This window comes from Pagrus pagrus, assembly GCF_965226575.1.
Source record: "Pagrus pagrus genome assembly, chromosome: 13".
Classification (NCBI taxonomy): Eukaryota; Metazoa; Chordata; class Actinopteri; order Spariformes; family Sparidae; genus Pagrus; species Pagrus pagrus.
Window position 1 is genome coordinate 2,962,202 of NC_140197.1, and position 288,358 is coordinate 3,250,559.

Here is a 288,358-nt window from a genome sequence, read left to right on the forward strand (position 1 = left end):
TCCAAAGTCAGTACCAGCGGCTCTTCAGAGCGGTTTTATTACGATTACCGTAAACGTTAGATCATTTGCACACTGGAAAAAAAGGGGCGGCTGATTTGACCAAGCAAACGCGACTGAACGCCATCATTCCTCATAGGCTGATAATCTAAATTTGATTATATCATGCGTTTTTTATGTTCCTATAATTTAAAACATGTTTCTGTGCATTGGACAAACACATTTTGGACTGTATAAACAGGATGTTTTTCTCAGTTAGAGTGCTCTCGACCACTGGTGATTCCAGAAATCAGTGGGTGCTAACAAAATAAGAGAAAATCGTGGATACAAACAATTATAAGAAAACATTTGATCGTATATCGCTTCTTGCATGAGGCCCAATGATTCAACCACAGACTGTTTTTATGAGCTCAAAGTGAAGAAGGGAACACACATATATTTAATAGGAAATCAATGATGATTCATCACAGCATTATCTCCTAATCAGCCAAATGATTCCTCTGATATGAGACATTTCAGTAAGGTAAGACACCGATTTAGCCACTTTGCTGTTATTATGTCGTCATGTGTTTGGAGAGACCTGGATGTGGGGGGCTCACATAGATTACAAGATAACAACTGAATGTTACTTTTGGGGGGAACTGTTGCTTTAAAGTAATATGTTGTGAGGTTGACAGGTCATATTGTCTTACTGTCAATGTAGATTATCAAGTTAGGAAATGATAACCTGATGGAATCTGATCACAGACTGATCATAAATACAGGTGTATGTGCACTTTACCTGCCAGTCTGTAGTCTGCCCCTCTGTCCCTGCCTCCAGCAACTTCTTACTTCCCCCAGGCCATTCTCCGCTGAATGTAAGCCTGTTCGTCTTGGGTTCTCAATTCTATTGCCTAGTACACACTACAGCTGTGACGTTTCTTTTAGCTGAGGAAAACCATCTGCGGTTGGAATGATGTCGTTATGTCAGCATAAAAAAGAGGTAGGAAACATACAGTGAAGTTACTCGCTACTCAAGTTGTTTTATACTTTTATACTCTGACTGAACTAGTTATTCTTATGACTACTACTTTTACTTATACCACAGGTTGTACAGGATACAGCTTTTGGCTACTGTACAACACTAAAAAACATCACGAGCAATCACTTGATACAGCAATGAGCAGCACAGCACTTCATTTGCCATCCAAATGTATAAAAAGTAAATACCTTCAATGATAACATCAACATGTCCATCACTGTCCCCAAATGAGGTCTTCTTCTATTACCAAAGTCGAGACAGTCCGGTGTCTAAGCAGCAAGTGACGCTCAGTTGTGTCTCTCTGTTGTTTCTCGTTGAGACTTCAGCACAGTCACCAGATCATACAGTCAAACAGCTGACTGAGTAAACTCATTATACAAACACCAGTTCAACAATCTGTTCATAGGCTCCTCACTGGCAGTGTTCTGTGGTGCACAACCGATGGTGCCTAACCAAGCGCTTTCTTGAGTGTAGGAGTTGCTGGACTCTGGCCCGATGAATAAAATGCCATAAGAAGTAGCTACAACACGTAACTCCCCATCAAACCACAATCTGTCATTATTACATTCCTGTTTGGAAGTGAATTCGTCTAATGAGATACAGTATGTTGATTAGAAAGTTTCAGAGGTTTTAGTTGGCTTGTTGTTCCTCCCCAGTTTCCCTGCTTCAAAGCTTTAGGCTAAGCAATGCTAATTGACTCCTGGCTATAGCTCCATATCTAGAGCAAATAAATGAGAGTGGTATTGAGCGTCTCCAATAATTCTAATGTCAAACCCTTCTTTTAAAAGATTGGTTCTTTACTGTCTGCCCAGATGTCCACACTGCAAGAGGAACTGGTCACTAGATCTGTCACTTAAATTTGAAAAGACACACAATTCGTTGGATTCAATTGGAGATTGTACACCTGGCGCTGCTCCGCCCATCTGTGGTGCCTCCCATGGATTTAACGGAGTGCCTCCACTGCCTCAGTTGGCTGGTCAGCCCGCAGGTGAGTCTGCAGACTGCGACTTTTGCGACTTTGCCATTGATGGTGTAGAACCCAAAATACTTCCATAAGCTGCTCAGATGTTTTGGTGTTGTTACTGTCTGCTCAGGACGGCTCCACTCGCTATGATCCTTTATTTTTGTAGCAAAACAATAAGCTTACTGATGGTGAAGTTTTAGAGGGTCCTCTGCTGGATCCCAAGGCAAACTACAACAGCCTAATGAGCTTCTGGACTGTATATTTTCACCGCACATTTGAACACATATTTGGATTTCGAATTATAAGTGATAGCCCTACTGGTCGCTGGAATCACATTGGCTGTGAAGTGATAGAATTTGGTACTAAAATGACACTTGATTCAGCTCTTTCTCATCAGAAAACAACCTAATAGGCCAACAGTGAAAGCAGCTCATTAGGACCCATATTGGCATCTCAAAGTGAGAAAGTCTACGAAGAGAGGAGGTCAGGGACGGATGGTTGGGACTTTCATCTCAGAGTCAGTTGCTCATGTCCAGTATGAACCAAGGCTGAATCCAAATGTCCACCCTCTTTTTAACTGCTCCTCACCATGATGTACTCCTTGTGGAGTTGTAGCCTGGCTCAGTGTTACTGATCTTTGTTTTCTACAAATCTTATTCTTACTTATTTGTTTTTACTTACTACACATATTGGCCACTGATCTATCAGTGGCAGATAGAGTGGCCCCTTCCAGTGGATGCTTACAGAGCAGGTCCAAAACCCATTTATCAACCAAAAGAAAAAACAACAACAACAATATGATTAACTAGATCTGGATTTTCATTTGGGTCCACATCAAATTTTACTATTTTTTTTGTAATTAAGATCCAGGCATTATTCTCTGAGAAATTAACGAAAATGTTGAAAAACGCCCTGTCTTGCAATGTCAGAGAAAGTGAGAAAAAATTCCTGGATCCTTTATCTGCATCCACACCAAAAGTTAAAGCAGTCTATTCGGAGCTGAGACCCGGCCGGCCAGCTAACTGCCCATGCAGGCACCATGGAGCTACTCCACATATTCAATTCACCAGTGATATTTGCAAAACAACCAATATCTGAAACCCACAATCCCTAATATATTCTCAGAAGTGAAGTTAGTGATGAAATAATGTAGGTGAAGTAGCTTGTACTGTCTGTCTCGTCATTGGATGATGGATCATGAAATTCTTGCTTATGTAGTACACACCTTGGAAATCCTCACATAAACATAATTCACAAACTCAATTTGACATTGACAAGGTTTCTGTCGTCGCCATGGTAACCAGACACTGTCCTCCAGCTGCTGAAGTGACTACCCAATCAGGACAAAATATGATGGTGTCTGTGACATGACAAAAATGTTGAGCAACACAATCGCTACTGTCAAGTGTCAGAAGTGTGGAGCACCCTTTCATACATCAGGCTTCAGTCCCAAGTCTCACACACACACACACACACACACACACACACACACACACACACACACACACAGTGAGGCTGCAGGTGTGGAGGAGATCACAGAGGTGTTAAGAGGCCAAGTTATGAAGAAGCTTGTAGGTGATGAGGAGAATTTCAACCATCACATGACTTGACAGGCCTTGATGGATCAGTATTAACAATATAATGATAAACTGTATAACTGGCGGCTGCAGTTTTTTTTTTTTTATATATAATATATATTCACTCAAATATTAATAGTGCAGAAGTACTTTTACTTCACAGTATTTGGTTTGAAGGACATTTTCTTGCAATGGAGTACTTTTACTGAACTGAAGGACGTGAGGACTTCTCCCACCAATAACCACCACTTCTGACAGACACTGTGAGCAAGATTTGAAACTGCGTAGGCAAACCCTGCTGGATTTTAAGTCCAGCTCCACCCACTCAGCCAAATACCTCTATTTTGTTGTTGATACAATCTATTATTACTTGAGAGAATGACACTGACTCTGCTAATGATCATGCTGCTAAAGTATGCTAGTGTGAGGCCAGCAGAGCCCTGCAGCAACAGAGATAACAGCATTGTGAGAAGAGAAAGAATGTGTGTGTTTGTGTGTGTGTGTGTTTGTGCGTGTGTGTGTGTGTGTGTGTGAGTGTGTGTGGTTAGTTGGGGGGTTATGCCTGTGGTTGGGAGCACTTCATTGACTTCATTCCTTGTTTTTCAGCCTGTTTTGAATCTGACATCTGGTGCGTGTTTAGAAATCTCTCCCTCAACAGCCAACACGTGGTAGAAATCAAAAAGCTTATGTGTGTGTGTGTGTGTGTGTGTGTGTGTGTGCATGCTAGAATTTGATACATGTGTGTGATTTACTTCTGGTACATGCCCTGGCCTGATTGTGTGTGTGCACGCTTGTGTTTGCCCACGACCAAATTCACGAGCGTACCTGGTGGTCTGAAGCCTGAGCAGCCCCTCAAAGAAAGAAGCCATTTCAAAAGCAGCAACATCTTGATCAGAAGTATAACTGTGAATAAAGTCAGACGAGGGCAGGACTTTTACGACTGCGTGGATCGACCTTCAGAATTACATTCAACATTGATGGTCGTTTCCACGCCCCGACATGCAGACTGGACGTGCAGGTTATTCAGCCTCAGTGATTTGCCTTTTGCTTGTGATTTCAGAAGCACTTGCACAAGCAGGGGACGACATGGAGGGAACTACAGCAGCTCCTCAGGTGAGACACACATCACAAGGGATTCACAGTAGTCTGTACTTGAGAGGAATGATGTGTAGAATCAACTGTTTCATGACGTTCACCAAGTAACATATTTGAAATTCTTTGAATACAAAATGTATTGAAAATAACCCACATGATTTAATAATAATATTTATTGAATTAGCTGACAACTTCCTCAATACATCTCCAGGAAACTTCCAATTAGTTTGTGTCTAACTTCCCCTCAGCAGACACCAAACTGAAGTGAGCTGTTGCAGCTTCATCTGTAGGTTTCTGCAGGTCAGTAAACTGAGGTAACGGGAAGTTAGACAGAAACTTGGCCATCGTTGGAAATGAAAATGTCATGATCATCAGCAGAAACTGATGCTATTCATTAACTGCTTGCTGGAAAATATTATTATCAAGTCATGTTGGGGGATGTTAAAGACATGTGGAGGCAACTGTTCTGGTAATATGGGGGTAATTTCAAATACGTTAGCCTGTCTGTCCTGGCAATATACATTGCACACACACACACACACACACACACACATAAAAGGGCTGATAATGTTTTGCTCCCTAATTGGCCATAAATACAGTGTTTGTATTATTATTCACTATTATTCACTATTTATTATTCTGTTAGCTGTCCATGACTCTTGTCCAGAAAGCCGTCCGTCAGTCCCAGTCTCTGTGTGCTGGTGAACAAGAGTATGTCCGTCAGAGGAAACAAGTGGTGCTGAAGACACTCAGCAGCCTGGGAATCAACTGTACTGAAGTAAGAAATGAACCTGTCAGACTCAGGACACACTATGTATCTGTCTCCTGTACATGTATATAATGATGCGATGGCCTCTCTTTACATTATACCAAAGTCTGTGTCCTCCATGACTTCTATGAGCACTGTTGTTAAGGCTTTAGACACTGACAGGAGCAGAGTGGACTTAAGTGCTTCCTCAAGTCATTTAATGCTACTGTAAGTGATTTTTTTAAAATCAAAATTGGAAAGTATTAAATAACTCTGTATTCAAACAGTAATCTCTGTTAAAGACTGTTTGTTCCTGCTCGTGAACACACAGAGAGCAGGATCCTCCTGCTCGTTCATGTGGTGAGGTAGAGAGGAAGGAGGGGATAGCTCACTGTAACACACACAGGCAGGTAGCTAAACACACAACAACACCAACAGCAGCTAAGTTGAATTTAAGACGGTGAATATTATCTGTATTGCTGAACCCAATACCCAGAAGTTGGTGGAGAACACATTGGAGTTTAAAGAAAGTTGTAGATAGTTGATGTGTGTTTATGAAAGAGCCAATATTGCTAAGCAAATCTTTGCTACAGCTAAATCAACAGAATAAATGTTACCAGCCAGGTGCGTTTTGAAAAAAGACTAATTATGACTTAAGGTTCAACTTTCAATTTCATGTTGCGCATGTGAGCTGGTTTGGTTCAGGCACCACTAGTAAAGATCATGTTTTGGCTTTAAATACCGGCTTTGGTCACCGCAAACACAGCTGGATCGTTCAGAGGTCTACTTAAAAATATCGAGTGGCGTCACTCTTACAAATGTTGAAACACAGTTGTGAATTGCAGTCACTGGCTCGGCAGCCTTTTTTCCCAGTTTAGGATAAGACAGTCAAGTCATAAACCTGTAATATGAACATATTATGCGACGTATTGTATGTATCTATTGTGTGAAGTGCCAATATTGTTCCAATGCCACGTACAAATGTGAACGGATCGGTGGTTTGCAGAAACGATAACTGCCAACATTTCAGTCTCGCGACGGGGCTGGTTTGGTTAGTTTTTAAAATTATTCTTTGGGCATGTTGGAGAGATGACAGGTAATGAGCAAGAGAGCGCGAAACAGAGGTCCATGGCTGGATTCTAACCAGAGACTCTGACGTTTATGTTTGGTGTTTTAAACACTAAACCACTTGAGTCCACCAGCCATATCAACTTATGTAATAAGGTCAAGTCCAGCAGAGAGCTTCAAACCTGTGAGGATTCTGACTACTGTTACTACTACTATTATTATTACAACAACTTCAAATAGTATTAATAATTGCTTTTTAAAGATTTTTAATGAATACATTCTCTTATATCTGACGGTCCAGTGCAATTAGCTTAGCCTTAACTATCAAATTTATCATCTCTCCATCATCTTTCCAACCAGGGTTTGGTTCCCCACATCGCTCTGTTGGCATCAGGTGGGGGTCAGAGGGCAGCTGTGGGTCTGGTGGGTTCCCTCTATCAGATGGAAAAAGAAGGTCTGTTGGACACTCTGCTCTACCTGGGATCAGTTTCTGGCTCAACATGGTAACAATGATCACACTTAACTCACATGAACATGAGTTTGTGTATGAATGATTTAATCATTCCCTCAACAGCTACCAGCCAGGTGCGTTTGGAAAAAAGACTAATGATGACTAATAAGGATTGAATTGTGCAATATTAGTGTTGGGTTGGGTAGTTCTCCGGTATCAGGTATACAAGCTTCAACCAGTTTGTTTTTGTGCCAAGTAACTGAACCTGTATTTGTCAGGTGTAAGGTCAGGTGAATAGAACCAGCAGCATGAGCTAGTTAACACGAGACCCAGGGTAGCTGATTAGCTCAGCTACTGTACATACAGTATGTCTTGTTTTGAGGTACCAGAGCTGAGAGTTTCTACTCAGACTGAAGTCCACAAAAGAAAGCGTTATCATTTCTTCATCACTCGTCATCAGTAATGAGTTGGTGCAGGTTATGCTGCAGCTCATTAGCTTTCCACGCTGTTTTTGTAGCCAGCAGAATGAAGCATTGTTTTTATTTGCTGCCCCTGTTTGCCCTATTAAAGTTACTGCATTACACTGTTAATACAAACTCGACACTCCCTGTATCCATTTGAAATTAAAAGCCCTCTTGTGTTTCAGTGGACAGAAAACCTTCATTTTTTTTAACAATTACACAACAATTATTGTGAAACATTTGCAGGAATGGAAGACTCATTTACTTGCAAGATTCACATAAGTAGGCCGCTTAAATGTCACCTCTGTCATCCGGTCTTCAGTTTCACCAAGCTGAAGTCTTATTTTATTCATTTTAATGTTAGACTTTTAAAGAAGTAAAGTTGTGAGAAATAAAAACACATTGTGTCCACAGTTTCCCTGATGGACTATCGTGCTGCTGTGATTCATGGGCTCTCATTATGTTCTTCTTGGGAGCGGCTGAGTCACCTGTGACAGCTGCTGGTGAAATACGGTGTTAACCGCCTTGTCTGGTCCAGTATTAAGCCTCCAATCAAAGCGGTTTGATCATTTTTTTGTTGGCCCAGTATTCACTTCTGAAGATTATTTTACGCATTTCTGTTTTACAGTGAAGAGAGACATAGAGTACTCAGGACTGACGATCTTACTGGTACAGTGAATGCACTGACACAAACTGATCAACGAGGAAGCACTTTGTATGATGTTGACACATCAGCTTACTGGTGATCAGACTCTGTATTTCATTAACACTGATGTTTGAAAGCTGGGAGTGGCCACAGTTGCAGTTATCTTTTTAATCCTGTTATCTCAAGTCACAAGTTAATTATCTCATTATTCTGGGACAATCAAGATGAAAACCAGTGTAATGTGTTTCTGTCATCACGATCCGTCAACAAGATAATCATGTCATTTTTTTTTTTATCTCGAGACAACAAGAAGAGTCTGCAGCCAGGCTCTGTTCTAAACGCTAACATCATGCTTACATACTCACAGTGACAATATTAACATCATGTGGGAACGAGGGGTGCTGAGGGGGCTGCAGCACCACTTGTGAAACAACAGTTAATGTTAGCATGCAGAAAGCTCCCATGAACGTTTAGTTCAACGTTTAGCAGTGCAGGTACTGGTGCTATTGTTGTTGTTATAAGATGTTTGTTCCATATCCATGATTACTACCAAGCTCTCTTCTAATGTTATTTCCCCAACTCAATAGTTATGTACAGTTAAGCTGTCTAAACATGTCTGAATCCTTCTCTCCTTCAGTCCTGCTCTCATTTACAGACATGTCTAAACCTGTCAACTTGCACCTGGCCACCAACGACAGAAATACTGAACACAGTCTTTTTAATTTACCATCTTTATATTGACATAAGGAGAGCCTAATAAACCATGTGATATATTTCTGTTCCAAAGTGGGATTTTTACTAATTTACAGTCTTTGTTTAGCATGTCAACCAGCTCACATTACAAGGAAAGAGAACCAGAGGGGAGTAAGGGACATTTTGGCCAAAAATGATATGATATACTGTAAATCAGCCCGTTCTCACTCCGCACACATCACTTCTTGAAGTGCCCTTTTAGTGCAGTGGTATAACGAGCGAGAACAGTCTGACTCAGTGTGCAGTTGGGGTGGTTGGATGGGTCATACACTGGACTCTACCTCTGATGAACTGGGTTTGCGTGACCAAGAGACAAAATTGATTTGTTTTTAACTTTGGCAACATAAGTATATAAATGCCATAACTTACCTAACAGTGAAGTACTGAGTCACATCACTTATGTTACTTACATTAAGTATCATCTTTTCCCAAACCTAACCAAACCAAGACCAGACAAGGTTATCAACGGTCCAAAAGTCATAATATGTGAAGTGTTTGTTGGCCACGATGCATATTACGTCTTATTGCTAACTTGCCCTTTACAGCATTTCTGCTTTATTGTGAAGAGAGACAGAGTATGACACAGAGTTCTCAGGACTAAAGATCTTACTGGTACACTGGTACAGTGCCCTTCATGCTCAAAACTAATGCAACCGGTATACTGTAGGCAGAGCGTAACAGTTCGAAGCTTAAGGCCAATGACCAAGCTGCTGTGTTTGACACGTTTGAGAGAAAACATGTTTGGATATATTAAATGAAAGCTCTGGTCCACCAACCCAGCAGTTAATTACTTGAAAGAATGCTTAGTTTTTCTCCATGACAGTTTGACCCGTGTGTACCTGTCTCCTCCGGTAGGTCCATGTCCTCCCTGTACAGTGACCCAGAGTGGAGCAGCAACCTGGACAGAGCAGTGTCCAGGCTGTCAGGTCCTGGGGTCGAGATGGAGCAGGCTCTGGCCTGGTTGGATGAGAGGTCAAAGGAGGAGCACTTCTCTCTCACTGATGTTTGGGGGGTTTTGACCTCTGCTGGGATCATGAAACAGGTACCAGGACCAAAGTTGGGTAACATTACTTTTAAAAGTAACTTGTTGCGTTACAAGATAACTGCCATTAAAAAGTAACCTGTTACGTTACTGCGTTATCTACTGAGAAAAGTAACGCGTTAGAGTATTTTAGAGTTAGCCAAAAATTACGGTAAAACCTCTTTGTGAAATAATGGGAATATTTCCTTGAAGTTAATGCTGTCCTCTCTGCCATCTCGCTACACTGAATTAGCTAGCTACGCATGCAGACTGACACAACTGTAGTGAGCAGCTGAGCAGCAGGAGAGAAAAATTTACTTTTGAAAGTGCAAATGCTTCAGGGATTTTATTTGATTTTTGTGGCGACAGAAGGAAATTAAACTAAATAATGGATTGCTTGAATTGCAGAACTAAAGCATTACGTTACAATGAAAAAGTAATCTGAGGCCTCTAACAGATTACTTACTAACAAGTTAACACTTTTAGTCTGAGTATTTCTCATTTGAAACGCAACACACTCTGTAATAAGTATTCTGTATGCGGTCCATCAGAGATATAAACTGTGTTTCATCAGATGGACCTACGACGTCTCTCTGATGAGGCCAGCAGAAATGCCTCCAGCCCTTACCCCATCTACTGCGCTGTAGAGAAGCATTGCTTTTCTAATGGGCCTATAGAAGGTACACACACATTAGGACTAACAGTACATACAGTAGTGAGTTACTGACTGGTATTATGTGTAAAATTGGCCCTCTGTCTGTCAGGAAAATGGTTCGAGGTGAGCCCTCATGAAGCCGGCTTCACTGAGATGGATATCTTTGTTGAGACTTCTCTGCTGGGCAGCAGATTCCACGGTGGAGAGCTGCTGGAACAGAAGCCAGAGATGGACATGGTCCAACTACAAGGTGTGTGTTCATAGGCAGCAAGCTGTCTGATGGCAGCAGTAGCGTGGTAACTACAGCATTAACTAAACACCTGGAAACCAAGGCTGCAGTGGTGCTTTTATTGTGAAGTCATTTAAGTATGTACAGTATGAGGACTGATGAGTTCTGAATAACTTTGAGAGCCACAAAGAATTTTAACAAGTTGGATTGAGTACCTACCTATGCTGTGGTTATTATATATCTATATTATAAATTACAGGCATTAAAATGTGGTGACTTGATCGACATTGACAACATTGTGGAAGTAATTACCAATACATAAGGAAAAACATCTTAAAGCTGCACTCAACAATAGTTTCCACGACCATGTATAAAGTGAAAGGGGTCACTTTCGTAAGAAACCCACAGAAAATTGTCACCTAGTTTCATTCAGCTCTAAGGAGCATTTTAGCCTCTTTTGGCTGATTGTTTTGGTTTTCTAGCCAGCAAACCTATCTCTCACTATCCCATCTCTCACTACTCTAATAAACCCACTGAACACCACCTGTTCAGCAACATAGACAAAGACAAAGTTAATGGTTAATGGGTGAACTTAATGGAGTATTTGCATCTAAAGAGCCAGATATTTTCCCAGGAGTTGTTGGAGACCAACACAGAGCTAAAAGAAGAGTAAAGATTGGATTTTTTGGGATTTGTCAGGGCAACAGAAAAACAACTCCAAATCATATTGCACAGCACAAACATGAAGGAAGATGAAGAAAGTTGGACAAGGGCCAGTTGGGTCACAGAAGAGACCAGAAACTACATTTGATGTTCATAAATATTGTAGCTTGGGGGTTGGAAGTTGCACCTATACTTATAAAGATAATAAAATAATAACATGAGGCTCTGTAGTCTGAACCAGGACAGCAAACTGCAAACTTTCTGTTCACATTTCAACTGAAGCGCATACAGACAGACACATTCCTTTATTCTACCTTCCATGATAAAAGCTATAGACAAGCACTGCATAACTGCTTATCATCTTTTACCAACAGCCACTCAATAAAACAGGTTACAATGTCAACACTTATGTATAAATATATTTTGAGGAAATTATTTTTCACATTATTTTGTTTTCCTAAGCAACCTTTAGTTTATATTATTTGCAGTGAAAGTAAAATAATGACATGCTTCAAACACAAAGACTAAGTTATCCTGACGTATTTGCTAAAATTGCTACTTTTAATAATGTTTTCTATTTATTTTCCATCTGCTGTCATCTGTTGTCTTCCACCACAGGGTAGTGCACAAGTTTTGAAGGAGGCGCTGCAGCTGCTTTACCTCATTGGCTGCTAACAAATTATGCTAATGGTCATGTTTAGTAGGAGGCCTGGTATGTTGAGTCTGCAAGGCTTCGGCAGGACCCTTCTCGTCTGCTAGATGTGAACAGTTAGCCAGGGCGACTATAAGATAAGAACAATATGTCAGTGATGTTCTGCTGCGCCCACGTGGCAAAAGATAACAATAATGCAGCCTTAAAAGAATGAGTATGTTTAAAAGTTTAAAAAAAGATGCACCTGATTTAGAAATACTGGTGAATTAGTACTCATCATTAGGGGAAAATGGCAAAACAACCCACCAATCGCCTTTAGATTTTGATGAAGTACATGTACATGACATCACCTCCTTTAATGAGCTCAGGCCTCCTCAAGCCAGTCAGTGGAGCACAGAAAGATATTGAAGGAATGTGTTGATCATGCATGCACAGTAATCCTCATTGTAATCACTCATCAAACTGTGTGTTTGCTGAAACCGTGCAGGTGTTTTCGGTTCTGCATTGGCTCATGAGGAGGTTATTAGAGAGTTCATCCCTCCCTGGCTGGATGGTAATCCCAATTTCACCTTTCCACACTTACTAAACACATCATTAGAAGCTGCAGGGATAAATCTGTTGTTGTCGTTACAACTTCATGGTTACATACTTGCTCGTTGTGTATGTGTGTTTGTGTGTTTCAGTGCCTGGGCAAATAGACAGTGCAGCAGTAGAGTACCTACGTGTGTACAATGCCCTTCAGAAACTAGTTGTCCTGACCAGAAGCACCAGTAAGGATCCTGTTTCTTTGTCTGACCTGGACAAGCTGCAGAAAATACTAGAAGGTATTGATGATGATGATGATGATGATGATGATGATGATAATGATGCTCAGATGGTTAATTATAAAATTGAGCACCTCAAGCACATTTGTTCATTAAATCCATGTTTTGGTTGCTGTAAGCTAATTCACAAGATTGCAGCACTGATACTCAGGAACGCCATCAATGTTTCAATTTTCTTCCCAATTCAACAATTTTGTGTCTGTGATGAAATAATGACACAGCAGATGTCTGATTCAAAATGCCACAGTGTCCATGAGATTTGTATCTTTTGCAGACAAGGTAAATCATAATGAGTCTGCATGGCGGCAGTCAAGGAGTGAGGAGGAAAGAAAAAGTCTTTCTAAGCAGTGGATTCTGGAGCTGCGGGCAGCGGTGGAGACCTGGAGCCAGAATCTGGAGGAGGGAGCTTTTAAAACACATGGTCAGTGTATGGTAGATAAACAGTCAGACTGGTCAGTGTTGTAGACACACAGACCCATTTTGCTTAAATGACATTTAAACATGTTTGTGTATTTTTCTTTCCATTTGTTTCTCTCAGTCTCTCTGCTTAATCAGAAAGTCCTTCCTCTGATCCTGAAGTGGGAGTGGGGAACTACCGCAAACTTCCTGTACCAATACAAAGGTGAGGAGACAGACCTCATAAGTAATCATCTCAATTAAAGGGGCTCTAGGTAAGAATCTGTAGCAATTTACATGTACTTTTTCTATAGGCTATATGTGAGCTGATTGTACGGTAACATGAAAAATGAGACCTTCCCTCTCTCTCTCAGCTGACCATACAAGCCTGTGGACGATAGCTTTCTTTATGTTTTAAAGGAAGTTGTTTTTTTGTTTTTTTATAATGTGCTTATTTGCCCTCTTCTCGAGAGGAAACAAGGATTTTTACCAGTCTTGTGTCTGTGCAGTAAATATGAATTTAGCTCAAGTTAGATAAACAGGAAACAGAGGGAAACAGCTAGCCAACCAAAACACACCTACCAGCATGGCTGTAAAAAGTTTTTAGGTCCCTTTATGTTACATAAGAAAAAAACAGAACAAACTATTTTTTACACTACTACACTACACAGTATCACAGCCTGATGAATGAAGCTGCTCTGTAGTCTGACAGCAGATACCTCTGTATCTGTTGTCAGATGGCAGCAGGGTGAACAGACGGTGGCTGGGTGGGTGTTGTCTTTTAGTATCTTTGGGCTCTGTGCAGAGATCTCACTTCACTGATGACACTGATGCTCTGTAGATGGTACCAGTGATGTTCTGGTGGATTTTAATCACTGGCTGTTTAACATTAGACACTCACGTTATACTGTTTGCAAGCAAATATATATAACTTTCTATGTAACAACAACTTATTTGTGACAATAGTGATGTTGTGTATGGTGAATAGACGATAGTGTAGGCTATCATTATGTTCTGTGTATTAAGATTGTAGTCCATAGTTATCATAATGCTTTGTCAGTTTGCGTACCTTTTTGTTGTTCTTTGGTGAGTAACGTTAGCTATTTTTAGCTGTAAGCCTCTTTGCTATTAAAGTAAATTAAAGTTAAAACAAGTTTGTATGAAGGTCTAACATTGTGTTGCTGGGCAGACGACAGTGTTCCACCTTGCCTCCAACTGAAGGAGAGATTCCACCTGGTAGACGCTGGGCTGCTGATTAACGTAGCCTACCCTTCATTTCTGGGAGACAAGAGAGACATTGACCTCATCATCGCACCAGAGTACAGTGCTGGAAACATGTTTGAGGTACTGTAAAGCGTGTTGTAGTGTTCTCACCACATACAGTATATGAGAGGGGCACCACCACCATCGATTGATTAATCAATTAATTCAATTATTAGGAGGAAAACTAATCACATCAAATAAATAAGTGTTATATCTGAAAGTTGTAAATTTCGCTTAAAACACAAATAAGACAACTTAATTCAAGATATTTATTAACTGACTAAGGGACACGGATGATGAATAAGGACCACTAAACATATACAGTACATATGTACATATATACAACTTGTGTAGATGAATGACAAGACATGAATTAATTGTAAATGTAGTTATTAAACCATTGCCGACAGAATGAATGGATCAATGATTCAAAAATGCAAACGGGGGAATACTTAATTGAGATCACTAAAAGCAAAAATCATTTAAAATTAGCGCTGCATCAACTCTCAGACAGAATGCATGACGATGGTTATTTCCTACTTTTCTGGATGGGCTGCTGATGAGGAGAACTTCCCGGAAAGTGCAGAGCATGGCGAGCAGACTCAGTGATCCTTGGGATCTGCTGCGATTGGTTGTTATGTAAACTTATGAGTTAACAGTTTGAGTCAGGCATAGAGACTGTCAAACATGTAACTTATCTGTAGTTTTGCTTGCGGTTGGTTTGTATAGCAAACAGCCAGCAGCAGCGGCACTAATACAGTGATTGTGATCTGTAGTTCCCCTGTAAACATGCTGACTTTTTTTGGCTGTATCAGTCCCTCCTGACCAATTTGCTGCTGCTCTTCTTGGGTTACACTTCGCTGCAGGAGTGTCTCTGGGCTACAGAGAGCAGACAGGCTGGGTATCCAAAGGGTGGGCTGAACTTCCACGAGCATCCTGGTGGCAAAACCGCCAAACGTTTCCTACGTCAAAGCTCAGTGTGTGTGAGAGGCAGTCCGGCATGCGTACACCCAGCCTGTCCGCTCTGACTAGCCCAGAGACACAGCTGTGAGCTCACTTCACTCTCCAAAGAGGACAGTGTGTTTTCTGGGTAAAAGTACAGCTGGCAATCCACAATGCACTTGTAATACAAACCAGCTGCCACAAAAACACAGATACAACCAGAGAATATTTGATTAGAGACGGTCAGAGACTGTTTAACGCTGCTGTAATTACTGTACTTTCTACGGCAAAAGGCTAAGATGTAGTGAGTAAAGATGAATGAATGAGTACGCTCTAACCATCTAACTGACATCACTAATACCCACAAGAACAAACAAACGGTGTAATAGTCAACAGTTTTGACTCTTCAAATGTTCATTTATTTTATATTGAAAAACATCAAACATACTTTGGCTTTTATAGAGCATTTTGCACTTTAAAAGGTGCTATTTGTAAGAAAAATTGATTTTGAATATCATTCCCAACTCGTCAATACTGACACATTGGGATTGTGGGTCGGGCTGTCCTCCATCCCAGTGCTTCACTTTCTGACAAGTTGGGAAACCCAAAGTGTCAGAATTGGACGAGTTGGGAATGAGACTCAAAAATCAACTTTTCTTACAAATTGGTCCATTAAAATAAATGCTTTGAACTGTCAATTATATTAAATACACAATACAAAAATAGAGGCGTTTATAGAACAGAAAGGATAGCCTTTCAGGTGAGGCAGGTAATTATCGGTTATTGGTATCGGTAGAAAAAAATCCATATTGTGCATCTCTGGTGTGTTACGTTGCAAGTAATAGTGAAATCCTCCTCCTACTAGTCTCACGTTTATTATTAAACCAAGGCTAAGGTTCATTTTAGTTGCTCTAATGAGAAAAGCCTGCTTAATACCAACTAAACCTGTTTGCTCTCTCCTCACCACACCCTGGTCTTTGCATTAGACTGTGCAGCTACAGGAAACAAACTTTCCATTAACCATTAATTAAGTTAAGTTTAAACCAGACAAAGGATCACTGCAGCTGTAACCACATTTTCTTTTATTTGTTCGGCATTGACTCTCTTCCCCTATTTGAACAGTGGAACCATTTTCTGGGCTGACTTTGTGTTCATGTAATTTAACTGAACAATCAGTTTGACCTCTTGTTCTCATCTGACTGTGGAGAATATCCACTTTTAGTTGATCTATAACCTTTATTAAGAACCTTACAGATTATAAACCCTTTACCAAAGTATAACCCTTTATACCTGCCTATGTCTAACTTTTTGAAGTGAAGGATGACAGTTGAAGTAACTAAAATCACTCAAGTGTGATTTCTATGCCAGAGCTGTGAAACCTGGGAATCTGAAACAACGTTCACCCTCTGCTCCCTTCACAGACTCTGACTCTTGCCAGAGACTACGCGGCTGCAGTGAAGAAGCCTTTCCCAGAGATAAACGAGACAGTCCTGGAGGACAGAGACTGGCCGAAGGACTGCTACGTGTTTGAGGGAAAAGAGAAGGAGCCCACCATCGTCTACATGCCGCTCTTCAACAGAAACAACTGCAAAGGTCTGTTACAGCAGAGGCAGAAGTACTCTGAGGCTGAACAAAATAATGCTTCATCAAACTTCCCTAGTTTGAACAGCCATGATTTTTTTGGCAGTTGGTAATTAGCAAAGTACAACTCTGATTGAAATGCACATACATCACAAACAATATGACACCACAAATGATTCCATCTATCCTTTACTATGAGATGTATCTTAAAAGTATAACGGACAGGTGTAGTGGTAGGGATGCATAATATGGATTTTTTTCAACCAATAACTAATAATTTTCTGCCTTTTACAACCAATAATAATAATAATAATAATAATAATAATAATAATAATAATAATAATAATAATAATGATAATTTCATTAGTAATGTAATTATTAAACATTAAACATTTATCTTTATGTTTTTGTATTTTAAAAAATTCCAAACTAAATGATGGTCGCCTGAAGGTAAAAAAAGGCTAACATGTAGTGAGTAAAGATGAATGAAATAATATTCCAAAGCTCTAGCCATGTAACTAACATCAATATTACTCACAGAGACAAAGAACAGTTCTGACTCTTCAGACATTTATTCTCGTCTCAGAATTTGTTTTGTAAATTGCAATCGTGTTGTCTTCCTCTGAAACTAAAGAATGTCCATACGGGCGACGACATCTTTGAACCGCTAGCTTGCTGTACATGTTGTCATTCTACTCCCATTCTCTTCTCCATCGTCTCTTTGTTAGTGGTGGAGAGCAAACCAACTTTTAAGTGGCATATCGCCAACTACTGCATTGATCAGCAATTATCAACTATAATTTCATTATTGAAATAATAATTAAAATTTTCTGTTGTCGAGACGATAATCATCGGGCATCCCTATTTATTTGTAATGACTAGTGCCACTACAGCAAACACTAAACTATAGCCAGTAATAGTGAACACATATCAAACACAAGCCATCAGTATCCGTCCTGATTGATTTACATAGAGCACATCAAATTTCTCAAAGTTGAGCGTACACTTCCGCATTAATGAGGAGGTCATCTTGAGGATGATCAAAGTCATAAACAACTGTTAACATTATTTGCATTTGGCACAAAGGATTGGTAAACTTGTGGAGTTTTGGTTCGTGGGTCTGTCAAGGTGCACTTCTGATGTTTTAACGTTGTGTACAATAAAAAATAAAATAATATAAGTAAATTAGGTATAGAGGCCAAACCCGTTTTCGTACCAGGCACATGTTCGTCTCTGCTGTAAAGGTGGGCATTTTAACATGAGGTGGTTTGGGGATTGACTCTCTTTTAGAGCCTCAAGTGGCCATGTAAGGAACTGCATTTTTTGTTATTTCAGTGCAGGCTTCATTGAGAGCGCAGAGTTTGCTGCTTGTGGAGGACTGGGGTTGCTGAGGGGTAGGGCGGAAAAAAAAACAGCTCTCGAAGTCATGAGAGATTTATAGATATAGATGGAAATAGTTCCAGACCTTTTTGGGCGTAGTGAAGCCTGTAAGGCACTGCATTACATTTTCTCCACCTGAAGGGGAGCCCACTGGCCACTTGTTGTACTTTTTTGGACTTTGGGTCACTCTGGGAACTTCATTACAGTGTATAGGGATGACAAGAGAGCACTTTTGTAGTGTTTTCGACACCAGAGACCCCTATCCTCCCCGAGGCCACCAATGGTAACAGTTTACTGCAACAGATGTTCGCTCTTTTCTATAGATGCAGAGGAGTTCAAAGCAAAGATGGAGGAGTACTCCACCTTCCAGCTGCCTTTCAACCAGGACAAGATTGAGTTTGTGTTGGAAACTGCAAAAGCCAATGTGAAGAACAACAAGGAAACTCTGCTGAGGGAGATTAACAAGGCTGTTCTCCGCCGACAAAACTAGAGGTAAGGATGGCTGTGAGTTGGGGGAGGTGTTGAAGTGAGGCACAGAGGGAGACATATAAGGATCAGAGATGATCTTGAAGCCATGTCAATGTAGGTCAAAGCTGAATCTTATGTCTTTACAGCGTGTAATCTGTGAGCTCACTGTGTGACTGAGGAAACCGCCTGTGTGAAAGGAGATGAAAAGAGATTCAATAACAAGACTTTATGTAATATGTGAGAGTCAGTGTGTGAGAATAACTGACTTATCAGAAATCTAACATGTCCTCTTCTCTCTTGTAGGATGTCCCTGAGCTGTGACGTCTTTTGTTGTGAACTAGATCATCACCATGAACATATGACATACACTTCACTTTACATGTGTGTCACATGTGACACAGTTGCAGGAGACAGAGATAACACAGCGTAACACAACCAATATGCAACCATGTCATGTAACCGCATATAGTCATTTCTTATTCAGTAACTGTTGTCGCTTTGGACTGACACTATAAAGAACTATCGATTACATGTGTGGCAGTATGTGTCTTCTTTGACTTTTATTGAACTCTATTGGCATTGCAGGCCTGGCTCTACTCGGTGTGATGAGGATTTACATTTCCACCACAACTGGGCTACCTGCTTGAAGGTGTGTCCTAAACCAACGATGCACTTGTCCCAATCATGTTAACACAAGCAGAGTAGCCACCACCACCAAACATACGTCAGGTTGAAAAAGGCCGCCGAGTGCAAAGAAATCCTCCTTACTGCTCTAGGTATGTGCTTTGTGCTAACTGGGTTAGCCGCAGAAGGAGGCTGTAGCTTTTGTTATTGTGCTCGGTGGCTGTGTGCGTTGTGTTGCTGAGTTAGCTAGCTGCTGAAAGACAAGCTCAGAGGTCGTGTGCTGTGAACACAGTGTACTGCGTTGTGTAGTGTAACCTCTTACCAAATACAACCACCTCATGATTCACTCACATGTAAGAAAACACCTAACATTATCATAATGAATGTAAGCAATGAACATGGCCATTGTTAGTACTCAGCACTGTGGTGAGGATTACACCAAATATTTCACAATAAAGAACCTTTTCTTTTTTAATTCTCAGAACTTTTTCTCTTTCTCCACTTTAGTTAGTACCACACTACACAGGCTAAAATGTCCAAATTTACAGACCAACTACTGGACTCATGACCTCAGTGTCTCCAGCTGTGGCCCTGATATACAGACTGACTGAATGGAAACATTCTCAGCATACCAATACACGTAGCCTGTATTGCTAGTGTGTCACAGTTGTCCAAACTGTATCATGCACAGTCTTTACCTTATGCTGGTTTTGCATGAAGTAACTCAAAGTTAACACTAGAGGTCACACAGCATCCACAGGAGGGAGATGTAGTGTCTGTATGTAGATCAAGACAACCAATACTCCAAAGGCCCAGACCCAAAATGTACTGGGACCATTTTAGTGAACACATTCTTTTACATTGTTATAGAGTCCTAGATAATGTTTTGACATAGCTGAAATGCAGCTACTTAGTGGTTAAGATCTCTTATAATAGTAATAGACTTCTGTCCAGGAGACCAGGAAAGTGCTTTTCCTGGAAATCATCTTGCTTTTCATTATATCCTCTTCCTGGGGTGTTACTGGACTACTGGCCACCCATAGACACTTATAATAAGCATCTAAGTACTAAATAAATAGATAGTATTCTACTAGTCTTCTAATACGCAGGGTTATTTAAGCTAACATTGGCAAATGCTCAGGTCTAAACCATACAATATATTTTCAAATTAAGAATACTTTCACAAATGATTACAATATTTTTCTAATATCTTATAACATTTGTGTCAAGCCAAACAACTGAATATCGCTCTAATGTGAAGATAAGATATTGCGTATTTAACTATTTTATATGACTATTTTAGAATGACATTAAGTTGAGCGTTAATTATAAAATTTACCAGTGTAGATGCAGTTTGTATTATTTTGCCAAAGATTAATGGAGAACTGGTTGTGAATGGTGTGGTCTGATGGCATTAGATGTAGAAACGTGTTCTACAGACATGTCTAGATATACTGTACAACAGGGGTATTCAATTCAAATTCAAAGGGGTCCAGTTAGAGAAAATTTCCTCAAGTGAAGGTCTGGAACCTCATAATGTCTGACAGTTTGCCTTGAGTTTCCCCTTTTTTCTTTTTTGTGAACTCATTTCACATCCTAACATTCTCAACCAACTGTATAAAATCAATCTCACCACCTCTTAACAACTGAACACTCTTTCTGTCCCTCTTATGCTTCACTCCATCACTTTCTCTTGTCAGTGAGAGAAATGAGCTTCAGCTTTTCCTGCCAGGGTTTTAAATCTGGGCTGTAATGGCGCTCAATGTGAGCCTGGAACCGTATTTTGTTTTAGTATGATGAGAGGCTCTGCCAGTCAAACAGAACGATTCAATGACAAGGAGAGATAGTAGAGGGCATTCCTGCTGATTTCTCCTTTAGATCCATGAGCTTTACGAGCAAAGTAACCACGTGATATGTGATATCACACGCCCACAATGGTATTTGGCATAATTTTATTGTGATATCGCAAAATTTGATGTATATCGTTACATCCCTACAACATAGTGTCCACTAAATCAGCACCTCTCTGAGTCAAAAACAGTTGAATGTGTTTATAAACAGATGCATTCAAAATGTGTTAAGTCAAAATGCAATCCAACCTTCCTGAGACACCATGCCACCAATTCTGTCATCATCATCATCAACATCTGAGTCTGTCAGTCTGTAACAGGGCCTTCCTCAGTGTTTTGGTTGGCACAGGTTTTTCCTATGCAATTCAGACCATTGTTGAGACACGGTACTACAGGAGATACTTACAGGAGTATTGATGGCGCCTGCTGCTGGAGGACTGAGTATTCACTGGATTTCCAGCTGCACATAGCTGTGGTCCACCCTTGGTCCTTTGGACTTGGTACACCTGGCTGGGTTTGAAGAGGGCATCAAGCGGGTCAATGGCCACATCTGGCAGGGCAACAGTTGCAGTTGACAAGCTAACAAACTCATATTTGTCCAGACTGAGTGGATTCACCCAGAAGATTTTCATGATATCAACAATGGACTGCACGTCAGTGTTAAATAGGAGGTTCAGGGGGCAATGATTATCATCGTGGGCAGCGACAAGAATGCAGGAATTCCAGGAAACTTGAATTTTAATACTTCCAAGATTTATTTCTCCACTTTAAGATATAATTAAAGCATATTGATGCACTAAAAACACACATGGATTGATTAATCTGAAGGAAAACAAACCAAGGATTAGAAATGAATGTCAAAGTCAAATAAATCTCATCTCTCTTAAATGATGGTAAATAAGTTCTCAATTAAACTTCAGGTAAAAATGACTAAGTGAGAACACTTCTTACCAAGACTACCGCCCCATGTGAAGGTGAACAAAGACTGAATAAACGGGTGTGCAAGACTCAAATAGGGGAGGCTCAGGTGAACTTAAGCAATTAAATGAGGTGTGACAAAAGAACCAATTTGAGAGTGATGAGGAAAGGAAAGGAAAGGAAAGGATGCAGGTAAGTAGAGAGTGTGAGAAGACTCAAGAAAATAAAAGCCTTTACAACAGTAAGTCTCATCTCTTCAGATCCTTGGCAGCTTTAAATCCTTGTAATCTGAGAATTTCCTGAACCCACCTTGTCCCTCAGCTGCCTCAGGTAGGGACTGTGGTACTCTGATGTTAGGTAGTACTAGACAGGATGATCTAGTACTTCAGGATGATCAGCAGCCAGCTGTGACATTGACGCACACTTGCACGACAGGTAGCAGGTGTAGTTGAACTTGTGAGCACAACACCAGGGGATCATTTCTTGGATGCGCGCAAGGGCAACATCCAGTTGCCTTCTCTAGAAACACAAATCAGGCTATGGGCGATGATTTTTATCTTTATTTGTTTTAAATAAAATGATTGACTCTCACAGTGTTTGTTTGCGTTATTGTACAGTAAATTCATAAAGTATTCAGACCCCTTCACTTTTTCACATTTTGTTATGATGCAGCCTTATGCTAAAATCGTTTTGTCCCTTGAGAGACCTAAACATGGCCGTCCACTGACGGTCCCTGACAGGGCTTGAGAGGATCTGCAGACGCCAGAAAATCCCCAAATCCAGGTGGGCTGAGTGAAGGGTCTGAATACATATGTCAATGTGATACTTCAGTTTTTCCTTTTTAATAAATGTGCAAACAATTCTAAAATGATGTTTCTGCTTTGTCATTATGGTGTATTGATTCAGGGAAAATGTATCCAAAAAATTTAGCATAAGGCTGCAAGGTCCAGTAGGTGAACCTATCCCCCTCCCCCAGTCTTCCTTGACCTCTGTATGTGAGACTCTCTCAGCAGCAGCAGACGCACCTTTACGAAACGGACTCCTCACACGGCAACATGACATAGTTGACTTGACGTGTAAATGAGCAATAGAAAAACCGGAGGAAATTAATGCAAACAAATTCAAGGATGAAGGTGGTCGATCCGCCGAGATGAGATAAGCCCAGAGGCGGCTGCTACAGAGCCGGTTACTGTGGGCGACTGTCCGCTCGCTTTTTTATTTATTTTTGCGGGCGCTCATGCCGCCACTCCACAAATGCTGCCCTGGGCGGCTGCCCATAATGCCCATACCGTCCCTGGTCAGCAGGCTCAAAGCGACACACACAGTCCATCAGTCACTGAACACTGGTAACATTCAAAACCACTTGTTTTTGAATGTTGTGTGATTTGCTCCTGCTACATGCTCTGGCCTGATGAAGCCTGAGCAGCCCCTCAAAGGAAGGAAAAAGCTGCAACATCTGATCAGAAGTAAAACTGTGAATAAGGCAGAACAGGAGAGAAGGGACCTTTCATTTCCATCAGTCATGCTCTCATTTATATCTCATATATAAATCTACACACCCTTCTGTTTTGTTCTGGAAGAGATAATTATGTAAAACACGTAGGCTACTTGTTGAAGCCTGATTGCACATTTTTTGGGGACAGGACTTACACAATTGTGGGCTGATGCTGACCTACTGATGACACGCCCCGACGCACAGAATAACTACATAGCTACAGTACAAGTTTTTCAGCTTCAGTGATTTCTCATAAACTCATTAACACTGACATCAGCGATGGACAACATGGAGGGAAATGCAGCTGCCGCTAAGGTGAGAGATGAATAGGAAATAATTTAGTTTGTTCATTGATAGCATGATAGGTATAATGACATTCACCAGGAAATTACACATATAAATCAGGCCCTGCTAACCTAATACTATGTCTATGTGGATTGTTTGTCAAATCCGGAGTCAAATTCCTTGTATGTGTAGAAATACTTGGTTGATATATAAAATATGTGGAATAGTGTAACACATTTAAAAGTTTAAGTCACATTCAACTCTGGGATGAAATGGAGGATTCTTCTATCTTCGTTTCTTCAAAACTAACCTCAGTATTTGTATATTCGTTTATTTCACCCTTTTTTAAATCTTATTTTCTGGGTTTGTTTTTTGCGTCTATTATTGTCTTTCATGGCCTAAAACACTCAAAAAGTCTTCCATCTTGATTTTATTATCTTGATGTAACTCTGTTTTAAAACATGCCTCATAATTGTATTATTTGTATTATTATTATTGTTCACCATTATTATTTCCAGTGGACTCTCAATCATGATTTTAAATACATGAGGCAACTGTTGTGGTAATTTGGGGGTAATTTCAAAGACTTCAAATATGTTAGCTCGTCTGTCCTGGCAATATACAATATAATATGTAGACAGACAAGAAAGACAAGACAAGTTTCACACACACACACACACACACACACACACACACATACACATATATAAAAGGGCTCATATTATTATGTTTTACTCCCTTATCGGCCATAAATACAATGTATTATTATTATTCACTATTGTTATATCTAGTGGACTCTAATTCTGTTAGCTGTCCTTGACTCTGTCCAGAAAGCCGTCCGTCAGTCCCAGTCTCTTTGTGCTGGTGAAGAAGAGTATGTCCGTCAGAGGAAACAAGTGGTGCTGAAGACACTCAGCAGCCTGGGAATCAACTGTACTGAAGTAAGAAATGAACCTGTCAGACTTCAGGGCAGACTCAGACTCTCACTGTCTTTGTCTCTTCTATTTCTATGAACATGTCACATCTTGTATTAACATTTTTGAAGGCTTTAGATACTCACAGGAAGACAGTAGACTCCAATATATTTAAAGGATAAGTTCACCCAAATATGAAAATGCAGTCATTATCTGTCTCGACCACAACATCTTGTTGCTGCTGCTTACATTTACCCTGACGCAGATTCAAAAGATGCTCTACTGTACATGTTTAGGAATATTTGTATATTAATAATCATATTTATGTTCAGTAATATGTGTAGCATGAAAGAGTTTGCAAACTTTAATTTCGTTATATAACCCTGTGTTGTATAATGACGACTAAATGACCGAGTGTCTTGTATCTACTCACCCCCATGCAAACGGGAAGTCAGGTGAAGTTTCATAGTCCACAAAACATTTGATAATGACTGAATTTTACTTTTTGGCTGAACTGTTCCTTTAAGACATTTAATTAAATTTTTTTGACAGTACACATTGTCTCTACTGTTGCACCCTAAACCCTGAAGAGCCAAATATTTTCTCAGAAGTTGGTGGAGCCCAAACTACAACTTAAAGGAGAGCAAATATTGGACTTTCATTACTAACATCCTCTTATACTTCAGCTGACTGTCCAATGCAATTAGCTTAGCCTAGCCTATCAAATTTAGCATCTCTCCATCATCTTTCCAACCAGGGTTTGGTTCCCCACATCGCTCCCCACAACCTGTGAGGATTCTGACTACTGTTACTACTACTATTATTATTACAACAACTTCAAATAGTATTAATAATTGCTTTTTAAAGATTTTTAATGAATACATTCTCTTATATCTGACGGTCCAGTGCAATTAGCTTAGCCTTAACTATCAAATTTATCATCTCTCCATCATCTTTCCAACCAGGGTTTGGTTCCCCACATCGCTCTGTTGGCATCAGGTGGGGGTCAGAGGGCAGCTGTGGGTCTGGTGGGTTCCCTCTATCAGATGGAAAACGAAGGTCTGTTGGACACTCTGCTCTACCTGGGAGGAGTTTCTGGCTCAACATGGTAACAATGATCACAGTTGGGGTTGGGCAGTTCGGTTGGTAGTTTGCTGGTCAGGTAAACAATCTTAAACCGGTTTGTTTTTGTGCCAAGTAACTGAACCTGTATTTGTCAGGTGTAACGTCAGGTGAAGAGAACCAGCAGCATGAGCTAGTTAACACGAGACCCAGGGTGGCCGATTAGCTCAGCTACATATGTCTTGTTATTATGTACCAGAGCTGAGAGTTTCTACTCAGACTGAAGTCCACAAGAGAAAACTTCATAATTTCATCACTCGTCATCAGTAATGAGTTGGTGCTGCTCATTAGCTTTCCACGCTGTTTTTGTAGCCTGCAGAATGAAGCGTCATTTTTATCTGCTGCCCCTGTTTGCCCTGTTGAAGTTACTGCACTACATTGTTAATACAAACTCAACACTTCCTGTATCCATTTGAAATTAAAAGCCCTTGTGTTTCAGTTAACAAGGCTTTTATTGTGAAACATTTGCAGGAATGGAAGACTCATTTACTTGCAAGATTCACATAAGTAGGCCGCTTAAATGCCGCCTCTGTCATCTGTTCTCCAGTTTCACTCAGCTGAAGTCTTATTTTATTTACTGATTTAATGTTAAACTTTAAAAGAAGTAAAGTTCAGCTGAACAGATGTGAGAAATAAAAACACAATGGGCTCTCTCTTACGCTCAGCAATTGCAATTGCTCGTTTCAGACCGACACAGTTGTCATTTCCACACCCTGCGGCCACGTTGTTAAAATAGCAAATGTACTTGAGTCCACCTGTGTGCCCTTGGCGGTGTTGGTTTTAAAATGAGGCGTGGTCAGGCACGTTGATGGCTGATTGCTATGTTGAGGCAGCAGAAAGTGACAGCGCCATAGACCAAAAAGCTGGTCTGATACACTGCTGTTGGTACACCAGTCATTATCAAGGTAGACGCAGAGCCCCCCTCTTACCCGACTCCCTGCCTCTGTCCTGCAGGTAACTAGCAGCCTGCTAGCTGCACTGCGGTGTTGGGGATGAATGGGTGTAGCCAGCTTTTGGTTGTAATCAACACCCAGCAGGTCCATACGAAAGCAGTCGGAAGGGATCAGCAGCTCCAGGTCATCCATTTATGGGTAATGGATTTGGTGATTGTAAGGAAGATGCTCGGAAGCGGAGGTTTGTGTGGTTGCCTCCTTAGCCTGTTCAAAAGGCCTGACCGGCATCGTCACTTCTGCTTCTGTTTCTTCTCTGCCTTTGTCGCCTGCTGGGCCAGCTTACAATCCATGGTGACTCGAGTGGTCTTGCTATGTCCTCCTGTATCTTGTGAGCCCTCTAAAAGTCTCTTGTAATGGGTAAATTGGGGGTGCCCATTAGCTCAGTTGGTAGAGCGGGCATCCCATGTGCAGAGGCCTTGTCCTCACTGCAGCGGCCTGGGGTTCAAGTCAGACCTGTGGCCCTTTGCTGCGTGTCACCCTCCCCTCTCTCTCACTCTGTTTCCTGTCATCTCTGAGCTGTCCTATCAATAAAGCCATAAAAGGCCAAAAGAATACTTAAATTGTATTTATTTTTTTAAATGGGTAAATTGCACCTAAATCCAATGTCGATTAGGTCCAGTCCACTATATTCATAGTCTGCTTGACACAGATTTGAAAAGAGAGACCAATGAGCTGCTGCACCTGTGCACGCCACCATTTCCTTCTCCTAAGCTTGAGGCAGGAGGTCATGCCCTAACTAGAGGGGGCAATCCAATGTTTTCCAGCAGGGAACCATGGCCTCAGACTTAGAGGTGCTGACACTATCCTCGCCATGGCTGCACCTTGAGATCCCGTCCATGAATAACAGAAACAGGATCGGGGACAAGGGACATCCCTGGCGGAGTCCAACAACTCACTAGAAACGTATTTGACTTTGTGCTGAGCACACGGACACGGCGCTCTCCCCCACACTACTCCCCAGGGGACACGGTCGTAGTCCTTCTCCAAGTTCACAACACACAATGACTGTGATACCAAGATAATTGGAGCACACCCTCTGGTCCCCCCTTTTTTTTTTAAAAAAGGAACCACATTGCCGGTCTCCCACTCCAGAGGTACTGTCACAGACCTCCATGCAACACTGAAAAGGCGTATAAACCAAGACAGCCCAACAATGTTCAGAGCCTTCAGTATTTCAGAGCAAATCACAACCTCAGGTGCCTTGCCGGTGGGAGCTTCTTGACTACCTCAGCGACCTCTGCCAGGTATATGGACGAGTCTTCCCCTGAGATTTCTGCTCCCTTTGCAGCGGACATGTTAGTTGATTCAGTTGCTCCTGAAAGTGCTCCTTCCACTGCCAGACAATATCGCCAGTCTGGGTCAGAAGTTCTCCTCCCCTGCTCAACATAATCTGGGCTAAACACTGCTTTCCCTTTCTGAGTCACCGGATGGTTTACCAGAATGTCTTTGAGGCCAAACGAAAGTCCTTCTCCATAGCCTCCCAGGAGTCCTCCCACACCCAAGGTTTTGCTTCACCAACCACCAAAGCTGCAGCCCTTTTGGCCTGCTGGTACCTGTCTGCTGCTTCAGGAAACCCCTGGGCCACCCAAGCGGTTGGTCCCCACACCAAGCGAGGTACTCACCCTATGATTCTGTGACTGCTGAATCATAGAGTCTTCTTTCTCGCTCTTAGTCTGATCCCTCCCCTGAGACCAATTTCCGTTGTGAGACCCTACGAGGAGCTATTGCCTTCTACAACATAGTTCCCAGGATCATAGGGAAACACAAACTCCTCCACTTCAGTAAGGTGGCGATTCTTCATGGGGTGTTATTAATCAAAAACCAAAAGACCTAACACTGAACAAAACAAACAATGTCCGAAAGGACATTAATTTACTTACTTATAATAAGGATACTTTCATCACATTCACTTCACATTTTTTGTTTTGGCCCTCCTGTGAAGTTGATCAAATGTCACTTACTGGTTCTCACCCCTCGTGAGCAATTGATAATAGATATTTGTCCAAATGTTTTAGTCTGGACCAAAGCGGTGGACCAACCCAGCGGCTAATTACTTACTGTACAGAAAAGAATGTTTAGTTTTTCACCATGACAGTTTGACCCATGTGTACCTGTCTCCTCTGGTAGGTCCATGTCCTCCCTGTACAGTGACCCAGAGTGGAGCAACCACAAACTGGACGGAGCAGTGGCTAGGCTGTCAGGTCCTGGGGTCGAGGTGGAGCTGGCTCTGGGATGGTTGGATGAGAGGTCAAAGGAGGAGCACTTCTCTCTCACTGATGTTTGGGGGTTTTTGACCTCTGCTGGGATCATGAAACAGGTACCAGGAACTTTTTTGAGTATTTCCCATTTGAAACACAGCAATAAGTAAGTAATAAATAAGCAACAATAAAGTAATAAGTATTCTATATGCGGTCCATCAGAGAAATCACTTGTGTTTCATCAGATGCACCTACGATGTCTCTCTGATGAGGCCAGCAGAAATGCCTCCAACCCTTACCCCATCTACTGCGCTGTAGAGAAGCATCATCTTTCTAATGGGCCTATAGAAGGTACACACACATTAGGACTAGCAGTACATACAGTAGTGAACTACTGACTGGTATTATGTGTAAAATTGGCCCTCTGTCTGTCAGGAAAATGGTTCGAGGTGAGCCCTCATGAGGCCGGCTTCCCTGAGTTGGGTGCCTTTGTTGAGACTTCTCTGCTGGGCAGCAGATTCCAGGGTGGAGAGCTGCTGGAACAGAAGCCAGAGATGGACATGGTCCAACTACAAGGTGTGTGTTCACAGGCTAAGCAAGCTGTTTCATGGCAGCAGTAGAGTGGTAACTACAGCATTAAGCATGGTGCTGTTATTGTGAAGTCACTATGAGTTCTCAATAACGAGCGGACTTTGCATGCTGTCCAGTTGTACAGCTGCGCTATCCAGTTGGGTGGTGTGCACTAACCCAGAGTGGATAGTGCTCGCGATGTTATCTGGGTCACACAGCTTGAGTAGTAGTGCAAGGGCAGCTGGTGTCCCCTCTTTATTCAGCTCATATGTTTGAAAAAGTGGTGAGCCTTGCCCCACTCCCAAGTAAATTATCGTAAAGTAAAAGTATTGTTGATTCCTGCACAGATGCACTGAACATGACATCACCTCCTTTAATGAGGTCAGGACTCCTCAAGCCAATGAGAGGAACACAGAAAAATACTGAAGAAAACACTAAAGCAATGTGTTGATCATGAATGCATATTAATCCTCCTTCTCAAACTGATTTTGTGTGTGTGTGTGTGTGTGTGTGTGTGTGTGTGTGTGTGTGTGTGTGTGTGTGTGTGTGTGTGTGCATGTGCGTGCGCTTGCATGTGGAAACCATACAGGTGTTTTTGGTAGTGCATTGGCTGATGACGATGCTATCGGAGACTTCATGCCTTCCTGGCTGACTGGTAACCTCTGTTTGATATGTTGTATACTCACTAAATACATCTTTAGAAGCTGCAGGGATACATTTCTTGTTGAAGTGGAACAGTAATCACAACCGTGTGTGTGTGTGTGTGTGTGTGTGTGTGTGTGGGCACGCTTGCACATGGAAACCATACAGATGTTTTTAGTAGTGCACTGGCTGATGAGGATACTATCGGAGACTTCATCCCTTCCTGGCTGACTGGTAACCTCTGTTTGATATGTTTTACACTCACTAAATACACCTTTAGATGCAGGGATACATTTCTTGTTGAAGTGAAACAGTCATCACAACTGTGTGTGCGTGTGTGTGTGTGTGTGTGTGTGTGTGTGTGTACATATAGACAATGCAGCAGAGTACCTGCATGTGTACAATGCCCTTCAGAAACTAGTTGCCATGACCAGAAGCACCATTCAGGGTCCTGCTGCCTTCTCTGACCTGGACAAGCTGCAGAAAATACTACTAGAAGGTATTGATGATGATGATGATGATGATGATAATGATGCTCAGATGGTTAATTATAAAATTGAGCACCTCAATCACATTTGTTCATTAAATCCATGTTTTGGTCGCTGTAAGGAAATTCACAAGATTGCAGCACTGATACTCAGGAACGCCATCAGTGTTTCCATTTTCCTCCCAATTCAACTATTTTGTGTCTGTGATGAAATAATGACACAGCAGATGTCTGATTCAAAATGCCACAGTGTCCATGAGATTTGTATCTTTTGCAGACAAGGTAAATCATAATGAGTCTGCATGGCGGCAGTCAAGGAGTGAGGAGGAAAGAAGTGGTCTTTCTAAGCAGTGGAGTCTGGAGCTGCTGACAGCGGTGGAGACCTGGAGCCAGAATCTGGAGGATATAGATGGTCAGTGTATGGCACACTCGCTTTAGGGGCACAACATCATGAGTAGTTGAGAGGGTGGTTTAGTCTACTTTAGATATGAAGGCCGTTCAAGAGTTGAGAACTCCGTCAGAAGCAAAACACTGGATGCAATGGAAGGAACCCTTTCATGGCAAACTCTGGGTGTTGTGGTCCCAGAGACAAAGTGTGGTCTGGTTGAGGTGCTCTGCCAAGTCTCTTCTCGATGGTGAGTGGAAGACAATCAGTGTTCGTAGGCATAGGACAGACGGGACGTCTGGTTGGGTCTCAGCTGGTTGATGGAAAAGTATTACTTTGGATCTACTGGCTTTATTCAGGAAAAACCACAAGGTTGTATAAAACTTTAAGCTAAGTTTTAAAAAAAACTCAGTTGGTGTTGAATCCTATTAGAAAAAGTAGAAACTAGCACACATGACAAAAAAGGAGCAAAAAGGTAAACAAGTAACAAGGAAAAAAGTGACAAAGAATTTTAACTGAACGTGATGAGCATTACGAGGAATGAATAAAACAGTCACTTCATGACTGATTTTAAAGGTTGCTGCAAAGATAGAATTATTTAATGTTCAAATCAGTTTGTAATGCAGGCAGATTTCTGATCTTGGTTGTTATCTGACCAGGCTCCCGTGTAAAGGAAAAAGGGGGGTATTTAAAGTTTCATGTGTTCTGTGTCAGGGTTGTGGCAGACAGAGATTCACGCTGAAGGGTTAAATATCCAATTGATATTTATAGCCATTAAACAAACACCGCCAATTCAAGATCAGGTCTGATTCATTCAACTGGAGAACAGACCTCATCTCCATCCAGTGGAGGTGTCAGTTGTGTCCGACCAGGCCCCTTTTGCAAATCTGTCTGAAATGTTAAAAGCTCTTCTTCTTTAGAAGTGAGAAAACTCTCCCTTCTGGGTTGCATCATACTGATAGTGGCTGCAAAGTGGGGAAAGAAATCATGTTTGTTCGAGTTTACCCCAGATGACCTTCCTGTGAGATGCAGCAGTGCTGAGGCGGGTCCGCTACACTGGTCAATGTTGTAGACACACTGACACATTTTGTTTAAATGTAAACATGTTTGTATATTTTTCTTTCCATGTGTTTTCCTGTAGTTTCTCATCTCATTCAGAAAGTCCTTCCTCTGATTCTGAGGTGGGAGTGGGGAACTACTGCAAACTTCCTGTACCAACACCAAGGTGAGGAGACAGGCATCATAAGTAATCATCACAGTTAACTTGGGCAAAAACACATTTGTTTGAGTTTAAAAAAAGGAAATTGTTTGATATTTTGAGTTAGTTTGAGTTACCTAAAGCTAGTTCTGTGATGGCAGTATGGTCTGTTATTTAATGTAGACTTTGCACTAAATTAAAACAGAACTTATGCAAAATTGGTCCAACCAGACAGACACCATCAGTCACTGGTGAACATACTGGAGCATTTAGCTGCTATGGAGTCAAATATTTCTCTCAGGAGATGATGGAGACTAAAACAGAACTAAAAGGTGACTGAATATTGGACTTTGATTCATCAGGTGGACACAAACACGACTTATAATGAATGCTGATGTTGCCCCAAAGCTGCTTTCTGCATAAATTGTGTTTGCAAACTTTGACTCTGACTCTTCTATAATCCAAGATGACTCCTCATAGTCGCATGTTAAAAAAGTAAAAGGACAAATCAATTAGTGCCCAGTAAAGGGCAAATGCGTTCCAATAATGTAATGCCATATAAGACGTAAGTAAGTAAATAAGTGAGTTTCTTTAAAAATTCTATTCTTCAATTGTGTTGCTGGGCAGACGACACCGTTCCACCTTATCTGCGCCTGGAAGAGACATTCCACCTGATAGATGCCGGGCTGATGATTAATACAGCCTACCCTTCATTTCTGGGAGACAAGAGAGACATCGACCTCATCATCGCACCAGATTTCAGCAGTGGAAGCATGTTTCAGGTACTGTAAAGTGTGTGTCTCTGTTAGCCTGAACCCTTGATTGAAACTAACTGATAATGCACACAGTACAAAACTAATACTACATATGGCCTATGAGCCAACCAAAGTCAGGGCCTGTGCCCACATAGATTTTTCAATTGTTTATAATGAGAAGTGACTGCTGCAGCATGCGGCGGCCCAGTGAACAAGTGCTGTGCCCCGGGCCCTAAAGGTGCAATCAAAAGTTACATTTACTACAAAGAAGGTTTATATAGATGGAAAATTGTTTGGATTTAAAGGGACAATTTGTAATATATGGCCAGAATTTGACTTTAAAACAGTCACAAAACGAACTTAACTTGCCAACAGTGTGGAGAAACAACAGTGTTGATGTTGTATCAAAGACGTCTATGTGCTGTGTTGTAGAGACGTCTGCTGAAGTTAGCACACTAATCAGGTAGCCCCTGCCGGTCCGAGGGGATAGCCTGATAATATAGTCGTGATATATATATAATATAATAATATACAGCGTGATAAATGAACAAAAAACAATGAACAAAATGTTAAGAAATGATATACTCTTACTTCTATTTTTCTTAGTAAACAGAAAAAAATGTAACCGGACACCGTCTGAAGTCTGAATAAGATGAGCTTAATCTCCTCGTTAACTCATCACACTTCATTCAAATAAACTAAATACAATTTACCAACAAATTTTGGTCTGTCTTTCCACATTCTGGTTTCATCCACATAAATCGTCGATTCTTAGAGTAAGATGTGAAAATATTCTTTTTCAGCATGTAGTTTTCAACTGCTGCTGATGTCCGACTCTCTGTGGCGTCCGCGTCCCCACCTGCCGTGGCTTGTCATCCCTCAAGTAGGCTAATAGTCTCGGTCAGTCTGTGAATCACCTCTGCACTGTATCCCCTGTTGCCAAACTGACCTCAATCGGCCTTGAAGCCTGTGTTCAGTCACAGTTCAGTGTCCAGCTGTGTTCATTCTGTCATTCTAATCCCAGACAAACTCTAGGGCCACTGGCTCCATGGCCAACTGAGCCATGAGTCAGTTAGCTAAGGGTAGTTTGCTACAGCCAAGAATAGCTGGCAAAGAGCAGCAGTTGCTGCCCACTCTGGTGATATTCTGCCCACTCTGTTTCTGGAACTACCTTCGAATTCTGGCCATATTCTACAAATTACACCTTTTTTACTGACTTTTGCCTCTATCTGACCTACATAAGCAAATGACACCATCAGCGAGGAGATCATTTCTGTTTAATAATTCTAGTTATTGTTAATGCCTGTCACCGGGTTGGATTCCAACTTATCTGGGTTGGATAAGTTGTAGAAGATTAAAAATATGTTTCACTGCAGAGTGCTGAGGATGAATTGAGGAGTCTCACAGCCTGAGGACAGAAGTTGCTTTGTAGTCTGGTGGTACGTTACTGCACTTAAACAAAATGTAGTTTGTTTCACTGTTGTCGGTTCATTTTAGTTGCTCTAATGAGAAAAGCCTGCTTAATACCAACTAAACCTGTTTGCTCTCTCCTCACCACACCCTGGTCTTTGCATTAGACTGTGCAGCTACAGGAAACAAACGTTCCATTAACCTCCAGCCAGGTTGTGTTATATGGGGACAAGTTTAAACCAGACAAAGGATCACTGCAGCTGTAACCACATCTTCCTTTATTTGTTTGGCATTGACTCTCTTCCCCTTTTTGAACAATGGAACCATTTGCTGGCCTGACTTTGTGTTCATGTAATTTAACTGAACAATCAGTTTGACCTCTTGTTCTCATTTGACTGTGGAGAATATCCACTTTTAGTTGATCTATAACTTTTATTAAAGGAATAGTTCACTCTAGAACAAAATTCAGTCATTATCAACTGATGAGAAGTACGTTGTAGTTTCTTATTCCTCAAAGTGCAGCTGGAGACCTGCGGGGGTACCGTCCTGTAGCAAAAATCCATATAATGGTGCCCGAGACAAAAAGGCCCATAAAACTACACAAAAACTTTGTAATATTCCTCCATACTGCTCGTCCGCTGCAATCCAAGTGTCCTGAAGTGACGACATCCAGAGTTTACTCGAAACAACGTCATTTAGTACATTTTTCTAGCCTAAACAGTCACTGTGCTACATCTGCCTGAAGGCACGCTCCGCGTTCACGCGAGTCTCTCTCACAGCCGCTCGCACTACGGAAGCCACGCCAGACAAGATCAACAGAACTTGCGATAGAGACACACCGGTATTTACATCCTGCTGTGAGTTTCGAAGTTTCAAATCACTAGTGCAGCAGATCCCTCTTGTGTTTGTGTGTCGCTCGATCGCTCACAGCAGGATGTAAATACCGGTGTGTATCTGGCCACTTCAGGACACTTGGATTGCAGTGGACGAGCAGTATGGAGGAATATTACAAAGTTTTTGTGTAGTTTTATGGACCTTTTCGTCTCGGGCACCATTGACGCCCGTTATATGGATTTTTGCTACAGGAGGGTACCCCCGCGGGTCTCCAGCTGCACTTTGAGGAATAAGAAACTACACCGGATTTCTCATCAGCATGAGGGTGAGTCGATAATGACTGAATTTCGTTCTAGAGTGAACTATTCCTTTAAGAACCTTACAGATTATAAACCCTTTACCAAAGTATAACCCTTTATACCTGCCTATGTCTAACATTATGAAGTGAAGGATGACAGTTGAAGTAACTAAAATCACTCAAGTGTGATTTCTATACCAGAGCTGTGAAACCTGGGAGTCTGTAACAACGTTCACCCTCTGCTGCCTTCACAGACTCTGACTCTTGCCAGAGACTACGCGGCTGCAGTGAAGAAGCCTTTCCCAGAGATAAACGAGACAATCCTGGAGGACAGAGACTGGCCGAAGGACTGCTACGTGTTTGAGGGAAAAGAGAAGGAGCCCACCATCGTCTACATGCCGCTCTTCAACAGAAACAACTGTAAAGGTTTGTTACAGCAGAGGCAGAAGTACTCTGAGGCTGAACAAAATAATGCTTCATCAAACTTCCCTAGTTTGAACAGCCATGATTTTTTTTGGCAGTTGGTTATTAGCAAAGTACAACTCTGATTGAAATGCACATACATCACAAACAATATGACACCAGAAATGATTCCAATCAGGAACACGCCCTTCACAAAGAATTTGTGCTGATGCCATCAGGACGGCGATATAAGCAGCCTCTTGGGAAGACCTGTCGGTATTCCAGGTCATTTGTGCCTTCACCCATTCGGCTGCTAAATGCAGAGAACTGAGCCAGAAATGTGTGCAATGAAATAGTGTTCTGTTTTATTTATTATAATATTCATGACGGTGACATCCACTGTAGAAACTGAATTGCCCTTTGGGGATAAATAAAGTATTCTTCTTCTTCTTATTCTTCTTCTAAATGATGTTCGCCTGAAGGTAAAAAAAAGGCTAACATGTAGTGAGTAAAGATGAATGAAATAATTTTAATAATAGTTTTGTAAATTGCAATCGTGTTGTCTTCCTCTGAAAACTAAAGAATGTCCATACGGGCGACGACATCTTTGAACCGCTAGCTTGCTGTACATGTTGTCATTCTACTCCCATTCTCTTCTCCATCGTCTCTTTGTCAGTGGTGGAGAGCAAACCAACTTTTAAGTGGCATATCGCCAACTACTGCATTGATCAGCAAGTATCAACTATAATTTCATTATTGAAATAATAATTAAAATTTTCTGTTGTCGAGCCGATAATCATCGGGCATCCCTATTTATTTGTAATGACTAGTGCCACTACAGCAAACACTAAACTACAGCCAGTAATAGTGAACACATATCAAACACAAGCCATCAGTATCCGTCCTGATTGATTTACATAGAGCACATCAAATTTCTCAAAGTTGAGAGTACACATCTGCATTAATGAGGAGGTCATCTTGAGGATGATCCAAGTCATAAACAACTGTTAACATTATTTGCATTTGTCACAAAGGATTGGTAAACTAAATTAGCGCGTTTTATTAAAATTCACCCCCCGTACAGTTTTTTGTACCAGGCACATGTTCGTCTCTGCTGTAAAGGTGGGCATTTTAACATGAGGTGTTTTGGGGATTGACTCTCTTTTAGAGCCTCAAGTGGCCATGTGAGGAACTGCAGTTTTTGGTTTGTCGGCGCAGGCTTCAGAGTTTGCTGCTTGTGGAGGAAAAAAAAAAAAAGTTAACAGCTCTCAAAGTCATGAGAGATTTATGGTGAAATAGATCCAGACCTTTTTTTTGGCGTAGTGAAGCCTGTAAGGCACTGCATTACATTTTCTCCACCTGAAGTGCAGCCCACTGGCCACTCGTTGTACTTTTTTGGACTTTGTGTCACTCTGGGAACTTCATCACAGTGTATAGGGACGACAAGAGAGCACTTTTGTAGTGTTTTCGACACCAGAGACCCCTATCCTCCCCGAGGCCACCAATGGTAACAGTTTACTGCAACAGGTGTTCGCTGTTTCCTTTAGATGCAGAGGAGTTCAAAGCAAAGATGGAGGAGTACTCCACCTTCCAGCTGCCTTTCAACCAGGACAAGATTGACCTTCTGTTTGAAATTGCAAAAGCCAATGTGAAGAACAACAAGGAAACTCTGCTGAGGGAGATTAACAAGGCTGTTCTCCGCCGACACAACTAGAGGTAAGGATGGCTGTGAGTTGGAGGAGGTGTTGAAGTGAGGCACAGAGGGATACATAAAAGGATCAGAGATGATCTTGAAGCCATGTCAATGTAGGTCAAAGCTGAATCTTACGTCTTTACAGCGTGTAATCTGTGAGCTCACTGTGTGACTGAGGAAACCGCCTGTGTGAAAGGAGATGAAAAGAGATTAAATAACAAGACTTTATGTAATATGTGAATGTCAGAGTGTGTGAGAATAACTGACTTATCAGAAATCTAACATGTCCTCTACTCTCTCTTCTCTCTTGTAGGATGTCCCTGAGCTGTGACGTCTTTTGTTGTGAACTAGATTATCACCATGAACATATGACATACACTTCACTTTACATGTGTGTCACATGTGACACAGTTGCAGGAGACAGAGATAACACAGCGTAACACAACCAATACGCAACCATGTCATGTAACCACATATAGTCATTTCTTATTCAGTAACTGTTGTCGCTTTGGACTGACACTATAAAAAACTATCGATTACATGTGTGGCAGTATGTGTCTTCTTTGACTTTTATTGAACTCTATTGGCATTTTTCCATTACATCTGCTGGCCTGGCTCTACTCAGTGTGATGAGGATTTACATTTCCACCACAACTGGGCTACCTGCTTGAAGGTGTGTCCTAAACAAATGATGCACTTGTCCCCATCATGTTAACACAAGCAGAGTTGCCACCACCACCAAACATAAGTCAGGTTGAAAAAGGCCGCCGAGTGCAAAGAAATCCTCCTTACTGCTTTAGGTATGTGCTTTGTGCTAACTGGGTTAGCTGCAGAAGGAGGCTGTAGCTTTTGTTATTGTGCGCGGTGGCTGTGTGCTTTGTGTTGCTGAGTTAGCTAGCTGCTGAAAGACAAGCTCAGAGGTTGTGTGCTGTGAACACAGTGTACTGCGTTGTGTAGTGTAACCTCTTACCAAATGCAACCACCTCATGTCTCACTCACATGTAAGAAAACACCTAACATTATCATAATGAATGTAAGCAATGAACATGGCCATTGCCAATAGCTTTAGCAATAAATCCAAAGCCTTGTGGAAGACACAATGAGTGCAGAGTGTGCGCCAGCAGGTACATAGGTAGATCACCTTGTCAAGTATGCAATTTACACAACTGTGGTGAGGATTACACCAAATATTTCAACATAAAGAACCTTTTCTTTTTTAATTCTCAGAACTTTTTCTCTTTCTCCACTTTAGTTAGTACCACACTACACAGGTCTGTCAAGGGGCTTTTCTAAGAAATCCATTGAAAGCTACGGATCCGTAGAACTAAGTGTTTTTGTTATATTTCATCATGTGAGGATTTCAAATGCCAGTGCCAGGAAGTTTATCAGCTTAAAAATATGTCAAGTATAGAATATAAACTCCCTCATGTTGCTAAAACGTCCAAATTTACAGACCAACTACTGGACTCATGACCTCAGCGTCTCCAGCTGTGGCCCTGATATACAGACTGACTGAATGGAAACATTCTCAGCATACCAATACACATGTAGCCTATATTCTAAATGCTAGTGTGTCACAGTTGTCCAAATTGTATCATGCACAGTCTTTACCTTATGCTGGTTTTGCATGAAGTAACTCAAAGTTAACACTAGAGGTCACACAGCATCCACAGGAGGGAGATGTAGTGTCTGTACGTAGATCAAGAAAACCAATAGTCCAAGGGCCCAGACCCAAAATGTACTGGGACCATTTTAGTGAACACATTCTTTTAAATTTTTATAGATTCCTAGATAATGTTTTGACATCGCTGAAATGCAGCTCCTTAGTAGTTAACACCTCTAATAATAGTAATAGACTTCTGTCCTTCAAAACCAGGAAAGTGCTTTTCCTGGAAATCATCTTGCTTTTCATTATATCCTCTTCCTGGGGTGTTACTGGACTACTGGCCACCCATAGACACTTATAATAAGCTTCTAAGTACTAAGTAAATAGATAGTATTCTACTAGTCTTCTAATACGCAGGGTTATTTAAGCTAATATTGGCAAATGCTCAGGTCTAAACCATACAATGTATTTTCAAATTAAGAATACTTTCACAAATGATTACAATATTTTTCTAATACCATTTGTGTCAAGCCAAACAACTGAATATTGCTCTAATGTGAAGAAAAGATATTGCGTATTTAACTATTTTATAAATATGACTATTTTAGAATGACATTTAGTTGAGCGTTAATTATAAAATTTACCAGTGTAGATGCAGTTTGTATTATTTTGCCAAATTTTAATGGAGAACTATTAACTGGTTGTGAATGGTGTGGTCTGATGGCATTAGATGTAGAAACATGTTCTACAGACATGTCTAGATATACTGTACAACAGGGGTATTCAATTCAAATTCAAAGGGGTCCAGTTAGAGAAAATTTCCTCAAGTGAAGGTCTGGAACCTCATGATGTCTGACAGTTTTCCCTGAGTTTCCCCTTTTTTCTTTTTTGTGAACTCATTTCACATCCTAACATTCTCAACCAACTGTATAAAATCAATCTCACCACCTCTTAACAGCTGAACACTCTTTCTGTCCCTCTTATGCTTCACTCCATCACTTTCTCTTGTCAGTGAGAGAAGTGAGCTTCAGCTTTTCCTGAAGCATCAATGTGAGCCTGGAACCACATTTTGTTTTAGTATGATGAGAGGCTCTGCCAGTCAAACTGAACAATTCAATGACAAGGAGAGATAGCAGAGGGCATTCATGCTGATTTCTCTTTTAGATCCATGAGCTTTATGAGCAAAGTAACCACGTGATATGTGATATCACACGCCCACAATGGTATTTGACATTTTTTTATTGCGATATCGCGAAATTTGATATGTCCTTACATCCCTACAACATAGCGTCCACTAAATCACCCAAGCGGGTCAATGGCCACATCTGGCGGGGCAACTCTTACAGTTGACAAGCTAGCAAACTCATATTTGTCCAGACTGAGTGGATTCACCCAGACAATTTTCAGGATACCAACAATGGACTGCACATCAGTGTTAAATAGGAGGTTCAGGGGGCAATGATTATCATCGTGGGCAGCGACAAGACTATCAAGCCTACCGCTCCATGTGAAGGTGAACAAAGACTGAATGAACGGATGTGAAAGACACAGATAGGGGTGGCTCAGGTGAATTAAAGCAATTAAATGAGGTGTGACAAAATAACCAATGAGTGATCAGGAAAGGAAAGGAAAGGAAAGGAAAGGAAAGGAAAGGAAAGGAGGCAGGTAAGTAGAGAGTGTGAGAAGACACAAGAAAATAAGAGCCTTTACAACAGTAAGTCTCATCTCTTCAGATCCTTGGCAGCTTTAAATCCTTGTAATCTGAGAAATTCCTGAACGCACCTTGTCCCCCAGCTGCCTCAGGTAGGGACTGTGGTACTCTGATGTTAGGTAGTACTAGACAGGCTGATCTAGTACTTCAGGATGATCAGCAGCCAGCTGTGACATTGACGCACACTTGCACGACAGGTAGCAGGTGTAGTTGAACTTGTGAGCACAACACCAGGGGATCATTTCTTGGATGCGTGCAAGGGAAACATCCAGTTGCCTTCTCTAGAAACACAAATCAGGCTATGGGCGATGATTTTTATCTTTATTTGTTTTAAGTAAAATGATTGACTCTCACAGTGTTTGTTTGAGTTATTGTACAGTAAATTCATAAAGTATTCAGACCCCTTCACTTTTTCACATTTTGTTATGATGCAGCCTTATGCTAAAATGGTTACATCTCTGGAGAGACCTAAACATGGCCGTCCACATGACCGTGGATGCTGTAATCACTGCCAAAGGTGCTTCAACTCATTACTGAGTAAAGGGTCTGAATACTTACAATATGTCAATGTGATGCTTCAGTTTTTCCTTTTTAATAAATGTGCAAACAAATCTAAAATCCTGTTTCTGCTTTGTCATTATGGTGTATTGATGCAGGGAAAATGTATCCAAAAAATGTAGCATAAGGCTGCAACATTACAAAATGCGAAACAAAGTGAAGGTGTCTGAATACCTTCTGAATGCACTGTATAAACTCTCACTGTTGTAGTTTCTGTGGAAGTCTTCTTCTTTCAGATATAAATGGGAGCATGACTGATGGATATGCAAGGTCCCCTCTCTTCTGTTCTGCCTTAATCACAGTTATACTTCTGATCAGATGTTGCAGCTTTTTCCTTCCTTTGAGGGGCTGCTCAGGCTTCATCAGGCCAGAGCATGTACCAGGAGCAAATCACACAACATTCAAAAACAAGTGGTTTTGAATGTTACTAGTGTTCAGTGACTGTGGATTGTGTGTGTCGCTTTGAGCCTGCTAATTACTCTAAGACAAACCCGTGAAGTAAAAGTGAAGTGAGCAGACAGTGGAGGAGCTGTCTGGATTTGTTTAGCTGGAAAATGTATTAAAAGAAGTGCTTTATTGCCGGCAAAAAAAAACATTAGATCAAACGAGACACAAGCCCATAAAAAAAAGTGATCTCATGTTCTTATTGCCAGCAATAAAGCATTATCGCACTCAGCCTTGAGGACTCCTTTTTTGTTTTCCATTGGTGAACTTTGAAACTCTGAAAAACCTTTTTGAACAAAGTGTTGACAGAGTAGGGCTATACAGCGGCAAAGCATTGTGAACCCAAAAGTTAAAAGATCAAGCACCGAATACAAGGATGAAAGAATATACTGAAAGAAATAAACAAGAATCGGAGACGCTCTGCTGTTTCCCAGGTCACCTACACACATCTGCACACATCTGCACTCAGCTGCGGGTGCAAGGCTTTTTATTAAACACGCCCACAATGGATATCAGACAGCTGGCCTGTCAGTCAATCAATCAGTCCTCAATCAACTGCTTAAGTGTTGGCTTAGCTAGCAATAAGAGCAAATTAAATAGTTAAGTAAAAATAAATCAAACGCAGAAGGGAAAAATAAGTGCAGAAGGAAAAAAGTATGTGCAGAAGGAAAAAAATAAGTGCAGAAGGAAAAAAGTAAGTGATGAGGGAAAACTAAATTGAAAGATTGAGTGTTGAGGAAGTGTATCTAAGATTAAGAACCAGATGAAGCGGATGTCTAACGGAGAAAAGAGTACACAGACTATGGATATTTAGTCTGCCATGTGCACTATAATATCGGGAAACAAGAGGTTTTTGTAGAGCAGATGGCACACCCGTAATACATGGGGAAGCCATCTTAGCACTGTTGGAAGCTATTCCTAAGTGCGCAGCCAAAAATAAGCTTCTAAAAAAAAAAACACCAAAAAGTAAAAATTCTCTAATATAAGCTTGTTATTTGTGATCCGCATGGCTCTGACCATTGCGCAAGGGGGGAGGTGATAAGATAACTTCAAGATGTTTGTTTGGCACCATTTTTGGCAAGCCCAGTATACAGAACATTGGCACAATGGGATGTTTGTGAAAGCCTTTGTTGCAAAGCATGAAGGTAGCAATGAAAATGTTGAGGATTAAACAGAAGCTCGGGTGTATATATCATCCACAGTCACAGGGCGCCGCAGAACGGGCTAATGGAACATCGAAAGAAAATCAAGGCAGATGGTGGCAACAAGGTCAACTGGGTGGACGCACTGCCACTGGTGCTCATGTCCATGCGAACACAAGCTAACAGACTAACACACCTGACTCTGCATGAAAAGAACTAACAAATTACCTACGACACTTAACGCAAATATACAAAGTTATATTCCAACAGGTAAAAGGTGCAACCGAGGACAGAGACGACATCCCAGACATGCAGCAGAGAATCAAACCAAGGGACTGGGTCTACGTAGAAGTGTTCAAATGAAAGTGGGACCAGCCCAGACGAGAAGGTCCTTTTAAAGTCATCCTAGCCACCCCAGCCACTCTCAAAGTTGAAGGTACAGTGGGTACTAGTTTCAAATGGAGGTTTCCCTCACGGAAAGCGTGATTCACGCGTTGCGTGAAATTGTAGGTCACATTGTAGCCACTAGGTGGAAGCATCGTACTGAAATGCAGCTCAAAAGATTTTGGGATAATTCCACGTTTGACCATTTGCAGCTGTGGTTGAGAGAGCTAGAGAGTGAATGGAGAGAGGGACCGCTACGCCGGTGAATCAGATCAATGTTGTTGTTTTTTATTGTTTTACAGTGGTTACGTTCAACAGGATCAGTGGTTCTCATGGGGGTCCTGGCCCCCTCCATATTTTTGATCTCTCCTGTAGCCTGGCCGGGTCTGGCTCCAAGTTTGAGCAAATTGTCTCATATCTATTTTCTGCAAGTTCTCGTGAATGTAACAATCCACTTATAGCCCACGATCGCTCGTTTAAACAGTTTCTAAGCTGCTTCGTTCGTGCCAGCAGCCTGGACCCGATGCGGCTGGACTCACGAGCGGAGCATTAATGCACATCTGTCTGTAGCTGCTCCAAACACACAATTTGAAGGGACAGATTAGATGTTGATTTTGTTAACAGTGACTTTGTTGATACTACTTTAATCGTAGAATGGAGCCACAACGGGCTGATTTCAGCCAAGAGCAGCAGGTTGTTTTAGTGGAAAGTAGGCTACGAGTGATACACAGGGTTCCCACACATTGTCATGGACAAAATTTCAAAACTTTTCCATGACTTTTCAAGGACCCATAATAAAATTTCCATGACCATTCACAACCTATATAAGTACACGAACAGAACTGTATAGTATACCTTACTCCAACTGTTAATTATTGTATGAAAACTAAACACTAAACCTTTTTCAATCTCTAGTTGGTTATTTTCATATTCACTTCAAATACTTCAAACTACAGACAGAGTCAATGCATTGTCCTGTATTACAAAAAAAAAAGCTTTACAAGCACTTTCATCAATCTGGCACTGGCTTTCAAGCATGAGGGAAAACAGAAATTATCGTACCATCAGTGTATTCTTAATGCATTTGATTATGAACTATGAACTTAAGCTCAGACTTATATAATAATATTTCTTAAAATTTCTTTCAAACATCAGATAAATGTATTCTTAATGCATTGTCAACTCCAAAAAGGGTTTCAACAAAATGTACCATCATGGTTTGTTTGAACTCATCACCCAGGTCTACTCCTTCATTTTTTTTTTATTTCTCTTCAATGTCCTTGCCTAAATCTGACAGGCTTGCTCTCTTGTCTTTTGCTGAGTGCCGCAGGCTGTTTGACTTAACAATAAATGTCATATTTCGTGTTGCCTCTGCCTTCTCTGCAAATTCATCAGCAGACCGCTCAAGTTGTTGAATGTCTGACTCAAGTCGTTTTCTTTTTTGCTTCAGTTCCTGAAGTTCATCTGCCAAGCTCTTCCTTTTGTCAGCACTGGATTTGCTTTGTTTTTCTTTTTTCTTGTCATCAAGGTATGCAACATACCATTGTCTAGTGCATGAAGTAGACATCTGAAGCTCCTTGGTGATGGCGACTTTCTCAATGCCACCAGCAGCCCTGATGCTATCAACAATGACCCGCTGTGCAACTACTGACTCTTCCTTCATATTCTCCACCATGACTTGCTTGTTCACTGAAAACCCTTGCTCCACACTGGCTTGTCCATGGGACATGACCAAGAGAATTTGGATCACATCCCAAAGACTTCTCCATCCAGACTGAGGTGCAATGGTCTTGTGGAGCAGCACGTCAAGATGGTCAGACTTGGGTTCAAAATCAGCAAAAGCAGGAGATGCTGCTGCAACATAAAGGAATTCTCTGAATTCTTGTAACACTTTGTCACAAATTGATGCACTCACTTGGCTAGCAGCAACCAGGGTATGAAGGACTCCTTTCATCTTCTCCACACACAGTTCCTTCTTGGAAACCATCAGCCTTGGGTCAAGACACTGCATATTTCTTACCAGCAGGTGGTTCACTGGAACCTTAAGTAGGAGTTTAGCCAGGAGAGTTGTAAGAAAGGCCTTGGTCTCCATTCTTATGTCTAGCACCTGCCTGTCTGTGATTTTGCTTGTGCTTCTGAGCTGTCTGATGGACGTTTCTGCCACAAATCCAATGTCAACTTTGGTTGCATCTTTGTGGAGGGAACAATCAGCCGTGTTGATCAGGAGAAGCTTCTGCATGTTGGTGGCTTGTTTCAGGACCTTGTCCTTCATAAACCGCTCCATAAGCCCTTATAACAAAGACAAAACAAGGACAAAGACCCTATGACCCTACCCTACAAAATTTACTCAAATTGTTCACACTGAAAATGAAGGGTGTCAGATCAGTCTCAATATTAATGCATGCACACAGAAGGATTCACAAATGTATTTTTGGGATTTATATACAAATGACTCTTTGCACAGAAATATTTTTCACATAAAATATATATATACATATATTTATCGTTGTACAGTATATAAATGTAAAAATAATCCAAATACATATACAAATGTATTTCAGATGCACACAAATATTTCTTGTTTTAAATACATTTAGTAGAAATCCACAAATATACGTTTTAAAAGTATTTCCAATTTCATCAAAAACATATTTGGATGTTGTTACATTAATACACAAGTTGTTGAACCTGCATTTACAAACTGCTTGTCATGTGTGAACTTCACTGCATATGTGTGTGAGTTTTTGAGATGTTTAGTGATCCCATTAAATGATACCCTCAAATCTAAGCTGAAAGGGAAGGAGCCATCTGATTGGCTACAGATAATTCCCTATTGAAAACAATGCATTTATGAATAAGCCAAGTCAGGGCAGTCTCAAAAAACCCACACACAAACGCAATGACGTTCACACATGACAAGCAGTCTGTAAATGCAGGTTCAACAGTTGGTATATAAATGTAACATCCAAATATGTTTTTGATGAAAGTTGCAAATACTTTTAAATACATATATTTGGGGATTTCTACTACATTTATTTAAAACACTGTGTGCATCAGAAATACATAAGTGAACTTTATTTTTTTATGTGTATTTCATTTTTATTTTTTTACATTAATAAACAACAATAACTATTTTTGTGGATTGAAAAGTATTTTTAAAGGCACATTTCTAAATCCCAAAATACATTTGTGAATCCTGTGTGCATTCATTAATATTGAGACTGATCTGAGTCCATAAAAATGGGATTGCCTTTGAGTAACTTGAACATGTCGTCCGTCATGAAGGGAAGCATGGGTCTATCCGTTTGGTAGGCTGTCAAGAATGGAGTGACCTGCTTCGCAATGCTTTCATACACTGCTACCCGCACAGGGAAGAGTGGATCAGATGCAGCTTTCTTTACTTCTTGATATGACTTGCATTTAGGCTCTGGAAAATCTTTTCGAGCGACCGCTTCAACATATGTCTGCACATGTGGCCTCATGAGAAGTGCTCGGTTGCAGACGTCGATGTTCTCAATCCAACGATGCTGACAAAATTTCAGCATAAAGGTGTCACTGCCTGTGACCTTAGTGTAGTCCTCTCTACGGGAAGGGCTGTCTTTGAAAAGCCAGTACAGGCTAGACAGAGCATGTTCAATGTCCCAGCCACTTGCTTTGCACCCATCCCGGAATGCATTATGCATAACGTGTAATCCACATGATCCAATATTGAGCAGAGATTTGTTCACATCACCGAGAACTTCTTTCTGTAGCATGTCAAATATTTTCCAATTGACATGAGGACCGTCCATCGACAGTTGAACAAGATTTTTCACTCCAATCCCATCAAGAACGGGAATCTTTTTATCAACAACATCACGTGCAGTTGCATGGCCAAAAAACTCAGAGCCAACATACCGCGTCTGCACCTCTCCACCATCCCAAATGCGACCATGCAAGTCCATCTGTTTCCGTTGCAATTCATGGTTCAGTGACTCATCAAATAGCATCACATATCCAGTTTGTCTTGATATCTCTCTGACGAGGAGAGATTTGAAATAAGGTGCAACACCGAACGTGTTGAGATAGGCGGCTTTGGTGCTCCCACATGTAAACTGTCTAGCGATCTCACTGTCTGGGAACATTCTCGAAAATAGGCCCCCGACATTGCTGCAGGAATTGTATGAATAATGCGAATCCGCCACCTTAAGTGCCCAAAGTATCTCTGCAGCTGAAGTCGCGGTAGCAGTCGGTGCTGGTATTACATTTAAAGTGCTTTGCTTAGCTGTAGCAACCGTGCTCATGTCGGAGACAGACCCCGGTCCACTTGCTGGTCTTGCCGTGGTTTTCGTCGAGTTGAAAAACGCCTGGATTGGTAGGCCATCTCTCGCGGTCTTCTCGTGTTGGATGTGTTTCGTTCCCTTAGCATGACTTGTGAGGGCTGCCTCCCCCATATTGCTAACATCAAAGCTCTTTTTGCAAAGCTTACATCTTGCACGTTGGTCATTCTCTCGTTCGGTTTCTAACCAAAGTTTGTATATATACTATATACAATAATATATAATAATTTAAAATTGTGTGTTCATATATTTCACTGATTGTAATAGAATGCGAGTGTGTTTTATTGAAAGCGAGACTGGGTGTGTGTATGACAGTGGCGGCTGCTGGTCTTTCAAGGGGGGGAAGCTCATTTTTACGCTACTGTGAAGCGTGACCGCCTGTGAGTGTGAGTGATCGTGATGGGGGGAGAAGCTCCACAGCTGCCGCTGCTCGTTGGGGAAAGAAGCCGCAGAGTGACAGAACAGAGTTGCCAAACACAACGCTAGTCGTTTTTAACAAAGACACAATCGCTGGGGATCGGTAAAGTCTCCGGATCAGTTCAGAACAACAGAATGAAAAACTTGGAAAATGCTCCGGTGGATGTTTATTCTTCAAGATCGCTGATTCGCTCATTTAGCTGTCAATCAAATCAAATCAAATCAAATCAAATTTTATTTGTATAGCCCAAATTCACAAATCACAGTTTGCCTCAGAGGGCTTTAGAATCTGTACAGAGACGACACCCTCTGTCCTTCGACCCTCGATTCGAGTGAGGAAAAACTTGCCCCAAAAAAAAGCCCTTTTAACAGGGAAAAAAAATGTGGAAGAAACCTCAGGAAGAGCCACAGAGGAGGGATCCCTCTCCCAGGACGGACAGACGTGCAATAAATGTCGCATGTACAGAGCAGATCAACGAGATCACAATGTATACAATTATAATGGATGGTTGACAGGAATGAAAGTACATAGAGAGGTATTACGGCAATAATGATGAAATGCACATGGAAATGTGATTACTAGTGATAACAGTAGTAGTGATTAACGGTAAGGATAGTAGTGGAACGTATGTAACAGAAATATGACTAATATTAGCGACAGTAGTGGTGGGTGTCAGGCAGGGTCATGGCAGTAGGCGCATCCATGATCAGGCAGGGCCTTAGCAGTAGGCGCATCCACGATCAGGCAGGGCCATAGCAGTAGGCGCATCCACGATCAGGCAGGGCCATGGCAGTAGGCGCATCCACGATCAGGCAGGGCCATAGCAGTAGGCGCATCCACGATCCACGACCCGGGCGCCGCCAGGATCCATGGGAGCCTGTAGGACTAGAAAGCACAAGGACTCCGGGGAAGAAGTGAAGTCAGTGACATGCAGAGAATGGGCATGTATACAGGCATAATGTATACAGATGGAGAGGAGAGGAGGAGAGAGAAGCTCAGTGTGTCATTTGTCCGCCGGACTGGGCCTATAGCAGCATAACTAAGAGCTGGTCCAAGACAGGCCTGGGCCAGCCCTAACTATAAGCTCTATCGAAAAGGAAGGTCTTAAGTCTACTCTTAAAGGTAGAGAGGGTGTCCGCCTCCCGGACCAAAACAGGAAGATGGTTCCACAGAAGAGGAGCTTGATAACTGAAGGCTCTGGCTCCCATTCTGCTTTTGGAGACTTTAGGAACTACAAGTAATCCTGCGTTCTGGGAGCGTAATGCTCTAGTTGGGTGATAGGGTAATATGAGCTCCTGGAGATATGATGGTGCCTGACCATTAACAGCTTTGTAAGTGAGGAGAAGGATTTTAAACTCTATTCTTGATTTTACAGGGAGCCAGTGCAGAGAGGCCAATACAGGAGTAATATGATCTCTTTTCTTAGTTCCTGTCAATCAAAAAAGGATTCCGCCTCAGACAGCTCATCCAATCATCATGCAGAAGCCGAGCGTCCGGGCCAGCCCACTGCCCCATAGACCCCCAGAGACGCTGCGTGAGTTCTGAATGGAGGCTGTATGTTCAGCTCCCCTTACATGTGAAATGTATTACATGAAACACGACGAAAGAGCTACTGTAGGAACCGGTTTTTCTGTTCAAAGCAAACAGCTGTGTGAAGTACTGTGGGGGGCAGGACTTTTGTCTGACAATGTACTTGAGTGAAGTATCCACAAACACACCCATTGGTCAGAGATAAATGGAGGATGCTAATGTGTCGCTATGTGTTACATTGTGTCCAGCTGTCGTCACAGCAATTATTACAAGCACACCTATTGGTCAGAGATAAATGGAGGCGCTAATATGTCTATTAAGCTCATTACTTTCAATAGAGCCGAGAAGGTGGAACATAGTAAAATATTTTTCATTCTAGTTTTAGAGGCTGCATTTAAAAAAAATATATAAAAAACATAAAGTTATTACTTTACATCACGTTCATAAGATGTGTAGTGACTGGAATTCAGACTTCCCAAAAATATAAGATATATACATGGTAGCCTACGTGCTTCAAATAAAACATTTTTATTAAAAAAATCGACAGGTATACAGAACAGTGCAGTATGATATACAGTAGGTAATTTAAAGCAGAGTGTGTCCCCAGATCTGCGTAGTGTGCGCATCAGTCTTTCAGCAGGAGATCCTTCGGCCCTGGGCATTTTTCGCCGTCTGCCATGCAGTCACATGCCAGTCGGTCCTCCCTTTAATGCTATGACCTGTTCGATGACTTTGTCCAAGTGATCTATGTATTTATTGCAGGCCTCTTTGGTGAGCTTATAATTCCAAAATGACTCTATTGCGGAGATCAGTTCATCTCTGTTCTTGGGTTTGGCCTCACAGCGAATGTAGCGTTTCATTGAAGCCCAGACTAACTCGATCGGGTTCAGATCCGGCACACACACACCCTCCAAAAAAAATAAAAAACTATTGGCAGAAGTCCGGGCCGTGAGAACCGGCAGTCTACCTCTCGTATGGATGATCATTGTGATAATCCAACGGATTTGATCTGGAAAATCCCTTGTTGTGATAGACTCATGTGTTTTCATAATGTAGCCTATCATAAAGTGGATACAATCACCGCAACTCTGTCTGGAGCTTCGCTACTTTTATTTCCGTATCCTTGGTAACAGTAACCCAGGTACAAGGATCCCCCCCCTCCCCGCTTGACTTGAAATTATGCCCCCCCCTTGTACAGATGTGTTCCGCGGTCCATGGCGATTTTCATACACACACCCAACCTCGCTTTCAATAAAACACACACACGCCTCCTTTGATGTGAACTCGCACAGAGCATGAGGCTGAGCTGATAACCAGCTTCGTAGTACCGTGTTAACTCGGACCGGGGCTTGAGGTTTTGAGCTGGACTCCTTCGCAGTACAGGCCGCCTGGCTGACGTGTCACCGGTCTCATTATCACTGGCTGTTTGTGTTGTCTGTCAAAACATGGATGAATGAAACCTATCAACTTTGTATCGGCCGCGTCTTGTTGCCTATTTCTATCTAGGAAAAGTTATTTCAGGACATCCTAAGTTTTATCGCCCAGCCCAAAAGTGACAGGCTATTGCCCGTTCATTCATGAGAAATCATCCAGCAACACTCTCAATCAAACAAGGTGGGGAATGAGAAATCTGCAGCACTACTGTACAGTAGTTCGCTCATTTTAAAAACACAGACGGGTGTGTTTGGAGCTGCCGAGACTGAGGACCGAAAAAAGAGAGTGAGACTTATACTGTAGCTGCCGTCGTTACATTTGTCTCATTGAAAAAATATACTGTGTTATTATTATATTGCATTCCCCATTTGTGTTCACTGCTCCGTACTGCTGTCTTATGGAGGCGCCCTGCTGCTCACAGATGCCACCTGGCGGTTGTTTGGGCACATTGCAGCTTCTGGTGAAAACACAATTACTCCTCCACAAAAAATCTGCGTGACTCTCCCGTGACTCACGCGTGAATCTCGCGTGAAATCCTCCAAATGAAACTAGTACCCACTGTACAGAGTTATCAGAGCCAATCCCCCCACAAGTTGACCCACTTACACTCTATAATTACACCACAAACCAGTGGGAGAGAAGTGAACATTATGAGGAAGAAAATAAGGAAACTGGTAATAAGGCCACTTAGAGTGGTAGGATGGATACTAGTGTGCACCTTTCTGATCAATTTGAAACCAGCACCAAAAACAAAACAAGAACAATGGACGGAATGTGCACTAGCAATAAGGATATCACCAGCAGAACAGAAGAAAATACCATTTGACATAGTAGTAAAAGTCACATATGTTAAGTCAGCAACGCATGACCAAGCACTGATCACCGACCTAAACAACATTGAAGCAAGAGGCTACCCAATCCATGAACAAAGCCGTACAGAGGGAGTAGCAGTAGAGATAATGATATGCTCAACAGACTACGCACTGATGTAAAACAGGACAAAATTATGACAAAGGCAGAAGCTAGAAAGCTGATAGGATTCCAAAAAAGCACCACACGGGTACACAAAACGCCAAACAAACAACACAGTAAGTAATAGGATGGGAGAACAATATGTTTTATCAGTGGACAAAATTCTCAGCCAGGCAAGTGAGTGAACAATCCTATGTTGCATGCTTTAATCTTATGACATTACTCAAGCAAATGGAGTCAGCAAGGTATGAACATGTAAGAACTCCAATTGGAAAACCCGATCACAAACGATAAATCAAAAGTAAACTGTCATGGAAACGAATCCTTCAGATAATAAGAATGGTGCCAGGTGGACTCCTGCTAATAGCAGCAGTAGTCATGTGTTGCAAATTACCAATAATGAAATTGATGATAAGCAAGACAACCAAAGTGATAACAGGACAGTTTCCAGCCCAGGTGAACAACACAATAGAACTGAACAACTACGAGGACGTAGAAGACCCCTATCAGGACATGATGACACAAGAAATATATGAGAAACAAATTATCTCAAATGACAGACAAACCATATAGAAGGAAGCAAAAAAGAGGAAGGAAAAAGCTGTTGGGAGAAAATGACAAATTGCAGTCAATATTAAACAGACTGCCGCTCGGGCCAATCCAGTTAACAGGATCCAAAACTTACATACAGCACCTCACTGCATTCAATAGAATAGCCCATGCCAAGTAAAATTGCAGAGATATGAGTAGAAGCAATACGATACCTACAGTGGAGTACCAGCACTTATGAATTAAGGCAAAGGGTTGAGCCTGGAACACCACGACCTACTCCTGATGTACAAATACGATTGGGTAGAACGTCATATGTGTACACCCCTTCATACCAAGGGAAAAATAGAGATATATTCTGTGTACCTTGGGTCAGAGATACTATTTAGCACACGCTTAGCACTACAGAAACTTGGGAAGGCAGGAATGGGAAAACTATCAGATCAGTATAAAGAGAAATACAGGAGACATACAAACAGACCTCATATTCGAATAGGCAAGGTAAAGTACAGGTGCCAATAGGATTACTCTGGTGATTCAGATGATTGGCGTGATAAAGTGAAACCACCTTCTCTATCTGAATAGGCAGATAAACAAGTGGCAGAACACCCCATACCCATCAGCAGGGCAGAGATGGGACTTCCAGGTCCAATATCCACAACCAACACCTGATCCACAAAGGGGACTACACGTGGCCCGCAGATCAATCCACGGCAGGTGCTGGCCACCCCACCTGCAGTGCCAGGACTCTTGGGACCAGGACCGGCTGGAATGATGAACAACTGGCGAGCACCACCCTTACCCTCGCCAGTCAGGCCCACCATGAAAGCCATAGAGGAAGCCCGACCACCCACTGACGAGGAGATCAACGAGTATATAAATTCGGAGGTGGCACTCTTCACCATGGAGAAGGAGTGTCGACTCGCATGTATATCCCCAGTGCCCACAGCGGGAAAGACCCCCGACGAGGGAAGAAGACACTCCACTGGAACTCCAGTCATCCACTGATGTGGAAAAACGCCAACTCATCGAATTCATAGATTACATGCGCAAGGAAAATGTTCTGTTGAAGGAAAAATGTGGTCTGCTGCAGAAGACGAGCAAGCTGTGGAATGAACAAGCAGATTGAGTACAGCAGGAGAGGGACTGTCTCTTTGCACACGTAGATCGTCTGAGACTTCAGCAGGACATGCTTCAGAGTTGATAGAGCGCAACTGAACTTTGCAAAGAGCTTTGTCCACCACCAGCTGGGAGGTGCCACTCATAATACACAGTGACACCCCTACCCTCGATGTCATTCTGCCATTCAAAACAGTCCAAACCCCCCATCATCAGTGCACTTCCAGCACCCATAACATAACTGAGGACTGTGCTGTGTGCCTATAAAGGCCTCTCAAGGGCTAACATTGAAATATGCATGCAAACTACGATAATTACGGCTGTGTGTGTGTTAAGTAATAATCATGTGTGAAGAAATGATAGATGGTTAAAAATGTATGTTACGCCACATCAGCTGAGTGAATAAGCACCTAATAGTTGTAACGCAGAAACATAACACCTGCGAGGGTGAGAAGTTCAGGAAGGGAACATGCAGTCGAGGAAGTGCAGATAAAGTTCAAGGCCATATCCTGCAGAGTGCTTCTGCAAAGCCTAATGGGTGTTTCGGTCGACGGCATCTTATCTTTGAGTTCAAAGCATGTCCCGGTAAGAAGAGATAGTAATAATGGAAAACAGCTGTGTCAGCATAATTCAATGAGGAGTAGAACAAAGAAGAGTGACTGTATATGTCATGGAGCTCACCGCCCCATTTTAGTAGCTATGAGAAAAGCGTTCAGTATACGACGCCAGATCACTTTTTTACAGGCTTGTGTCTCGTTTGTTCTCATGTTCTTATTGCCGGCAATAAAGCATTATCGCACTCAGAAAACAAAGAATAAGTCAAGACACGACAGTAGGAAATATACAGTGAAGTTACTCGCTACTCAAGTTGTTTTGTACTTTTATACTCTGACTGAACTAGTTATTCTTATGAGACCACAGGTTGTACAGGGTACAGCTTTTGGCTACTGTACCACACTAAAAACATTAAGAGCAATCACTTGACACAGCAATGAGCAGCACAGCGCTTAATTTGCTGTCCAAATGTATAAAAAGTAAATAAGCAGCAGGTGACGCTCAGTTGTGTCTCTCTCTGTCGTTTCTCATTGAGACTTCAGCAAAGTTAACATATCATACAGTCAAACAGCTGACTGAATGAACTCATTATACAAACATCAGTTCAACAACCTGTTCATAGGCTCCTCACTGGCAGTGTTCTGTGGTGAAAAGAAATCACCAGGTCAAGATTTCAGTTTTTCAGCTGCAGGTGTTCTTTGGCTTTTCTGTTTGTACTGTGATTGCTAGTGTGCTAGCTCAGTGATGTTAGCATGTTAGCATTCAGCTCATAACACAGCTGTACTGAAGTCAATGGCGCCAGAAACACCTACATTAGACGCTTAACGTAGGTTAAGCGTCTTAACTTATGGCATCTAACATGCAGAGATCAGTTCATTCATGTTAAGTTCAGGTTCCACATCTGGGTTTGTACGTGTTTGAAAGCCACTTACAAGACACAAACACTTTGGTTTGCACTTTCTTTGGAGGAGGTGAACGGTTCATTGTGTGTACATACAGTATGTGTGCGGTGATACTTACTGATAACGAATCTGTGACGTTGACACCAGCATACACAGAACCAAAGCCTGTTTCTCCCATCTTGTCGAGTTGCTGATACTTTGTCTCAAATTCAGCTACACAAACACACACAGATATTTTACTTTACTACTCGGAGAAACATAAACTGGTAATGTTAGTTCCTGTAACTTTCACTCTGTTCCAACAAAAACACAGAGAACTGAACTTTAGACTTGGTTTGAAATCACTCCTTGCCCACCATAAATCCAATCCAATCCAATCCACTTTATTTATATGGCACGATTTTAACAAACACAGGGTTTTCCAAAGTGCTGCACAACAAGATAAAAACATAATAAATAGATAACACAATATAAGCACAACAAAGATGAAGTACGCAATAAAAAGATAAAAGTTATACAATAAAATAAAATAAATAAAAAGCACTGCCCGCAGAAGATAAAAATATGCACGTAAACACATAAAATCATAAAATCATAAAATCAACACCCTACATGGTGTCAAAAGCCAAAGAAAAGAGATGGGTTTTAAGAAGCGTTTTAAAATGAGACAGTGAGGAGGCCTGTCTAATATGCAGCGGCAATCTGTTCCAAAGTTTTGGAGCTGCAACGGCAAAAGCTTGCTCCCCTCTGAGCTTAAGCCTAGCTGTAGGCACTGTCAGGAGCAGCTGGTCAGCTGACCTGAGAGAGCGGCTGGGAGCGTAGGAGTGCAGCAGCTCAGAGAGATAAGGTGGGGCAAGGCCATTCAAGGCTTTAAAAGCAAATAAAAGAAATTTAAAATGAATCCTTAAATGGACAGGCAGCCAGTGGAGTGAAGCTAAAATAGGTGAAATGTGCTCATACTTGCTTGTGCCAGTTAAAAGACGTGCAGCAGCATTTTGTACCAGTTGAAGACGAGCAATGGAGGACCCACTAACCCCCATATAAAGTGCATTACAGTAATCCAGCCGAGTGGTCACAAAGGCGTGGATTACTGTCTCAAAGTGCTGTCTCTGAAGGACTGGTTTAATTTTTGCCAGCTGCCTCAACTGAAAAAAGCTCAACTTCACCACAGCTTTTATCTGACTGTCAAGTTTAAGATCTGCATCCACTTTTACCCGCAGATTGTTTACAATTAGCTTGTGGTACTGTGCCAAAGAACCCAGATCAACTAGGGGGGTCACAGAAGTGCCACCAAAGACCATGACTTCTGTCTTTTATTTATTTAATTTAGAAAATTAAAAACATCCAAGCCTTAACCTCATGTAAACACTTTAGCAGTGGCTCAACAGAGTAGGAGTCAGACTTTTTCAGGGGGACATAGATGTGACTGTCATCCGCATAACAATGAAAAGAAATGCCATGTTTCCTGAGAATGGAACCAAGAGGGAGTAGATAAAGAGAAAATAAAAGAGGGCCAAGCACAGAGACCTGTGGGACCCCACATGAGAGAGGAGCAGTGGAGGACACAGAGTCATCAAGGCTGACACAGAAAGTCCGATGTGACAGGTAGGACCTGAACCATTCAAGTGCTGTGCCACTGATGTGTCCGGGAGGCGGACACCCTCTCTACCTTTAAGAGTAGACTTAAGACCTTCCTCTTCGATAGAGCTTATAGTTAGGGCTGGACCAGCTCTTAGTTATGCTGCTATAGGCCTAGTCCGGGGGACAATGACACACTGAGCTTCTCTCTCCTCCCCTCTCCTCTCCTCTCCATCTGTATACATTATGCCTGTATACATGCCCCATCTCTGCATGTCACTGACTTACTTCTTCCCCGGAGTCCTTGTGCTTTCTAGTCCTACAGGCTCCCATGGATCCTGGCCGCGCCCGGGTCGTGGATCGTGGATGCGCCCACTGCTATGGCCCTGCCTGATCGTGGATGCGCCCACTGCTACGGCCCTGCCTGATCGTGGATGCGCCCACTGCTACGGCCCTGCCTGATCGTGGATGCGCCTACTGCTATGGCCCTGCCTGATCGTGGATGCGCCTACTGCCTGACACCCACCACTACTGTCGCTAATATTAGTCACATCTCTGTTACATACGTTCTACTACTATTATTGTAATGCATTACTACATACCATCCTTACCATTAATCACTACTACTGTTATCACTAGTAATCACATTTCCATGTGCATTTCATTATTATTGCTGTAATACATCTTTATGTATGACATCTATTGCACGTCTGTCCGTCCTGGGAGAGGGATCCCTCCTCTGTGGCTCTTCCTGAGGTTTCTTCCGCATTTTTTTTCCCTGTTAAAAGGGCTTTTTTTGGGGCAAGTTTTTCCTCACTCGAATCGAGGGTCAAAGGACAGAGGGTGTCGTCTCTGTACAGATTGTAAAGCCCTCTGAGGCAAACTGTGATTTGTGAATTTGGGCTATACAAATAAAATTTGATTTGATTTGATTTGATTTGATGCCCACCCACTGCTCCAAGCGAGCAATCAGGATGTCATGGTCCACTGTATCAAATGTTGCAGTCAAATCTAAAAGAACAAGGACAACACAGTGACCAGAGTCAGTAGCCAAAAAGATGTCATTAAAAACTCTTAAAAGCGCTGTGCTGTGCAATGTTTTAAAACCAGATTGTAAGATTTCGAATTTTGTTCATTTAACAGTAGGATCCAGCCCAGGTTTTTTTTTAACAAAGGCTGCACAACTGCATGTTTAAAATGTACAGGGACCACTCCAGAGGACAGACAGCTATTAATCACTTTGAGGAAAGATAGCCCAACAGTGGGGAAAACCTCCTTAAAATTTCGGGGAGGGACAGTATCATCCAGAGACCCTGAGGGCTTCAAATGACCAACAGTCTCCTGCACAAAGGACAGGGTCACAGGCTCTAATGTGTCCAAAACAGCAGAGCAGGGGACAGACAGTGGAGGATCAAAAGCAGGAGGTGAAATAAGTGATCTGGTAGAAGTGACTTTATCAAAAAAGTGAAGAAAGTTTTCACACACAGCAGGGGAGGCCTCAAATCCGACAGTCAGTGGTGCATTCAGAGCAGAGTTGATGACTTTAAACAAGACACGAGGCTTGTGACAGTTTAACAGAATAATATCAGAAAAATATTTTCTTTTAGCCACAGTGGATTGGTAATGACGCCAGCAATCCCTCAACATTTGAAAAGACGCTAGCAATTTGTCCTTTTTCCACATTCGCTCAGCTCTACGACACTCCTGTCTGGCAGTGCGGTTTCCATTCAACCAAGGCTCTGGTTTAGTTTTTTGCTGCCTGGTCTTTAATGGAGCCGCAATATCTATGGGAGTTTGACAGGTGTTGAGAAACCATGAGTGAAGAGCCTCTGTATCCTCAGACACAGATTCAGGAAAGACGCAGTTCTGACTGAAAACAGCTGAGAAGTGAGCAGCAGTGGAAGGGTTAATAAGAGACAGCAAACAGCAGCTTCAAAAAGTACAGGCATATGATAGGAGAAAAAAGCGTCACAGACCTCCAGGTTAGCAACAGGCAAACCATAAAACAAGATCAAGTGTGTGACCACGTTCATGTGTAGGCCCAAGTACAGACTGCACAAGATTAAAAGGGTCAATGAGGTTTAAAAAGTCTCGTGCCAAAGACTTTATATATAAAGTGGACTACAGCCTATAGTGAGTTTGCCACTTTGAAGTGTCATCCGAATGCACAGGTTATATCCTATACAGTTGATTCAAGTATCCCACAATCCTTCGTGCAAAGTGGTGCACAACCGATGGTGCCTAACCAAGCACTTTCTTGAGCGTAGGAGTTGCTGGACTCTGGGCCGATGAATAAAATGCCACAAGAAGTAGCTACAATACGTAACTCCCCATCAAACAACAATCTGTCACATTTACATTCCTGTTTGGAAGTGAATTCATCTAATGAGATACAGTGTGTTAATTATTTTTTCTTTATGATATGATATGAATAGTTTATTGGTTTTTCAGAAAAATTAAACATACAAACATATCAATCAGGAAAAAGAAGCAAGTACACATTCAACAAAAAAGAAAGAAAGGAAGACATAGCGCGACCATAGACAAAAATGAACCTAAAAAAATACATTTTATACAATAAAAACACACACACACACACAAAAAGATTGTGATGCACAGAGTACTTGAGTTTACAACCTTGCCTGTATATAGATACAATATTCTATCAGAATGTATCCCTCAGTCATGTTTTCTAGTTAAATGCTATGTTTATGAGCCGGAACGGCATTAGATGCCCAAAGTGTACGAATGATACTTCCCCCATTTCAAGTTGTACTACTCCACTTTATCAAGCAACCTATAGGACAATTGTTCTAGGGCAGCCAGCTCACCAAGAGAGGTGTGCCACAAAGATAGTGCTGGTGCAGAGGAGGCTCTCCATTCTTTGACCAGAAGTTTCCAGCCTAACATGAGGACAGTCTGGGTCCAGTTAGAAAGTGGAGGGGTCAGATCACTTAATGCCGAGGGGTCACCCAAAATAAACAGACTAGGGGTGAACGGGATATTCTGGTCGATAATTTTCTCTACGATTGTATGTAGGGAAGACCAAAATGCCTGAATTTCTGGGCAACCCCAGAACATGTGTACTAGACATTTTTGTCCTGACACCTCCAGCACTCCGAGTTGTCAACCAAAACAACCTTGTACAGCCTGGATGGTGTCCAATAGATTCTATTCAGTATTTTGAATTGGATAAGTCACGTCCCATTTCTAAGAATTCTGCCCCATTCTGCATCTGTCAATGAAACCTTTAGGTCAGTTTCCCATGTCATTTTAAGGGACAATATATGAGAGTCTGAGGCCGTAAGGATAAACAGTATGTTAATTAGAAAGTTTCAGAGGTTTTAGTTGGCTTGTTGTTCCTCCCCAGTTTCCCTGCTTCAATGCTTTATGCTAAGCAATGCTAATTGACTGTCTTCAATAAGTCTAATGTCAAACCATTCTTTTAAAAGACAGGTTCTTTACTGTCTGCCCAGATGTCCACACTGCAAGAGGAACTGGTCACGAGAGCTGTCACTTAAATTTGAAAAGACACACAATTTGTTGGATTCAATTGGAGATTGTACACCTGGCGCTGCTGCACTCATCTGTGGTGCATAACAGAGTGCCTCCACTGCCTCAGTTTGGCGGCCAGCCAGCAGGTGAGTCTACAGATTTGCGACTTTGCCATTGATGGTGTAGAACCCAAAATTCCTCCACACACTGCTCAGATGTTTTGGTGTTGTTATTGAAACAATAATCAATAATTTGACAATAAGCTTACTGATGGTGAAGTTTTAGAGGGTCCTCTGCTGAATCCCAAGGTAAACTACAACAAAGGGCCTAATGAGCTTCTGGACTGTATATTTTCACTGTGCATTTGAACAAATATTTGGATTTCGAATAATAAGTGATAGCCCTACTGGTCGCTGGGATCATATTGGCTGTGAAGTGATAGAATATGGTACTAAAATGACTAAACGTTAGAAAGATGAACACTTGATTCAGCTCTTTCTCATCAGAAAACAACCTAATAGGCCAACAGTGAAAGCAGTTGTTCATGTCCAGTATGAATCAAGGCTGAATCCAAATGTCCACCCTCTTTTTAACTGCTCCTCACCATGATGTACTCCTTGTAGAGTTGTAGCCTGGCTCAGTGTTACTGATCTTGTTTTCTACAAATAAGAAGAACGCAGAGAACCATCTAATTCTTACTTATTTTTACTTACTACACATATTGGCCACTGATCTATCAGTGGCAGATAGAGTGGCCCCTTCCAGTGGATGCTTACAGAGCAGGTCCAAAACCCATTTATCAACCAAAAGACAAAACAGGGAATTTTTTAAAGCTTTTACATGTACCAAATGGATGCAGACAGACTACCAAATGCAATATGATTAACTAGATCTGGATTTTCATTTGGATCCACATCAAATTTTACTCCCACATAGATACCAGCCTACTCCTGATTTTTTTTTGTAATTAAGATCCAGACATTATTCCCTGAGAAATTAACGAAAATGTTGAAAAACGCCCTGTCTTGCAATGTCAGAGAAAGTGAGAAAAAATTCCTGGATCCTTTATCCAGATCCGCACCAAACGTTAATGCAGTCTGCAGGCTGAGACCCATCCTCTACCCAAGTTTCATGGAAATCAGTTCAGTAGTTTTTGTGTATTCCTGCTGACAAACCAATCAACAAACGTGTTTGTGTGTGATTGTTGTGGGTTTTTGCCTGTGGTTGGGAGCACTTCATCGACTTCATTCCTAGTTTTTCAGCCTCTTTTGAATCTGACATCTGGTCAAGTTTAGAAATCTCTCCCTCAGCAGCCAGCACGTGGTGGAAATCAACAAGCTTGTGTGTGTGTGTGTGTGTGTGTGTGTGTGTGTGTGTGTGTGTGTGTGTGTGTGTGTGTGTGCATGCTAGAATTTGATACATGTGTGTGATTTACTTCTGGTACATGCCCTGGCCTGATTGTGTGTGTGCACGCTTGTATTTGCCCACGAGCAAATTCACAAGCGTACCTGGTGGTCTGAAGCCTGAGCAGCCCCTCAAAGAAAGAAGCCATTTTCCAGCAGCAACATCTGATCAGAAGTATAATGGTGAATAAAGTCAGACAAGGGCAGGACTTTTACGACTGTGTGGATCGACCTTCAGCATTAAATTTGAAATTGATGGTCATTTCCACGCCCCGACATGCAGACTGGACGTGCAGGTTATTCAGCCTCAGTGATTTGCCTTTAGCTCATGATTTCAGAAGCACTTGCACAAGCAGGGGACGACATGGAGGGAACTACAGCAGCTCCTCAGGTGAGACACACATCACAAGGGATTCACAGTAGTCTGTACTTGAGAGGAATGATGTGTAGAATCAACTGTTTCATGACGTTCACCAAGTAACATATTTGAAATTCTTTGAATACAAAATGTATTGAAAATAACCCACATGATTTAATAATAATATTTATTAAATTAGCTAACAACTTCCTCAATACATCTCCAGGAAACTTCCAATTAGTTTGTGTCTAACTTCCCCTCAGCAGACACCAAACTGAAGTGAGCTGTTGCAGCTTCATCTGTAGGTTTCTGCAGGTCAGTAAACTGAGGTGACGGGAAGTTAGACAGAAACTTGGCCATCGTTGGAAATGAAAATGTCATGATCATCAGCAGAAACCAGTTGGAAGTTTTCTTGAAATGTATTACAGAAATTGCCAGCTATTCATTAACTGCTTGCTGGAAAATATTATTATCAAGTCATGTTTGGGGGGGATGTAAAATACATGTGGAGGCAGCTGTTCTGGTAATATGGGGGTAATTTCAAAGAAATTTCAAAAATGTAAGCTTGTCTGACCTGGCAATATACATTGCACACACACACACACACACACACACACACACACACACACACACACACACACACACACACTCATAAAAGTGCTTATATTATTGTTTCGCTCCCTAATTGGCCATTAATACAATGTATTATTATTATTCACTATTATTATTTCCCGTGGACTCTAATTCTGTTAGCTGTCCTTGACTCTGTTCAGAAAGCCGTCCGGCGGTCCCAGTCTCTGTGTGCTGGTGAAGGAGACTATGTCCGTCAGAGGAAACAAGTGGTGCTGAAGACACTCAGCAGCCTGGGAATCAACTGTACTGAAGTAAGAAATGAACCTGTCAGACTCAGGACACACTATGTATCTGCCTCCTGTACATGTATATAATGATGCGATGGCCTCTTTTTACATTATACCAAAGTCTGTGTCCTCCATGACTTCTATGAGCACTGTTGTGAAGGCTTTAGACACTGACAGGAACAGTGCAAAAGTGCTTCCTCAAGTCATTTAAAGCTACTGTAAGTGATTTTTTTTTAAATCAAAATTGGAAAGTATTAAATAACTCTGTATTCAAACAGTAATCTCTGTTTAAGACTGTTTGTTCCTGCTCGTGAACACACAGAGAGCAGGATCCTCCTGCTCGTTCATGTGGTGAGGTAGAGAGGAAGGAGGGGATAGCTCACTGTAACACACACAGGCAGGTAGCTAAACCAACGACAACACCGACAGCAGCTAAGTTGAATTTAAGACGGTGTTGATGTCCGGTCAGCCCTCTTTTTTTTGTCATCTCCTTGGAACCCCTGGCCTGTGCAATCCGTGCTTGTTCAGACATACATGGTGTTAACTTATTTGACTATGATTATAAACTGAGCTTGTACGCTGATGATATATTACTGACACTGTGTAGACCAATGTTTTCCTTACCTGCTGTTTTAAACTTGGTTAATACCTTTGGAGGTTTTTCAGGGTACAAAATTAATTGGAAAAAAAGTGAGGTGATACCTCTTAATTCTAACACATTCATGTCTGATCTTGGGGAGGCACCGTTTCTGTGGCAGTTAAAGGGAATGAAATATTTAGGAATTATTATTAAAGCCCCAGTTACAGAAATATTTAGTTTGAATGGCCCATCTGTCGTGCGTACAGTAAAAGATGACCTTGAGAGATGGTCCAGCTTACCACTTTCTTTATGAGGCAGGGCTGAATTTTTGAAAATGAATGTTTTGCCTAGACTTACATATATCATTTCTTATATTCCTCTTAAATTCCCTGATTCTTGGTTTAAAGAAATACGTTACCTTTTCATCAAGTTTTTATGGTGTGACAATAAACCCAGAATCTCATACCAAAAGCTATGCATCCCCAGATCTAAAGGTGGACTAGGTGTTCCAGATTTATTTAATTACTAAATCTCATTTAACGCAAGGTATCCACTTTCATGGGCTTATAAGGATCTCTATCAGGCAGGCAGCTGGGAACAGCTTGAGGAATCATTACTAGCTCAATATAAAGATAGATCCTTAGCTTCCTTATGGTACTACCCCAAACCTCCTACTGCCTTGGATAATTGTTTTATCAATTTCTCATGCTCCATTGCTAGACTTTTACATAAAAGGTTTAATATTAATAATAGACTATGTTTCCCCTCGTGCCCTATTTGGAATAATCCTGCGCTTATGTCTGGAAGAGGCACGCTCAGTAGTAATCAATTGATGACAAGTGGCATTAAAACAATTGGTCAGATTTATGACGGTAAGATTATACCCTATGAATTGATGAAGGAAAGATTTGGCCTATCAGATATGTTCTTTTTGACGTATGCTCAGTTATCTTCCATTTTGAAAAAAAATCACATTGAGGGGACAGAGCCCGTCTCTTGCCAAGAACAGGATGAAGTTTTCGCGAGAGCTACTCGATCAAGACGTTCTGTCTCCTGTATTTACAAATGTTTGTCATCTGATTGTTATAAGTTGTATATCTCCACTCAAGTGGCATGTGAGGGTGACCTTAAATTATCTCTGTCAACTGCACAGTGGACCTTTATTTGGAATTCTGGCATACATTTGTCTAAATGTGTAAGATACAAGATGATTCAGTATAAAATTTTATGTAGAGCCTATATGACTCCCGTCAGACTTGCAAAGATGTCGGAAAATGTTGAGGATTTGTGCTGGCATAATTGTGGCCTTCATGGCTCATTATTTCATCTCTTATGGGAATGTCCAGCGGTCCAAATTCTATGGTCGGAGATGCATGCAATCATGACAGAGATCCTTGACGTCACCTTCACCCTGTCTCCCATGGTATGCATTTTGGGCTGTAAGCCCGACAAAATAACCTGCCCCATTATCAATCGCCTATGGGTGCTGGGCTGCCTCACAGTTAAAAGGTTGATTCTTTGTAATTGGAAAGAGCGAAAGCCGGCCTGCTTTTCAAAGGAAGTATGGCTTGAGGAATACTTAGACCTCCTTAACATGGAAAGAGCAGCCGGTTTTCTGAAAGATTTCGATAGGGGTCTTGGTAGACAATAGGATATTATTAGGAGATATCTGAATTAGATTTTGTCCTTCCAACATCGTATTCTACATCCATCCCTCGTTGAGTTTTTGTGATTCCCCTGACATTGTTTTGGAGTTTCTTTTTTTTTTTTTTGATACTTTCTTTTTATTGTTTTTTCTTTAGCAGTGTATAAACAATATACAAGGGGGCAGGGGTTGGGGGGAACAAATAAAAAAACAAAAAACAAAACAAAAAAAACCCAAAACAAAACAAAAAGAAAAAAAAAAGAGAAAGAAAACTGAAAAAGAACATGTTGGATCACCATGCTTTACAGTTTGATCCTTTTTTAATGTCAATGTGATGGTCTTTGTCCTGTCGTTTTTATGTATTCAGTCCAGCATTGATCTTCTTGAGTCCTTATTTTATAAGTCAATTGTTCCATAGTGTGTATTTCGTCCATAATTTTCATCCAGTCTTCCTGTGATGGTGGGTCTGTCTTGTACCATTTTCTTGTAATTGCCTTTTTACAAGCTACTAACATAATTTTCAATATGTATCTATCGTCTTTCAACACAACATTTCCCGTGATAACGCCAATATATAATAATGTACAAGACTTGGATACACCATAACCCAAAACTCTACCCATAAGTAAGTGAACATCTTCCCAAAATTTTGCGATCTTAGGACAGAGCCAGAACACATGTGAATGGTTCACATTTACATCTCCACAGCTTCTCCAACATGGCTGTGGTAATGAAATATGTTTATTCCTAATTTTAGGTGTTATAAAAAGTCGTATTAAATTTTTCCAGCAATGTAATCTCCAAACACGTGATGATGTCGTTGACTGCTGTGTTTTTCAAATATGTGCCCATTCATCATCAGTTATGTTCATACCCAGCTCTCTCTGCCACTTCAGTTTTACATATGTCGTTGTATTCCCTTTTGCCTCCATTATATGCCCATAAACTGTAGAGATTATTCTGAATTTATTTATGTTGTAGGCTTGAGTTATGGTTCTGATTATTTAATTTTTTTCCAAATGTACACTGTGTTTTATTTCTTTATTGAAAAAGTTCCTTATCTGTAGATAAGTGGTCTTCGTTACTTAAATCATATTTCATATCATCATATTTTTGTTTCATCTCCTGGAAGCTCATGAAATTCCCATTTTTAATTGCTGTACATATCGCTGTTAATCCATTAGGAATCCGCTGTTTAAATCTTTGGTCAAGAGAACCAGGGATAAAACCCTTGTCATAAGCTATCCACCGAAGCAGTCCGAGCTCTTTCTCTAGTTTATATTTTATAAACCATAATTTTAACGTAAACTGAGTGACTGTATCCAACTGTTTAATTACACTCATTGCTTCTTCTCTGTCGCCAATAAGACTTTGTATTTCCCTTCCTTGTACCAATTTTTCTAAATTCTTCCATTTAGCTACATAATCTTTGTCGCACCAACAAATTACATGAAAATATCCCATAAGGTTTGGTAGTGCCAAACCCCCCTTATCCTTTCCAATCTGTAATGTTTCAAATTTGATTCTCGGCCTGTGACCATTCCATATAAACCTTGAAATGGTTTTGTCCCACAGTCTGAATTGTTTTTCGGGTATCTCAATGGGTAATGACTGAAACAGGTAAAGAAGTCGGGTTAGAACACTAATTTTTATGGTCTCTATTCGCGAACCAATGTCTAATGGGAGGATAGCCCACCTGTCCAAATTGCTCTTAATTTCCTTATCCAGTTTGATGTGATTAGCTTCATATAAATCATCAATGTTTTGTGTAAAAGTGACCCCAAGATATTTCATTTTTGTTGCTCTCCAGTTCACATTATGTTTTTGTTGTATGATTTTGGATGGGGAGTAGTTGAATGTTAGAATCTGTGTTTTGGTCAAATTAAGCTTTTATCCAGAACAAAAGCCAAACATCTCTAGTTGGTTGATTAGTATGGGGATGCATGTGTCTGGGTCCTCTAAAAAACAGACCACATCATCAGCAAAAAGTCCAATAATATGTTCCTGTCCCCCAACATCTACTCCTTTAAGATCTCTATTTTGCCTGATTGCTTGTGCTAGGGGCTCTATGAAAATTGCAAACAAGGTTGGAGAGAGAGAGCAGCCCTGTCTAGTAGATCGTCCTAAAGTTATGCCCTCAGTCAGACTGCCGTTTATTCTAATCCTTGCGGTCGGGTTTTGATAGAGTGTTTTAATAAATCTGACAGCTTTGTCATTAAATCCGAATTTTTCAAGTACCTGAAATAAAAAAGTCCAACTTACGCTATCAAAAGCCTTTTCTGCATCAAGGCTTATTAAGACTGCACATTTTTTCTTTTTTAGAATATGGTTAATAATATGTAGAGTTCTCCTTATGTTGTCTTGGGCTTGACGTCCCTTAATAAAGCCTGTCTGGTCTTCATCAATAATGTCACTGATAAAATGTTCATACCTTTTAGAAATAATTGAAGTATACAATTTATAATCAACACTGAGTAGTGATATGGGTCTATAATCTGAACAGGTCTCACTGTTGTTTTTTTTGGGGGATCACTGATATTACCGCTTCTTTCCAGGAAGGGGGCATTTCACCGTATTCAAGTGTATAGTTGAATGATTTTTCGAGTAGCGGTATAAGCTGGACATTAAATATTTTATACCACTCGGATGGTAGACCGTCACAACCGGGAGATTTGTTTGTTTTTAGTTTATTTGTTGCTTTCTCTATCTCTGCTTTTGTGATGGGTGAAGTCAGATGATCATTCTGATTTTTTCCAATTGATGGTAAGTCCAGTTTTCCAAGGAAAGCTTTCATTTGGTCAATGTCAGCAGAGGAAGGCTGGCTGTACAAGTCTCTATAGTAGTTCATAAACTGAGTTCCAATCTCTTTGGGGTCATGAATTATTTGATTCGTACTTGTATCCCTTATCTTGTGAATCGTCCGATCTGCTTGCTGTTTTTTTAATCGTTTTGCCAGTAATTTGGTTGCCCTTGGTCCCACTTCATAATAGGATTGTTTTAGAAATCTAGTCTTCTTTTCAATTTCTGTGGTTAGTATTTTATCTATATTATCCCTAATTTCCTTAATTTTTGGAAGCAATGAGGGGTCTTGTGTAGTTTTGTGTTGCTGTTCAATTATAAACAGCTTCTCCTTTTCCTTTTTATAGACCTCCTCTCTGTTTTTTTTAATTGCTGCCGTCTTTGCAACCAGTTTTCCCCTTATGACTGCTTTAAGAGTGTCCCATAAAATAACAGAGGCAACCTCTCCATTGTCGTTTTCGTTTTGATAGGTTATGATGTCTTTCTTTAGTTCCTCCACAATTGACTTGTTATTTAATATTCCCACGTTTAGCCTCCATAACGTATTTTCCATAACACTTTCAAATTGACTTCGAGATGGACCGCACAGTGATCAGATACATCCGCTTCTTGGATTCCACACTTCTTTACCCTATATAGATCATTCTTATTCATAAAGAAATAATCGATTTTAGCATAGCTGTTGTTAGGGGGTGAATAATGTGTGTAGTCTCTTTTAGAAGGATGTAACTCCCTCCATGTATCAACTATCCCAAACTCTTTAAGTGTTCTCTTGACCATTCTCATAACATGGTTGGTAAGTTTATTCTTGTTTGTCGTGTCTAGATTACTATTAATCACAATATTAAAGTCATTAACACTCCATCCATTTCTAAAATAATATCACATAAGGTTTAAAAGAATTGTTTTGCACTATTAGGTGGAGCATATACATTAACCAATGTCACCATTTCGTTATCCAGTTTTCCTTTCACAATAATAAATCTCCCTTCTTTATCACTAATTTTTTTGATACATTAAAATTTCACTGAGTTGGGGATAAGTATGATCACACCTCTTCTACATCCAAGGCGGAATGAACTATAAAATGAATTGACATAGCCAAATCTCTTAAGTCTCTCACTTTCCAAATCAAACAGGTGCGTTTCTTGTAGAAAAATAATCTGTGATTTATCCTTCTTTAATTTGGTCATTATCTTCTGACGTTTCACAGGATTATTTAAACCATTAACATTCAACGACAGTATTTTAGTATTATACTCTAGCATTTCTAATGAGTTTGTGTGGTAATCCAACTCTGAACATAAAAAACAAAACCAAAAAACAACAGTTAAACACTGAACAATGTGGCTTCCAAAAAGGGGATGTACTTATCCATCCCCTGTGGTCCCTGTTGGTCGGGGGAGGGTTTAGTGCCTCACTGTGGTAGGGGCCCTCCCTAGTTGTGAGAAAAAGCCCACAAATACTAGTATTGTCCAACATTTTGTGCTTACTACAATACACTCCCTCTTATCGGTTTTACTGATCTATAAACTTAGGTCATGAGTCATTATGTCCTAAATGGCCCAGATTTGTGTGTATTAGACTAACACTCTATAATACAAAAGTAAATATCCTTTTAAGTAAGAAATAATAATGTTGTTTGAGTTCACCCGGCGACGTAGCCTATATCTCTTCATCCATTGCAGTTCCCTTGGTCTGTGTCTCGTCTGAACTCCATCAGCCTCTCCCTTGCACGCTGAGCTGCGCTGTCTGAAGTGTTTGTGCGTTTCCATGGTATCGCTGTGTTCAGTCGCTCCTCCGCGGCCGCTGCGGTGTTCACTTTGGTCATCACCTTCACCTTGATTCCGCGTTGGTTCAGGTCCCGTGCTGCCTCCTCCGCTGTGTTGTATATCACCAGACCGGAGTCCCAGTGCACCCGCATCTTCGTGTAAGGTGTCTGGTACCGGATCCCCTTTTCCTTCAGAGCTGCTTTGATGGGCCCGTATGTCTTGCGCCTCTCCATGACGTCTGTGGCATAGTCGTTATCAAAGTAAAGTCTTTTACCGTTAATCTCAATCTTCTGTTGCCACGCTTTCCTTAGGACCAACTCTTTAACGTGGAACTCCAAAAAGTTAACATTATTGATCTCAGGGAAGAGGCAGCAGCTGGCTTTGGGATCAATGCTCTGTGTGCCCTCTGGACGCGGAGCTCGAGTCCCTCCGGCAGGGCCAGGTGGCGTTTAAACAACTCATTAACAAACTCAATGACAGATCTTCCTTCTTTTTCTTCTGGCACCCCATAAATTCTGATATTATTTCTTCTTGAACGGCTCTCGAGATCGACAACTTTGTCCCGCATCTCCGTGTTTTCTTTCACCACCGCCAGTGGCGTTTCTTTCATCTCCAAGCAGGCCGACTCCAAATCAGCTATTCGGGTTTGTGCCTCAGCTATGTTGGCATTTTGGCTCTGGAGCTCCTGCAAAACTTCACCTTTAAAGTCCGCGAGGTCGTCTTTCAAAACTTTCTTGACGTCGTTTTTAAATTCGTCCAAGTCCCGTCTTATTCCTTGTTTAAAGTCTTTTAACTCTGTATGAAGCATTGCTAGAGCTTGAAGCAGAGCGTTCTGGTCAGTGCTAGCTTCACCTGGCATTGTTTCTCCGTTGTCGTCGTTTTCCTCATGCTCAGTTGACTCGGTCACTTCTGGGTTTTGTTGTGTTTCACTCACATTCGTATTCATCATCTGACTCCTTAGCTTTCTCCCTCCGTCCATACTTAAATTGAAACGGTATCAATGCTATTTATGGTGATAGGAGGTACTTTGTCCAAACCAACTTGCAGGAGCTCGCTGTTATGCGTCCATCTTGTTTGTTTTGGAGTTTCATGTACCCCCCCCCCCCCGCCCCAATTTTATTTTTTGTATGACTTTGCCCTGTCTATGTACCTGTCATGTGTTTGGTTTATGTTATGTCTTGTCCCCATAAACTGGGAAAAACTTTGAATAAAAAAAAAAAAAGAATTTAAGACGGTGAATATTATCTGTATTGCTGAACCCAATACCCAGAAGTTGGTGGAGAACACATTGGAATTTAAAGAAAGTTGTAGATAGTTGATGTGTGTTTATGAAGGAGCCAATATTGCTAAGCAAATGTTTGCTACAGCTATATCAACAGAATAAATGTTACCAGCCAGGTGCGTTTCGGAAAAAAGACTAATTATGACTTAAGGTTAAACTTTCAATTTCATGTTGCGCATGTGAGCTGGTTGGGTTCAGGCACCACTAGTAAAAGATCATGTTTTGGCTTTAAATACCGGCTTTGGTCACCACAAACACAGCTGGATCGATCGGAGGTCTACTTAAAAATATCAAATGGCGTCAAACTAACAAATGTTGAAACACAATTGCAAATTGCAGTCACTGGCTCGGCAGCCTTTTTTCCCAGTTTAGGATAAGACAGTCAAGTCATAAACATGTAATATGGACATATTATAAGATGTATTGTATGTATCTATTGTGTGAAGTGCCAATATGGTGCCATGACACATACAAACGTGAACGGATCAGTGGTTTGCTGAAACGATAACTGCCAACATTTCAGTCTTGCCACGGGGCTGGTTTGGTTAATTTTTAAAATTATTCTTTGGGCATGTTGGAGAGATGACAGGTAATGAGCAAGAGAGCGCGAAACAGAGGTCCATGGCTGGATTCAAACCAGAGACTCTGACATTTATGTTTGGTGTTTAAAACTCTTAACCACTTGAGTCGACCAGCCATGTAATAATGTCAAAAACAGCAGAGAGCTTCAAGCCTGTGAGGATTGTGACTACTGTTACTACTACTATTATTATTACTACAACTTCAAATAATATCAATAATAAAAGTTACTATTATTATTGCTTTTTAAAGATTTTTAATGAATACATTCTCTTATATCTGACGGTCCAATGCAATTAGCTTAGCCTTAACTATCTAATTTATCATCTCTCCATCATCTTTCCAACCAGGGTTTGGTTCCCCACATCGCTCTGTTGGCAGCAGGTGGGGGTCAGAGGGCAGCCGTGAGTCTCATGGGTTCCCTCTGTCAGATGAAAAAAGAAGGTCTGTTGGACACTCTGCTCTACCTGGGAGGAGTTTCTGGCTCAACATGGTAACAATGATCACACTTAACACACATGAACATGAGTTTGTGTATGAATGATTTAATCATTCCCTCAACAGCTACCAGCCAGGTGCGTTTGGAAAAAAGACTAATGATGACTAATAAGGATTGAATTGTACAATATCAGTGTTAGGGTTGGGTAGTTCTCCAGTTTTGCTGGTCAGGTAAACCAGCTTCAACCAGTTTGATTTTGTGCCAAGTGAATGAACCTGTATTTGTCAGGTGTAATGTCAGGTGAAGAGAACCAGCAGCATGTGGCTAGTTAACAGGAAACCCAGGGTAGCTGATTAGCTCCGCTCCATATGTCTTGTTCTGATGTTACAGAGCTGAGAGTTTCTACTCAGACTTAAGTCCACAAGAGAAAACTTCATCATTTCTTCATCACTCGTCATCAGTAATGAGTTGGTGCTGCTCATTAGCTTTCCACGCTGTTTTTGTAGCCTGCAGAATGAAGCCTCGTTTTTATCTGCTGCCCCTGTTTGCCCGGTTAAAGTTATTGCATTACACAGTTAATACAAACTCAACACTTCCTGTATCCATTTTAAATTAAAAGCCCTCTTGTGTTTCAGTAGACAGAAAACCTTCATTTTTTTATCTTTAGCTTTTATACAGATACAGTGAGTGCTGTATCTGCTTGGGTGCAGACGCTTTTCTGCTTGCTCTCGCTTCTGCTTGCCTTTTTTCCACTATTATTCTTTTTTTCTTCACTGAGAGATTACAGGCAGTGACTCCTGGATATTTAGAAACCACTGGGAGCATAATTAATTTGAGATAAAGTACATTGCTCGCTCATTTCAACATTTCTTCCGAACTCTTCAACACTTTCTGAACGAGGCCTAAGAGGTACAGTAGCACAAGCCTGTTAGCAGCTAGCTAGCAAGCTAACTAGCAACAGGATGCCACCCTTCACCACTGGCGATTTCCACAAACTCATGCAGAAGATAACTTTATTGGAAACAAAAATCCACAGATTAGAAGTTAATGTGGAGGTTAACGGACTGTGTGGAAATGAAACCACTCTTCCTTTCAGCGGAAAAGAGAACGCTAACACACAGCTACCTAGCACTGATAAGAAACGGGAGAGCTGTGATCTCCGCAGTAAATCTTCACATGGAAGTCCTCCCTGGAACACTCTTGGGGCAAAGCCGAAGAAGAACTCTGCTCCTTGGAACATGGGTGGAAGAATAACAGGAGGAACCGTCCACCCGGAGATCTCTGATGCTACTGGCTGGCCAGCACTACCATCCTCTTCCTCCTCTACTCCAATGCAGAGCAGGACACAGCCGTGGTCAGCTGCTAAAGGAAAGACCAACAGCAAACATCCCATACAACAAACTGTCAAAATGCAAAACAGATTTGCTCCACAAGCCGAGATTCTGCATCTCCATCTGATGACCTGTACCACTCATCGCCACAGAGAACGGTAAGGTCTGAACGTAAATCAGAAGCTAACAGGCCACAGGCAAAGCTAACGACTGGGCCCCAAACTCTGATTGTGGGAGATGCCACTGTTAAAGATGTGAGATTCATGTGCGCTGAAAGCATGAAGGTTCTCTGTTTTCCAAAGGATATGGTTCCCGACATGACAGCGAGAATCCCTGGTATTGTTGCAGCAAATCCAACTGTCAAAAAGATCATTTTGCATACAGGGATGAATGATATTGTGAAGCAGCATTCTGAAATGCTCAAACAAGATTTTACTGATCTGTTGAACACAGTCAGCTCCCTGGATGTTGAGGTTTTAATCAGTGGCCCCCTTCCACCAGTCAGAAGAGGTGCTGAGAGATTCAGCAGATTGATGGCACTAAACACATGGCTTTCCAAAGCATGTAATGTCCATTCTATGCATTTTTTGGACAACTTCAATTTCTTTTGGGACCGCAGACATCTTTTTAAGCAAGATGGACTCTTCCTAAATAGGTCAGGAGTCAAATTGTTTATGTCCAACATATCTTTCTGCCTGCGTCACCAATCTGTTCCCTCCACCAAGGACAAGAGGCAAGACAGGCCGAAACAAACAGGAGATAATCACAAAGGAAACCGAGCACAGCCCCCAGCTGAAGTGAGCTCCACTCATGAGAGACGTCAGGGTGAACAGGAAGAGGATTCTCTCTGTGAGGTTCAACTGTCTACACCACCCCAAACCCCACCCAGTTCACCATCTACTGTGGGCATGTTGTCGCCTTCGTCCCCCCTCATGGAGTTCACTGACCAAATGAACAAGCTGGTCATCGCTGGGACACAGTTTACCCCCCGCCCTACTGCAATTTTCTCTCCTCTCATTCCCCTGAAACACCCTCGGCCTTCGGTAAAGTTAGGACACACACCACCCCCACCCCTTCCATACAGGCGTCATCCTCCCCAAGCTGATAAGAGCTCAGCACACTTAGATCTTTCTGTCTCTGACTGCTGATGTTTTCTGGGTCCAGGCTCTAAAGATGTCACTCCTGACTATTTCCAGCGAAAGTCGGGGGCCAGTGTACTAGAAGCTTCTTCAGTTCATGTTATGATCGGTAATAGAAAAAGAATGTTTAAATTGCCTAGAAACAGGGTAATGTCAAATTTAACATTCATTCCATGTCAGCTACAGTCAGTCCATAGTTGTATAGATACTGCTTCTAGCACACTGAATCTAGCAGTATTAAATGTCAGGTCATTAGCATGTAAATATTTTTTAATTAGTGATTATATTGTACAGAACCACCTTGACTTTATGTTCTTAACTGAAACCTGGTTAGGCCAAGACAACAGTGCAGCAGTTCTTATTGAATCAACGCCTCCTAACTTCAGTTTCATGAGTGAAGCTAGAGTGGATAAGAAAGGAGGTAGAGTCGCCATTTTGTTTAATGAAACTTTCCAATGCAGGAAAATGTTGTATGGTAACTTCAACTCCTTTGAATAGATTGCTGTTCAGTTGAGAGCCTCCTGTCGTGCAGTATTACTAACCATTTACAGGCCCCCGAGATATAATGCACTGTTTTTTGATGATTTTTCCAAATTACTGTCTATTATCTGCATTGAGTTTGACTGTGTGGTTATAGTGGGTGATTTTAACATTCATATTGATAATGTGAAAGATGGATGTGCAAAGGAACTCTTAAATACTCTGGATATCTTTGGACTTTCTCAGCATGTGACAGATCCAACATATAACAAGGGCCACATTTTAGATCTAATTATTTCCAAGGGTCTAAACATCTCTGATGTTGTGGTGAGTGATGTTGCTCTTTCTGATCATTACTGTGTTCAGTTTAAAATGACCATCCCTGCTAATGCAGCAAAGGAGAAGCAGAGGTGATAAGAAAGCGGTCTATTAACAATAGCACCGGTGCATTATTCACTCAGGCTTTTACATCATCACCAACTCTGCCCTCAGACTCTGTCGATGACCTCGTTAATAATTTCATTTCCAATGTTATGACTGTTATGGATGCCATTGCTCCGATTAAGACCAAAGTTATATCTGGAAGGAAAAGGTCACCATGGAGGAACGCCACTCTGGTGAAAGCTCAAAAAAGAGTGTGTAGGCAGGCTGAACGAAGTTGGCGAAAAACCAAACTCCAGGTACATCATGACATTTATAAAGAGAGTCTTCACATCTATAACCAAGAATTGAAAAAGGCAAGGCAGTCTTTTTTCTTTCTTTTTGACATTATTAAAAATAACACCAACAATGCCCGCACCTTATTCACTGTTGTCGACAGACTGACAAATCCCTCAGTATCTGTTCCTCCTGAACTGCTGTCCAACAAGTCATGCAATGACTTTGCAGCCTTTTTTACAGATAAAATTCAGGGGATAAGACAAACAGTAAGTGGCTCCTTCTCAGGAACAGGCCCGTATTAACCCCATTTGGTGCCCCTGGGCACTATACCTCAAATGCCCCCCCCCCAAAAAAAAAAAAAAAAAAAAAAAAAATCAGACATAAGTAAGGGGATTTCTCAAAGGTCATTTACTAACTTGTGCAAATAAAGACTTTTACATCATATTTGAAATTGCAAATTCCCAAAAAAACTTAAGAAATTACTCAGACCTGAACTCATCTGCTTCTGTTAGTCCTGGGGCCTGGGGGTCCCAAAATACATAATGGACTCAGATCATTTTACTCCTGACAACAACCTGAAGACATATTTTGGCCACACATAGTAGACAAACTTATAGACACAGTCTGACCACTGACAATGAAAACAACCTGTTCCTCACTTCTTAAACAAGAACTATGTGAATCAATGTACTACAGTAATCTGAATACTTTCTAAATCTCTTTTTTTTTTTTCAGACAATTTTCCCATTTTCAGCAAACACAACACTTTAAAACAGAGACCCTTGGTAAGTGCCAATGGAACAGGCTGTTAGAAACAATAAATCCTTGTCAAAAATATTAATAAAAAAAAAAAAAAAAGAAACAATAAATCCATCATACATGTAGGCATATGAGCGGTGAGCACTACATTCAAATGTCTCAATTCAAAATGTCTATCAATACAAAATGTCAAAATCAATACACAGCAGTGTACACATCAGCCCAGCAGACAAGCCAAAAAATAAACAAAAAATAAAGCATTTCCATTATGCATTATCATCAGCACAGCTGACCCAGGGCATCAAAATGGCAGCAGCAGAGCCTAAACAGGATCAGACAAACAAAGCCAGTAAATTGACAGCGTCAATTCACTTTTGCCAAAAAATAATAGTAAATCAAACAGGTTTCTTACCTTTAGCAGAACTCCTTCTTCCTTGATTTTGCGCAAGCAAAGGTGTCGACTATATCCCCAAAGTCAATTTCTTTGACCAACTCCGATTCAATGGTCAGCAGGGAGAGTGCAGTCAGCCGCTTCTGTGTCATTGTCGTCCTGAGCTCATTTTTCACTCGTTTCAATCGGGAGAACGACCTCTCGCCTTCAGCATTTGTAACGGGCAGGGTTAGGAATATCTTGAGCGCCACAAATACGCTTGGGAATGTGGTTTGAAGGCCATGTCTCTGAAGAAGTTGTAGCATTATCCTGGGAGAACGTGTTTTTTCTTCCTGGACGAAAGTCTTAAATTGGATGAGCTCTTCTCCAAAGTCTTTGTCCAGATCATCCAGGTATTTGGAGGAAAGTGCAGCAGTGCATTTAAGGACACTATCACAGTCTGTGTCAGTGTTAAACAAAACACTAAACAGTTCATTCAACTCTGTGTATGCGCCGATACGTTTGGCAAGACAAGACAGCAACTTGTCTATGATGACGTAGTAGGTTTCCACCTTGAATCGTCGGTTGCCATGCAGGCCTTGTAGGGCATCGCTTTCTCCTGACTCATCCGGAAAACATTTTCGTTTTTTGACCCTTTTGGTCTCCTCCTCATATAAGCGAGTAACTCCTTCAATATCTCGAGCGGCATTTTCGTACTTCTCAAACTGATCCCTCTGCGATGCCACATAAGAATGCAGTGACTCCAAAAGACGTTCTGCGGTGTCCAAGGTTATGTCATGCTTTTGCAAAGTCTCAGTAGTGGCCTTGAACCTGGTTAGTATGCTATCCCACACATTTGCCATAATCGCAGTCTCCAACTTATCAAGTTGAGCGCAGAGTGATGTGGCCTCACGTCTGACGTCACCCTTCTCCTCCGGATCGGTGGAAAATCTGCCCAAAGCCTCTCTGATAGCCTTGTAGTTTTCCCTCAATGCCTTGGTCGAGTCCGCTCTGCATGTCCACCTGGTATTGGATAGAGGTTTAAGAGTCCTGATCACATCTGTGTTGTGAAATATTTTGTCCCAGCGGTGTGTGGACTTAGCACAAAACACATAAAGAGACTGAAGCAAGTCAAAGAAATTTCTTGCATCTTGGCAACTGTCCTCTATGCTGTTCACCCCCACAAGATTCAGTGAATGTGCAGCACAGGGCACATAATGAATCAGAGGATTAATTTTTTTTAGATGAGCCTGAAGGCCATTGTATTTACCGGACATGTTACTGGCGTTGTCGTAACTTTGGCCTCTGCAATTTGACAGGTCTAACTCAAGATCACTTGTCATTTTCACAACACAATCAGCGAGGCTTGCTCCCGTGTGACTGTATATAGGCTCAAAACCAACAAATCGCTCAACTATTTCGCCTTCATCACTGACACATCTGAAAATAAATGTCAGCTGGTCAGTGTGCGACATGTCGGGGATCGAATCAACGCTAATTGAAAAATATTTGGCATGCTGTAGTTCGGATGCAATCCTCCTCTTTACTTTCTCACCCATTAAACTAATGAGCTCATCACACACGGTAGATGACAGGTAAGATGTAGTGCCTCTTCCCTTTTGACCGTACTTCTCCAAGTGCTCTTTTAGGAAGGGATCAAACTCGGCAATGAGTTCTAACAGTCCGAGATAATTGCCATTACTCGATGAGCCCAGAAGTTCGTCATCACCTCTAAATGCTAAACCTCTCACACTCAAGTATTTGATGACCGCCACAACACGCCGCAAAACCTCTCTCCAATACTTTCCCACATCATCTCTCTGTTGCCTGAGTAAGGTATCCACTGTGCACACATTCCTTGATCTCCTTAGAAAGGCTAGCATACTTTCACGATGGCTTGCACTCTTTTCATGAACCGAAATTCGCTCAGGATGTTTCCAGTCAGAATAGCCAGATGTAAAGGCATTTTGCTGCAAGGACAGCAATTTGCAAGCAAAGCAATAAACCATGCCTGTTGAAGGCGAGTAAATTAGCCAATCTCTAGACACCACCTGTTTGTTTGGGAGGCAGCACTGCAAAAGATCATTTGAAAGAAATCGCTTTTTACCTCCAAGACCGGCGTCCCGTGCAGATGCTGGGTATTTAGGTGCCCGATTATGAAAAGCGGCGGAACCTTTAGCAATAGCCAGTTCTCTCTTTAGCTCTGTTAGTTCTCCCCATAGTGCAGGGTCAGTTGAGATGGTAAAATGATCCACTGGCTTCGGCTGCACATCTGGCCTGGAGGTGACATCTCCAGCGTCCTCTTTCCCCGAGTCTTCCCCGCCGCTGTCTCCTTGGAGGGCACTCTCATAAGTGACTTCAACCATATCTCCAATGTCCTCTTCCTCCCTTTCCTCCACTTTCTCGCTGCTATCTCCTCCATGGAGTGTACCTTCATCCTGGTAGTCATCGCTGACGCCTTGGCTAACATTAGCAGTAGCTGCAGCATCTCCCCCGCTAGTGGTACCGTCTCTACAGTTAGCTTCAGCTTCGTCAGCACTGCACCTTCTGCTAGTGACCGCAATTCCTCCTCCTAATGTTCTCCTCACAAAAAAATGTTCAATTCCTGGAACATTTTGAATGGTAGCTTTACGTCTTTGCTCCTTGTCTTTTTTTATCTTTCTTTTCGCAGAACCGCTCAACTGCTGTCTCTCCATTTTTAAAATTTTCTGTAGGCAAATAAATGAATGAAATGAAACATTTGCGCGCTCACTGCTTTGTGGACCAGCTCAACTCTGACGTTTGGGGAGGGGGAGTGATAGGGTCATGTAATCGTGATTTATCATTATTGTTGTTATTTTTGTGAAATTAATACTCATAAACGAGTAGTGTATGGTCTTTCAACAATTTCCAGTGAATAATATAAACATTTACATGAAAGATTTTTAAAGCTTGTATCATGAGGTGCCCCCCCACTGGTTGGCAATGGTTGGTGCCCCTGGGCACTTGCCCAATCCAGTCTATGGATAATCCGGCCTTGCTCAGGAAACTTGGTTTTGTCACCAGTTCCTCCTCAATCTTCTAGACATCTCATCTCCTCTAGACATCTAGAAAAGTTTCAACTCGTAGACCATGCATCTCTGACTGTAACGGTTAAGAATTTAAAATCCACGACCTGCTGCCTTGATATGCTGCCTACAAATTTGTTGAAAAATGTTTTTAATTGTGTTGCACCAGAAATATTGAGGATAGTAAATACTTCTCTTTTATCAGGACGATTTCCCAAGGCCTTGAAAACTGCAGTAATCAGACCTCATTTAAAAAAGCCTAATCTGGATGCTTCAGTATTAAGTAACTACAGACCCATATCAAACCTTGCATTTTTGTCAAAGATCATTGAGAGAGTTGTTTATCAACAAATTCACTCTTTCTTGACCCAAAACAACGCTTTCCAGTCTGGTGTTCGACCACACCACAGCACTGAAACTGCACTTATTAAGGTGTTAAATGACATATGCCTTAATTCTGATGCATCAAAAACTTCAGTGTTGGTATTACTGGATTTTAGTGCTGCATTCGACACAGTTGATTGTTAGGTTTAACACTAATAAAATACACACAAAAAGACACGGACTCAGAGTTTGTCTTTCTTTGCAAAGGGGAAGTACAGGTGTCAGCACTGTGAGTCTGATCAGCAGTCTTCCAACGAGCTCTCCCCCGTGCATAACTTTTTATTCACAGACAACTGGGCGTGATCGTATATCATTGGTGTAACACAGAACACAGAGAACAACTTGTTGAGTAACTTGTTGCTAGGTGAAAGTGGCAGATATGTAAATGTCCTGTGGTCAAGCTCTCCACAGATTTCAGCATAACAGAATAGCATAAGATTTAGCATAAGATTTAGCTAATCAAAAACTGATAATATATTTATTCACACATTATTCCAACATTTCCCTCCTGTTTATCAGTTTTGAACATGCTGTTTCATCAGAGACTTACTTGTCATGTATCATGCTTTAAGTAAGACCGTCATTATGCTTGTTCAGAGTGATACTTTCTTACTCCCACATGTCACACAGCAGTGCAATCATCTTCATACTCACATCCATTCGTCTCAGCTAGATTAAGTAGCTCATATTGGGCCTCACGTGCTTGTGCTAGTAGCTGCATCTGTACAAAACTTCTAGCAATCATCTTCTCAAACATGGAACGCAGGCAGGGAATAACACATGAAGCAAATAGACAGAACAATACCAGGATCACCAAAACAGGAGCCAGTGCTTTAAGCAGTATGTGCCACCAATTCCCAGAGAAAAATCTTGAGAACCAGTCCATAGAAGGGGTCGCTCCTGGGGTATTGTTCAACACATATCGCTGGAGGCCGGTCAGATTTTGCAAAGCTCGGTGAATGTCTCCTCCATCACTGAGTCCATCAGGGATGTAAGTGCAGCATGTCTCTCCCACGATTGCACACACTCCTCCCTGTGAGGCTGTCAATAGGTCCAGCACGATCCGATGTTGCATCACCATGTCACGTATACTCCTTTGTTCCTTGGCCAGTGAGCTGCCCAGGCTTAGAGTGGTGTTGATGTGTCTCAGCAGGGCATATCTGTTGATTTCAACGTGGTCACGTACGTATCCTAGTCCCACCATTGGGACCAAGCTCTGGCCGAATTTGGCTCCTCCTGACCAGATGCGATATGCCCAGGGGACGTCCTTAAGACTGAGGTTCATACTGCGCCTGCTGCGGTGACGGTGATGGGGGTGACTGGTGATGTTTCCAGGAAGATAGAACACGTGGTCTGATAATGATACGAGTGCGCATGTGCCTCCCCATCCACGAGGTAGAGACAGATAGGCTCTGTGTCCGCAGAGCCAGTACCAATCAGCTAACACTCATGTACCATTTGGTGTAGGGACCACGCGGGAACAAAAGGTGACGTTCTGGTATCCAGGTGTGGGTATTGACTGTCTCCAGCTCATGTCAGACTTACATTGTTTCAGTCTTTCAGTTCCGTTAGCAGCACAGTTGGCTTTGGTGAGACAGCCCATGCATGCAATTGGATTCAGTGGCGGACAAAAAGAGTATGTGTGGTTACACAGATGGACTGGAAGAGTCCCCACTTTCACAGTTCCATTTCCTTGCACACACTTGTTCAGCTGTCGTGGTTGGAGTCTGTTTAGATAAACTAACCCTGGCAAGGGTTCGCTTATCTGTGGCCATGCTAGTAAGTCTGTGCTCCAGTTTTTCAGGTCCTCTGACGGGGGAGTCACTCCAGGTGATGTTCAGCGGCTCAGAGTAGTTGCCGTTGATCCATGATGCTCTATTTCCGGGATGTGTGGCCAGGCTCATGAGGCAGTGAGTTTTTTTAGCTGTGGTGTTGTACGGCCACAGCCCAGGAGCAGCAGTGGATACTGGCATGTGTGTGCAGACATAGCAGTTCGTCCTGTTGTTTAGGTGAGCGGTGGTGTTCATGAAGCTCCACCATTCATTGGTGGCAAATCCATGTGGGTAGTGGGTGTGGCATGCGTGCTCACCTGACAGCTCCCGTCGTCCGACTGGAGGCTTTTCTTTTTCTTTTCGCAGGAGCCACCACACCAAGAATCCTAATAAGAGTAGTGCAAGAAACATCACACTACACCATAACTCTCTGCACCACATGCGGCATCGTCGTCCTCTCCCTCTCCCTCTCTGTCCACGTCGGCGGCGTCGGGTTGGATCCTCTGGATTGTCCATCTCCATGTTCTGCATCGTACACTCTGGTGACTCCTATTAGAGTAGGGATCAGTTGGTTTCTTCACTGGGTTTGAGACACTCGTGTTTCTATACAACAGAGCCCCTTTGTAGCCCAGACTTCCCCACTACTCCGGTGAGTCAGGGAACGGCTGCAGTTTACAATGGCTGAGGTGGATCCACGTAGTTCTCTCTGCAATCTTGACTGCCGTTGGCGTGGTCAATAACACTTGATATGGTCCGTCCCAGCGTGGACTGGACCAGCATTCCTCTTTATGACTTTCACGAACACCCAGTCGCCTGGTTTCACCTTCTGGGCATTCTGTGAGAGGGGAAGAGAATCAGAAGGCAGTAAATTTGCATTTGATACTTGTTGCTCTTTAAACAGTTTCCTCATGTGTTCAGCTAACGTTGTTTCTTCGTCAGCTTTCTGTATGTCTGGAGAGAAGGATGGCAGTTTAAAGGCTCTGCCATTCACTATTTCAAATGGTGTTAATCCTTTCTCTGTAGGTGTTATTCGCATGTACAGCTTAACTAAGTCCAGGCATTCTGGCCAGGGACGCTTAGTTTCTTCCATACACTTTCTCAGTCTTGACTTGACTGTACCGTTCGTTCTTTCCACTAGGCCTGCGCTTTGTGGGTGATAAGCACAGTGATTTTTCAGATGTATTTGTAGGTGTTTAGCCATCTGTTGCACTATTTTGTTCACGAAATGGGGACCATTGTCACTGTATAGTGTTTCTGGGATGCCATGTTGTGGCACTATGCTTTTGCATAGAGCTTTTGCTACTGTTAGCGCATCTGCATGTTTGGATGGGAATATTTCTACCCATCTGGAAAACGCATCCACTATCACTAGACAGTACTTGTAAGGCCCACTCTGATTTAGTTCGATGAAATCCATGTGCAGGGTTTGGAACGGGTATTTTGGTGCGGGAAATTGTCCTCGCTTTGGTCTTAGATTGCCCTGTGGGTTGTGTTTTATGCATATCACACATGATCTGCAGAAATTTTTTGAGAAGGTGTTAAAGCCATAAGTAGTAAAGTAAAGTGATAGACCTAGTACATAGGTCTATCATCCCTCCCGTTGAGACATGGCAAGGCCCATGGCTCAATATTGCTGCAGCTTTAAATAAGCTTCGTGGAAGGACGGGTTTGTTATCAACAGTATATAGACCTGTGTCATCAACTGTGGCTCCTTGTTTCACCCACATTTGTTTCTCAGTGTCTGGCGCCACCAGTTGCATATCTCTTGTGACTTCCTGTGTTATAAGTGAGGAGTCGGGTGAGACAACATAGATGTCTGATTTACCAAAACTGCCTGCTGCTGCTGCTTTTGCAGTTTCGTCTGCCAACCTGTTACCGCAAGTGACACTATCAGTGCCTTTTTGGTGTGCTGCACACTTACATATAGCTATTTTGCGTGGCAACTGAACTGCATCTAAAAGAGACATTAGCAGTTGTGCATGTGTAACTGGTTTACCTGTAGACGTTATCATGCCTCTACGTTTCCACTGTGCAGCGAAGAAAAAGATAGTTGAAAATGCATACTGGCTGTCTGTGTGGATCGTAATGTCTTTTCCAGTGGCCAAAATACATGCTCGTGTCAGAGCTATTAGTTCTGCAGCCTGTGCTGAGTGTTTTGGCTCTATTTGTTTAGCTTCCACTACAGTGTTAGGTAGTTGAGTAACAGCGTAGCCTGACCTGGTTTGACCTTTGTCGTCTTTAGAACATGAGCCATCTACAAACCAAACATCTCCATAGGAGAGGGGCTTATCAGTTAAGTCTTGTCTCGGCAGATGTAAAGCTTCAGTTTTTTCAACACAGTTATGTGGCTCGCCCTCCTCTGCTGTCGGCAGTAGAGTGGCTGGGTTCAAGGTTGTGCATCTTTTGACTGTCAAATGAGGCTGTGATAGCAGCACAGCCGTGTAAGATAACTGTCGTGCAGGAGAAAGGAATGTCATCTTTGCCTGCAACAGTAACACATCAACTGCATGAGGAACTAGTAACATTAGCTCATGGAAAAGTACAACGTCGGCAGACAGTTGTACTGCCATTGCTGCTGCACATATAGCTTGTACACACGGTGGTAGGGCTGCTGCCACAGCATCAAGTCTTTTTGAGTAAAACGCGACGGGTTTCATTTTTCCCCCGTGTTGCTGTAACAGTACAGATGTCATAAACCCCTGTCTACAGTCCACTGTTTGAGTGAACGGCTTCTCATAGTCAGGAAGAGAAAGCACTGTAGCTGACATTAACTCCTTTTTTAATTTTTCGAAGGAGTGTGTGGCTTCCTCAGTCCATTTTACTTTATCTGACATTGACATTGGTTCGGTATAGATGAGGTTCAATAGTGGCTGTGTTTTCTCAGCATATGAAGCTATCCATGCTCGGCAGTAGTTACACAGTCCCAGAAAGGTCATCATTTGTTTTTTGTTTTGTGGTTTTGGGACGTCTGCTATCGCATGTTTTCGTGCTTCCTGTATCTCGCGTCCTTGAGCGCTGAGAGTGTAGCCTAAATATTGAACTCGTTCTTTCACCCACTGCAACTTTTGCTTTTTCACTTTGTTTCCAGTTTTTGAGAGATGTTGCAGCAGGGCGAGAGAGTCTGCAGTGCAGCTGTCTTTGCACGGTGAGGCTACAAGAATGTCATCCACATATACAATTATTTGGCTTCCTTTTGGTGGATTAAAGGTAGACAAACAGTTATTTATTGCTTGCGTGAATACTGTGGGGCTGTCACAATTGTCACAGTCTGCTCTGCTACTTCCCTGCTCTGCTGCTCAGCCACACCCCTCAGCAGTCTAACAGCTCTCACCTGCTCCCCATCTCCAATCAAGCCAGTATATATGTAGGCAGCCTCACTCCACTCACTCTTTGCCAGATTGTCTTCGCTCCCATGCCTGACTCTCCAGCTCTTGTTTCCGGATTGCCTACCTGGTATCGACCCGATCTGCCCCCGGCCATCACCTCACGTCTCAGCCCCGGTAAATCTACCAGCCTTCTGTCCCCGACCACGAATATAGCCTGCCTGTTTCCTGTTCCTCGTCTGCCTGTGGCTGGTGGGCACTCAGCCTGTTCCTGCTCCACCAAGAGACCTACCTGGTCAGCTTCACCTCTCCAGCTCACATCCTCAGGTCTGCTGTGTGCCTGCTTAGAAATTGTTGAATAAAGACTGTTGAAGACTAACTACCTGGTTCGTTTTGTGCTGCGATTGGGTTCACTCCATACCCGTTACAACAATATCCTTGGGGCAACCTAGTATATGTGTATGACCTTCCTGCATATGTGAAGGCGAACCAGAATTGTGAGTCAGGATGCACAGGTATAGAGAAAAATGCATTACTCAGGTCGATGACAGTATAAAATTTGTTTCTTGGGTGCAGAGTGTTTAACAGAGTGTGCGGATCCGGCACTAGAGGAGCGCGAGATTGCACAGCTTCGTTTATTTGTCTGAGATCCTGCACCATTCGCCAATTAGTACCGTCTGCCTTTTTCACTGGGAAGATGGGTGTGTTACAGGGTGAGTCGGGACACTCTCTTATCACGCCAGCATCCAGTAATTGTGTAATTACGGGTTGGATGCCTGTAAGGGCTTCGGCTTTTAAAGGGTATTGTCTGACCCTTGGTCTCCAATCAGATTTTGGTTTAATTTCTACTGGAGCGGCTGTTGTCATTAACCCGACATCTTCAGGCCCTTTCGTCCACAGTGAGGCAGGCAGGTATTTTAGTTGTTTCTCTTCTTCTTCAGTCAAAAACGCAGAAACTAGTCACCTAGAGACATCATGCAGTCCGGGGACTGCAGTGGTGCTCCATCCTAAAGTTTTTCTGTACATCTGTGCAGATGGGCTGTAACTCCACCCATCGTTGTCAATTTCTCTATAGTCTGAGGCTCGTGCGGCTCTGGTAGCCATTTGACCTAAGTCTTTCCACTCCATATCTGGTGATTTGGAGAGAGAGATGTGTGGCGTCCATCCCATGTAGAATAACGACTTTGCTTCGCGAGGGAGGATCACATCAGCTACTGCAACCGTTTTCTTATCAGAGTACAAATATGGCACTTTAAGTTCAACTGTCTTCAAAGCAAACAGTTTCTCTTGATATTTTTCATCTGGTTTTAGTGCCATGTTCACAGTTACATGTAGCTGACCTGCCTCCATGTCGTCATGCTCTTTAGTTAGGGAGCTTTTGGCTGCTCTTAGCAGTTTGTCAGAGATATCAGTAAATGGATTGTTACTGAGATCTAGAGAATAGAACACTCTGTTCGGGAATTTGTCTATGTGATACAATTCACCAGACTCATCGTCTAGCCGCACGGCTTTCATTCCCTCTGAGGTGGGAATGACACCTATTTGCAGTTGCTGCATTAGATCTCTGCCTAATAGGTTTATCGGACAATCCGGCGAGATTACTACAGGTGCTTTAGTCTTTTTTCCAGATTTCTCATCCTGTATATACAGAGGTTTTGACATGCGTTTCATGCTGACCGCCCCATTAGCAGATTTGACCCAAATAATCCCGTTGGAGGCCTGGAGGCCTGGGACTTTATTTCTTAGCACAGTTTTGCAGGCCCCAGAATCACACAGGAAACGCACATCTTTCCCATTTATTACCAATGTAATCTCTGGTTTGTCCGTCATGGCACTAAACACCTCCCATGCGCTGTATACATCCACTAACAACAGAGGAGATGCATCGCCAGGCTTGGGAGCTGTCTGTGACCGTCACTTTTGATTCCAGTTCTCATCTGGAGGAGCTGAGGGGGGAGGATTTTTGTTATCTCCCCATTGTTTTGTTCTCCCTCTGTATCCTCCCCTGCTCGATCTACATTCTTTTGATCAATGTCCTTTTTTCCCACAACGATAGCATGCATCTGAGTCGTTATTTCCAGACCTTCTATCACCTCTATGTGGCCTAGAGCCCCCGCGGCCCCTTCCCCTTACTCTATACCCGCGGTCTTGGCCCCCCGAATGGAAGAAGGCGTCACTGTCTTCTTCAGTGTCATCGTGGAGGAAAACGTCTCCACTTCTCCCCTTTTGAGCCTTTTTACCCTCTATGTGTTTACATGCATGTCTTATCCATTGCATGGCTTCTGGGACGCCAGCTGTGTCCAGCTCTATGTAATGTTTTCGGGTCCAGGCTGCTACTCCTGGTTGGAGGCCATTTACTATAGCCAGTTTCAATTGTTGTTGGTAAGCACTTGTTTTAGCCTCGCCAAAGGTTATTCCACTATTTGCTCTGAACACAGTTTCCATCCGCACTTTAAAATCATCGGGATCTTCACCGGGTTTTTGTTTTACTGCACTTATACGAGTGTAATCTGCTTTTCTGGCGAAAGTGGTTTTTACTCGTGCAAACAGTGCGTCTAATTGGACTTTATAGTCGCCTGCTAGGGTACTGTCTGCGGGGTAAGGAAATACAACTCCTTGGGCTGTGCGTCCTGTATAGTCTCCTTTTACCCTGCCCCATTTTCTCCCCAGAGAGGATTGCATGGCTTCACCTGCTTCATGGCCGTTTAGTCTGTAAGAGTGAATTATTTCTGTCATATTTTTAACCCACTCTTCGGGGTCGTCTTCAGGACATGGAACTCCAGCCACTGCATTAGCTGCTTCGGCTAGTGTCCAGGGCCTGAAAACGTACATTGTTCAGTCTTCGGCACCTGTAGCAGCAGGATTTGGGACTTCTATCATTGGAAAGATTGACTCTGGTTCGTACCTCACTGGGGGTTTTATTTTGTCTGCTGGTCTTAGTGATTTAGCTTCAGGCAGTTCTCTTGGGACCAGTGAGGGATATATTGGTGGGGTTGATTTTGATGTTTTTGGCCTGGTTATAGGGGGGGGGGGGTTACTGCTTCTCCCCCCGCCGCCCCTTGTACATCGTCAGCATCGGGAGGTTGATCAGGCCTCCGTCTACCTTTAATTACTCCTTCATTATCTTCCTTTCGTACAAACATTGCTTTTGCGTCTTCTTGTCTCTTTTGTTTATTTTTTGTACTATTTGCTTGTCTTTTGTACGCCTGTTCTAGCCATTTCTTGGCATTTGTCAACTCTTCCTCCTTCCTATGTTTTTTTCTTCCCTCTTTTACTGCAACACTTGCCTCTAATTTACCTACAAGCTCTTTTAATTCCTCTACTTTGAGTCTTCCTGTTACACCATACTTTTTTCTCCATTTAGGTAAGTATTTTACACTGTGTGGATGTAGTTCCATCATGAACTTTTCATCGCCTTTTATTCCTGAGTTTTCTATCGGTCCGTGAGTACTACAAGTTTCCCATTTTTATGTTACTGTATCTTTTGACTTTAAAGTTTAACTAGAACTCATGGTCTACTTCAACAGTCCACTGATGTATGTTGGCACCGTAGGGTATCAGTCAGTGCTGCTGCTTCAACTCACGAGTTTTACCTGTGCACTTCTAGTATAAACTTTTACCGTGGTCCTTCAGCGCCACTATTCTGCTTAGGGTTATTTCAGCATAACCATGCTCATTTTATGTGGTCCTTCAGCGCCACTATTCTGCTTAGGGTTATTTCAGCATAACCATGCTCATTTCATACTCACGGCCTATCTGCAGTCCGGTCTGGTGTAGTCTGTCCGGATCCCGTCAATCCAGCACTGTACAGTCAGAGGGGACGTCTATATCACCGGCCGGGCGGAGAATTCGCTCCCCCGGGCTTTCCTTCAGGTCACCTGATGTGATCCTGGCCGTCGACGGGCTACAGTGTGTCGTCCTCCTTCTGACAGAACTGGGTATGTTGGGATCCGGGTCACGGCACCAAAGAATGTTAGGTTTAACACTAATAAAATACACACAAACAGACACGGACTCAGAGTTTGTCTTTCTTTGCAAAGGGGAAGTACAGGTGTCAGCACTGTGAGTCTGATCAGCAGTCTTCCAACGAGCTCTCCCCCGTGCATAACTTTTTATTCACAGACAACTGGGCGTGATTGTATATCATTAACACAGAACACAGAGAACAACTTGTTGAGTAACTTGTTGCTAGGTGAAAGTGGCAGATATGTAAATGTCCTGTAGTCAAGCTCTCCACAGATTTCAGCATAACAGAATAGCATAAGATTTAGCATAAGATTTAGCTAATCAAAAACTGATAATATATTTATTCACACATTATTCCAACATTGATCACAACATGTTGCTCGACAGACTGGAGAAGTGGGTCGGAGTTTCTGGTACGGTGCCAAATTGGCTCAAATCTTATTTAGAAGATCGAGACTTTGTGTCGCTAGGTAATTGTGAATCTGAGCGAACAAAGATGACATATGGAGTTCCTCAAGGCTCTATTCTCGGGCCACTTTTGTTTAATATCTATATTCTCCCACTGGCCCAGATCATGGAGTATCATAACATCTCTTACCACTCATATGCTGATGACACACAGCTCTACATCACAGTGTCAACATATGACTACAGTCCATTACAGTCGCTGAGTCAATGTGTCCAACAAGTCACTCAGTGGATGGGCCAGAACTTTCTTCAGCTCAATGCTGAAAAGACAGAAGTCATTGTTTTTGGTCCCAAAAATGCAAGGCTTGAGGTCAGTGGCCAGCTTCACTCAATTACACTAAAAAACACTGACCAAGCCATAAATCTGGGTGTAGTTATGGACTCAGACCTGAATTTTAACAGCCACATAAAGACTATGACGAAATCAGCCTATTATCATCTCAAAAACATTGCACGAATTAAAGGACTTCTGTCTAAACAAGACATGGAAAAACTAGTTCATGCATTTATTCTTAGTAGGTTAGATTATTGTAATGGTGTCTTTACAGGTCTCAGTAAAAAATCAATTAAGCAGCTGCAGCTCATCCAGAATACTGCTGCCAGGGTCCTGACCAACAGCAGGAAAATGGACCATATCACACCTGTCCTTAAATCCCTGCACTGGCTCCCTGTGAGCCAAATGATAGAGTTTAAAATCCTGTTACTGGTCTACAAATCACTAAATGGTCTTGGACCTAAATACATGTCAGAGCTGCTGGTGGGATATGAAGCATCCAGAGCCCTCAGGTCATTAGGGACAGGTCTACTCAGTGTCCCCAGGGTCAGAACCAAGCAGGGTGAAGCTGCATTTAGCTTCCATGGTCCCCACCTGTGGAACAAACTCCCCGAACGCCTGAGGTGTGCACAAACTGTCAGCTCATTTAAGTCAGGGCTGAAAACATTACTGTTTACTGTAGCTTTCGTATAGTGTAAGACCTTTCTGTTTGCCACTGCCTTTCACCGAAGCAATTTTAAGGCTTTGAACTGCACTGTAACTTTTATTTTCTCTATGACTTTTGTTTTCTGTTATTGTGAATACTAATTTTTGCTGGATTTCTGTTGATCATTGTGATAGTTGGGAGACTCGGACCAATTCAGGGCAGAATAACACCGGGTTCTGGGAACGCCGGAGCTAATAGGAAGAAAAGGTGTTTTTTCCTATTAAGCTGTTTCACCGCTGGATTGGGGGCCAACTCATGGCCGAGTGGAACCAAGTGGAGACAAGGGGTCTCTTAAGGTTATCACCGCTGGTTGGCTGCTTTTTCAGAATTTGTAGTGTAAACAAACTGAATTCACGGTGACGACCGGGTCTTAAGGATAAATATAAAGTGCACTGGGACGAGTGACAAGTAGAACAATGGGAGGTAAATCCAGCAAAAAACCGGGAAGCTGGCGTAGGAAATCTATTCTATTTTAGCCTACTTTCCTATTTCTTAACTTGTTTTAGTGTTTTGCTTTAAAGGATAACTACCGTTTTTTACAACCTGGACCTTATTTCTAGCAAAATATATGGTCATTTACTCACCCAGATAACTTTGGTGTCATTTGAAGTTGCTCGGACGAAATTAGATCCAGTGTAGCGCCGATATATCCATATAATGCGAGTGACGGGGCACCGAAGCGCAGCCTTTATGAGCATTATCTGCCACGAAACTAGTTCATTTCACCAATATTTTGTTATGATACGCTAGCGCTATTCCCCTCTGAGTCCGGGCTCGTCTATTGTCAACATCCGGGGTCTGTAGGTTGACCTACTACCTCTGACCTGAAGGATGTCGTTTCTGAGCTGCGCGCGCACCCACGACAGCCCGGCTTGTTTACCTGTAGCTGCTACTGCTAGTTTGACCCCGGATGTTGATAACGGACGAGCCTGGACTCAGAGGGGAATAGCGCTAGCGTATCATGACAAAATATTGGTGAAATGAACTTGTTTCGTGGCAGATAATGCGTTATATAGAGGCTGTGTGTCGCTGCCCGTCACTCGCATTATATGGATATATCGGCGCTACGCTGGATCTAATTTTGTCCGAACGACTCCAAATGACACCAAAGTTATCTGGGTGATGCGCCTGTAAAGCACTTTGAGTTGTCTTGTGTCTGAATTGTGCTATACAAATAAACTTGCCTTGCCTTGCCTATTGTGAAACATTTGCAGGAATGGAAGACTCATTTACTTGTAAGATTCACAGAAGTAGGCCGCTTAAATGTCACCTCTTTAACTCTCTTTAACTCTTTAACTGTTGTAAGAAATAAAAACACAATGTGTTATTTTCTTCTTGGGAGCAGCTGAGTCACCTGTGACAGCTGCTGGTGAAATACGGTTGTAGCCTTTGCAGTGCTACCATGGGTAGTCTCATGGTTTGAACCCGGCTTTACTTGCTCTCAAGCACTTAACATAAATCATATAACCAAAAGGGTCCGATCACGTCTTCAATCGCACCCGTGCAGCTTCTCCCTGCTGCTCTCCTGTCCATCTCCCATCTGAGGTCCAGCACGCAACTGTATTTAAAGGGACATTGTGATTAGTAAATCATTGCCAGCGTTGCCAATCACTCACCTGGCGCCACTCTCCAGAGCCCTCTCCACCTCTCTCTCCTGCAGCCGCACCTCAACCATGCCCACCTCCACATACCTCCACCGCCCGATAAAGGCCAGGTAGGAGAAAAGGGAGAGAGAAGTTAGGTGTGTGGAGTCGAGGCTCCCCATACAGGACTTGTTTGACCTTCTCAAACGCCAGTCGGCACGGCTCCGTCCACTGGACCGGATCTGAGGCACCCTTCCTTGACTTCCCTTCTGATGAAGTGCCGGTAGTAGCCAGCCAGTCTCAAGAACCGCCTCACCTCTTTTTTCGTCCTGGGTCTTGGGCAGGCAGCAATCGCAGCTGTCTTATCTACCTGAGGACGCACCTGCCCGCCACCCAGGTGGTTGGGTTGGCCGTGAGCCCCACCCGCCTCAGTGACTCGAGCACCGCGGCCGCCTGCTGCATATGCGCGGCCTGGCTGCCAATGTGGATGATGACATCATCCAAGTAGGCGGCCGCATACGCAGCATGTGAATGCAAAACTCGGTCCATGGGGTGCTGGAAGGTGGCCGGGGCACTGAACAACCCAAATGGAAGAGTAACAAATTGGTACAAACCATATGGGGTGGAGAAGGCCGTCTTTTCCTTAGACCCTGGAGACAAGGGAATCTGCCAGTAGCCCAGGAGCTCGTCGACCTGGGGCATCGCATAGAATCAAATTGTGAAGCATCACTCACCTTGCGATAGTCAACACAGAAAAGGATAGTCCCATCCTTCTTGACCACAAGAACTATGGGGCTACACCACTGTTGGACTCTTCTATAACCCCCATCTCCAGCATGGCTGCCAATTCCTCCTGAACCACTTTTTTCTTGTGTTCCGGTAACCAAGAGGACCATGAATGCACCACCACGTCTGGGCGTGTCCCGATATGGTGCTGTATGAGGTCTGTGCGTCCTGGCAGGGGGGAGAACACATCAGTGTAAAGCTTCTGCAACCTGGCAACATCTGCTCCCCGGTACGGTGTGAGATGGTCGTCAACGAGGAGCGAGGTGGAATTAGCTGATTTTGGCACCTTAGACCCCAGCTCATCTCTCTCCATCACCGTTGTCACCAGGGAAACAGGCTCCGCCACTCTCCATGCTTTGAGGAGGTTGTGGTGGTAAATTTCCTGCCTGAGTGTCACGACTCACTCTATACAATCTGTCCCTAGTCAATGAGAAGTGTGGATATGCCTGCATGGCATCAGGGCGCACCAAATGACCATCAATTTTTATCACTTGGTCCAAGGCAAGACTGCTCGAGTGGAAAATCTTCCATGGAGTGTAACATGGGAACCTGCGAAGCCTCTTGCGAAGGCTCTGCTGGTTCCCCTTCCCCGTCTGCAGCATCAGACAACCTTGCGTCACCACTGAACACCACACACAAATCCCATGTCCCTAACGGTCGTGAATGCACCCCCACACATTGCCCCACTAACTTATTACACCCAGCCGAATCCGTGCTCAAAATCAGGGGGTTTGCACCAGGCAGGCGCTAACCGCAGCCTTAACGCTATGCTTTTTCCCCCTATGTCTAATTTCCACTGGCACTACGTGGTAGCTGTGAATATCCCCATGCACACACCTAATATTCGCAGAGGATGATGGGGAAAATGAGTACACGTGAATTTGTTGACGGAGCCGGCGAATCACGAAGCCTCGTTTGGAAACATCAAAAACATGAAACCTCAATCGAGTGCCAACAACAAGCTAGATTCAGAGATAGCAGTTGGTAGCTTGTTAGCATATAGGCTGCACAGCACATTAGCATGCTAGAATTATTCTCATACCGAGTTGGTTACTTCCAAAACATGACGCTTGGTCGTGAATGTGTTGAGTAACGTCTGAAAATATAACTATGTTTTCGGGAGTTACTGAATACAATGTGATGTTGTGTTCGGCGTGATAACTACAACCAACTCGGTATGACAGTATGAACAGTAAGTAGCATGCTAACGTTTCCTCATGATCACACTGTTATAGAATTACGTTGATTATCTGCATGAACTAAGGAATCTGCAACTTTTCAAGACAAGACGTTCATAGTGTTTTAGTAAGTTACTCATCGTTTACAGTCACTACATGAAAACGTGCAAGCTGACGTTGTGTTTGGTGTAATAACTACAACCAACTCGGTACAACAGTAGCTAAGTAGCACGCTAACGTTACCAATAACAACAATAGCCTAACGTTACCTCCCGACCACACTGTTCAACAATTACGTTGATTATCTGCATGAACTAAGGAATCTGCAACTTTACAAGACAAGACGTTCATAGTATTTTAGTAAGTTAGTCATCGTTTACGGTCACTACATGAAAACATGCAAGCTATCGAAACGGACAGCATTAGCTTATCTCCCGGCTTTATTACATTTATAAACTGTGGACAAATAGTGCCCCAATGAACACCACATAACAACAAATCAACTCAAAGTTGAAGTCGGTGAGGTAATAAATATGTATATATGTAATATATGACTTATAAATCCAGTAGCATCTTGGTTAGATCACCATCAGTTCTTTCAGCTCGCACCACCGAGTGTAAGCTGGTCTAATATTTATCCCTGTCCGGCACATGTTATCACTTTCTCTTTTTCTTTTCTTCGCCTCCTCAGACAATAACTTCTTGGCTTTTTTAGCTGGCTCGGCCATGGCGTTGGTTTACAAAAAATCCAAGTAGCTGCTGACTAAATCCACCGACGAATAAACGTGTCGTAAAGCAGGTTGCACTAGACTTCTTTACGTCAGGCATGTTCCAACCAGATCTGGGAAGTTACACAGTGCGGTTTCTGCCGGCGCGACCCCCCTCAGGCTGCAGAGGCGTCACCGTTCATCCTATTAACCGTTATTCTATCACTTAACTGAGTTTAGAAACATTATTTTAAGGTCGAAAAACTACCTAGTGTTGCTTTAATTACTTACATGAAAGAATGCTTAGTTTTTCTCCATGACAGTTTGACCCATGTGTACCTATCTCCTCCGATAGGTCCATGTCCTCCCTGTACAGTGACCCAGAGTGGAGCAGAAACCCGGACAAAGCAGTGTCCAGGCTTTCAGGTCCTGGGGTCAAGATGGAGGAGATTCTGGCCTGGTTGGATAAGAGGTCAAAGGAGGAGAACTTCTCTCTCACTGATGTTTGGGGGGTTTTGACCTCTGCTGGGATCATGAAACAGGTACCAGGACCAATGTCGGGTAACATTACTTTTAAAATTAACTCATTGCGTTACAAGATTACTGCCATTAAAAAGTAACCTGTTACGTTTCTGCATTATCTACTGAGAAAAGTAACGCGTTAGAGTACTTTAGAGTCAACCAAAGATTACGGTGAAACCTCTTTGTGAAATAATGGGAATATTTCCTTGAAGTTAATGCTGTCCTCTCTGCCATCTCGCTACACTGAATTAGCTAGCTATGCATGCAGACTGACACAACTGTAGGTTTACCTTCAGCAGCAACCTGCTGAGCAGCAGGAGAGAAAAATAAATGCTTGAGGGATTTTCTTTTATTTTTGTGGTGACAAAAGGAAAGGGAAAGACAGAATTTTTTTCCCAGTGATGGATTACGTTATTGAAAAACTAAATAATGGATTGCTTGAATTGCAGAACTAACGCATTACGTTACAATGAAAAAGTAATCTGAGGCCTCTGACAGATTACTTACTAACAAGTTAACACTTTTAGTCTTATTATTTCCCATTTGAAATGCAACACACTCTGTAATAAGTATTCTATATGCGGTCCATTAGAGAAATCACTTGTGTTTCATCAGATGCACCTAAGATGTCTCTCTGATGAGGCCAGCAGAAATGCCTCCAACCCTTACCCCATCTACTGCGCTGTAGAGAAGCATCATCTTTCTAAAGGGCCTACAGAAGGTACGCACACATTAGGACTAACAGTACATACAGTAGTGAGCTACTGACTTGTATTATGTGTAAAATTGGCTCTCTGTCTGTCAGGAAAATGGTTCGAGGTGAGCCCTCATGAGGCCGGCTTCCCTGAGTTGGGTGCCTTTGTTGAGACTTCTCTGCTGGGCAGCAGATTCCACGGTGGAGAGCTGCTGGAACAGAAGCCAGAGATGGACATGGTCCAACTACAAGGTGTGTGTTCACAGGCTGAGCAAGCTGTCTGATGGCAGCAGTAGAGTGGTAACTACAGCATTAACTAAACACCTGTAAACCAAGGCTGCAGTGGTGCTTTTATTGTGAAGTCATTTAAGTATGTACAGTATGAGGACCTATGAGTTCTCAATAACTCCACAAAGAATTTGAACAAGTTGGATTAAGTACCTACTTATGCTGTGTTTATTATATATATTATAAATTACAGGCATTAAAATGTGGTGACTAGCAATTACCAATAAATAAAGAATCTTAAAGCTGCACTCAACAATCGTTTCCACGACTATGTATAAAGTGAAAGGGGTCACTTTCGTAAGAAACCCACAGAAAATTGTCACCTAGTTTCATTCAGCTCTAAGGAGCATTTTAGTCTCTTTTGGCTGATTGTTTTGGTTTTCTAGCCAGCAAACTCATCTCTCACTATCCTTGTGTTTTGCCAATACAGGCAACTACTCTAATAAACCCACTGAACACTACCTGTTCAGCAACATAGACAAAGACAAAGTTAGTGGTTAATGGGTGAACTTAATGAAGTATTTGCATCTAAAGAGCCAGATATTTTCCCAGGAGTTGGTGGAGACCAACACAGCTAAAAGAAGAGTAAAGAGTTTTTAGGGGATTTGTAAGGGCAAGAGAAAAACAACTCAAAATCATATTGCACAGCACAAACATGAAGGAAGATGAAGAATGTTGGACATCCAACGATGGTCTGTGCACCACAGGGTTGTGTACAAGTTTTGAATGAGGTGCTGCAGCTGCTTTACCTCACTGGCTACTAACAAACTATCCTAATCTGTCTGCAAGGCTGTGGCAGGACCCTTCTCATCTGCTAGAAGTGAACAGTTAGCCAGGGCGACTATAAGATTAGAACAATATGTCAGTGATGTTCTGCTGTGCCCACATGGCAAAAGATAACAATAATGCAGCCTTAAAGCTGGAGTGTGTAAGTTATTTTAGGCATAATTTGGTCAAAAATCAATAACAACCTTTCAGCATATTTTAATTCATAGTGTTATGACAGAACACTGGACTTCTGTGTCTCCTCTTGGCTCTGTATTCAGGCTTTAAAAAATCAAAGCTGTGAAGGCAGTGTTCAGCCAATCACAGTTCATTTTACAGAGCAAGCTGTTTTTGGCGTTCCTATTGGTTGCTCGACCAAAGTCGATGCGCATTCACCTTCCATCGGTGGTGAAGGTGCAACAGCGGATGTCCCAGCAGGAAAAGCCGCTATCCCGGCATTACCAACAAAAGTGTACACGGCTAAGCAAGCCAAAAAAAGGAAGACCGATGTAGACAAACAAGAGTCTAAAAGGGAGAGTGACAATAGACGGAAAAAATCCCGTGTAAACATTGGACAAGCATATCCGAGGTGGAGAGAGCTTCGCGATTGCATCCTGGGCAGGTGAGCCTCCAATTTAAGTTTTACGTAGCTGATAATCTAAATGTGTGGTAGTAATTGGCTGTGTAGTTGAAATGACCGTAAATCTAATAAAGCAGGCGGTTTGTGTAGCCAAAGGCTCACGACGAAGTCAAAGCTAAAGTCAACGTCAAATTTATTGTCAATACCATTATATATACACGACATACAGAGAACGTGTGCCGTGTAAATATGGATGTGACAGTTATTATTTATTTTCAGGTTACGGTGAAAAGAAAGAAGTGTCTGAATAAAGTGGTTGTCTCCGATAGTCTGTGCATGTGGGGCTAATTGTTTACTTTAGCGTTATATGTTGTTTTATTATTCTTAGCATTCACACCTCTTTCCCGTGATATATGTGTTGCTGTTGTCATTAGATCATGCTGTATAAGTATTACATCAGTATGACAAATATTGTGGCTTTAATAGTGCCAGACATGTAGGCTATGTCATGCTGAGACGTTAGCAAGAAATAATTGTTGTCGGTCTCTATCACGAGAGAAAGGTAAAGTACTTTCTTACCTGTAATTCGGCCATGGTTAGTGTATGACAGAAAAGTTCTGACGTGAATATTTCAAGCGCCACAGTTGCACACGTCCACGAGAATTCAGGCAAAAGACGGGGTGGAGCTACGGAGTCGAAACAGGGAGGGGAAGGCGGAGCGCAGTTGTTTCCATCCCAGTCTCATGCGGTTTTCACATATTCTACAAACTCCAGCTTTAAAAGAATGAGTATGTTTAAAAGTTTAAAAAAGATGCACTTGATTTAGAAACACTGGTGAATTAATAGTCTTCATATAGCAAAACAACCTACCAATCGCCTTTGGATTTTGATAAGTATTGTTAAATCAGGGCTGGTGCAAAGATGTACATTACATCACCTCCTTTAATGAGCTCAGGCCTCCTCAAGCCAGTCAGTGGAGCACAGAAAGATATTGAAGGAATGTGTTGATCATGCATGCACAGTAATCCTCATTGTAATCACTCATCAGACTGTGTGTGTGCTGAAACCATGCAGGTGTTTGTGGTTCTGCGTTTGCTGATGGGATTTTTAGCAGACTACTCATCCCTGCCTGGCTTGAAGGTAATCCCAATTTCACCTTTCCACACTTACTAAACACATCCTTAGAAACTGCAGGAATAAATCTGTTGTTGTCGTTACAACTTCATGGTTAAATTATTGCTCTTTGTGTGTGTGTGTGTGTGTGTGTTTGTGTGTGTGTGTTTCAGATCCTGGGCAAACAGACAGTGCAGCAGTAGAGTACCTACGTGTGTACAATGCCCTTCAGAAACTAGTTGTCCTGACCAGAAGCACCAGTAAGGATCCTGTTTCTTTGTCTGACCTGGACAAGCTGCAGAAAATACTAGAAGGTATTGATGATGATGATGATGATGATGATGATGATAATGATGCTCAGATGGTTAATTATAAAATTGAGCACCTCAATCACATTTGTTCATTAAATCCATGTTTTGGTTGCTGCAAGCTAATTCACAAGATTGCAGCACTGATACTCAGGAACGCCGTCAATGTTTAAATTTTCCTCCCAATTCAACTATTTTGTGTCTGTCATGAAATAATGACACAGCAGATGTCTGATTCAAAATGCCACAGTGTTCATGAGATTTGTATCTTTTGCAGAAAAGGTAAATCATAATGAGTCTGCATGGCTGCAGTCAAGGAGTGCGGAGGAAAGAAATGGTCTTTCTAAGCAGTGGATTCTGGAGCTGCTGACAGCGGTGGAGACCTGGAGCCAGAATCTGGGAGATATTAAAACATATGGTCAGTGTATGGTAGATAAACAGTCAGACTGGTCAGTGTTGTAGACACACAGACCCATTTTGCTTAAATGACATTTACACATGTTTGTGTATTTTTCTGTCCATGTGTTTCTCTCAGCCTCTCTGATTCTGAAAGTCCTTCCTCTGATCCTGAAGTGGGAGTGGGGAACTACTGCAAACTTCCTGCACCAATACAAAGGTGAGGAGACAGACCTCATAAGTAATCATCTCAATTAAAGGGGCTCTAGGTAAGAATCTGTAGCAATTAACATGTACTTTTTCTATAAGCTATATGTGAGCTGATTGTACGGTAACATGAAAAATGAGACCTTCCCTCTCTCTCTCAGCTGACTATACAAGCCTGTGGATGATAATTTTTTGTTTTGTCTTAAAGGAAGTTGTTTTTTTGTTTTTTTATAATGTGCTTATTCGCCCTCTTCTCGAGAGGAAGCAAAGATTTTTACCAGTCTTGTGTCTGTGCGGTAAATATGAATTTAGCTCAAGTTAGCTTAAACAGGAAACAAAGGGAAACAGCTAGCCAACCAAAGCACACCTACCAGCAACTCCAAAAGGTTCAAAGCTTCATTCATTTGTCACTTAACACCAGGGCTGTAAAAAGTTTTTAGGTCCCTTTATGTTAAATAAGAAAAAACAGAACAAACTATTTTTTACACTCGAGTGTTGATGATGAATTGAGGAGTATCACAGCCTGATGAGTGAAGCTGCTCTGTAGTCTGGCAGCAGATACTTCTGTATCTGTTGTCAGATGGCAGCAGGGTGAACAGACTGTGGCTGGGTGGGTGTTGTCTTTTAGTATTTTTGGGCTCTGTGCAGACATCTCACTTCACTGATGTCACTGATGCTCTGTAGATGGTACCAGTGATGTTCTGGTGGATTTTAATCACCAAGTCCTTAGTGGGTGTAAAGTAGTGGATAGCATTGCACGTCATTTTGAAAGATGTGATAATGTGCAGGATGAGGAGGAGCGAATTATACTGGCTGTTTAACATTAGACACTTACATTATACTGATGGCAAACACATATATATAACTTTCTATGTAACAACGACTTATTTGTGACAATAGTGATGGTGTATATGGTGAATAGATGATAGTGTAAGCTATCATTATGTTTGGTTATAAAGTTACAGCTTCATCTGCCCAATAATAAAAGGCTTCACCACTCAGTGTCACTGTTGTTATTTTACACTAGTTGTATATTAAGATTGTAATCCATAGTTTTCATAATGTTTTTTTTCAGTTTGCGTACCTTTTTGTTGTTCTTTGGTAAGTTACGTTAGCTATTTTTAGCTGTAAGCCTCTTTGCTATTAAAAGTAAATTAAAGTTAAAACAAGTTTGTATGAAGGTCTAACATTGTGTTGCTGGGCAGACGACAGCGTTCCACCTTGCCTCCAACTGAAGGAGAGATTCCACCTGGTAGACGCCGGGCTGCTGATTAACGTAGCCTACCCTTCATTTCTGGGAGACAAGAGAGACATCGACCTCATCATCGCACCAGAGTACAGTGCTGGAAACATGTTTGAGGTACTGTAAAGTGTGTTGTAGTGTTCTCACCACATACAGTATATGAGATATTATTAAACACTCGTTAGAAGGGGCACCACCACCATCGATTGATTAATCAATTAATTCAATTATTAGGAGGAAAACTAATCACATCAAATAAATAAGTGTTATATCTGAAAGTTGTAAACTTTGCTTACACTGACCTCCATCCCTGTCAAAAATGAAAACACAAATAAGACAACTTAATTTTATTAACTGACTAAGGGACACGGATGATGAATAAGGACCACTAAACATATACATATGTACATATATACAACTTGTATAGATGAATGACAAGACATGAATTAATTGTAAATGTAGTTATTGAACCATTGCCGACAGAATGAATGGATCAATGAATGAATGTTATCCAAAACGATTCAACAATGCAAACGGGGGAATACTTAATTGAGATCATTAAAAGCAAAAATAATTTAAAATTAGCGCTGCATCAACTCTCAGACAGAATGCATGAAGATGGTTATTTCCTACTTTTCTGGATGGGCTGCTGATGAGGAGAACTTCCCAGAAAGTGCAGAGCATGGCAAGCAGACTCAGTGATCCTTGGGATCTGCTGTGATTGGTTGTTATGTAAACTTACGAGCTAACAGTTTGAGTCAGGCATAGAGACTGTCAAACATGTTACTTATCTGTAGTTTTGCTTGCGGTTGGTTTGTATAACAAACAGCCAGCAGCAGCGGTACTAATACAGTGATTGTGATCTGTAGTTCCCCTGCAAACATGCTGACTTTTTTTGGCTGTATCAGTCCCTCCTGACCAATTTGCTGCTGCTCTTCTTTGGTTACACTTCGCTGCAGGAGTGTCTCTGGGCTACAGAGAGCAGACAGGCTGGGTATCCAAAGGGTGGGCTGACCTTCCACGAGCATCCTGGTGGCAAAACCGCCAAACGTTTCCTACGTCAAAGCTCGGTGTGTGTGAGGGGCAGTCCGACATGGGTACACCCAGCCTGTCCGCTCTGACTAGCCCAGAGACACAGCTGTGAGCTCACTTCACAAGCCAAAGAGGACAGTGTGTTTTCTGGGTAAAAGTACAGCTGGCAATCCACAATGCACTTGTAATACAAACCAGCTGCCACAAAAACACAGCTACAACCAGAGCATATTTGATTAGAGACTGTCAGAGACTGTTTAACGCTGCTGTACTTACTGTACTTTCTACGGCAAAAGGCTAAGATGAAGTGAGTAAAGATGAATGAATGAGTACGCTCTAACCATCTAACTGACATCACTAATACCCACAAGAACAAACAAACGGTGTAATAGTCAACAGTTTTGACTCTTCAAATGTTCATTTATTTTATATTGAAAAACATCAAACATACTTTGGCTTTTATAGAGCATTTTGCACTTTAAAAGGTGCTATTTGTAAGAAAAATTGATTTTGAATATCATTCCCAACTCGTCAGTACTGACACATTTGGATTGTGGGTCGGGCTGTCCGTCTTCCCACTGCTTCACTTTCTGACAAGTTGGGAAACTCAAAGTGTCAGAATTGGACGAGTTGGAAATGAGACTCAAAAATCAACTTTTCTTACAAATTGGTCCATTAAAATAAATGCTTTGAACTGTCAATTATATTAAATACACAATACAAAAATAGAGGCGTCTATAGAACAAAAAGGATAGCCTTTCAGGTGAGGCAGGTAATTATCGGTTATTGGTATCGGTAGAAAAAAATGCATATTGTGCATCTCTGGTGTGTTACGTTGCAAGTAATAGTGAAATCCTCCTCCTACTAGTCTCACGTTTATTATTAAAGGTTTTGTTGTTGGTTTTTACTGGATGTAATGCAACCAAGGCTAAGGTTCATTTTAGTTGCTTTAATGAGAAAAGCCTGTTTAATACCACCTAAAGCTGTTTGCTCTCTCCTCACCACACCCTGGTCTTTGCATTAGACTGTGCAGCTACAGGAAACAAATGTTCCATTAACCTCCAGCCAGGTTGTGTTATAAGGAGACAAGTTTAAACCAGACAAAGGATCACTGCAGCTGTAACCACATTTTCTTTTATTTGTTCGGCATTGACTCTCTTCCCCTATTTGAACAGTGGAACCATTTTCTGGGCTGACTTTGTGTTCATGTAATTTAACTGAACAATCAGTTTGACCTCTTGTTCTCACCTGACTGTGGAGAATATCCACTTTTAGTTGATCTATAACCTTTATTAAGAACCTTACAGATTATAAACCCTTTACCAAAGTAAAACCCTTTATACCTGCTTATGTCTAACTTTTTGAAGTGAAGGATGACAGTTGAAGTAACTAAAATCACTTAAAGGATAACTACCGTTTTTTACAACCTGGACCTTATTTCTAGCAAAATATATGATCTCACCCAGATAACTTTGGTGTCATTTGGCGTCGTTCGGACGAAATTAGATCCAGTGTAGCGCCGATATATCCATATAATGCGAGTAACGGGGCATCGACACACAGCCTCTATATAACGCATTATCTGCCACGAAACTAGTTCATTTCACCAATATTTTGTTATGATACGCTAGTGCTATTCCCCTCTGAGCCCGGGCTCGTCTATTGTCAACATCCGGGGTCTGTAGGTTGATCTACTACCTCTGACCTGGAAGATGTCGTCTCTGAGCTGCGCGCGCACCCGCGACAGCCCGGCTTGTTTACCTGTAGCTGCTACTGCTAGTTTGACCCCGGATGTTGATAACGGACGAGCCCGGACTCAGACGGGAATAGCACTAGTGTATCGTAACAAAATATTGGTGAAATGAACTAGTTTCGTGGCAGATAATGCGTTTTATAGAGGCTGTGTGTTGATGCCCCGTTACTCGCATTATATGGATATACCGGCGCTACACTGGATCGAATTTCGTCCGAATGACTTCAAATGACACCAAAGTTATCTGGGTGAGTAAATGATCATATATTTTACTAGAAATAAGGTCCAGGTTGTAAAAAACGGTAGTTATCCTTTAAGTGTGATTTCTATGCTAGAGCTGTGAAACCTGGGAGTCTGTAACAACGTTCACCCTCTGCTCCCTTCACAGACTCTGACTCTTGCCAGAGACTATGCGGCTGCAGTGAAGAAGCCTTTCCCAGAGATAAACGAGACAATCCTGGAGGACAGAGACTGGCCGAAGGACTGCTACGTGTTTGAGGGAAAAGAGAAGGAGCCCACCATCGTCTACATGCCGCTCTTCAACAGAAACAACTGCAAAGGTTTGTTACAGCAGAGGCAGAAGTACTCTGAGGCTGAACAAAATAATGCTTCATCAAACTTCCCTAGTTTGAACAGCCATGATTTTTTTGGCAGTTGGTAATTAGCGAAGTACAACTCTGAATGAAATGCACATACATCACAAACAATATGATACCACAAATGATTCCATCTATCCTTTACTATGAGATGTATCTTAAAAGTATAACGGACAGGTGTAGTGGTAGGGATGCATAATATGAATTTTTTTCAACCAATAACTAATAATTATCTGCCTTTTGCAACCAATAATAATAATAATAATAATAATAATAATAATAATAATAATAATGATAATGATAATTTCATTAGTAATGTAATGATTAAACATTTATCTTTATGTTTTTGTATTTTAAAAAATTCCAAACTAAATGATGTTCGCCTGAAGGTAAAAAAAGGCTAACATGTAGTGAGTAAAGATGAATGAAATAATATTCCAAAGCTCTAGCCATGTAACTAACATCAATATTACTCACAGAGACAAAGAACAGTTCTGACTCTTCAGACATTTATTCTCGTCTCAGAATTTGTTTTGTAAATTGCTATCGTGTTGTCTTCCTCTGAAACTAAAGAATGTCCATACGATGTACATGTTGTCATTCTACTCCCATTCTCTTCTCCATCGTCTCTTTGTTAGTGGTGGAGAGCAAACCAACTTTTAAGTGGCATATCGCCAACTACTGCATTGATCAGCAATTATCAACTATAATTTCATTATTTAAAATAATAATTAAAATTTTCTGTTGTCGAGCCGATAATCATCGGACATCCCTATTTATTTGTAACGACTAGTGCCACTACAGCAAACGCTAAACTATAGCCAGTAATAGTGAACACATATCAAACACAAGCCATCAGTATATGTCCTGATTGATTTACATAGAGCACATCAAATTTCTCAAAGTTGAGCGTACACATCTGCATTAATGAGGAGGTCATCTTGAGGATGATCAAAGTCATAAACAACTGTTAACATTATTTGCATTTGGCACAAAGGATTGGTAAACTTGTGGAGTTTTGGTTCGTGGGTCTGTCAAGGTGCACTTTTGATGTTTTAACGTTGTGTACAATAAAAAATAAAATAATATAATAAGGAAATTAGGTATAGAGGCCAAACCCGTTTTTTGTACCAGGCACATGTTCGTCTCTGCTGTAAAGGTGGGCATTTTAACATGAGGTGGTTTGGGGATTGACTCTCTTTTAGAGCCTCAAGTGGCCATGTGAGGAACTGCATTTTTTGTTATTTCAGCGCAGGCTTCACTGGGAGCGCAGAGTTTGCTGCTTATGGAGGACTGGGGTTGCTGAGGGGTAGGGCGAAAAAAAAAAAAAGGTTAACAGCTCTCGAAGTCATGAGAGATTTATAGATATAGATAGAAATAGTTCCAGACCTTTTTTGGCGTAGTGAAGCCTGTAAGGCACTGCATTACATTTTCTCCACCTGAAGTGCATCCCACTGGCCACTTGTTGTACTTTTTTGGACTTTGGGTCAGTCTGGGAACTTCATCACAGTGTATAGGGATGACAAGAGAGCACTTTGTAGTGTTTTCGACACCAGAGACCCCTATCCTCCCCGAGGCCACCAATGGTAACAGTTTACTGAAACAGGTGTTCGCTGTTTTCTATAGATGCAGAGGAGTTCAAAGCAAAGATGGAGGAGTACTCCACCTTCCAGCTGCCTTTCAACCAGGACAAGATTGAGTTTGTGTTGGAAACTGCAAAAGCCAATGTGAAGAACAACAAGGAAACTCTGCTGAGGGAGATTAACAAGGCTGTTCTCCGCCGACACAACTAGAGGTAAGGATGGCTGTGAGTTGGAGGAGGTGTTGAAGTGAGGCACAGAGGGAGACATAAAAGGATCAGAGATGATCTTGAAGCCATGTCAATGTAGGTCAAAGCTGAATCTTACGTCTTTACAGCGTGTAATCTGTGAGCTCACTGTGTGACTGAGGAAACCGCCTGTGTGAAAGGAGATGAAAAGAGATTAAATAACAAGACTTCATGTAATATGTGAATGTCAGAGTGTGTGAGAATAACTGACTTATCAGAAATCTAACATGTCCTCTACTCTCTCTTCTCTCTTGTAGGATGTCCCTGAGCTGTGACGTCTTTTGTTGTGAACTAAATCATCACCATGAACATATGACATACACTTCACTTTACATGTGTGTCACATGTGACACAGTTGCAGGAGACAGAGATAACACAGCGTAACACAACCAATACGCAACCATGTCATGTAACCACATATAGTCATTTCTTATTCAGTAACTGTTGTCGCTTTGGACTGACACTATAAAGAACTATTGATTACATGTGTGGCAGTGTGTGTCTTCTTTGACTTGTATTGAACTCTATTGGCATTGCAGGCCTGGCTCTACTCGGTGTGATGAGGATTTACATTTCCACCACAACTGGGCTACCTGCTTGAAGGTGTGTCCTAAACCAACGATGCACTTGTCCCAATCATGTTAACACATGTGCTTTGTGCTAACTGGGTTAGCCGCAGAAGGAGGCTGTAGCTTTTGTTATTGTGCTCGGTGGCTGTGTGCGTTGTGTTGCTGAGTTAGCTAGCTGCTGAAAGACAAGCTCAGAGGTCGTGTGCTGTGAACACAGTGTACTGCGTTGTGTAGTGTAACCTCTTACCAAATACAACCACCTCATGATTCACTCACATGTAAGAAAACACCTAACATTATCATAATGAATGTAAGCAATGAACATGGCCATTGTTAGTACTCAGCACTGTGGTGAGGATTACACCAAATATTTCAACATAAAGAACCTTTTCTTTTTTAATTCTCAGAACTTTTTCTCTTTCTCCACTTTAGTTAGTACCACACTACACAGGCTAAAATATCCAAATTTACAGACCAACTCAGTGTCTCCAGCTGTGGCCCTGATATAAAGACTGACTGAATGGAAACATTCTCAGCATACCAATAAACATGTAGCCTGTATTGCTAGTGTGTCACAGTTGTCCAAACTGTATCATGCACAGTCTTTACCTTATGCTGGTTTTGCATGAAGTAACTCAAAGTTAACACTAGAGGTCACACAGCATCCACAGGAGGGAGATGTAGTGTCTGTATGTAGATCAAGACAACCAATAGTCCAAAGGCCCAGACCCAAAATGTAATGTACTGGGACCATTTTAGTGAACACATTCTTTTACATTGTTATAGAGTCCTAGATAATGTTTTGACATCGCTGAAATGCAGCTACTTAGTGGTTAAGATCTCTAATAATAGTAATAGACTTCTGTCCTTCAAAACCAGGAAAGTGCTTTTCCTGGAAATCATCTTGCTTTTCATTATATCCTCTTCCTGGGGTGTTACTGGACTACTGGCCACCCATAGACACTTATAATAAGCGTCTAAGTACTAAGTAAATAGAGAGTATTCTACTAGTCTTCTAATACGCAGGGTTATTTAAGCTAACATTGGCAAATGCTCAGGTCTAAACCATACAATGTATTTTCAAATTAAGAATACTTTCACAAATGATTACAATATGTTTCTAATACCATTTGTGTCAAGCCAAACAACTGAATATTGCTCTAATGTGAAGAAAAGATATTGCGTATTTAACTATTTTATAAATATGACTATTTTAGAATGACATTAAGTTGAGCGTTAATTATAAAATTTACCAGTGTAGATGCAGTTTGTATTATTTTGCCAAAGATTAATGGAGAACTGGTTGTGAATGGTGTGCACTGATGGCATTAGATGTAGAAACATGTTCTACAGACATGTCTAGATATACTGTACAACAGGGGTATTCAATTCAAATTCAAAGGGGTCCAGTTAGAGAAAATTTCCTCAAGTAAAGGTCTGGAACCTCATAATGTCTGACAGTTTACCTTGAGTTTCCCCTTTTTTCTTTTTTGTTAACTCATTTCACATCCTAACATTCTCAACCAACTGTATAAAATCAATCTCACCACCTCTTAACAGCTGAACACTCTTTCTGTCCCTCTTATGCTTCAGTCAATCACTTTCTCTTGTCAGTGAGAGAAGTGAGCTTCAGCTTTTCCTGCCAGGGTTTTAAATCTGGGCTGTAATGGCGCTCAATGTGAGCCTGGAACCGTATTTTGTTTTAGTATGATGAGAGGCTCTGCCAGTCAAACAGAACAATTCAATGACAAGGAGAGATAGTAGAGGGCATTCCTGCTGATTTCTCTTTTAGATCCATGAGCTTTACGAGCAAAATAACCACGTGATATGTGATATCACACGCCCACAATGGTATTTGGCATTTTTTTATTGCGATATCGAAAATTTGATATATATCGTTACATCCCTACAACATAGTGTCCACTAAATCAGCACCTCTCTGAGTCAAAAACGGTTGAATGTGTTTATAAACAGATGCATTCAAAATGTGTTAAGTCAAAATGCAATCCAACCTTCCCGAGACACCATGCCACCAATTCTGTCATCATCATCATCAACATCTGAGTCTGTCAGTCTGTAACAGGGCCTTCCTCAGTGTTTTGGTTGGCACAGGTTTGTCCCATGCAATTCAGACCACTGTTGAGACACGGTACTACAGGAGATACTTACAGGAGTATTGATGGCGCCTGCTGCTGGAGGACTGAGTATTCACTGGATTTCCAGCTGCACACAGCTGTGGTCCACCCTTGGTCCTTTGGACTTGGTACACCTGGCTGGGTTTGAAGAGGGCATCAAGCGGGTCAATGGCCACATCTGGCAGGGCAACAGTTGCAGTTGACAAGCTAACAAACTCATATTTGTCCAGACTGAGTGGATTCACCCAGAAGATTTTCATGATATCAACAATGGACTGCACGTCAGTGTTAAATAGGAGGTTCAGGGGGCAATGATTATCATCATGGGCAGCGACAAGAATGCAGGAATTCCAGGAAACTTGAATTTTAATACTTCCAAGATTTATTTCTCCACTTTAAGATATAATTAAAGCATATTGATGCACTAAAAACACACATGGATTGATTAATCTGAAGGAAAACAAACCAAGGATTAGAAATGAATGTCAAAGTCAAATAAATCTCATCTCTCTTAAATGATGGTAAATAAGTTCTCAATTAAACTTCAGGTAAATATGACTAAGTGAGAAAACTTCTTACCAAGACTACCGCCCCATGTGAAGGTGAACAAAGACTGAATAAACGGGTGTGCAAGACTCAAATAGGGGAGGCTCAGGTGAACTTAAGCAATTAAATGAGGTGTGACAAAAGAACCAATTTGAGAGTGATGAGGAAAGGAAAGGAAAGGAAAGGAAAGGAGGCAGGTAAGTAGAGAGTGTGAGAAGACTCAAGAAAATAAGAGCCTTTACAACAGCAAGTCTCATCTCTTCAGATCCTTGGCAGCTTTAAATCCTTGTAATCTGAGAATTTCCTGAACCCACCTTGTCCCTCAGCTGCCTCAGGTAGGGACTGTGGTACTCTGATGTTAGGTAGTACTAGACAGGATGATCTAGTACTTCAGGATGATCAGCAGCCAGCTGTGACATTGACGCACACTTGCACGACAGGTAGCAGGTGTAGTTGAACTTGTGAGCACAACACCAGGGGATCATTTCTTGGATGCGCGCAAGGGCAACATCCAGTTGCCTTCTCTAGAAACACAAATCAGGCTATGGGCGATGATTTTTATCTTTATTTGTTTTAAATAAAATGATTGACTCTCACAGTGTTTGTTTGAGTTATTGTACAGTAAATTCAGAAAGTATTCAGACAACTTCACTTTTTCACATTTTGTTATGATGCAGCCTTATGCTAAAATCGTTTTGTCCCTTGAGAGACCTAAACATGGCCGTCCACTGACGGTCCCTGACAAGGCTTGAGAGGATCTGCAGACGCCAGAAAATCCCCAAATCCAGGTGGGCTGAGTAAAGGGTCTGAATGCATATGTCAATGTGATACTTCAGTTTTTCCTTTTTAATAAATGTGCTAACAATTCTAAAATGATGTTTCTGCTTTGTCATTATGGTGTATTGATGCAGGGAAAATGTATCCAAAAAATTTAGCATAAGGCTGCAAGGTCCAGTAGGTGAACCTATCCCCCCCCCCCTTCTTCCTTGACCCCTGTATGTGAGACTCTCTCAGCAGCAGCAGACGCACCTTTACGAAACAGACTCCTCACACGGCAACATGACATAGTTGACTTGACGTGAAAATGAGCAATAGAAAAACCGGAAGAAATTAATGCGAACAAATTCAAGGATGAAGGTGGTCGATCCGAAGAGATGAGATAAGCCCAGAGGCGGCTGCTACAGAGCCGGTTACAGTGGGCGACTGTCCGCTCGCTTTTTTATTTATTTTTGCGGGCGCTCATGCCGCCACTCCACAAATGCTGCCCTGGGCGGCTGCCCATAATGCCCATACCGTCCCTGGTCAGCAGGCTCAAAGCGACACACACAGTCCATCAGTCACTGAACACTGGTAACATTCAAAACCACTTGTTTTTGAATGTTGTGTGATTTGCTCCTGGTACATGCTCTGGCCTGATGAAGCCTGAACAGCCCCTCAAAGGAAGGAAAACGCTGCAACATCTGATCAGAAGTAAAACTGTGAATAAGGCAGAACAGGAGAGAAGGGACCTTTCATTTCCATCAGTCACGCTCTCATTTATATCTCATATATAAATCTACACACCCTTCTGTTTTGTTCTGCAAAAGATAATTATGTAAAACACGTAGGCTACTTGTTGAAGCCTGATTGCACATTTTTTGGGGACAGGACTTACACAACTTTGTGGGCTGATGCTGACCTACTGATGACACGCCCCGACGCACAGAATAACTACATAGCTACAGTACAAGTTTTTCAGCGTCAGTGATTTCTCATAAACTCATTAACACTGACATCAGCGATGGACAACATGGAGGGAAATGCAGCTGCCTCTAAGGTGAGAGATGAATAGGAAAGAATTTAGTTTGTACATTGATAGCATGATAGGTATAATGACATTCACCAGGAAATTACACATATAAATCAGGCCCTGCTAACCTAATACTATGTCTATGTGGATTGTTTGTCAAATCCAGAGTCAAATTCCTTGTATGTGTAGAAATACTTGGTTGATATATAAAATATGTGGAATAGTGTAACACATTTAAAAGTTTAAGTCACATTCAACTCTGGGATGAAATGGAGGATTCTTCTATCTTCGTTTCTTCAAAACTAACCTCAGTATTTGTATATTCGTTTATTTCACCCTTTTTTAAATCTTATTTTCTGGGTTTGTTTTTTGCGTCTATTATTGTCTTTCATGGCCTAAAACACTCAAAAAGTCTTCCATCTTGATTTTATTATCTTGATGTAACTCTGTTTTAAAACATGCCTCATAATTGTATTATTTGTATTATTATTATTGTTCACCATTATTATTTCCAGTGGACTCTCAATCATGATTTTAAATACATGAGGCAACTGTTGTGGTAATTTGGGGGTAATTTCAAAGACTTCAAATATGTTAGCTCGTCTGTCCTGGCAATATACAATATAATATGTAGACAGACAAGAAAGACAAGACAAGTTTCACACACACACACACACACACACACACACACACACACACACATATATAAAAGGGCTCATATTATTATGTTTTACTCCCTAATCGGCCAGAAATACAATGTATTATTATTATTCACTATTGTTATATCTAGTGGACTCTAATTCTGTTAGCTGTCCTTGACTCTGTCCAGAAAGCCGTCCGTCAGTCCCAGTCTCTGTGTGCTGGTGAACAAGAGTATGTCCGTCAGAGGAAACAAGTGGTGCTGAAGACACTCAGCAGCCTGGGAATCAACTGTACTGAAGTAAGAAATGAACCTGTCAGACTTCAGGGCAGACTCAGACTCTCACTGTCTTTGTCTCTTCTATTTCTATGAACATGTCACATCTTGTATTAACATTTTTGAAGGCTTTAGATACTCACAGGAAGACAGTAGACTCCAATATATTTAAAGGATAAGTTCACCCAAATATGAAAATGCAGTCATTATCTGTCTCGACCACAACATCTTGTTGCTGCTGCTTACATTTACCCTGACGCAGATTCAAAAGATGCTCTACATGTTTAGGAATATTTGTATATTAATAATCGTATTTATGTTCAGTAATATGTGTAGCATGAAAGAGTTTGCAAACTTTAATTTCGTTATATAACCCTGTGTTGTATAATGACGACTAAATGACCGAGTGTCTTGTATCTACTCACCCCCATGCAAACGGGAAGTCAGGTGAAGTTTCATAGTCCACAAAACATTTGATAATGACTGAATTTTACTTTTTGGCTGAACTGTTCCTTTAAGACATTTAATTTAGTTTTTTTGACAGTACATATTGTCTCTACTGTTGCACCCTAAACCCTGAAGAGCCAAATATTTTCTCAGAAGTTGGTGGAGCCCAAACTACAACTTAAAGGAGAGCAAATATTGGACTTTCATTACTAACATCCTCTTATACTTCAGCTGACTGTCCAATGCAATTAGCTTAGCCTAGCCTATCAAATTTAGCATCTCTCCATCATCTTTCCAACCAGGGTTTGGTTCCCCACATCGCTCTGTTGCCGTCAGGTGGGGGTCAGAGGGCAGCTGTGGGTCTGGTGGGTTCCCTCTATCAGATGGAAAACGAAGGTCTGTTGGACACTCTGCTCTACCTGGGAGGAGTTTCTGGCTCAACATGGTAACAATGATCACAGTTGGGGTTGGGCAGTTCGGTTGGTAGTTTGCTGGTCAGGTAAACAATCTTCAACCGGTTTGTTTTTGTGCCAAGTAACTGAACCTGTATTTGTCAGGTGTAACGTCAGGTGAAGAGAACCAGCAGCATGAGCTAGTTAACACGAGACCCAGGGTAGCCGATTAGCTCAGCTACATATGTCTTGTTATTATGTACCAGAGCTGAGAATTTCTACTCAGACTGAAGTCCACAAGAGAAAACTTCATAATTTCATCACTCGTCATCAGTAATGAGTTGGTACAGCTCATTAGCTTTCCACGCTGTTTTTGTAGCCTGCAGAATGAAGCATCGTTTTTATCTGCTGCCCCTGTTTGCCCTGTTGAAGTTACTGCACTACATTGTTAATACAAACTCAACACTTCCTGTATCCATTTGAAATTAAAAGCCCTTGTGTTTCAGTGGAGAGAAAACCATTTTTTTTTTTTACAAGGCTTTTATTGTGAAACATTTGCAGGAATGGAAGACTCATTTACTTGCAAGATTCACATAAGTGGGCCGCTTAAATGCCGCCTCTGTCATCTGTTCTCCAGTTTCACTCAGCTGAAGTCTTTTTTTATTTACTGATTTAATGTTAAACTTTAAAAGAAGTAAAGTTCAGCTGAACAGATGTGAGAAATAAAAACACAATGGGCTCTCTCTTACGCTCAGCAATTGCAATTGCTCGTTTCAGACCGACACAGTTGTCATTTCCACACCCTGCGGCCACGTTGTTAAAATAGCAAATGTACTTGAGTCCACCTGTGTGCCCTTGGCGGTGTTGGTTTTAAAATGAGGCGTGGTCAGGCACGTTGATGGCTGATTGCTATGTTGAGGCAGCAGAAAGCGACAGCGCCATAGACCAAAAAGCTGGTCTGATGCACTGCTGTTGGTACACCAGTCATTATTAAGGTAGACGCAGAGCCCCCCTCTTACCCGACTCCCTGCCTATGTCCTGCAGGTAACTAGCAGCCTGCTAGCTGCACTGCGGTGTTGGGGATGAATGGGTGTAGCCAGCTTTTGGTTGTAATCAACACCCAGCAGGTCCATACGAAGCAGTCGGAAGGGATCAGCAGCTCCAGGTCATCCATTTATGGGTAATGGATTTGGTGATTGTAAGGAAGATGCTCGGAAGCGGAGGTTTGTGTGGTTGCCTCCTTAGCCTGTTCAAAAGGCCTGACCGGCATCCTCACTTCTGCTTCTGTTTCTTCTCTGCCTTTGTCGCCTGCTGGGCCAGCTTACAATCCATGGTGACTCGAGTGGTCTTGCTATGTCCTCCTGTATCTTGTGAGCCCTCTAAAAGTCTCTTGTAATGGGTAAATTGGGGGTGCCCATTAGCTCAGTTGGTAGAGCGGGCATCCCGTGTGCAGAGGCCTTGTCCTCACTGCAGCGGCCTGGGGTTCAAGTCAGACCTGTGGCCCTTTGCTGCGTGTCACCCTCCCCTCTCTCTCACTCTGTTTCCTGTCATCTCTGAGCTGTCCTATCAATAAAGCCATAAAAGGCCAAAAGAATACTTAAATTGTATTTATTTTTTTAAATGGGTAAATTGCACCTAAATCCAATGTCGATTAGGTCCAGTCCACTATATTCATAGTCTGCTTGACACAGATTTGAAAAGAGAGACCAATGAGCTGCTGCACCTGTGCACGCCACCATTTCCTTCTCCTAAGCTTGAGGCAGGAGGTCATGCCCTAACTAGAGGGGGCAATCCAATGTTTTCCAGCAGGGAACCATGGCCTCAGACTTAGAGGTGCTGACACTATCCTCGCCATGGCTGCACCTTGAGATCCCGTCCATGAATAACAGAAACAGGATCAGGGACAAGGGACATCCCTGGCGGAGTCCAACAACTCACTAGAAACGTATTTGACTTTGTGCTGAGCACACGGACACGGCGCTCTCCCCCACACTACTCCCCAGGGGACACGGTCGTAGTCCTTCTCCAAGTTCACAACACACAATGACTGTGATACCAAAATAATTGGAGCACACCCTCTGGTCCCCCCTTTTTTTTTTAAAAAAGGAACCACATTGCCGGTCTCCCACTCCAGAGGTACTGTCACAGACCTCCATGCAACACTGAAAAGGCGTATAAACCAAGACAGCCCAACAATGTTCAGAGCCTTCAGTATTTCAGAGCAAATCACAACCTCAGGTGCCTTGCCGGTGGGAGCTTCTTGACTACCTCAGCGACCTCTGCCAGGTATATGGACGAGTCTTCCCCTGAGATTTCTGCCCCCTTTGCAGCGGACATGTTAGTTGATTCAGGAGCTCCTGAAAGTGCTCCTTCCACTGCCAGACAATATCGCCAGTCTGGGTCAGAAGTTCTCCTCCCCTGCTGAACATAATCTGGGCTAAACACTGCTTTCCCTTTCTGAGTCACCGGATGGTTTACCAGAATGTCTTTGAGGCCAAATGAAAGTCCTTCTCCATAGCCTCCCAGGAGTCCTCCCACACCCAAGGTTTTGCTTCACCAACCACCAAAGCTGCAGCCCTTTTGGCCTGCTGGTACCTGTCTGCTGCTTCAGGAAACCCCTGGGCCACCCAAGCGGTTGGTCCCCACACCAAGCGAGGTACTCGCCCTATGATTCTGTGACTGCTGAATCATAGAGTCTTCTTTCTCGCTCTTAGTCTGATCCCTCCCCTGAGACCAATTTCCGTTGTGAGACCCTACGAGGAGCTATTGCCTTCTACAACATAGTTCCCAGGATCATAGGGAAACACAAACTCCTCCACTTCAGTAAGGTGGCGATTCTTCATGGGGTGTTATTAATCAAAAACCAAAAGACCTAACACTGAACAAAACAAACAATGTCCGAAAGGACATTAATTTACTTACTTATATTAATAAGGATACTTTCATCACATTCACATCACATTTTTTGTTTTGGCCCTCCTGTGAAGTTGATCAAATGTCACTTACTGGTTCTCACCCCTCGTGAGCAATTGATAATAGATATTTGTCCAAATGTTTTAGTCTGGACCAAAGCGGTGGACCAACCCAGCGGCTAATTACTTACTGTACAGAAAAGAATGTTTAGTTTTTCACCATGACAGTTTGACCCATGTGTACCTGTCTCCTCTGGTAGGTCCATGTCCTCCCTGTACAGTGACCCAGAGTGGAGCAACCACAAACTGGACGGAGCAGTGGCTAGGCTATCTGGTCCTGGGGTCGAGGTGGAGCTGGCTCTGGGATGGTTGGATGAGAGGTCAAAGGAGGAGCACTTCTCTCTCACTGATGTTTGGGGGTTTTTGACCTCTGCTGGGATCATGAAACAGGTACCAGGAACTTTTTTGAGTATTTCCCATTTGAAACACAGCAATAAGTAAGTAATAAATAAGTAACAATAAAGTAATAAGTATTCTGTATGCGGTCCATCAGAGAAATAACTTGTGTTTCATCAGATGCACCTACGATGTCTCTCTGATGAGGCCAGCAGAAATGCCTCCAACCCTTACCCCATCTACTGCGCCATAGAGAAGCATCATCTTTCTAATGGGCCTATAGAAGGTACACACACATTAGGACTAGCAGTACATACAGTAGTGAACTACTGACTGGTATTATGTGTAAAATTGGCCCTCTGTCTGTCAGGAAAATGGTTCGAGGTGAGCCCTCATGAGGCCGGCTTCACTGAGTTGGGTGCCTTTGTTGAGACTTCTCTGCTGGGCAGCAGATTCCACGGTGGAGAGCTGCTGGAACAGAAGCCAGAGATGGACATGGTCCAACTACAAGGTGTGTGTTCACAGGCTAAGCAAGCTGTTTCATGGCAGCAGTAGAGTGGTAACTACAGCATTAAGCATGGTGCTCTTATTGTGAAGTCACTATGAGTTCTCAATAACGAGCAGACTTTGCATGCTGTCCAGTTGTACAGCTGCGCTATCCAGTTGGGTGGTGTGCACTAACCCAGAGTGGATAGTGCTCGCGATGTTGTCTGGGTCACACAGCTTGATAGGATAGTGCAAGGGCAGCTGGTGTCCCTCTTTATTCAGCTCATATGTTTGAAAAAGTGGTGAGCCTTGCCCCATTCCCAAGTAAATTATCGTAAAGTAAAAGTATTGTTGATTCCTGCACAGATGCACTGAACATGACATCACCTCCTTTAATGAGGTCAGGACTCCTCAAGCCAATGAGAGGAACACAGAAAAATACTGAAGAAAACACTAAAGCAATGTGTTGATCATGAATGCATATTAATCCTCCTTCTCAAACTGATTTTGTGTGTGTGTGTGTGTGTGTGTGTGTGTGTGTGTGTGTGTGTGTGTGTGTGTGTGTGTGTGTGTGTGTGTGCATGTGCGTGCGCTTGCATGTGGAAACCATACAGGTGTTTTTGGTAGTGCATTGGCTGATGACGATACTATCGGAGACTTCATGCCTTCCTGGCTGACTGGTAACCTCTGTTTGATATGTTGTATACTCACTAAATACATCTTTAGAAGCTGCAGGGATACATTTCTTGTTGAAGTGGAACAGTAATCACAACTGTGTGTGTGTGTGTGTGTGTGTGTGTGTGTGTGTGTGTGTGGGCACGCTTGCACATGGAAACCATACAGATGTTCTTAGTAGTGCACTGGCTGATGAGGATACTATCGGAGACTTCATCCCTTCCTGGCTGACTGGTAACCTCTGTTTGATATGTTTTACACTCACCAAATACATCTTTAGATGCAGGGATACATTTCTTGTTGAAGTGAAACAGTCATCACAACTGTGTGTGCGTGTGTGTGTGTGTGTGTACATATAGACAATGCAGCAGAGTACCTGCATGTGTACAATGCCCTTCAGAAACTAGTTGCCATGACCAGAAGCACCATTCAGGGTCCTGCTGCCTTCTCTGACCTGGACAAGCTGCAGAAAATACTACTAGAAGGTATTGATGATGATGATGATGATGATGATGATAATGATGCTCAGATGGTTAATTATAAAATTGAGCACCTCAATCACATTTGTTCATTAAATCCATGTTTTGGTTGCTGCAAGCTAATTCACAAGATTGCAGCACTGATACTCAGGAACGCCATCAATGTTTCAATTTTCCTCCCAATTCAACTATTTTGTGTCTGTGATGAAATAATGACACAGCAGATGTCTGATTCAAAATGCCACAGTGTCCATGAGATTTGTATCTTTTGCAGACAAGGTAAATCATAATGAGTCTGCATGGCGGCAGTCAAGGAGTGAGGAGGAAAGAAGTGGTCTTTCTAAACAGTGGAGTCTGGAGCTGCTGACAGCGGTGGAGACCTGGAGCCAGAATCTGGAGGATATAGATGGTCAGTGTATGGCACACTCGTTTTAGGGGCACAGCATCATGAGTAGTTGAGAGGGTGGTTTAGCCTACTTTAGATATGAAGGCCGTTCAAGAGTTGAGAACTCCGTCACAAGCAAAGCACTGGATGCAATGAAAGGAACCCTTTCATGGCAAACTCTTGGTGTTGTGGTCCCAGAGACAAAGTGTGGTCTGGTTGAGGTGCTCTGCCAAGTCTCTTCTCGATGGTGAGTGGAAGACAATCAGTGTTCGTAGGCATAGGACAGACGGGTCGTCTGGTTGGGTCTCAGCTGGTTGATGGGAAAGTATTACTTTGGATCTACTGGCTTTATTCAGGAAAAACCACAAGGTTGTATAAAACTTTAAGCTAAGTTTTAAAAAAACTCAGTTGGTGTTGAATCCTATTAGAAAAAGTAGAAACTAGCACACATGACAAAAAAGGAGCAAAAAGGTAAAGAAGTAACAAGGAAAAAAGTGACAAAGAATTTTAACTGAACGTGATGAGCATTACGAGGAATGAATAAAACAGTCACTTCATACTGATTTTAAAGGTTGCTGCAAAGATAGAATTATTTAATGTTCAAATCAGTTTGTAATGCAGGCAGATTTCTGATCTTGGTTGTTATCTGACCAGGCTCCCGTGTAAAGGAAAAAGGGGGGTATTTAAAGTTTCATGTGTTCTGTGTCAGGGTTGTGGCAGACAGAGATTCACGCTGAAGGGTTAATTACAATCCAATTGATATTTATAGCCATTAAACAAACACCGCCAATTCAAGATCAGGTCTGATTCATTCAACTGGAGAACAGACCTCATCTCCATCCAGTGGAGGTGTCAGTTGTGTCCGACCAGGCCCCTTTTGCAAATCTGTCTGAAATGTTAAAAGCTCTTCTTCTTTAGAAGTGAGAAAACTCTCCCTTCTGGATTGCATCATACTGATAGTGGCTGCAAAGTGGGGAAAGAAATCATGTTTGTTCGAGTTTACCCCAGATGACCTTCCTGTGAGATGCAGCAGTGCTGAGGCGGGTCCGCTACACTGGTCAATGTTGTAGACACACTGACACATTTTGTTTAAATGTAAACATGTTTGTATATTTTTCTTTCCATGTGTTTTCCTGTAGTTTCTCATCTCATTCAGAAAGTCCTTCCTCTGATTCTGAAGTGGGAGTGGGGAACTACTGCAAACTTCCTGTACCAACACCAAGGTGAGGAGACAGGCATCATAAGTAATCATCACAGTTAACTTGGGCAAAAACACATTTGTTTGAGTTTAAAAAAAGGAAATTGTTTGATATTTTGAGTTAGTTTGAGTTACCTAAAGCTAGTTCTGTGATGGCAGTATGGTCTGTTATTTAATGTAGACTTTGCACTAAATTAAAACAGAACTTATGCAAAATTGGTCCAACCAGACAGACACCATCAGTCACTGGTGAACATACTGGAGCATTTAGCTGCTATGGAGTCAAATATTTCTCTCAGGAGATGATGGAGACTAAAACAGAACTAAAAGGTGACTGAAAATTGGACTTTGATTCATCAGGTGGACACAAACATGACTTATAATGAATGCTGATGTTGCCCCAAAGCTGCTTTCTGCATAAATTGTGTTTGCAAACTTTGACTCTGACTCTTCTATAATCCAAGATGACTCCTCATAGTCGCATGTTAAAAAAGTAAAAGGACAAATCAATTAGTGCCCAGTAAAGGGCAAATGCGTTCCAATAATGTAATGCCATGTAAGAAGTAAGTAAGTAAATAAGTGAGTTTCTTTAAAAATTCTATTCTTCAATTGTGTTGCTGGGCAGACGACACCGTTCCACCTTATCTGCGCCTGGAAGAGACATTCCACCTGATAGATGCCGGGCTGATGATTAATACAGCCTACCCTTCATTTCTGGGAGACAAGAGAGACATCGACCTCATCATCGCACCAGATTTCAGCAGTGGAAGCATGTTTCAGGTACTGTAAAGTGTGTGTCTCTGTTAGCCTGAACCCTTGATTGAAACTAACTGATAATGCACACAGTACAAAACTAATACTACATATGGCCTATGAGCCAACCAAAGTCAGGGCCTGTGCCCACATAGATTTTTCAATTGTTTATAATGAGAACATGCTGCAGCATGCGGCGGCCCAGGGAACAAGTGCTGTGCCCCCGGGCCCTAAAGGTGCAATCAAAAGTTACATTTACTACAAAGAAGGTTTATATAGTTGGAAAATTGTTTGAATTTAAAGGGGCAATTTGTAATATATGGCCAGAATTTGACTTTAAAACAGTCACAAAACGAACTTAACTTGCCAACAGTGTGGAGAAACAACAGTGTTGATGTTGTATCAAAGACGTCTATGTGCTGTGTTGTAGAGACGTCTGCTGAAGTTAGCACACTAATCAGGTAGCCCCCTGCCGGTCCGAGGGGATAGCCTGATAATATAGTCGTGATATATATATAATATAATAATATACAGCGTGATAAATGAACAAAAAACAATGAACAAAATGTTAAGAAATGATATACTCTTACTTCTATTTTTCTTAGTAAACAGAAAAAATGTAACCGGACACCGTCTGAAGTCTGAATAAGATGAGCTTAATCTCCTCGTTAACTCATCACACTTCATTCAAATAAACTAAATACAATTTACCAACAAAGTTTTGGTCTGTCTTTCCACATTCTGGTTTCATCCACATAAATCGTCGATTCACAGAGTAAGATGTGAAAATATTCTTTTTCAGCATGTAGTTTTCAACTGCTGCTGATGTCCGACTCTCTGTGGCGTCCGCGTCCCCACCTGCCGTGGCTTGTCATCCCTCAAGTAGGCTAATAGTCTCGGTCAGTCTGTGAATCACCTCTGCACTGTATCCCCTGTTGCCAAACTGACCTCAATCGGCCTTGAAGCCTGTGTTCAGTCACAGTTCAGTGTCCAGCTGTGTTCATTCTGTCATTCTAATCCCAGACAAACTCTAGGGCCACTGGCTCCATGGCCAACTGAGCCATGAGCCAGTTAGCTAAGGGTAGTTTACTACAGCCAAGAATAGCTAGCAAAGAGCAGCAGTTGCTGCCCACTCTGTTTCTGGAACTACCTTCGAATTCTGGCCATATTCTACAAATTACACCTTTTATACTGATGCCTCTATCTGACCTACATAAGCAAATGACACCATCAGCGAGGAGATCATTTCTGTTTAATAATTCTAGTTATTGTTAATGCCTGTCACCGGGTTGGATTCCAACTTATCTGGGTTGGATAAGTTGTAGAAGATTAAAAATATGTTTCACTGCAGAGTGCTGAGGATGAATTGAGGAGTCTCACAGCCTGAGGGCAGAAGTTGCTTTGTAGTCTGGTGGTACGTTACTGCACTTGAACAAAATGTAGTTTGTTTCACTGTTGTCGGTTAATTTTAGTTGCTCTAATGAGAAAAGCCTGTTTAATACCAACTAAACCTGTTTGCTCTCTCCTCACCACACCCTGGTCTTTGCATTAGACTGTGCAGCTACAGGAAACAAACGTTCCATTAACCTCCAGCCAGGTTGTGTTATATGGGGACAAGTTTAAACCAGACAAAGGATCACTGCAGCTGTAACCACATCTTCCTTTATTTGTTCGGCATTGACTCTCTTCCCCTTTTTGAACAATGGAACCATTTGCTGGGCTGACTTTGTGTTCATGTAATTTAACTGAACAATCAGTTTGACCTCTTGTTCTCATTTGACTGTGGAGAATATACACTTTTAGTTGATCTATAACTTTTATTAAAGGAATAGTTCACTCTAGAACAAAATTCAGTCATTATCGACTGATGAGAAGTCCGGTGTAGTTTCTTATTCCTCAAAGTGCAGCTGGAGACCTGCGGGGGTACCGTCCTGCAGCAAAAATCCATATAATGGTGCCCGAGACAAAAAGGCCCATAAAACTACACAAAAACTTTGTAATATTCCTCCATACTGCTCGTCCGCTGCAATCCAAGTGTCCTGAAGTGGCGACATCCAGAGTTTACTCGAAACAACGTCATTTAGTACATTTTTCTAGCCTAAACAGTCACTATGCTACATCTGCCTGAAGGCACGCTCCGCGTTCACGCGAGTCTCCCTCACAGCCGCTCGCACTACGGAAGCCGCACCGGACAAGATCAACAGAACTTGCGATAGAGACACACCGGTATTTACATCCTGCTGTGAGTTTCGAAGTTTCAAATCACTAGTGCAGCAGATCCCTCTTGTGTTTGTGTGTTGCTCGATCGCTCACAGCAGGATGTAAATACCGGTGTGTCTCTGGCCACTTCAGGACACTTGGATTGCAGTGGACGAGCAGTATGGAGGAATATTACAAAGGTTTTGTGTATTTTTATGGACCTTTTCGTCTCGGGCACCATTGACGCCCGTTATATGGATTTTTGCTGCAGGAGGGTACCCCCGCGGGTCTCCAGCTGCACTTTGAGGAATAAGAAACTACACCGGATTTCTCATCAGCATGAGGGTGAGTCGATAATGACCGAAGAACATTACAGATTATAAACCCTTTACCATAGCATAACCCTTTATACCTGCCTATGTCTAACTTTTTGAAGTGAAGGATGACTCACTTAAGTGTGATTTCTATGCCAGAGCTGTGAAACCTGGGAGTCTGAAACAACGTTCACCCTCTGCTCCCTTCACAGACTCTGACTCTTGCCAGAGACTACGCGGCTGCAGTGAAGAAGCCTTTCCCAGAGATAAACGAGACAGTCCTGGAGGACAGAGACTGGCCGAAGGACTGCTACGTGTTTGAGGGAAAAGAGAAGGAGCCCACCATCGTCTACATGCCGCTCTTCAACAGAGACAACTGTAAAGGTCTGTTACAGCTACACTGCAGACTTTTTTAGACTCTCAGAAACTGCGCTCACAGTTCAGGAACTGTGATTCTTTGGTTGTTTGCCAACTAACTATGACTCTGACTGAAACACAAACACAACACAACACAATGTGTCATTACTGCATTACTACATAAGCATTCAGGGCTCATGTGTTCACACCCATCTCCATGTTGATCTTTACACACCTGTAAAAGTTTCATGACTGTATCTTGTATAGGTGTGACACTATCTTAACAAAAGACAGACAGACAGACAGACAAACCTGTCAAAGTGCTCACATGTAACTATGACCACACCCTACAGCAGGGTAAAGGAAAATCACGTCATCATATTCATCAATAATTATCAAAGGCAAACTCCATGTAAACAGATAGGACAGACGGGAGTCGGGCTGCAGCAGCAACGCAGCCATCATGCACTACACAAACAGCCAGTGTGGACCAAGTGTGAGGGAGTGGGAAGGGGGCCCGGAAAAGGCACGGGGCCGGGAGTTTGAGACCCCTGAATTACTACTTTAGGACTTTTAAAGAAAACACAATGATCCTGGCACTGGGTCCATAAGACATCACTGACTCAGCTACCAATAAAGTGATGAACTGTCATTTTTATTTCAAACAGTATTGCTCTGATAGCTACCATTCATCATTCACAACACCCAAGTGACATTTAGCGATATTTAGCAGTGTGCTGTTGTTTCCCCAGTAAGTTTGCACACTGACCTCTACGGCTGTCGCAGGGAAATTACAGATCATAATCTGCTGTATCCGCACTGTCACTGGCTGTTTTCTACAAACTAGCTACAAAGCCTACGCTGACTCCCAACTGTTAACTTTGCATATTCATCCCTTAACTTAACCAGCGACAGCAAACAATCAGAGGCAGAGTACAGCGGGTCCTGTAAGAAAAGCAGTGGGATCCATAATAGCGAGTGTCAAGCGGTTCGCTGCATGGGTTGGGATTCTTTTATATTTCTTTAGGGTGGAAGTAACAACAATTGCTTGCTGTAAAAGATAAATGTCATTTGGGTGTTATGAAATGATAAAACAAGACTGTTTTCATCATAGCATGACTTTTTTAATCAAATCGTATTTAAAATAAATATATGCATACACACACACACACACACACACACACACACACACACACACACACACACACACACACACATACACACACACATACACAGTTTACTGAAACCTGAAACAGGTGTTCACTGTTTTCTGTAGATGCAGACGAGCTCAAAGCAAGGAGGGAGGAGTTCTCCACCTTCCAGCCTCCATACAGCCAGGAGAAGATCGAGTTTTTGCTGGAGACAGCGAAAGCCAACGTGAAGAACAACAAGGAAACTCTGCTGAGGGAGATTAACAAGGCTGTTAAACGCCAGGCCAGTAAAGATGAGACCCAGTAAGCATTTTTACAGTTGAAAAGACCTTTCAAATGGCCGTGATCACCAGTGAATAGATGTTCAATACTGGTTCAAAAGTAAATGTTTTTTCAGTGTTTAGACATTGATTAAAGGTTCAAAATCAGACCTTGTGTCACTGGGATTTGCAATACTGGCAAAGAAGTGATTGGGGAAATACCTCCACGCTAATCACGCTAAATGGAGCCATTCTCTGGGCTGACTGAAAAATGAAAGATGTCAGCTACAAATATTTCATGTGTCATATTTTGATTCTGATCGTGTTCATTTTAGCTTTGTATTCATGTAATTTAACTGACAGATAAGCTTCACCTTCACCTGCTCCTGCATAGATTTTTCATATGATACGTACTTTTAATTGATCTGACCAATAATAAGACCCTAAATTACAACGTAAAACTCCTGATTAAAGTATGCCCTGTTACAAAGTGTTACCTGCCTACAGTATGTCTAACTTTTGAAGTGAAGGATGACAGTTGAAGTAACTACAATCACTCAAGTGGGATTTATATGCCAGACTTTGTTCCAGAGCATGAAACCTGGGAGTCTGAAACATTGTTCACCCTCTGCTCCCTTCACAGAATCTGACTCTTGCCTGAGACTGTCAAGTCCGTCAGTCTCTAATCAATACTGTCTCCACTTCAACCTACAAATGAACAAATGATCAAAATGATGACACAGATTTGTGTTTTGTGACCCTGTGATGCTGTAACAGCATTTAAGATGGTTGAAAAGAGGACGAATAGGCGTCTTAGACGTTCAGACAGAATACCACCTACTTTTCAACTGGAAATCGATGTTGAAATCCCAGTTGGTGCTCACTGGGGAGGTAGGGATGGCTGTGAGTTGGAGGAGGTGTTGAAGTGAGGCACAGAGGGAGACATAAAAGGATCAGAGATGATCTTGAAGCCATGTCAATGTAGGTCAAAGCTGAATCTTACGTCTTAAAAGCGTGTAATCTGTGAGCTCACTATGTGACTGAGGAAACCGCCTGTGTGAAAGGAGATGAAAAGAGATTCAATAACAAGACTTTATGTAATATGTGAGAGTCAGAGTGTGTGAGAATAACTGACTTATCAGAAATCTAACATGTCCTCTTCTCTCTCTTCTCTCTTGTAGGGAGCACCAGAGCTGGGACTCTTGTCTTTTGTTGTGAACTAAATCATCACCATGAACATATGACATACACTTCGCTTTACGTGTGTGTCACACAGTTGCAGGCGACAGAGAGCGTAACACAACCAATACACAACCATGTCATGTAACCGCTTACAGTCATTTCTTATTCAATAACTGTGTTGTGTCTTTGGACTGACACTATAAAGAACTATCAATTACATGTGTGGCAGTGTGTGTCTTCTTTGACTGTTATTGAACTCTACATAGGCTGATACAGTGTCATTGTTAACAGAGATTCACATTGGAAATGACTGAAATGCTTGTGAGGTACTCATGCAGGGCATCATTGTTCTCAGTTAGTGAAACCTTTGTGAAGTGGACTGGGCAGTACTGTGAAAATACCCCAAAGTCATTCTTCTGTAAAGTGAAGACATCATGCTGGTAAAAGTGAAAGTCACACATACAAATAATCCTACTTGAGTAAAAACCTTCAAGTATCTGATATTAAATGTACTTAAGCTTTAAAAGTACTGTATACTATGGTTCAACTGATCAGATGTAATACTCCTCATATTCCTGATCACCTGAATACTTTTTTTTATTTTAATCCAATTGCTAATCAAAGAAATTTGACAGTGCACTATTTTGGCTCTGATGCAGCATGCAATCTGCAAAGTAACTACTTAATGAAGCTATCAGATAAATGTAGTGGAGTAAAAGGTTTAGAGTTTGGAGTACAATGATTCCTCAAAAATGTAGGAAAGTGGACGTACAAAGTACAAAGTACAAAGTAGCAAAAAATGGAAAACATCCAAGGGGGTGAATATTAACATTAAGGCCCCCCTTTTAGTTCAACACACGGCGGTTCAAGCATGCTTTGTGACAGAACAGCTACTTTAGAAGCCAAACATGATCCAGTATGCAACTCACTCAAGTCTGACGTGGAAACTGTGGAAGGCTTTTGAGCACAAACAGTGAGAGTGGACTTTTGAGTCAAGTAGGAGACTTGATGAAAAAATACTTCAACATAAAGAATCAGTCTTCCACTTTAGTTTGTGCCACGCTATACAGGTCTTTCCAGGAACTTTCTGAGAAAATTACAGATCCGAAGACAGAAAAGTTAACATCTTATTGTAACATGTGAAAGCTTCCAGTACTGTCTCAAAGCCAGTGCCATGAAATACATTCTGATAATAACATCAGACAAAAAATATTCTAAGTCATAATGGTAGAATGTAAACTCCCTCATGTTGCTAAAACGTCCACATTTACAGACCAACTCCTGGACTCATGACCTCAGCGTCTCAGCTGTGGCCCTGATATACAGACTGACTGAATGGAAACATAGTCAACATACCAGTATTCTGAATGGTAGTCATTATGTTCATACTCTGTACAGTATAATGTGTGACTGTTGGTGTTAAAGGGTAACTCCACCAATTGTACACATTACAGTGTGTTTACAGGTCTTGGGGAGTACTGCTGCATGTGTGAAATGCATTGTACATTGTGATCTCGTTGATCTGCTCTGTACATGCGACATCTATTGCACGTCTGTCCGTCCTGGGAGAGGGATCCCTCCTCTGTGGCTCTCCCTGAGGTTTCTTCCGCATTTTTTTTCCCTGTTAAAAGGGCCTTTTTTTGGTGGCAAGTTTTTCCTCACTCGAATCGAGGGTCGAAGGACAGAGGGTGTCGTCTCTGTACAGATTGTAAAGCCCTCTGAGGCAAACTGTGATTTGTGAATTTGGGCTATACAAATAAAATTTGATTTGATTTGATTTGAAAAAACTATAAAGCCAGGTCTGACTCTAGATGCAGGTTGCATTGTGGGTAATGTAATTTCCCGGTTTTGGTCCAACATTGCTCCCCTCTAACACTCTTGGATTCATTCTGGACAGTTTAAAAACAAATGATCAACGAGGATACAGCAGAACCAGAGATCTCACATTTCTATTCCACACCTTCCTCTTCTGATTTCAAAACCTACATTGCCCACAATGCAACTTCACTGGAGGAAGCTTCCTCTGGAGCCACAGAAGGCTTTATAGTTGTTGTTTTTTTACACATGCAGTGAACTCCCCAACACCTGTTAACACACTGTAATGTGTAAAATTGGTGGAGTTACCCTTTAACTAGTAACTACAAGTAACTCAACGTTACCGCTAGAGGTCGCACAGCATCCACAGGAGGGAGTTTGCAGTGTCTGTATGTAGGTCAATACAACTGAGCATTCATCAAGGCCGCCTGCATACAACAGTGCGTCTCCAGCTGTTTGTGACCGTGTTACTGTGTCTCTGAAAAGAAACTAGTCTGCGCTGTGACTTCTGTATCAGCGAAGGAAGAAGCATTATCACTCATCATCTTCTTATGTGTTTGTTTGGAATAAAATGATGGAATATCACTGTTCGCTTGAGTCACTGTGTAAACTCTCACTGCTACAGTTTGTGTGGAATAAAAGTATAAATGTGACATTTGAATCACTTTGTGTGGTTTTCCAAATATTTATAAACTTGAAGTTCTATTATTTTTGCGTCTCTTTCGCTGACAGACACGACCAAGTTGATGTATATATAAATATATATAAATATATAGATATATGTATTTTGCTTTGCGTAGATACAACTGAGTCATGACACGATATCATGAATATGTTGTCTCTCTGTGTCGGTCTGTGCGCCCTCGGTGCGCTCTGCGTCGTCAGTGAAGTTGCCTGATCCGCTGCAGACGAGCGAGCGGCGCACGACCAACATCCACCCGCTCCAGAAGGGAAAAAAGAGAGAAGGAGAACATGTTTCACGAACGGATTTCACAACTGAAATGTCTTCAGGGTGGAGACAAATGCGTGAGACGCGCGCAAAAAGCCCGGAATGTTGCCTGAAGAGCGAACCGGGAAGGGAAGGTGGACGCTGCTGATGTGAGGACGGATCTCCCTGCGAGCCTTCAAAACCATCTCTGCGCTCCACTGGGGAGGGACGGGGGGACGAGAGGAACCGAGGAAGAGGGCGAAAAATGTTCAAAGTTAGGGCCGTGGCGTCTACAAGTGCGAGCCCGCAAAGCTCCGTCCCGCAACAGCTGCAGAAAATGAGCATGAATTGAACGAAGAATGCATGTCGTTTGGGATTTATGTGTGATTTTACAAACATGTTTCATCTGCTCGTCATCAGGTAAGGCGCCAAGAACGGAAACTCTGCTCCAATTAATTAGGATGTCAAATGTGTAAATGAATCAAAAGAATGAAAATGTTGCAGGATGCCATCACTCACAGGAGGTCACCAGTGAATACTTAAAGAAGCTACAGAGCTGTTATATCACTGCGAGAGTTGTGTTGTGATTCAGGTGTGTGGTGTCATTGTCACTGTAACATCCAGGCAGCTGCTCTGCTGTCTGCTCACTTCACTTTGACCGCAAGTGTTTGTCTTACAGTAACTGTGTGTCGAAGAGAGGCACACAGTTCATCGGTCACCGCACACTGGTGACATTCAAAACCACTGAGATGACTGAACACACACATGCACATCATATAGTACACACACACACACACACACACACACACACACACACACACACACACACACACAGGCTGACTATACAGAGTTACTGGATATCACTGTCAATATGTCACAGTACTCATACAGTGTGGCCTGTCGACGCCTTCAGTCAGACACACAGTGATTCCCACAATGGGATGAGTCAAGAACTTCCTACTCATCACTGCTGAAGCTGCCAGCTTCACTTTCTGAACAAGTGATGTGTGGATATGAAGAGACGAGCAAACTGACTCCCAACTGTCCAGCAGGGCACAGGAAACGGACTCACTGCTGACCCACACGTGAAGAATTCATGAAGACAGTGCAGTTAACGAACACTAACTCTGTCAAATCAGTCAGAGAACAATGCATTGCAGAACGTCTGGTGGCTGCTAACAGAGAGAACTTCTCACTCATAGATTTTCTTTGCATTTATGAGAGAGAGACAGTAAAGATAGAGGAGGAACAGAGAGGGTGGAACAATAATGCTGGATCCTACAATTCCCACAATGCATCTACATAACATCTTTCATTAGACCACTCTTTTTAATCTCTAAATGTTGTTATGCCCTGACTAAATGCCCAGTAATGATGTCATCAGTGAACCCTTATGACATCATGAGGGTTTTTATCCCGCACTTCCTACTGTTCAGACTCCATGACGACAACATCACGTGATGCGTGGGGGCCCAAAAATACTTTTTTCCCGTAAGCTTACATTGTGAAAGAAAAGGCTGTAAAACGGTGGAGGCATTTTTTTTTTCTTTGGAGCATTTCAACCCCTGTGAAATGACTCCTCACTGTCATTATTTGATCCAGTCGGTCAGATAACATTTGGAAAGACTAGAAGAGCAGCAGGTGTTTTTCCTCATTCGAGTCAATGTGTCTAGTGCGCGCACGGAAGAGCCGGTCAATTTTTACACCCAGGAAGTCGAACACCGCCTCCAAAGCTGATCTCATTATACGTGCATGTGTGAAATTTATCCAGTTACAAACAAGGTCAATTATTACCCTTTGTCCTGTGTCATTTTTTAATCCATGGAGCTCTTATATTTGCTAACCTGTCACCCCAATGTAAAAATGGACCAAGCAGGAACATGTGGGTGGAGCTGGTGGGAGAAGCACTAATGAGCATGTGCAGTCTGCAGCTCAGAGCAGAAACAAACCCAGAAGCTGGAAAACCTGTGGCTCACGTCATTGAAGGGACTGTGCACCAGCTTTCAAATCAAATCAAATCAAATCAAATTTTATTTGTATAGCCCAAATTCACAAATCACAGTTTGCCTCAGAGGGCTTTACAATCTGTACAGAGACGACACCCTCTGTCCTTCGACCCTCGATTCGAGTGAGGAAAAACTTGCCACCAAAAAAAGGCCCTTTTAACAGGGAAAAAAAATGCGGAAGAAACCTCAGGGAGAGCCACAGAGGAGGGATCCCTCTCCCAGGACGGACAGACGTGCAATAGATGTCGCATGTACAGAGCAGATCAACGAGATCACAATGTATTCAATTATAAGCGATGGTTGACAGGAGTGAAAGTACACAAAGATGTATTACAGCAATAATGATGAAATGCACATGGAAATGTGATTACTAGTGATAACAGTAGTAATGATCAATGGCAAGGATGGTATGTAGCAATGCAGTACGATAATAGTAGTGGAACGTATGTAACAGAGATGTGACTAATATTAGCGACAGTAGTGGTGGGTGTCAGGCAGGGTCATGGCAGTAGGTGCATCCACGATCAGGCAGGGCCATAGCAGTAGGCGCATCCACGATCAGGCAGGGCCATAGCAGTGGGCGCATCCACGATCAGGCAGGGCCATAGCAGTGGGCGCATCCACGATCCACGACCCGGGCGCGGCCAGGATCCAAGGGAGCCTGTAGGACTAGAAAGCACAAGGACTCCGGGGAAGAAGCAAGTCAGTGACATGCAGAGATGGGGCATGTATACAGGCATAATGTATACAGATGGAGAGGAGAGGAGAGGGGAGGAGAGAGAAGCTCAGTGTGTCATTGTCCCCCGGACTAGGCCTATAGCAGCATAACTAAGAGCTGGTCCAGGACAGGCCTGGGCCTGTCCTGGACCAGCCCTAACTATAAGCTCTATCGAAGAGGAAGGTCTTAAGTCTACTCTTAAAGGTAGAGAGGGTGTCCGCCTCCCGGACCAAAACAGGAAGATGGTTCCACAGAAGAGGAGCTTGATAACTGAAGGCTCTGGCTCCCATTCTACTTTTGGAGACTTTAGGAACTACAAGTAATCCTGCGTTCTGGGAGCGTAATGCTCTAGTTGGGTGATAGGGTAATATGAGCTCCTGGAGATATGATGGTGCCTGACCATTAACAGCTTTGTAAGTGAGGAGAAGGATTTTAAACTCTATTCTTGATTTTACAGGGAGCCAGTGCAGAGAGGCCAGTACAGGAGTAATATGATCTCTTTTCTTAGTTCCTGTCAGTACACGTGCTGCAGCATTCTGGACCAGCTGGAGACTCTTTAGAGACTTGTTAGGGCAGCCTGATAATAGAGAATTACAATAGTCCAGTCTGGAAGTAACAAATGCATGGACTAGCTTTTCTGCGTCTTTTTGAGACAGGATGGGCCTGATTTTTGCAATGTTACGTAGATGAAAAAATGCAGACCTTGAAATTTGTTTTATGTGGGAGTTGAAGGACATATCTTGATCAAAGATAACTCCCAGATTCCTGACGGTGGTGCTGGAGGCCAAGTTAGTGCCATCCAAACTCGCTATATCATTAGATAATGCATCTCTAAGGTGTTTAGGACCAAGTACTATAACTTCGGTTTTATCTGAGTTTAACAGCAGAAAATTGCAGGTCATCCAGGTCTTGATGTCCTTGAGACATGCATGGAGTTTAGTAAGCTGATTAGTTTCAGCTTTGAGTCCAGTGTCCAGCTCCTGTAATACATCCAGGGTTACTTTAAAAAAATGTATTCTAATACAGTTACTAATTACCAGTGATATAATCCAAGTGTCACAAAATTAAGTAAATTAAGTAAATTAAGTAATTTAACTCGATCACTTTCCATTACTTTTGGATTATATAAATACCAAACATATGTAAGTGAAGAGAAGAGAAATATCATGAAGGTGACTTTTATGTGTTCTCTGTTAAAATACACACTTGTGTGTTTGGTTTCACTCAGACCAGAATGGTGATGTGTGAGACGTGAGAATTGTTGTGTTGTTGTCATGTGCGCAGACTAGTTACTAACCACTGTAATCCTGTTAGTAATCCCCCTTTTTTTAACTAAACATTTCTATTATCTAATTACATCTTTTTTTTCTGTAACTTTACTGGACTATAGTTACCTGTTTTTGTATCCTAATTATGTAATCACATTACACATATTTATTTCAGAACCAATATGTACAGTAGTGAACGGAGAGAGACAAATCATTTGTTGTTCCTGTTTGAATTGTGTCATGAATCACACATGACGTTTGTGAATTTAAAAGATTATTTTGCAAGTGAAGAAAGTTGCTGTTTGCCATAAAACTAATCACGTATTAGACTGTGACGGTACATAATTAGAAAGCCTTCACACCTAACAGTCACATGATCTTGCCACAGTCTGTTCACTCTGCTGCCATCTGACAAAAGATACAGCGGTATCTGCTGCCATACCACCAGACTACAGAGCAGCTTCACTCCCCAGGCTGTGAGTTTTTAAACAATACATTTACGTTATAACCTTGTTTATCACTCACCATAACTCAGAACTGAAACTGGAACTGAACTAGAGCTGGTCTCGTACACGAGCTGGCTGACAAAAACTGACTAAGTCTCCTTTCACATAACTGCAGCTTTCAGTATGGTCAGACTTGCTGTGACTTTTATCTTTTTTCACAGTTTTTCTGTGCCAAGGTGACGGCTCGTGTTGTGCATGAACGCACAAAGAATGCATTTGTTGAATGTGCTCAAACTTTTGGCAAACGGTGAACTGAGCATAACTGTTGCAACTAATGAATGTGAGCGTGAGCGTAGGCATTAGAATCAGAATCAGCTTTATTGGCCACGTATGTGTACACAAACAAGGATGTTGACTCCGGTTCAGTTCTACACTCCTTACAATTGCACTATTTATTATTGCACTAATTATTGATTTTATTTCCTGTACATTGGAAGCAAACTTAACCAGAGTCAGATTCCCTGTTTGTGTACACATACTTGGCCAATAAAGCTGATTCTGATTATAAAATGGAGAGAGTAATCAAAGCCCGTATATGACATCGTCAATGATGAGGTTGGGTTGTGAGGTGTTTTTTGACATAGCTAGCCTACCTACTGTTAGCAGTTAGGCTAGCTACTTATTATTATTATTAGAGGATGACACAGTGTTAAACTCTGTTGCTCTGCACTGCTCAGTCCTCATTTATATCTTCCCGTTCCATCCCAGTCCTCTGAGTTTTGTCATTGCGGTTCTGTCTCATCCATTCCTGTCACTTTTACTGCTGCACCCTCGGGTAAGTTTCTTCCATGCTAATTATCAGAGAGTGTCTACCCAAAGAAAGGGGTTACGACTAATTGAAAAGGCAAAAAGTTAATTTTAATCCAAGGTTCTACTTTGAACACCTCTCACATTTAGTTACACCAACTGCCTCCAACTGCTAATCAGGTGATGCAGCCATTATCTCAAAGTATGTCCCTTCTCCTGTCTGTTTCAGATCAAACTCTCTTTTTAAAACCGGGTATTTTCACATCTGACAACTGTATATATATATATATATATATATATATATATACATGAATGGTGTCTCTTTCTGCTCTATGTAACTTCAGTGAGAGTGTAGAATCACATACATGTTTAAGTGTTCAACACATCACATTGTTCTGATGTCTTGAGTTTAGTTTGTAGTCAGCACCTACATGACATCTGACAAGCTGTTACACATCTGGGATTTGTATTAACTCAGAAACTGTGGGGGCGCCACATCGCACAGAATTAATTTCTACATAATGTTGCTTTAAGGAGCTAAAATAGAAGAATTTATATATTTCTTTTCTTAAAAAATGACTCAAACCACAGTCATAATGTTATTGGCGACTGATGTAATAGTCCTAATAACTAGTGGATGAACCAGTACAGCTCTGCTTCACTTGAGTCTTTTCTTTCTCCACTATGTTGTACTCTTTACTCCACAGCTTTAGTTACTAGTTACTTTAGTAATTAAACATACAAACACCTTATCAAATACAATGCTTTTTATCAATTAAAAATACCAGACTTAATTGATTGACATGAAGGATCTGAACCCTTCCTCCACCACTGCCCATCCAATCTCCTCCGTCACCTGCAGTCTTGTTCTGTTTGGTTGAGGTGACCTGGTTCAGTGTTGGTGAAACACAAACTCTACCACTCACATGTACCTGTCAGACCCCAGCGGCTCTGTTTTAATTGTGCTGCTGCTGCCAGGCAGGCTGGTTGGATGGCAGCAGAGCTACAGCAGCTCAGTGGCAGCCTGAGGGCAGAAACACGCAGGACACAAAGTGTCACGTCATGTGTGCCACCGGCGGGTGTGCAGTGCACACCAGTGCAGACCCACCCAGGGACTCAGTCCATGCATCCCACATGAACAAATCTCCATTTTGACCTACTTTGAAAGCCTCATTACAAGTTTATTCAGTTTTGAAGCTACAGTATAAATTAGACTTTCATCAGTGCACATTTACTACAAGTAAAACAGCACTGGAATGCTTTATGGGTTGTGTGGGTTTATACATTGACATTACCGTGTTTCTGTTGCTGTCGCTAACGGGGGCTTTACTGAGCTCAAATGGAGATTTCATTATTTTTAACGGATTTGAAAATTTTTGATCGATTAATCTGGAGTTCATTTTCACGATTAATTTGCCTCATTGTCTTGTCTATAAAATGTCTTTCCAGAGCTCAAAGTGACGTCTTCAAACTGCTTATTTTGTCCAACAAACAGTGAAAACCAGAAGACTCTTCATTTACTGTCAGAAATGACAAAGAAAAGCAGCAAATCCTCATGTGAGAAGCTGGAACCGGACAATGTTTGACGTTGCCGGTTGAAAAATGGCTGAAAGGGTTAACTGATCATCACTGCAGTTTTACATCTAAATGTTTCAGTGGTATATTTGGGCCTGCTTGCATGATTGGAATAGGCACACCATGTAAAGGTAGATAGTCGATATGAGATGTACGGAGACAGAATTTAAATCTCTTTGTTCGGCTTTTTGTTAACAAATATTAGAGACACAAAAATGTGTCAAATTGGTCCCTTTCTGACACGGTGACACTTGTGATATATCCCTCTCTTCCCCTTCACTTTCACCGCTTGTGTTCTCCTGTCTCTGCACTCTGGTGTAACTTCTCAGACCTTGTCACTTCCCCACCTGTCCCACCACTTTCCCACCTTTCCCCGGTCAGGTGAACCTGACCCAACCTCTGCACCTGCCTCTTGTTCCCTCATTTCAGTACACAGCATACCATTTTCCTCCTGACTCTGCCTCTCTCAGTGTGGGGGTTGCTTAACTGTAAAACTGCGTTGACCATATATCAAGTAAATTACTTTTAATTCAACAGCATTACACATTACTTTATACTTTTAACAGTGATAATAAATGAGAGAAAAGCTGTACACAATATGAGTGTTAGAAGTTAGGCTCAGATGCCTTAATTCAGAAGCTTCTCTTGCTTGTCAGCTGTCTCACTTAGCCATCATGCCACCACCGTCCCCTCCTCCCTCTTGACATGAAAGTCAGCTTGCATACATGGACATCGAATGAGATATGACGCATTTTTAAAAAATGTTGATAAGGTACATATGAAACAATCAAATTTAATGTATCTGTGGTTTGCAGAAATGCCCACATTTTGCTGTTACGACTGGGCTGTGCTGTCCGACAGGGACTTTGATGGACAGTTGATAGCAAATTCTCAGTGAGTGTGACGGACAGATGGTATTGGGTGTGTTAGCAGCGTCTATGAAAAGAGGACGGATACATCTAGCAGTAAATCCAAAGTTGTCTTATTTACATGTTTTGATCCTGACTTTCTCACAGTCTCACAGCCACTGGTAAGCTAGTTTTGTTCACAGTTCGTCTTACTCCTTTTCTTTGCCACTGCAGTTCAATGGGAGCTTTAGTGTCAGAGTATCTTTACGCTGGCAGAGGAACATGTTCAAAAAGAAACATATTTTATTGAACAGTTGTTTCTTCTTTCTCTCTGTCTTTCTCCCTGCAGCTCAGCCTATTGCATCCAAGCTTGATGACAGTTGGTGGGCGTATAAGGACGTTGTCCAGGGAAGCTTTGTTCCAGGTAACAGACCATCACCCATCATCCATCCTCACACATAAAATGGTGTCATTCCCAACACATGGTGCCTTTTTTTGTTATTCTGTGAAAGGTGTGGCCGATGAGAGTTGTTTTTTTATTCTAGAAGCGTCAGAGTGTCTTATCAAAGTCATGCGGCAGGGACACCGCTCACGCTGCTGAGCTATGATCTCATGATGCTTTTCCATCTCACAGTGTGATAGAAGGCGTTGTTTTTCTTGAAGATGTGTTGGAGGTGTGCTGGTTCACACAAACTTGTAGGTTTCCCCTCACAGCTCGCTGTGGTTTCTTCCAGCTCATCCATTGACAAGATGGTTCAGAAAGTGTCCACATCTTGTGTAGACCTGTTTTTAGTCGTGTTAGCAGCTGGAGACATCAAACTAAGATATTGAACATTAGAGTTAGAACTAGAATTTTATATACAACAAATTTTCAGTGTAACTCCTCAGTGGTCATACAAACAAACCACCAGTACAGCAACTTGACAGACGACTTAAACACAGTAGGTAAAAGTTTTAACTATATATAAAGAACATTAATACATATGTATTCACTCAAACTCAACAACATATTATTGCACTTACCCTGCTACATTGCCTAGGATATATAATAAATAAAATATAAAATATTGCACAGGAGAATATTACTCATAGCCAGGTTTTGGCAGAGTTACGTTTTTGATGGCATGTGGGTAAAAACTGTTCTAAACTCTGGATGTGCGGGTCTTAATAGAACTGCAGCGCCTTCCAGAGGGCAGCAGAGTGAAGAGGTGGTTTCCAGGGTGACATGAGTCTCTGATTATGTTCGTGGCCCGGTGGAGACATCGGGTTCTGTATACGTCCTCGAGTGAAGGTAACTGTGTGCTGATGATTTGTTGTGCTGTTTAAATGAATCTCTGCTGATTCTCAGGGTAAACATTATAAATGGTAAACCATAGCATGTTAGCTACAGCTTCACAGAGCTGCCGGTGTGTTTGTAGACTGTGGACAGAATGTATAATGCTACACACATACAGTCCATATTTGTGTGACATGGACACTACTCTGTCACAAATGAAAATGGAGGAGCTGCCCACTGCTGGAAAAGAATGTGAAAATAAATGGTGGATGCTGATGTGAAACAGCTGCAGGGAGATCTTGTAAAACGAAAGTAAGTAATCAATCTAAAAACATGTTCCATGTGTGAAGAATAACTTGCAGTGACATGGTAACGTTGCAGTTAGATGGATGTTTGATGTCACACGTACTGTATCACTTCCTGTTAGTATAAGTTAAAAATTGAAATAATATTTGTAATATAGTAATATTTCGTTTTTTTGCAATATATTGTTGCGAGATGGAAAAATGTGGGAATTTTCACCAGATAATTTGAATAGCTCTATAGAGGGTGTGCACGTGATGTCGCGGTAGGCGGAGTCACCATGATTACAACCACTGAGTGTCAAGATTGTGAATATTTATCAAGTGCTGCAATCATAAGGTTCAGCTTGAATGCAGCGAAAGAGTCAATTTTTCTGACTTGACATCACACAATGCTGCTGAAATGACATATTCCACTCCCATAGTAACTGCTGCAACAGTATGTGGGGAACACTTTATACAATTAGTATAGTCTGAGGACACAGCTTTCACATCACTGACAACAAACACCGCTGACCTCTGTGACAAATGCATTGCTTTTCCTGTGGTTGTTTCACAATAAAAGCCACCCTTGGTTTGCACAATAGGGTAATTCTCCAGTCAGGTCCCTTTACCAAGGCACTGGCTCAGATCTGGAGTTGGTCCCTGGGCATGAACGTTGCCCACTGCTCCCTCAGGATGGATTAAATGCAGAGTACCAGTTTCACTATGTTGTACATTGTATGACGTGATCAAATAAAGATTCTTCTTCTTCTGGCCGAACACTTCAATGTGAAGCAATGCAGAAGACAATATTACATAGTGTCCATGTCCTGTATATCCTATATACATATCAATTCTGAATATTTAAAACCGTTTCAATATTAATTTTCCCACACACACACACACACACACACACACACACACACACACACACAGCTCAGGAAACTGTAGTTGACATGTGTGTGGTCCTGTTGTTGGCCCAACAGCCATGTGTAACTCTCAAAGCTAAGCTAATCTCGCCGAGAGCTGTCAGGCCTGAGGACTCTCAGACAGCAGAGCTTCAGCAGAGAGGAAAACACTCACACACACACACACACACACACACACACACACACACACACACTAGTTAATCATTTGATTTAGCTCTTTTCAAAGGCTTAACGAATGTCTCTGAAGAAGTGCTATTTCTCTCCTAGTACCAGAGAGAAGCTGATGAGAGTCGACCTGCACTGAAAACAACACGCACTCAATCTGAACACGTACACCACCTCAAAAAGAATATTGTTTTTTTGTTCATGTCTGAATTATTGGTAATGTTCACACTGATGTTCCGTACTAGCCACGAAAAGACACATTCAGTTTCATGTTACAACCTTGTTATATTTAGCTATAAAAAATCTGAAATTGTATGTTGTGTTGTGTCCCCGTGGTATCAAACATGGTATCAAAGTATTGATATTTTCTACAGTATTGTATCGAAGTGAGAAATTCCAGTATCGTGGAATATTTTTGTTGTTTATGTGCCGAACCGGCGTGTTGAGTTTGTTTAACCGAGTGTGATTTTACTGCCTCCAGAGGTCTTCTGAATGCTTGTATCCTTTGTGGGCTTTGTCAAGCATTTGTTATAGGTCAAACAGCTGCAGCGCGTTAAGGGACTTGCTAATGAAATCTACTGCATGTACAGTATATGGATAATGAAAGGAAAGAGGTTAAAAGGGTATTGCATCAAAAATTACAACAATGGGGCTTGATATAATGGAAATCTTCCGTATGATAAGTGATATAATTAAGGCTTTATAGTCCATTACTGCTTCCTGTGTTGATGGGTTGGTGAGGTTCAAACATTGAACAGTTAAAAGCAGCTCACTCTCCTCTCATTCGTGGAGGATAAAATGTGGTTTATGCCAAGTGCTAACACAGGAAGTGGTGTGATGCATGAGGTAAGCGCGTGGAGGTCAGGGTGCTGGATAGAGACTGAAGTTTATGTCCCGTCACGATCCAGTTCATTACAGCTTTTGTAAAACTATACCACCGTTTCCCTTTCCTTATCACGCTGTATTTGTCAGTAGAAAGGAATGGTTCTGATGCAGGTTTTTGCAGAATCATTCAGTACAAACAAACTTTCCAGTGTTGGCATATGGGACAGTGATCCGACAGTGTAATGAGTGAGGAGATGATGTAGATGAAGGGTACCTCACTCACCTCTACACTTCTGTTGTCACATGTAATTAATAAAGTTGAGCCACGTTAATGATGTTTATGAGGCTGTGTCTGATCTCCCTCTCTGTGACTCTGCATATATAGAAAAAGACCAAGATCATTTATTTATAATTACTTTGAAATCACCTGAGCTTCATTTGGAGTCATGCTTTCATTTGAACGGCACATTTCCCATTTTAGAATGAGACTGAAATATTTTCAAATGAAGAAGTGTGTGTGAACAGGCCTTCTGGGAAATTTGAGGCTGACAGTCGGCTCATCACATCAGTGAGCATAGCCTGACTTTGACTACAGCTTTTTCACCCTCAGTCTGCTCTCACACTACACCTCTCTCGTCTCTTTGTGTTAGTGCTGTGCCAGCACAGAAGAAATGTCTTTTTCAAGCTGTTTTGTGGGATCGGAGTGGGAATACAGTCAGCAGAAAAGAAAAACTCGGATGGTATTCAAAAACCCAGGTCACTGATGGGTGCCATCTTGTGCTTACATTTTCTGTGATCACCTTTGCAGTCACATGAGGTACGCAGGCAATTGGCTGAGATAAGAGGTACAAAGCTGCAAGGAGAACTGGTGAGAGATGGGCGTCTGCCAGCCTCAGAGCACAAACAGAAATCACTTTTTTGTCTTGAGTGAGAGAGCTGCGAGATGACCCAACAGAGTTAGCGGGGAAGGAGGGTGAGTGCAAATGATGCAACTTCACCGCTTCTTTGTCTTAAACACTGAGGTGCTCACAATGATAGATAAAAGGAGACATAGAGGGAAGAGGCTGGCAATGCCACTGCAGTTTGCCTGTGAGCTATTACTTTGGCACCATAAAATATAAAAACTAAATATAACACAAGATACAGTATGCACCACAGATGCCATGGAACAATGGAGAATCTTTGGCAGGCGGAGACATCATCATGCATATCTGGCCCTCTAACTCCTTTCACCGGTTCATTCAGCAGCACCCACTGAGGCAGGAGCACCTTTAGGATTAGTTGGTTCAGGTCCACCTGGTTGCACTGTGAATCCCCTCCTCCAACCACCAGTCCCTATTGACTTCATTGGATTGAAAATTAACAACAAGTGATCGTCGATCGTTCAAAGCAGGGGATATATAAGCCCCGCTAGGGACTGCCTTCCAAGCAGTGGATGAGAAACACGGGAGGTACCGTAGAACAGCTCAGCAGAGTGGCTGTGCATTATGGCTGCCACCTTTCCCGAAAATCATGTTCAAACCAATTTGAAATGACGCACAATTCATTCGAATTAATTGGAGTGCACACACCCTGCTCCCCGTCAAAATAATGTCGTTTCTGAGCGGCAGCGTCTTATGACCGTTAGTGTAGTCTTTTCACACAGCTGGACTTTATACAAGGTGCAAGGTCATTTATTCGTCATTATACAACACAGGGTTGAATACTGAAATGAAATCGTTCCATTTTACACATACTGCAGAATAGATATACAGTTATTAATATACAACATTTTGAATCTGTGTCAGGGTGAATGTAAGCAGCAGCAACAAGATGGTGATGATAATGTGGTCGGTATCTCCATATGAAAAGTTCGACATCAGGGAAACACTGTCCATCGACTGAATGCGTAAGCACCAAGCATCAATGTTATAAACACAGAGTCCACATGCTCTTGCTGCGCTGTAGATCTGCTCTCTGTCCGCCTGTCGAGTACAACAGCTTGATCCCAGATGCTGTGGTGGAGACAGATCTCTGTGGACACAACAGTCTCTGATTTCACGTTGTTTGTCCAGCCTGCACGGCTCTTGTTCTGACTCTCTTCTTCCTTGTGGTGGTTCAAACGGTCAGGTTGGATGGTCGAAGTGGGCCATGATGGTGTCAAAGTCTGCTGCTCCTAGTCCAAAACACCTGCTTTCTTCTCCAGTGATGATGACAATATTTCTGCCATGGTCAGTATGTGTTTAAACAATAAGGCAGAAAAAAAAATCATGGTTTAAAAAACTAAAATGTAGCATAATCTGGAGGAACTACCGGCCGCTGCATCTTCATGCGCCGCTGTTGCCATAGCAAGTTGTGTTGTGTTTTCTAGCAAGGGTCTGCTCAATCTGAGAGTCCCGAAGAGAAGGCCATCAGACGAGGTTGTACACTTGATGTTGGATGACGTTTGGGTGGCAAGCTAGCAGGTGAGTCTGCTGATTTGTTGTCATTGTTGAGTAAAGTGTCCCCTCAGAGTTGCCATAAGGCGATAGTTGACTTGTGAGAGAGGAAATGCAAAGTTTGTTTTCTGCTCAGGGCACTAACGTCACGTCTGCATGTCCTGTTGATTATTTTCTTATCAAACCAGCTCAGTTAGGCGAACACGAGATGCTTGGTTAATTTTGTGGCAGCTGTGTTTCTGTTGTTTTTCTGTCAAGTGTTTTTCTGTACTCACTGTGAGTAGATTTCAATAAATGAAGTAGACGTGGACATCAGAAATTTCGACCATTGCTTCCTCTTCCCTGGCACAGGAAGGGTGAGGTGTTCATTTTGAAATGACTTTTTGCAAGCTAATAGTTTCTGTTCAGTGTTTTGTGTTTTATTGCTGTAATCATTGGTGTTGCTGAGCATTAACTGTATGCGATGGGGGATAAAGTTTTTGTGCTATGCAAAAAATGTCTGTGAAGCTAATGAGAGGCCTGCACAGTCTGAGGTAGTCCAATCCATCAGATATCTTTCACAGTTGCAGTCGTTTGAGAAGAACACTCCCTCTTTGTGTTTCCCTGAGCTGCAGTGGAGTGACAGTAACTGAGAGAGAACATTTCATACTAAAGAGATGTCACTTTGGAAGAATCTCACTTGATTTTGTCTAAATGTGACTGCCGAAGCCCCATATGTGCTTCAGACAAAGGTTTTACACAGAATAAGACTGGGAAGGATGTGAGCAAGAAAAGCTTGTTCCAAGACAGGCCTGAAAAATTGTCCTCTAAGAATATGTTCACACTTTAGAGATTGCATTTACGCCTGGCTGAGAGCTGATCACAACGTGAGTCAGACCATCTCCATATGTGCTGATCCAATCACAGTACGTTCTACTTACACTTGCATTACGTGCATCTCTCGTGTCAATGGCAGGTGCAAATCGGCTCTATGTCATCTGTAGCTAATTAACGTCAATGCTGAAAAGGGCAAAATGTGTAGTTAATGTGTCTCTGCCGGTCTTACTGTCACTTGTGTGACGTAAAAGACGCAGCACAGTCACAACTGCTTTGTCACTCAAATGAGAATAGCTGGTTGACGTTAAAGGGCAGTCCACCTTAAGAAGTGAGCCTGGGTCTAGGTTGTCGCTAACTCCAGGACTGACCCACCTTTAATCAGCAGGTGGCAAGCAAAACCAAAAATATGCTGTGGTATTACAATGAACAGTTACTGTACTGTGTGTACATTTGCTTATTTACTTATTTATTAAATCCACCATATTAGCTTAACCTTCAAGGTTATATCAGTTTTCACATCTGTCAGGACATAATACTTATGAAAACTGTACACACACTGCATGGCTACGTTCACAGCTGTAATGTTGCTGCTAACTGTATACTTATCATCACACACACTCTCTCTTTCTCTCCATTATCTTGGCACACTGGTTAATGTTATGCACACACTATACACACTTACTCTTTCTGGGTGTTCACTGTGTGTTAACACGTTTAAGTGAAAATAAGAAAATATTCCCTGTGCAGATGGTCTTACCTGGGAATTCCCCTGGTTGTATGTACGTTGTGGGACGGCTCTGCTCCGTGCTCCTTCGTCCGTCAACCCCCACTGGCTCCCTCTTGAGTGCAGCACGGCACAGCTGTTCATTTATTCATCACTGCCGGACAGCTGGAGTTGCGAGATGGAGGAGTTCCCGTGATAATTACAGAATCACGCGCGACCGCAGTTATACGTATGTGTTATAAACACAACAACAATAAGTGTTCCCAACCAAAGGGTTAGGATTTGTCTCTTTTTTGAGATTTTCGTGTTGGCATCAACACGGAGTGTTTTATTATGAAAATTAACTGGATGTTGTATTGTTGTTTCGGTGCTTGACTTCCTGTCTGCTCCATGCTGAATCAGGCTAAATTGATGCGCCATGCTCCGGCATCCAGCAGAAATAGAAGTCTTGCATATCTGCTATGGAAGGGTCCGGTCTGCTGGAGCTGCAACGGGGTAGATACATGACGCAACGCTGTCGTGGCGGATCGGAGATGGACTGAACATGGATCTGGTGGAATTTAGGGGTAACGCATTACAAAAGTAACAAAAGTAATGTGTTACTAATAATATTTCAGTAATATACAACTACAGTTATCTCATGTTAGACTTTACAATCCATGTTACCAATCGAAGTGAAGCGTTTATTGTTCTTTTAAGAACCCATCCACACCAACAAGACCATATTAATATAGGCTGTGTGTGTTTAATACAGCCGAGCCTACAAGTTCTTTGTTCAGTCTCTGTGTGACTGAAATGAGCCGTATTTCATGGCCTAATGATGAAGCCTGATCCTCAGGGCGCACTTTAATTTACATTCTCGAATCACATATGCCCAGGCATTCCTTGATCGCTGGTCTAAAATAAAGACATAGAAGAAGAGATTTTTGTCCTTTTATGTCATTATCGGCTACATTATAGAAGATATAGGTCTGTTATGTTTCATGTGACTGAGCCTACAATTAAAATATTTATTCCTGTCTCATAATACATCAGACTGTGATCCTCTGTCTGCTCATCCCTGAGTCCAAGACCATTCATTTATTTAAAAAGATCTCTGCTACCTCACTGTTCTGTAGAGGTTATTTGGACATTTTGTAAAAAGTAACTAAAAAGTAGTGTAATAAGTAATTTATTACTCTACGTTGACAGTAATATTGTAATGTAATATATTGCTTTATAATGAAGATAATTACTAATATGTAATACATGTTGAATGAAACTTGCAGAACACTGCTGGTTGACATTGTCTGAGTTACATTCACTTTCAGTTCTACTCATGTCGTTCACTATTTGTGTGACCTGTGTGCTCGTCTTCCTCTCCCTCTGTCACTCCTCCACCTGTCTCTCCATCTCTGCCTGCGTCAGGCTGTAAAGAGCATCAAGTTCATTCTGGAGTTGCACAGTTCTTATGTATATTTGATCACACGTGTGTCTGGTTGTCTGCCGGCCTCTTTTATCTTCACCCTCCCTTGCTCGTATTCCCTCTCATCTCCTCTTCCCTCTCAGCTCTCCTTCTCGTCCAGTCCTCCTCTCCTACAGTTCGTGGCTCGTCCGCTCTTCCTTCGCCTCTTCGCTCTCCTCTCCTCCAGCATCTCCTCCCTCCTCATCTCGTCCCCAGTTACTCATCCTTCTCTCTCTCTTTGTTATCCCTCTCATTTCTCTTCTTGGCTCTATTCCCTTCAGCTCACTCTACCTTCCAGCCTGAATGGCCGCGAGACTTTGCTATCATTCATTTAAATATGCTTGCGACTTGAGGCCCATTCAAAACCTCGGAGGAAATATCACCTGTGCACTGTACTGATGGATGGCTCTTATGAGACCACTTCCTCTGAGCATTTAACTGGACATGTCAAAAGGTGAGATGTTGATGTTCACATTAACCTGAAATGTCTCAGTAATATCTATATTCTCATATCTTTGCTCAGATCAAACGAGCTTGGTGCGTGATTGAGCGAAAACTGAAATCTTTAGGTTAGTATCGTGTAAAGACAATTTCAAATAGAGCCTTTTTTTAGTAAAACCACAAACTGACCAGATACAAAGAGGAGCATTACAAGAGATTATATTGAAAGTGGAACAGCGGGTTACAGTAACAACTGTTGTAGTTCAATGATTCTTAATGTCAACTCTGTCAGTTAGTGTAGCTAGTGACCACTAAGTCAAAAAGGTGCATTCAAAGATTTTTTGGCCACGTGTGTACAGCAGAACATGACGAAAATACGACTGGGCGTCATATGATTGTATGGTCATGGTTAAAAGTCCAATCAACATCCTTCCCGAACAAAGTCAAAGTATGACATTGGACAGGCTATTTTGTTAAGGTTTATGCATACAGTGTGCATTCATCAGCTTTATACATCGACCATTTATACAAAAAACAATCAAGAAAATAAATCAAGTAAAATATAAAGAGAGACATATTCTGCTTATTTTCAGGTTCATATTTTTATTTCAAGTTACTACTAGAACAGGTTTACATGTAATGCTCAAAAAACTCATCAGTTACGTGCAAAATCCAGTGTGTCAGGTCAGGAAAACGTCATGGTTTGGCTTTAAATACCAGTTTTTTATCACCACTAAAATGGCTGGAAATGTCACCAATTGCACCATCATGATGTTGATGTGTTATGCCACATCTGGTAGAAATGTCCACCTGGGACGTATCTGGTTTGTAGAAAAGTTACCTGCTGACATTATATCCTGGTGACTGGCTGTGAATAAAAAGCGTCCAAAAAGTTGTGTTTCCTCTTGCTGCAGCTCATACTGTAGATATTATGGTTGTGTGTGGGTTCTCTAAACAGTTTCGTTTCTCGGTCTTGCATTTTTAAAACATTGTGAACTGCTTTGCAAATTTAGACATGTTTTGGCTGTTAAATGAATTCTGTCTTCCCTTCAAAGTTCCAGTTTCTTGGCTGTCTTCGTGCGGCAGACTGAATAAACTGTCAAACTTCCGTTCTCCCAGCCGGAGGAGAAGTGTGCCCAGTATTGTCAGAGGTAGCAAAGTGCGTGTTGAGAGGGATGGAGGTAGAACAGAAATGAAGCTATTTTTGGTTCAGACGTGCTGTGTGTGGGAGCAGGTGGAGGACCTTTAAATAAAAACTGATCTTTTCTTAAGCAAATGTCAAATAAATCATAGGTCAAGTGTGTGTCTCCTGACATCTCTCCAGTCCTTCCATCAGTCGATCTGGCTTCTGTTTCTTTCAACTCCAACTTTAGACTTTCACAGAACCACCTCTGTGTCGGCGTCCTCTCACCACATACATTGTCGTGGTTTCTCTCTTATATTGATTCAGTCACAATCGAGATGACTTGAATGAAGTGAGATCTTGAGGACACTAGGATTGTGTCATAGCAAAAACAACAGGGAACCAGCAAGACAGCGTGTTCGTGTGTTTTCTCTCACTTCACCATTGAATGTGTTTCTGTGCCTGCCTGGCCACCAGAGCGAGGGTCTGAATAGGAAGATGGAAGGAAGAAAGGAAGAGAGGAAAGAGGAAGAGAAGGAAGCAGAAAAAGTGATAGGGGTGGGTTTGGTGATGAAGAGAAGAAGAGAGAAGAAAAGTGAGGGCTCCTGGGAGCTGCCCTTTTTCTCCCAATAGATCTCCACACTAGCTCGAGCTGTGTGGGTTTCTTTTGTGTGTGTGTGTGTGTGTGTGTGTGTGTGTGTGTGTGTGTGTGTGTGTGTGTGCTGGCCTTAAAGTGAGAAAGTGGGGTGGATAAAAGAGGGGATGAGGAAGAGAAGCAGAGCTCAGGGGATTGGGCCAGTCTACCTCTCAGCTCTCCAGCAGCTACAGCCAGAAGATGATTAGAGAAAGATCTTAAGAAAGGCAGAGAAAGACTGGAAGGATGAAATGTTTTTGCTCTTTTTTGCAGACTGCCTGAAACGTATAAATGGGGCTTTTATACATTTTGGTTATATTTAAAATTTAACTTAGTGTGTCCAGGCTGTCAGTTTGAATGGTCTTCTTTCTTTCTACTCACAGCACCTCGAGCACCGGGCGTCTAATCCACACTTTCACGTTAAATCAACTGTGGTTTCCCGGAAAAAGCTGTCAGTAAAACAATATGTTTCAATGACTACAGCCACTATGTGAAGAATAAGATATGTCCTGACTTTGGCTCATCATGACCAGCTTTCTATTCTCACATAAATTATTACAGAAGCAAAGGAGGAAGTCAGGAGAAGTATGATAAAGACTGACAAAGTACTTTTAGTGCTATCAGCCAGATTCATCCTTATTATTTTTAATGCTCAAATTTAGGATATTAAGACATTTTAAGTTATATGGAGATTGTAAACTTTGAGTGTGGATGGTTAGCTGTCGCTGTGTGATGGACATATAGCTAATGGATGGATCTCTACTACATACACCCCATAAATGACATGCTACAGGTGTGGAGCTACAGCCAACACATCCCAGACTCAAGGCTGAATCCTGGAGAGGACATGGAAATAAAACAAACAGCAATGTTCATTTACTACACTGTGGAGCTACAGTTAGCCCCAGGATTATTGTACATGTTTAAAAGTAAAACTAATTTAATTGTTGCCCCAAGAAAAACACACTTAAAGATGTATTCTCAAACACAATGCTTCACTTTGACAAAAAAAAAGAGATCAGTTTGGTAGTTTTCCTTCAAATGCTCAGTAATGATAACCTAATATTGACTGCAGCGGGACACCATATATGACGTTGCCTTTCCAATACATAAAATACCCAAGACACAGACCGTAATCGTACCTTTTGGTTGGATGTCAAGAAAAGCAGAAAAGTCCTACACACTTCTCTGAGACTTCTGAGAAACACCTCCAAAGGAAGCCGGCAGACATCAGCCCGGAAGCTGTTTCAGATTTCACCTGTAATATTTCATATTGTGAAAAGTTGAAGCTAACTGGTGTTGAGGCTGATGTTTTGTTTAGCTGTTGTTTAAGGGGCGTGTTCCGTAAAGGAAGAACTGAAAGCGGAACGCGTCGGCTCCGTCTCCCCTCTGTCCCTGTTGGAGAGGATGCTGGGAGGCCTGGATGGCAGAGCGCCCACTGGAGAGAAAGAACAGAAAAAAATAAGACGCAAAACAGACTGTATCACCCCCGGTGTGTGTGTGTGTGTGTGTGTGTGTGTGTGTGTGTGTGTGTGTGTGTGTGTGTGTGGAAAATAAAGCAACTTTATATTAATGTCACACGTTCTTGGTGTGATTGTTGTGTGTGTTATTCGTGAAGATGGGGGTGTATGTACAGGATGTAATAACCCTGCTGTTGTTGTTCAGTGTGTGTAAGTTCCATGCTCCCTGTGTTCGTGTGTGTGTGTGTGTGTGTGTGTGTGTGTGAGGGTATGTAAGTGGTTATTTCTGTGTCTGTGTGTTTGGGGTATATAATATCACAGCTCAGGGTTGTTATTTGGGAGTGCTGCAGAGTGAGTAAGTAGGACACCAAGTTAGTGATCAGAGGAGCCTCTGCCTTGCTCTCTCGCTTCCTCTTTCTTTCTCTCTCTCTCTCTCTCACACACACACACACACACACACACACACACACACACACACACTGCTCTTATCCATATAGTTTTCGCTCTTTGTCTTTGTCATGCAGTTTCCCTATTTCTGTCTGTCTCTTTCTCACTCTATCTTCTGAATATCTCTTTCCGTCAGTGTTTCTCGCTGTCTCTCTTACTCACACACACCTACACACACATGCACACACACCCTTGCAGAGACTCACAGGGCCACAGGAGAGAAGGGAAAGAGGAAAAAGTAGAAGAAGAAATGGAGAGAAGTGGTTAGATCGGGAGGAGGAGGAGGAGGAGAGGGAGGAAGCGACATTCCTCCCACACAGTAGAGGAGATATGAGCAATTTTAGATTGGACTAAAGGAGGGGTAGAGGGACACCCACACAGGACAGAGAAAGAGGGTGAGAGAGAAAGACATAAGAGAGAGAGCACCAGCAGCATAGAATGAAGTTATGATACTCAATCTCAATAATCCCCTGATATCATTACACATCCACATTCTCCAGGCCTGATGGCCGCCCGCTACATTCCTTGCAATTACTCACCGCGGTAACGACATTAAAGCTAATGCTGCCGGTGATTATGGCATCGCTGCTATTTGTTCTTATTTAGCCGGGCCGCTGCAGGCTGCTGTAATGAATGGGCACGTGTTCGCCGAGACGACGTGTTTGCCGTAGTTAAAAATTCCAATGTATTCATTAGCCCGTAATGTAGCCGAGCCGAGATGAAATGAGGGGCTCGCCAGGTACACAGTGCTGATGACTAGACGTAGAACGAGAGGACAGCGGTGTTATTAGGGGCATTTACAGAAACATTTGGGACATTTAGCTCTAGCTGTAATCTGCTGCTTCTTCCTGTAAATGAGCAGGTTGGTATGGGGATTGAACCTGTGACCTTTTATTCACTTCAATAACTTAAATGCACAGTATGTGATTTTTGCCACTAGGGGTCTTTCCATCGAGACAAAACAAAAGACATCAGTGGCTCGGGATAATGGGAGTCGTCTTCATCGGCGAACATCCACCGTCACTGATGAAAATCTATCAACGTGATGAGATGACGTTTTAAAGTCTTACGATTAGTCACATTCACCGACTTCCTTGTGACTGTCTGACCCTTTACTCTAAGAAATAAAGACAGGCAACAAAACACACTGTTACCATGAATACAATTACAGGTTTATCTGGTTGGACAATCGTTGGGAACATTTGGATAATGTTAGTACACAACTTAACAACATATATAACAAAGGTCTAGTCGTTATTAGACATTTTAATGCAGAAATCTTACATATAATATCTTTAAGGCGGTAAGAGTGGTCAGGGGGGCGTTTGTTCAAAAAAGGTTGAAAACCAAGCTGGTATAGAGTATATAAGTGTATTAAACAAATATACACAGACTTAGCAATAAATGATGACATACATTATTTAAATGTCTCACAGCCTCTGCTGCACTGTGACATGAAAACATCCGATCTATGTGGACCTGTGAGGAGACTGTTTCCTTCCTCACATTATGTAACAGACATATTGACCAGAGTCCTCTTGGAAAATGTATGAAGGGGGTCTCAGTCTGTTTGTTTCAGACTGTTCTGGTCACAGAAGCGACCATATACAGTAGGTCAACGGTGAAAACAGCTTGTTACTGGAGCCAACTCGGAATTACCTCTAATATAATACACTCACAATTACAGTAAGTATTTTAAAGGACATGACGACTTCCTGTAGTACAATAAATTAGCACTCTAAGTAATTGCAATTCAGTATAATATTTAAAAGTAAACATGTACAATTTATAATACACTTACAACAAAGTACACTTTTAAGGAACTACACTGAGTAGCAATAGCTTGCGTATGTCGAAAGGTCCGGTACGCTTGTCGCCGGTACGCTGTATGGGCATGTTGTTTCTGATTGTTTGGTCCCAGCCAGAGATCACGACAGCTTTCACACCAGCTTAAACAAACAAAACTGAACAGGCAAGCATTTGATCCAAGCCAAACAGGTTATAAATAGATGCAGCACGTTTGAGGATATCACTTTTTGTAACAGATGTTTGATCATACAGTAGTTATCTACAACGACTATATTGACTTGGGGAAGAATGAAAAAAAATGGGAATGAAACTATATAAAAAGACTACGACTCAAGACACACATGAAGGTAGAGGCATGCTGTTTGTTCCCCTGCCTATAGGTGTTTGTTCTATATTTGTTCCCCTGGGAAAACAAAAACATAACAAAATAAGCCCAGCAGCAGCATAGACACCAACACCGACATCAGGATTTTTATTGTGAGCTGTGCCTGAGGATGAGGCCTTACAAGCAGAAGAGTTGAAACTGTCCAGTATGAGACACACGTGGGACTCATTTCAGTCACTGAGCTCACTAATATGAAGAAGGAGTGATATGTCCCATGTCCCATCACTCCTCTTTGAGATGGCCCTTCAGGTGCCATCTCAAAGAAAGTGTCCCAGCGCTAATTTCAGATGCTGAGGGAACCTTGAGCCAGCCGGCCACAGGGGGCACCCACGGGAGAGCAGAATTTGAATCGTGCAACCCAAAGAGCCTCAAAGTCTAAGTGGAGAGGCTGCTGCAGATGCACTTCACTGTGCAGTGGCTGTGAGGTGGCTGCTTATCTGGCTGCCACTGTACAACGAAGACAAGGGCGTCAAGAAAGTCGTACTATTTCTGTGCAGCTATCTTTGTAGTTTTAGTGACTGAAAACAGAGAGATTAGAGTTCCAAATGTCCAGCTGCCATAATCCAGTGTGTCCACAGTGTACTGTACTGTGATATTAAAGCTGCCATATCCTGTAAATTGTTATATATGCTACATTTTTAAGCTGTTATCATTTGTTATCTCACATTCACTTTAAACTGAGTATGTGAGAGGTGCTGATGATATAATGGCTCTATTTCTGTCAGGACCCACAGTGTAGAAAACTGAGACAAACTGCCTAGTGAAGTTGCTGCTTTTGTTGTGATGTAGGGCAGAGTATCTGTGGCTCTTCTATCTTTGTGCTCCTCTGCAGCCCACCCACCTCTGTTGCATCACACATGTGCTTATTGAAGCTGCTACATGCTGTAGTTTGAACAGTGTGAGACATACCTGTACAAAACAGCACACTGTGTATATCCTTGTAGAGCTACAGTACAGACAATAATTCCATTTAAAGAACTTCTCTGACACCTAAAGTATCACAGAAGTCAAATATACTGTATTGAGATATCCTCATGTGCATTTGATCAGTCTCATTCTATAGCTGTCATTCGGCTGCATATGAGCCCGGCTGTGTTACGTTTTATTATTCCGTGTCATGTAGCGTTACATTATCAGGTAATAGTGTTGCTTTTATTGCCTTACATTTGTGTTTTGACATTATATTTGATGGACGATTGACTATAAGGTGCTATAAAGCAGTGCTCTTTCAGACGCTGACTGATCGTGCTGGATAGTTTTACAGTCTCACTGTCTCTTTAAATATGACCTTTTTCTTAGAGTTATCACAGCTTGAGTCAAAGTCAGGGAGACAGACATAAAGAGAGGAAAAAATATGCTGTAGAAAGATGGAGGAAGAGTGACGGGAATACACAACAAGGGGGTCAGAGAGAAAATGACCCCTTCTATGCACACAGTCGTACACGCACATAAAGATGCAGGGTGAGACAGAAGCTCTGCGGCAGATGGCTGTAAATCCCACATGATGACCGAGGGAAGGTTGAGACCCTGGAATATCATCACTCATCCCAGCAGTGGAGCTGTTGTTGCAGCTCAGCTGGTCTCAGACAGGCTATACGTTCATAAGCCCCTCACTCTACTATATATGATACTGTAAGCTGAGAGCTACGGACTCCAGTAGTGCTGGAGACAGTGTGAAGGTGTCCAGGCGGACTGGAAGCCATAAACTTCTTGTGGATGTCAGTGTTCGTATATCTGCTGAGGTAGTGCTCTGATAGGCTGCTGACCTGTGCAGGTTCTCTCTGACTCTTGACCCTGCTGCATGCTGGGAGGGGCTCCAGCATCTATCACAGTCCCACAGTGCAAGTGGTTTGGAAGGATATATTAACTGATTAGACTGCTTATGGTTGGGATGTAGTTCCACCACCAGTACACTAAATAATGCATCCAAAACAGTGTTAAAATAACTATTATTCCATGACCAAGACAGCAGATCATTGGAATATCTCATCATCTTATCAGATATGAACAATTGAGTCAACCAAATCAAAGTTATGTATTACTTCCTTATACTTCATCACTTGAGATGTGGCGGTTAGAGCTGTCATGATATCAGATTTTCACTGGAAATATATCATGGCCAAAATAATTTTCTGATGACGACATTATCGCAATATCTATAGATTGCTCGGAAAAACATTCCTGTCAGTCAAATTCATCTTACACTTTGTGTTTTGTTTGTTTTTTGTCAGATGAATAACACTCAAAGTACAAGAGTAGGGAGCAGGAGAGAGTCTGTGTAATCATAACTGTACAAATGTGTACAAAATTGTTCTCATGAATAGTGAAAAGGTAACACGATGAACTGATAAAAAAAGAGTCAAAAGCCCCTCCATCTGTCATGAATACAGAGTCAAACAAAATCACTGTGTTTAAAGAGCACAAATGAGCCAAATGTGCACAGCTCATGCAAAGAACAGTGATTGAATAAGTTATAAAATCAGTTTAAGAGATTTATGGTCAAACCTTTGAACTCCTTCAACCAGATTATTGCTGCGATAAGATTAAAAAGCGCCTGTGTCTACTTAATGAGTATTTAATTGGCTGCCTCAGTAATATCACACTGGACTGGAGCTGTCAGGAAAATAGTTCTTCAAGCAGAAAGCCACACAGGGAAAGTTTCTGTGGAACATAGCAGGCGACTTCTTTTGTGTTGTGTTCTGAGAGCTTCTGTGAATTAACTTTGTAACGCATCTTTTTAATTCTTTCCTCCTGTCACTGAAGCATTTTCACAGTTTCCCTCTCTTCGCCTCTCTCGCTCACAGTGTGGACCTGCCCTGGCTCTCTCCCTCTGTGTTTGTCAGGTTTCACACCTGCCTTTCACCTAAGTTCCATTTCAGACACACTCTCCTGAGCTGCTGTGGTCAGACTGCAGTGATGAATCGGTGCTTCAGCTATTTTTAAGAAATTGTGGACCTGAAAGGATTCATCAATTAGTTCACAGAGAATGAATCAGCAGTACTGAGATGATAATTTTAGCAAAATCAACCAAAGTGAATTGGTTACTGCCTCTTGAGTTAATATGAACTCAGTATCAGGGGTGTGATACTGTGATGTGCTGTGCTTTTTATATGATTTCACCGATTTGTTACAAGGCAAATACTTAATGGAGAAAGTTAAAAGCGGTTTAACTGATGATAAAAAAGAATTGTTAGTTTTGTTGCAGCATTATTAATTTGTATCTCCAGCTCCCAAATTTTGCCAACACATCCTCGTACCTAAACAACTGAACGGGTCGATTGTCGCCAACTCCCAAGATGACATATATCACGGTTCCACAAACGACACGACTGCAGCGTACTGGTGACGTGTACTGGTCCAGCGTCGTACACTCACAGTTTCGTTAGGGTTTGTCAAGAAAACTACTTGGTTAGGTTCAGGAAAACATCGTGGTTTGGCTTCACATAGCTAACTCACTTATGGAACTTCAGTAGCGAATGGACCTATGTTACATTCAAATTTCAGTTTTGTAACGTACTTGATGGAACTTAATCACTTCAGTAAGTGAAAATAACTCTCCGTTGACTTTTGCGTTCACACTGGCCACAAACACTACTGGAGGAAATCCTGTGCTTGCTCTGACCTCCTTCCTATGCAGACTTTTCACTCTTTATGCTACTTCACATGGCTTCCATTTCCTTTTTGATAATATTTTTTATGTATTACATAAATGTAAATATTCATTGTAATAAGCTCTTTTCGCAGCACCTCTGTGGTCGTTTTTCTGATGGGGATGACCTGATTGTTGGGCCACCAAACAGGAATGCTTTGAAATGCATTTTGCGTGCAACACAGGCAATTCTCAGCTGTCATGTTTTCTTTTGCATGTCTCAAACTGAAATAAGAACAATTTGATTGTTTAACCCCCTAAATATCCCTGTTATACCTGTTAAACTAGACTCACATTTGAATAAGACATGTAAAGAATACAACAACACTTCCACCCACAGCTTCCACTCACAGTGTTCTGACGGACATACATCTGACGATAAACCTGCCCTGTCAGCAGTCAATGCATGGTCCACCACAGTTCTTCAGCTCTAAAGGTGCCAACAGATAACTTTCTTAACTCCACAGGCAAAACTTGGCAGTCCAAGCTGCATCACACACAAAACAGACATTTAAGTTGGAGTGCTTAGAAAACTTGTTGGTGAGGAAGCTTGGATCAGAGTCTTGTGTGGGAGCTGGAACACACTTTCTGTGTCGTACAGCCATGTTCACCCGTCATTCATCAAGAGTCCTGACCAGGTGTCTCATTCTGTCCTTACCTCAGTCAGTGCAATAACCTGAATAGACTTTCAGCAACATTCTGTTCAACACCATTCATTCCCAATGTTCCAGTGAAACTGCCAGTGGACCACTCAAAGTTCATTCATGTGTGCTGAGGTAGAGGGGTCACACTCCACACCCACACTGTCCAATTGTGGAAACAACCAAGCACTCAGTCACACACCCATGACCCTTTGGGTATCTGGAATACTCACAGGCTTCACACACTGCGAGCTGAAGGGCAGTGAGGAGCCTATGGTGACAAAGGTAGGTAGATAGATGTGTGGTCCTGTGTGGGAGTGTCCTTACAGAGTTGTTAAGGACACCAACTGGCCTTCATGTGGGTTGCTAGGGCTAGGTGAGCCCAGGTGTGAATGGTTGTTAAGCTGTCTGGGGAGGGAACACGCATGGGCAGTAAGACGGGGCTGTAACCAAGCTGATAGCTCAGGTAAAATTTTGACATTTCAGGAAATCCACTGGCTCTCTTGCGAAGAGAACAAGAGAAGCTGTTGAAAGCATTTCAAGCAGGACTCACCTAGCTTAAAGCTGAATATGCTTGTGGCTTGTTTGATAGATGAAGTTCACACCTGTCTGCCTCCTCCACCCACATCAAACACCAGATTGGTGTTAAATGACAGACTGAGCATTGGGAGGGTCATTCAAAGAAAGATATCTGGCTGCCAGCCCAGTATGTTCCATCAACTTTGTCGAGGGAGTTTCTATACATTAAAGAAAAATGTGAAGGCACGTCTGGGGTCGCCCTGTGGCAGTGTTTGATAAGGAGAGTGTCTATATGGAGAGCAGGGGAAAAATATCAAGATCTGGAGAGAGTATGAGCTAATGAGCCAAGATCTGCCATATGTCTGTGAGCCCTTAGCATTTGGACAGAAAAGGTCTTTGGTACAAAAAAGTTCTACATATCGATGAAGGAACTTCTTCCTATTAGTCTGGCTGATGCAAGTGGGCGATTGATGGAGAATAAAGCTCTCTGTCTTTTGGGGTCATTGCATCAGTCCGAACATCCCCCTTCACTCTGATCTTTAATTTGGCCCGGGACAGCCACTTTGGATGCTTAATGAGTTTGAGAAATATTATTCAAACTGAGTTCACACACGCTGACATTCTGCCTCTCGCCTGCAAGTCACTGTTATCGCAGGATAATCCCTCCTCGATCTTTTGTTTGTGTGTTAGGAGGGGGTGTTTCTGCTTAATTGGATTACAGATTTAAGGATGGAGAGAAAAATGGAAGAAAAGAGAAGATGATTTGTAATGTTGTTGGACTTGAACCCGTGACACTGCGACTACACTGCACATTATAGCGGGAGCTACAGTACAGGGTGTATTTTGACAAACCTTTTGGTTTCAGAGAGTTGGAAGACCCGCTAATTCAACTGATTACAATATTTCTGAACAAACACCTCGACGGCATCTGTACGATGATTATTGGTACTTTCAATAAATATTATCACAATGATTATTACAATGATTTTTTATTAATAATCATCAATAATGTGCATATAATGACTTAGTGGGTAACAACAAGTAGAACACACTGTACGTTCAGAAAATGACATCACATGATTGAAATGAGCCTTTAAAACCAGGAGAAGAAAAAGTCAACACTGAGGACATATGATATCCAGAATCTAAGACCACATCAAGTCTCATATCACCAAAATGACATAATATCGATATATCATCCAGCCTGACTACAGAGCCAAACTAAGATTGGTGTTGGACGGTCAGACAGAGCTGCTCTTGCTCTTGTTCATGCTCAGTAATGCAACAGGTTTTCCTACAGGGGAGGTAGTCGGTCAGAGCAGTGCCGTGCCATATAGCAGTGATCAGTCAGTGTGTGCTGACACAGTGCACGTGTTTCTCTCTGCACAGCAAAGCGAGCTAAAGTATGTGTAGTTCAGTATGTTCTGGAGCTGTGCCTGTCACAAACCAGAGGAAGAGTCTGCCGTCTGCAGCCCTCTTCAGCTGGGATTTGCAAATGCAAATTGCCTATTAGCTAAAAATGTATTATGAATTTGGGGAAATTGAATAAAATACTGCCTGGAGGGTGCAATGAGCTGTGCGGACGTCGTGTCCAAGGTCCGTTCTATTTACTGGAGCAGTGAACAGCATTCCCATTACATAATAAGCTGATGGGATTGTAAAGACTGTTTCAGCTATTAGTCAAAGCCTCAAAATGAAATAAAGTTTTTTTTTTCTCTGGCAAGTGACCATGATACAGGCGGGATAATGCCGTTAGAGATGTCCACTATCGGGAATTAATGGACTCTGCAGAGGCAGGTCTGAGCTTGCCTTGCATTTCTGACTGGTCTGGCCTTCACATCGTCCATTAATTTTTGGACACCTCCTGTGCAACCAAAGATTCTCTCTTGGCAGCTAAAGGCAACCACAGTCAGTCCAAATGGTTAATTATTAAAGAAGTCGACACTGTTTATAATTACACTGTTTATATTTGTACATATTATGTATATATGATTCTATTTTTATTTCTGCTTTAGCTCTTCTTCTTACCTTTTTATTATATTGTTTATTTTTTACTCTTATTAATGTTTATTGTTATATTGAACTGTCCTTTGGTTGCTGCACAAATTCCCCGTGTGCAGGACTAATAAAGGAATTCTGATTCTGATTCTGATTCTGGTTACGTTTAGGGAACATCCATTTACAGTCGGCAAATCTGCACGGAGCCCCTCACAACTTACCTCACATTGGTCCCTTGACTTTCTCCCAGACTGTTCAGCCCACACCACAATTACATCGTTAATAAATGACATTTTTTTCAGTAAATGTACATGCAGGGGCTCAGGTTTATATGTTTTTTATATGATTGAAGCTGTTAAGCCAACATTGATTGGCTAATTCTGACTGCAAGCACATGCCAAGGCTGAGGGTGATCGCTGTTCTGAAATAAAACACTGACATTATTTCCTGTTTTCTTAGTCTCATTCTTCTGTCTTTATTACTACTCTCCACTGCGGCAGCTGTAACAACACAAAAGAAGATGACCTGTCTTGTACAGGAGCCAACGTGGGCTAAGTATTGTTAGTAAGTGTAGTGCTGCTGCTTTTATGAGCTTGATTCGTACCGCTTCTGCACCAATATGACCTCTGACTCATCCTTTTTATATCATCATATGTATAACCCTCCCCCATATTCTCCTCCTCTCTTTCCATTTTATTTTACGCAGGATTTTAGGATTAGCTGGTGACCTGTTTCACCCCTCATAGTGCTATCCTCCGCCGACGGCAGTCTCGTGTAAAGACACTTTGAATAGTGCAATTTAGTTATTTCTCAACCATCCTTACAAGCACCCACACCACCCACACTATTCTCGCAGTCCCTTTATATCTTCGTAAGAATATGAGATTACTGAATGACACGCAGTACCCTTAACAGCTTGATTCTCCCAAGACAATGTTATTTTTAAACGTCTGTCTCTGTAAGTCATGTCAGATGTGAAATGGGCTTTGAGATGAGATGGAGAGGAAGGAGACTGGTGCCGGTGAGAGTCGAGCTTCAAAGACGTGAAGGAGAAAAACGAGAAAGGTTTCAGGTCAGAGAGTTTGAGAGGACTTTTCCCTGCTAAGGCTAAAAGATAACAATTCATCTTTATCTAATAAACTGAAGGCGACTACTGTTGACCACATAGTGCTGTGTGACTTTAAAAGCGGTGTGTGTCCAGGGTCCATTTTGTCTGGTGTGATGCCATTAGAAGGTTGAGACTTCCGCTGCTCATGATTCAATAAACATCTCAGAGGAAGTCTGGTGATATTCTATATTTTTCTTGTTGTAAACATATCCCTTACTATATCTTACTCACAGGTATGGTTGGTGTAGCTGAAGCTTTACTCCTGTTTTCTAAGGGGCAGTTTGTAAGATATGTCCAGAATCTCAGTTTCAAACATTCTACAAGTCCCAGTCTGGTCAGACATGTTCACTGGGAGGCGGCTGAGCCCCGTTGCCCATGGTGAGTCCCACTTAGCTCCAAGGCTAACTGAGCTACCTGCTACCAGCAGCTGGTTGCCACAGTGAAAGAGAGCTACAGCAAAGAGTATACTAAGCAGCAGTTAGCAGTTATGCTGTCCCCTGTAGTTTTGAGGCTACCTCTGAATTCTAGCTATTTCTTACAATGACACCTTAAAGTAAACATATTGCTGGACAAAACCGGATCTTTAAGATTATTGTACTTTTCCATTGTGGTTGTTGATGAAGACATGAGACAGGACCTTTGAAGTTGTAGTGGTAGTTTGTACAGTGATGCTGCAGCAGCACTTTTCAGCCAGACTTTAAAAAAAGGAAGTAGAAAAATGAAGGAGCGAGTGAGAGATCAATGGTGAGAAGAGTGAAATTAATTTGTTTCATTCATTTCATCAAGTGAAGTAATTAATAAAACCTCACATTTCTTTTAAGACTCCATTTTGGTTATCTAACTACAGTATTAACTACACTATTCATTGATAATATATTCAGTAATATGTTTGACTTTTATGATTCTTTTATTATTTATTTTTGTCTGTTTAGGACTCCATAGAAATCAGACAAAACCAGAGCTAGAATCATTTAAATATCATTTCCATTGACTGTATTGTATATTTGATATGACTGAAGCAGTTTCTTCTGTATTTCATATTAAACCCTCTGCTTCGCTGCTTCAACCCTGAACATTCTTTTGTAAAAATGGTTTCTTGTTAGTCCACAAACTTTCTGGAAATGTAAGACTAAATCACTGAGGTACCTCTTTACAGTAATACAGCGTATACATGTTTAAAGCAGTAGATTCAAACTCACCTGAGATTCACACTATTTGTGTGTATACAGTCCACATATAGAAAAGCTCATGAACATTGCCTCACACTGTATGTTTCACTACAGTTTGAAGAACAATATATCTGAGCTGCGCTGCAGGTCTGTGCTGTGCTGTGCTGCGTTCCCAGTATGTTCCTGGAAACAACTTGTCACTTTTTAACATCTGGGCCTGGGCTGAAAATATGCAAGTGGTTTATGTGGCCTATATTTTCATAGAAACTTTAGGACCAAAAGATCTATTTCCCTGGTGCCTGTCTGCAGTGTTGACAGTCAGACTCACAGGTTCACAAGGCAGCAGGTTGCCCCACTTCTGACTGCTTCCATCTTAGACTGCTGTCTGAAGTCTGGAAAGCTGAATCCTTCCAGAGTCCATCTGAATTTCGTTGACAATTTGGGAATTAATCAAACTAAAACAAAGGTTCATTACAGGCAATAACATAGGCTATGTATACCTATGCACTTAACATTATTCATTTTACATCTACTTTGAAGTAAAAATTAACATATTAGAGTCATTTTCTTATGTTAGGCTATCCATCAGTAGTAATTTAAATTATAGCCAGCTCCTGAAATATTTTACAGGATCAGGTTTTTTTTTTTTTAAATGTCTCAGACTTAATGAAAATTAATAAACATGAAAGGATGCTGTACAGATGCCAGCGCCAGACTGATTTCCGGTGGTAAACACCTGTCTCATGGCATGCTTTAAGTCAACCCTCATGAGAGAAACAGTTTTCATAGTGTGATGACAAGTGTGTGAAATTTTAATGCTGCGACACCTGTTTCTGTACCTTTCCTGTGAGGCAGAAGTAGAATATGATTGGCTGAGGAATGTAATTGAGTGGGTGTGCAGAGGACGTGAGCCTGTTGTCACTTGTCATTTGATTTGGAGTTGAAAACTTGTACGTTGAAGTAAACATGTACATGTATGTATCGCTGTATGTAACGATTTTTGCATTAGTGGATGGTGTTGTTTGGGAAGTTATGTAAGACGTACGTATGTTCCATGAAAGCACATTTTGTTTCCTGTTTTTTTTTTTGTTCAATCATAAATCATGTCACAGAAACATTATCAGAGGAGCGTTCTGAGTCCTGAACTCACACACCTGTGTCAGAGACGCAAACTGCACCTGCTTTCCACAGTCTCACACACACACACACACACACACACACACACACACACACACACACACACACACACACACACACACACACACCCTCTGCCTCCATAGATAAACACAAAGTGAGAACAATGTGTGAAGGAAACGGGGAGAGGAAGGGCAGGATGTTCCTGGAAAAGTGCCAATGATCCCACAGTCTTCTCATCACTTGGATGTCGTGGGAAGAAACACGCTGATGAAAAATGTAAAGTTTTAGAAGTCTGACCTGATGAGTGGTTTTACACGCCTTTCTTCCATTTACTGTATTAAAGCAGTCAGGCCCTGACATGAGCCTGATATGATTCAAATGAAGCAAAGAAGTCAAAATGAAAAGGAGCCTTACTGGCGTCAGCAGTGTGGTTTAATTAAGAGCAGATTTGCTATTTATTAATGATGGTTATTATAAAGTGTGATTAACAAGAGCCCTGTGTTATAAACAGCCACATGGAAGACTGCTCTTACATATTCAGTTTACCAGAAACAGGCCAGCAGTATTTGCACGTTGTCACTTGACTTGTGCTGCTTGACCTCGGAGAGAGGATCATTATGAAATTTACATCAGCCACAGAAGAGGGGCAGAATTTGGTGAGACAACTACATAATGATGCATTTTGGTCCATTCTCACATGAAAACTGGACTACTGTTCTCTCACCCTGCAGGCAGTCTATGGGCCAGTGGTTTCTTTTGTAACTCATCTCCTGGAACATTGTAAAATAAGGGTCATTTGTCAAGTAGTAGTTTGAGGGGCAAACATTGTGTTTCAACAAAGCAGCAACAAGCAGAATGACACAGCTGATTTTCACTAACCAACTTTAGGGAAGCAAAGATTGCTCAGGTGCTGCTGACAGATGACTGAGTGTATTTTTAAGTCCAGAGCATTTCATGAAATGGTTCTCCCTGAAAAAAAAGAAAATTCAAGTGCAATCCGTTTAACTGAATATCACTTCAAAGTCAATTTAGCCTCACAGAACCTGCTTGTATGGAGCATTATACCCAGCCGGATATGGAACCATCTCATTCCAGCAATGTCGAAGCATCTCATCATCTAATATTTAGCTCACTATCATCAACAATTTTAATCACAGATGACTAATTGGAGGTGTCGAGTCTTAGCTCCTTGAATCCATTGAAAATGTCGGTGTCTGTACATGAAATCTGATGTCATCATACACAGATTCACCCACCATCACAGTTAAGATGTTAACGAGCCGTAGCGATTAGGCTGCAATAAAAGAATTGGTAAGAATTCAGGTAACGTTTCTACAGACTGCTGAAGGCTAAAGAGGAAGAAAGGTCAAGTGTAGCAACACTGTGTAATGATGACTAACCAACTAAGCAGTGAAACAAGAATACATCTCATCTCTTTACAAACCTGTACATAGACAAGGATAAACATTTACTGTATGTGTCAGAGAGATCAGTATACATCTGCACTTCATCTACTGTTATGTCAATACCTTCCTCTCTCTTCATCTCTGCTGTGTGTCTTGCTGTCTTAGAGGTGAAGGAACGTATGAGCAGTACAGACGCAAACAGAGACACAGTTAAGGGGATTACAGTGGAGTTACATCATTGTTTGAGAGCAGCGAGGCATTTTATTTGGCTCGCAGTATTATTATTAGTTTCTTACTGTCAACGGCTGTCAGTAAAATGTCAAAGTTTGAATCTTGAATTTATTTGGGGGCTCTCGTTTGTACTGCAACTGCTCAATCAACCAGCCCCTGCTACAGTGTGCATACTGGAGAGGATTTCTGACATTCAGCAAGTCATTGCAGAATTGACGATAGATAGTGTTGTATTTGCAGCTTTACTAAAAACACCATTATCCTTCACTGCATCATGTTATATTGATATTGATACTATAATGTGCAATATTAAATGCACATTTTTACCCAAAAAACATCATGTTACTCCTCTCAGGAGTAACATGATGTCCCCACAACACGTGATCTGCAGTCCTCTGTAGATGTGACCGTGATATCCCATCAGAAGTACTCGCCTGCAATGTACACACAGCATGATAAACCTGTGTCAGTAATGAACTGCTCTTGAGGAAACCACACTTAAAATATAATCCATGCTCTCTGTTTAAACATATGGCATTACCATGCATTGCACGATATGTGTATGTACTGTGCATACATGTGTCTCTGCACACATCTAAGGTTACATGTGTAAAATACCAAGGCAATATGGGTCAAAATGGGTAATAGCCTCTTAAGCCTTGAGCGGGGCTAATGCCTGGTTAGTGGGATTGTAATGGAAGGCTGATTCACTGTGTTTAAAGCACGTACTGTACTCACAATGACACAGATATCATGCGCAGCGAACATCTCATTCTGGGACCTTTTACAGCTGCTGTTTTTACTAGTTACAGCAGTGAACGCAGCCTTCAGCTGCATGATGGTCAACAAACTGAGCACGACTCACTAAACTCACTAAACTCACTAAAATAACCGTCTCAGAACTTGATTTCCTATCATTAGTGCCATAATACATAATTCATCTTCAGGAAACTTCCTAGGAAATGAGGAAATGATACACCTGCGATCTGTCTCTGTTTTGTTCCCCAAAGTGAAGAGTCCTGCTGTGTCTCCCTCCCTACTGCCAAGACAATATTTGTAGTGGAGGGATGGTGAATCCTGCTGGTGACGTAGTGCACCCAAAATATTCCTGTCAGTGTTTACGCTCTGAACTCCCCCCAGGTCTGAACAGACCCCACCCACATAGTCCTGATGAAGCAGGCTAGATTTTTTGGAGTTTTTAAACTATAAAAATTAATATCTAAGAATGTTCAATGCTGAGCTTTAAAGGGACAACCCCACACTCAAAAATACATATTTCTCTCCTTTTTTAACCTCATGGAGGGCCAACTTTGGCCCCTGAGCCCCGCTTTGGGCAGCTCTGGTTTAATGGGTTAAAAAATGTAAATTTGCCCCCTGATGCTGCTTTATCAAGTTACAACAAACTATAGTTCATCATTAGTATTAAGTTAATGTTTACTAATACATACACCATGTACTGAGATTGGGAAAAACACAGGTGGGAAGGTAGTCATCAGGGCCCCAGAGCTCATTTGTTCCAAGGGCCCCCTAGTGGGTTGTTCAGGCCCTGCTTTAGAGGTGGTCCTTGAACTTGAACTTGATCTGAACTTTGGTCTTCGTTTATATCAGAGTGGATTAGATCCTGACATCAGAAGACACCACCATTTAAGAAATCCATGAATTTTTTAAGGTGTGAGTGGAAGGAACTTTATTCTGCCCAAATCAAGCCAGATGCATTTATTTATGAAGCTCTTTGGGGGGAAGAGTTTGTTGTGACGTGGTTTTCAGAGCCACGAAGGACATAAACACAGATAAAAGCAAGACGAGGAAGAACAAGTACGTTCCAAATTTTTAAAAGAAGGTACCAGTGCTTGTGGCTGTTGTGTGTGTGTGTGTGTGTGTGTGTGTGTGTGTGTGTGTGTGTGTGTGTGTGCATCTCAGACAGACGGAAACAGTGAGCTCAGTGGATGCTGCGGTGCTACTACAGAACGGATGTCTGATAAGGGACTTCTATTACGGCTTCCAGTGGAGCAAGAGCTGATAATGAAATCATTTCTGGGGATAAATTGCTTCTATAAAGATCAAGAAAGGTTAATGTGAGCGTTTGCAGGCTTTGTGACTCTGGCGTGTGTTCTCCGCCGTGACACATCAATTCTGAAAGTGGCAAAACTCATATTTTTACAAGTAAGCAATCTACTTAATGGCTATTGTTTTCTGAGCGAGCTGGGTCCCTCCAAATGGATTTGACGTGACGAGTTGGGGCGCACCGTGTGCCACGCAGAGTGAAGCATTCATTTTGTGAGTGCATTATCCCAGAACAAACGGTCCGGCCTCACACCCCAGCACAGCCTGTCACCTCAACACTAACTGCTTGGCTCTGCTCTCCCAGTCGTCCACCCACCAGGCCTATGCTCTTGGCTCACTGATAGAGGAGCAACCTTCCAAAGTCCAGTCAAAACAACAGTTATTCCCCAGCTGTCAGAGAACTCCTCACTCATTCACACATTCTCGTCAGTGTTTTACTTTTTTACTCTCTATAACTCGATTGCTCTGTGGCACTGGTGTCTTGGTATCTTGATATACTGGGTGTATGCCCTTACTTCCATGAGCTGTGTGAGAGTAAATCTTTGTAGTTTCCTCACACCCAGAGGATGGACTGTGAGATCTAACTCCTAAATTCCACCAGATCCATGTTTGGTCCGTTTCTGCTCTGCCACGGCAGCGGAGCTGATAGGTTTCACTCTAGTCTATGTGAGTACTTCCACTGGCTTCGCTGCGTTGTGTATCTGCTCCGTTGCAGCTCCGGCAGTCTGGACCCTTCAGTAGCAGATACACAAGGCCTCTATTTCTGCCGGATGCCGGAGCATGGCTTCAGCACAGAGCAGACAGGAAGTCACACACTGAAACAACATCATTAACATCCGTTTAATTTTCATAATAAAACACTCCGTGTTGACGCCAGCACAAAAATCTCAAAAAAGAGACAAATCCAAGCACTTCTTCGAATCCTACAGTTGGGAACACTACTTGTTATTGTGTTTATAACACATATGAATAACTAAGGTTGTGCATTATTATGTAATTAGCGCGGGAACTCCTCGGTCTCATAACTCCAGCTGTCCGGCAGTACTGCACTCAAAACAGAGCAATGTACATGCAAACAATGGAATTCCCAGGTAAGGCTGCATGCAAGTCAACCAGACACTGATACCAGCCATCAAACAGTCCGACACTAACACCCTGTGAAAAGACAAATTCACATTTTTACAGTTACTTATTTGACAAAAATTAGATATGATGTGTTACTTAGAGAGAATTAGAGGTGCTGGCAGGAAGATCTTTGGACCGAGCCGGACCAGCTGTTTCCAGCCTTTCTGCTAAGCTAAGCTAATGGGCTGCTGGTTGTAGTCTCAAGGTACGTGTCCTCAGGGGTGTCATTTGAACCAAAACAGGCTGTACCCTCCGGCAACCAGGCGCAAACTTACTGGCTGCGCCTGATTGGATGAACGACACTCGTGGGCTGCTGCCCTGGGATTTCAAAGTTTTGTTTCATCAGGAGCTTCCAGAGGTGTTGCGTCGTGTTGGACACCACTGATTTACATAAAGTAGCCCGAATCAAAGCACAACGCACGGCTACCAGAATGCATTGCACGGCTTCCTACATAGACAATAAATGGGAGGCGTGAGGACGATGGATCCTGTGGACATTAACCTCTGTTATACCGAACAAATACTGTATGAGAGTGGAATCAATCTCATATCTGTTGATCTAACTCTACAAGTTCACAACATGTCAAACTGTTCCTTCAGAGAATCTCAGCACCTCTTGACGTAACAGTTGTCATGATCCTGGTTGTGCGTCAGTGGTTTCCTGTTTTATTTTGAAGTTTTACCCTCACGTGTCATGTTTTGCTCCCATTGTTTCATTTCCCGCCCTTTTCCTGCGTCCACCTGTGTCTCCTCTGTAATCAGCCCTCGTGTGTGTGCATGTAGCCTGAGTGCTCCCTCTTGCTCACTCACCTCGAGCGACAAGTTACTGTACAATAGCGGTTGTCAAGATGGAGACATGGTTGGACTTCAAGTCACGTTAGAGATCACGACTGACTAATGAACACATGTCCTCTGTGCTGTGCATTTCAACATCAGACATGACGTCTCAACTGCTCCCACTGGGCTAAATGACGTGGGTAGGCACTGTTTTTCATGTTGTCATTTATAAATATCTTATTTATAATTCATTCTCTTTGAAAACAACATGAAGTTATACATGAAGTATAAGACCAGATGCTTGTTCATGAATAAGTAATATTAGTCGGATCTTTTTTTCATTCAGTGCTGCTTTGTGTACTGAGCATTAGTTTAACATCATTCAGCACCATGTGTTTAATGGTTCCATTCAATTGCCCAATTTGTGGCCCTTTGCTTACATTTTATAAATCAGTGTGGCCCTCTGGGAAAAATGTCACCCACCCCTGATCTAGGCCCATCCTGGTGTTTCATCCAGCCCGTATGAAATGATCAGACAGGCTACCTGCCTGCACACACTCTCCCCGGTGCACTCATTGTACATGACCGGAGTCTTCCACAAGGCTACGCAGACCCCAGTAAAGTGGATATAGTTTCATTTTGAAAAGGAAATTTCCTAAAACAGCTGGCCATTGTACTGTGTATCAAATGTCACTCAAACAGAAGAACAGTGGACTAATCCACATTTGGTGCCGTGGAGCATTTGTGGCAGCAGGTTGGTGTGTGTGTGTGATTGAGTCCAAATACACTTCAGTGTGTGTGTTCATGTTAATGAAGGAATATGTCTGCCAGTGCAACGGGGGCACTCGCTAATGTTTTGACAACAGGAGAGCTGTACAACGCAGAGGAAGAAGATATATCACACAATACTTGTTAGGAGGATTCAGTGATTGTTGGTTTGGTCTTTTTGACAACAATGGACAAATGTAGAAAATCAGTGCACCTGTGCTTTAACTTTCATTGAGTTTCTATCGCTCTCCATGCAGCTGTGTCTGCTAAATTGCAGAATTAACTATGTTCTTATCACTTAGCACATAATCATTCTCCTGAAAGCTCAGCTCAGTGTTTTCCTTTAAGAAGCAGACCCTCCGGCTGTCTTCCCTCACTCTTTAGCTCCCTCTTCGCTGTGTCTTTGTCTCTCTCTCTCTTTTCCCCACAATTTGAACCCAGTCAGATTTATTAATATTAAAAAGGATGGTGAATCCTCAGGGCTTCCTCCCACTGTCTCCATGCCTCTGCCTCCTTCTTCACTCCGTCTCTCTCTTTGTCTCAGTGTCCCTCGCTGTTCTCTCCACTTGCTTGACCCTGCAGACATTAAATATTATCAGTGTTCTTAAGCATGAGGGGTGTCTTCTGTCTCCTGCTGTGTCCTCTCTCTGTGCTTGGCAGCTGTCGATCATTCTGTAATTCTGTCCCTTCCTCAGACGCCTACTGATGTTCAGAAACCATCTGCTATGGGACAGACAGGATGTATGCACACACCAGGCCCAGACACATTACAGCTCAAGCTGTCCCAGACCTAAGTTGCCAGTTGAGAGTGAAATCTTAAGTCATCAGTCCTGAAGTGTGGTCCAAGATCGTCACTCTGATGGCTGATTCAGAGCAGAGACAGCTCAGTGTCAAAACTTCATGACTACAACTGTCACAGTGTGACTGCTGCTGTGACCCACATTTGAACCAACCAATCAGAGGACCCGACCCAATATCCCCAAGAATTACATTCATGTTGCATGATTCCTCACCTCATCATTTAAATCCTGCACATATTTGTGTCAATACACAAAGAACTGCTGCCCTTTAGCAAAGCCCGCCCACCGTGCTTCCTGTGTCCCTTCAGCTCCCAAAATGAACTGTCAAGCAAAAAGAAAAAAGCAGACTGATAAACATCTGGTGGGTCCACCGTGATGTGTAAAAATTCATTGTGAATTTTGAGGAACATTCCAGCTCTTCTGATGAGTCGAGTGTTAAGTCTGCTACAGTTTTGGGAGCTTTTGTAAAGTCATTGTGACAGCCATGTGTGCAAAAGCAGATAACCGCTAAATACTGAACCTCTGGCAATAATATTGTGAATCTTGCGTAAGGATCAAGATGCAATAGGTGAAACAGCCTCTCACAAAACAAAGTCAGGATGCTTGGTATAATTTATAATTATTTAAGTTTACTGTTTCAGTTCACTGATGTCTTTTTGGACAATAACGTTTATTGTTCAACTGTAAAATGCCCTGCTCTGTTACATATCTCTGTCACAAGTGTTTGATAACCATATTAATAACCAATAATTGAGTATAAGTGTCATGGTCATGTCTTTTCAGTTTCATGTTATGCCTTTCAGTGTTCTGTTTTCCCTCCTGTGTTCTTGAGTCTGCCCTCCCTCCACACTGGTCTTGTACGTGTCTAATTAGTCAGCGCGGTTCCCAGTGTTTTTCCAGCCTACCAGCTTCTTTCCTGTTCCTAGTGTTTTTCCTTCATCTGTGTTTCTCCACTCCACTGTCTTTGTCGAGTCATCTGTTGAGTTTCCCTGGTCTTGCTGCTGTGTTGCCTTAAGGATCTTCCTGCCTGCCGTCTGCTGCATTTGGTTCTACCTCCTCTGCTTCATCGTGACAATCGGTCCAGCTTTACTTTCTAACAAGTGTTATTATTCCACTGGACACAATATAGGATGGTTATCATGTGTATGTTGGCCTGCTGGCATCAGCTGAAAGCCTCACTGAGCTGCTAGCATGCTTGTCAACACAAGCCGTCTTCGTAGCAGTACCATTCAAGAGGCCTTTCTCATCCAATCTGACATATATATATATATATATATATATATATATATATATATGTCAACATTTTGGGAGACCCATTTCGCACAGTGTGACATGCTACGAACCTTCAAGATTGCGGTGCGGGAGCCTTCAGGTATCATCTTTTCATACACATGCTACTAATTCACACATTTCCTGTTTCACATGCAAAATCACACTTACAGGAAGCTACGCATTTAGATTTTCTCCATTTTCTGCACACCTACATGCACTTCATGACATAAAGTCTGTGTCTGCCTCTCACACACAGACCTACTTAGACACAGGCACACACACACAGCTGGGTGATTTAACAGTGTGTTGACATGCGGCTGTGAGCCGAGCAGGGGTCAGGATTGCACTCTGCAGGTCAGGGCTGCTACATCTGTCACTTCACTCCTACACTGAATACTGCAGGAGAGGGACGGACGGATGGGTGGATGGAGAGGGAGATAAAGAGAGAGAAAGTGAGAGGGAGGGATATGAGGACGGAGTGAAAAAGGTAGCGGTAGAGTTGCGGGCTGTGGTGGACTCCTACATGTGAATCAGCGTGAATGAAAACACAAACAGCATGCAGCTGGAAAAGAGCCTCATGTGCGTTAAAACAAATCATCATATCAAATGAGTTCACATCCATCAAGCATTTAAACATGTCTCCCATTCAGCTGAGCCTCAGCTGAACACACTGACTACTGTTAATGAGTTTTTTGATCATAATGACAGCTGTTTTACACTCTGAGCTGTCATTAAGCTCGTCTCTGACAAGCATTATGACAGTTTAGCTCGTGATAAGCCCTGTCACTGGTGTGTGTGTGTGTGTGTGTGTGTGTGTGTGTGTGTGTGTGTGAGAGAGAGAGAGAGAGAGAGTGAGAGAGAGAGAGAGAGAGAGAAAATGTCTGTGTGTACATGTTTCAAAGATACAGTGACTTTAGTGCATGTGAGCGTGCATGTCATGCAGCTCACATCTGGCCATCAGCCCAATGTTCCTGTCCGATCCCACTCAGGTCCATTGCTGCAGGACAGAAGATCAGTAATGATGTTATGGTAAAGGATCAGCTGGTGGCAGAGCAGGCCTGCAGCGTCTGATCCAAACAGATGGGATGTCTCCCGCTTGTACTGTAGACTCATATCATAACCTATAGACCCATTTATTACAGAATTGCGACACATGTTTTGATCAGTGGCAATGTTTTAGTGGAATTTTCTAACTTTAATGCAATACCTTAAAAACATAAATGTTTGATTCTTCTATACCGAGAGGACAGTGATGGCATAACATTTCTGTTTATTTAAATACAAATTCAACAAGCCTACAGGACAATAATGTTTGCTACAGCAGAATGACTGTAGTGCCACTCTTTTTCTCTTCAGATCAGGCCTTTAAAGCAACATTATGTAGAAATGATCATTTTGTGTAATTTGGCGCCCCCCACAGTTCCTGAGTGCAACACCACTGTGGTAAATACAAACCGCAGGTGTGTAACAGTTTGCCAGATGTAATGTAGGTGCTGACTAGAAACTAAACTCATGACATCAGAACATTGTGATGTGTTGAACACTTGTATGTTGAAGTAAACATGTATGTAACGCTGTGATCCTACCCTCTCACTGAAGTTACACAGAGCACAAACAAGAGACAGAGACACCATCCACCCTGTTACATCACACTGTACCATCAACATGACTCTGAAGCTATTGTTTGAGGTGAAAAAGTTACATAATGGTGCTTTAACAATAATATGTGTGTGCTTGTGTTTAAATGTGTTGGGGAGTACAACTGTCTCCAGAGGGGGAAGAAAATTTGCCAAATTTGCCGCTATTCTTGGGAGAGTTCCGTTTTTCATTGCTCTGTCCTGGTTTCCTCCCGGGGTCACAATTCTCCAGATTTATGACAATTCTTTCACACTTTTTTCTTTGAGTTATAATAACCTGTTATTGGCACTGTCGATCGTGTATCATACTGTTCTGTTGCGCTCGGTCCTCCTCAGTGAGAGAAGGACAAAGAAAAGGAGAGAAAGAATACTTCAACAAATTTCAGACGCCGTGGAGAGAAGAGTTCAGGTTTGTTACGTAAAGTGACAAAGAGGCTGTTAAAATCTACCACATCAATTTTTCTGTCAATGACAGGGGAGGCACCTCCATTGAGAGGCTGACAAACAGGGCACAAAATGTATAAATGAATGAGAAGTGATAAATATTACTTTATGCCACAGAGGTCAAATTACTCTACATTGTTTTCTAAGAATTAAAAGCAAAATATAATTACTTGACATAAAAATGCTGTCGCATTTTACTTTTTATTTTGCCATTTTCATTCTTCAAAGCCACCAGAATGCAGGAAACTATGTACTTGAATCTCAACTTTTTCAGGGGTAGGAAACCCCAGAACCCTGCTTAGGTTTTGACCTAGTTTGAGGGCTCAAGGTAGGCAAGTATGCCAGGCGAAGTTTGATTTGCCTCCAGTGATTTACTTGAGTCAGCGTGGGTTTAGGCTGAAGAGTGCAAGATTGAAAATGAGGCTAGATTACTGAACCGTCAGCAGTCAAGTTGCACTGTGGATAATGCAGGTGTTTAGACAAGGAACAAGCATGTGTGGAATAGAAAGACAATATGTGAGGTTCTACTTACCTCCTCATGGTTCCAGCAATGTTATAGAATGAGTCAGGTCAAAGTTATTACAGCTCAATATTACAATCCATGCGTCAAACAGCTATGCATATCATAAAAACAGCAAATAAGCGACATCAGTTAGACAGACAAACATATCAAAAAAGCATTGAAAATAGAATGTTAGCTGCCATAGCCGTGATTTATGCATACCTAAGTTAACAGTTGAAACACATTAGTAAACATTTAAACACTTCTCATCATCAACATATTCTCAAAATAACTCTCAAAACTGGACATACCCCTTTTTGCACATTCCCCTGGAACTTGAACAAAAAAGGAGTGTAAATGGATGGTTTGGCAGTTCCTGGGTCCAAACCAGAGGTGAGAGAGAGGTGAGAAAACACAAAATGAATCAGAAATAAAGATGTTAAAAACCACAATATTTTCTCAGCTTTCCTCCAAGGTCTCATGTGACTGTGGCGCTAATGCACAAACAACACAACAGAACCACAACTGAGGGTGCACTTACACTAGGCCCAGTTGCTGTCCCTCCTCCCCAGTGCCCCCGCAGGCCTGCACTCATATTGCTCCAGCCGCAACCGGGCCTGAGCACGGTTACCTTTTGTACAAACATCATCACTTCGTAGCGCGGTTGCATCACAACAGCGAATATCACAGAGAACATGACTTTACTGACTTTTAGTGGGTTATTTTGTGTCCTTTTGTTTATAGACGGCCCTCTGACATACCTGGATTTCTTGTTTGTGCAAGGCGGTGTAATAGGCATGATTATAGGTCATGTCTTCGTTGCGTACTGGTGCATGTGCTCGTGCATGAGCACACCTCTTCCAACCGTGCCAGGCCGAAGGAAGTGTACCTTACAGCACAGTTGGGAGCGCTCATACTAGTCAAACAAACTGGACTTCAGGGGTCAAACGTGGCTTTGGCATGTTACAGATTGCCTAGTGTTAGTGTGCCCTGACAGGTTTCAGCCCATAATCTGTACTTATCACCTAACAACCCACACACCTGCTGCTAGATGGTATGCAAATGCCACTGAGGTGGACAAGCGTTGCGTGCTGAGTTATATATTTACCTTAAAGGGTATGGGGCATGCCCATGGCAGTAATATGAAGTTACAGCATCAACCCCTGAAGGCCTTTTTGTGTCAGAAATTGGGAGTCATACATATTTTTACTCAATACCCCTCGACATGGGCGTTGGAACCCTGCAGGAGGTCCCAAGACAAATCTGAAGGGTCACAAGAAGATTAAAGAGAATTAAAGAAAAATACGGGCGTGGCTGGCCAACAGAGGGCGATAGGGCGCCACCCTCCTTGAGCCACACATTTTTTTTAAAACTAACAAATGTAATTCATTATTATTATAATTTTCTTCATACAATTTTAAACTATACAAGTTTTCACAACAGTGTGTCCTGTTTCTGAATACCTTAGTCAAATCAGTTGCCGCAACAAGCCACGTACATCCCTTTAGGCCGATTTCAGTCTGGTTGAAAATCGCCCAGACCGCTCTGATCAACTTCCATTCTAAAGTTGATCAGGCACAGCGATGTAATCTCTGTGGTCTGTGGGAGGGCTTGCACTAATGTGTTTTCGTCAGATGTGGCATTCACATGCTCCTTGAATGGTCCCCTCCCTAACCTGGAATGTTTTTCTTCTGACTTTGTTGATTGAATTTCGTTCATTAGCTCTTATTGTGGAAACAACACGGACACTACATAGAAGATGCGTTGAATTGTATTTGCTGAGCTCATTTCAACAACACGTTGATAGCAGTTCCACTCGAGTATTGCCCTAGGGTTGGAAGCTCATTTCTCCGTTTATTCTGACACCACGGTCAAGTCAACATGGCAAACATCACCACGCGAATCGAGCATGTTATTAAGAGAAATACGGCTCAGTCGTCATAGTTATCAGGGTGAATTGGCAATAAAGTATTAGAAACACCCGTACCAAGTTTAAGCTTCAAGAAGTATCTACTGAGGGAGGGAAGTCGAATGACCGGGAATCTTTGTATTAAAATCAGTTTTCCTCTTATATCTGACGTTTTAGGATTATTACTGCAGCCACATTAATGTGTATGTGCCATTTTACTGCAGGTTGAGCTCATTCTCATTGTAACTGCAGTGTTTAATCTGCAGCAATGCATCATATTCTATTAGAGTTTATTTAACTGAAGAAGGAGGAACATTGCAAACGTTCAACATCAGCACATCTCGGAATTCAAGGTTTTCACTGGACAGGAAGGTGATGAAAAACTGTAATCTGAAAAGTTACAAGAAACTAAAGCAGTCAGACAAATGTGGAGTAAAAAGTAAAATATTTGCCTCTGAGTAGAAGCATAAAATGTATCAGTTTTTCTTATTGTACTCTAATTCTAAATACTCGATACTTTCACCTTCCCGGGCCCACAGGAATCCTTACAATGAGACAAATCCATGATCTTTGAACACACTGAGGTCATAACCTGTGATGAGGCTCCCACAGCTACATTTACAGGGGTCACAAGACAAAAAGGTTGGGAGCCACTGCTGTAGATTATCAGCAATAAAAGCCAGCGGGAGAACTTTCTGACAGACTTTAATAAAGTCAGTTTCTCTACCTTAGTTATACTGGCAGATAATAACCTGGAGACTTTAATGAAAGCTTCTTTTTTAGTCCCATTTTAATGAAGCCATATGTAAATCCAGATCTCCCTAAACTCCCCATTTCTCCTGCCCCATCATAATGAAGCTCATCTGCTAACGTTCTCTCTTTTTTTATGGTTTGATCTTGCGGAGCACGAGAGAACACACACTCTAATTACTGCTCCTCTCCCCTCTCTCTTTCTTTCTCCTCACCCTCCAGTCCCATCCTTCTGGGGTCTGGTGCATTCGGCCTGGAACCTGTGCGCCATCGGGAAGAGGCAGTCGCCCATCGACATCGAGACCAGTCACATGATCTTTGACCCCTACCTGACCCCTCTGAGGCTCAACACAGGAGGACGGAAGGTAAGGAGCGTCACCGTTTAGACAACCTGACATCTGTCTTTGGATGAAAAGTGTTTCCGTACACATCCTCAGGGGCTCGATCCTGAACACTGATGAATTTAGTTTGGAGACAGAACTCATCACAGCATCCTCTTCAAGCTGGACTGTCCAACACATTTTTACTCCCAGCTCGTCAAATACAGCAGCTTGGTCAGCGGCCTTAAGCTTCAAACTATGACGCGCTGCCTACCCTTCCAGTGTCAGTGAAGGGCTCAACAGTCAGGCTTAGCAATTATACGTCATATACAGTGTCCAGTTTGACTTTCAGAATAAAGCTTGCTGACAAAAAGTTCAGTATGACATATTGTGACTTTTGGAATGTCATGACCATTTGTCAAATGGTTGTGGTTTGGTTAGGTTTAGGCACCAAAACAACTTGGTTAGGTTTAGGAAAAGACCATAGTTCAGTCTTGCAACATACGTTATGTGAGTGATGTCATTCACATAACGTAAGCAATGTCAGGAACATCATTTAGGTCCCTTACATAAATCAAAAAACAAATGGCACTCTTGGTAACAAATGGGATTTGAACCCCGTTCTGTGGAGTAAAGTCCACTGACCTACCCAACCATTCCGACTCAGACTCTTCTAGCTCTTTATGCTACTCCACTAGAGGTTCACATTGGCAAGTGACGCTAGAGGGGTTCCTGCAGCGTCAAATTTAGAGACGTAAACCACTGAGCAGGCTGCTGTATTTGAGAGAATGGGCTGAACTGTCCTGCTCTCACGGCGTTAGGCTTAAATTCATCACAGTAATTGAGAACAGAAACAGGACACATTCTCTCAATCAAGATGCAGAGAAACTTCTGTCCAACAGAGAATATGAGCTTTTTTTTTTATCCATTTCCAAAGGCTTTAAAATTCCCAGCTGCATTTGACTGCACCAGGCTCAGGAGGCATTACAATTTTAGCCCTCTACACAGCAATCACAGTTAATCTTAACAGGAGAAATCCTCTCTAAAGCACCCTGAATCATCGTTAAAACATAGCTATTGCTGATGTTGTGCATTTAATTTTGGATTAAGTTTGGTATTTAGAAGTGTATTCTAGTTATTGGCCATATTTAGTTGAAGTGATGTCACACTGAAGTAGTGTCAGCTCAAGGAAAGGAGAGCTGAAAAAGTCTCCTATGAGCCCTACTCGCTAGTTTAATTGACATTTCATGACTTTGAAATTTTAAGGTTCTGCCTGCGATCTGAGTGGTGAGCATATATTGAGGCTCAGTTTATACATCTTAGTTAGCTAACAAGCCCCCTTAATAAACTCTGTATCTATCATATCAAATCAAAAGCCAATCATTATTTAAATATGGGGTTTTCTAGATCAGGCAGATTTCAGATTGGACCTCCTGATACTGAGAACTTGTTTCCTGCTTGTAATTCTAATCTTCAGTCTGCTCAGGCAGAACACACTGCTGCTTTTTTTGTCATTTAAAAAGCAGCTGGTTTAATAAGATCTTTGGACACAGGTAACTACAGAGTCACAGTCCCAATCATTTTTCTGAAGGACTTTTAAGTTCCCTGGTAATGTTGCCTTCCCTCTGATTCTTAGAGGAAGGTCAGGCTTTGATACGTCATGGATTTATAATATAATATTATAACAGCTGCCTCTCTGAAGGACTGACAGACAGCTGTCCCTTTGGAGCCTTCCTTGTTGGCAGGTAGTCTACACTGATACTATATACATAGTGAGAGAATTTGACTGATGGACGTTGTAAAATTGCTTTACAGCCTAATCGGATGTTGAATGACATTTATGAGAACACACTGTTGTAACACAAACATGTAGCAACACCCCATATACCTGAGCACTACAGTCTATGTCAGGGGTGGGCAGTTATTTTTCCTCATGGCCACATGAGAAAACCAGACTGTTTGTTACACTGTACCTCTAATTCACGAGATTAAATGATAGAAAACATACTGTGCACTTATTTTAATAATTATATTGAAAATCACTCCAGACATCATCTTAGTAAGAACATTACATTATTCAGGATACTGAACAGGTAATCCAAAGCAGCACAACGTCATAGACACAACCCATCCTGTATTCATGATTCATCTTTGAAAAGAACTGCTAGCTCTTTAACAGCCTGATGAAACCAGTACAAACCCTCCTAGAAAACAGATACACACAAGCACTAACTTTTGCATGCGTGTATTTACTTCTGCATATAAATCCTTATTTGTCATTGTCCCTTTCACTTATGGAACTTCCTCTGTAATTTCAAAGTCTTTGGTTATTCCTTCATGAAGACAAGTGTCAGGAACATCTTGGTATACATTGTGATCTCGTTGATCTGCTCTGTACATGCGACATCTATTGCACGTCTGTCCGTCCTGGGAGAGGGATCCCTCCTCTGTGGCTCTCCCTGAGGTTTCTTCCGCATTTTTTCCCTGTTAAAAGGGCCTTTTTTGGGGCAAGTTTTTCCTCACTCGAATCGAGGGTCGAAGGACAGAGGGTGTCGTCTCTGTACAGATTGTAAAGCCCTCTGAGGCAAACTGTGATTTGTGAATTTGGGCTATACAAATAAAATTTGATTTGATTTGATTTGATTTGATTTGAAGTAGCGGGGCTGTTGCACTCATCACAGCCCTCAGCAGTTCGTCTTGAGAAGGACGGATTTTGAAGCCTGCTACAGTGTACACTGGAGATGTCTGTCGGCAAAGCCGGCTAATTTCCTGTTTAACCCTCTGCTAACTTGAATGGGGATAAAATGATTTAATGGTTTGACACTTTCAGATTTTCCAAATGTTATAAGACTGAATGGATCAAGTTCTGATAGTGTAATGACTGATTTCATGGATTTCAGAATGTTTACTTGCTAAATGTTTGGTACATATTCTGGTCTTCCAGCCATCATTCCCTGCAGAGTGTATGATCTGTTGATGTTTCTCAGGGATTGTTGGTACTGCTATGGCCACATGCCGACTAGATGACATCCTGATGACATTTATTTAGCATGAGAAAATTTGGGTACTACAACTCTAATGTGTTACAATTAAGGCGACTCTGCCCTACCTCAAGTTATTGGTCTGGACAAGGTTAGCTTTTCGTCGTCAGAGTCTGAGCTCCAATGTAGTCAGTGTGATCATTATACAGTGTGACAGCAACTGTAGGAGTAATTTGTTCATAAGTTAAATACGTCATCCTTTAATGGTGATGGTAAACTGGAATAAAACTGCTTTATTCCAGTTTTTCAAATGCCTTTTCAGTCTACACAGTAAAGAATCTCTCGTTTTTTACATTTAAAGCACGTATTCATACTTTTTAGTTGAACCTTAAAAATAGCCACAGGTGTTAAAGTCCATTTTATCAAATGATCCATTCTGTAAATGAGCCAGACTTCAAACTGAAGCCACATTTTACCAGAATGACACGTCTCCCTTTGATTTAGCAGAAAATATGAGTCATAAGTCATTATTCCACAAAACCACGTCTTCAAATCAAAATTTGATCATGGCAGGTTGCTTTGATCTCGGTGAGGAACAATATGGTGCTTTGTAGTAACATTTTGATCTTCTCTGAAGAGATTTATTAAAAGCCGGATACACTCTTCTCCTTAAATCGGTTTAATGTTGGCTTAAATATGACTTAATAATGATGATAAGGGTTTCATAACTGTCCAGAAAGAGTTCAATGTTTTAATGCTGACTGCCATCTTCAAGCTTTTTTGTCCTACAAACTGTCCAAAATATAAATTAACTAATAAAAAATAATACTTTGCTGGATATGTAGATGTCAATAGAAAGAGAAAAGCAAACAGAACCCTTCATACTCTCACTACGGGTGACTTTGATTTAATACCGTTTGTGGATATTCATCATGAGCGCTAACATTTTCACAACCCTCAAAAGAATATTTTACGCTAGTTTGCAACAGAAGACATCTGTTGTAAATTTGAAGTCTACAAGCCCAATCTGAGATCACCCCGGGGTGGACTGGGAGAATAATTCAGGCTGGGAATCTACCATCAGTCCAGGCCGATCTCCACAATCACACCGTTCACAACAGACCACGTATACTGTCGGCGTTGTGTTGAATTATTTTTTATGTTGACTGTTTAGGCCTTAGTTTAAAACGCATCCAAAATAGATAAACACAGCCAAGTTCTACCTTCCCCTCCAGAGTTCCTGTTATGACATGTTATGACTTTAGGACTGTTACTAACAGTTGCTGTTTGGTCAGGGTGAGGAAAACATCATACTTTGAGTTATAATGACTACTTTGAGCCTTGTAACTTACAGGGACATAAATGACGTATCAAGTCACTTTACGCAAGTACGTCACTGAACTAACGTAAGTTCAATCAGGAGAGACTTGTAATTATTTGAGTGAAGATGAGATTTATTGCCATGTGTACAAAGAGAATGAGAAAGTCTTTGCCGGTTAGACTCCATCATGATGAAGTAATATTTGGGGAGGTGATGAAGCTGTGTGTAGAATAGGAAACCCCCCAAAGAAAAGTGAAGAATAGAAAAGAACGACGGGACAGAATTTTAGATGAATATCAATACTTACCTCACCGCAGGGACATGTTTCTAGCAGAAGAAGCATGGCTTGGAGGAAAGATGTAAATATTGTGATCTGCCCCCCTCAATAGATTGCATTGAACTTAATGTTAATACCACCCAGTGAGCAAAGAGTGGTCTAGATCACGTCTTTTAGACATCATTTATGGACATCCAAGACGTCTAAAAGACGTCCTCTGGGGAGCCAGAATGACGTCTTTTCTGGACGTTGTATAGACGTTTATATATAGTTTATCGACTAATTCTGGCTGTCAGTGGACGTCCAGATCATAGCCAGTATGAACGTCTATTCTCAACTAATTCTGGATGTCAATGGATGTCTAGATTATGGCCTGACTGGACGTCTTTTCTCAACGTCATTTATCGACTAATTCTGGCTGTCAATGGACGTCCAGATCATGGCCTGGCCATGTTAATAGTCAGGCCATAATCTTGACATCTACTAACAGCCAGAATTAGTCGATAAACAACATATAAACGTCTATACAACGTCCAGAAAAGACGTATAAAAAACTTTCATTCTGGCTCCCCAGAGGACGTCTTTTAGACGTCTTGGATGTCCTTAAATGACGTCTAAAAGACGTGATCTAGACCACTCTTTGCTCACTGGGCATGATTAGCATGCTTAAAGGTCAGTGAGGACCCAGCTGAATAAAAGGTCATACGACCAAATGAAAATAAGGACAATGACAGAAATTAAGTGCAAATATCATGAATGATGTGTGAGGTCACAAAGACCATGATATGAGCAAATAAATTAACGGTCACATAAGGACCAAACAGACACAAAAGTCCTGAGACCAAACAGAAATTAAGGCTGGTGGGCCAACCGAAATAAAATGCCAGAGATTTTCCTTGTGGGAAACACCTATTGGACCTGTGGGAAATACCGGGAAGGAAAAGACTGAATGGACCGATACATACCCTTTTGGTGATCTCTTTCTCTGATAACTGAAAACTGTATTGAGATCTTTCACTGCAGATTGTAGATTTCTGCTGTGTATGTAGCTGTGGGGGAGAGAGGACCTTGAGAAATCCTTGAGAAAAGCCAGTGAGGAGATGATCAATGAACAAGGAATCAGGTGTGAAGACGCTTCTGCCGCGAGGCGGGTAACGTTTATCATTTTAGAGGGATGATTGTTTAGAACTGGTCTGAAGAGGCATCTAGTTCTTGCCTTCTTTCATAGAAAGTGGAGCAGATGACGTCGCGGTAAATGCCGGAAGCAACAAGAAACTGCCTGATAGCTGAGTCTCTGTTTACCCAGGGATTTGCAGACAATTGCCTTGATATTTTTCCCAGTGGCGGTAGCTTTATTGCACTCGGGGGAAGACAGGATGAGACCGACAAGATCGATGTCTTTTCCTTAGATTATTTATTTATATATTTTTACCTTAGCCAGGGGGATATTTGTTACCGGCTCACCCTCCCCTTTAAGGCTGTGGCCTTGTGGGTAGCCTGTGAGTCTGAGGTAGTGCATCGGTGTGTGTTGAAGGAAGCTGCTCTCCGTAATGCTGTAAGTAAAGACGGCATCTTACGACAGGTGATGTTAGCCAGCATGAAAGTGTCTAAATACATTCAGGGCTCCAGCATGACCATGCATTGTGTTACTGTTGAAGACTGCATTAAAGCTGCTGTGTTGGACGGTATCTGAACGCTTCACTCTTCACTCATTCAACGGAGTTGCCCAGACTGCTAGAAGCTAGTTACCAGCTAATAACGAGCCAAGATATATTAGTATAAATAAAGAGCGTGCTCCTTACTACGGTTCGGGGCCTGGAAGGTAACATAAGTTTGTGGCTTGAGGAATGTATGGCCTACCTATGCATGGCTGGGACGGCTAAGCCGAGGGCTGAGTAGATGAGAGAGCTGGCTGCCGCATCGAGGCCCGACTGGCGCAGAGGGGTGAAGCAGTTGAGCGGTTGAACGGCTGTGTCTGCCTGGCCGGGAGCTGGTCCCTTGATGGATGGTGGCATATGGCTTGGTCCGCCGACTCCCGAAGCTGGCTGAGAGGGAAGCCTGGGGCTGTGGAGATGCTGTTGTCTTGGAGTTGAGACAATCAGTCTCTTTAATGGAGGATTAGCATGTGCGCTAGGCGAGTACCTCTACGGCGGCCGCTCGAGAAAATGAATGCCAGCTTATCAGTGCAGGATTCAGATCCTCCAGAAGAGGATCATGATCAGAGTCGGACATCAGCTTTGAGCTTGACATACTATGGCATCATAAGGGTTATTTGTTCAGGCCTTAAAGAGCTCCTGCAGGGCTACAGTTGACATTATACAACAGGTTCCACAGTAGGGCTGCACGATATGGACAAAATATCGTATCTCGATTTTTAGCCAAATATCTCAATAGTGATACGATACAATATGGCAATGATGTCACACTTGTTTGAAATTTAAAGTGTAACAACATGGATATTAAGCGTTCTTCTTTGATCACCAATCACTGTCTCAAGCTGTATTGAAAAAAATATATATATATAATCAAGCATTTTTCTGCAACCTCTAATATTTAAATTTAGCAACAGTAAAAATGAAGACTTTAACTACAATAAAATAAATAAAAATGAATAAAAACAGGACCTCTAGGTCTTGCCACGTGGGGATTCGGTGCTGTGCCTTCCTATACTGAGAGAACCTCTGAAAGAGTGCCCGCCTCTTTCTCCAGTTGAGAAACCTTTTGCAGAGACTGATCCAGTCCTCACCTTTTAGCGCATTTGTAGGAAAATATATACAAAATAATATAAATTACAACTTGATAACTACAAATATTAAAACATATAACAACACTGTTCTATCAATCTGACACCTCAAATGACAATTGACTGCTCAGCTATCTCTCTCTCCCTCCTGAGACTCTCTCTCTCTCTCACACACACACACACACACACACACACACACACACACACACAGGCAAACACACCTCTCTCTCTCCCTCTGTCACTGTCCCTCTGGTCGAAAAAACACACCCACACGATGTATATATAGAGTCCATCTAACATTAATTATCCTAAACACACCCGCACAACATAGGCAGAGAAGGAAGAAAATAATAAAGCAGTTTTGACAGTTCAGGAGACAGTGGCAGTTGTCAGCCACAGCTAATGACACTAAACAACCTCATCACAACACAATGCAACAATGCAATCAACCTTTTCTCCTAGCTCCAGATCACTAGAGCTAGGAGGTTCAGTAGCTCCCTGAGCCCCCCAAACTACATATACGGCACAGTGCATAATTTCTGTGTTGCCAAATAGGGTGTCATTTAATTCAAAATCAATTCCGATCAAATCTATGAAAAATAAACATAACAATATGTACCTATTGCCAGGTGTAGCCTGTGCCCGAAGCACTGTAGCCGTGTCCAACCATCCACCTCCAGCGTCTTAATCATATTTGATATCGTCCATATCGTTGTGATATGGACTATATCATATCAAGGTATAGATATGATAACCATATATCGTTCAGCCTTGTTCCACAGGCTGAAGTTAACTAATGTTCATGTCAAGTTAAAGGTCCGGTGTGTAGGATTTGAATGCGCCTTTCATATCCAGAGGGAGCAGGTCCTCTGCCATGACTCCATGTTTCTACAGTAGCCCAGAGCGGACAAACCAAACACTGACTCCAACAAAAGTCTTTCATGTTTTTTGTGTTTTTAGTGGCCACCGTAGGGGAAGGCGAGATGAGGGGTGTTCAGTTGGTTGCAAACTGCAGTCTCACCTCTGGGACAGTGTTGGGGGTAACGCGCTTGCAGTAATATATTACTTCAAGCAGTAAGGGAGGATTTCTCATAGGACAGTGATATTATTACGATTAGTAAATTCGGTAACATGTTACCATCCAAATTAAGACCCATTAAGAGTCGCTGGCAGCCCCTTCAAGCTCGCTCAAAGAGGTGTATTACAATATAAATGTGTGAACTTTTGTCAGTATGGAAATGCTGTACACAGTAAGATTGGTCAGATTCTCCACAATTCAGCCGTTCAGTTCATTTTACAGAAACCAGAAGAACCAAATAATAATTCCTTCAGATTTGCCGGCATGTTAAGCAAAAGAGACAGAATAGTGGTGACTCTCTTCCTTTGAAGCGCTCATGAAGTCCGAATTGGTGTGCATTCCTCAGTAATTTATATTCCTTTAGTCCGTAAGGATCCACTGATCAAAAGAATCAAAAATGTTTTGAAAAAACTGCGAATATTGTCCTGTGAAGTCCATCGCTCACCATCTGTCAAACAAACACAGAACTTCCTCCGACAGGAGACATATTTTCTCTTCTTCCTGCTCGATGCTGGTTAATTTCCACCCCAGGACAGACCCTGGAGGACAGCAAGCACCGCCAGTTTGGAGGCTAGTCGGCTCTGGTCAGACAGAGTGAGAGGCATTTCCCTGTTGTGTTTTAATCGCAGCTGAACACCAAACAGAAGAAAAATGAGTTTTGAATGATAGTAAAATGTTTTATAGACAACAGAGACCATGTTAATCCGAGGCTGTTGTAGCAAAACAATATTGCTCTCGTCCATTGTAGTAGCACAACAGTAGAGAATTGTTGGCGAGGCCAGAGGGAGGGACGATTACATCCTAATAAAACAGCTGTAATGGAAAGCGTCTACTTCATCTCTTAAATGTCAAAGCCAGGCCGCTCATCCACTTAGCTGTCACATTTTAGCGACCCTCTTAACTGAGGTTGCAGTAACATTTGATCCGACAAGTTCTAAAATCAAGCTTTAAGTCCCTGTCAGCTCAAAGACTAAAGGTGTTGGATGTATCAGTCCCTCTGGATCAAATGAACCAGTTTGTGTGCTAGTTTGCTGCTCAGTGTGTCAGATCAATTATCTTCTGTAAACCTGGACATATTAGGACACAGATATTTAAATCTGACTCACAGCACCAGCATTAAGTCTGTTCATGTATCACATGCTATCGCCACACTGTCCCACAGGCCACACAGAAACCTACAGGGAGCATTTGCCCCATTCATGACCTCTTAAGGAGGTCCTTTCTTTATAATTCCCCCTGAGACTCGCTCATGGTGATGAGGGCTAAGAAGAGCCACAGGGGGAGCTCCGTGTTACTCACCGGGAGAACAGTGTCAGCCACTAATCACGACCACTGTGGCCCGCTGTGGTTCAGACGAGGATGGTACGAGATGAGATGAGTGGCAGCAGAAGCTCAGGCTCTGCTAATCCAAACCACTGGGGAATGTAGGTCGCCTGGGCTAATGAAATATCTGGATTACTCAAACACTGTGCCAGAGCTCATTTGAAATACATTTGTAAGTAGTTTTTGTTAATATGCGTGCTTATGCGCACTGCAGTTCCCCTCCGTGGTCTTATTTGTTATAAAAATAGAGCGATTTTAATGTTTGTAATTTATTTCTGCATTTGTATGTGTGACAGAGACTGTAGCAAAACACATGTTTACACTTCAAATAGCAACCTCACATTAACATCATAATGAGCTGTAAAAATCATGCAGGAAAATGACGGTCATAGTGAAAAATATGAATAAATAAAGAAAATAGTGTTGAATGAGCAACAGCTCCATTCACAAAGTCAGCTCGTGTTAGTCAAACTCATACTGACACCACACAGCACTGAATGGTTCAAATCCATGGTGTGTGGTGGGGATGACATAAAGGAACGCTGTGGTTTATTATAACTTGGGTGTTACTTTTGGAGCTCCAGCCTTTGATTCTATCACTTAAAATATGTGCATTGGAAAGAAACTTGTGGGCAGTGTGAGCCTGAAATTTAGAGAAGTGGGTTTGTAACCTGAGGGTTGCTGGTTCAATCCCCCCCGACCAGCGGGATAAACCTCAAAGAAGCTGCTCAGTGGCCGGCAGCCTCCAAGTGTCAGTGTGAAATGAATTCTTCCCAGTGAAACTCCCCAGAATCAATAAAGGTCAAACTAGAATTATCGCCTCCGCACAGCATCAAGTTGCAGTTTATATCCATGCCTGTCCAGACTTGTATACTACAGCCTCTGTAGTGAAGACTTTGAAGAAATTCCATAAAAGGTATTAAGTGTAGTTCTTGATGAAATGAAAGTTCTCACTATGATTCCAGTGAATAAATTCCAGGTAGAAACACACTGTCTTCACTTATAGAGGACCAATAGAGTGGGTTAGGGTTGAACAATCAGCGGAAGATCAACATCAGTTGGCAAGTTTTTTCTCACTCGAGTCAAAGGTCTAAGGACAGAGGATGTCGTTCACAGTACAGATCGCAAAGCCCACTAAGGCAATGTGATTGTGATTGTGGGCGATATAATTAAAACTTATTTTATATTGAACTATTGCTGTACGTCTGTGAGTGTGAGAGTAAGTAGTGTGTACTCCTTGTGTTCACATCTTGGTCAATAAAGCTGATTCTGATCGAACAAGAAGAAGCTACAGGTTCATAAACGCCTCACACACATGTTGAACAGCAGCACTGAAGAGCTCTACAATCAGCACAGTTTGAAGGTGGACACACAAGATTACTGTCACCAGTTCAGTATCAAACCAAATGTGAAATATGGTCACAATCTCCCTTCTGTTCCTGAGTTATGGCCGGAAAAGGCTTTTAACAGATCATTGTGATGTCACAGCGAAGCCCTTTTGAATAAACATCATCCCTCTCATCATTTGATCCCGTTTGATACTTCTGTTAAATTTTGTCCTAACTAGCACATGAATTGTAGAGTTATGGCCAAGACGTGGCACAGTGACCTTTGACCACCAAAATCCATTCAACCTTGAGTCTAAGTGGATGTTTGTGACAAATTATTTATTAAGGTATTTCTTTGACAAGAATGGAACAGACAGCCCAAACACATAATGCCTCCAGCCAAGACTGTCGACCGCACAGTCCTGAGAAAGTGGACAAAACCTTAAAATGTTGTTCCACTCTGATACCAAGAAATACCAGGGCCAGACTCACAGATGGCTATATAGTTTGAAATTGGTTATGTGCCATCCTTTATGGGCCATGTGTCATGATAATGAGTTGAATGTATCATTAATACAATATACATACACAAATCCATTTTCATTACTGCTGACTGTCTGCTATTCTGTTAAAGCGGCTACAATCACTGTTTCTACAATAACTATTGTTCAGATGATAATGTGTGATGCGAAAAGGGCTATTTGTCACGATGTCCCCACAGAGAGTTATCACCCGACTCTGCAGCTCCCATCAGCTCAGCAGGGCAACTTTCAGCTCAGTAAGCATAGTGAATCCAGTTAAAAGTTGCTCAGTGTTCACATCTCCGTTGTTGTTTAAGCCATAGTTTCACTGGTGAGGTGAAAAGTTCAGATAGTGTTTTTCATGAAGTCAGTAAGGTGAAAGACAAAGGTTGTTGTGTACCACTTGTTGCTCCCCTGGCCATGACTCCTTTGGTTTAAAATGCATCTGTATAAAGTCACTACAGGCTGGATTATTAAGAGGAAGGCTGAGCCCCACATGATCATGCAAACATGTTCATTTGAGAAGCTTTTACGTTTTTTTTTTTCTCCTGAGAATTTTTTTTTTCCTCATGTTTTCACATATGAAAAAAAAAGAACTTATAAAGATTATCCTTGCAAAACTTTTGTTTTCCAGACTTTTTAGTCATAAGTACTGATCTGAAATACTTGGCAGGCGATTGGACGTATCATACTGTCGTTCATTGAGAAGAAAAAGCCTTCAGTGTGGTTCTCTGTGCTCCTCTTTCAGTGACATATAAAACCCAGTTCTGATATAGCTGATGTTAGCAGCATCTAAGCTAACCTTTTGAGGAGCCGGCCATTACTGTTTTAAACCTGATGGTCGCTTCTGGTTATCGCATTGTTGCATTTCTTCACCACGCCCGTAGCTGCCGGTAGTTCAGCCGCTGTGTGTTTGGCCACAAGCACGTAACTTGAAGCCTGGAAAGGTGGATTTGTGAGATCACATGATTGTGTGATGTTGTGAAACCAGCCGCCTCACAAGGTAAGCTGCATGTCTGCTGTCTGTGTAAAACGGCAACTGTTTGCTTAAAAAATTCTTAATATGAACTTGGTGGTAATATGTCAGTGTTTTGTTCACAGCTTGTTTCTGTGACCCCCAAATGACAAAAACTGGTTTTAGTATGTTTAAGCAAAAATATAAGTATAAGTTACAAAATGAACTTAAAGTACAGAAGTACTTTACCGTAACAATGTTAAAAATACTTTATCATTGTATTATTATTATTGATGTAGTCGTGGTACTTTAATGTTGTAGGTGGTTAAGGTGTAGCCCACCTTTACTGGCTAATCTGACTTGATATGTTTGGTTATTTAATATATTATAAAGCATTGTATGATAATTATATGATTTGTATGTGAAGTTTTAATCTGAAAGGTAACATATCACTAGCTGTTAAAGAAATGTTCTGCACTAAAACTACTCAAAGTACAAGAAGCTCAAAGCTCAAATCAAATCCTTGAGTAAATGTACTTAGTTACTTTCCACCACTGCTGCCACTGGCTTGTGGATATCAGAAAGTAATAGCAACAGCTTTCTGTTTCATTTCAAAGACTTGATGACAAGGCTTTAATAAAACTGGGTGTTAGAATGCGTGGGTTCAAGGATTGAGACTTAACACAGTAAAAACTCTTAGCACCTCTCTGTTTCCAGTCCGAAAAGGCTTCAGACAGAGTGCCGTGTCCACAGTCTTGCTCTGGGGGGCCTTAATCCAGCCATGCATCAAATCCACAATCCATGTTGTTTACCTCACCAGGCTTAACTGGACCCATCCCGTGGGATGGTTTTAGCACACAGATGTTTTATTGCGGGCTGTGTGCCGCCTTATTTAACAGTTCGCCAGAGTTTCAATTCTTTTCTGGCAGCCAGGCCAGATGTATCATGGGAAAGTCATGTGGATTTTTCTCAGAACTGCTTTGATGAGCTGTAAAACCGTGTGCTCCGGCTTTCCAAGTATTTCTACATTTCTGGTGTGGGATGGTTGTGGCACTATACTCATGTATTGATTTAAAAAAAGGTTCTCCTCTGAGATTCAACTCCTCTTGTGGGGATCACGTGGGTTGTTTGGTCTCTCAATCAGATGTGATGAAACAACAGCCACACAACTCCGATGACGTTGAGTTCTTGAGTGAAAGTGTTCCAGGGCCTGAAGCTAAACATGTTAATAATACTGATAATATTTACCAATCTAACTTGTATCTGACTAGGACTTGTAGATAAGACAGAAGGCAGGCAGATGCAGAGATAGTCAACAGTTAACTTAGGAAACTCAGAAAACTGCCTGAAAAATGATAGGCCGATAACAGAAACCCAGAACATCCTGCCAAATAAGGAACAGACTGAGAAGAATTACTCTCAAAAGCTGCATCTTTAGTTAATATTCCATCCAGGAATCCCACTCACAGAAGCTCCTCGGCCTTTTGAGGAATTCTTGTGAGGAGTACTTTCTCAAGGCTGGACGCTGGGGTGATTCCTCTGGCTGCTGGCCAGCTGACATCGCTGACAGCAGTGCCAGGAGTGAAGAGCACCTGAGGAGCTTCTGGAGCAGATCACAGCTGCTATCTCTGCCCAGATGCTCTCCTGCACTTTCTCATTTTTACTATTTTGTCTATGAAGTTGAAAAGACATGCCGCTGGTGCACCATCTCCTTTACATCATCCAGATTAGTCCAGGGCGTAGGAGGTTGCTATGGAGCCTGAGGGTGCTTTCGGACCGAATCAAGTGGGGATTTGGAGAAACAGCAGCCAAATAAAGGAAATCAGACAGGACTCTTAAGCCAACCTGGGTGGGGGTATGGTGACAGTGGCGGACTCGGGATGTCTGAGGGGCGGGGGCTTAAAAAATAAAAAAGGGCACCAGCTATATGCAGTGGGGGTGAAGTGTGCAGAAAGGGCGCTGGAAGGGCACCAAAGGGGGCACTTCATCATGTTTTATCTGCCTATTTCCATTTTGTCATAAACCAAACTGTGAAAAACAAACAAAAAAGACCTTCCAGTGGTGCTAGAAGAATGTTAACCTATCTTCATCCAGCTTTGTTGGACTTTTTTTGAGCTGTGAGTCCATTTCTTTGTCTCTGAAAAGAGTTTTTTGGACGCACTGAAGAGCAACAAGGAACTACAGTCGAATTCCTTGTGTGTGATGGCAATTCTGGTGTATTACTGGACCAAATATTATGTCTATGCATCCAATAGTAGTTGAGATATTTTAACCTGGGCCAAAGAGGAAGAGGGAGATGATACACAGAGCCTCACCACTAGCATAGCTAAATTATCTGTCGACGGAACAAAAAACACATGCACACAGTTTTCTTTGAGATCTATTTTGTCTCTCTACCTTTATTCTTGTTTTCCTGCAGAAGATTTCTAAGCTGTAGCACTTCATCAGGCCCAAGGCCTATCACAATGAACCGACTGAGCTGCAGTGCCCACTGATCAGGCTTCTGGCCAGAGTTGAACTAATTATATGCCATTTTTATCCAAAGAGTCTCACATTTCCATGTGTGCATAAATATGACTGTGGCTGCACCTGGTGGGAGGAATACTGCTAACTCTGCCAGTGTTTATCGTCTGAGCTACACAGGGTTTGTGAATGTGCTTTATCACTATCGCTGCTATGTGACAGCCCACTATTAATACATTGCTATAATAATGTATGGCAATATATCAAATACATCAGGAACAGGCAAGACTTTCCTTGTAATCTGCTTTTCTCTTCCAAATCTTGATGTCAGAGGAGTGTGCAGTTTTTTGTCTCATACATCAGATGACCTCCACAGCAGCCACTTCCTTTGTCTCATGTGACGTGTTTGAAAGTGTAGTTCTTTCAAAGGTTGAGCTGTCGATGTTCTTCAAAAGAAAAATTAATCAGCTCTCTTTTTCGGAAGCAGCACCACTGTAGTAAGAGTTAAATCCTCTGAGTCTTTTTTCATGATTAATGCTCTTGTGCATCTGCTGAGCGAGAGCACATAGCATGGCCATCTGTCCTGGCGAGTGTGTGTGTGTGTGTGTGTGTGTGTTTGAGTGTGTGTGTTTGGGAGTATGCTGAGAAGAGAGAGAGAGATGGAGAGAGAGATTGAAAGCATGAGTACGGTGAGACTGTGTTTGTGTGTGAGAAAACGATATCAGAGATCGAGGGCAGATGCGAATGCATGTGTTTGTGTGACTGTGGATTACTTGTGGGTGTATGTGAAGGTATGAGTCAAAAACAAAATTGAACACCTTTGACTGTATGTGTGTGTGTGTGTGTGTGTGTGGTGTAGTGAGCACCTGTGTGTTATCCAGGCCAGCCTCTCGTCCTCAAGGTTCTTGTGAGCGAGCTTCCTCAGAAGCAGTTGCACAACAGATTGGCTGTTTTGGCTCCCGCTGTCAGCAACAGATTTCTTTGTTGCTTAGAAAATTCGCAGGCAGCATTTACATACAGTTTTACAGTAATCCTCACTGTTTTCACACATTTATAGAGACGCACAGACACACACAGATTAAGTGCTGCACAAACTCGGCTGAAAGTCTTTTACATTTGGCATCTCAGTGAGAACAAAAATGAAACTAATAGAAAGCCTGTGCATGCGTGGTGTGTGTGTGTATGTGTGTGTGTGTATGTGTGTGTGTGTGTGTGTGTGTGTGTGTGTGTGTGTGTGTGTGCAGCTGAATTAGAGATTGGGCCAAGCCATTTTTTTGGAACAAGTTGCAGGCATGAATTTTAGAATGAGTTTATTTACAGAAATCAATATTACACGAAATTCTAGTTAATTAGGCTTACTTAAAAAACAACAACATGCAAACCAATGGCTGTAACCACTCAGTAAAGTGAAATAGAGAAGTGAAATACACAGTCTGTGTATAAACAACACATTTATTAAAGTTGGGCGAACTATGTGACATTTCCTCTAACTTAGAATTTCACAGTTAATTTGAACAGCAATCTGATTTACTTGATAAAACTACACAAGATGATTGCCTTAAAAAGACCAAGTAAGTGTTACTCGTGTAAGTTTTAAAACATCTATTATCTAACTACACGTCAAGGAATATCTGTTGGTTCTGTTCATCGATCTACTTTACACTTGGCAGGTTTGTTGCTGAGGAAACCAAGGAAGTGCAGTGTTGAATTTGGTGCAATTTGGGAACGCAACACCTCCAACAAATATTACATTTTGAACAAACAGCGAGCACCGCTCTGTGCAGCATGGGGGCGTGGCTTCGGTGCTCTGTAGACTGGAGCTGGGCCCACATGTGATCCCTCTCAGGTGATCTCATGGGGAAGCAGACGTAAACAAAAATGGAGATTAGCGTGGTGCAACAACTTGCTGTAGTAACGTGTTGCAGTAAGAAAAAAAACAAAAGCAGAAGGTTAAACAAGTCTGGATGAGTGGAGAGATGCAGGTTTCTATTCAGTAAGAACTGAAGGTGAGATTTTCTGTTTTAGTATGCTAGCTAACGTTAGCCTCTTGGGCGATGGCAGCACGGTCAGCTGTTCCGGGAGGCCTCTCTCATTGGTTGTTGTGGTCAAACATAACATTATCGGAGCGCGGCCCTTATAGTCTGTGAGCAGTTCAGGAGACTTCAGACCTATAAACACCTCACATTAACGGAACTCCGCGGATGGACGAGGCAGAGAAGGTGAAGAGGTAACCGGGAAAAACAAGAGTGAACGGATGGGCATTCCCTCAAATGTGCTGGTGTTGTGTGAAAGTCTGTTCCCCCGTTGATATGTGTTTCTTCTTACCATCGGGACTTGAGACGCTTCAAAACCGGCATTCTTTCTTCTGGATCAGTAAGTTACAAAGCCTGCCTACTAAATAATACAACTAACTGTTTTACTCTGCCTTTTCACAGCACTGAGATCAGGGTTGCTAGCTCAACCTGGGATTTTAATGGTTGTTTATTGCTCTGGACAGTAGCCAGGCTGCTGACGGCAGCCGTGATGCTAACAAAGTGTCTCTGTGACAGTAATAGTTTTACCACAGGCAAATGCTAGAAGGGGTGAGTTGGGAAGTTTCTGCTTAAAAAATAAAGGCTCCATTCTCCCAAAGTTAGCACAGTTACAGATTTAGGCACTTTTTTTTGCCTGGGGAGTTTCACTGAGAGCAATGCTGTGTTTGTGAAAAAATAAGCAGTATTAAAATGCTTAATGCACACATCCAGTAAAAGAATATGCCTCCACAAAGTAACATCAGATTCTATCATGATTATAGTTTAGTATTGTATTTGTAGTAAATGTATCTCACCAGACATTTTAAAGGAGCCGCTTGTTGGTTTTGCATGTGATGGTGCCTCAGTCATGTTTGGAAACCAGTCAGGTGTGGTGACCAGATTGGTCGGCCAGTTTCCTGGCATTTTCATCTGGCACTGTTTGAACCACAGCTTGGAGTTGAGCGTAGGAGATACTGATGGGAAGCTGCAGGTTTAAATCATTTTCAGTCGCTCTTTGATCAACTTTATCACGCTCCTGCACAGAACTGAATGCATGTTGTGAGACCTCCAATGCAGGGGTTAGTGCACTGCCACGACATAGAGCGAATTTCCAGCACTAGATGAATAGTTTACAGCTACACAACTGTGAAGTGTGTCTGCCAATAGTACTCTGCCTTGTACAAGCACTTTTCAGATGGATCTGCAGACCCAAATCGAAGTTCTACAGAAAGGGTCATGTTTCGTGCCAAATCAAGCAAGGACTCATGTTTGATGCTTTGAAAGAACTGTCTGCTCGACGTACGACAGTTTACAGAGCAGATTTGTCACAGAGTCGACAGATTTGTGTACTGAAATCCATGGCTGCCTCCTCGGGTCTGAAGACACAGGAGTCACAGCAGAGTTAAGCATATTTAATAGTCACACTGGAACAATCAGATGTGAGACATGGAAGTGCAATTAACCTGAGGTTGTTTTTGAATAACCTGACTGGAATTATTGAGTAAGCATGTTATATCTACCATGCAAGAGACACATATCAGAAGTTCCTCTCTAATATCAAAAGCTTGCAGCCTACAAACTGGCCACAGGAGTGTGATGTGAGATATGCTGGAGCTCTGCACCTTATTCAAGCTTAAGAGTTGAGCGTCACAGAGAGGCAGTGCAGAATGTGAACGTGGCTTTACTCAAATGAATATTATGAGAGGAAATGAGGGCCACCAGTTTTAATTTTTGTGTGTTGGTCCTCCTGTGAACTGTCTCCCTAGACATTAGGGTTAGGGTTCAACAAAACTTATCTTGGCAAGGAACCTCCAGGTTAGAGCACCTGAAAACAAAAAGCAACTATGAGCCAAAATGGAGTCTGATCTGAGCAGTGAAATGACAAAAGTCAAGATTGGAGTCACAGAGAACACAAACGTGTTCTTTAATCACTGATTACACTCCCTTTTCTTCAGGAGTGAAACTATTTCATGTCTGCTTTCACTAATGTTTAAGGTTTTTGCTGACTGTAACTGGCTATATGAACCCATAATGTTCTCGTTGATATTTTGCACGGTGTTCATTGTGCGGCCTTCAAGGATTTTAGATAGTAAAAAATTCATGCTACTTAAAAAGGCCCTGCTTGTAATGTGCTATGAGAAACATGGAAACACACTGCCTGAATGAACTCTTTTGCATAAAACATGGAGCTGTATTTACTCATTGCTTTATTGTAAATGTGTTCATTTTAACACCAACCAACACACACACCCATGTATATCTTTCAAAGGACAGTGTTACAGGACGACTCAACCATAACTGCCATTTCTAATTCTACAATGACATTTTATCCATTTATCTCCCTTCTCTTCCTATGACAGTCGTCTTTAGAGTGCCGTTCTGCAGGGATGAAATATTTAAATTCTGAGTGGAGCCGTCTCTTCTAGGACGTCAGTGCCCCCATCGAGGGGTCGTAAGGTCTCACCGAAAAGCTTTAATGAGGATGAAAATGATTTGAATCCTATTGGCTGTCACAGTCACCAGATCCAAACACACCTGAACACCTATGGGAGATCCATCACCATCGCCACCAAACACTATATGAGGGAATACTCTTTGGAAGAAAGGTGTTCATCCTTCCAGTAGAATTCCAGAATTTAGGTTGTTCTGGTGGCACGTGTTGGCCCAACACCTTACTCAGACATTTAGGATCCTATATAAACGATCTACAATGCATGATGTAAATCATGCAACATTGATTAAACCAATCAGGTCATCTCCCATTTCCTTAAAAAGCCAGGTGCACCAGCATTGCTGCATGTCCCTGTGAGTGTAATAGTGATTCCCTGATCGGGCAGGACAGGTCATGTATATGATCATATTGAATAAAAGCAGATGGGATGTGTCATAAAAGTGCAGAGAGAGGCTCCAACACTGTACCAAAACTTTCTTCTTCAGCGTCTATGAGAGTCAGGAAAATAAGTCCTCTGGAGATGATCAGTCAGTTCCAAAAGAGTTTATTGTGTTCTCACAGACAGCAACACCAACAAACTTGAGTCGACCCCGGGATCAGACTGAACTAGACCTCTTAGTGCTCCTGGTTTTATACTGTTGGAGATTCAGAGTCTCCACTTCTTTTCTTTTGAAACGCTTCTCTAAGGCTTGGTTTTACTGGTATCTGGTCAAATCTGGAATTAGATTAGAGCTGTTTTAAAATCCCTAAATGTAATTCTGTTTCCTCTGCAGAGTTTCCTCTATCCTGTCAAGTTTATAACAGCTCTTATCCCCATACGCAGTGCTTTATTTTTTTCAGACAGGGTGCTGACCCGGCGGGTCAGAGGGAGCGAAAAAGTGAAGGGAACACATCCGCGGTGCCTCGAGCACAATGGACAGCGCCTGGCAGCTAGCAGTTAAATCTAAACAAAACCATAACTGTTGTTACAAACTGAGCATTAATTAATCAGAGCGCTTGCAATAATCATTCCAAATCAGCAGGGAGAGGGGCAGCTTTAATAACGGTTTGGCCGTCACTGCGTGACATGATCGCTCCCTCTCAATTTAAAATCAGATTTAAAATACCTGCAAATCAGACACACGTGTTTTTTGAGAAACTTCACTGGGAAGTAAAAGAAGGATAGGATAGATAACATTAAATGCCGGTCCCAATCTGGGAGGTCCCAGATCCTGACCACAGCCCTGCCATGACAGCCCTGCCCATACGTTATATTATACAACTTCTCAGATATTTGTTAAAGTTGAAAGACAGCAGATGTCAACCTACACAATGTGTTGCATTCCTAAATTTCAGTGTAGCCAGGAAGTTAAAAGACAAAACAACAGAATCTGAGCACTACGGTTTGAAACTTGGTGTCAGGGACTTCGTCTTTGGCTTGTTCTTTGGGGAAGGAGGCCACAGCCAAAGGTGAGGTGATGTTGAGCAAATCATGTCCTGCCAAGCAGCTCATAGTCAAAACGCTTACCTAATAAACTCACCTGCCTGTTATGCTTTGGATATTTACTCTGTTTGCAGGGTGCTATCAGTCATTTTGTACAGGCTGATAACAGTTTCAAGGGTGGATGTTCATTAATAGCCAATCAGCAACAATATCACCCCGCAGTCTATTATATGTCAACTTGTGACCATGCTGCTCAGAAAGGCCATCAACTCCATTTACGTCCGACACAGTGACAGAGTGACCTTCACACAAAGCAAAGAGATGCTGCAGAGAGGTGTGACAAGACAAATGACTGTCTTCACCAAGACTTTGAATGCTCTGCAGCGTGCTGACATTTTACTAATAGACTGCACAGTATACATGCACGTGAGTGCTTGGTGTGTGTGTTTTGAAAATGACAGTTCATTAGTCATATCCTCTCTCACAGACACAGTGCACAAAGACACATTCACCCAGGGACATGCACGCACCCACAGTCATATATCTGACAGCAATCTTTCATTAACTAACCCAGAGACCATTTGGACTTCTTTATTAGATTTCAGCTCATTTTGATGTGCCGTTAAATAATAATATCCAGAGAGCTGGCTGAGTTTGATCTTCAGGGCCAAGAGACAAATAACACTCTTGTCTGTGTTTGTGATTAGTGATTGCGTTGAGATTGCATCACCCATTCGATCCGTTTGAGCTCAGAAGAGCCGAACCATGTGCTCACCCTCCAGATCCCTGCACCAAAAAATGTTTATCTCTAAATGAACTGTGGTGAAGTTATGTAAAACAAAACTGTATTGAACGTAAGCCTTCCTAGTGGCACACAGTGGCAGAATTCCAGTATTTCTAAACTTGGGCCTTATATTTAAATGTTTTTGTGGGTAAGTGATTGAATGATTCATACTCACCAGATGTTTGAATCAATCCAGTTGATCTGCTCCGCTGGCAGCTGTGACACGGCTGTAATGGCTGCAGTGTAATCCTTTGGGGCAACTTTGACCGTCAAAGTTACGTCCACTAAAAGTGCTTGTTTTTGCCACTGGCAGGCTGCAATGACACATGCGCTGTGCTGTACCCCGCCTTGTGCCGATGCCGAAGATAGAGACCTTTATGTTGGTCTTTCCTGTCTGTGTGTGTGAGGAGACAACACCATGTTGATGACGTAAGCAATGAATGGACAATCACGTCTTGGGGCTGGCGTTTGGCGTGCTGAACCCTCCTCTGTGCTGCTGAAGTGTCTCAGATGGAGCATCTTTATGAATAAATGAGCCATCTGGTGACTGTTTTGAACATCCAAAGCATATTAATGGACAGAGGAGATATAAATTACAGCTGCAGCGTTTTACAACGACATTTCAAGCCACAGGAGGTAGGCCTCACACGAGTCCAGATAGATTTCAGACTGAAGACTGGTTATAAATGATCAGTGCTGGTGAAATATTCAGGAGAAATCAATAAAGATAGGGTGTTTCTTCACTTTATACTTGGAGGAGAAAGAATTGGGGGACAATAGAGGCAGCTAAAGGCCAATTTGACTTAGGTAACAAGAGAAATCTCAGCAGAGAACCGAGTGAAATAAATTGAGAAAAAGAAAGTGACTGAGAGAGGTGGTGATTAGGGAGGGGGGCTGGGTGAAGTGGGGAACAGGAGAAGAGAGAAGAAGTCAGGAGGTTGGAAAAGACGAGAAAAGAATAAAAGAGAGGTGAGAGAATGAGATGAGATGAAGGAGGAGAGGAGATGGAAGAAGACAGAGGTGAGCGTGGGGTCATTCAAACAAGGAATGAATCATTTTGACAGCCTATCTGTCTCTGTCCCTCTGCTGGGCACACACACACACACACACACACACACACACACACACACACACACACACACACACACACACACACACACACACACACAGTCTCTTTCAGCTACTTTAACACTCATCAGCATAAAGAGTCATAGGAGAAAATAAGTTGATCCCCATGAGTTTGACGTGAACACATGTATCTGCTTCTTTCTGTTTTCACAGATGAAATCTGAAAGGTGCTTCAGCCTTTTCCCGCTCTCCTTCACACCTTTAGTTTGGTTCATTTGGTCCGAACCAAGAGGAAATGATGGTGCAGTGTTGTCCATGTTCTCACTGGCTTCTTACAAACAAACCAAGAGCCGTAAACATGACCGTGGTTTCCGCAAAGTGCTCATAGAGAAATGACTAATTATGAGTGTTCTCAGTCAAGACTGCAACAATGTTATGACTAATACACAGGTAGAAACAGACACATAGTAAATGTGAAGTAATGCAGGGATTAAATTAGATTTAATTATAGTTCACCTTTTGAAGTATACTCGTGGTTTGTGAAAAACGTAAACTGCCAACAGTTTATTCTGGCCACTGGGCTGCACACCTGCTGTCTAAATGACCATGTGGTTAAAACTGTCCCTCTCAGGTGGCCTCAGGCTGGTTGTTGAGTCCGCGCCAAACTGCGATCGTCAGCTTTCACATCAGCAGTTGAAGCTGTCAAACATAGTATGTGACAGTCGGAACGGCACTCGAGGCAGATGCTGATATTAATATTTAGGAGGCTAAAAAATGGGATTTAATGTTTTGTTAGATGAACAATCTTGATATGGAATATAGATACACACTGAGAGGGATATTTAACATCTGACAAATGACTTAATGCTTTCTGGTGGGGCAAGCTGTAACAATGACACAGTTTTTAAATGACCTCAGACATCCCATTCGCCAGAAAAGATTGGCAATTTATGCTGTAACGCTGTGCCAATGGTCTGATTAGCTTTAGTCACAAAGACCACTTGCTTAGGGTTACAGTAGATAAACATCATACTGTGGATCAGAATACCTGGTTCTGTCGACACAAACAACAAGTTGTTCCAAGGCCTCCTTAAAAAATGTCCAATGGTTTTTTACTTGCAAATGCTGAAACACAGTCTTGAACAGTGGTCTCAGCTTGGCAGCCTTTTCGCCCTGTAACTCCACCACCATCTCCGCCACCTCGCAATATGAAAGTCAGTTCGTAACCATGTAAAGTGAACGTGATATGACACTGATGATATTGTAGAAATGTCAATGTTGTATGTAGCCTATGACAAGTACAGATGTGAACCTATCAGTGGTATGAACAACGTTACAGTAACTGCCAACATGTTATCTGAGCAGCTGGGCTCCCTCTAACCTCATTCGCCATTTCTTGTTACCTATTGGCCAATATACAGTATGAGACTGCACATCGTCTTTCAGCCCTACAAATGTTTCAAAATGGAAGGTCCAGGTGGTCCTGGTTTGTTTGTGGTGCAAAGCAGACCAAACACATTATTTTGACTGTAAACATGTACTTTTTGCATGAATTCTTAGGATAAACTACCATTAAAGGGCTTATTGATAACATTTTCATGAAGACAAATAGTTAAAAACAACACAGAGCTCGCAGAAAGGTGCAGAATAAAAGCATCTCTTTTCCTTAAAAAAATTATTATGATTGTGATTTGATGATAAAAAAAAATGTGTCGGGTCCAAAATGATTGTTTTGTTTATCTCTGTGTAAGAATCTATGTTAGTCTTGTAAGTTGCTATGTTTGCTTGCTAGCATTGGCAAAGTTAGCCCATGCAACACACTGGCAACCACTCGAGCGGCAGATGATTGGAGCAACAGCGGTGTTGTGACGTGAACGCAGTCGTAGGGGGAGATGGAACGCCACATTTAGTGTCTGAATGTGATCAATAACACCTTTAAATCCATTTGCTCATTGTGGTCTGTGAATAAAGTCATCTGTACAAGTGATTTATGGGCATATTTATATAAGATTGAATGAATTATCAGTTTAACTAGTGTTAATGCCCAGTTGACCTAAAGACAGTCACTAAAATTTGAATTCTTCATGTTAACATTAATGATGCAGGATGACTTCACATTCCAATCGATGAGTTAGGGGTCAGTCTGGTAAGCGTAAGTGTGAGCAGGAAGCGGACCAGCCAAAAGGCAAACAGCATATCAATCTATCCAACCTTCAGCTTTCAGCCAATCAAGCCCTGCAGCAGTAGCTGCAGCACTTTCCCCTTCACTATAACAGACAAGGCGTGATGTAAACTATATTGGATCTCTCTGCTCAAATGAAATTCTGGCAGGAAATCAGTTGTGCCCACAGGACGTGACAAATTAAAAGTTTGCAGTAGAGAGCAGGAGGCACTGAAGTTACCTATTGTAGTGCAGCTTTAAAGAAAATGATTAGCAGAACCTCGTTATGAGGCGGCTCAAAGGTGTTCAAGCTGATAACTTGACTGTTTTCCAAATTTTGACTTTTTTTTTGCCAGTACACAGAAAATGTAATTTAAGATGGGTTCAACAGGCATGACATTCACACCTGGTGTATATTGTAAAGGAAGATGGAGGAGGAAAAGAAATATGTGCATGCTAATCAAGGTCAAATAAGCCAGTGTATGAGCATGGATGTGATAAGGTCCATTAAATCGGACTTAGTTTTTTGTTTATCAGTGCTTTTTGGTTAGCAACTGGATCTATGATCTCAAACATCATCTTGGTGTCAAAACATCTGCTTCCATTGACAAAAAATTGAACGATTTTCAACAAGTGGGTTGAAAAAAAGACCCTCGAGATTATATGACCCAAAGACCAAGAGCTTCTACTGACCTACAAACTACCAACCTAAAGCCCCTTGAGGCGATTTCACATTTGCACAGTGTGGGAAAAGAGCTGTTTGATGCTTTTTGAGGCCATGAATACCCAGCATGCATTGCATCCAGAGCACAAAGATGTATTAGTTGTGTGAAAAGCAGATACACAAGTAAGGCCGGCATTCAATGATGTCAATTCAGCATATACCAAAGAACAGAGGTGATTATGGTTGAGGTGGTCTTAAACCTATAAATATATGAACTTAATTAAAAGATGGAGGTACTTAGTGTTTAATGAGCTCTTTGGATGAAGAAGAGGAATCTCTTTTTGGATTTGTTCTGGAATAGTTACATCCTTAATTAGTTAATAAGCAGATGTTAATAGCCTGGCAGTGGCTGAAGGTCACATGGGCCGACCGCTCTTCTTCTGAATGCAATCAATCAATCTGATGATTTCCACACACCTAATCTCATTAGTGGTACATAAAATCAGTGTTGAGGTGTCCTAGGCTCCACAATTAGAAAAGAGACATAAGGTTATGACATGTGCGCTACACTGAATCCCACCAAGGCTCTATTAGCAAAATCAATGCCTCTGTTTACTGCTGCAGTGTTGTCTTCCCGCTGTGTTTTAACACTGAAGAAACACTCCAACACTTCTGCTGCTAGATGTCTCATTATCTCCTCGATACTCCAACAAACTTGTGGTAGAGAGCTTTTGTAAAGAGTGTCCTCACAAGGAAAACTACAGTCATTTGTTCAAAAAACCAAAACAATGTGTACCTTGCGAGGCAGCTGGATCGAACACACAGGTATTGAACCAGGAACAGTCCTACAGGAATCGACTGGGAGCGAGAGCCTTGTGTTCCCACTCCCAGCTCAACGTGTACAGCAGCTTGGTCAGTGACAATCTATGTCGCTCTACCTGCCACAGTTGTGCATGTGAAAGGCTCCACGGCAAGTTTGCTATAACACGTAATAGGCACTAGACTTTCCAAACAAAGCTTGCTGACAAACAGTTTGAACTTATATTATAATATCATACATATTACGTCTTTTGGACTGATATAGCAACAACACAATAACGGTTTAGGTCAAGATCATAGTTTGGGTTGAATAACTACATTTAGTCTAATTACGCAAGTGACGTAACTCACTTCACATAATGTATGTGATGTAACAACGTCACCTACGTGATGGGGGCGACCGAGGGCAATTGTAACATCTCAAACTGCACGATGCAGAAGAGATGCAGAGCCATGAGATTCATAATGCACACGGTCCTTAATGAACCCTCTCTGCCTGCCAACGGACAAACTGATGTCTCACCTGTCCAAGTCTTTCTGCCAAAACACATTTTGGAGGTTTAAAATCATTTCATCATCAGTATTTTCCTCATACACTCTGAACCTTTTAATGTCTGTGAATTCAAATCTGTCAGGTTTTGACGACCATTCTGTTGTTTAGACTTTTAATGCCTTTTAATATCTTTGTCAAATGTTAGCTTTGTTGTGTTTTTGTAGCCAGCAAAATTAACCCAAATACCCTCATAACATTTGTTTTATTCTAAGCAAAGTGTTTTGTGTTCAGTTGAAATCCCTGTGTATGCTGTAGTGATGAACCCTCTCTGCCTGCCAACAGACAAACTGAGGCACTGAACTTTAGACTTAATCTGGAATGAATTATTTCATGGATATTAAATTGTTTGAAGCATATCTATATTCTTGGGAGTGTGTTGTGGTCCTTGGTATTAATTTGTAGGTGTTACACGTGTTGTTACAATTAGCCTGTGATAGACAGACGGTTCTTCCAATCACATCACATCAAGTATTTTTTTAAAGTACCTGCCCTTTCACAAACAGTGGTGCCTTTCCAGATTGTTCTGTGTCACAAATTGTTGTTTAAACAATGTTAAACTAATGTTTAAATGTTCAAGCTCACCTGACAGGGACCTCTCGTGCTATTGTGAACTAGAATGGTACTCAGTAGAGTGCATACCTCCACCAAGGCCCACTCACTCCCTCACTCACTCACTCACTCACTCACTCACTTACTGATACCAGCCACCTAAATACACCTGATTTATTCATCAAGAGCCATCTATTATTCCCTGGGGAATTATCGACTGTGAGAAAAAAGTCCTGGATCCATCCCTTAATTTGGATCCACACCAGCAGCTAATTGGGTCTGTTTTTCAGACGAGATTTGGGGACTTCCTCAATGGATCTGAAAGCTGACATATGGGTTTTGGAAGTTCACAGAAGGGGAAAAAAGTGTGAGTGTGACTTCCAAAATCAATTGGCTGATTTCCATAGATAATAGACCAACTTACAAAACAAATATGTCAAGCTATAATATGTCTACATGTTGTGTTAACAGGGTATTTGAACTGGATCAGATTTTCCACATCACAAATGAAACATATCATGCAGCTGAACAAAACGAAGTAAACATCTTTTTGAAGTGTGGATTAAGAGATGCTCAGCCCTGCAGCATTGTGTCTCTTTATCATGAGTGCTTTGCTGAGATCCCGCAGGGGGAGAGTGGTTGGAAATCACCGGCCTCCAGCAGCATAATGCTGTGAAAGAGCAAGCAAAGCAGAGCTTTCTACTCACCATCCTCTAGTGTGATAATTAAGCCCACAGTGTCAACAGAGGGATAGCCAGAGAGCTCGACTCTAATAGATACCGACAGAGCAGAGGACTTAAATTAAAATCTCGGCCCTCACTGCGTGCTCATTGGGTTACATGCATTATGCAGTGGCCTATTACAGCCCAGGCCCAGGTGGGACCGATCACTTCTCCTCTTTTAAATATTAGCATTTCATTTTCGCTTACTGTTTCTCGGAGGGACTGAAGCTCTTCCTAACCCATTTCTCTCTCTGTCCCAAAGTGTTTCTCCGTGTCTCTCGAACTTTCTCCAGCCCATTTCCCTCTGCCAATCACGAAAGTTTGTCTAATTCTGACCGTTTCTCTTTGCCTTATTATTCATTCATTCATTCATTCATTCTATCGTTCTCTGTGTTTCTTTGTGTCTTTCCTCCTGGGTGTGTAATTGGACCTAATGATTGCTGATTCTCTGTGTCTGTCACTATCTGTTTCCCTTCAGTTAAGTCTTAGTGTGAGCTGTGTCGGGCTGATAATATGCAGTATGCTTCCTATCTTCAGGCTATTTCTGTCCTATCAGTTGTCTGTGCTTCATGTATAATGATAGTGCATACCACAATAGCAAGTATTTACAGTTATATGTTTATCATAATGACACTTTGCCAGCTCTGTGAAGGATGGACATGTTTCTATTGTTGTATCCGGCTCATTTCACACTGTCATACATCTTTGCTAATTGCAAACTCAACCCTGTGAAGAAGCGAAAGGTGTGAGCTGAGCAGTGTTATTTTTCTGACTTATGACTTTTCTGAGGAAGCACAAGTCAACCTTGAGTCTCTCTCCTTGTGTATTTAAGTGTCTTTCGGTTTGCCTCTGTTGGTTTTGTCTCCTTCAACATTTCACATACTGTAGCCTAGATATGCTGTAACATTAACATGTGACTCATATATACAACAACATCCCCCTAAATGATATGCTTTTAACAAATGTTTGACACAATTGTTGTGCTCCTCTGTTAGCCTCAGTCTCAACACTTGCTAGCTGTTGTTAGCAGGCACTTTTTCACTTTGTGAGTCTGTGTGTATGTCATCATAGCAACATCTGGAGACACCTGTTGTTGCAAGAACTGCCACAGAAGTGGTTTTGAGTGTTTATGTGTCTGTCTGTGGACAGATTTTTGTCAGTACAATAGCATCACAATGCTGCAAGATACAGTCTCAAAACTTCACAGGTGTGTAGAAGGCCGAGTTTGAAGATGGGTGTCAGCTGAGAAACAGTTGCTGGAACTAGGGAGGTAGGAAGGCGCATGTGGACAGCTTTTGTCAGCGTGATAGTCACAGCTGTGCAAGATTGGAGTCAGGAAACTTTACAGGTGTGTAGCTGAGAGGAAAATGAAGGCAGAGAGTTGCTCTGAGGAGATACAGGGTGAGTTTGTTAATGTTTGAAGTTCGTTTCTCAACAATGTCCAAAGCATGATGATGATTCATGTAGAAAGTGTTACAATATAGAGAGAAGGTGAGGACCCAAATGCAGAAACATAGGGAGACAGGCAGGATAAGGAACTAAAGATAAGCTTTTAATGAAAAGCCAAAACCATGTAATACAAAAAATAAAAAAGGAGCAAACAAAGCTCAGACAAAGTACCAACTAAGACGAGCAAAGTACAACGAAGGAAAAACACGAGGAAAAAGCAGAAAATTAACATGAGGAACAAAAACCAGAAAACATACGACAGGGAGGAACGGGGAGACAGTGGAGGAAACAGGCTCAGGTGAAACACGGGAGAGAACGGAACGATCTGACAAAGACAAGAGGGAGCACAAAGACTGTATACACACACACACCCACACACACACACACACACACACACTAACGAGCGGTGAGGTGCAGGTGGAGTGAGGCGGGGAAAGGAACGGAAAAACACTGGAAGGAGGGAAATCACACTGTGGCAGAAACTGAAAAGCAACACACGACACATGAGGGCACAATTTCAAAATAAAACAGGAAATAAAAGAAAAAACAACAAAACCAGGATCATGACAGAACACATGTAAATACACGTTTTTCTTCTATTGTTTTGTGGAACAAATTTGTCCTAAGAGGCCTATTATAAGTATGCTAATGAAAAAATCTGATACTTAACAACTAGCGGAGAGTGGGGTAAGTAGTGCCAATTTTTGCTTAAAGTGCCTTTAAAGCAAGGGGATTACAGTAATGCCTCCAACTAAAATATGTACATATAGTTTAGGATGTTGTCCATCCCTGGGAACAATCACTTTGGATCTTAAATAAACTGTTTGAGAAATATAGCTTTAGAAAAAAAAAAGTGGTTTCGTGGCACAACTTGCGGGGTAAGTTGTGCCATTAGAGAGAATACACTGGGGTAAATTGTGCCATTGATAATTGAAGTAAAACAGATCTTAATCTCACAAACTATAATGCTATATAAAAGCAAGACACATTCAATACAAAATTACTTATTTAACGTTTATTTAAAGTTTTAACAACATCAAAGGCCACTTTTCTATAACAAGGCGGATACCATCACATGAACACCTAACTGACTCTTACTCTTCACAGATCCAGCCTACTAGGCCTACAACTTAACATCCTACTTGTCAGTGCTGCAGGGAAATATGAACTTCCAAGTTTTGTGGTGTGGGTGGTTTACTTAAAGATAGTTTACCCTGTCTAACCCTGTCTGTCTTCTGTTTGTATTTGCATGGCATGATGGATTTTGGTCTAAAATTAAGAATGTCACATAGTTTTAGTGATCACTGGCACAACTTAGCCCAGGCCCTTTGGCACAAATCACCCCAAGCCCACCATTTTGAATAAAATGCATCCCCCAGCTGTTTTGAGCTAGCATCATAAAACATGTGTGAACTGTTTTCAAAGTTGCCTATAATTGTTCAAACACAGCAATCAAAAAACCTTGATCATAGAAATTTCCTCTTGAGGGCAAAACATTGTTTTTTGAACTTAAATGTGCTTACCTCTCAAGCCATGTGTCTCCCTTCTTTGCAGGATGAGCGAAATGGATGCCTCTTCAAAAATATGTGGTCACACGACCAACTTCTTCTATGGTTTTCTAGATAACTGGGGTGGCACTACTTGCCCCTTGGCACAAATTACCCCACCCTCCCTACTACACAATGTGCTGTCATTGATGGATGTATTTCTTTGTGATCTGTAACTACAGAAAAACAGTAATGTGATATGAACTGCTGCTTGGTCTTGGAAGTAGAGCTCGGTTGATGCACTGTATTCAAATAGCACTTTCTAGTCTGAACGGCCACACAAAGCACTTTGTAGCTCAATTCAGCATTCACCCATTAACACACACATTCATACACTGGTCACAGAGGCTACCATGCAGGGCCACCTGCCCATCAGGAGCAATAACCATTCACACACACTTACACACTGATGGAACCGCCATCAGGAGCAATTTGGGGTTCAGTGTCTTGCCTAAGGACACTTCGACATGTCGACTGCAGGGGCCGGGGATCAAATCACCAACCCTCTGATTGGTGGTCATCCGCTCTACCTCCTGAGCCACAGCTGCCCTACAGCTGGTTACTAATGTAGCCAGATGACTAGTCAGCTGGACATTTGAATTTGCAGCTAAAGTTAGGGCAGACAGACACTTTTGCTCTTTTTAGTTTTGGAAAGGATAAAAAAAAGTGAGGGGTTTACAGATCCAGTCTGAAGCTTCCTGAACTGCTCACAGACTATCACCCAATAATATCAAACATGTATGATATTTACGATTTACAGTCTGGGTGATTACGTCAGCACCCTACTCCGAGCTGGTACACAACTACCAATGAGAGAGGCCTCCCGGAGCAGCTGACAGTGCTGCCATCAATGGTAAACATTCTCGCCCATGCTAATTCTCATCCATGAGGCTAATGCTAGCTCACACTCAACTAGAAAGTTGTTCAACCACACTAATCTCAATTTGTTTATGTCTGCTTCCCCATGAGATCACCTGAGAGGGATCACGTCAGTCCTGCTTCGGTCTGCAGAGTCATGAAGCCAGAGCACTGAAGCCACACCTCCACTGCTGCAGACAGCGCTGTTTATTAAATGTGTAATAATATTGAACCTCAGCTAGAATGTCAACAAAATGCATGTCCAACATGCAATTTGTTGACATTTTAATGCATTAACTGACCTGTCATCAATCTACACAATGATGATACTTGACATAGCGGGCTGTACTTACGGTTTGTCACAAGTTAATAGCTAATTTGATAATAATTGCAATTAGCTAGTTAGTAAACATCAATGACATTTAATTAGCTAACTTTACTTTAATCAGATGTTAGTTGGACTACATTAAACTATGTTTTGTTTTAGCAAGAATAACAATACTATAGTGTAGACATACGGTTACAAGTAAAAGTCCTGAGCGCTGCCATCAAAATAAACTAACAGTACTACCAGTTAAAGTACCATGACTGATTTTATAATGTATGTTGTTGAATTGTAAACACTGATGTTTTAATATATACATGCAATATATATTACAGCATTGCATAGATGTTATACTGTATATACAGTGCAGCAGCTGGAAAAGGTGGAGCAATTTACTATATATACTGCTCGCTCATCGTCAGTCATTGTGATCATCTTATCCATAATATTAAAGATAATAAGTCATTTATTTGATTATATTGAATCTAAATGTACAAAGTAAGTTATCAAAAATGTAGTAGCAGTGTGATAAAAGGTACAACAGCTTGTATGCCTCTGAAATATGTGAGTGGAAAGGAGCAGAAAATGGAAATACTTGCAATTTTCAGGTACTTTCACCTGAAAATTGTAAGTACAGGACTGAAGTAAATGTGCCGTAACTTTACACTGCTGCACAGCACTAAGCGTTATGAGAAAACCCCCTTCCATCCGAGATTAAGCAGGACAGAGATCAATGGGAGATTGGATTATACAAGTTTTACTCACTGTACCAATGTAAGGACAAAATGTACGTTTTTGACACAAACACTGACAAGATGACCGGTTTTCTGTGAGTTCTGTAAAGGAATATGTCATTTCTCAGGTGTTGCAAATGTTAAAAAAGGCCTGTCCTCAGCCAAGTTAGTCATAGTTTTGTTATACTAAAAACTGTTGTCTGGGGGGCAGGGCACAATTAACTGTGAGTTTAAGTTATTATGATTCCCATCAGATCATTAAAAACATTCAATTAAACATAAAACCTACAAATGAATAGTATTTCAGAAGTGTCCCCATGTTTTCGGTCAATGGCGCTTTTTGGAACTGAGAGCTACTGTACGTGAAGCACGTGACTGTGTGGCGGCGAGATCAATGAGTGTCGCAACTCTCATATTCAACGGTGCCGGTTAGATGTAACCCGAGTGATGTCATACTGATGTCATCAGGGTTATCTAGACTTGGATGTGAGCTATAAATTGGGGATGCGGAGCATGATCAGATGTGAGCTGTCCTCTGTTGCTTCAGTCTTAACGATTATTTTTAAAATCTGGAAGTTATAAGTACCAGTTTCATGCATCCGTGGTTCTGATGGGAGAAACAACAAGAACCTACTCAGTTCATATATTTTAATGAAAGTTCCAATGGCCTTGTAGCTTAATAAAATGGTGGATGAAGCTGAAAGCTGTGCTCATCTACGAACAGTGCTTCAGTCAGAGCATTAACAGACAAACATGTTGCTCCATTTCACCTCTCTGTCAGCAGCCTTTGAGCCAGCTCCTCATTAGATTTCATGTCCAGCGCTTTAACCACTCAGCCATCACGGCTCTGCTTTTCTTCAGTTTCATCTTAGCCATTATTCATGCCCTCTACACCCTGTCTCCCCCTTCCCAAACCTCGTCTTCTTCTCCCATACTTCCCTTTTCTACTGTTTCTAGATCTGCAGTTTTTGTTAGTGTCATGCTGCGCCTACCCTTTTGTAATTCTGGCTATCCTACCTTTTCTCAGTCTTTCCTCTCAGTCCATACATTCAATTCCATCACATGCTTGGCAGAAAACAGACGAGGGCTTTGAAGATTTGCCTCACGCTGGTTTGCTTTTCAAGGGCCACACATCAAACAGCTTTAACCTGTTTGTACTCGATTACTTGGAGTGTGTTTGATTTGTTTTCCTCGCTCCAGTGCAGGGAACTCTCACATGCAATTTGCCAGACCCCACCTGCTGTGCAACAAGCCCGCCATCTAATGCAGTTTTGTTAAAAGATGTGGAAATCCTTTGAGAACCGAGCTTCTCTGCTTGCTCATCTGTAGGAACAGCTGCTCCACCACTGTAATTATTCTATATCGTAGAACTGAATGTAGAAAACACAGCTGTCACAACGATGTTTCGCACTGCAGCTTCCATCACACTCTCCTTTGTAACTGAAGCAGCTTGCTATTAATACAGACATATTTATGGCTATTTACCCCCCACTGGACCTGATGTAAGAACCAGGTGCGCTAACAGATTTGTTCTAACGAGAACTGGTCCCCATTCACCAGTTTTCTTGTGTTTATCTCTCTCAGGCACTAAACAAATCCACAAGTAGTCCAAGGATGCTGTAAGACCTACATAGACGGTCTGTGTTTCTCCATATTTAACTTTAGCAACAGGTGAAGCATCTGGATCAGGGAAGTGATCCAGATGCTTCACCTGTTGCACCAGGGAACACCAGAGAACATTGTCTCTTTAAAATATGATCCATTTTCACCCAAGTAAGTAAATAAAGTTAAATGAAGGTATTTGTAGAGTAATCAATGAGGCCAGGTCTACAGAGAGACTCCACAGCAGCGTCTATCTGGGTTGAAGATTGATTGATGGTGGATGGAATGATATTATTGGTTGAAATTGCTTTGTTCAAGCTAACGTTAGCACACATAAAGTTTTGTTTTACAGGACAAAGACATGACTGGATTTTGAAATAAAATGACAAAAATGGTTATTATGTAATGTTTTGCCATTTATGGTAAATAGGTGCATAATATGACCGTGGGTCTAAAAGGGTTCAAAGGCCTTTTTCCATTTCAGCTCAACTTAAAGATCTGGTCACATCACAAAGAGGCACTGTATGTTTTTTAAAGATTTCCTATAATCACTGCTGACACTGGCATCTTTTCCCTCTCAGGGAATATTTTTGAGAAAAACAGTTGACCACAAATGGAACAGAACTTCTAACTTCATATAATAATCTGGGCACACTGATGATGCTGATGATCAATGTTTACAAACACACACCTACTCGCAAACAGATGGCATTCATGAGGTTGAAAGGAGACCTGTACAACAGGTTTCTGTAAGTTTGTGTAATCACAATCAAACACAATTATAAGCATACAAGCCTGATTTAAAAGGGTTGACGATAAGAATGCAAACACATATCCCTGTATAGAACACTAATATGAAAGTGCTTGGCCTCTGTGCTGCCTGTCACCGAACCTGTCGACATAGAAGAGTGAAAAAGTCATTTTTAGATTCTAAATCCTTTGGCTCTTTTATAATGATGTTGAGCTTTTCTTTAAGGATTATACTGTGAATTGATTTCAGGCCGGTGAGTAATGGTTTAATTTCATACTACCCCAGCAGTGGCATGCTACAATTACACCGCGGCTGAGTGCTTTCTCCTCATTTATTATATGCAAACTGCAGAAATGAATATGTGAATGCAACCATAGTCATATAATATGTATGATGAATATGGCATGCATGCGGGTAAAGAGCATTAATGGTTTATGTGTTGCCAGGGGCGTTTGTGAGGAGCTGATGACATCCAGCTCAGGGGCCATGTGAACAACAGGAAAAGCTGTTTTAATCCACACAAACAGAATCACTTTATGTGTCCCTGACTGTAAATACAGAGCAATTGTATAACAGGACAAAACAAGGCACAAGGGCCCGCGCTCATACAAAAGCATCTGAGGAAGACGGTAAACAGGGCCTCACTGTACAGCTGTACAGCACAGTGAACGCCCTCATAAGAGTCATCAGTGATTTCTTGATGCAGGTGAATGCTTATGCTGGTTCTGCTTGATCTTAGTGCCGCTTTTGCACGTTGGATCGTAACATGAAACGTGGGTCAGTATCTCTGGGAATGACCTCCAATGTTCTCTTGACACTTCTCCAACAGAAAATATGTTCATTTTTTAGGCCGAGACGTTAACATGTTTGTTGACATGGCCAGAATAAATTGGTGAAATTGAGATTTGTCAAATTTGTCGTGAAGCTTTGTGTGCGTGCTACCTTTTTACCTTGGGTGTTTGTTGTGTCTATTGTTGGCTTTACCTCCTCTCAAGCATTATCTCTGAATGGGGTGCAGAGAAAAAGGACTAGAAAATTCACTGTTCTCTCTTAAATCGTCGTCACTTTCTGCTCAGAACTGCAGGACTGTGTATCTTTATGTGGATCATGGCCGTGGTAAGCAACAACTACAGTACAGCATGTATTCACTCTTGTCTGACGCCTTTTTCACATCTTAAATTAAACAATTTACATGCTGCTGAGTGACTGGAACGTCCATGTTCAGGGACAGTGATGAGAAAAGTGAGAAACCTGTCAATCGAGTAAAAGCACCTCCAGAGAAAACATGACTAACTTTTTGTGAAAATAAAATAAAGTGGAGTGAAGGTCCTGTTACAACACTTGGAATGACTCTAACTTTGGTGATGATAAATCTTAAATCATCTCAATTCTCTGTGGGTTCACATTAAAATTGTGAATACATGTACAGTATGCATTTTTACATAAAAAACAGCTTCTTCAGAACATTGAAGCTCCTTCATTTGTTTTGTTTTACTGGTTGGATGACTGTGAGAGGTAGGACAGTGTTCTAAGTCCTTCAAAGTGGCCATAGACCCATAACATATTAATTTATTATCAATATGGTATGGGCCTATCCAATTTCATTTATAGTACATGACCAAACACACACAACCACTGGTTCTTGCCCTGCCTGCAGCATACAGTGCCTCCTGCTCTGGTTGACTTTATTTAACTCAGCACAGCATCACATTAATATCCAGAGTGAACAAGTGAAGCAGAACTGTCCTCTTGTTCCATAATTAGGCTCAGGCAGTCAGCTCACTAAAGTCTCCATGAAAGATATGAAAAAAAGAGGTTGCAGTGAAACCCTGTCACACATCACAGCACATCCTACTTTTCCATTCTGCATTTCATCAGAAGACAAAGCTGCTATAGTTCCATAAGTGGGCCATGGAGCTGCTAGGGCTGGAGGCAATGGGATTACCCATGTTAAAAATAAAAATGGGGCTCATTACAGCACTTTGTGTGAAAGTTTCATTTAGCATAATGTTACACTTAGAATTCTGACAATAATAATAAAAAAAACACCCACATGGTAATAGACAAAAAGCTCGTTAGAGCTGCATTGAATAGCAACTTGTTGGGATGCCACCACACTGTGTGAAACTGAAATAAAACAGACTGTGATCATCAGCTAATTCTTTTTGACTCAGCTGAAAACGGTACAACATCAATATATTGACATTTACATTTAGGGCATTAGCAGATGCTTTTGTCCAAAGCAACTTACAACAAGTACATTTGTCACAAGAAAGAAACCACAACATATCACCGTCGATAAAGTAAGAATGAAAAAATAGAAGGGAGGGAGTCATATTTAATGTTCAACCTCGTCAACTACATTGATTTTTGTAAATAGATGCTTTTTGTGAATGTGAAGCAGCAACATGTTTCAAAGAAGTTGTGACAGGAGCAGAAGCAGACTGAAAGTTGTGGAATGCTCCAAAAACAACCTGCTTGGATCATTCCACAGGTAAACGGGTTCACTGGTTCATTGGTAAGATCATGATTGAAAGGGTCAGACGTTCACAAACGAGGACGGGGCGAGGTCACCACTCTGTGGAACACATGATTGTATAAAGGAAATTACTACATGGACTCAGGAACACTTCATAGAACTGTTGTCAGTGAATGCAGTTCATTTGTAAATTACTGTATTCTGTTCTTTTTGTGTTTTACACAGCGTACCAACTTTTTTGATGAGTTGTATTTTCAGTGCATGATTGCGACATTCTAGTGCTCAATACTGAATTTTTCTGGCAGAGCCCTATTTGCACAGGACTAGTACTATCTGGAGACCTGTAGTAATTTGTAATTATTGCAGAGGACGTCTGTGATCTTATTGCAATACGAAATCTGCCATGTCTGTAATATGAAAAGTATAAATTTCTATCACATACTACCGACCATATTTCACCAAACACACAGGTCATGTGACAATACTTGGCATGGCAATAATTTGGGATCATATTACTTTCTAAACATCTGTTTCTGTTGTTAATTCCCGCTCATAATAAAGTATGTTGAACAGCAGTCAACAGCTAGTTAGCTTTAAATAACAAGTGATGTTAGTATGTAGGAAATTCCTGCAAAAGTCAAAGGTTCAGTTTGTATGAAAGGTTTCTCATTCCAAACTCATCAAATACTGGCGCTTTGGGATGGCGGCCAACCCAAGATCCAGAGTGTCAGTGTTTGACGAGTTGGGAACGAGACAACATTCTTACAAGGCGGACCTTTAAGAGCACAGAGGCACCCACATGTAACATTAGTCTGTCTGAATATCTCCACTTACCATCAAAACACACCAGATATTAGATATAAAATACTGGCAGTGATATTACAACAAGCGCATGGTTGACCTATCTGTCTCTCTGTAGATGGGAGGCACCATGTACAACACAGGGAAGCACGTGTCCCTGCGGCCAGACAAAGCCCACCTGGTGAACATCTCCGGGGGCCCGCTGGGTTACAGCTACAGGCTGGAGGAGGTCCGCCTCCACTTTGGGAGCGAGGACTCCCAGGGTTCTGAGCACCTCCTCAACGGACAAGGCTTTCCTGGAGAGGTAAGTGACAAGACAGAGACGATCCACACTGGATTAAAGAGGCTGTATTTAAAGGAAGAGCAGAGCAGTGAATGCTAACAGGCTGATAATTAATGATGGGAGACAGAGACATTGGCAAGCTCATTATGATTAATGACTACATGTTTTTTTTTATATATCTCAGATGAACACACACTTGCAAGTGCAAACACACACAGGAAACAGAAAAGGGTACACAAAACACCCACACTGAAGAAGTTATTCTGAAACAGTCATGTCTCGTTAAAAGCAAAACTTTTCATATATGAGCAATTGTTGTTGTAGCTCATCTCAAAGCGTGTTATCAGTCTTGAGTCCAGACCAGGTTGTCTGAATTAGAAAAGCGAGTGTTTGTCTTCATGAAGTTTGGGACTGTGTGGAAATTCTCAGAGCTTCTCCACCTTTAAATGGTCCGTGAACATGATGCTGCATTTATGTTGTAAATCTGGTATGTCCAGAGGGACACGCAGAGATGTTAAAAGGAAAATGTAAACGTTTAAGATCCTTCTCTCTCTTCCTAAGCAGACTAGGTTTGTGTTTCTGCATCTGAGATTTTCTGGAGGAAGATGTAATCTTACAAGTGGAGTCAAAATTCCTCGAGCAGAACAAAAAAAAAGACAAAGAACTGCAGTTACTGGAGGATGAGGTGTAGTTTATGAAGCCTAGTTCAAACAGAATCTTTAAATAATCCACCAGGGCTAAAAACTCTGGGCAGAGTTTGCACGTTCACACTTCATAACAGTTAGTCCAAAGTTCAGTTCGCTTATACAGCTCAGGGTTGTATAATGAAATGAAAGTTTGTAAACTGCTTCATGTTACACACACATAGAACATATATACAGTTATTTATACACATACATACAAAAAGACATACTGCATTTTTTCATTTTTATTCGGGCGGATGTTAACAGCAGCAACAAGATGGTGATGTTATCAAAACTTTTACATCAGGTAAACACTGTCCATCAACTCTGACGTGATGCACCAAGCATGGATGTTATAAACAGCCACCTCTCGTCATCCAGCTGTGGTCCTGCAGTCATTCTGTGCTCTGTCGGCTCAGAACACCGACCGCCCTTCGAGTGCAACAGCTTGATTTGAGATGTTGTGGTGGAGATAGGTCTCTGTGGACACAACAGTCTCTGATTTCACAATGTTTGGCCAGCTTGAGTCCCATTTGTCCATTTTACCTGGACATCATCCAGGAGCAGCCTGAATTCCAAGCCAGATGAGCATGGTCCATAACTGGATCTCTTCCTCTCCTCCCCGGGTGGTTGGTCAGGTTGGATGGTCAAAAGAGACAGTGTGCTTCAATTTGATTGATACAAGATCCCCTGCGAGCTGTAAACTTACACTACCGTCAAAAGTTTTAGAACACCCTAATTTTTCCAGTTATTTATTGCAATTCAAGTCGTGCAAGTCCAATGAATAGCTTGAAATGGTACAAAGGTAAGTACTGAACAGCCAGAGGTTAAAAAAAAAGGTTTGATTACCCAAAAGTGAAAAATAATGTACATTTCAGAATTATACAAAAAGGCCTCTTTCAGGGAACACAAAGTGGGTTAACAATTTAAAGCTGTTCTGCAGCAGTGAAGGTTGAATCAGCCTTGAAAGCTGGTGCTACTAATTCCTACAGGTGTTCCAACTTTTCTTGATTACTTACAACCCCCTCTGTCTGCATAAAAGCAGTGTTGGAACACACTGTGGTACCAGACCCTCATGAGCATCAGGTGAACAGTATTGTACTGCAGAAAGTAGTGTGTTGCTACAAAAATGGCGAGAAAAAGGCAATTAACAATGGAAGAGAGACAGACCATCATAACACTTAAAAATGTAGGCCTTTCCTACAGGGAAATTGCATAGAAAGTCAAGGTGTCAGTGAGTACAGTTTTCTTCACCATCAAAAGGCACTCAGAAACTGGGGGAAACTCTGACAGGAAGAGGTCTGGCAGACCCAAAGCCACAACTGAATCAGAGGACAAGTTTCTGAGAGTTAACAGCTTGCGTGATAGGCGGCTCACGGGACAACAGCTTCAAGCACAGCTTAATAGTGGTCGTAGTAAGCAAGTCTCAGTTTCAACTGTGAAGAGAAGACTTCGAGCTGCAGGTTTGACAGGACGAGTTGCAGCAAGGAAGCCATTGCTAAGACGTCAGAATAAGACAAAGAGGCTCGCCTGGGCCATGAAACACCGCCATTGGACTACTTTAGACTGGAAGAAGGTATTATGGACTGATGAATCCAAATTTCAAATCTTTGGTTCATCACGCAGGATCTTAGTATGCCGCCGAGTAGGCGAGAGGATGGTTCCACAGTGTGTGACATCAACTGTCAAACATGGAGGAGGAAGTGTGATGGTCTGGGGCTATTTTGCTGGATCCAGGGTCGGTGACTTGTACAGAGTGAGAGGCACCCTGAACCAAAACGGCTACCACAGCATTCTGCAGCACCATGCAATACCCTCTGGTATGCGCCTAGTTGGTCAGAGGTTCATCCTACAGCAAGATAATGACCCAAAACACAAGTCCAAGCTATGCCAGAACTACCTCAGGAAAAAAGAACAAGATGGTAAGCTTGAAAACATGGAGTGGCCAGCACAGTCTCCAGACTTAAACCCCATTGAGCTGGTTTGGGATGAACTGGACAGAAGAGTGAAAGCCAAGCAACCTACAAGTGCCACACATTTATGGGAGCTTCTGCAACAGACTTGGGAAGAACTTTCTGAAGAATATTTGATCTCTATTGTAGAAAGAATGCCACGAGTGTGTTCAGCTGTTATATCTGCCAAAGGTGGCTACTTTAATGAGTCAAAAGTTTAGAATACATTTTGGTCTATGAATTGATTCCATGTTTTCTTTTTCAACTCAAATTGCTTATTTGTTCTATGCTTTCATTTCAGAGTGCAATGAGACACTAAACTGAATAATTTTCCGTAAAAAACTGGAAAAAGTGTGGTGTTCTAAAACTTTTGACCGGTAGTGTATGTCAACTTAAAGTCACAGCACCTGCTTTGTGATTTCCACTTATAAAATACCAGGTGAGGATTCAGTGAGGACTGACCATTAACCAATATACAAAATCAGACATTTTGGAAGACAAGATCACGGCGACACTAGAGGAGACTGAAGCCAGGAACACACCTATGTGTATCAAACTGCAGTAACCCCAAAATAACCAGCAGGAAAATCACAGAGCTTTTTTTACTGCTGAAACTGTACCAGAAGAAAGATGTCTCACCTAAAAAATATGTATATCCGGTTAAGTGTACGCTATGTCCTTACCATTTTGGGGCGCTTTACATTGCTGTCAAACAGGCTTTTCCTTTGGTGTAGGTGGGACCTATTAAAATACAATATGTCTTGCTCCTGGTATAGCTTATGCAGTAGAAAGCCCTGCTTCCTGCCAGCTGCTTCTCCACTCTGATGGACAGCTGTCAGACAGTCATCTACTGCAGGTAATACACTGACTAGGGATAAGCGCCTCATACAACCCCACATCAAAAGACCCCAACTACCCCTTTAAGATCAAAACTGATTGAAAGACTGTTAATAATAAATAAGGCCCCTGATCCACAATGCAGTCAACATTAACAGAGAACACCAACAGCGGCAGCAGAGGCAGCCTGCCTATCTGGCTACTAGCTCCAGTAGCTGGTGAGCTACTGAAGCTTCTACACCTTCATATTTTGCAAAGATGCGCAGGTTAATATTGCTGTGCCACTTTGTGGTGTGACCTGACCTTTCTGATGAAACTAACCCATTCAATAAGACCAGTGAATAAAGAGTGATGAATCAACAGTACTGACAACCAACGAACCATTTCCATCAAGTGAAAAATAGCACACATGTTCTGGTCATTGCTTGAGTTTAGCTTGTAACGCTCTGTGTCACTGTGTGTCTCTGTCAGGTCCAGCTGATCCATTATAACCAGGATCTGTACGCCAACTACACTGAGGCAGCTAAGAGCCCTCATGGCATCGCGGTGGTCTCCATCTTCATAAAGGTCAGCAGGTCCTTCTGGATACAATGGAACATAATGAAGGGCCAATTAGGAAATAGAGCTTATCGGGTGGTTTAACTGACTCGTAACATATGGTACATTATAAACATAACCTCTCAGTCGTGGATTATGGATTTTCATTATACTAATGTAAGGATTGCAGGACAGGAAAAAATAGATCACTGTTTCAATCCGTAGGCAATGTGCTTCATGCGTTTGTGTGTGTGTGTGTGTGTGTGTGTGTGTGTGTGTGTGTGTGCGTGTGTGTGTGTTGTGCTGTGCTGCGGCTTGTGATGAATATTTGACCCCTCTCTCTCTCTGACATCTCTCAGCTCTCTGAAAACTCCAACTCCTTCCTCAACCGCATGCTCAATAGAGACACCATCACCAGAATCAACTACAGACGTAAGACACACACACACACACACACACACACACACACACACACACACACACCAACGAAGCCTCCCTTTGTGTTTTGTTCCTAGACAAAGTCTGTATCTTGTTCTTGAAATAAAATGAGGTCTTTATATAAGCTGTAAATAACCTTTTTGCTACAAAATATGCAAATATTATAGGACCACAACAACACATCCTCATACCTAAATGATTGAATAGGTTGGTCGCCAATGACTCCCAAAACAACATGACAGTTGAAGCGTACCAGCCACAGGCAACCTAGACCTTTGTTGTACGCTAGCAGTTTGGTTAGGTTTAGGAAAAGATTGCGGTTTGAGTTAAAATAAGTACAATGTTAACCCTTTCACACTGGACAAAAAAAAACCCACCCACTAACATCTGGCTTTTGTCTTCAAGGCAAGGCAAGGCAAGGCAAGTGTATTTGTATAGCACAATTCAGACACAAGGCAACTCATAGTGCTTTACAGGCGCATACAATTACAGTAAAAGCATTTAAAATACATTAAAACAAAACATTAAAACAAGTTAAGAAATAGACATTAAAACAAAACATTGAAACAAGTTAAGAAATAGGAAAGTAGGCTAAAATAGAATAGATTTCCTATGCCAGCTTCCTGTTTTTTTGCTGGATTTACCTCCCATTGTTCTACTTGTCACTCGTCCCAGTGCACTTTATATTTATCCTCAAGACCTGGTCGTCACCGTGATTTCAGTTTGTTTATGCTACAAATTCTGAAAAAGCAGCCAACCAGCGGTGATAACCTTGAGAGACCCCTTGTCTCCACTTGGTTCCACTCGGCCCTGAGTTGGCCCCCAATCCAGCGGCACAACAGCTTAATAGGAGAAAAATACCTTTTCTTCTTGTTAGCTCCGGCGTTCCCAGAACCCGGTATTACTCTGCCCTGAATTGGTCCGAGTCGCCCAACTATCACAATGATCAAGAGAAATCCAGCAAAAATTACTATTCACAATAACAGAAAACAAAAGTCAAAGAGAAAATAAAAGTTACAGTGCAGTTCAAAGCCTTAAAATTGCTTCGGCGAAAGGCAGTGTCAAACAGAAAGGTCTTACACTATAGGAAAGCTGCAGTAAACAGTACTGTTTTCAGCCCTGATTTAAATGAGCTGACAGTTTGTGCACACCTCAGGCATTCAGGGAGTTTGTTCCACAGGTGAGGACCATGGAAGCTAAATGCAGCTTCACCCTGCTTGGTTCTGACCCTGGGGACACTGAGTAGACCTGTCCCTGATGACCTGAGGGCTCAATGTGTATGTGTACAATCAGCATTCACTCCCACTTAAAATGACTCTGCAGTAGTCACAGGTGCTTCAGTCGGCTCTGATGGAAACACAACACCTGGGTGAACAATACCAGAAGGCTTTTTCTTTTTTCCATGGGATCAGCAGCAAACTTCGGTCCAGCTTCAAAGTAGTATGTGTTCCACTCATTCCATCAGTGGATGTGGATGTAAATTTTTTACCACGACTGTACATAACTAAAGTCATGTTATGTCTCATTCCCAACTCGTCAAAAACTGATGCATTGGGATGGCAGTTGACCCGTCCTACAATCCCAAAGCGTCATTATTTGAACATCCAGGCATAAACAGGTTTATGTAATTTATGTTGTTCAATGCAGCCAGAACTGCACAGATTTGTACATTGGGGAGACACAAAAACCTCTCCATAAACAAATGGCACAACACAGGAGGTCCAACTCCTCAGGTCAAGACTCTGCTGTCCACTTAAATCTTTACATCTTACGTCTTTGAACAAAGGAGGTGGCCTACGACATTACTTATCACCCACCTACAATGCAGTACTGAGTTCTCTCCCCAGACAGCTTAACAACCATTCACACCTGGGCTCACCTAGCTCTAGCAACCCACATGAAGGCCGGAAACTGAAACTCAGAGCTCACACGTGTCCTTAACGACTCTGTAAGGACACTCCCACACAGAGTTTAAAAGCCTGCGACTCCCCTTCAGTTAGTTAGAACTGAAGAAGCCTCTTGGATGAGAGATGAAATGTCTTCAAGAAACTGAAACACATCCAGTTGCCTACGATACAGCACCAAGAATTTGAATTGTGTCGCACTACATGATGAATCACAAAGTCCCAAATGTTTGTTTGCAGGGTGTCTCAAAAATGTGTTAACATATTTGAATTTGAGCAGAATTTAGTGTAAAGTTAGGCCACAGGTGTCATGCTGTCTGTCTGCTTTTATTGTGTTTTCTAGGTTTTTGTGGTACAGTTTTCACTGTTTCCCTCCTGTGTTTCTGTGCTCCTCCCCAGCCTTCTTCTCCCTCCCCAGCTTCTTTGCTGTTCTGTTGTTTCTTCACCTCATTCCCCCCACCTGTGCTACTCCACCTCTCTCCACCTGCACCTCATCCCCTTGTAATTTTGGTTTGCATTTCAGTTAAGTGTTTGTCGTGTCAGAAAAGTTCTGCTGCTGAGCTGCCGGCCTGCCCTCCTTTGTATTTGGGTCCACCCTCTATGGTCTTTGTGTGACGGCGAGCTAACCTTGCATAGCCACAGCTACCAGCACAGCACTTGCCGTTTTTACATCACATCTACTGGCCTGGCTCTACTCGATTTGACTGGGCATGGTAGGGATTTGCATTTCCACCACAGTGGGGCTACCTGCTGAAGGTGTGTCTTTAACCAACGACGTGCTTCTCACGATCCCTGCAGTACTATTGAAGAATCACCGCTAACAAAGTGGCTCCGCTAATTCAGTAACAAACAGGTTTCATCTCCTATAGCTTCTTCACAATAAAAGCCCCCCATTAATTAATCATTAAAAAGCTTTTATCATTATGCAGCATTACAGGAAATCTGTTTTCAGCAGCAGTAACTGAACATGACTCCTGAAACAGCTGAAAGTGAACACGATGAATGAGTAAAACACAGCAGATGTCTGAAAGAACAAACAAGATGAGCGAACCGAAAGAGATTCACAGACACAGAGTTAGAGAGATACAAAAGTACTGAGCTGAACACACTGACTTTTAAAAACGCCTCTTGGGTTTCCTGCACAGACATGAGTTGAGGATCGATTTGAGGGGGAGACAGGAGCTTGTTACAGGTTGGCTGCAATCTGGAGATGTCACCCGCTTGGAGGCAAGGCGGGTCCGGCATGGACTTACTCGGGAGCAGGACCATCGCGGGTGTGGCCCCGCTAGAATTGGTGATAGAAAAGCCAATTCCTGCAGTTCAGTTTGATTTGCCATGGCCAAAAGCGCTGATGGAAAAACAGCATGTGTCAGTGTTAGAGAAAGGGCTGGCTGCACCAGTTCTCAATCTGCTACCGGGGAAAAAATGTTCTGGCTTGTTTGCATTTCTTTAAACCAATCACAATCTTCTTAGATACAGCAATTTTTTTTGGAAAGCAGGCTGTGACGCACAGATTTAATGAGCTCCCGTAATCTGATGTCTCTGACATACAGAGTGAAATACAGAGTTATAATGGAGCAGTCTGATGAGTTAGAGGCATATGTGCTTATTTTGTAGCAGTCCAGTGGTGTGTGCAGATGTATTAATCAAGATAGACACAGTGGACGTCCAGTCAGAGGCTGAAGATTTATTAACACATCCGTCCTGCTGTCTTCAGATGGATGTAGGGATTTAATGAAGTGAAGGAGAAGCTTTTCATACAGTATAAAGCTGCTGTGGACACGGGATATGAGAATCCCTCATATCTATTCAAGGATCAATGTGGACTGATTTACTAATGTTCCTGCTCTAACCAAACTAAATCATATGGATTTAAAAGGTGCAACACTTAAGATATGGCCATCTGAGGAAGGTTACTCCAGACAAATAGGGTACAGCATATCACCAGAGTAACCGCTAAGTGTAACCATTAGCTGTGCACCCTGTAAACACGGTTAGACTGGGACAAAACACAGCCTGCGCAACAGGGGATACAGTGCTGGTATCCTTTACAGTGGCTTTCCCCAGGACTATGACTTCAGGATTGAGAGGGAACCACTGGTGGATGTCGGCTGGACTGCTGACGTAGATATAGGAGCTGGAGTCAGCCGGGCCGCCGATGGAGGAACAGGAGCTGGAGTTAGCCAGGCTGCCAATGGAGAAACACTTGTGGAGGTTGGCCAGGACGCTGACGGAGAATGGGGACCACTGGCTGGTGTTGGCTGGGACCCCTACGGAGAAGGGGGAACAGTGGCTGGTGTCAGCCTAAAACATAAAAACAGACTGTCCCAAATAACCTCAAACTGCATGCTTGTGTGTGCTGGGTCCATTTTTGATCAGTTCGTTTGGTTACGATTTATGGCAAGAATATAGTGAGGACCCAAAAGCAAAACACCAAGGGAAGACAAGATAGAGAACAAAAGGGAGCCTTATTAACAAAAAGCTGAGTATCCAAAAAACAACCAAGAAGACAAAATCCCCAAAATACAAAGTAAAAAACAAAAAAGCTAAAACCAAGTAACAACCAAAAGGAGAAAAGTATAACTCAGGAAAAAACAAGAGGGACAAAAAACAGAAACTTACCATGGTGTAACATGGGAAGACGCTGGAAGACACGGGAACAGGCTCAGGTGTAACACAGAGGAACACAGGATGGTAACACAGCACGAACTGACCAAGAGAAGAGGGTGCACAAAGTCTATGGCTGTGTCCCAATTCAGGGGCTGCATCCTTCGAAGGACGCATTTGAAGGCCAATTACATCACAACGCCGCTCGAAGGCTGTCCCAATTCGAAGGCTCCTCCAAATGCACCTCACAAATGCAGACTTCTTTTCCCTCTTTTTGGAGGACGCAACGCTACTATCCTTCGCAGCCTCCCATATCCCAAGATCCTTTGCGCAACCGAAAAAGAAGAAAGAAAGAGAGAAAATGGCAACATCAAGTGGTGTAGATCGTCACTTTTGCGGGCCTGGGCAACAGAAATCGCGACGTAAGGGTAAGGGGCGGGATCATCTGGTGACGCAACCAGGAAATGCTCCGAAGGCTAGACCGTCCCATTTAACAACGGTTGACGCGGCTTTCGAAGGTCTCTCCAAAGGACTCGCCTTGGAAGGCCGCAAAGGTCGGGTCCTTCGAAGGATGCAGCCCCTGAATTGGGACACAGCCTATATACACACACAAGGGCTGATTACAGACGAGACACAGGTGGACACAGTAAAAGGGAGGGGGAAATTTAAAAATGGCAGGACATGAAAAGCAAAACATGACACATGAGGGTAAAACTTCAAATAAAACAGGAAACCACAGACGCACAACCAGGATCATGACAGTTGTTTGAGATATTTTGATTGTGACACAGCTAGCATGGCTAAAAACAAAGACATTGTAAGAGAGATGAACCACTGAAAGCCTTTGGAAAAGTCTGTAACACCAGAGATGGTGGTTATATGACACACATTGCCCCCAAAGGCCAATCATCTGCTTTATGACGGCTGAATCAGGAAACATAGTCTTGTTAGCCCAAAATGACTGCTGGGAGGTGTTGCCACAATGGCTGCTGTGTGGCAAGACTTGTCTAAAAGACTTTGCTAAAAACCTTTTGAGGTCTAAAAGTTGACAGACTGATCTCTACTTTTTTCTTGAACATAGTTAATTCCCTATAACCTGAGATTTAGTCTTATCTCTGCTCTGCATACTGCAACACATCACTCGCACACACACACACACACACACACACACACACTAGGGCTGTCAAAACAAACTTCGCTATTCGAATACAATTCGAATTTTAAAAAAATGAGAAGATTCGAGTGTGGAAACTGACGTTCGAACTTGTGCCTTAGCAACGACGCAAATCAAAGTCAACGTCGTGCGTCATGACGTTTGGCATTGTTATGCTTACAAGATGGCGGGGAGCAGCGCGCCAACGGACGCAGAGCTGGAAAGCATAACTCCTGAAAACTTAAAAAGCGTTGTGTGGAAAAATTTTGGATTTCCATCAAGAAACGGGAAGATTACATCCAGAGAAACCATCATTTGCAAGTTATGCTGTAAGTCGTTAAAGTACCACTCGACTACGAGCACTACTACTACTACTGGCCTAATAACATTACGATTTCCCTTCATGAAGTTTTGTATTGATTTGGTAAAACTCGTTGCAAATGTTACATAACAGATTTGGTTGCCCTCTAGTGGACGCGCGACGTAGGCCTAATAATAAGCAGGTACCGGTGTATATAATGATATAATTAAAAAAAATAAAAATAAAAAAAATCGATTATTATTCGAATATTTAACATAAGAAGCATTAGAAATTCGAATATGATTTGAGGGGAGGATTGACAGCCCTAACACACACACACACACACATGCACACATGTTTTCTGGTGTTCCTTCAGCAAGAAAGCCTTCTTAATTTTAGACCAATCAGTGCTACATTTTCCAACCTCTGCCGTGAAGATGTATGACCCTCTTGAGAATTCCCTCCTATTAATGGGGCTAAACATAGTCGAGCGACACAACTACACACACCAAAACTTGTTTTTGTCACTTCAGAGGACATTATAATAATTCCCTGGAGATATACACCAACAAAAACTATGACGCAAGTCTTAACCTTAAAACTGAACAGTTAAGCCTGTGGTTACCAGCAATTGATCCATAAATGGGAGATGAATAACCATAATGTGACTATTTAAACACATTTCTGTCCCTAATTACTACAACAGCACACACACACACACACACACACACACATGCTGCTCTAACATACTTAATGTTGTTTCACAAGCAAATCATTTCTTGCAACTGGTCAAAAAAAGGAAATGTCCATTTCTTTCTGTTATCCTGCAGTGTCATTTCTTTCCCCCATCACTTCTCTGTATGAGAGTAAAGCACATTTCCCTCCATTAAGCAGTGAAATAAGAGAGAATTAAAGTAACATTAGATCACAGTGGATTTCAGCACCTCTGCCGCATGTTGCTGAGGACAGGCTGAGAGGATCCAATGTTCCTGCTTTAGCCAAATTAAATCATACGGATTTAAAAGGTGCAACGCTTAAGATATGGCCATCTGAGGAAGGTTACTCCAGACAAATAGGGTAGAGCATATCATGTCACACCCATCTGCAGCACTCCTCCACCAGCTCGCTGGCCTCCTCAATCCGCTCCTCCCAGGGCACTGTGAGCTCCAGCATGGCCACCCATTTTTCAGAGAGCAGCACAATGTTCGGTCGAAGGGTGGTCTGCACAACGGCTTGAATTTGAGTTGGGTTCCCAGGTCCACGCTCATTTGCCAGTCGTGAGCTGTTCCAAGAAGGCCTGTCTGGGCTCTTGATTGCAGATTTGGATGTTGTCCAACCCAACGGTAACGACACTTCCGCAGTGCTTAAGGGCAAGGGTGCGTGTGTGTCGGGGTAGAAATAGGCAGGACTCAGAATCTCTAGCTGACCCGACACAGCAGCCAGGCTTGACATGCGCGTAAAAAGCGTGTCTCAGGCATCCAGTGTGGATGGTCTAACCTGTTAACATGGATGCTGAAATTAACCCCAATTAACCACACAGAAAGATATATTATCTGTCCAGTATTTCCATTCAAAATTATGCAAAAGGCACTGACACCACAAACACAGCTGAGAGGTGAAGATCAGTGACTGATCTCTGCTGTTATGGGGATTGACTTGACTTTTGGAGCCTCAAGTGGCCATTTGAAGAATTGCGGTTTTTGGTACTACACCGTCAGCTTCATTTTCTAGCCCAGGAGGTTTCTGCTTAATTCCACATGAACAACATACACAAACACACACACACACACACACACACACACACACACACACTGAGGATTCATCTCTCCCCTCTTCTTCTCTGACAGTGCGTTCCTGTTAATGGGTCTGAACATAACGGACTTTCACACAACACACTGCATCAGCTTAACACTCCCTCTGTCTGCCTGTTCTCTCTCTCTCTCTCTCTCTCTAGATGATGCGTTCTTATTGATGGGCCTCAACATAGCCGACCTTTATCCCGACACCACGCGTTATATCACCTATGAGGGCTCCATCACCATCCCTCCGTGCTACGAGACGTCCACTTGGATACTCATCAACAAGCCTGTGTACGTGACACAGATGCAGGTACGTGAGTGTAGGAAAAGTAAATGTGACACAGGGAACAACAACACACATCCTGTTTATTGGGGCAGAAATGTAATTTCTAATATCCGTGCTGGCACAGGGCGCAAAACAGCTTTGAATTGCAAAAAATGACTTTATAACCTGTAACCTAAAGCATCTCCTTTTCCCCAAGTGGTTTAGATAAAAGAGGCTGTGTTGTAACAGGAATGTAATGAAATGCATTGCATGTACATACACAGAGCACACAAAACCATCCATACATTACACTGCACCCTCTCTGCTCACTCAGTATTCTCAAAGTCAGAAAAAGACTTTCTTCTCCTGCACCTTTTTCAACACTGGATAAGATTCAGTCGGTGATGTAAAGAAAAACCTCTGCACGCAGTGGCAGTGATGCAGCTGTAACTCTACACATGATGTGGAGCTGATTTCTGACCAGAAAACGAGAGTGACGTTACTGAGGAGCAGCCGGATGGATCAGATTCACACCCAGACTTTTCAAATCAGGAAGCTCGACGTCAAAGTGCAACACATTACAATCCAGTACAGCACTCACCTGCAAGCATCAAAGTCATCAACTCCCACACACTGTCTGCCATTTGCTCTCACTTTATTTACTCCCACTCTCACTCACCACTCCTTTGTTCTCATTTGTCTGGCAACCCTTTTGGATCATTCTCTCTTTCCTCTTCATTTCCATCTCTTTTTGCCCAGATCATCTGTCAGTGTGAGGGGTGCACATATCTAGTCTTAAACCTTTGTCTCCATCAGACATGTTTGATATCTAAGATTCAAAATCTGGACAACCACAATTGTCATTACATCCGTACTTTCAGCTGACAGTGTCGCCAAGCAACAGTAAACAGCCCCAGCCCTTGAGGGTAACGTTAGCTAGCATCCTACTGCTAATAGGTATTAAAGCTGACAGTTCAAATCTCACCTCCCATTCTCACTGAAGAATAAACAACTGCGTCTCCCCGACCATTTAATTATCAACCAACCAACCAACCAACCAATCTTTATTTGTATAGCGCCAATTCACAACAGAAGTCATCTCATGACACCTTCCAAAGTGAGCAGGGGGAGAGGGGGGGGGAGAGAGAGGGTGGGGGGTGGGGAGGAGGGTGAAACTGTGGGAGAGACGGGGATGGGGGGTACAGCAGCTACAAGAGTAGTAACAGTTTTACTCATTGAGATATGAATATTGATAATACTAAAAGTATAATAATAATAATAATAATAATGGTGATGATAGTTGGACTCAAGTAATCGACCAGACTTGTTTCTTCTGCTTCCGTTTGTTCTCTCTGCAAAGCATTATCATTGCTGCAGCAAGTTGTTGCGCCACAGTCTCTCATTTGTTTACATCTGCTTACCCATGAGATCACGTGAGAGAGGTCACATGAGCTGCAGCATCGCCCCCTCTGGCACGATGGTCACAGTAACATCCTGCAGTGTGTGATGCGCCAATATTTTCAAGTCTTGTAGTGTGTGCAGCTTTGAGATTAGAGAGAACATCTGTGAAGATTCTCCTGGTGTGTGTGATGAAACCTGATTTCACAATACGTCTTTGATCAGGAGAGAAGAATGAACCAAACATACAAACTCACACACAGAAAGGCCGTTCCGTAGCTGGGATTTGAAGCCATGAGGCGGCAGTGTTAACCACTGAGCCACCGTGTTCTGGGGCTCAATTTGGGTTAAATAAAAAAGAGACAAAGCTTTACAATACATCAGAACGCTTCACAAGGAACCGACTGCCAGAATCAGGTGAATCTATGTTTATCTAATGGGATTAGATTAAAAAAGGGGCTACCAGACAAGACTTTCATATGAGCTCTATATTATTTGCCCCCTATATCTGTCCAATTAGTGCAAGCATTATAGCAAAATAAAAATGTGACAGGATGAGAGATGGGATTCAAAGAACACATTAGTGGCCTGTTCACTGAAGATTTAATTATATTTAGAGAACCCAGATAAGAGATTCCTGCTGCTGATACATTTTTAACTTGCCAGCTCAGCATATTAAATACACATACAACTCAAAATTAAACTGCTAAACTATAAAATACCTTGAAGTGACAATACCCATGAAGCTAATTGTATGAAGCCAAGTACAGTGTTATAGTTATAGTTCTAGTTATATGTACCAAAGTTTTTGTATATATTTCAGTCCTTTCCAATAATGATACCACAAAACAAATCAATTTCTTGTGATATAAACAAATATCAAGGTTTATTTGGAATTGTTTATCAAGATGTACATCAAGATGAACAACATACACAAGATAGTTCAGAAATATAACCTAGAGAGGGAGTGTACTTAAGTAATGCCATGAGTGTACTTAACTGGGTGGCATATGATAAAGATAGCACCCCATTCAGTCCAGTGAAATCGGCTCACTGGGTGCATATGTCAAAAAGCCTCTGCCAGCTCCCTCACATTTAGTTGTTGTACCCATAGAGCATGTGTACTGAATCCCCTTTCCAGAGTTACTTGGAAACTCGCGTTTCTTGAGAATCTCCAAATGTTTTTTAATATTAAAATATCTGTATACTCATTTCCCCCATAGAAGTTACTAGTGACTGCTGTTTATAGGACTTTGTTTTACGCCCTAAAAAAACAGCGTTTACTTGCTGTCACACAGTCTCAGTCAATTCATATTGTAGCCCTAAACCCACACTACTAGTAGAAGTCCAAATTGTGACAGACATCAAATCAGTCTTTTTAAAGGAGACATATTATGCTCACCACATCAGTTTTTTATTACTGTCCAGTGCAGCAGCTTTATACTCCCCCTCTGTCTGAAACACTCCTGTCTCTTTAAGCCCCCCATCCCCTCGAAAACTCATTTTCCTCTTATTCGTTTTTACGTTCCAAGTTAGCCGCCAGGCATAAATTATGCAAATGTCTGACTCTGTGACACTGCGATGTCATGAAGTCATTGAATTAAAGGCAGGGCTACTGACAAGGCATTTTAGGAGCAGTGTTTTCTGTGGGAGAGAGGAGCTTCTGTTGTTGAGGACCTTTTCAACTGTCACGATCTTTAACATGCACAAGAACATATAACACACTGAAGGAAAGGAAAAAATGAAAACGTATAATAGGTCTCCTTTACAGTCTTAAGAAAGATAACGCCTGTAGCATTAAACATACGCATATTTCTGTAGAAGCACAGTTCAAGCCTACCTTGAATGCCGGTCTCTGGAATGGTCCTAAGTGAACTAAACCAGTGAGTTAAACTGCTCAGCCTCCACCTGTTGTTCTTCACCACTCCACCTCTCCTCCTCAGATGCACTCCCTGCGCCTCCTCAGCCAGAATGAGCCCTACAAGATCTTCCTGAGCATGAGCGACAACACCCGGCCCACCCAGCCGCTGCTGCAGCGCTGCATCCGCACCAACATCAACTTCAGCAAGCAGGGCCGCGACTGCCCCAACAACCGCGCCCTCCGCCCACAGTACAGAGGTAACATGGAGGAGGGCTGGGGGAGAAGGAGTAGTGATGTTTCTGCGTTGATCAATAAATAAAGCATGAAATATTCTATCCTGCCAGAAATTAATGCCAAGCAAGATTTGTTTTCTTTCTTTTTTTTGCACTTTCCATCTCGTTAAAGCTAATTAGGGCAGTATGTACGTGCGTGTGCCAAGACTGGAGATATTTTGAAGCTGGTTCTGCCAAACTTCTCAGGCTCATGGACCCCAATAACTCCCTCATAAACAACCAGGAACATTTCCATTAAACCCAGTGGAAATAATAAATCCTTTTGAATAGTCAGCTCCGGATCAGATCAGAATCTGATGTGACTCCAGGTGTTTATTCCTCCGGAAGGTCTGGCTCTGCACCTGACTCCCTCCTCCAGAGCTGGCGGCTCTGCCCTGCTCCTCACAACACCCAGCAAACGTCTTTTGTTTTGTTTTTTAGGGCCCCGAGCAGCAGAAATGACATATTATGCGTTTAATTCAACATTGTGAAACAGCAAGAATGAAATCTTCAAAGAGGGGTGAATCCTTTTATCAGCACTGTATGACGATGATCAAGACCATACGAACCAGACAGACACTACTGACAGCTGCAGTCTGCTGAAAAAATGTTTTAAGTTTAATTAAAATGAGCAGAACTCTTAGCCTGCTGTTAGACTTCACTCCCATTAAATGTGATAATTAAGGACAAGATAAATTAATGTCATGACAAATTAAGACATTAAGACAGCAGCTCATCTCTGCAGTCTTTAAATCAACACCTTACGTGAATTACAGTTGAAGTACTTGAGTGCTTTTAGCCTCTTATCAGCACCAGGGAGAGATCTGAATGTGTCATCCTTAAAGGTCTGAATCTGAAATGGGTTCAGGCTAGCTGTGAGCCACTGAGAGAAGTCAGTGGAAGTGGAGACACAGCTGATCATTAAAGCTGCCTGGAGTGGGAAGGGAAGGTTGACTGAGCATGACTCCATGTCAGCACAGTCTTGAGAATGTGAAAATAGAGAATGAAACAGGAGGGGACCCCCTGGGAGCATCAGAAGGGTGAGACACATATGGAAATAAAAAAAAAATGTGTGGGGGTTTATTGTCTGATTTCAAACTGGGAAAGCGTAGGTGAGCTGGTTGGCGTTAAAGAACATCACACACATGCACACCAAATGTGGAAGTGTTACGCAGTGAGTGTGGGAGTCCTCGTATCCTCTCAGTGCTCCGCGCTCTCCAAATATCTTTGTTATCGATCCGGTTGAGCCCGGTGTGTTTTCCACAACACCAAATGGATTCCGCGGCCTCTGCTTCTCTTTGATAATGGTTTGTTACAATACAGAGCCCCAACAGGAGCTTGTGTATTCACGGTCCAGGAGCAGAGAGAGCACTGTGTGGTAGAGGTGTCTGAAAGCACTCTGAGCCAACGCTGTTGAATGTATGAAAAGAAAGACAAGCAGAGGAAGGAGCATGCAGAGTGGAGACAAACACACCTTCTGTAATGTTCCGCTGGACATTTGCCATGCTAACACGGGAACCTAATTAAAGGGGAGGTGAACAAGACTTCTGGCTGCAGCAGCATATCCTAAAGTCAGTGTTTGAAGGCAGATATGACTGTTCCTGCAGTCCAGAGCAGTGGCTTCCAGTTATACTTAACTTCACACATACTTTGTGTGATTCTCTGTATCCTCTGTCTCTCTGCCTAGCTGCACTCCCTTCAAATAATAATAATAATGATAATAGTAATGCAAAATAATAATGATCTCCTGCAAAAAAAAATCAGCATCCGGGTAACAGTATTATAAGATCATCAAAATTGAAATCATGACATCTGCCTGTTAGTGTTACAGTATATGTGGTTCTGCTGCATCGATTTTGATCCTTTTACTCTCAGCTGTCCGTCGGGAGTCTGACAGTGCAATAGGAGTGCAATGTTGGAAACGGTAGTTTAACATAACGGACAAAAATGTCTGATCTGATATCATCCACTGAGGTAGATTTTGAGAGAGGACGAGATAAGATTTATATGTCAAATACCTGACGCCACAGGGTTACCCTTGAGTGAAAGTCTTGTATTTTAAAACGTTATGTATTATTAATGATGTGTTAACATTTAAAGGCTCTGAAAGCATATTTTCTGAATCAGCGCCTTCATTTGAGCAGTGAATCGTCATAAGCACAACCTTTTCTGCCAAAGATCAAACAGCTTTTGGTATTTCACTTGTTAAAAGTAACCTTGAGTCATAGTTGAGTAAAAGTAAAGACATCGTGTCGTGAAAGTATTATAGTAGTATAATATACCTGGCCATGTACTAAAAACATTTGCCTCTCAGCTGGCTGTTGTTATGACATTTTTAACATCTCACTCTCACAGGAGAGTGTGAGATGTTAGTTCCCTCCTGCCTCAAGACAGCCATCATTGTTCCTGTACCTAAAAAGTCTGCTTTGTCAAGTCTATATAACTACCGCCCTGTGGCTCTCACCCCCATCCTGATGAAGTGCTTTGAGAAACTGGTTCCCCAGCACAAAGACAACGTCCCTGCCAGCCTTGACCCTCACCAGTATGCTTTCAGAACCAACAGATCCACAGAGGATGTCATAGCTATCCTTCGCTCAGTCTCCACACAGCAGCAGGACCACCATCCATGAGAACCTGCGAGACGGGACACAGAGACTCTGGGGAAGAAGCCAAGTCGGTAACATGTATTAATGAGATATGAATGTGTACATCCCCCAGAAGTCCAAACCTATGGCAGCATAGCTAAGAGCCTGTGCAGGACGTAACAAATCCTGGTCCTCCTCTACGTGAGTGCTCAGCCCCCTCCTGTTCACAGGTGCACAGATGACTGCACTCCCAGACGTCAGGAGAACTCTATAGTGAAGTATGAGGACCACACCACCATCATCGGACGCATTATAAATAATGATGAGAGTTCATATCGGGAGGAAATCAACAATCTTGCAAAACCAAGGAGCTGATTTTTGATTTTAGAAAAAAGGAGGCAAAGACACAACCCTGTCTACATCAGTAGAGCTGAGGTGGAGCAGATGAACAGTTATAGTTTACTTGGCATTACCATCACTAAGAACCTATCTTGGTCATCACACATCACCACCCTTGTTAAAAAAAGCACAGACAAGGTTCTACTTCCTACAGAAACTTCGGCCTGACTGGAAACATCACAAACTGGCATGGTTCAAAACAGCACAGGACAGAAAGACTTGGATACTGGATATGCAAGAAAGTCCAATGAAATGTGTCGCATTATTTTTTGGGGACCAAAAATATTCACAAAATACAAATTCAGATATGTCTCAGAATAAACAATGAAGTGAATCACTAAAATATCCCAATAACTCATTTTGAGTAGTGTACAAATAACTAATAATAACTAATCAACAAAAAAATGTTCCACGTAGAGGAATCCTAAACGCACCGATAATGTATAAACCTGCTATATAAACTGCTTCTGAAAACTAGTGGACTTCATGAAGATCATAGGAGTCAGCATTTCATTGATGTCACCATCCATAATCCGTCAGGAATAAAGTCTCTCAGACTGGAAGACTGGGACATGTCAAACTGTAGTAATTGGCTTATTCTAATCGCTGCCTTCATCTCTTTTGGGGAGGATATAGCGACATTAGGCCACTTGAGTTTCCCTCTGATGTTAGACTTGTACAGTACAGTACAAAGAGACATAGAAAGCATATTAAAAAAAAAAATGGAAATATCATAGGCTGTTCCTAGGATAATCCCTCCTGGCAGTTTCCTCATAGACATGCACAGAGAGGCACATTTTCTCTTGGACAGGCAGGTAACATTACAAAGACTGTCAGTTCTTATACATTTTGTCTATGTTTAATCTGTATGAACACTGCCATCACTGAACTGAGCTGTACGTGTAGTTCAAGCCCCACTTGCAGGCAAAGCAGTCGAACAATACTGCGTTCTCCTTGGAAGTGATGATGGCAGATGATGAAACGGTGCACCAGAGAGCTGAGATCACATTGGAATAAAATGATGACTGATGCACAGGCAAGTTTGGAAGCACACAGGTACAGAGGTGCTCTGACACTCAGACTCCTCGCAGTGGAGATGGAGGGAGAAGAAGGCAGAGAGACTCGACGGCGATGAGAGGATCCCTGGTGGGAAATAAACGAATGGATTTCTGTTTTGGCTCGAGTTAGTTTCACCGTCCCTCTCTCTCTCCTACACAGGGTTATTCACTGAATTTCTCTTCTTATCTCTGCTAGCTTGCTCATACTCAGTAATTTCCACTGTGTACCTCCAGTCCCTCTAGTTGTGTCTTGTTGTCTCTGTTTATCATTTTAGCTGTGTTTACATGGACCCTAATATTACACTCATAATCAGAATAATCAGAATCAGCACAATCAGAACTAAAATGCCTCATGTCACCAGACTGATCCGATCGCTTATGCTTAATCCCATTGTTTCTGTGCGGTTGGAATAATTATATTCTTTCTACGCATGTTTACCCTCTGTGGGGGTGACATTAGGTTACGTGGAAAACGACTCTATTTCCACATGCAGCAGCACTCTCTTAGATGTCTCTTATATTTTCTATTACTTACTTTTTTGTCAAGAGAAAAAATAAGAGAAGTCAACTCCTCAGCACTCCAACTGTGCACTCTACCACGGAGCGGGTGCGCTCAGCCACGGAGTGAGGGCATAACCTCGGTCACCTATGTTACATTTTTATAATATTGAGTTTCATAGAAGTTAAACTGGATGGTGGTTTTTAGAATTACAAATCAGCCACCCATCTCCAGCAGCTCCTTGAGCCAGACGCATCCCCACGGAACTACTCTGCAGCACAAAGGAGTCGTGTGCTCCCCCTGGCCAACAGGCCACGACATTCAGAAGGTGGCAGTTTGCATCTCATATTACTGGGACGTTAATAGAGTGAGACAGCTTTCGGTTGAGCGATGAGAATGGATCTGGAGAGGGTGCTTTGATCCGTGTATGCCTGCAATCTACAGCACCAATGATATTTGGTGCTACAGCATAAACGCATTGTTAACCTGTACCTGCTGGTTAGCAGTGTACAGGAACAATATGTTCTGGGGCATGAATGATATTATTACTTTCAGTACTCTCTGAAGCACACGGCTCAAAGAGGACTGTGAAATGCCTGACCGGCTCCATGTTATTGCACAAATCCATAAAAAAGTTAAACTTCACTCAATAACATACACAATGTGATTGTTGAATGGAGTGATATTGTGGTTACTAGTTCAATGGTTGGATCAGTTGTCCTACGATGTGGTCCAGGACACGTGTACACACTGCTAAAAGAATGTGGTCACATGTGGCCCAGACCACCTCTGAATGTGGTCTGAGTGATCGAATCTCAAATGTGTCCTCAATGTGTCTTGGTGGTGTTCACATGTGTATGTAGAGCTGTCCAGACACTGCTGGCTAACAGCAGGGGACCTCACACAGTAAATAATATGGAACTTGGACACAGTTTTAGTCCTTTCCGTCTTTACCTTCGTCTTTCTTATCATGCACACATTCTTTTCCTTACTTTGTGTTCACAACTTCTGAAACCTGAGGCACCTCTTTGTTCTGTTTTACACCACAATGCCCATCCTTTCTGTCCTAATTATCTCTTCTCGTCTCTTCTCTTCTCTTCTCTTCTCTTCTCTTCTCAGTGAATCAGTGGCTCCTGAAGTAGAAGATGAAAAGATGTCAAGCTACGGGGCCACGGGAGGAGAAGCAGGATTCATTCAAGATTCTTTCACACTGCCAAACCGAACTTAGCTGAGCAGACCACAGAGCAGCTGAGCCTGCTGATTGGACAGACCTGAACGGACATTTAAACTACACTTATCTCAGCTAAGCTCGACTGACTGAACTGCAGACAATCTTCTGTGCTGGCCTTCTACACTTCTACAATCTGAACACAACTTGTGTGGGCCGGCACAGTGAGGGTACAGACCAGACATGGGTCTGAAGTGTGAAATAGACCATAAGGACTCTAATGTCTCCACTGTACTGTGCTTTTGTTTGTTGTGTGAACTCACTAAGATTGGATTTAAAGACTCTTATCATTTTCTTTGGCTGGATTTCAGAGGGATGGATGTTAGCTAAAGACTACAGTACCCTCTCTTCATCACTTGTCCACATTCAAAGCCTGCCAACAGAGGGCAGTTATGAAAATGATCACCCACTGACTGGAGGAATTATTATTACATTTCCATTGATGGTCTTAACCCCCGGCAACAAAGAAACACTCAGCCATGCTATGATGAAAAATATATTTTAAAAAATCTGCTGGTTCTGATATCAAGCAGTAACTTAAGAAGGTAATTTTCGAAGAGAATGTGAAAATGTGTGAATTTCAGGTGACATGGCCCAAGGGAAAAATAGGGAGAGACTGCAACTCTGACATTTTACAGACCTGAACAGATGGAGTCACTGGAGACTGGAAAGGAATAGGTCACTCATTTTGCATGATTTTATAATAGTTCACGTGTCTTCAAGGAATTTAATTAAAAAGTGGTGACAGAACTGAGCTGCCGTCAGGTCCCTTCTTTGCACATGGAGACTACAACTGCTAAAAGGCTCTCCAAAGATGCTGTTTAAATGAAAAGGCCTAATTCTACAGAGCCAATCATGGCTGATTCAACCTTACGCTAGACGGCAAATGCCACAGCAAATGCCACAGCAGGCCTGTCAAGCTTTAAATTTATCAATACATGGAGCTGCAGTCAGAGAGGCTCAGTGTCTCGGAGTTTGGAGGGTGGTGTCTTTTTTTTATTGTCTGTTTTTGGGCCTTTTCATGGCTTTGAGGGGATGACAGGAAATGCGATGAGAGAGAGGAGGAAGACACGCAGTAGAGGCCCACAGGTCGGATTTGAACTCTGGGCCACTGCAGCGAGGACACAGCCTCTGAGCATGAGGCGCACACTACCAACTGAGCTACTGGCACAGGTGGTGTCTTTTTAACACCTTGACAAAAATAGAAGAGCAGGCTAAAAAAGTTGAAGGTATGGTTGTCTGCTGTAGGGTAAACTGCAGTTCTAAGCATGCCTGGCTATCTTGCTTAAAGGGACAGTTCACCCTCAAAACAAAAATTTTACTTTGGAGTGAACTGTCCCTTTAACCTACTACCAATAGAAGTATTTCCAAAAGGAATGGGCACGTCAGCCTAGAACTACATTATTTAGTACAGTTACAGATGTTACCTGTTCATGTTCTCTTCTCTGTGTGTGCACTGTGAGAAGCTAGCAACAATCACAGCACTAAGTAAGTGGGTAGCGCTTAGCAAAAGGTCGACTGGACATGAAACATTGAGTCATCGGGACAAGTAAGGTGAAACTGATGTTATTTGGCAAAGTCTTAAGAGTTAAATTCAAAGGTTATTTTAAATGAAGATTTCAGCCACTTGAACTCATGGTGATCATTCAAACTACTATTGTTGACAGGAAATTACATTATTTATCTCGTCTTAGTAAAGTCAGGAATCACCTCCAAATAAACCGCTTATTTAAACATTTTTATGTTTACAAATCATTTACAAAAAAGTATATCTACAGAGCTTGTAGAAAGGTGCAGAATAAAAGTATACATTTTCCTTAAAAGCATGATTATGATTATGAATTCATAATGTAAAAAATGTTTGTGGGGTCCAAAATGATTGTTTTGTTAATCTCAGTGTAAGAATTCTGACGGTTGATTCCAGCTTCTAACAAGGTTTGTCAGCCAATAGAACATCACCATTGGTATCAGTGTTTCATCAGCATCAACAGTCTTGGTAGAAAAAACGAAAAATGGCTGATTTCTACACTATGCAGCATACTGTACCCATGTCCTGTACTGCCCCAAAGTTAGCGAGCATTAGCTATGGTAACATTAGCTAGCGTTAGCTCGCGTTAACAATTTTAACATCAGCGATCCAGCATTAACAAACTGGCAACCATTTGAGAGGGCAGATGACTCAAACGACAGTGTGGTTGCGATGTGGATGGAAGGGGAGAAGGTACAGATGCATTTAGTGGCTGAATGTTAACAGTCTGTAAACATCTTTAATTTCAATCAGTGTCTCTGAAACCGTATTACTCACCAACTTCCTGCGTGTATCCTTGAGGTCTCAGAAACATGTTGGGCGCATTTCCTGTCTCATGAAACACTTTCAAAGCTGATTTCTACATAGTTTGGAAACCTGCAATATTTACAACCATGATTGCCTCCATTGGTGCATCACCACCACCTGTAGATCAGTGGAAGACTTTAAAACCATTGGTGGAAATGTGTTTCACGTCATCCATTGGCTTGTGTGTGTGTGTGTGTGTGTGCTCATGACAAACGAAATGAAGACCCACTCATAGAGGAACTGCTCTGTATTGTTATTAGTGGTCACAGGCTCCACAGGGTACCGTCAACTAGCAGATCTCAGGTAGCAACAGCTGTTCACAGATGCCCTCCAGTCTACAGTAGGCATGTGGAACTTCTGTGTTTAGCAGGAAGCTGCTCGTTAGTTTATGTTAGCAGATTCTTAACTAACATTAGCTACTGTTCTCTCCGTTAGCTGAGCGGAGAGTGCCACTGAGACGAGGCCCTTGAGAACTTACATAAAGTCACATCCTTTCTACTGTCACAGAAAATTTGACCCGAGTCCTTCACAAAGAAATCCACAGTCCAGCAGCATTAAAGTACTTCAACACGTCCACAAGCTTGTATAGGCATCCGAACGGACAGGGAAGGTCTCATTTTTCACATTACAACCTGCTCACATATAGCCAATAAAAAGTGATTAATGCATGTACATTGCTTTAAATTGTTACATTGAGCCCCTTTAATGTTGTAAAATGGGTGACCTACAGTGAGCATATTATGGATGGAAATCATTGATCAACACCAACACAGCATTGGTCATTAGCTTGATGACTGTTTTTCAGTTTGATGTGATATTGTGTGTCATAAAAGGAACAGAGCTGGGTCTTTGTCTTTGTTTTTTGTTTGTTTATTAAAATGCTACTGTAATAGATGGAACTGTAGTTTGGGTGGAGATCAGTGGGATCACATGTAGCTCAGCAGAGAAATGCACAAACTAAACCACCCACTCTGAACGTTACGTGTTTTGGGGTTGCCTGAAATAAAACTCATGGTGCACTTTGAGTGGTACTGTAAATATGGATTTGGATTCAGCTGGATTAACGTGGATATTCATACCTTTTTTTGATGAAAATAAATGCTGTCATTGTATGCTTAAAAAATGTGGTATTCTTGAACTAAACCCAGACTTAAGTAAGAAGTAAGTAATAGACAGATATCCAAGTGCAACCCTGACAAACTTAGCCAAAATGTGTGAAAATTGATATATTTTAACATGTATTTGGTCATTTTGAAATGTTTGGACAATCTCTTTGTAAATACATTTGTTGAAGAAAGCTAACAGTCAAAGCGCTGACAAATGGAAGCTAAACTGGGTCATGAGCATAAAAGACTTGGGACTGCCCACACTTTTGAGTAACACAGCCAAGTGATGCACCCAAATGATAGCCAACATAAGAGATAGATTAGGGAGACAGAAGTATCATTGTGCATCATTATCAGTCAACACTACAAAAGTCCATTTTTGTTTTTCATTGTCATCCATCCATTATGAATCTTTTAAGGGCTACTAACAAATTGGTACAGCAAAAGGAAAACACATCATTTGTAACGTGCTAATAATATGATGGTTGAAATGTTTCTTCATGATGATCTAACCTGCATATTCATGACCATGTAGTCACTGTGCAGAGTGTAAAATAACCCTAAGGTGATTGGACTGTCTCAGGCGTTTATTGTGTGAAATATTTCGTAGGAAGTTCAAACTGGAAAGCCTCAGCCTTCCTGTACATGCACTATATCAGGCCTATTTTAACTACTTTTATAGAGCGGGCCAAGGGACAAGACTATGACATTCCCTATGTCTGACCTGTAAAGCTTGCAATTTCAATTTTAAAAAGTGTTGTTTATTGTTCATTAGTTTCAAACAAAGAAACATTATATACGGTACACAAAAGTATGGGAGAAAAACAATGCACCTTTTTATTCTTAGAAGTAGGTTGTCAGTTTGATTTTCATAAACTCCTCCTGCTTAGACAGCCTAGGTTAAAGAAATTTCATGAAGTATGAGTATTATTGTGCTTAGCGACAGACATAACTACTGAATGGGATAATTAGTCTACAAAGAAAATGAGCTGGAATTGTTATGTTTTGTAGCTGGCGGGCCCAGAAGCAGAGACACACATTTAGGAATTAAGTTAGAAGGTTTATTTTCACAAAAAGGGGATTTGACGAGGACAAGGGCGGGCAGGTGAACAGGTTGAGACAGAAGCCAGAGTGGAGTGATCTCATTTAGTTTCAAGGGAGAGGCAGGAATCACAGGTGAGCAGGTGAAGGCAGTTGACCTGATTGCTGAGCGGAGACACGGCTGAGGTATCTGCATGTGAGCCGAGCAAAAACACTGTTACAAAAACATGGAAACAAAAGAAAAACCCTAACCCGATGTGATGTAGACAAAAGTAAATAAGAAAAAATTAAGAGATAAAGATGAACACAATATACAAAATTCAAGTCCTTTCACTTGGCATATACGCCTAAAAGGAAAAGTTCAACATTTTGGGACATAGGTTCATTTACTTTCCGAGAGTTAGATGAGGAGATTAATACACTAAATATGACGATACAGCCAGTTAGCTTAGAGACTGGAAACAGACGGAAACAGGTAGCCTGACTGCCTCCAAAGTTAAAAAAATGTGCATCTTTACCTCTGAAGCTCACAAATGAAGATACTGTATCTTGTTTAACCCATAAAAAATGTTGCCACTTTACAGGAGTTCATGAGCCTGACTTTCTTGGCTCAGACCAGTAACTTCCTCTGCTCACTGACTTTTGTGTTTTGCCTCTTCTGTTCATATATGCAGGCTCAGGGAGTTGGTCAGAGGATTTTATAAACATAAAGATAATAAAACTGCCAAACATACAGCAACTCCTAGCTACTGGTTGGGTTTGATAGTCAAGAGTTATAATAAAATCATATCAATAAAATATGGCCCAATACAAATGATTTATGATTACTGCTCTGCACCTTGAAATTGGCATAACTGGCAGGATTGAACTTGGCTCCATCTCATTTGGGATCAGACACACCAAAACTACAAGCAAATTAAAAAAAATCAAAATAAAACCTCTATTTATTCGATCAACAGGTGTGACACATACAAACAGTATCTCAGTGAAAACCAGAAGAAATAGTTTAAAGATTTAAGATAAAATGGTGATTTGTGCTGCAGCCCCCTCAGAACCTCCACTCTCCACATGGCAATACACTGCAGGAGAAGATGCAGTGACCAAGGCTTAGAGGAATATGACAAGGTCCAAGAATTGACCCCTGTGGCACACCACAAGTAACTCTCAGCATATCAGATGTCCATTAGGAATGTAATTTGCAGCACACTCGCAAGAATAAATCATTGGCATTTTACGTTTCTGCAAACCATGGGTTAAAATGTTACATGCCATTTGTACCATACTGATATTTCTTCAATTCGAGTCATATCTCGTTCACATTACATCTACTGTATATGAGCTGACTTTCATGTCAGGAGGTGGAGGAGATGATGAAGATGACTGCCAAGCCAGAGACTGCGAAAACCAAAAAGGTGCATTGCCAATATTTATTCTGCCGATTAAAAGACATTTGTCATGTAGCCATTGTGTGATTATTATTCAACAATCTAAAAATTAAAATGAACTGTGGTGAAAGCTATTAATGAAAAATTATAATGTTTGATAAACTTACATAATATAGACTGATAGACTGAGAATGAAAATTGACACAGCCCAAAAACGAAAACAACAGCAATTGAATTTTTCAGGCTACCTCTGCTGTTGTGTATCAAGGCAGCAGCCTGCTTAGGTTACATAAGCACATCCCATTACACCAGGTGAGAACTGCTGCCCTGGAAGGCTACATATACAGTATCAACCCAAAGGAGATTCCAGATTATGTAACAGATGTCTGAGTCACACTCGGTTATTACAAAACTGAATCTTCCCCCTAATGCACTGAATTCTGAAAGCCATGATATGAAGGAACAGAGACATGAACAGTACTGTAAGTTGATTAATTCTGTGTGTGGCTGTTTCTTTGTGTTGGCACTATTTGTCTGTATGATTTAAGATGAAATGTCGAGGATAAACTTCCTGCACAAAAACACAATCTATATTGTTCTTATAGCCCATTTGTGTACCGAAGTGCATTACTGGAAAACAATGAAAGTGGGGCATGTCTTAGGCTGGAGATGCTCTAGAAACTCTGCTGTTGTGTTGTCAGGTTGTCCTGGTTCATACTGTCAATAATGTAAATAATACATCCAAGCTCAGTTTTCATGTTTGGTTGAAGGCATTTCATTCCCTGTGATGGCCAGAAACCAAGGTGATGTAACAAACGCATCATCTATACTGTAGTTCTAGTATGATGTGGACAGGAAAGTTAATGAATAAAAATATAATTAAATGCTTAAATCCAGGGTTTTCTACGACTGCATAAGGTCGCATGTCTGATGCTACAAATACCCCTATAGTGCTAGTTACGGCTTTAACATGAACATTGTTGACTCACTGGGAACTCAAAATATTCCCGCACCGATGATTTAAGAGAAGCAGGAGGGGGTTCAAGTGTCTCCTACATCAGCAGTTGCCATGGTGTCTTTTAATTGGTTGCAGCTTCAGGTTAGAGGAAGTAATGTTAACTCGCTGCGCTATGACATGCTGTGTGTGTGCGTTTTTTTCCCTCTTGGCATGCCTGCCGGACGTGATACTGGGGCCGTGGCTAAATCCTTGATTCCACCTTTGATTTCGAAGGTCAAGATCGTGACGTAATTTCGATCGATATCCGACTTACAATTGAGATCATGACACCCCTAGTTATGAAGCTGATTTTCAAAATGTTTAAAGAGCCAGTTTTTCTCTCAGAAGAACTGGACAAGTCAAAAAATCTACTTTAATAGGGACAGCAACAGCCATCTTTGCTCTTACATCCGAGTGCAGGTTGCCGAACCTACACACAGCACTAATGTTCCAACTATTTTATCTCCTAGCAGGGGTGGCTGGTCAATAGAGGACGATAGGCCGCCGCCCTCCTTGAGCCACCAATAAGCTGTTTTCTACAGTTCATACACTTTTCAGAAGTTTTCTAAGTCAAATTAGTCACAGCAGCGAGCCATGTATGTCCCTTTTGGGTGATTCCAGTCCGGTTGAAAATCACCCAGACCACTCTAATACTAAACTAAAACTAATACTACTAAAATATTGTTTTATGGTCGGGAACTAATTTTTCCGATTATTCCGACACCACAGTCAAGTCAACATGGCTAACATTACAGCAACACAGAGGAGCGATCATGGGGTTAGGGCTATATGTCCTATACACCTATATCTGATGCTTTTGGATTAATATTGCTGCTGCATTATTGTGTATTTGTCATTTTACTGCTGTATATGTTTAAGCTTGAGCTCATTTTAACTCCTTTATATACTGTTGGCTGTTTTGATCTACAGCAATGCATCATATTCTTTATTCTTTTTGTAGCGTGTGAGAACCACACATCTCTTTACAGCCTTATCAAGAGGGTTTTTTTAAGGAGTTTATTTAGCTGAAGAGGGAGGAGAATTTTCTCAACACGTAAGGAGCACTTCATCCTTCAGTTTATCACACTCATTCAAAATCAACTGATCTGAAGATTTATGGCTTTCACTGGACAGGAAGGGGAGGAAAAATTGTGACCTGAAAAGTAACTAGCAACTAAAGCTGTCAGACCAATGAAGTGGCGTAAAATTTAAATACTTCTAGATACTAGATATAAATACTAGAAGTATAAAGTAGCATAAAATGGAAATATTCAAGTAATGTGATGCATTTATTATATAATACTTTATTAATTGCTAGTTGTCTTTACATCCAAAGGTGTCTTGAGGAAGAACTAGTCCTAGTTCTGACTGAAATAACTACATTAGAGATAGAGTAATAGTGGGAAGCATGGAAAATATGTCAAACACAATAATGCCAGGAACCTTATAAAAACATGCTGAAGTGGAGACTGATGTCCATGAAGCTGTTGCTCCAGAGCCTGCAGAGAGGTTCTCCACTACTGAACACCGACCCTCCCAGAGGGCCACAGAGTCTGTCCTCATCAGAAAAACGCGGATGGACAGTCGGCTTAACAAGCACAAGACTTTCATTCAGGAGGCTGCTGTCTCTGTCCAGTGCGAATCCAGAAGTCACAGGTGAGCTCTTTTAACCTACTAACGTCATAAAGTTACATCACTTACATGACGTAAGGTAAGTCACTTAGGAAACGTAGGTAAGTTTATAACAGAAGTAATGTAGTGACGTTAACCCAAAGCACAACGTCTGCCCAAACTGCGATTGATGTCAAAGGTCCGGTACATGTCATGTTGTTTTGGGAACGGTGATATATGCATGTCGTTCAGAGAGACACTAACAATCAACCTATTCAGTCATCAAGGTACGAGGATGTGTTGTTGAATTTACACCAGAAACCAGACCTGTAGGTTTGTAACATACCTGCAGAGCTTGATGCTTACGTGTAGTTTTCAACCCAACAAATACACCAACAGTACTTTCCAAACAAATGGACAGAAGACTCCCAATGACAGGTGTCCATTAGGACTGCTGACATGTGGACTGTAAAGGAATATCGGGACAGACTCCAACCCCCTATAATCCTGGAAAAAGACTGAGCATCAGAGGAAATGATTTTTTGACATTTGACATTTTCAGTCTCCCCAGCAGAAAGGTCTGGAGTGGAACAGACAGGTTGACCCCCAGCTGTAGGCCGTCTCAAGAAGCCACACTGTATTTGACCTACATCATCTGTTAAAGAGTGAGGTGCTTTTTTGCCACGGACACAGGGAGCGACGTGATTTGTCTGCAAATTCAACTCACGAGGCGCTCCTTATCAAATATTTATCCTCATTTTGGATTCAAAGCTGTAACTGCGAAGAAGAGTCTGTGGTGTGTGTGTGTGTGTGTGTGTGTGTGTGTGTGTGTGTGTGTGTATGTATCCATCCATCCAGCTCTCGGCTGGGCTGTATTTTGTCAGATTAAAGAGGGTCTGATGCTGAGAGTTAAGCAGCCTGCTGTCTGGTTTGGTTTCGGTGTCTATCACAATAGTAGCCATGGGAATATCACACTCTGCTCTGCCCTCAGGTTAGAAGCATGCTGCTTCACTAGCTCTCTGTATCTGTCTCAGGGTCTTTCTGTCCCCCTCTCTCTCTCTCTAGCACTCTATCTTTCATGGCCATCATCTCTTTCACACACTGTGTTCTTGTGACACAATACTGCATGGAAATGATGACCAGTAATGTAAATGTTGCTCAGCCCGTCTGTCACTAAATCGCTTTCATGCCATATTGCCAAAACCATGCAAAATGGTAAATGGACTGTTTTTATACAGCGCTTTGCTAGTGACAACTCAAAGCGCTTTACAACAACACAAGCATTCAACCATTCATACACTGGTGCAGAGGCTACCATGTATGGCGCCACCTGCACATTAGGAACCATTCATATGCACTCACACACTGATGGAAGAGACTTGGAGCACATTAGATTTCAGTATCTTGCCTAAGAACACACACGACATTGCAGACACCCAGTCTAAATACTTTGTTCTGAGCTTGTTGTTCATGGTTTGGGGCTAGATCCATTAGTTCCAGTTAAGGAACATCTTAATTGTCTCATCACAACTTTGAGGCTACAGTCTGGGGAGGTTTGTGTGTGTGTGTATGTGTGGTTTACTCAGTTTGGTGTGGAAATAACTTTTACTAACTCGCACAGAGCCCAGACCTCAACCCCATCCAACACCGATGGGATTAATTTAAACAGCAACTGCATCTTTGTAGATCAAATGAATCCCACAGATGGGGATAATGGCTCATACTCTTGTACAGTCTCTCCTTGAAGGCATTCATGGTGTTGCACTAAGTTGTACACACAAAAAGTAAGGGAAGTTATGTAATGCTGCATGTAGAGGGCATGCTCACAACTTCATCTGGAAGATGTAACGAGAGGGAATTCAAGATGTTGTGAGACAATCTTCCAATACACTAACCCCTTTAAGGACAAGTGGGGTGGGGGGACCAAAGAACACACTGAGAAACACAAACACTGGGAGAACACGGGATTTGGGAACTGACGTAGAAAACACAGATGAACTGACAACAAGTGAGGCAACACAAATCGACAAAATACACAAGGACTAATGAAACACAGGTGAAGATAGGCAGGAAAGTTTTGGGAAAAAGACTGGAATTCTAAGTAGTCACAGACTTCTCTCTAACTATAATTAAATCTGATGCCCCCCGATGTAAACATTGACATAGTATCACCTCATAAGGATATTACAAATCAAGGAGCAACATTGTCATTTTACGGGAGTCATGTTTGTGTTCATATGATAAAGATTTGGTCTACAACAATTGTGAAAGAAATATTAAGCCCTTTAGTAGAACACACGAGACCTACCAATGCAAGAGGCTTAGGTTGACTGAGCTGTCAGCCAGCTCTGAACGTGTCTGGAAATCTGAAGTTTGCCCAGTGGAATTTGGCTGCAGAGGCTTCGTAGGCATGTAAACTACAAGCTTCTTAAGAACATGCAAATCTGTGGCCAGGCCCAACATCAAGACATGGAGGTACTGTCTGGTGCTGCTGAAGGGGCAAGCCAGAGGCTTTGGATTAAGAGGAGGGACAACATTAGGCTCCAAAATAACATCAGGAACTAGATGACACCAACAGGGGCGAGCCTGGGATACCAGGCCTCATCGCTGAGCCCTCTGGAGGTGTTGGCTCATCAGTGTAACACTGAGGAAGGAGGGCGCCCACTCACAATGGCAACATCTCAAGGTATGTGCAACAAGAAACGGATTGTGTCAACTAGTCCGAAAACTGAACAGTTAAGCTAACGCATTTGCCAGATGTAGCCTCATATTTTTGTGGTAGGGTTACAACATCACTGCTCACCCTCTTTAATGCTGGTAAATATCTGTAGACATGGGTCCAACATCTGGTGGGGAGAGTGAAACCTGAAGAGCGTACAAGGTTGTTATTGCAGCATATTGATGCCCATACTTCACATGTTCAACAAACACTGACACAGTGTTCAGATATCCGTCAACTTTTGGTCATGTGGTGCATCTTCATCTCTCTCACACATTTGCTTCTTGCTTTCTCATCTCCTCGCCTCCTACATTTTTCGTCCTCCCTCGCTCCCTAGAGTTTTGCACACAGCCTCAGCTCTACACACATCCACATGCAATATTTTCTCTATCCTTTCTTCTCTGCACGTCCCTCTTCCTTCCTCCTTTTTCTCTCTAGTTCCCTTCCCTTCTCCCTCCCGTTTTATGCCTTTTCTACCCCTTATTCATCTCCCTATTTTTGTCTTTCCCTCCTCCCTTCTGTTACACTCTATATTTCCTCGATGTCTGATAAGCATTCAGCAGCAGTACCATCTGATCCCCCCCCACCCCACACACAGACACAGACACACACACACACACACACACACACACACACACACAGAGCACCAACTCCCCCTCCCCCCCTCCATCTCACTCTAGCCTGCCTTTGTATCCTAGCAACCCAACTTTACTAGTAGTTGTAACATCAGTCTGGCATCTTCCCTTAGCACACATTGAATATTCTGCACTCTGCATTTGAATTCTTGTAGGTTAACAGAAGTTAGTCCTTTACATCAGAAAACCAGCTTAAGCACTGAGGAAAATCGTCTGCTTTGGTTGCAGCATGTTTTAAATTTTTAAACTCTGAACATCTCATCCACCATGAATGATGCACGCCTTGAAACACACAGCAACAAAAGCATGTTCCCCTGAGTTTTTAGCAAAATTCAAGCAGAAGTTCTGAAACTGACTTGTAGCGCCTCAACCAGGCCACACAGTGTATGATTTGAGCACCAGATTTAAGTGCCATCAGAATTAGAACACGTAATCCCTCCTCCAGCTTTCCACAAAACAAGATCAGTGGATTCAGAGAAAAAATTTGAGGCTTAATTTTCATAAACGGCCTCCTATTGTGCCAACCATCAATTCACTAAATGTTTGAAGGGTCTGTGTCATACAAAATCCAAGCAAACTCCATTTTCCACACATAAATGGGCATTTCCACTAAGAGAATGTGTGCACCTCTCACACACCTCAGACCATCCCAGTCCTTCTCTTCCAACCCGTCAAATAGGCTGCAGCAGCCTGGTCAGTGGTCCTACGCTTCTAAGTTTAACCTGCCATTACCCCTCTGGTGTCACTTGTTGAAGCAACCCTGTAGTGCAGTTGTATAGCAAGTGAGAAAAGTCAGAGTGCAGATAGTTGGGGTTGTTGGACTTTACCTCCGGAGACCAGAGTTTGTGTCCAATTTGTGACCAAGAGTCAAGACTGATTTGTTTTTAAGTTATGTTGCATATTAGTGTATTTAAATGACATAACGTTACCTGACGTGAGCTATATCATTTACACAGGTTACGAGACTGTACATAGTTACTTTAATCCAAAGTATATATATCTTATCCTAAATCTAACCAAGTAGTTTTGGTGCCTACACCTAACCAAAAGGGGTCAGGTGAAGAGCCAGACCTTCCGGAAACACCTGGAGTCGCATCAGATTCTGCTCTGATCCGGAGCATTTACTGATGGGAGGAGAGCTCAGAGATGACTTTTTAACATTTGGGCTTAAAAGTGGATTTATCTTCACTCCTGTTTATCAACCTGACTGCAGCAATGATCTACGGAGTTGACCTCTATTCCTGTGTGTTTAGGTTCTGAAAATCTATCTAATGTGACTCAGGCACAAATGTCAACAGGATCTGTAATGTTTTAAAGTTTTATTTGGATTAACTTTAGTCTCTTTTGCCGATTGCCCAATCCCTGAACTAGCAACAGGCAACCAAATGACACGCACGCTTACCTTCAATAAACTTAGATTTCTCCGCGTTTAGACACTGTTTGAACCATATGGGATAAAGTAGACGAAAACATAAGTTTTAAAAAGACTCTTTGAAAAAGTTGTTGCCCTATGATTTGGAGATATTTTTTTGAAAACTAACAACTAGCTCAGCATTAGCCTTGATGACTACACTCAGCAGGTCCATTCATAGTGCTGCAAGATTCACACAGACTTGAAAGCTGAATTATGCTAGGTGACTTCTTACAGGCTCATTTAGCGACTAACGTCATCAAACCAGCTAATGACACACATGAACATTAGACTAGGTTTTTGATTATCAGAAGGTATATTCATCCTCCTTTGATGATGGCTGGCTGCCTTCTCCCTCACTCTCTCTCTCTCTTCTCTTTCGACCCAACTGGTTGAGGCAGATGGCCACTCACCATTGAGTCTGGTTCTGCTCGAGGTTTCTGCCTGTTTAAAGACTGTTTTTAATCGTCACTGTCACCTAGTGCTCACTCATGTTGGGAAATGTTGGGTCTCTCTAAATAAATTCCTCAAGGATTATGGTCTAGGTCAATTACTTGTTAGCATTCAGTTCCATAACTGCTTGGTTAGTCTACTAAAGACATTTATAGTCCCTGGAAGATCAATCCTACTGATTTTGGCATTTTTTCCATATGCAGTATAAATTCAAACATTCAAACACGCACCAATGTGAGTAGTTTGTTTTCCCTGTGCCAGCCTGAGGTTGTAGCTTACTGGACAGTAACACATGTGCTTTGAGTCCTGTATGTCAGGCTGTTGTTTCATTCTGCCCTGGCTCTACACAGAATGGAACATTAAAGGAAGCAATATCTACATAAAAATACTATTGTTATATATATCTGGTACAGTAGCTGTAGTGTAAATAACCACGTATCAAATCAGTAAATAAAACGTATTCAACTTAAATGGCAAAAGTTCATAAGTTATCATTTATCCTTGAATTGTATGCTTCTACTATGGTGACATACTTAAATCATATTGTTATTTGTTTGTTTTAAGTGTGTTCATTGTAAATATTTCTGACTTTGTTGTGCTGTAAAGCCCGAGTCAGCACTGGGTGTTTTATTCTGAAAATTGGTTGAATGCATTATGCCGTTCTGCTGCCTGACTTCCTGTTTGGCTCAATCTGCATTGCGCAGATTGACGCTGCTGGCGCATATTCTCTGCGCTGCAGAATGGAGAGCTGCTTCTGATCAGCTCCAGCAACTGTATCGTGGACACATCGCTGCCATGACGGGCCTGGTGGAAACTGTGTGTAAGAAATTGTTGTATTTAGGCTCTAATGGTACTTTCTTTTTCTGACAAACAGATCATTTCTAATGCCAACCTTATTCCCTCAGGGGGGACATAAACAGAGTCTAAGTCATCTTTAACTTCTATCTGAAAGGAGGATTGCTCAACTTCATCTTTACCCTGTTGCTCTGATTCAGGACGTGAAAAAAAAAACCTCTGCTAAACCAAAATTTGACTGCCTTAGTCTCCTAGATATCCAAATGAGAAAGTAAAAGAAAGAAAAGTCATATTTTTATTCATTTTGTCTCCATTGAAAGAAAGAGGAGACAGGAACAGAAAGCGGATGACACACATGCCAGACTTTTCAACATCTGCTTGGTTTTCATGGCACAAATTGGAACGCTCACCTGTTACCACTACTCTCTGTCTGCAGGCTGAACAGTGTTCTCATTAGAACATGCACTGCTCAGTGGCAGTGTTGTTCAGTGGCAGGTAAAAACTGAGCATCAGGACAAGAATACCCCAATTCTAGACCACTGCTTTTGAATTATTACTGTAGTTGTTGTCATTCATCATGTTGAGATAGGTACTTTAATATACTGCTACATTATCGCTCTCGCTCACAATATTCAAAGCCCACTGGAGAAAATGTAGCCATGAGGAGGAGGCGGAGCCTACACTTTTTAATAAACACACACACACACACACACACACACACACACACAAATCATCAACAAGAAATGAAAGAAAAATGTGTTGGGCTTTCAGCTTTGAGACTGTGGCATCTCTTACTCTGAACATTGGTCAAGGCTTGGTGTCAGCCATCACATTTCAGTGTACCTGAATCTCTTCTGTCTGACTGCTTTTATTCATCCTCGCCCCCACACAGGAGCTGCATTTACATTTGAGAGATTAAGCTCGTCCACAGAGGCTTTGAGAGGGGTGTGTATTTGCAGGGGTACTTGCTATGAGTGACAGTGTTTTCCTCCAAACCACCATATGATGGTTTTATGAGGCTTTACTCTGGCAAAGCAGCTCTTTGAGCTAAATACTAATAACAATTGTTACCACCTGGCTCAAGGATGGCAACAAGAAGGGAGGCCACACACAGACATCTTAAGCAAAAAGTAATTTATTTAACTCAAACCAAGATAAATGTTAACTAATTAGTGGGATGTGTACAACAGGAAAGGTATCAGTGGTGTTAGCAGTGTGTGCATGAGTGAAGATATGGTGTATTGTGTGTTGTCAAGTGCATCAAACCAAACAAAGGAAAATGAGGCTGAGGGCCCTGCTGCAGGCCCAGGTGAGAGAGTGACACACCCCTAAAGGCAGTCATATATGCTCTGGAAGCCCAGCCCAGAAAGGCAGGTACAGGCAGACGACCCTCCCAGCTCCACCTATACCTGCAAAAAACAGTCAGAGCATGTCAGACCACCAGACAGAGTGGGAGGGGTCGTCACACAATATCAGTGCAAAGTTGCTGATATTTATCAGTATAATGCTTACAATGTTCACCATCTTAACATGTTAAAATGTGCTTATTCAGAAAGTACAGCTTATTCTGATTATTTAGACATAAACCAAAGTATTGGACAGATTTTGACCTAATGATGGTGCTTGATCAAAAGTCAGAAGATGACTAAAGTTATTACAAATCCTTCTAAGGACATGAATGTCATGAATGAAAGCCATAATATATGGTGCTTAAGAAAAAGTCAGTAGGATTCATATTCTGAGGATCATGAATGTTTGTACAACGTTTCATGGCAATCCATAGTATAGTTAGTTATAGTATAGTATAGTATAGTATAGTATAGTTAGTATAGTATAGTTAGTAAAGGATAGGATAGTTGTTTAAGATATGTCATTCTGGACCAAAGTGGTGGACCGACAGATTCAGTATGTGTCAGTGACACATTTCCATGCTATGCTTGCCAAAAATATCATTGTGAACTGTAAAATTTCTGAAATAACAAAATCTTCCGAGAGCTAAACTAAAGTAACATCGCTGCAAACCATTATGGCTGATATTTTAATAAACCTGCAACATTGTTGGAACTAACATCATACACAAAACACCATAAACCAAAGTAGGTGGTTTTTAGAAATCATTTTGAAGATGGCATATTGTGTGCATCTGTTTGATTCTATACTCTCATAATGTTTCTCAGAATGATAAACAACTTTCATGAGGTCTGTAACCACTGCTCTGTTGTTACCTGACAGTATATAAGTCAAGACAATCTGGAAGACTGCAGAGAACACTGTAGGTCGAATGTATTATAGAACAACTGATTCATTACACAAAGTCTGAAATTCTTCAGAGGACTAGCAACTCTTAAACTTCAACAAGGAGAATTCCCTTTCAATGTCAGAATCGTGCTGATCGAAGTTTTACACCAGGAATTTCAGGCACTACACCAAAGCCTTGAATACAACTGGACACAATCACTGAGGAAAACAAATCACTACAGCACTCTGTCAACACCCAGCTCACCTCTGTTACTGCCTCAAACAAAACCATGAGAGGAACCATGCTGGATTTACAAGCATGCGGTATGATATACAGTCCCCTCCAAAACTATTGGAGTGGTGAGGCCAATTCCTTTATTTTGGCTGTACACTGAAAACATTTGGGTTTGACATCAAAAGATGAATATGAGACAAGAGATCAGCATTCCAGCTTTTTTATTTCCAGGTATTTACAACTAGATCTGTTACAAAACTTAGAAGATAGCATCATTTGAAATGGAACACCACAAAACTATAGGAAAAGTAGACTTAAAATAGATTAGAGTGAATAACACTTCATATTTAGTTGCACATTCTTTGCTTGCAATAACTGCATCAAGCCTGCGACCCACTGACATCACCAAGCCTTTGCATTCTACTTTTGTGATGCTTTTAAAGGCTTTTGCTGCAGCCTCTTTCAGCTGTTGTTTGTTTTGGCGGGGTTTCTCCCTTCAGTCTTCTCTTTAGCAGGTAAAATGCTCAACAGGGTTTAAGTCAGGACTCGGCCAGTCCAAAACATTCCACTTCTTCAACTCCTTGGTTGTTTTGGCAGTGTGTTTTTGGGTGGTTGTCTTGCTGCATGATGAAGGATCTCCCGATCAGTTTGGTTCCATCTCTCTTTAAATTGGCCGACAAAATGTTTCTGTAGACTTCTGAGTTTTTTTTGCTGCTGCCATCATGTGTTACATCATTAATGAAGATCAATGAGCCCATCCCAGAAGAAGCCATGCAAGCCCAAGCCATGATATAACCTCCACCGTGTTTCACAGATGAGCTTGTGTGTTTGGGATCATAAGCAGATCCTTTCTTTCTCCACACATTAGTCTTTCCATCACCTTGGTAAAGGTTCATCTTTGTCTCATTAGTCCATAAAACATTCCAGAATTTATGAGCCTTGTCTCTGTACTTTGTGGCAAATTCCAATCTGGCCTTCCTATTTTTATCGCTTATGGTTTGCATCTTCTGGTGTAGCCTCTGTACTTTTTTCCCCAAAGTCCTCTGCGAGCGGTGGATTGTGGTACCTTCACTCCTGCCCTCTGGAGGCTGTTGATGATGTCACTGACAGTTGTTTAAGGGTTTTTCTTTCCAGCTCTCACAATGTTTTGTCATCAATTGCTGATGTTTTCCTTCGTCTACCAGTTCGACATCTGTTGCTGAGTACACCAGTAGTTTCTTTCTTCTTCAGGACATTCCAAGGTTGTACTGGCTACGGCCAGTATTTGTGGCTCTGATTGATTTTCCATCCTCTCTCAGCTTCAAAATTGCTTGCTTTTCTCCCATAGACAGCTCTCTGGTCTTCATGTTGGTTACACCTTTTCAACTATAAATGCAGTCTGCAAAGGCAAAACCCAAAGCTGAAACTGAGAGTAGACATTCAGCACTATTTATTGTTTGAATAATCAATGTAATAGGACACACCTAGGCAGCAAAAAACAACTGTCAGTCACATGTTCCCATAATTTTGCTCACTTGAAAAATGGGTGGGTTCAAACAAAAGGTGCTATCTTCTAAGTTTTTTAACAGCTCTAGATGTAAATACCTGGAAATGGATGCTGACATACTGATCTCTTGTCTCATATTCATCTTTTGGTGTCAAACCCAAATGTTTTCAATGTACAGCAAAAATAAAGGAATTGGCCTTGGTGTTCCAATAGTTTTGGAGGGGAATGTATATATATATATATATATATATATATATATATATATATACCAATAAAATCAACAGTACGAGAGTGCTACCACCACTGGAGCCAGTTGGTAAATCAAACTCTTACAGAAGCCAGTGGGAAGAAGAGCAAAAACAGTTTCTCCATCAAGTAAAGTCAGTACTTCAGTGCCGTTCTTTACGATCAGTCGCTTTTCTCGCTGATTGCCACATCGAAACCACGGCTGCAGCTGCTAGTAGCTCCTTACAGAACGCTGATTGAATGTGGGCAGTGCAGGATGTGAGGCACATGGAGCTCAGTTAGCTGGTTTGTAATCCGTTTGAGGGGTCTGTCACATACTGTGCCATTGGTGGTGGCTGCAACTTCATTCAAACTTTACCAGAGTTGAATTCCACATGAAGTCAACAAGCAAATTTGCCTCACCACTGAATGTGAATGCTTTATTTGCATTTTATTTGCTTATTTTACCTGCCAAAATGTTGTTTCTCTTATCTGAGTTCGAGCAGATTTTCTAATATATTTTATTAAAACAAACAATATTTAAAACTTAAGATGTGATAGATTTTCATAATAAATCTTGCAAGAAAATAAACAGATAACATCCTGTAAGTTGTGTGCTATTCTTTGTGAGCCTGTCTGCTGTAAACCATCTATGAACATCCCCTGAGATTCTGTGGCTCCGTACCTTCAGTCTGTTCATACTTTACATATATTATAATTTGTATCAGATATTCTGTCATGCAATTTGTAAACTGTAATTTTGTTGTTCTGTTCTGTACAGGGGACATCATTGCATGTCTTTCCATCCTGGGAGAGGGATCCCTCCTCTGTGGCTCTTCCTGAGATTTCTTCCATCATCTTTTTTCCCTGTTAAAAGGATTTTTTTTTCTCAACATGGCAAGTTTTCCTCACCCTAATTGAGGGTCTAAGGACAGAGGATGTTGTTCACTGTCCAGATTGTAAAGCCCATTGAGGCAATGTGAATGAGATTTGGGGTTACATAAATACATTTGATTTACATGTTTTAAACATTCAAGGTGTCCTGTGGTTAATTAAATGATACTGAAAAAGAAACAGCAATGCCCAAACATTAACCTGTGTATCTGTAAACCATCTCAAAACCATGTGAAGTCAGTTGACCTTAGTCAAATTCAACAAAGTTGCTTTAAATTCTACAATGTTTGAACCATTTAAACGATTATACTACATACAGCATCTTCTCTTTAAATAATTCTGCTCAGGTTCAGATCGGCTCCTCTGCAAACAGAATTCAGTAAATGTCACAGATTAAATGACGGTTGGCCGGATTCATTGAATTTGTACAACTGAAACACAAAGTGTTAAAGGTATAATAGTAGATAGGGAAGTGAATAGCCCATTACCCATAAAAATTACATTCATGTTAGATGATGCCAACGATTGAATGGCAGTCCAGGAAGTATTATTCCCCTAAATATTGATATTTTTAAACGTAAACTATCTATTCAGTCTGGCTTTTATGTAGTGTCCTAAAATTTCTATGGTTTTAATGTTTATACTTATTTTAATTTATTTTGTTGTTATCATAGCCCTATATTCTATCTACTATATTTTATATAACATTTTATTTACATTTTACTTGTTATTATTATTATTATTATTGTTATTATTATATTTTAAGATTATTATTTTTTAAATCAAATTGTATGTGCAATATTTGATTCTATTTTTTTCATTATTTTATTGCCTGTTTTTTATATTTTATCATTTTAAAGGATAACTACCGTTTTTTACAACCTGGACCTTATTTCTAGCAAACTATATGGTCATTTACTCACCCAGATAACTTTGGTGTCATTTGAAGTCGTTCGGACGAAATTAGATCCAGCGTAGCGCCGATATATCCATATAATGCGAGTAAAGGGGCATCAACACACAGCCTCTATATAACGCATTATCTGCCACGAAACTAGTTCATTTCACTAATATTATGTCATGATACGCTAGCGCTATTCCCCTCTGAGTCCGGGCTCGTCCGTTATCAACATCCGGGGTCAAACTAGCAGCAGCAGCTACAGGTAAACAAGCCGGGCTGTCGCGGGTGCGCATGCAGCTCAGAGACGACATCTTCCAGGTCAGAGGTAGTAGATCAACCTACAGACCCCGGATGTTGACAACAGACGAGCCCGGACTCAGAGGGGAATAGCACTAGCATATCGTAACAAAATATTGGTGAAATGAACTAGTTTCGTGGTAGATAATGTGTTATATAGAGGCTGTGTGTCGATGCCCCGTTACTTGCATTATATGGATATATCGGCGCTACACTGGATCTAATTTCGTCCGAACGACGCAGAATGACACCAAAGTTATCTGGGTGAGTAAATGACCATATATTTTGCTGGAAATAAGGTCCAGGTTGTAAAAAACGGTAGTTATCCTTTAATTATTCATTTTATCGCTACTGGTGTGCATTAGTCTCTAAATCTGTTTTAATAGCATGTTTTTTTTCATTCACTTGTAAAGCACTTCAAATTGCAATTTGATTTGTTTGAAAGGTGCTATATAAAAACAAGTTTGAATGATTGATTGATTTACACAACAAAGTGGGTCGTAATGGTGGTTGATCGTCCCACTTGAATCAGGGCTCAACAAAAATGACTGCATGTACAATGCCATGTCGGGCAAGTAAATCTTGCAACTCACTTCAGATTCACATTTGTTTGCAGTGGTCAGTTCTGCTCCTCTCCAATCACACGTACTGCTGATCTTTATCGTAACCTCAAGAATTTATAACCTATAGCCTTTTATGTGTCCCTCAGTAATCGAGATGTTACTTATTCTGCAACAATGAAGTTAAAAGGACTAGAGTTGTGTGATGATCTGTGGGGAGAGGTTTCTCTGCTGTCTGCAGCCTGTGTGTGTCTGCTCATCTCTGAGGAATAAATACATAAAAACACAACAAACCGCAGTGACACTTACACTAATAGATAATTAGTGTGTTTTCTTGCCAGATTTGTCTCCAGCATCCTGTAGTCGCCTCTTCATTGTTGACGTTGAGACTGGTGTTTTGTGGGTATCATTTATTGAAGCTGCCAGTTGAGGACTGGTGAGGTGTCTTTTTCTCAAACTAGAGACTCTGATGTACTTGTCCTCTTGCTCAGTTGTGCACCAGGCCTCCTACTCCACTTGTATTTTGGGTGGAACCAGATTTTGCTGTCCTTTGAAGAAAGTAATACACGCATTTGTACAAGATGTTTAGTTTCTCGGCAAAGATAGCCTTCATTTCTTAGAGGAAGAACCGACTGCTGACTTTCAGAAGAAAGAAAGACTATAATCAGATCCACAAATGCCAAATCTCTAGATCCTCAACTAGCCCACAGAATGCAATTTTTGTTGCGTCTTTAATCAGCAGACTAGTTTTCAGCTGTGCTTCACAAGGGTTTTCTAATGATCAATTAGCCTTTTTACACAACAAATATGGGCTGACTCCAAATGTCCATCCTCTAGGCCGAAAGACTACAATAATAAAATGCATTTTACTTCTGCAGCCTGTACTTCTACATATTTCTATATCATTGAGTGGTTGAAAATTATTTCTGGCCTGCACAATTCAAGTAATATTAAATATTGTTTAGTTCTACAACATCATGTCCATATCGCAGTGAACTCTAGATAATTAAATTAGTGAAATCCGGTGAAGTCTGCACCCTAAGCTGACTCTCTGGGAGTCTGCAGAAAGCTCGCCTGGAGGCCTTTGTTGACTGGAAGAACTGTGGGTTAGGACAGCCCACAGCAAGAGTGGGGTAATCCGGACATTTGGATGCAGCACACGGATCACATCTCCGTTGAGGTTCCACTAAAAAACAACCATTTCTAAATAAAATATTCATTGACCACATGAATAATGTGAATAACTGTATATCTGACTAATTTCATGTTTTCTTTTAATTGAAAGAACAAATGGTGCTTTTCTTAAAAAAATAAATAAATAAAAATAAGCACGTTTTTTTCTCCATCTGCAGACTTTTCACTTCTGACATCACAACATTATGAAAGTATTGCCTCAATTGCCTCAATGCCTGTAGTGAATCTGTTTGGTTTGGTAAAACTGTGAGGGCAAATGTCCTGATGTATCCAGAAGGTGACTGATGTAGTGCAGCAGGTGAGGGACAGTGCCTTCCTGGTTGTGACAAATCATAAAAAAACAACCCTCATGCTTTTTATAAGTTTGTCCATGGGTTGTAACATCTCTCATCAAAATGGACCTCTTTCAGTCTAAAAGCAACACTCACCACCCATCTGGAGCTCAGTGTCATAGTACATCATGCTATGTCCTCTCATCAACACATATTGATATCAGATCTACTGTACACTATCACTGCAGTATGCTGATGTAGTTTTTAAGCACACAGTACATTTGTGTGTCTGTTACTATTTGCTGACATGGTTTTAACTTTTACTTTAAGCACGGAAAGGAGAGTCTTTAGAAACAGTGATGGTGATTTGCTGCTCTCTGGTGGTAGATCTCAATTCATGGAAAACACACTACATGTTTCTCTGTGGGGGGAAGCATCCTCCCATCACTCCCCACGTGTATCATTGAGCTTTGGGTGTCAATTACACACACACACTATCACCTACTGCTGAGAGAAAACTGGTCAGGATGGTCAAGAGTCAACCAAAAGCCACTAAAAAGCAAGTCTGCAATGAATCAGAAGCTGCTAGAAGACAGGTGTCAGTGTCCACAGGCAGGTGTGTTTTACATGAACATGAGCTGAGAGGCTGCTGTGCAAGAAAGTTGCTCTTGCTCCAGATGCAGCATCTTAAAGCTCGACTGAAGTTTCCTGCTGATCACATGGAAAAAAAGAAAAAACCTTCTTGTTTGGCCACAATGAGCAGCAATATGTTTGGAGGAGAGAAGGTGAGGCCTTTAACCCCAAGAACACCAAACCTATCAAGCATGGTGCTGGTCAACACAGTCTCATCCCTACTGGTCACATACTGACGTTTGGTCATTTCCCCCTGGCGTCGATGTCGGTTGTCAATGTAGAGGGTCATTTGAATGCAAATCCCTCATCGGTGGATTTTGACGCAAGGGGGTTAACCAACGTGCGGTTTGCCTGCGCTGGAAGTTTTGGTTTCAGGTGACGCTTTTTGTGTTACAGATGTTTATCTTGACTTGTATATATTTTTTTTATTTAGCTCCTGAGTAAGTGGAGTTGGATAACAAACAAACAAATAATTAAATAAATAAGAAGAAGACATATTTTCATTCAGGCAATCATTTATCGTGCATGGTGCATCACGTTGGCCAATCAACTACTTCAACAGTGATACATCATTGTATGCAACGCTCCTTAGGACCATTGCGTTTTTTGATATCCCACCTAAGTATTGCCTGCTATCTTGAATTAGAAATTAAACAGCATGAACTCATCAAAAGCAAGCAAATTATGCTGTAAAGTTGTTGCCAGTTGTAGTTGTGTTTGTTGGTAATGTTTAAGCGCACTGCATGCGATTTGATAGGATAGAGACACCATATAACAACCTCTTTTTGCACCAAATGCAATTTGCTACATAGGGTGCTACACATAGCTAGCTAAGAGTTAGCCAGGAGAATGCGATGAACTGAATGCAATTTAGTTGCCAGTCACTGAACTAGCTCAGATTATGTGAGGTTCAAATCTGAATAAAAATGTTGCATTCAAGTTAACCCTGGCAAGTTCATGTCACAACGCCATCAAAGACAGTTTGCCAGACTTCAATTAAATTATTTGCAAGAGATACCATATAATAGGGCTAGGTTAAGGATAATGTTCATTTTTAATCTGTGAACTGAATTTTTAACTATTTCATGTGAAGTATGGACTTACACAACACTTAAAGTATTCATATTGTAATTTGTAGTTTGGTGATCTATTCTATTTTATATTGATTGTTTTTCTCTTTCTCAACAGGTTCCTTAATCCCTGTCACTTCCAATTAGCTTCACTTCACTTCTTGATTAGCAGCAGCTTATAACAAAAAAGGCACTTTTAAGAGCCACGTTTGTCTTGTATTTTGTCAGTCTCTCTACTTTCGTATTGTTCTCTCTCTTACTATCTTACACGCTCTCTCTCTCTCTCTCTCTCTCTCTCTCTATCTCTTGAGCCGAACCGGCTCCTGAAGGAGATGAGTGACCTTGTTGATCAGGCTGAACATCAGGCTCACCTCCAAAACCTCCAACAGCTCATCAGCATGCACCAGGAGGCAGAACCATCCACCAGCCAGCTATCAAACAGCAAGCAAGATGTTAGGTGGATTAAGAGGGACAGCGATGGAAACATCATTATGGCAGGCCCAGATCATCCTGAAAACAAGCAGGTCAGATTTGTTTTACATTCATGTTAATTAAAATATAGACTTTATCTCCAGATCTAGTTCATCTTGGAATGGTATACAACATGATCACAAGTCTTGGGTCTGAATTAGAACATATCTGAGGTTATTATTACATACCTGTGCCTAGCATCAAGGAAATTGAGACGCTAAAAGTTTGTGTCATTGAGTGTAAAAAGCAACAGCTTTTTTGCTACAGCAGGTCCCAGTCACAGCCAGAGTCAGAAGACTGGTGTCTCTCATCAAGTCATGGCTCCAGAAACCAGTGGGGAAGTGACCAGCGACTTTCCTTCAGTTACTGCTGGTATGTTCTTTATTTTGTCTGCACTGGTGCAAAACAGTATGTTCATTGATTACGATAGGAATGTACATTTCATATTTTTGTGTTTGAACAATAGATAACAGCTATTACACATTTCAAAATGACCATTATTCGATGGCATTATCTTTTGTTGTTATAAGCCGTTGGTTTTCAATATTGAGTCTTTCCTTCAAATCAAATCAAATCAAATCAAATCAAATTTTATTTGTATAGCCCAAATTCACAAATCACAGTTTGCCTCAGAGGGCTTTACAATCTGTACAGAGACGACACCCTCTGTCCTTCGACCCTCGATTCGAGTGAGGAAAAACTTGCCCCAAAAAAAAGCCCTTTTAACAGGGAAAAAAAAATGCGGAAGAAACCTCAGGAAGAGCCACAGAGGAGGGATCCCTCTCCCAGGACGGACAGACGTGCAATAGATGTCACATGTACAGAGCAGATCAACGAGATCACAATGTATTCAATTATAATGGATGGTTGATAGGAATGAAAGCACATAAAGAGGCATCACAGCAACAACAATGAAATGCACATGGAAATGTGATTACTAGTGATAACAGTAGTAGTGGTTAACAGTAAGGATAGTATGTAGTAATGCATTACAATAATAGTAGTGGAACGTATGTAACAGAGATATGACTAATATTAGCAACAGTAGTGGTGGGTGTCAGGCAGGGCCATGGCAGTAGGCGCATCCACGATCAGGCAGGGCCATGGCAGTAGGCGCATCCACGATCCACGACCCGGGCGCGGCCAGGATCCATGGGAGCCTGTAGGACTAGAAAGCACAAGGACTCCGGGGAAGAAGTGAAGTCAGTGACATGCAGAGATGGGGCATGTATACAGGCGTAATGTATACAGATGGAGAGAAGAGGAGGAGAGAGAAGCTCAGTGTGTCATTTGTCCCCCGGACTGGGTCTATAGCAGCATAACTAAGAGCTGGTCCAAGACAGGCCTGGGCCAGCCCTAACAATAAGCTCTATCGAAAAGCAAGGTCTTAAGTCTACTCTTAAAGGTAGAGAGGGTGTCCGCCTCCCGGACCAAAACAGGAAGATGGTTCCACAGAAGAGGAGCTTGATAACTGAAGGCTCTGGCTCCCATTCTGCTTTTGGAGACTTTAGGAACTACAAGTAATCCTGCGTTCTGGGAGCGTAATGCTCTAGTTGGGTGATAGGGTAGTATGAGCTCCTGGAGATATGATGGTGCCTGACCATTAACAGCTTTGTAATCAGGAAAAACAGACGAGGAGGGCCTGGAACTCGCTGTGTGTCGTCATGGGGTTTTCCTTCGTGCCCTCAATATGTTTAGGGGGGAGATTTTTGCCTACCCCCTGTACCTCCAAAAGCAAATTGCCTGTAAGCCAGTGACATTTTTTGCTATGGATGTGGCATGCAAGTACTGGCCTTACCTCCGGAAAGTGACCGAGAAATGCCCTGAGCTTCAGGATCTCCTCACCATGAGGCCATTTCTTTCGGTTTTTCATGCCAAAGCTCATGATTTCAAATGTGAGGTAAGAAAAACGATTGTCAATGAGATGTTCTTTCCCTGAAAACATGCATAAGATTGTTGCCACTTAGGTTTTCTTTTTTTGTTTTCTTTTTAAAGGTAAAATGGAGTGGAGCGTATCAGGAGGGGGCTGGTTGGACTCTTGGGGAGAAGGTGGAGCAGTGCAAGGCCTTCCTCTCGAGGATTGCTGTTACGACGAAGCACATGTCAAAAGCAGGTATGGTAACCAGTACATTTTGATCCTGATGACAATGGTGAGCCACTTTGAGCTCATGCATACATGTATATGCTGACTCTGCAAATATAAAGCTCAGAATATTCAACACAGATGGATGGATCGATTACAATACTATCATCCTATTTTATTTGAAGTGAGGATAATGAGGGACAGTGTGATCAAAAAATGTACTGTACTGTTGTTGGTTGGGCATACCATACCATTATCGCCTACTGTTCCACATCAGAGTACCATTACCCTACTGTCCTGCCATAGTGCTCTATGCCATTTGCCTACTGTCCTGCGCCACTGTTTCGTGCTACTTCTTCACTATCCTGTGCCATTTACCTACTAGCCCTATCATGGGACAGTAGTCAAATGGCACAAGACAGCAGGTTAGTACCATAGTACTAAGTTATTATCTCGGAAAAGTTTGTGGTACCCAACAAGTCTGCACAGTTTCTTCTACTACTGCTTTTTGAAAGAAGGGTGATAATCTCATATTTTTGATGTTTGCAGGACGCATTGACATGCTGACGAGCATGGCCATGCGCTGGAACCAACAAAAGTGTGACAACTTGGCCTCCACCCTTGCCCACCGATATCGATGTTATCACAAAAATATAGGGAAGACTTGCCCAGATATTCTTCAATACAGTGGAATATACGGATGGTTCCATATGTAGTGTCAATTGTATTTTGTGTCTTGATATAAAATATTAAATGTTATTTACACATATTTCATACCACATATATTGATAGTCCACTTATATACGAATATACTGTATATTTAATCAGTGTTGTATGTGGTTTCCTAATAGTGAAGGCACTTTACATTCATTATCAAGCATATTCAACGTTGTAGGCATTTCCCTCATTGTCATTTGTTATTTGTGTTTAAAGGCCACAGTAACCCTTCAAAGCCAGTTGCATAACTTGGAGGCAATGAAAATGGAAATGGACATCACAGACAATCAACTGGAGAGCTGGATCATTGACATCAATGAGTGGGCAGAAGGTAGAATATACTGTTTGATATGCTGCTTGATGTATCACTTCTGTGCTTGTAGAATGATGAAACCCCATGGGGACAATAAAGAGCCTAACTAACCTAACTATACTCAACCTTAGCTACAAGTGTAGCCTCTCAGTTACAGAGAAATATGAAAAGATTGTTGAGGCTCACTTGCCCATACACCAGAAATAATATGTTTTCATGGAATCAAGAAGCATATTTCTTATCTCTTCATTTCTTCTTCTCAGCAACAACATCCCCAAATGATGCTGATGTTGCCGCTGTGGCCAGCTGAATCGAGGAGCTGGTGGCAAGTGGTAAGAGGAGGTCCCAGCGTCTTTATAAAGACAATGACGGGTGCAAAGGACATGCTCGAATCCGCCGAAAGATCAGGGAGGGAAAAAAAATCTTAAATTCTGCAGTGGAAAAATACAACACCATGGTTCCTAATGCAGAAAACTTGACCTTGGACACCATTCTGTCTGACGAGATTGTTTGGCCATGGCAGCTTCCACACCGTGTTATGTACACAATTCCGTTGACTATGTGAAATAGTTACATAGTGGCACAAAATCTGTCATGCCTCGATTGTAACCCCAGAAAATCTTTAAATACTAATCTTAAATACAACTGACTTATGTTTCATCTATGTATTCCAGACTCTGTAGATCTAAGGATGAAGAGGAAGGCGTTTGACATGGTGATGGCAGTAAGGAGACTTGAGGAGGAGAAGAGGATTCTTATTGCAGAGATGAACAATCATTGGAAGTCTCTTTGCACCCATGCAGACACCCTGAAACAGATGTCATCCCAGCTCTCTAATATGACATCAGGTATGTATTTAAGTTATACTTGGCATACATTACAATATATCTTAAAGTTTCTAATTAATAAAGGCTCAATGTGTTTTTACGTGTAAGGTGAGACCTGGGGTCTGCTTCAAGATGGGATCCAAGATCTACAGAGCTTGACATTGAAGAACTTGCAAGCAAGCAACAGCGTGGCAAAGCATGCAAAGAACTGTTATGTTCAAGTTCTCACTGAAACAGAAATCAACTTCGACAGTGATTCTGAGGACCATACCGGTACTGACTCTGAGCAAGACTAGACAGCATTGTCATGGCCAGAGTCCTTTTTTATGCTGTTGTGTGCTGGGGAGGCAGCATTAAGAAGAGGGCTGCTGGGACAGGCTGCTAAGGAACGCTGGCTCTGTGTTTGGCATGGAGCTGGAGTGCATCACATCAACTGCAGAGAAAAGTCTCTTTCTGACCCAACGATCACATCACTTTTTCTATTGTATAGTATCCACTATCCATCTCATTGTCTTACAGGCTACATTAGCCCCTCTACACAATCTGGACTGTGGTCTTAACATTTACCCCTGTTGGCTTGTATTATCTTTCTCTTTTTAATTTAAGTGTCTGTTGTTCTATTTATTTTATCTTTGTATTATTTTTGTTAAGAAATTCTATTATGTTCACACTCACATAGTCATATTTAACAACATACACAGCTTTGCACTGATTAAATCCCTGCACTGTTTACTTTTGCACTACCACCACTGCAAAACACTCTATAGCTGCCCCTCAAGGTCAATGTACGTAATCACTTGACATGCTCTTCACTTTTTACATTTGTCTGAGTTATTTTTGTTATGTGGTCCTGTGGTCGGTATGTCAGACTGTTCATAGGTTGTTTTGTATCCTGACTCTGAGCCCATGCAGTGACTTTCATGAACTGCTTGTAGTATTATGCTGTGGGGCTGTTTTGCTGACAGTCGACCTGATGCTCTAAAGAAAGTAAATGGAATAATGAAGAAGGATGATTATCTCCAAATTCTTCAGGAAAACCTAAAATCATCAGCAGAAGATTGGCTCTTGGGTGCAGTTGGGTGTTCCAACAGGACAATGATCCCAAACACACATCCAAAGTGGTAAAGAAATTACTAAATCAGGCTACAATTGAGGTAGAATTTTGACTTTTTAGATATGTTTTTCTCACAGGACAGCAAAATTAACAACATACGATGATCATATGTACATAATATGATTCAAGCTCAACTGTATACAAAGAGTTGAAATGAGCTCAACCTTAAACATCTACAGCAGTAAAATGCCACATACACATTAATGCAGTAGGAATATTAATCCACAGACATCAGATATAAAAACACTGACAGGAAAAATCTTACTGCACGAGTACTTTTATTTTGCTGATAATACTTTCAGAGTATTTTCACAGTGTGGTATTAGTACTTTTACTGAAGTAAATGCTATGAATATTTTTCCACCCCTGACTGAACTTTGACTGAGAGACTAAATAATCATTGTTTGTTATGTGTGCTGAAGAGGACTGTCATCAGGCCCATATATTTTCTGGACTGTGGTGCATGTTTGTGACGTGATTTTCTACAATGCTGAAAATCTGCTGAATATTTTCTTGCATTTGCATGCAATTTGCAGATGAGGAGGGCAGGCAGGCAGGGTTGTCTGGTGACAGTGTGGAGGGAAATCAGGTGAGCCAGTGGAGCAGGAAGCAGAACGGAGAGACGCTGAAGGTTCTGTTCATGAGGCAATCAAAACATGAACATGAGACGTAGCCCAGACAGGGAAAAAACACTGTTACGGCTGTCGCCGAATTCCAGCCTCACTTTGTGTCGGTGTAACGTTTTGCCTGTCAAGCAGGGGGCGGGACTTCAGGACTCAGGTGCTCCTCCCACTCCTTGGCGGCATCTTGAAGATCCCGATTGGAGCGGCACCAGAAAACCACCCACCAATCGGACAGAGCAATTTGTGGAGGGAGACAAGGGCAAAACTTTAGTTTCAGAAGTTGGGGGGACACAAGTAGGACCGGCAAATTTGTGCGCGCATAGTGTGCTCGATTTCTGGCTGCGTAGAGCTTAAATCATGCCATTTCTATTTAACCCTAGCCTACTATTTTGTTATTAGCCATACTGCCAGTGGCGGAGCGTGGGAGCACAGCACAGAGAGGGAGGAGCATTCTCGATGGGCCCTTGTGATAGTTATTTAAACATTGCATTTATTCCATTATTTAAACATGCTAGTCACACTAAATATTTCTGCAGAAGACAATGCCACAGATCACCCCCTCTGACACACACGCACACACACACACAGGTCACTGTCTGAGTCAGTGGCTACCATGTCTAAGCCATGTAGCTACCATGTTAATTGTAGACTGTCTGTGTCCATTTAATGTTTGTGTTGTACCAAAGACATGGTAGCTACTGACTCAGCCAGACATCAACCTGCTTGAGCTTTCAGCACCATAGACAGTGTTGGTCACAGACTGACAGTCAGACACAAATCAACTCAACTCAGTAACCAATCACACAAGCAGCTCCACGGCTCCATGTTGTCCCTGTGTGATGTTCAGGTGAGGACAGTCTGAGCCTCAGACTTTTAACAAGTTTTTCAAATATTAAGCTTTTGCAAAAATAATAGTAATATGGAAGCAAATGTAAAAATCCTCTTCAAAACTCATCCACTTTCAACCTCTTCTTGTGTTAAAATATTTTCATTCAAAATTGGAAATATGGACTTGTATGGTTATTCGTCTCAAGGCCTCAATTATTCATAAGTATGCAGTGTCATAAACACATCTCTGTACAGGGTGGGGATTTCAACATGCAGCATTTCTTGATGTATAGCCTATTGTAGTCTACCTATTTTAGAACATTATTCTATTTTTTAGAACATAACATAACTATTCATAAGTATGCAGTGTCATAAATACATCTTTGACGTTTATAATAAACCAAACCGTTTGAAAATCGGTTGAAAATTGAGCAAGTTATGGTTATTTAAAAAGTACATGTTTCATTACCAACACAATGTTATGGGTGAGCGAGCTACCTGTACCAAGATGGCCGACCTGTGCGGACGTTCGACTCCGTTGGCCAGCAACGCGGACGAGACATCTAGGCTTTATATATATATATCTATGGTCAAAACTACCTGCAAAGTGCTTGTTGGACCGGACGAGAGGCAGTGCATGTTATCTGCAACTGCGAGTGTAAGTTGTCAACATGTTCGTCAATTGTTCTTCCTGGGTCACGTCAGCTAGATGGATTTTAATATCAGTGGTGTCATTTACATTTGTGTTTGTGTCTGTTTGCGTGCGTGTACGTGTGTGTGTGCTGTATAGGATTTGAAGGATGCCAAAGAAAAGAAAACTGGATTTAAGAGACTTCTTTAGGAGTCAAAGTGTAAGTTACTTCAAGGGTGTATAGGTAGAGGCTCAACAATACAGATATTGAATTGTTTCATGTATTTGTGTAGAAGAGAGCAACGGTTTAAAAACACGAATAAAGAAAATTTGTGGTGGAAATACAATAAAACCTCAGATTCTAGATGATCATGTGATTTTATAATTATAAAATATAATTAATTCATATTAAGTAATCTTAATATTTAGTAAAAGCCTTTTGCTCAGGCAATAACTGTACCATCAAGCTCTATGATCATTGTATCCCTAATGTATCTGTTCATGTCATGCATCAACATATGTTTGTAAGGTGACAGACAGCAGAGAGGCTGGAGGAGATGGAGGAGGAGAGGCCAGAGAAGGTAGAGGAAGAGAGGCTGGAGGAGGTAGAGAAGGAGAGGCTGGAGCAGATAGAGGAGGAGAAGCTGGAGGAGATGGAGGAGGAGAAGCTGAAAGAGGCTGGAAATTCACAGGTGAGGTTAAATAATGATGGATATGTTAGTCATGACATTCAGCACTGTGACAAATGTTAGAGCGATGATGATCTGAATAGCAATGCTTCACCCATGTGGATTTAAAATCAGAGCTTTATATCAAGTCTGGTGTTCAGAGGCCTCAGCATGTGTTACTAGTGTGTATGTGTTTACAGTAGTTGCTATACAGTTGTCAAATTAATATTGTGGTTATTCCTCGTATGTTCCTTATTTAACCTATAACATCTGCATGATGTGAAATTATGATTGCTAATGCAAAAAAACGTCAACTTTCAGGAGTGCTGCCTTGGAGCACTTTTGTGTCTCCACCAATCTCAAAATCAGACCCACTCCCTTGAGTGTGTGTGATTTATGTGATATCTACAGTGCAGGCGCGTAGGCAGGAGTGGGCCTGGCCGGGCCAGTGCCGCCCACATGAATCACTGGCCCACCCATACACGTTTGAGGATTTTTTTTAAAAATACATTTTTGAAAGAGACCAATTATGCTCATCAGGGAATTTTAATTCGACCGATTCTACAGTATATATCCTATATATGTTTCTTTCTTTCTAAAAAACAAACAAACAAACAAAAAAAAAAAAGATACTGATCCCCAGAGCACTACTCGCTGCCGTTGCCATGGTAACAGTTACGCGCGTGACGTGCACCGAGCGGGGCATGAAGCCTAGAAACTATGGTCAGTTAGCCAGCGGACTTTTGACTCCAGTCGACGGCTAGGAAAATGATGAAACAAAGTACTTTAACGGTATTCATTGAGCAATTGCGCCGGAAAGTTGCCAACGTATGGAGAGAATTATGTTCCTTTATTATTCAATCAAATACAATAGATTTGAAACCAAAAAAGAGATTTGAGAGCAAAAGAGAGTAAGTGGCAATCAAATTTTTTTTTTTTGAGATCGAAACAGAACAGGTTGCAATTGAAAAAAAAATATGAGAGAGCATATTTCTTCAACTCCAATCAAAACTCAAAAACATTTTGCTTATAAATCAGCCCTCTTTGCTTTCAAGTTAAAAACCTTTGCTTGCAGATCAGTCCTCTTTGCTTTCAAGTTAAAAACCTTTGCTTGCAGATCAGTCCCCTTTGGTTGCAAATTCTAAAGTTTTGCTTGCGAATTCAACTGCACTTGATGGGCGGGGCCTACGCTGGTGGATGAGAGAAGAGTTTCTATTGGCTGGTTTGACCTGGCTCCAGCGCCAGCTACGCCTTCCGCATTACACCCACTTCCCCCTTGTGCTGTGCTGCTTGCAGGTAGAGTTTAGATTCTCTGCCCGAGCCCGGACTTATTTCCCACCACTATCCTCGGGCCAGCATTTGTGTTTTTTTTATTTTTTATATAATCATTACTTTTTTCATTTGCGATCCATTCCGTTATGAATAAACAAACAACGCAGTGTACATGCTTCGTCCTTGTTGCATTATTCATTAAGATGATTGTAAACAGACTTCTGTAGTTCAAACACCTGGGAGTTGTAGTTGAGAGCGTCAGTTATAACAGCCCACTGTAAGGTGGGCTGGTGAAGGGGAAGGTGATGGTCCACTTTAGTGCGGTGCCTCCGGTTACTCAAGAGACAGCAGGCAGCATGTGGGGGTTTCCACACGGCACTTTTATTCATAATACTGACCACACCATGCCAGGTCTCTGCGGCACTAGATGTTACAGGCATACATGCAAACGATCCAGGCCGAGGTTCTTGCACCAACACTTTACTAAATAAAATGGGGAGTCTTCTCTCTGTCAGCAGCATCCTCACGGGGAGCGGAAGTACACCTGCTCTTCTTCATCGTACAGGTTACATCACCCACTAAACAAAAGGAGGCTACATTGAATAACTCTGACTGTTACGCCACGTATTAAAAAATTGTCGGGTTTAAATCGGGCTCGGGCTCATAATTACAGTTAATGTGTCGGGCCGGGCCGGGCTCGGACACAACGGGCTCGGGTAGGGTCGGGCCTGATCTAAGCTCTACTGGGAGGGAAGTTGATAGCCTGATGCTCTTGAAACGTTTCCCATAAGTAATGAATTGCGCTATATATCGTTAGCTACAGCCTGCCGTACATTCACAACAACAACAACAACAACAAGTAATGAATTATAATGCCCTGCTGCTGCAAGCATTAGCAGCAACATGGTTGTCTCTGCTAGTCACGGCCTGAGCAGAGTAGCCTAATGAGTGAGTGAATTACAGGGAGGCGGATACAACGTAGGGCTGTGATTTAAACATTTAGTGTTGCATGGTACTCGCGGTGCCAACACGTCACGGTTCCTACACAACAGTACTACCGTGGATTACTAAACTACCTCAACTAAACTCCCGGCTCCGTTCTCACTACAGCTGTTTAATGTCAACAAACAGATCAGTGGTGCTGAAATGTGCGTTTCTCTTCTATAGCCTACACATTCTACATCTCGGAGGTCAAAAGCATCATTCAGTGTCATTTAAGTCGGACCGTCTGACGCAGCTGCTCCTGTACAGACCAGTAATGTTGGCTGGTTAGAAATATGTGCGTGAATTTGTTAAATTATTCGTGTGTTTGTTGACATTAGAACAGCTGTAGTGAGAACGGAGCCGGGAGGAGTAGCAGCAGCCCGCTACACAGTGGAAACTGGCACCGCGTTCAGCGGTAGTTCAGTAATTCACTCACTCATTAGGCTACTCTGCTCAGGCCGTGACTAGCAGAGACAACCATGATGCTGCTAATCAGTGTGCTTGCAGCAGCAGGGCATTATAATTCATTACTTGTTGTTGTTGTTGTTGTGAATGTACGGCAGGCTGTAGCCAACAATATATAGCGCAATTCATTACTTATGGGAAACGTTTCAAGAGCAACAGGCTATCAACTTACCTCCAAGCAGCACAGCACAAGGGGGAAGTGGGTGTAATGCGGAAGGTGTAGCTGGCGCTGGAGCCAGGTCAAACCAGCCAATAGAAACTCTTCCCTCATCCACCAGCGTAGGCCCCGCCTATCAAGTGCAGTTGAATTCGCAAGCAAAACTTTAGAATTTGCAACCAAAGAGGACTGATCTGCAAGCAAAGGTTTTTAACTTGAAAGCAAATAGGACTGGTTTATAAGCAAAATGGTTTTGAGTTTTGATTGAAGTTGAAGAAATATGCTCTCTCATATTTTTTTTTTAATTGCAAACTGTTCTGTTTCGATCTCAAAAAAAAAAAATTTGATTGCCACTTACTCTCTTTTGCTCTCAAATCTCTTTTTTGGTTTCAAATCTATTGTATTTGATTGAATAATAAAGGAACAAAATTCTCTCCATACCAACGGGCTGGAATTTCCATCCCTCATGGAAGTGTTGGACATATGTGCTCCTGACATTTTCCATAACCTCAATAAACTACTGCGAGTCATCATCACACTTCCCATGACGTCTTGTAGCGTTGAGAGACTGTTCTCCACTGCAGGTCGGATTAAAACGCACCTCAGAGCATCCATGAGTACCACCCGTCTCAACAACCTGTCAATTTTGTCCTTTGAAAAGGAACTCTGCGACACTTTGGACTATGACCAGATCATCTCTATATTCAATGCAAGACCCAGGCATTTGCGCCTTGTTTTGTAGGCCATGAAAACAACAAAGGTAGGCCTGCTTCATATTTGCCTGTGATAGCTGAGTGTTTCATTCTTTTTTCTTTTTCTTTTCTTTTTTTTTTTTTTTTTTTACTGCTGATCGGTGAGCTGTCCATGGTGCTTAAGATTTAAGTCTGACAGTTTGTTTAATTGTTTTGCAGGCCATGAAAACAACAAAGGTAGACCTGTTGTTATAGCACTGCTTCATTTTTGCCTGTGATGTGAAGAGATTGCTTTGCTTTAAATAACATGTGTTTTGTAGTAGCCACATGCTGTTAGGCTACAATGTTCGAGTGCGAGTTGCTCGTTTTTCATTAATACCAGAATTCATTAGATGTGATGGGTTTGGTAGAAATTAAGGAGTGTGTTATTTCGTAATTCAAGTGATGTTTAGCTGGGTGTTTTCATTTTTTTTTTTTAACTGTTGATCGGTGAGCTGTCCATGGTACTTAAGATTTAAGCCTGATGAATTTTGTGTGATACAGTATGTTTAAGTGTTTTGGTAGGCCATGAAAACAACAAAGGTAGGCCTGTTGTTAGCACTGCTTCATATTTGCCTGTAATGTGAAGAGATTGTTTTGCTTTAGATAACAGTGTCTTGTAGCCAGTTAGTAGATTTTTTTTATTACTGATTGGTGAACTGTGCCTGGTACTTAAGATTTAAGCCTGATGTATGTTTAAGTGTTCCCTGCTGTTTGGTTCATGTTTAGTTACCAACTTTGTGCAATAAAGTGGTTAACAGTGCTGTGCGCTGTAAATTAAATGCACTGTCCTTTTTTCTGAGAAAAGATGGCCCATCCAATTTTGTAATGTCCCACCCAAGATAAAAATTCTGCCTACGCCACTGCTACAGTGTATGGTTACAACACCAAAGGCTAGCCAACAGTCAGTCAGCCATGAAAATAGAAAAAATAAATAATAACCTGTACAAAAGGGAAGCTGTGAGACAAACACCATCTCATGCTGTCAGGAAAACAAGGTGTGTAAATGTCTGTTACTTTAACGTTTTATGAGCAACAGGGCATAGTTTATATTCAAGCATTACAGCTAACGTTAGCATTGCACTGTAAACTGTTAGCCTGCATTCACACCAAACTAGTCTTGTATTGTCTTCAGTTAGCAAAACAAGTTTTATATTTTAACGGTCTGGTAGACCTAAGAGCAGTGACAACACCAGTGGCAGGTTTTTATGAGCAGTCAATGCTGCAGGGGAAGCTGGATTTTGGATTAAATATCTAAACTAACCTCTGACAGTTAAGAACACGTAATTCTGCATATTAAGTAGCCATGTGCTTCTGTTTGTTATTTAGCATTTTAATTAAATTTGTTTTTCTGTGTTTGTGTTGTTCAGCCCACTGCTGTTGAGGATGCAGAGAGGGACATCACCACCACAGTCACAGGGATTTACACAATCCAAAGAGACGGACATGAGGAGCCTGAGGACGTGGGAGTTGTGATTGAGGGCATTAAAGTCCTCAACAACCTTGGAAGTGTCACCACGGGCTTCATCATGCTATTTGGGCTCATTTATGCCCTTGATCTGGCCTTTCCCGAAAATCTGAAGTACACCTTCGAGTTCTTTCAGAAATCAGAAAAGAATCATAATGAACCTGGATGGACACAAGCTGAATTTAAAAATACAGCAGCTGAAAATACAGCTCTTTTCATAAGGGACTCTGACAAGGGGAACTTTGCAATTTATGGTAAAACCAATGTTTCAATGTTTAGTCTGAACTGGTAATACCTTGCCTTAGCCTTTGTAAATATTGCAATTGTATTGTTGTGTTCCAAGTACTAGTAACTAGGTTTAAAGTCAGCAGAGTAATAACTTTTCTTTTCTAAAATGCGATAGGCAATGCACTGTGTTCATCACAGAGAAAAAACTTAAGAAAAGAGAATAAATCAAAGTTCTCAGTCAAGTTCAAAGTCCTTTTATTTATCAGTTTGGTTTGAGCTTGGTGGAAATATTTCCATTTTTTGTACTGCTGCTATGTGTGAATGTGTTATATGTATATTTTAATACCAGTTTTAGGCATTACATATTACAGTTAATGGTAAAAAATGTTCATGGTTGATCCCAACTTCCCAAGATCACAACTTGCCCTAGCTTTGTTACCTGAAACAGATATCTGTGCTTGTAAAGGCAGTTTTTCTGTGTATTGACACAAGTCATGATGTTGTTGACAGGGGCAGCACCAGAAAAATTTGACTGCAGGTGCTATGGGTGTGCTCCAATATTGACTGGGGGTGCTCCTAGAAATACAGTTTTTGCACACACATAAACAGTAGTGGATATGCAACGTTAAAATTGTTTTGCAAGTGTTCCAGAACTGTATTGCTATGCCACTGTTTGACATTCACTCAATACAAAAGCCAAACTTTTTATGCACAGATCGAGAAACAACGGGATTTCAATTACATTATTTTTATTGAAAAAAAATATTGCTGTTCATTGCACTGTCAGATTGGATTCAAAGGCTATAGGTTAGCACAACCAGAAAAAAAACTATTTAGTCAGCCACCATCAGATGAGAAAGGCATTTGACATGCACATGAAAAAGTAACTCGTATTTTTTATACATGTAACAGAACACGCATAATGAAGTATTGACCTAATGAGACCACTATCTTAAAACACAACTGCAGGACAGTGGGAACACAGCCATATGGGTCCATCAAATAATCATCATCACTGTAGGAGGTGTTCCGTGAAGTGTGACTTGCTTCAATCCACAAGGAGGAATGCAGCAAATGTGTGTTGATATGAACTGAAGCATTATCATCTATTCATAAGAAATATATCACTCCATCCATCCATCCTTTATCTATTCACATGGGTTGTGTATGTCCTATTTTCTGGCTGCATCAGTATGAAAATAATTAACCATCCACCCTGGGAAAAAACATATATCAATTGAATATTAGAGTTGTGTTTATTTAGATCTTATTTGATCTGATACCATCCATATTGCAGCAATATAAAACAATGTTTAACTTTTAAGAATGAAACTTCAAAACGATCAATTTGCTGTTGGGTGGCTTGTATTGGAGGAAGAACTATGTCATGCCAGATAAGGTCAGAGGTGTGTGTAGTCTAGAGACATGTTCACCCCATATCTCTTGCACTATCAATACCATGCTAACAGATGAAGAAGCAGAACGCTGCGTCCTTAGTAACTGAATATTCAATCCAGCTATATTGTTCATACCATGCACGATTAAAACTCCTTCGCTGAGTACCAAATGTCTGTTTTGGGAACTTGCGTACAGGGCGTCGCGGTCCTTCATCCGGATTTTGGCTGAGATCATGCAGTCCACAAGCCGTGCTTGGTGTGCTGTCAGCATCAGCGGGCGTTAGCTCCCCGGCCCTCGGCGGTAGCCTCCCGTCCCCCGGCGTTAGCTCCCCGTCCCCCGGCGTTAGCTCCCCGGCCCCCGGTGGTAGCTTCCCGTCCCCCGGCGGTAGCTTCCCGGGCTCCGGTGGTAGCAACCCGGGCGTCGAGCTGGGACCAGCTCTTGAGGCGGTCGCGGTAGACTCCCCCTCCGACTCTGTACTGCTGCCGCTCAAATCCATAACGGTGTCTTTCTCCACATCAGTAACCGCGGCCGCGGTAACTGGATCCTCCAAGCTAGGCGGACGAGCAGTAGGGCCATCTGATATCGCGGTGCCGTCGGATTCCACAAAGTTGTTGCTGTCCAGAGGCTGGTCCGGTATGTTATTATTAATTTCTCTGGGGCCACTTTTTGGCGAACTCGCACGGATTCTTTTATGTGGGATCAGGAAACGCTTCATTTTTCAGCGGATACATCAAGCTATAGCTACTAGCCAAACATTACTCATCATTGTCATAAAATGGCGCTGACGCAAATACGTGACTCCTGACACTTTACCTTTGACCTAGCGTTAATATCAAGAAATATAATTTATTTTTATTTTATTATTTTATTCGTTTTCAGGCAGAAATTAGATACAAAGCACATGGGATAAAATGTCTTAAAAATATATTGTATTTAATTAATTTTTATTTGATTTCATGGGGGTGCTGTGGGGGTGCTATGCCACCACTACGGGGAGCTATAGCACCTGCAAGCCCCCCCCTGGCGCCGCCTATGGTTGTTGAGTTTATAGATAACTGTCATCAATCCATTGATGAGTTTCATGTGGAAGTTCAATATATTATATGTATATGTGTATATTTGGATGTGTTTTTATCAGTTTTAAAGGGGACATATTATGCAAAACTGACTTTTTCCTTGCTTTAGTATGTATATTTGCATATCTGGAGTGCCTCCCCACCCCCTAAGCATGAGTTTTGACAACTAAGTCAATATTTTGTACCTGGCAGAGTCAGGAATTGAGTCTCTAAACGAGCCGTTTGGATTTCACCCGGATTGTTACGTAACAGTCCGGGTGATTTGCATACTCTTTGCGTATCTCCTCCCACATTACGCCAGCTACCTGAACGAGGATCTGCCATTTTTTTTCCCTCGCTAACTTGTACGCGACAGCCTGACCGCTACCATGTACAACCCGAAAGCTAAGCACACTGCTCCTCTCAATGAACTGTCGTCGGATGCACGGATCCTCATGTTTCGCTACATCGCCTCCCTACCAAAGAGGATATCAGAGCGAAGTGGCTACTTTTTATTTATCAGGGTCCCAGCTTCAGTGAGCAGAAGCGTTATGGTCTGTGCCAGTCACTTCACGCCGGACTGTTTCAGCAACCAGGGTCAGTATAACGCTGGACTGGCAACGAGATTGTCCCTTAAAAGATGGATCCATACCCACTGTCAATGATGGAACTGTAAGTATTTAAAAAACAGTATAGTTTGTGTTACTTTGGCCGTTTAGCACATGAGCTAACGCTAACCGTGGGTGTAAAGGGTTCCGCGGGTCATTCCGACATTCCGCCACTCCGACATTGACGTCTAGTTGTCGTAATGGCGGCACTTCCCTTGATTAAAAAGGTCCCACCACTCCGACAATTTTTGTTTCCATTGTCGGAATGGCGGTACTTTCCCTTTTTGGAAACGTTCCGCCATTCCGACATAAGGTCATTAATGTAGGCTAATAACTATTATCACATCAACCGCCTCCGCCCATCTCTCTCCTCTAACAGCACTTCGACTCTGGTCAACGCCTTGTCACATCCCGTCTCGATTATAAAATGCATTGTTATTATTATTATTATTATTATTATTATTATTATTATTATACTGCTTGGTGTTTCTTTGTCCTGAAGGGACAATAAAAAATACATTCCGAACATATTTGATACTGTTTAATTATTACACCATATAGTGTGAAAATTGGCGTCAAATTCACTAATGCTGACCTTTAAAATAAATCAGCGACGATTTACCTTGCATTTAAATTTACATTCACATTGAATTCAACTGAAGCCTTGCTGTAGCCTACTCCCTGCATCCTCGCTGTCTACATTCCATTTTTTCCCAGATTCATATGGCAGTGTAATCAAACGACCTCATTAACAGGTGTTTAACAGTGACCCACACTCGGAGGCATGAATCAAAGCAGTAGTCTCATCGCTGCAAGGCTTGCGTGCGTGGCAGTCAGTAAACGAGTCCCTTTTTACTTAAAAAAAAATAGCCTCCCGTCTTGAAGTAGCTTGTAATATCATGCATAAAAAGGAATAATCAGAAGGCCAAAACTGTGTGATGATTCAAGGGATTGTTTTCTCCAATGAACTGGGTGATTAGCATGCAGCTTGTTTCGATTGCACAGCTATCAAGTATTTAATGTTTATAATTGCACCCAATGAGGAGGACACCGTAGTTATGTTATATAAAGGCAAACAATTAATTAAGTGAATTAATTTCAAAATGTAACGACAGGCCTATTGCCCTGGACGTAACTCAGGGGGCCGCGCACTGCGGTTATGGCGGAGAGTACAATTCAGCACCATGGACAGCTGCCTGAATGTGTACAGACAATGGCCGCGTTTCCCAGATTCGTTAAGAAGCTCTTAAGTGCTAAGATCTTCTTAGGAGCGCTCTTAAGAACGCTGTGAAAGAAGGATGCGTTTCCCAGAGTCGCTCTTAGCTTAAGAAGATCTTTCACTAAGAAGGAAGTGTAAGATCGAGCTGACCCACTCTTAACAGCCTTCTTAGCGACCAAATGCTCAGTGATCAAGCCGCGTCAGGGAAATTTATATCCTCCACTTTTCGAAATAAGAAAACAATGCTCAATGTTGAAATGCGCTCATAGCTGCGGACCACTGGCGCAAGAAAAGATCAACTTTTTATTGAATTACACGTTTAAGTTTTCCACACACATCTGCATATATGAGTTTATACTACATATAAAAAAACAACCCTGTGGCATTTCACAGATATCAAGGAAACAGGCTTCATCTGCTACTCTGCGTTGCCAAAGTCCGCGCGTGTGAGAAACCACGGCTGCAATACAGCACATTTTCGCTGCGAACCAACAGCGTCGCCGTGCGCGAAGCCAGATGGTTTACATAGAAGCATACGTGCACGTACACTGGACGTGCTGCCAGACCGGGCTGTCCAGGCAAAGTACCGGCTGCCCCGTGCGGAGATCCAACGGCTGATCACAGAGAGCAACCTGCTGCAATTTTGGCCTCAGCCCGGAGGCGCAGCTCCTGGCTGCGCTGCGTATTTACGCAGTGGGGAGCTTCCTGGAGGTGGTTGGGGACGGCACCCTCATTCCAATACACAATCCCTCCCTGGTGGATCCGTGCTGGATCGGTAGAAAGCACTACACGGCCATCCACACACACACACACACACACACACACACATGCTTTTGGGTTCTGTTGATCTGTGTGTAATTGTTCATTATATGCCGCCTGTGATGGGCACGTTTTGAGTTCAGTGAAATACACAGACAAAGTAGCGACTTAATTTAATGCTTCCCTGGACGCACCAGTAGCGCGAGCCTAGGTCCACCTGCAGCAGGACGGCGTTGTGCCAGTTCTCCTTATATCCTTATTATAAGGGACATTGTTACAAACTGACATCGGAGTGTGTGATTGTAAATGGCGAGACTTTGTGTTTGTTTATTTATTAAGCTTCCACTGACTGTATCACATCTGTACACATGTCTTTAAACATGAGGGGGGAAAAAAGCCTTGTCGGAATGGCGGAACGAAACTGTCGGAATGGCGGGACGAAACTGTCGGAATGGCAGGATGTTTGCATGTCGGAATAGTGGTATGTAGGAATGGTGACATGTCTGAATAGTGAAATGTCGGAATGCCGGTATGTCGAAATGGCAGCATGTCGGAATGGCAGCATGTAACCCTGCGTAAATAGGCTGAACTAACATTACATGTGAAGTTATCAACGTTGGGCTTACTGGCCGTAGGATTCACGATAATGTTATTGATACGAAGCGTTAATTTGTCATATCAGCACTCTTTTAAAACATGAAGGTGAATTGAGAAAATGAATTGGGATATTGAGATTTTATCGCTTCTAACCGGCCGATGAACCACTGCTCGGCCGTGAACATGGGGAGGAGACGGGGTGAAATGTCTCAGTTGTTCGCGGACAGTGAGCTGCCGCTCCGCTGTGAACAAACAGAGGAGACGGGGTGACATCGTCTCAGTTGTGTGTGTCAGTTGTTCGCGGACGTTTAGCTGCTGTTCCGCGGTGAACATGCAGAGGAAACGGTATGAACTGGTCTGTTATTCACAGCCAGTGAGCTACGTTAATTCATTAGCATGTTGTGCTAAAGGACAGTGTGTAAGCAAACTTCTAGAAGCGTGTCTTGTCTGAATGCACTGCTGACTGTGTGACAGGCAGCACGAGGAGCTGCTGTAGTTTGGCAGATGTCATGGCTGTGGGAGACTGTCCTCTGACCGTTTTTCTGTGTGTTGGTATACATGTAATACGTGTGTAGCGTTAGCCGTAGCGTTAGCTGTAGGCTACAGCTAACGGTATATGGCGAGTGGATAGTGCCAAACCAAGGATTACCAGGAGAAGGAGAAGGAGCAACCTCCCCTCCCGTCAGACCGTGTGGATTTTTGAATGGGAGTGAATGGGACAGCAGATGAGAGACCGGCGGCGACGTCAAGGCGAGTGCACTGAAAGAACGTGTGATGACGGCGACGTGACGACGGCGTATGTTAGGATTACCAACAAAATTTACGCCTGCTCTGGACGTCTGAACTAGGTACGTCGTCACCGAAGACGTGTGAAACTCACGTCGTCACCAAAGGCGTGTGAAACACAAGTCGTCTAAGTACGTCGCCCCATGTACGCCGTCGTCAGTACATGTCTTCAGTTTGTTCATTTAGTCATTAATGACGACAACATTTTCCAAGAAGTGAAATTTTTCAATTAGGGCCTAAAATTGAAACAGTAAAGTTAATCAATAAAGCTAAGCATAATTGACCACAAGGTAATGTTTTTCATCCTTGTGTATGACTATTAGCCTACACTGAGTGTAATCCTTGCACAGTTATCATCAATTTGTAGGCTATTTGTGAATATCCAACAACTGGCAACAATGCACTTAAAATTTTTCATGTCGGTATAATGTTTTTAGTGTATGAGGTGCTTGCAAACATAGCCTACTGTTGTTGAGTTAGTAATCAATGTAGGCTAACAATCTTTTTTTTTGATGAGATGAAGAGGTGATTTCCTGGTTTCCATGCTGGTGGTGAAAGGGTTGAAGGCCTGGAAGTGGAGATGAGTCATGGGAAATGTAAACTCTCTGCCCAACAAGAGTGATGACCCAGAAACTTGACTTATTTTTTCATATCATAACAACACTTGTGTTCATCCCACCAACGGCTACTGCTGAAGTTCTATGTAAAGTTCTGCATGTCGTTGCTAGGATACAGGCCAAACATTCTGAGGCACCTGACTTCAGTCCTGTTTCCCTGATGGACTAACTAGGGGATATGATGGAGAGATGCACACTAAAGATGGAGGAGGTCATTCTGAACAACTGGGATCATCCACTTAATGGCAACGTGATGGACCAGGAAAGAATGGAATGTATCAGATTTTTTCTTTTTTTCTTTTTTAATTGGCAGTAAAATGCGCCAGGTTTTTCTTTTACAGATGGGGTGATTTTGGCAGCTTTTATTGTTCGTGTTCATGTCATGAGTGTCACAAGAGTGACACAAGATTGCGCCATATTAATGCCGGTGGAAACAGACTGTATAGAGTTTTCAATGGTACTCTAGGGTGTGTAGGTGGTGTTGAGTTGTAGAGCAACAGGCAAACTGTCAGATTGTCGTCTTGCTAGATGGTTGTGCTCTCAACTTTGCATGAACATTTTATGCCTGGTTCTTATTGAAATCATACAACTCTTTTCAACAGATGGCTAGGTAAGTGTTTTTTTTTAATGTCGAGAATTTCACGTTTTAATTTAAGTTACTTCTCAGGTATTTTTTTGTGTGGGTCTTGGTCTTGTAATGTTACTTTGCATTTCTTGCAAATGTGCTCTTACATTAACTGTTATATCAGGAGCACTTGTTATCAGTTGTAACATATTTTGTTACTTTAGTATGATATTTTATGTTTTTGGATACATTATTCAAAGAACCACGTTGTTCTAATCATAAAAATTCACTTTCCATTTCCACAAAAGTTTGTAGGACACATAAGTCGCCATCTTGGCTTACATCATCACTCAAGGTGGATAAAGAGGGTGTTGATAAAGTTAGCCAGCATTAGCTGCAACTGCTAACGCCTTACATATGTTCAATTAAGATTCTGTTGTTTTTCTCTTGAATGCAATATGTGTTAATCAAGGTGTATCAGGAACAGACAAGCTCATAAAAACATCTCTGTGCTGGGACAGGGAGTGTAGCTGGTGGAGGCTGTGGTTAAGTGGGGGATGGGGTGTAAACTGAAGGCCATCATGACTGACCCCAAACACCCTCTACACAAGATTCTCATAGGTCAGAGGAGCAGCTACAGTAACAGGCTCATCTCCCTGACCTGCAAAGCAAACATTCAGAAAATCTTTCATCCATGCTGCCATCATGATGCTCAATGCCATTTTATAATGCTGGATTATATGTTTACTTATGAAAGCTGCTGTACGATTTTGAATTTCGCTCCTGGGGATGTTTTAAAGTATTTTTTATTCTATTCTATTCTATTCTATTCTATTCTATTCTATTCTAGTAGAGCTGTGCAAAGAGCACAATTGCCCCACTAACTGATATCCTTTTTCTTTTTCAGTCCATAGGAGGTGCTGCGTTATATAGCAGATACCTTGGATGACTTGGGCAACCAACTGCAAGTGCCCCAAGTAGAGACAGATCGCATTCTTATCAGCTTGGAGAGCATCGGTGATCTCCTAGCGATTTTAGGTGCTGACGGGGAACAGAGGCTTTCTAATGAGGAGCACATCTTCTCTCTATTGCACATGGCAATTATGGAGGTTGAGGGCTGCAATTCTGTGATGTCGAGTGAACAGCTCCAATTCCTATTGGAAAAAAGATTCAAAGTCACTGATATTGCCAAAATCTTCAGCGTAAGTAAGAGAACTGTACGAAGGAGGATGACAGAATATGGACTGTCTGTGCGTCAGACTTATTCTGCTATCTCAGATGATGAACTTGGGCGAGAGATAGCAGACTACATATCTCACTGCCCAAACGCAGGAATCAGAACAGTGACTGGGTATCTCTGTTCAAAAGGAATCAGGTTAGTTACTGTCTCATTTCCTCTATAATGAAATAACTTGTCTATATCTGTCTCTGCTTAAACCACTGAGCATTTAGCATTAATTTTATCATCTTTATTCTTTATCAAGAGTCCAGCAGTACAGGGTGCGCCAGTGTTTAAAAGCTGTTGATCCTGTTGGAAATTTCCTTCGTGGGCTTCAACTCAACACCACTCCTAAGGTTCCATACTCTGTCCCGGGTCCCCTGTCTCTCTGGCACATTGACGGCAACCATAAATTAATCCGGTAAGAAAATCTATACTTAACACCATTAAACATTACTTTTTGGGTTAGGCTCTAACATTTCCTTAAGGAGATAAATGTTAAACTATTTTTTTATAAATGTTTTGTGCCTTTTCACGATTAATATTAGAAAAAAAAAGTTTGCCTCATTCTTCAACAAAATCTCCTCATTACACACAAACTTCACATTTGTTTTTTTTCTTTTTTCAAGAAAGAGGGCGAGGCTTACAGTTAGCCGTAGAATTTTTTTTTACATATTGTAAGTTATTAGCTGGTTGGTATTACAGTACAGTTGCCTGTCAACACCATTGTTGATGAAAACCTGTGTCAAGAAGAGCTACAGAGCTGGAGGGATGCTGCTTGGCCATGATAAGTTGATGATATGATATGACCAGTCACTCCAGCCTTCAGCTCGGTCTTAGGAGACTGGCGAAGTTGCAGTGTACCGGAAGAGCGGTGTTCCTACTCGCACAAGGAAGTCGCATAATTCTGATTCAGCTGACCTGAATCGGTGCGGCTTCAGCTGAGGCAACATTCATACTATTAACAGTATTTCTAACGCTTAAATTACTTCAGAAATATTAATTTAAGGTTGAGAAAGTATGCAGTGGATAATTACATTTTTGTCAATTTTTTTTTAATTCATTTTCAACTACATTGTGGTAATAGGGTTCAGGGGTTCTATGATGTATAATCGTTTATTATTCCCTCATAAGTATTTTTCTTCTCACAGCTGGAGAATTGTCATACACGGAGGAATCGACGGATACAGCCGACGCATAATGTACCTCACGGGTAATGCAAACAACATGGCAGCAACAGTTCTTGGCCGCGTTTCCCAGATTCGATCGTTCTTAAGGACTTAAGAAGGCTCTTAAGAAGGGTTCGGCTAAGAAGGAGCGCTAAGATGCGGGTGTTTCCCAGATGCGTTCTTAACTGCCTTCTTAGGAGAACCTTAAGATCAAGCCAAAGAAGCTTCTTAAGAAGCTCTTAGTGGGAGCTGTCCACCGCGCTGCTGCTGTGCTGAATCAATCGATGCCAGGCAAATCGATCACCCACCTCTTTATCAGCGCATAAGTGTGTGTGTGTGTGTGTGTGTGTGTGTGCGCTGTCAGACCGGGCTGTCCAGGCAAAGAGATCCAACGGCCGTTGGATCTCCGCACGGGGCAGCCGGTACTTTGCCTGGACAGCCCGGTCTGACAGCACGTCCAGTGGGGAGAAGTGCTGACGCACGTATGCATTTATGTAAACCGTCTGGCTTCGCGCACGGCGACGCTGTTGGTTCGCAGGGAGAATGTGCTGTATTGCAGCCGTGGTTTCTCACACGCGCGGACTTTGGCAACGCAGAGTAGCAGGGGAAGCCTCTCTGGATGAGGTTCAGCTGAGTTTAATACACCTGTTCCCTTGATATCTGTGAAATGCCACAGGGTTGTTGTTTTTTTTATGTGTAGTACTATAAACTCATATATGCAGATGTTGCGGAAAACTTAAACGTGTAATTCAATAAAAAGGTTTTTTTTCATCTACCATTTTCTTATTTTTTTTTCTTGCGCCAGTGGTCTGCAGCTATGAGCGCATTTCAACACTGAGCATTGTTTTATTATTTCGAAAAAGTGGAGGATGTAAATTTCCCTGACGCGGCTTGATCACTGAGCATCTGGTCGCTAAGAAGGCTGTTAAGAGTGGGTCAGCTCGATCTTACATTTCCTTCTTAGTGAAAGATCTTCTTAAGCTAAGAGCGACTCTGGGAAACACATCCTTCTTTCACAGCGTTCTTAAGAGCGCTCCTAAGAAGATCTTAGCACTTAAGAGCTTCTTAACGAATCTGGGAAACGCGGCCCTTGAGTGTTTCCTGACAGCTGTGAATCGGCATGGTTTGCCCCACTATGTCAGAAGTGACAAGGGCGGGGAAAATGTTGATGTGGTTACATCATTAAGGTTATTCTTTTTTTCTTTTTTTTTATGTTAAATTGGAAAATCCTTAAACAACTAATTATAGATTTAGTCTCTGTCTTGCATTTCTGTCCAATAAATATGAAACAGAGAGAAGAAGCCACATCACAGGCAAGAGTGTCCACAACCAGAGGATTGAAAGGCTGTGGCGTGATGTGTGGTGTATGGTTGTGTGCAACTATTACAGCACTTTCAGGCGTCTCGAAGATCTGGGACAACTGGATCCAGATCGAGATCTTCACATCATCTGCCTGCATTTCGCGTTTCTGCCAAGACTAAATTGGCACCTCCAGGAGTTTATTCGGATGTGGGACAGGCATCCTCTCTCTACAGAGGGAAATAGGTCCCCAGAGCAAATCTGGGTGACTGGCCTGCTATTGGGCAATCAGGAGAATCCTGATACGGTAACATTGATTTCATTTTACAACACATTGTTTCCTATACTGTTTTGTTGGGTGGGCGACCGGCCCCACCAACATGCGCACCCGCCCTTCATAGTTCTAACTAAGTCTTTTTCATATCTGCAGATAGATGCGGCAACCTGGGGCATCGACTGGGAGGGACCGGTTGGAACCCCTGACCCAGAGGCTGCGGTGGAGGTTCCACAAGCTCCTCTGGATATGCAACAGAGAGTCGAGGGACATTTGAGGCTCCACATTGACCCTTTCATGACGAGTGAGGAGTTTGGTGTGGACATTTATAGGCAGGCCTTGTCTATGGCGAACAACTTTGTTGCTGCACAAACTTAAAACCTGTGAGGAACTACTCCTAACTACTGCATACATTGAGGCTTATACACCTGCACAATTGCAGCAAAGTCATAGCCTGACAAGCCAGAATATATCATTAAATATTTGCTGCCGCTATGGTACGTCTAGATTTCTAGACCATCCTCCATCCTCTTTACACACTTCATTTATTGTCTTACAAGAATCATTCAAGAATTTTTTTCTCTTGTACTGTATTTAATTGTTAGAACTGAAAGTGCAGCTCATCTCATTGTACATGTGTATAGTGCCAATTAGGCTTTCTATTGTCTAATTATACTTTTAGCCTACCTCATATGGTTTGGCAATGACTTCACTCGTTTTTATATATGTATGCACCAACAAATGTTAATATTCCTAGGTGTAAATCATCATCAAGAAAAATAAATCTATTTTGTGATTTTGAATGAATATAAGCTATATTCCAGAGTCATGTCACATACATTGATTTTGCATAAAGACTCAGTTTATTCCGAGAAGTGGGTTTTCCTGTTGGCCTGTGGGAGACAATTTTTTCTGGACAGCTCTTCAAGTTTGGACTTGCACTACTCTGTGGTGCGAGAAGAATAACATCTTGACTTGGCTGCTGAGTCAGTATCATTTTAATTCAGATCTTCATTTTATCTTCCTGCTCTACTTAGGTTATGACAACAAAAAATAATGAATGAAAAAATGTTCAACAACCGCCTTTCAAACATTTTTTACTTTAAAGTAATACATTTTAACAACAATACAGAACTTGTAATGTTAAAAAATTGCAATAACTACAAACAAATTTGAGGTAGCAGGGTAGATTTTTTTTTTTTTTGGAAATGCACAGCATGATCAGCTATATTACGTAATTCATAATGCGTTTATGGGGAAATCACGTTTTTTTTTTTTTTGTTTTTTTGGCCCAAACTTGGTATTGACGTTTATTTGTTTAACCTTCATGGGTGCCAGTCGCGAATCCGAAAATTATGAATAGTCTCTCTGAATGATTGTCATAGATTTCTCTAAAATGTTTAGCTTCCAATTTGAAAATTCACGCATGCGTCGTGTGAAGTAACAACCCTGGACGTTAGCAACAGTAACCAAGGGGGGCGCGGCTAATCGAAGTGGTTCTGGCGGGCATTTTTGCTGGAGAGTCACAGACAAGCAAGAAAAGCTAGAGAAGTTGTGTTCCATTTGCTTACATTATGGCTTCTGGAGAGCGTCAGCAACAGTAAGTTTTAATTACACTAGAGAAATTGTATTTCCTGCGAAAATACAGCGTGAATGCTGACTGCTGAAGTGATTTCGCAAAATCTGCTCTAAACACTTGCCTAATGCATAAAACATGCATAAAACTATGAGAATGAATGGTCAAGAATTTGCAGGAAAAGCTGATTTTTTAAAAAGCTGAAAAGGCAGAAAAGCTGAAAGTAATAGGCTGAAAGAGCTTAAAAAGCTGAACAGTCTGACAGCCAAACAGTTTCTGTAGCTGCACAGATGCTGGAGCAGTAGCAGAACCAAAGTTGAAAATGTCCCCATAAGAATGAATGGGAAAACACCTCCCAAACAGCTGCAGGTTTAGGAAAAAGTGTAATGGTTATGGCCAAAATATG

At 41.9% G+C, this 288,358-nt stretch overlaps 6 protein-coding genes and 1 long non-coding RNA gene across 8 annotated transcripts in view; all 7 read left to right on the top strand.

The window, feature by feature from the left end:
- The first annotated feature begins 4,351 nt into the window (after positions 1-4,351).
- LOC311268757 (cytosolic phospholipase A2 gamma-like) lies at positions 4,352-107,064 on the top strand. 2 transcript variants are annotated; one of them, XM_084372577.1, is made up of 14 exons: positions 4,352-4,672; positions 5,301-5,432; positions 6,831-6,973; positions 9,637-9,823; positions 10,377-10,482; positions 10,567-10,707; positions 12,489-12,554; positions 12,685-12,825; positions 13,100-13,246; positions 13,364-13,447; positions 101,333-101,487; positions 104,544-104,715; positions 106,378-106,546; positions 106,837-107,064. In XM_084372577.1, exons 1-13 carry the CDS (start codon positions 4,559-4,561, stop codon positions 106,542-106,544), a joined length of 1,755 nt encoding a protein of 584 aa, XP_084228703.1. In that variant the 5' UTR covers positions 4,352-4,558; the 3' UTR covers positions 106,545-106,546; positions 106,837-107,064. The 2 variants fall into 2 exon arrangements, with proteins under 2 accessions (XP_084228703.1, XP_084228702.1); XM_084372576.1 differs by lacking the exons at positions 101,333-101,487; positions 104,544-104,715; positions 106,378-106,546; positions 106,837-107,064 and adding exons at positions 14,411-14,565; positions 16,848-17,019; positions 18,711-18,879; positions 19,159-19,386.
- Positions 24,022-38,429, top strand: LOC311267743 (cytosolic phospholipase A2 gamma-like; the record flags this gene model as incomplete). The annotated part of the gene is made up of 11 exons (XM_084370974.1): positions 24,022-24,057; positions 24,858-24,968; positions 25,907-26,049; positions 29,144-29,333; positions 29,460-29,565; positions 29,650-29,790; positions 32,440-32,523; positions 33,124-33,278; positions 36,048-36,219; positions 37,743-37,911; positions 38,202-38,429. The coding sequence occupies 10 exons, from the start codon at positions 24,022-24,024 to the stop codon at positions 37,907-37,909; spliced, it is 1,305 nt and encodes a 434-aa protein (XP_084227100.1). The 3' UTR covers positions 37,910-37,911; positions 38,202-38,429.
- A 4,545-nt stretch (positions 107,065-111,609) lies between the features above and the next one.
- On the top strand, positions 111,610-126,339 carry LOC311267767 (cytosolic phospholipase A2 gamma-like; the record flags this gene model as incomplete). The annotated part of the gene is made up of 14 exons (XM_084370997.1): positions 111,610-111,645; positions 112,448-112,558; positions 113,284-113,426; positions 116,546-116,735; positions 116,862-116,967; positions 117,052-117,192; positions 118,011-118,076; positions 118,202-118,327; positions 118,596-118,730; positions 119,846-119,929; positions 120,530-120,684; positions 123,383-123,554; positions 124,804-124,981; positions 126,120-126,339. The coding sequence occupies 14 exons, from the start codon at positions 111,610-111,612 to the stop codon at positions 126,154-126,156; spliced, it is 1,680 nt and encodes a 559-aa protein (XP_084227123.1). The 3' UTR covers positions 126,157-126,339.
- A 2,468-nt stretch (positions 126,340-128,807) lies between these two features.
- On the top strand, positions 128,808-240,196 carry LOC311268759 (carbonic anhydrase-related protein 10-like). The gene is made up of 9 exons (XM_084372579.1): positions 128,808-129,283; positions 136,881-136,955; positions 175,839-175,981; positions 214,798-214,983; positions 218,906-219,001; positions 219,331-219,403; positions 227,329-227,483; positions 230,780-230,954; positions 236,630-240,196. The coding sequence occupies exons 1-9, from the start codon at positions 129,223-129,225 to the stop codon at positions 236,650-236,652; spliced, it is 987 nt and encodes a 328-aa protein (XP_084228705.1). The 5' UTR covers positions 128,808-129,222; the 3' UTR covers positions 236,653-240,196.
- Positions 240,197-269,356: 29,160 nt separating this feature from the next.
- Positions 269,357-275,053, top strand: LOC311267610 (uncharacterized protein). Its single transcript, XM_084370767.1, has 2 exons — positions 269,357-269,530; positions 274,486-275,053. Exons 1-2 carry the CDS (start codon positions 269,396-269,398, stop codon positions 274,873-274,875), a joined length of 525 nt encoding a protein of 174 aa, XP_084226893.1. The 5' UTR covers positions 269,357-269,395; the 3' UTR covers positions 274,876-275,053.
- Positions 275,054-281,982: 6,929 nt separating this feature from the next.
- LOC311267369 lies at positions 281,983-284,871 on the top strand. The gene is made up of 3 exons (XR_014623827.1): positions 281,983-283,790; positions 283,900-284,055; positions 284,786-284,871. It is a non-coding gene; the product is annotated as an uncharacterized lncRNA (long non-coding RNA).
- A 1,115-nt stretch (positions 284,872-285,986) lies between these two features.
- LOC311267768 (uncharacterized protein) overlaps positions 285,987-288,358 on the top strand; it is an 11,995-nt gene continuing 9,623 nt past the window's right edge. Inside the window, exons 1-2 of the mRNA XM_084370998.1 lie at positions 285,987-286,409; positions 286,533-286,759. The gene's annotated coding sequence lies outside the window, so the exon portion shown is untranslated. The remainder of the gene's footprint in view (positions 286,410-286,532; positions 286,760-288,358) is intronic.

Coding starts and splice junctions, on each gene's coding strand:
- LOC311267610 (XM_084370767.1), top strand. CDS start 269,396: ATGGAGGAGGAGAGGCCAGAGAAGGTAGAGGAAGAGAGGCTGGAGGAG. Junction 269,531..274,485: donor AAGAGGCTGGAAATTCACAG/GTGAGGTTAAAT, acceptor TGTGTTGTTCAG/CCCACTGCTGTTGAGGATGC.
- LOC311268757 (XM_084372577.1), top strand. CDS start 4,559: ATGCAGACTGGACGTGCAGGTTATTCAGCCTCAGTGATTTGCCTTTTG. Junction 10,708..12,488: donor GGACATGGTCCAACTACAAG/GTGTGTGTTCAT, acceptor GAAACCGTGCAG/GTGTTTTCGGTTCTGCATTG. Junction 13,247..13,363: donor GGGAGCTTTTAAAACACATG/GTCAGTGTATGG, acceptor TGTTTCTCTCAG/TCTCTCTGCTTAATCAGAAA.
- LOC311268759 (XM_084372579.1), top strand. CDS start 129,223: ATGCATGTCGTTTGGGATTTATGTGTGATTTTACAAACATGTTTCATC. Junction 175,982..214,797: donor TCAACACAGGAGGACGGAAG/GTAAGGAGCGTC, acceptor GTCTCTCTGTAG/ATGGGAGGCACCATGTACAA. Junction 219,002..219,330: donor TGGTCTCCATCTTCATAAAG/GTCAGCAGGTCC, acceptor GACATCTCTCAG/CTCTCTGAAAACTCCAACTC.